The 288,358-nt window shown below is 39.8% G+C and overlaps 7 protein-coding genes across 24 annotated transcripts; 4 read left to right on the forward strand and 3 right to left on the reverse strand.

Moving 5' to 3' along the window:
- The first annotated feature begins 51,058 nt into the window (after nucleotides 1-51,058).
- LOC147618940 (putative disease resistance protein RPP1) lies at nucleotides 51,059-212,016 on the forward strand. Of its 10 annotated transcripts, XM_086774106.1 has the most exons (8): nucleotides 51,059-51,604; nucleotides 51,755-51,877; nucleotides 51,990-52,315; nucleotides 52,422-52,579; nucleotides 52,831-54,011; nucleotides 54,095-54,343; nucleotides 71,237-72,619; nucleotides 72,714-72,979. In XM_086774106.1, exons 1-7 carry the CDS (start codon nucleotides 51,437-51,439, stop codon nucleotides 72,611-72,613), a joined length of 3,582 nt encoding a protein of 1,193 aa, XP_086630232.1. In that variant the 5' UTR covers nucleotides 51,059-51,436; the 3' UTR covers nucleotides 72,614-72,619; nucleotides 72,714-72,979. The 10 variants fall into 10 exon arrangements, with proteins under 10 accessions (XP_086630232.1, XP_086630231.1, XP_086630234.1 ...); XM_086774105.1 differs by having other exon boundaries at nucleotides 71,237-72,804; XM_086774108.1 differs by lacking the exons at nucleotides 71,237-72,619; nucleotides 72,714-72,979 and adding an exon at nucleotides 211,459-212,016 and having other exon boundaries at nucleotides 51,064-51,604.
- On the reverse strand, nucleotides 100,592-104,622 carry LOC147618941 (small ribosomal subunit protein uS17y-like). 4 transcript variants are annotated; one of them, XM_086774101.1, is made up of 5 exons: nucleotides 104,342-104,474; nucleotides 103,980-104,080; nucleotides 102,969-103,113; nucleotides 102,641-102,730; nucleotides 100,592-102,489 (listed from the first exon to the last, which is right to left on the reverse strand). In XM_086774101.1, the coding sequence occupies exons 1-5, from the start codon at nucleotides 104,461-104,463 to the stop codon at nucleotides 102,399-102,401; spliced, it is 549 nt and encodes a 182-aa protein (XP_086630227.1). In that variant the 5' UTR covers nucleotides 104,464-104,474; the 3' UTR covers nucleotides 100,592-102,398. The 4 variants fall into 4 exon arrangements, with proteins under 4 accessions (XP_086630227.1, XP_086630228.1, XP_086630229.1 ...); XM_086774102.1 differs by having other exon boundaries at nucleotides 104,395-104,432; XM_086774103.1 differs by lacking the exon at nucleotides 102,641-102,730 and having other exon boundaries at nucleotides 100,592-100,939; nucleotides 104,342-104,499.
- Nucleotides 127,402-131,474, reverse strand: LOC147618942 (uncharacterized). The gene is made up of 2 exons (XM_086774344.1): nucleotides 130,626-131,474; nucleotides 127,402-130,583 (listed from the first exon to the last, which is right to left on the reverse strand). Exons 1-2 carry the CDS (start codon nucleotides 131,472-131,474, stop codon nucleotides 129,888-129,890), a joined length of 1,545 nt encoding a protein of 514 aa, XP_086630470.1. The 3' UTR covers nucleotides 127,402-129,887.
- LOC147618943 (ubiquitin-like-specific protease 1D) lies at nucleotides 162,327-163,529 on the forward strand. 2 transcript variants are annotated; one of them, XM_086774121.1, is made up of 5 exons: nucleotides 162,327-162,550; nucleotides 162,646-162,783; nucleotides 162,878-162,950; nucleotides 163,025-163,126; nucleotides 163,203-163,529. In XM_086774121.1, exons 1-5 carry the CDS (start codon nucleotides 162,384-162,386, stop codon nucleotides 163,308-163,310), a joined length of 588 nt encoding a protein of 195 aa, XP_086630247.1. In that variant the 5' UTR covers nucleotides 162,327-162,383; the 3' UTR covers nucleotides 163,311-163,529. The 2 variants fall into 2 exon arrangements, with proteins under 2 accessions (XP_086630247.1, XP_086630246.1); XM_086774120.1 differs by having other exon boundaries at nucleotides 162,328-162,550; nucleotides 162,857-162,950.
- LOC147618944 (uncharacterized) lies at nucleotides 164,802-168,920 on the reverse strand. The gene is made up of 7 exons (XM_086774345.1): nucleotides 168,693-168,920; nucleotides 168,460-168,597; nucleotides 168,293-168,386; nucleotides 168,087-168,218; nucleotides 166,461-166,826; nucleotides 165,988-166,378; nucleotides 164,802-165,889 (listed from the first exon to the last, which is right to left on the reverse strand). The coding sequence occupies exons 1-7, from the start codon at nucleotides 168,857-168,859 to the stop codon at nucleotides 164,802-164,804; spliced, it is 2,376 nt and encodes a 791-aa protein (XP_086630471.1). The 5' UTR covers nucleotides 168,860-168,920.
- On the forward strand, nucleotides 169,587-205,992 carry LOC147618945 (disease resistance protein RML1A-like). Of its 5 annotated transcripts, XR_015262001.1 has the most exons (9): nucleotides 169,591-170,002; nucleotides 170,163-170,285; nucleotides 170,398-170,723; nucleotides 170,830-170,987; nucleotides 171,238-172,310; nucleotides 172,394-172,642; nucleotides 174,536-174,720; nucleotides 174,845-175,853; nucleotides 175,987-176,509. XR_015262001.1 is itself a non-coding variant. In XM_086774117.1 (8 exons), exons 1-7 carry the CDS (start codon nucleotides 169,868-169,870, stop codon nucleotides 205,044-205,046), a joined length of 3,201 nt encoding a protein of 1,066 aa, XP_086630243.1. In that variant the 5' UTR covers nucleotides 169,587-169,867; the 3' UTR covers nucleotides 205,047-205,052; nucleotides 205,147-205,992. The 5 variants fall into 5 exon arrangements, 3 of the variants coding, with proteins under 3 accessions (XP_086630243.1, XP_086630242.1, XP_086630244.1); XM_086774117.1 differs by lacking the exons at nucleotides 174,536-174,720; nucleotides 174,845-175,853; nucleotides 175,987-176,509 and adding exons at nucleotides 203,892-205,052; nucleotides 205,147-205,992 and having other exon boundaries at nucleotides 169,587-170,002; nucleotides 171,238-172,291; nucleotides 172,393-172,642; XM_086774116.1 differs by lacking the exons at nucleotides 174,536-174,720; nucleotides 174,845-175,853; nucleotides 175,987-176,509 and adding exons at nucleotides 203,892-205,052; nucleotides 205,147-205,992 and having other exon boundaries at nucleotides 169,588-170,002.
- A 141-nt stretch (nucleotides 212,017-212,157) lies between the features above and the next one.
- On the forward strand, nucleotides 212,158-218,585 carry LOC147618946 (uncharacterized). Its single transcript, XM_086774119.1, has 2 exons — nucleotides 212,158-218,079; nucleotides 218,179-218,585. The coding sequence occupies exon 1, from the start codon at nucleotides 216,995-216,997 to the stop codon at nucleotides 217,916-217,918; it is 924 nt and encodes a 307-aa protein (XP_086630245.1). The 5' UTR covers nucleotides 212,158-216,994; the 3' UTR covers nucleotides 217,919-218,079; nucleotides 218,179-218,585.
- The last annotated feature ends 69,773 nt before the right edge of the window (nucleotides 218,586-288,358 follow it).

Raw genomic sequence — 288,358 nt, forward strand, 5'->3', positions numbered from 1 at the left:
CTCAATTATGGCCTCTGCTGGTATAGATATATGACCACCCTTTTCACACTATGATTAATAATGTACATGGGCATGATCAATTGGTCTTGGCCCCATTATTACATATGAGACCACACCACTTTGTTACAATCACTTTAGCCTTAATTTTTTTAAGTTGGACATTACCTTACACACATGTAGTGTCTTCTCCCTCTGTCTCTAGAATAAGATTTTCTCTCATGAGAATTAGCCCATTCAATTTCTTTTTGGCTTATTTAAAATTTTTGAGGATCATTTTATAAAATTCCTTCTAGTTTCAAGGCTCAATTCATCACCTTGGTTTAAGAAAATTTCTACCCTTATTTAGGCTTAATTACATCGAGTTAGTGCACACTTGTGTAGAAATGTGCACATAGATGAACATGTCATCTTCTTTCTCAAGATATTAATCTCAATAAACTTACATCAAATTTTCACATAACTCCCACTATTAATTATTTTAGATTAATTCTATTTCTATATGACCATTAATCACTAATCTTTGATCTTCTCTCTCTAGTTTTGTTAGGTTAGCTATCCTATCTAAATAAATGAGATGATGTACTAATTTATTATCTAATTCAAGGTTTAGATTAATCATCTAGCTAGGGGCACTCCAAGGTTAATGATATTTAGATTAAAGAGTCAAGGGGATTCATTGTTTACATAATATGCATAGCCTGCACTTAGTGATGGTATACTAGTTATAAAGTCCATGCTTATGCATTCCATTTTATCTATGGAATGTTAAGGGGATGCAACTTCCTAGTAGGAATCTTCACTCTTTCAACTTTAATCTTTTGACATGTAAGACATTACTGTATATGATTTAATATATTGGTTTTTAATCGAGGCCAAAAGTAGTTCCTGTTGATTTCCATGAATGTATTTACATATCCATTGTGTACATCAATAAGAATATTGTGATCTTCAACTAGGATCCTTCTTTTAAAATCACTCCTTTGAAGGACACACACACAATTGTTCAAATATAAACAATCATCTTAAACCCTATATCCTTGAGCTTTTTGAGGGGTCTTGCTTTCCTAATTTAACAAAACTATAGTTGGGGTGAAGAAATCATTTATCATGATCTCTTCTTTCATTTCAAGAAGCAAAGGGTTGGAGATCATAATTATTGAACTAACAAAGGAACCTTTTGACTAAGAGCATCGCAACTACATTCTTCTTCCCATACCTGCATTTTATCTCAAATTAAAACTCTTACAAAGTATCCATCTTCTTTGATGCATGTTGAGATCCTTTTGGGTAAATATCCATTTTATACTTTTATGGTTTATCACCAAAGTGAATATGTGTCCAAGCAAGTAGTCATGCCCATGTAATTTCAATGCATTAGTCAAGACTGGAAACCATAGGTCAGCGGTCTTGAATAAGAATTCCCCCAATTGGAAATCCACTTGCATCAGTAAAAGCAATTTCAACATTGGGCTAGTTACGAAGGCAACTTTGGCTTGTCAAAGACACTTTGATACATTGGAGTTCATTTAAAAGCCATATTCTTCTTGAGAAATGCTGTTAAGGGGAGGTAATGTTGGCATATCTTTGAATAAATATGCGGTACCAACCTATCAAACCTAGAAATCCTGAAACTTCTTTCATAGACTTAGGCTTTAGACAATCAATGTGATAGCTTTTACTTTGGCTAGATCAGTTGAGATTCCATCCTTTGAAACAATGAATCCCATATATTCAATGCAATCAGTAAAAAGAAGGTGCATTTACTATGTTTGGCAACAAACAATCTATGCTTTCTTAGGATCTCTAAAACTTTACAAACATGTTTTTCATGTTCAGGAGCATTCATCAAATAAACCAGAATGTCATCAAAGAACATAAGAACAAAGTGATCTAAATACTCCCTGAAGATTTCTTTCTTCTATTAATTAGGGGAATAAGTAAGACCAAAGGACATTACCATGAATTCGTAATGTCCATAACTTGTATTGAAGGTGGTTTTTGGAATATCTTGTTCCTTAATTCTAATCTAATAATACTCAGATTTCAAATGAATTCGTAATGTCCATAACTTGTATTGAAGGTGGTTTTTGGAATATCTTGTTCCTTAATTCTAATCTAAAAATACTCAGATTTCAAATGAATATTTGTGAATATCTATAAAGACGATCCAAAAGATTGTCTATGCATGGGATTGTATATTTATTTTTTATTGTGAAACTGATTCAACTATAAGATTTTGTCATTTTTCTTTTGAAAAGCACACGAGCGCCCCAAGGAAATACAGTGGGCTAGAGAAACTTCTGTTCAAGAGCTTTCTCAATTGTTCCTTAAGCTCAATGGCTTTGGGAATAGACATCTTATATGCTCTCTTTGTAGTAGGTTGTGCTTCTGGTATCAACTCAATTTCATGGTCCACATCACGAATTAGAGACATATTTGTGATATCCTCTTGAAATATATTACTATATTCACTCAACCACTCAGGCTCTTCAGAATTTGACTCCTTGCCAATTGGAATAAGCTTGATAATGTAAATTGAATGATTCTTTCTCAGGCCTTTAAGCATTGTAGATTTCTTTACAAGTTATAAGGTAGGAGCTCCTATCACTCCAATCCCATGTACCTTTTTCTGGTGGATATCCAAAAAGACAATGGTCCCTTTGTGGCATTGAATATAGGCTTGATTTTGGGTGAGCCAATCTATTCCTAGAATACCATCATATAATCCAAGTGGCAAAACTTTGAATCTACATTCAATTTCATTGTAATAAAGAGAAAATTGAATGTTGTTTGTCTCATGGTGGTGGGTGAGAAGCATCTTTCCACTAGCTAATTCAACTTGCATTGGTTTACTGCTCTAGTCTAGATTTAACTTTCAGATTCAGAAGTCGGCTTGACTGATGATCAGTGCACTACTCTAAGCCGCTCTTTGAAACTCCGCCACACCACCATGTGTAGCTTGTGTTCCTTGATCATCAACCTCTTATCTGCTGCTTCATCGTCGCGCTGACAAAAATCCAGTGCTTTGTTTGGACTTCATCTATCCTTGCTTTTGTCGTGGCCGGCTTAGTACCATTGCGCCTCCTTTAGCACAGTCCGGCTAGCCACTGCACGCATGTAAGAGAGATCACCATCACCATGCCTTGCAAAAGCGGTATTGAACCACCTTCGTCATCCACAGAAGCCACCCTGGGTATCGAGGTCGCGTGGTCACCAAGTGTTGGGGCCACAGCCCCTACAGGGAACTTGAATTTGCATACAATAGTAATAAGCGTTTGGCGACAGGCCTTAGTCCTTTTACGCTTATGTATGGTTTTTGACCTTGGTTCACCGGATTGCAATAGGATTGGGTAAGATCCAAGACTAGCAGGAAAGAGATGCAGGAGGTGCTTAACCGTGCTAGCAACAGTGTAACGATGGCTCAATATCGAGCTTAGACTTATGCTGAATGGAAAAGATCTTCCAAGGTCTTCGATGAAGATACTTCAGTGTATTTGGATACCTAAGTATTCCAGTACTGTGTGTATGAGGGAACATTACAAGCTATCTTCCAGGTTTTACATTCTGTTTAGGATCGAAATGAAGATTAATGATGTTAGGTACTGCCTAGAACTTCGTCTAGAATAGTAGTTCATCTTGTCTTTCATGTCAATAGATTGAAAGCATGATTAGGTGATTCTGACACCGTTGTTGATTAGTTCAAGAAGAGCAAACGGAGTATATTCTTCGAGAACCCGAAGTGGTTATGGATCAACTTACTAAGCATTCAAGGTGTTCTTCTTATGATAAGTACTTGACTAAGTGGAGGGAGGGGAAGCTCTAAGAGGGAGGCTGCATGGAAGTCTGTGAGGAATCTCAAGTCCCAATTCCTCGATTTCATTGCTGAGGACACCAATGGCCCTTAAGGGGGAAACTACATTACATTAAAAGTCAATATTAGATAAAGTGGGAAAAATCCCATTCCCATGAAAAAAGTGGGGGTATGGTAAACTCATCCAAAAGTTTGTCAAAACATATTCATGTGACATATCATTGGAAAGAGCTTGAAAAGTAGAATCTAGATCTACTTTGTCCGACAAATTTGGAGTTTGCATGTTCAAGTTATGGCCAAAATAAATTTTTTAAATACATTCCCATTTTGAGGGATTTTTCCCATTTTATCTAATATTGACTTTTAAGGATAGGTGCACACTAGCGCGGGGTTAGGCAGGAGGTGGCCGAACATGGGGTGCCTACGAGGAAGCACCGTGTGGGGTTTTTAACCCACAACCTCCTGTCCTAGACAAACATCTCTACAACTTGAGCTATCACCTCATTGGCACTTGGGGTGTAAGCTTTTACACATCAATCAATCAAGCTTTATTGAGTTGTGCAAATACTCCTTCTTCTCTCTTCTCTCTCTCTCTCTCTCTCTCTCTCTCTCTCATAGGCCATTATGGCCTCTTAGAGACGGTAATATATCATTTCATTTCTCTCTCTCTCTCTCTCTCTCTCTCTCTCTCTCTCTTTGGCCTCTACATTGATGAGATCTCGAGCTTCATTGATGGATTAGTGTCAAAACCCCAAAGGATCTCCTTGTAAAATGCTCTTGGTTTGAGACTCGAAACCTGCAAATAAACAAATAAACAAGAAGGGGGTGCAGGCCTGACTCACCTCCCAACCATGACAACCGTGGTGGCCAAGCCCACAGTCTTGGCTGTCCCCACCGAGCCACGAGGAGCTGAGCTAACTAGGTTGACGTACCAACCAATCTCCACCTCGCGACGTCCCATACCGCCACGAAGCTACCCTCGCGGGCCTCGAGATTACTGTCGGCCTTGGCTGTGTAAAGCAGGTGCACGTCTGCACTAGATCCACGCTCCAGACCATAGAGCTCTCACAAATCTCGCAAGACTCTGTGTCTAATGACTAACCTTGGCCTCCCTTTTATAGGCTCTTGGCCGGTCATCAGGCGTCCACACTTGGATGCCTGCCCATCCATACTTGGGTGCCCGCTTGTTAGTCTATCCCTAACTCAGCTTACCGATCAGCCTACTGCCTAGCTCCAAGCTTCCCCAAACCTCGAAGCTAGCCTTGCGCGTGTATAGCACACGGTAGATACACACTGTGCACATGACATACTCCCCTTCCTCTAAGAGCTCACTCCTGAGCTCACTAAAAAGCCAGGGTAATCTCTCTGAAGTGTAGTCAATGTCTCCCATGTAGCGTCCTCCTCAACACGATCCTTCCACTTCATCTTGTATTCCGTTGATAAGCATATTAAGCAATCTTCTTTCACGAAATCCAAGAATCTTTTCAGGTTCGTGTGGAACAAATGTCATGTCCTCGACATCTATGATTTCTTGAGGAGTAACTAACTGGTCTGTTCCACCCAGTACTTCCTTAAGTCTACTGACATAAAATACGGGATGAACTTTCACATGAGAAGACAAATCCAATTCATATGCAACTGAACCAATCCTTCGTGTAATACGAAATGGTCCACAATATCTAGGGAGTAATTTTGAAGCTTGACCTGTCCGTAAAGTCTCAGAATCTTTCGAAACTCACAAATACACCATTGTTCCTTCTTTAGAGAACTCTCTGGGTAAACGATGTCTATTAGAATAAAATCTGTCTTGGTCTTGAGCACTTCTAATAGATTCCTTCACAACTTGTAACATTTCTTGCATATCTTGTAAAAAATTACGTGCTGCATCATGCTGAAGTCCTGAGAATCCTATTGTAATAGGTGATCTAGGTTGAAAACCATACATAAGTACTGTTATATGCAAATTCTAACATAGGAAGATAATCCTCCCATGAACTCTGTCTTTTGGATACATAGAAGCATATCCTCCAAAATTTGATTCACTCTTTCTGTCTGGCCACCATCAGATTGAGGATGATCTTTCTATCTGGCCACCATCAAATTGAGGATGATCCTTCTGTCTGGCCACCATGAGATTGAGGATGATCTGAGGAACACAAATTCAAAGTTGTTTCCAACTTCTCAAAAACAAGTTTCCAAAAATCACTCGTAAACTTAGAGTCCCTATCACTGACTATGTCCTGTGGTAACCCGTACAGTCTAAACAATTGCTTGATAAACTTCCGTGCTAATTGCGTAGCTGTAATAGTCTTTTGGGTCAATAAAAATCTAGCCATTTTTGTCAAGCGATCTACCACAACCCAAATAGAATCGTGGCCTTGATTGTTCTTGGCAATCCGGTAATAAAATCCATGGAAATACTTTCCCATTTATTAGCTGGGATTTGCAAAGGATGCAACAACCCAGCCTGTCTAAAGCATTCAGCTTTATTTGCTTGACAAATTTGACACTTGAGAACATAATCTTGTTCTCGAAAAATATGCACGAGCTGGTAAATGGCGGAAATTTCCAACAGTGGCCTAAACGGCATCCTTTCATCTTTGGCCAATAAAAAGTGTGTTTCACTAATGACAGCGTCATGTGTACCCCAAGGTGTCCAGCAGAAGGGGTATCGTGACACTCCTTAAGAATCTTGGACCTAATGTCCGAGATCTGTGGTACATAAATTTTGTCATTATTACGAAATAGTAAACCATTCCAAATCATCCACTGGACTCCTGCAGCCTGAATGGTAGGCTATTTAGTCATTGAGTCTTGGTCAATCAATGAGCTTCCGTCCTGGATCTTTTGCCAAAATGGACCAAAATAACTATCAGTCCTGCAAAGCCCTCTTAATGACTGAAATAAGTGAGTAGAAATCTCGGTGAACGACAAAGTATTCACCTCTTTAATTTGACTAAGCGCAAGTTCTCCATTTAAAAGAGCTTTCAATGCTATGAAGAGATTGGGATCTCCACACAAGCATGTAGTCATTGTGGTATTTGTTTTAGAAGCTATAAACTCCAACAATTTAGGGATTTTCAAGGGAGTACTCGCCACCTCTCTACCATATGAGGGTGCTGGTGATATTGAAATTTCCAACTCTTGAATAGGTTTACGGTTCTCATACTCAAATACTCCATTAATATCATTCATGTAGACTGGTTCATCAAGTGTTCCAAAGTTCACTCGTTCTGTTTTCTCTATTTTTTCCCCTTTTATGGATTTATTTCTTCTATGGCCCCTCTTCTTTTTGGATCCCACCTACTAAAGTATCTTGGTTTTCTACTTTATTTTCCACAATAGGTGTGTTTTGAGCCATGACTCTTGTTATTAAATTCAAAGATGGGTTAGGATTTCTCAAATTTGATCTCTTTGAGTTCAAACACCCACTCCAATCATGTTGAGAGGTGTGATGGTAGAACCATTCTGCTGATTTGCAACCACCACTTTCATTGGCCAATCTTTGATCCAATGATCTATGCCATAACGATTACAGGTTGCAAGTGGCATGCTAGAACATGCAATTTGGGTGATTTGTTGGTTTCTAATGGGACACTCAGAGACTCGGTGTGATCCCTGACAATGATAGCATTGAAGAGACATTCTCTTGATAGTAGAGTTGTTGATGTCTCGACCTCTTCCTACTGTGGCATGCTAGAACATGCAATTTGGGTGATTTATTGGTATCTAATGGGACACTCAGAGACTCGGTGTGATCCCTGACAATGATAGCATTGAAGAGACATTCTCTTGACAGCAGAGTTGTTGATATCTCGTCCTCTTCCTACTATGGCTAGCTGGTATACTGGCTTGACTTTGCCTCTTGCATCAACTACGTAGTAGTCCGGATAAAGATCTATGGAGTCCTCAGCAACATGTGAGACACTATCCAATTCAACCTCGTATTCTGGACACTCAAAAGGTTCCTTGAAGCTTATTTGTTTCAATGGTGTTATCCTCATCGGGGGTGGAGGTTAAGGTCCCAAAATTGGTGGAGGTAACGACACATTTTGTGCATTGTAAATCCCCCTTGAAATAGGTTGTTGTGCCATTTTCTCAACATTGGGTTGAGGTGTTATAGTAGGCATTATGCCTTGTGGTTGAGGTGTTATAGTAGGCATTTTCTCAACATTGGGTTGAGGTGTTATAGTAGGCATTATGCCTTGTGTGGTTGTGATGGAGCTGGTAAAGCCAACTGTTGAGGTCTAGAAGCATTAGCAAGGGTTTGAAAATGCGTGCGGCATTGTGAAGCCTCATAACCATAACATCCACAAAAAGTATAATTTCCCTCATAGCGTGCCCTTAGGACTAGACACTCACTGGTCGAATGCCCTTGTCGGGAGGTTGAGAACCATTGAAGCTCTCTCCTTGGATACATATATAAATTTTCTAGAGCTTTATTAGCTTTCATCCCCTCTTGGAGTACTTTCATGAAATCTGTGAAATTCATCTCTACTAAAGTGTTACCCTTAGCAATGGGTTTAATTGTAGAAGTGCTATGTCCCGTAACTCTGGAAGCAACAGATTTAGAATCTGATACTTTGGCTCTCTTGACCATCAAATTATCTTCTAGTTGGATGGCATTTTTGTGACTTCATCCCACGTAGTAATGATCCCTCTAATGACTAAGCCATTATAGATTATTTTATGTTTAAGCCCATGAATAAATCTATGAAGCAATTGATTATTTGAATAGCATTCATGCATAAGGTAATAAGAGTTTAGATGCTTATGATGGCTAATGAAATCTCTTGGCTTTGTGTAGCTCTGATTCTACACCCCATAAGACTCTTTCACATACAAATTGCTTCAAGAACAATCTCCTAAGAGCAGTGAAGTTCAAGAATTCCTTGACCTTGAGAGTTCTATACCAATCCCTAGCATTATTGTCTAATGTTAAACCAAAGGCATTGGTCTTGGAAACCTCATTTTGTTCTCCTAACGCCTCACACACTTGATCAAATACCTCTAAATGTCTCCTAGGATCACCATCTCTAATGAATTTATGAGTTAGCTTGGCTATCTGGGCAGCCTTTCCATGGCTATGTCGACCACCATCTCTCACAATAAACGCTATTATCTCCACTACCTCTCTTCCTAGGGCCTATGCAAAAGCAACTGGGTCTGTGGTGGGTAGAGCTGATGTTGGCATGATAGGAGCAATGATAGGAGTAGGTGGAGGTGCAACATGTGGCACTACATGAGGATACATTGGTCTACCCCCTGGTGTGGGGGTGGATGTGCTACATAAGGTATGTGTCCTACTAGCACCCCAATAGGTGCTTTAGTCATGTGGGCATTAAGTGCAGTTGGTATCACAGTAGGAGTTGGTAGCACACTCACTCTAAGGAAGGGATGTTTCATGGGTGCACTAGAATGATATGTGACCCCTCTTAGAATGGCAATACTAGATATGCCAGGCACAGGAGGTCCATGTGTAAAGTGGTGGTGGTTGGTACTGACGAGGTAACTATGGGCATGTGGCTCAAAGGTAATAATGCATCAGTCATAGGTGACATATTTGGTGGTATGGTGCTTACCATTGGATGAGGCAGTGTATTACCACTGTCTTGGGTAGGGACAACTCTAGGATCTAAGAAGGTGAAGCTCATGCTAGTATGCTCTTGAGTCCCTCCATGTCCTTGTGGGTTGCAAGAAGATGTGGGTTGGTACATGGTATAGCCGGGGTATACTTCAAAAATAGGATCCACTGGGCTCACACAGAAGGTGTTATAATTTTGCTCATTTTGGCATTCTTGCTTTGGATGTCTCGACTTGCACCATAGGTTTTTGGATTTTTTCATGTTTAATGATCTTATGTATGCAAATGCCTTGCAATCACTCCTCCTTTGTTGTGGCCCCGTATAATGCCTTGGCTTGTACCGAAATCCACAAGAGTCTTTGTTGATGCATCATACTCCCAATCATGTGTGAGAAGACGTTGACCCAAGATTTGCAAGACTATCTCTTTCCTTGAGGTAGCGCTTTTGCTCATGCATCTGGCATATGAGTCATAGGAGAGTGTACATTGCGTAGTCTTGGAATGTTTTGGCAAAGCACTTGCTATTAGACGTAACCCCTTGATCATAATCTTCATGATGGCAACCACCTGGATCAAATGGAAACTCACCATCAATCTTCATGATGGCAACCACCTGGATCAAATGGAAACTCACCATCAATCTCACGATCACAATCATGGTCATCCACCTCGGGATCATGGCAAATGGCACCCTACCTTCCTCTTTCTCTTAAGCACCTCATCTTCAACCTCCGTTAGTATCATGCTCAAAGAGTACTTCTTCCCGTTATACACACCTTGTAGTGCTCTTTTCCCCATTTCTCTCCACATTTGAAGCACAATCACTTTTCCTTGAGCTCATTGATGCGATCTTCTTTAATGATGTTGCTCTTGGTTGTACCACTTGAAGGCTTCCCACCATCACCAATAGCACTCTTGGAAGAGGCATTACCAAATCTGAAATTTGTCCTTCCGTCTCTTCCATACACCATTGGCAATCTTGGGATAGTAGATCCCAGTTTCGGTCCAAATGAAGCCTTCGTATGTGGATGAGATGGATGCAAAACATGTGGCTACACTTTTGCTTTGCCATATGTGAGCATATTTCTCCTTGTAAATTTCTGCTAATGTCATGGCTTCCTTGAGAGAAAGCGGTCTTTGCGCATTCACATCTGCTCCAATGCTTGGATTCAAACCTTGAGCATCTTGTAGTTTTCACTAACTCCCTCCACATGTAATGCAAGTTTGAGGAAGCGTTGTGAATACTCTCAAACACTCAGCCCTTTTTTCTCAAGATCATTCCAAGCACTCACTACCTTGTTCTTGAGTAGCTCCGATGTGAATGGTTCTCGCATTTCTTCTTTGAAAGCTGTCCATGTTGTGATCTCATATCCATGAGAAGATATATGGCGCCACCAAGTATGCGCATAACCCTCCAAATGAAGAGTAACAAAGTAAACCTTTGCCCTTTTGGTCCTCAGGTTGAGATGGAAGTACATGTCCACTTGACCCATTCCTCCAATTCTTCATGGGGTCGCTTTCACCCTTGAACTTGGTAAGCACGATCTTATCTTTCATGCCCTTGAACTCATCATTGCCTTCATGAGTTTCTTCTCACGGTGCATCCAAGAAGATGGTCTTCGTTCACCCCACAATCCATTAGTGCGAGGAAAGTCATCCACCTTGCTCTTGCCCTTATCATGTCTCACGAAACTTGTAGGACCAAATTTTGGTGATGACCTGTTGAACTCTCTTCCATTCCAAGATGGTGGGTGAGCATTATCTTTGTTGCCATCCCTTGTACCTCCTCCAATGAAAATGCCCCGAGAGTGCTTTAAGATGGTGTAATTGGCTTGGAGATGTCCTTAAACCCTCGTGACTGAATTAGGGTTTTTGCTACTGCCCAAAAACAGGGAATTCTCACGAAATTTTGACAACATTTCCCCGCTTTTAGGACCAATTTTCAAATTGCCAATTGTTGCAACAACCATCATAAACATCAACCAATTTGAAGCACTTTATGCCCATAACCATTCCTTTTGCATTACAACCAAACCCGGCATAATCCCATTGCATGTATTCATGCCTTTTTGCATGTGTCCATCTCATGTGCCCAAAACATGTAACCATACATCTTGATCGTTAGGGCCCAATTGCCCACATGCATTTGCAGACCACACAATGTAGTAAGTCGGTGACGTGCATCGAGGCTTGCCAATCTCTCGGCCAAGCCCTTCCCACCCCCTAGCAAGATCGGTACTCAAGCCAAGGGTTGGGGCCAAGACTTCACCACACCAATGTACCTAATCCTCCATTGTACCGCTTTACCCGGCAATCACGGCATGGCGGATTCAAGCCATTCTCCCCCTGGGCCTCTCCTCCAATGCCCGAGGTACCCTCACCACATTTCTAGATTCTATGAATTGGAAGTGGGTACAATGTGAAGTGAGGTGTGCTTGCTTGAATCAAATGATTAGGTTGGAGTTCTTACAAGTATGTGGCATGACTCATGCCTTACATTTCATACAATTTACAATAAGATCTAGCATGAACTCATTCTTGTCCTTTGCTTCCACAAATCCAAAACATCAACACCATTACAAGTCGATTGATCTTAATATAGCATCAATCCCATTGGCAATGCAACTCCAAGCATTAGTGAGAATATCAATGGCTCTAAGTGAATGACTCAATGGCATGAAGCATGGCCAAGAGCATACTATACCAAAACATTCTCAAATGGTATTCAATGGCATGAAGCATGGTCCAAAGTATACTTGAGCATTGATCACAACCCCATAGCATCCCTAAATGACATAAGAGGTGCTTCATGCATCCCCATATTGCAATAGATGTGCTTCATGGCTTCTTACCACACTATGGCCAATCCCATAGCAATCAATGGATGACATATTGCAAGTGTCCAATCCATTAGCACTCAATGGATGGGCTATTGCATTCCCATAATTCTTAATGCCATGGAATAAGCCCCAATTTGCAATGAGATGAAGAGAGATGGCACCAATTGGAAAGATCACTTACCAATGGAATCAATCGGTGCATAAATGGTGATGATTGAAGCTTCTTCAATTTGCAGCTTCAATGGGAGCTTGAGAGTTGATGAAGAAGAGTCCTCCCATGAATTTGATGGAAATCTTGCTTCCTTGATGTAGCCTTCTCCATAATGTTAAAATGTGCAATCGGATCATCAAGATATATAGATTTGTAGGTTCTTCAACGTAATGATGCTCCATACTCTTCACTCACTTCATGTGAAACCCTAATTGAAGAAGAAGATAAGAAATCCCCAAAATGGATGCCATACTCTAAGATGATGATTAAGGGGGCCCAAGGACTTGTTAATTAAGAGCTTTAAGCTCTTGGCTCATAGCAAATTGAGCCGTATTGCTGTTGGTGCTGCCGAGGGCAGCCTTATGGGCCAAAGTGTGATGTGGGAAACCATCCGAAGGGACATGGTGCCTTGAGGGTGTGCTAGACCGCCCCACATATTATGCCTCTATATGGGGAGGAGGTGCAAGGAGAGGCAAAGCACGGACCCATGGTAGGCACCTTAGGAACGCACTCATGCACCCGGGTAGGCACGTTAGGCCCTCCCGGGTGCGAGGGAGGTTCCGCAGGAAACCATGTCCCTTCGGATGGTTTCCCATGTCACACAAAGAAGCGAAGAACACACATAAATTCAAATGGTGGTAGGGTGAGTGAATGGTCAAGAAACCCTATGGTTCTAGGGTTTGAGTAAGGGGAAGAAGGAAAGCAAAAAATTTTCAAAAATCGCTCAAAATGTGCCCCATTATGGTATGCATTGGTAGATCTTGGAGAGCAGTAAAATCCCCACATTAATGGCATTAAACGGTGAAGGAATGAGGGAGTAGAGCCATGGGAATCTTGGCATAGAAGCACAATTTGCTAATAATCATTAATAGAGTAATTAGCAACTGGATTAATTCAAACTTCCCCCAAATTTTGGTCCCATGGCCCAATTTTTGACCAAAATTGACCAAAATGGAGCCTCTAGCACCCAAATCTCCCCTAATCCCTCAAGATAAACAGATTTAGAGCATGATTAGAAATAATTAACCAAGGAAAGACCAAGAAAATCAAGAAATGAAAGAAAATAAAGGAAATAGTCACATGAAAATCAAGCAAATGGTATAAAATCAATGGATCAAATCCAATGCTCTGATACCAATGCAAGAGAGGAGGGAGATTAGGGAGGATTAATGATGGATTAGAAATGGATTAGACTCATGACATGGAGTCCACACATGGGTGTAGCTCACCAAGCACACTCATACATGAGGGAGTGTCACCTTGCACATGTGCTTAGCACCAAAGTTCCATTAAGATCATAAAGTGTAAATGATACATCCAAGGGCCCTTTTATTGTGTTGGCCACCTTATTACAATGTATGTTGACCCATGGGCCATTATTGGGCTTATTTACACTTAAGCCACCTCATTAATACATGTAGCCATGTTACAATCTTCTGGTCATGTGACACGCTCTTCTTAATTAGTGCTCTTCAACATATGGTAGTGCTATCATGTGATAACAATTTGGAGTGCTATCTAATAATCAGTCTTGTGATCAAATAGGATTTATAAGGACAAAATACTCTCCATCTTTTGGTCATGTAACAAAATCTTATTGAAATTAAATAGCTATTGAGGCTATGAGGGTCTGTAATGAAACCTATTCTAAGTGCTCTAAAACTAGGAGTTCATTGTTTTGACAACCAGACCAAAACTAGGAGAGCTAATGTTAATATCCATATATGTTTAGGTCACATGACCAAATCTTGTAGAGCACATAGATATGTTCATGTGACCAAAACTTTGTGTTGTACATAATAGCATCATCTACTAATTTGGTCACAGCCATTTGAAAGTCCTCTCATAAATTTTGGGCTTATTATAAGTGCTATCAAACATTTGGTCATTTGACAAAAACTAGAACTCATGTATATGTCCAAATTTGTTTAGGTCACATGACCAAATCTTCTTCTCAGTGCTTGCGAATAGGAGAGCTCATGACCAAATCTTCTTTTCAGTGCTTGCGAATAGGAGAGCTCATGTATATTTCCAAATTTGTTTAGGTCACATGACCAAATATTCTTCTCGGTGCTCTCTACTAGGAGAGCTCATGTATATGTCCAAATTTGTTTAGGTCACATGACCAAATCTTCTTTTTCTCAGTGTACTCTAATAGGAGAGCTTATGTATATGTCCATATATGTTTAGGTCGCATGACCAAATCTTGTAGAGCACATAGATATGGTCATGTGACCAAAACTTTCTGTTCTACATAATAGCATCATCTACTAATTTGGTCACAGCCATTTGAAAGTCCTCTCATAAATTTTTGGCATATTATAAGTGCTCTCAAACATTTGGTCATTTGACCAAATCTAGGAGAGCTCATGTATATGTCCAAATTTGTTTAGGTCACATGACCAAATCTTCTTCTCGGTGCTCTCTATTAGGAGAGCTCTCTCAGAGATTTTCACATCATTAGGAAGTGAATGGGGTCTTCTTGGGCCCTTTAATTTGCCCAAGCCTAATCAAGGTGATTAAGGAATAGCCAAATGGGGGGTTGCCATGTGGATTGAAATGTTGGGTTTTTAAGAGAGGTGTAAGAGTGGTCAAAGGGTGCACTTTTTTCCCCAAAAAGGGGGGGGGGACAATTTTACAATTTTCGGACCTCCATAACTTCTACATACAAGCTCCGATTTGAGCGGAGATTATAGATCCGTGATCTACGCATCAAGAGCTTTCCATAGATATGTTACATGATATGGTTTTATCCGCTAGATTTTAAATTCCATTTTTCCCCCAAAATTCAAATTCGAATAAAGTAGCCGTTTTGAAGCTTCTAATTAGAAAACGTTTCTTCTTAAGAGAAAAGGTTTGACTCCCTTAAACTGCCAAATAAAAGGGCCCTTCCATTGAGGTCCTAATGGGCTCCTCACTCTTTGGAGCCTCACATCTTCTCTTGTCTTCGGTCTTCTTGTCGTGGCAGCTTCTCTTCACGCGTCCATGTCTTCCTCTTCTTTCAGTCTTCTTGTTGTGGTAGCTTCTCTTCACACGTCCATGTCTTCCTTCAATGCTTCCTTTAGCTTTTCTTCTTAGTGTGGTTCTTCCTCTTGGAAAGAGATGTTCTTCTTCTTTCATGGCTGGGGCCATGAGCTTGTCCGTCAATTCTTTCTCCATGTGAGCAACATGTTTAAATGTTTTGTTTACAGTTCTTTTGGGCTTCTGATGTTTATCTTGTGTCATTATGCAATGCAAACCCAAATCTATGTGGGAGGTCTTACCTCTTGCCTTATTCTGGACAAGGGCAGTGTCTGATCCCATTTTTACACTAATGTAATGTGCCCAATACATAATGCATATAGTATTCATTCTTATGCACATTCCCAAATGCAACTCTGGCTATAAATAATCTTGAATTTGAGTGTGATTTTTAGTCATTAACCAGGGGTTAAATGCAAAATGATGATTGCCACAAATTTATCAGCATAATTTTACCAGAAATTACATTTGTACGGAATGGTTGGAGTATCAAACCATCTTCAAATTGCAATCTGAAGTTATAGGGATCTGTATCAGATACCTAATGGTTAATTTGAGTCCTCAATTGCACCAAAATATAGTGATTAGTATTGATTAATCATTGATTAGTAAATTAATCCTTTGTTTTGTGTGCAAAAAAACAGAGTATGCGGGGAGCCCAGATCTGAGGCCTTAGAGTTCAAATGAGCTCAAATGCTTTCAAGGCCATCAATAGCAATTAGTCTAGTAGAGGATTAAGCCAAGAAACATAAGATTTGACCAAGCATTGAATGCTTAAACTCTGTTTTACCAAAGTCACCTGCAGATTTGATGAAGAGCTTGGATCTCACTGTAGACTTGATCAAATCAAATTCTAACTTCACGAGCTTGTAGAGCATGCTTGGAAACCCCTGGGGCTAAGAGGAATTGGACCCACTATAACTGGAGAAGACAAGATCTCATTTTTCCTCAGAAAAAATGGTGCCTGTAAATTTGCAAAAAACGGGAGCTGTGGTCGGCGGTTTGCTGTGCTGATTCACTTGGTTGGAGCGCCACTGAGTTAGCTATGTTGGGCTAGAAGCATTTGAGCTAATGTTGAGCCTACAAGGAGAGGGAGCTCCTCCACTGGCTGGGGGTGCAGAGGTTAGAGAGGTGAAAATATTAATTTTTTACTAATCCTAATTAGCCAGGTGATTAGCAAGATAATGGGCTCACAAATTGATGGATTCTATGCTAGGCTTTGATACCATGTTAAAATTATAGCAATGTGATGAGCTATGGTGGATCAAATGCTAGAATCAACATCATTAACAAAGAGATTAGATGATAATTAACACGGATTTTAGTGAGTAATTAACTGATAGCTTAATGTAGGCATGGATAATCAAAAACCAGCAAGTTCTCATTAGGCCAATGCCTCAATTTATAGAGTTTATATCCAAGCATCTAATCCCACTGATTTCTCCTTGATTCACTCCACCTCTTTTGCTTGATTCTCTCCACCTCTCCCAAAATATCTCCACACCTCCTAAATCTCCACACCTCCTAAATCTCCTCATGCTACCCTTTATTCTCTCCTAGTAGATTCTTCTCACCTTTTCACATGTTCTCTCACATTTACAGATTCTCTTTTACAGCCTCTAGCAGCCAAGGGCTTGTTCCCTTACACACCCTATTCACTTGTATATTTAAACAACGTAGATATGTTCATGTGACCAAAACTTTGTGTTCTACATAATAGCATCATCTACTAATTTGGTCGCAGCCAATTTGAAAGTCCTCTCATAAATTTTAGGCTTATTATAAGTGCTCTCAAACATTTGGTCATTTGACCAAAACTAGGAGAGCTCATGTATATGTCCAAATTTGTTTAGGTGACATGACCAAATCTTCTTTTAATTGCTCTCTAATAGGAGAGCTCATCTATATATCCAAATTGTTTTAGGCCACATGACCAAATATTCTTCTCAATGCTCTGTATTAGGAGAGCTCATGTATATGTCCAAATTTACTTAGGTCACATGACCAAATCTTCTTCTCAGTGCTCTCTAATAGGAGAGCTCATGTATATGTCCAAATTGGTTTAGATAACATGACCAAATCTTCTTCTCAGTGCTCTCTAATAGGAGAGCTCATGTATATGTCCAAATTGGTTTAGGTCACATGACCAAATCTTCTTCTCAGTGCTCTCTATTAGGAGAGCTCATGTATATGTCCAAATTTGTTTAGGATACATGACCAGATCTTCTTCTTAGTGCTCTCTATTAGGAGAGCTCATGTATATGTCCAAATTTGTTTAGTACACATGACCAGATCTTCTTCTCAGTGCACTCTAATAGGAGAGCTCATGTCTATGTCCATATATGTTTTGGTCACATCACCAAATCTTGTATAGCACATAGAAATGATCATGTGACCAAAACTTGGTGTTCCAAGTAATAGCATCTTGTACTCATTTGGTCAGAGCCATTTCAAAGTTCTCTCCCAAATTTTGGTCTTATTATAAGTGCTCTCAAACATTAGGTCATTTGACCAAAACTAGGAGAGCTCATGTATATGTCCAAATTTGTTTAGATCAAATGACCGAATCTTCTTCTCAGTGCTCTCTAATAGGAGTGCTCGTGTATATGTCGAAATTTGTTTAGGTCACATGACCAAATATTCTTCTCAGTGCTCTATAATAGTATAGCTCATGTATATGTCCATATATGTTTTGGTCACATGACCAAATATTGTAGAGCACATAGATATGGTCTTGTGACCAAACTTGGTGTTCCACGTAATACCCTCATAGTCATGGTCATGTGACCAAAACATGGTGTTTCACATAATAGCCTCATCTATTAATTTGGTCTTATTTTAAGTGCTCTCAAACATTTGACCATTTGATCAAAACTAGGAGAGCTCTTTTATATGTCCAAATATGTTTAGGTCACATGACCAAATCTTGTAGAGCACATAGATATGGTCATGTGACCAAAACTTGGTGTTCCACATAATAGTCGCATGTATATGTCCAAATAGGATTTCAAGACTCCAAGGGTTAGGAATTCCTAGTAATCCCATAGCTCTCCTGAGTCTTGAGACTTCTAGGGCCAGTAATGAAACCAATTCTATGTGCTCTAAAACATTTGGTCAGGTGACTGAATCTTACAAGTGTGCTAATGAGAATAATTGTCCAAGGTTTGTATATATGAATATATGAATATATTGTCCAAGGTTTATATTTGTATATATGAATATATGAATATATTGTCCAAGGTTTATATTTATATTTATATATATGAATATATTTTGAATTGTCCAAGGTTAGGTTAGATGACCAAATATTTGGGCATAGCATAGTCATATGGACAAATAGTTTGGTCATATATATGTACATATAAATATAAATATGAATATATATATATATGCATTCATATTTATAATTAAAAATTAAATATAATTAAATATATTTATTTATTTATTTATTTATATAAAATTATAAATATATTCATAATTATATATATTCATAATTAAAAAATATAAAAATATATTTTTTAATTATGAATATATATAATTATGAATATATTTATAATTTTATATAAATATATATATATATATATAATTATATTTAAATTTTTAATTATAAATATGAATGCATATATATATATATATATATATATAGTTTGAATTGTCCAAGGTTTGGTAATGTGACCAAATCTTGGGACATAAACACTAAACACAACTTCAAATATTAAATTTTCTCACTAAATATAGTTCACATCAATTTTCATATTTCTTGCCCAACTTTAAATTTCAAGTTCCTACTCAAATTCAAATTTTGAAAATTGGCTCCCTTGAGTTGCTTGTTTCATGCAATTTGTAACCATAATCAAGTTTCGAAGGCAGTGTAAAGCAACAAAATTCATTAAGTAAGTACTTTCTTATTTGATTAATGATATTATTTAGTGTAATTAATAATTAGTGTGTGTGAGATAGATAAAGAAAGATGTGTGTGTGGGTGTGAGAGAGAAAGAAAGGAGTGATTGAGAAAGATTAGATGATTAAATCAATTAATTAATTGAGAGCTTATGTTTGGGAGAGAGAGAGATATTAATTTTTACTCTTGAGATTAATTAAAAATTAATTAAACAGAGAAATAGAGAAAGAAAAGTGCCTAACCGTGCCCAAATCCAACTTTCTTTGCCTCTTTGAGAGAGAGAGATTAATTAGATCTTGATTTGCTTCCTCAAATCGCCTCCCAGTAGTCTTCAAATCGACTCCACAAACCTCAACTCGCTCCTTCCAGTCTCATGGTCCTTGAACGTGCATGCTCCTATCCCAGGCTGCTTCTTGCTGGTTGTGTGCTCGCATTTTGTGCGCCGCTGCGTTTTGTCATTTGTGGGTAGGGCTAAAAGCACGTGCTCCTATCCCAGGCTGCTTCTTGCCGGTTGCGGTGCGCTTCTTGCTCGGTTGTGTGCTCGCATTTCGTGCGCCGCTACGTTTTGTCGTTTGTGGGTAGGGCTAAAAGCCAAAGCTTTAGCTTTCTTTAGTAATACTAAGCCTTGGTATTACTAAAGCTTATAGCTTGTTAGTATTAATAAAGCTACAAACACAGACTTTGTCATTTCAATTAAGAGGAATAAAAAGGTTTGATTTTCTAGAGGGTGTTCACACATTGATAAGGATATGGTTATAGAACCATGTAGTCATGCTTTAAAAAAACACTTTTTGGGTGCTAAAATAATGGGTTTGTAAACTTGATGTTGAAATAATGGGATTATGCCATGCGGTTGTATTACTAAAGCTCAAGCTTTTAAGATTTTGGGCCCTTTCCATTACAACCTCCTACATCCCCCCCTACCACATTAGTCCACATACAATTCCACCATGATCTCGACCATATCTATAAAGCTCATCTTAGTCATTCCACATACACTAACGAGCGATGCGGCTTATAATTTTGAGGATCTATGGAGGCTCAAAGCTTATTATTAATTCCATGAATAAGAGATCATAAAATCACACTAATTAATTATTTAATTAAGCACAATAATGAACACAAGATGGACTCTCCAATTCAAATTTGTATTCAACGCGTTCAAAATTTAAATGATTTAAGTATTGTTATCATCCATCTTACACACACACACACACACATATATATATCGGTCTCGTCAAGAGAGAGAGAGAGAGAGAGAGAGAGAGAGAGAGAGAGAGAGAAAGAGATATATATATATATATATATATATCCCACACACATATATATTATATATTTGTCTCATCCAAATTGTTATATAAATATATAGATATTGGTCACTTGACCAAATCTTTGGATCTCCTACATTTGGGATCATTCTTCTCCAATGTTTTGGTCGCATGATCAAATCTATAAGTCCCATAAGATGTTAGTGGAAACCTCATGAAGATTTCTTGAGTATTCTTATGTTATCAGGTAGCTATCTGATGTGTACATGTGGTAAATTCCATTAGATTGACAAGAATTGGTCGCATGACCAAATCTTCTATCAATTAGCTACATATATTAATATGTGTGTATGTAAGTATATACGTATGTATGTGTTTATGTATATGTGTCTCTATCACACACACACACATGTGTGTATACCTACAAACACCCACATAATATAAATATATATACACAGGTCTACATAGTCTTAATGGCTTGGCTCCAAAGATTTGGCCATTTTCTAAATATTTTCATCCCTCATATATTTGAGCTCAAATTTCTTGTAGATTTGGTCACGTGACCAAGTTTATAAGTCTTGTATAATTGAGAGGCTATCTCAAAAATATTTGTTCAAAGTATCCAACATTTTGTCTTGTGACAAAATCTTATAAAGGCTACATTGCAGCTAGCTGCAAGGCTCAATATAGCTGCAAGGCTCAATAATGAGACTGATGCCATATCCTCTCTATGATTTGGTCATGTGACCAAATCTTACTAGTATTTCCAAACTTTGGTTAAATTACACTGCTTTAAAGAGGAGGTTAATATGGGATGATATAGAGTGTATGTGTTTACTTAGAGAGTAAAAAATACTCATGCAAACATCTTATGAAGTCACCATTTCACTGTGGTCTTGGATATTTGGTTTTGTGACCAAAACTGATCGTTATTTACAAGCATTAGTGGAATGAGACTAACGCCATATCCTCTCTATGATTTGGTCATGTGACCAAATCTTACTAGTATTTCCAAACTTTGGTTAGATTACACTGCTCTAAAGAGGAGGTTAATATGGAATGATATAGAGTGTGTTTGTTTACTTAGAGAGTAAAAAATACTCGTGCAAACATCTTATGAAGTCACCATTTCACTGTGGTCTTGGATATTTGGTTTTGTGACCAAAACTTATCGTTATTTACAAGCATTAGTGGAATGAGATTGATGCCATATCCTCTCTATGATTTGGTCCCAAATCTTACTAGTATTTCCGAATTTTGGTTAGATTACACTACTTTAAAGAGGAGGTTAATATGGGATGACATAGAGTGTATGTGTTTACTTAGAGAGTAGTATTTCCGAATTTTGGTTAGATTACACTACTTTAAAGAGGAGGTTAATATGGGATGACATAGAGTGTATGTGTTTACTTAGAGAGTAAAAAATACTCGTGCAAACATCTTATGAAGTCACCATTTCAATGTGGTCTTGGATATTTGGTTTTGTGACCAATGTGGTCTTGGATATTTGGTTTTGTGACCAAAACTTATCGTTATTTACAAGCATTAGTGGAATGAGACTGATGCCATATCCTCTCTATGATTTGGTCATGTGACCAAATCTTACTAGTATTTCCAAACTTTGGTTAGAGGAGATCTTCACTAAAAGTGTGCCTATGACAAAGTGACGAGTACAAGTATAGGTCATGAGACTAAAAGTAAAGTTGCTTGGAAGGAGGAGTGATGTGTCCGTCCCTCAAAATTTCAGCATCTCCAAGTTTTTGGCATGTGATCAAACCTTCTTCTCTCTAAATATTGGTTTTTTATGACATAACGTTAGCCACTTATCATATGTTTGTACCATCGTTTAAATGAGAAAAGGGACTCCAATCCACAAGTATGTTAACATATATTTGCATGTTTGTTGATAGGAGACATGGCCCTTCAATTCTATCGTGGGGGTCGAGTGGGTAAAGATGATCATCAATGGTGACATGGTGGCTACTAGAAGGGTACATGCAGTTGATGTAAACGACGTATGTCATGGTAAGGTATTGGGGGATGGAAATATGTCGGTCTCTATAGAAAATTGCATCAATTGTGGCATCAGACTACCATTTCCTACATTGGATCCATGCACTGTAGGTGAGGCAATTGGCAGTATTGTCCAAGTGGCATAAGAATTGCTTGGAAAGCTTAGGGCCAGCACCAGATTCCCAAGATGAACTTCAAGAAAGCGTGGATGAAAATAACTACATGAAATTAGTGCCATGAGATGAAATTTCATCCCGTGATAGTTGGCAAGAGAACATGGTACTGCTATGGTCCGAGGACAAAGCATTATGTCTTGGCACAAAGGAGTTGTTTTATTGGTCTATCCATATGAGGCAGTCAACTTTGAAATTCTTGGAGAGGATGATGTGAGAGTGGTAGTTGACCAAGCTAGACATGATAATTCAGCAGTGCTCTGATGAGTAGATATTGTTAATCTCGTGAGGTGGCCTATAAAACAACTAACTTTCAAAGATGGATCACCACTTGTACATGCTGTTATGCAAGATGAGCAAGGAATGGACAGCCAATTTGCATGCAATGGTGATAAGTTCCTAGCTAAAAAGAGAAGTTATTGTATGCTGAAGAGGTAAGCCAAGGAGTACACAACTACAGGAGCTCCTGAAAGAACAATGCTAGAGGCAGTGGCACAAGTGTTACCATTGCCTGTTGTGGAAACAAATGTTGCCAATTAGCAAACTGTGATGTATTGTTGGCCTTGCAAAGAGATTATTGGGGGCATAGCTTGCAAGTTCACACAGACTATGTGTATGACTCCATGGACATGGCATGCCATTGTGGATGCAGTGGGAACAAGGCAACACAGGTTCACATTTAATGGTGTTGTCGAGATATGTAGCAGGGCTGGATATGAGATGCATGAAATTCCAACTACATTATATTATTGATACAGGGGTCAATTTGAGAATGGCATGCATAGATCTATGCATGGAAACAAAGAAATTATCAGAAAAGCATGGGATCATACTGAGTCAGCAAGGCAATAATACGAGATTTTGTGCAAAACAATGCTGAGCAGATGGGCCACAAGAGCAAGACATTAACAGATGGCTCAAGGGAGACACAACTTGTGATACCTGATGTTTATAAGCAAGTGTACATTTTGAATGATGTAAATATGACATTGAAGCAACTAAATCAAAAAGAGATGTCCACGTCCACATTTGGTAGGATTTGGAATGTCTCCAATAATGGCATTAAGCATATAGTTATTTGGAAGGTTGATAGTGTATGTTAGGTTCATTGTTTTTTTAAAATTTAGAAAAATAGAGTAGCTCAAGTAAAATTGTGTTCCATTAGCATCGGTGTTTATAAACACCACCTATATGCATTCGATCAACCTTGCCCTTCAGTATTGCAAAGAATTTTATTTAAATTGGAATTGCAAAGAATTATCACTATTTTACATGTTCTAAAAGACAAGCTCCTTATAATATATGATAACCAAATTTAATGAAATTATCAAAATAAATAAAATTACCATAATTAATTTCATGTCCACAATTTTGTGATTTCCAAAATATATGGATTTTCCCAAATTCCCTAATATGGTGTTCTATACTAAATGCTTAGAGGAGAGTGTCTTTAATATGCCATCCATCACGTATCTATAAACTTCAATTCACCTATCCTTTTGGTGGACCTCTTACCTACTCTAGTACACATTTTCTAAAATAAGCTAATTTCATATATTTGAATACATAACATACTTCTCTCTTCCATAGGGCATGACACGAGTTTTTCCCTCTCTTTTCTTTCTACTTTTTTTTTCTCTCCCTGCCATCTCTTGCTTTCTCTTTGGATCATTTTTATTCCTATGGTGACTCCAAGAGTTGATCCACACTTAAAGAAAAGACACAATATCAACTTAGTACTTGACAAATAATATTGCACATGGAGAACTATTCATCTCACAAAGCTCTACACGATGAGGCTGAAGTTCAAAAGCTATGTGCATAAGGAAAGAAGCATGTAGATTTGTGGATTCAAGGAGGTTTATACCCGCTTGACCCATCATTTAACACCTTGCATGATCTTGTTTGATTCATTGGGGATGGTAAAAAAGGCTTATTTGGATATTGCTCAAGATTGAATAATCAAGCTACTATTTTCAAGAAAACTATGCTTAGTGTGTGTAAGCAATCTATATAAAGGACTAGAAGATATCATGATCTCACAAATGCAACATGTAAATGAGTTGGAAAGCCTACTTCAGTCATCTAAGGAAGAGGTAACAAAGCTTAAAAAAACTAAACAAACATTAGAGGAACATGAACTCCAAAAAACCCAACTAAAAAGCACTCCTTTTAGGTTAAGAGTGAGATCTAGATAGTTTAAAAGTGTTACATGCCTAGCCGCACATGGGGTTGCTAAGAAGAAACGAAAGAGGCTTTCTCCAATCTACATGAATAGTGTGGGAGGTTTCTGCTTGGATAACTCTGTTGAAATACCATTGCGAGAAACAATATGGCCCAAAATTTTCCCTTGTCTCACCATGAATTTGCACTTGTTAGGTTTCAAGCATATACGATAAACTTGATACTTTTGAAACATAAGTCTGAGGTATTCTATATGATCATCATGCTCTTGTGAGTGAACACATAAATCATCCATGAAGATCTCAAGAAATAGCCTAAGGTACTCCTTGAATACATGACTCATTAACCGCCGCCGCTGAAAGGTTGCAGGTGCATTTGTTAGACCAAATGGCATAACACGATAAGCAAAGATGCCATCTTCAGTTGCAAAGGCTGTCTTGTGTTGATCCTTCGGATCAATTGACACTTGATTGTAACCAGAGAATCCATCCAAGAAACTATATGCCTTTTTCCCTGCAACACATTCCAAAACATGATCCGTGATTAGAAGTGGGTAATGATCACGTACAGTAGCTGCATTTACCTTCTTGAGGTTTACACATACTCGAAGTTTTTCATTTTTCTTGGGCACCACTACAATAGGGGAGACCCATTCAGTGTGTTCAATCTCATAGATAAATTTTGCCTCTAAGAGCTTGTCTATTTCTTCTTTTATCTCTCGTGCAAAATTCTCATTGTAAGTATAAGGACGTTGCTTGGAAGGCTTTGCATCCTCTCGCAATGGAATTGTATGCTGACATATGCTTGGATCAACTCCTTTGAGGTCTTTATAACTCCAAGCAAAATCGCGATACTCCTTTATTGTTTGAATTAATAACTTCTCCTCATCTAAGGACAAGTTTGTGGCAATCCACACATAGCGAGGCTCTTTTCCTGGCTCAGCGATATCAATTTTTTTTGCATCTTCTGGACCATCATATGAAACCCCTGGCATGCTTGGCTTTTGTCGCATGGGCTGTTGAAGAATAATCTTCCGATCTTGAAGAGTGTACTGTGTGAAGTTGGGGGGAACATTGAGACCTTGTTCTTGTCCACTTGAGTCATCACTAATTGAAGACCATGCGGTTTTGAGCTCTCTTTTGCAATCTTGCATCAGAGTTTTTTGTTCAACCGTTATCTTTACACTTCCGACACTCTCTTTTGAATCGGTTTGAGACTTGAATTTTTGTTTTGGTCTCTTTGTTTTTTTGCGATTTTTGCTAATAGTTTTTAGCTTTTCTCCTGGTTGGAATCCATCTGATCGTTTTACTTGGTCTTTGATACTATCTTGTGCTTGGACATAGTATAGATATCCATTCTTTCCTGAGAAGTGAGGTGGTGGTGGAGAGTGTTCATTCTTAAACTCCTCGTTTTCTTTTTGTATTCTCTCACGTCGTTCCCTCTCATCTTGTTTACGGATTCTCTTATGGCTCTTACAGCATTTACGTTTGGGTCGGCTTCGAGGGATCTCTATTTGAACCTCCCTTCCTCTCAAGAGTAGGCGTGCCTTTCCTAACTCTTCCTTGGGGATTATCACATCATCATCAAAATCAAAGTCCCATACATCTTCCTTATCAGCATCATTAGCAGATTCGAGTGTTAAATCCTCCACTGAGACTTCCTCTACATGCAGTGCTGTTGTGGATGCATCCCCATAGTACAAATCATCTAGAAGGTCACATGGTTGTACCATTCATATAGGAATAATGTCATATCCATCTGAGTCACAAAATTGAATTGGCTTAGGTAAAGCACATGTCGATAATGTTGCAAGGACATGACTCCATTCTAGGGGATCAATTAAGTGCTCAAGGAAGGGTTATGGAATGTATGCCTCATCTGATCCACTTCGATTACCCTTAAGTCTCTCAGTGTTGAAATCCTTACATGAGGCTCCACACATCCACAGATCTTCTCGCCCATCTGATAATGTAACTCTTGAGCCCTCAGATGAAGCAGAATCAAACTCATCTATTGGAGACCGCGTTACATCATGATATGAGTGATTCTTTAGGTTGACCCTTGTGATGACAGAATCATGTCGGAGGTACAAATAATTGTATCCCCAATCTTGAATCATTTGAAATTGTCGCATGAATGGTCTACCCAATATCACTTCATAGTTTGGATGCTTTCCAAAATCCACTACTACTGCAAATGTGTGCTCATATTCAATCCCACATGTGGTGACCAATATGTTCTCTAGCAGCCCAATGGGATGTTCTAAGCTTCCATCTGCTAGCTGAAAGTGCATCCTTGTACTCCTAATAGCTGGTTTGCCCCACTTTTCTCAAATGGACCTTCTCACAATGCCCACTCTTGCACCACTATCAAGTATTACAGTTGAAGCTATTTTTCACACTTCTAATGGGAGGGTAGCATTTCCCTGATCGTCCTCACAAAATTTTCCTACTTTGTTGATAGGAACTGGCATAACATGCTTTGTCTCAGGGTGTATAGTACATTGATGGTGACCCTTTTGTAGCAATACCTGCTCTGACAAACATGTGGCAATATCATTCCACAACTCTGGTCGAAGCTTTATCAAATCAAGCAATCAAATCAAGCAAAGGTAAGGTACAAGCCACTGGTGCTGACAAAATAGCTTGCACGATACCCATATCCATCTCCTTTGTCAACCTTCTATGCATGGAGGGTATCCTCAAGGTTTGAGAACAGTTCTCATATTCTCCCAAATAAGATGGTAAGGTTTTCATTGTATGCTTACTTCTAGGAGAAACAATTGTTTGAACTTCCTGCTGGATGCTTGGGCATCTAAAGTTGTTTTCTGTGTCCCCGGTAAAATCCACTTCACAGAATGGAGGTGAAATAATAGAGGACATATTCTCATTAACTTTCTCATGAACTGCTGCCCACATCTCATTTGCCATGTCCTCGCTAGCATCAATAACTTCATCATTGCATGGGAAGGCAAGACTAGGTGGTGGCAGAATGCCTTCTTTCAATGGGGTGTCAATTGGTGCAGACTTCTCGCTATGAGCTTGTGAGATCAGATCACTTTTCATTTCCCAACTTGATGATACTTCTAGTATGGTTTCTAATGTTGGCTTAAGAGAGGTGGGGCCCCGAGGGATAGGTGGAGGTGGGCCCTCAAGTATTGATTGAGCTTCCCTAATGAGTTGCTGATGTACAGCTAGATTGATCTTCTCCTCATCACGAGGGTTTGGGTATTCTTGAAGCTTCTTGGGTAGCTCAGATAAAGCTGCAATGTGACTTCTATGAGCATCAATGATGGCATCTAGAGTCTCGTTCACCTTATCCACAAAAACAGAACCCCCTGAACTATCCTAGGTTGTACTAGCCTCATCTTGTTTAACACTAGGCCCAGGTTGAGGTTGATGCTCCTCATGTACTTCTTGGGATGTAAAAGCTTGATCCTTCATGTTTTGTTTAGAGACTTCTTGAGAACTAGTGGATGCACTCTTAGTTTGCTTGTTGCGGTTCGTTTTCCTCCTAGTGGTCCTTTTTCTATTGGAATGTAGGGTCTTGTCCACTAGATTTGCCTTTGCATCCCTAGTTCGAGGTGTCTCATCGGTCTGCATTTCGGCATTTCGTGTCTATGATCTAGTCATGACTCTAAGTGGCACGACATCCTCATTCTTTGATGAAGGTGGTGATGGAACTGTCCCTACAAAGTTGAGTGAGACCTTTGGTTGAGAGGTGCCTTCCTCATGTGGTTTGAGCAAACAATCCTTTGGAAAGTGTTCTACACAACACCCTAGACAATATCTTTCAATTGGTGGAAACTGTGGTATTGTTGTATTGGATCGAGCTGCTTGCCTTTGGCGATGTGGACAATCACGAGCCCAATGGAGTTCTCTGCACTCATAACAGGGGCCCATTAGTTTGGCTTCTACTTTCCTTTGCTGCCATTGACCTGAGGGACATGGAGTCCTAGGTTGGTAGCCGCCTAGAAACATCAAAGAATTTTGTTCCCCCAGTTGAGCCAGTGCTTGGCTTGGATATGCGAGACTTTCAAAGAGATTTTCCTTGGATGAATATGATGCATATTCCTCCTCCACATAGCTTGGGTTTACTAAGTCTCTACACATATTTGAATTTTCGTAGTCAACAAACCTTACAAGAGCAGTCCCAGGAGCAGGAGGTTGAGATCCAAGTATAGGTCGTGCTTGCTCTTGTGCCATCGGTGGCTTACGTTCAAAATTAGTATACTATTGATGCATTTGTGGAGCCACTGCACCCCTTTGCTGCTCACACTCTTGTCTCATTCTTGCAATGCGAGTACATTCCTGTGTGGTGTGGGTATAATTTCAAGCACAGGCCTGGCACCACTTCTTTGTGGGTTGGTTCGTGACTAGAGGAGAAAAGGTATTACATTCTTCGGTTTTATGGTTATCGCCACATGCTCCACAAAGATGAGGACCTGTAGGTAGTACACCCTCATTCGCTGCTGTTGTTGTGGCTGCATGGGTGGGCGATAGGTTTGTCCCAATCTCCTTAGCACTAGGTTAGCTATCTGGTCTGGATTTACTAGTGCGCTAGACCGTGAACTTTGGTCATCACCCCACTGATCTCTAGGTTGCACTTCAGGGCCAGTACCATCTTGGAATTTGAAGTTATCTGTGAAATCCATAGCATCATGGCAACACTCATTGAAATTTGTATGCTTCTTTTCATAGAGATGTGTGTGCAATGTTGAATTTTTGAGTCCTTTTAAGAAGAGAGAAATTAATCGACTCTGGGTGGGCTTCTCATCTTTTGGGCAGCGATTAATGTACTGCTTCATCCTATTTACACAGTCTCTAACACTCTCAGTCTCGCCTTGCCTGAAAGAGTAGATGTTTGCTACTGTGTCATGCTGAATTCCCATCAAGGAAAAAGCAGCAATGAATCTCTCTTCCAAAACTCGTAAAGAAGATTTGTCTGAAGTCTCTAATGCCTGAAACCAAGCAAGGGCCTTTCCCTCACAAGAGTGAGCCCAAATCCTTCAATTTGCGTATGCTTGTCAGTCAGCTCGAACTGCTTGCCTAAATGCTACTACATGGTCATATGGATCTCCCGACCCTTCGTACTTCTTTACCAATTTCTGAAGAGTTGATGGCCTTACTCGTCTTGAATACTCATCATCGGTCCTACGGTCTCACTACCGTGGTTCCTCTCTTTGGTACTTAAGGTGGTCCATATGCATCCCGAATTGGTGTGGGTCCCCTATTACCTGCCTCACCAACCCTCTCAAAAGATCTTGTTACCCGCATTTCAGGAGGTGCATTTATGGGAGGCCGAGTTGGCTCCCCTACCCTCCGATTGTCATAGTGAGAGAAACGTTGTTGTGGTGTGATCTGTGGTCGCACTTTTGGTGTAGGATAATATCTTGGTGCTAGAGTTGGGCTACTTGCAGTGGTCCACTTTGATGTTGATGGTCCCTCTCTAGTGAACTCTCGTAGGGGAGGAGCAACAGTTTCTCCAAGAAAGGCTAACTCTCCTGGTTTAGCTGTATTAGTTGAGAGCACTTCCATGAATAATGGTTGTCCTCTCCACGTGAGCTCACGAATCTCCTTCCAATCTAAGGTTTGGTATTCGGCCCATTTATCAATGATTCGGTTCTTGTATCTTGCGAGCTTCTCGACTACCACCAGTACAAGTGCTAGAGGAAGATCTAGCTCTCGCAATCTAGTTGTGGCATAATATCCTTCTAAAGAGTCCTTATAGACCTCGTGAAGTGGGTCATCCTGAAAGATCTTTGTCACTGGAATTTGTCGTACAAACTCCCATTGGTTCTCAGCCCCCTGATCCATTTTGCTCTTGCCTTTCTTGTCCCTTTCCAAATTTAGATCTACACAAAGTAAATCATCTATGGATGGCTTTGAGGACTGGGCATTGGATGGTCCAGGCATGTCTGGCTCAATGAGCCAATCATCTCTAGACTCCCTTGCTCTGGAAGGCTTTGATAAATCTAGGAACTCACTCTTAGAGAGATCTCCTAATTTGTCTATATTCTCTGGATGATAGGTGACTTCGTAGCGAATACCATCTCCACCCATGTACATGTTACCCTGGTCATTGACTAGAGGTGCTCTATCAAGCTCTGAGAAAAAGTCTGCAATCTTAACGAGATACCGTTGTTGTGGATCCCTAAAGATCTCAGCTCCTTGAGCATTCGTGTAGACATATTGAAGTCTCACATTGAGTGGGTAACCCCATGATGTCGGCTTCAAATGGATTAAAAGATCTTGTGGGTGTCCTATTTGGGGCTAAGGGATGACTATTTGACGGCCCTAGATTGTCCATAGACAATGAGCTAGTTGTCCTGGAAAGGGTATCAGATTGGGATTCGGTAGAGGTTTCAGCAATATCTGCCAAATTTCCTACCGATTGGGTCCCACTTTCCTACGTAGGCACTCTAGAAGGTGCCCTAGACCCTATGGCAGTGTCTATATGACGTCCCGACTGCAAGTGCATGAGGTCAAATTTTAAGGTTGTTTTTTTTTTTTAATTTTTTTTTCAAAAAATCTAAAAATTTTCAAGTTGGCTCAAACTTTGCCAGAAACCATTTTGAACCCCCTCGAACACATTAGGCCAAAAAATAGCGTATTTTTCAGGATCAAAAATCGCCTAAAATTTACCAGTTTCCCATACTGAACTCACTATGGAAAAATGGTTCCGGGATCGAAATTTCAACGATGGGTGTTTTCTAACTCCTCTCGAAAAGTTAGATAACCTCCCAATTTTTTGCGGCAGAAAATGAAAAATTTTTCGCACCCCCGTATCCGGTGCGGCGGTGGCAGTCTTTATGGTGCGGTGTGTGGGTCTCTCTGCGCGGTGCGCTGTTCACACACAACCGCCTTCTTTTATTATTATTTTTTTTCTTTTTTGAAGTGCATGTGCAGTGAACTAAATGCGTGTGGAGCTGTGAGATTTACAGCAAATTCAAAATGTTCAATCTTCATGTGTGTACAGATTTCAGTTTCTCTAGAGGTGCAGGTCTAACAGAGAACTAAAATGCACAAAATTAAAGATGCAGAAAACTAAACTAAGCTAAGAACAGAAAATAAAACGAACACGCAAAAAATTGAAACCGTAAAAATTATCCTCAAACAGAATGACAAAAATGCAAAAACAGGCCTCTCTCTTTCGCACACAAATTGAAATTGGCAGGTTTAGCGCCTACCTCCAATCCTTCCCGTGTGTTGAATCCTTGTCCTGACCTCAAGTGAGAAGCATAGCTAGCCAATCGCACTCCAATTACAAGACAAATAAAGAGAATTCAACAGCAAATTAGTCTTAAGTAAGTACCAAAATTAGTCCCAAATCGTGCTCTCCTATCCAACAGTTTTGCAACCGATTGGAGCTTAACAAGGAGTGGTAGTGTGTGTATGGTGCTCAACTAATATAGGCACTCGTTCCCCGGCAGCGGCGCCATTGTAGAGCCGTTCTCTTTACCGTGCAATATAGTGCTCATAGAGTACTACCGATCAGCAAATGTGTTAAGAAACACAATGTCAATCCGAGGACTCGACCCGATTAGTGCATGAAGGCTTATCCCATGAGGGAGAGCTCACATACACGAACCACCACTTGACGATTCAACCATTCAACACCTCAATCAATCTCTCAATCCCTTAAATCCACTACACTAATCAAGAGAACAAGCAATGCATGGCAATCTCTTAATCCCTTTCAAACATTGATTAAATCTTAGCTTTCCCTAATGCCAGCAAACCCATGAGAATGCATCTACTAACCCACAAGCTTAAGCAAGCATAGAATGTAACATTCACAAACCCACAAGCTCATAGAGAGAGTCTATCCATGAATAACTCATTGCCAATGAAGTGGGCAAGAGCTTGCATCAATGGAGAATACACACACACACTACAAGCATGCAGCATACAAGAGAAAGAAAGAAGCATTCAACTAATCATAGATTAATCTACTTCAATGATGCTTAAACAGATTAAGAGAAAGAAGTGGAGCTATACTCATTGGAGCTTGATGCTCATTAGAGTACAATAGAGAGAGAGTTAGAGAGTTGCCATAGCTTGAGAGCTCAAGAGCTTCACTCAATAGCTTATGAGAATGGCCAAAAAACATCCCCTTTCTTTAGCTAACATCTCTTTTATAGAGATGTCACTAACCCTAACCCTAGGCCTCTTTCACACATGGGCGGACAACCCCATAAGTGAGCCTTGCTTAATACACTTAGAACTCTCATTTAGAACCCACATTGGCCTAAAACGATTTACATTGCACTTCGGCACAAAAATATGGAAACATTATGTGTGTCTTTATGTTCCCATGGCTACAACCCCGCTCTCTCGCATTAATTGCTTCCGGCCTCCTTCCATAATCCGTGTTCTCGTGAGTGTTCCCGTGGAACACCCATGCCTCTATTGCATGGCAAGAATAAACAGTCCGGATTGGTACAAGCCTACAATGGATTGTACAAAGTCTCCATCTAGAGACAAGATAAAGCAAGTAACTGGTGATAAAGACCAGACCAAGGCTAAAGGGAAATCAAAGACTAGAAGCAAGGGAAAGTCAACAAAATAGCCAAATTTAAGGGTAAACCATGTATTATGCTTGAGGATCCCATACTTCCTATAAAGCTAGAGAGAGTTCACATTTGTAGTTTACATGCAAAAATTAGAATATTGGATAAGCTATTAAAGCTTCATCTTGAGTATGCTCATTCCATTTTGCCATCAGAGTTATCAGATGCATGTTTAGAGCAATGTGAGATTTTACTCTCTAACATGGGATTTCACGGTGGACATGTGCAACTTAAAAAGGATGACAAGAAATCAGGTACCACTGGTGATGTTTTGGTAGATGTGTTAATGGGAGGAGGAGCCAAAGCTAGGAGGTTCTTGTCAAACTATGAAAACAAACAAGTTACAATAGTATGGGAATGTTGGAATTCTCTATGTAAGCACACAACTAACCAAGCTAGTGATCCAAGGATGATAAAACTTTGTATGAGAGTTTGGATAGAGCTTGATAATTTTATAAAACTCTTACATAAGCAAATGACTGAATGTGAGTAAGCAAGTCAGTTTGAAACAACAATCAAGACGCTTGTGGAAACAATTGTAGCTACTAGGAGAATAAGGACATAACCTTCTACCTAGTAAGAGTTTTTGCTTCATGTAATTCATACATTGACTAATTAATATAATATAAAATTATTATTAATATATTTTTTATAGGTGAAGCATATTTTGTTTGCACATGGCCCATACTTTATGAGGAGCCTCTTTCTACATGGAATACTCAAGGCATTTTTGTACAACTCAACATGGTGGCAGAAAAACAAAAACAAATGCATGATGAGAGTTTTTCAACACATTATACCAAAGGCAAATGCAACAATACAATGAAATTTTTAAAAATTAGGTTAGTTTTTATACAACACAGAAATAGTCACTATTAATAACATCAATATATTATAAACACTCATCATGCTAAATAAAGTGTCTTTATGTAGGATGGTGATTGAGAAGGAGAAAAAGTCAAAGTAATGCAAATTGTAATAAAAATTATTCTCAATACAAGTGGAAAAAGACTTTTAAAAAAGTCTTCTTTTTTGCTTCAACTATTTGTCTTCCTTATTAAAGAGACTCCCCTCCTTTTTGGGGCTTTCTTTGGGAAACTGTTTACCCTCGTCTTCGGATAACTGCTTAGCTTCGCCTTCTTTGGGTAGTTTGCCTCTATAACCATGCCAGTCTCTAATAGTAATCCAAAATGGCTGTCACACAGCCTGTCATCCCACTGGCCGTATATCACTCATAATCTCACCAACCATGCCAGTGTGGTGTAGATGCGGAAGCTATCACCCAGGCGGGTCATCAATGTGCGCCGTAGCACTAGTTGAGCTCGATATCTCAACAAAAGCTATGGCTGAACATTCTACCATAAACTTGTGCACCTCTCACTATTATCGAGAGTCGCAACAAGAAGCAAGCTTCAATATTCACAAAATCTAAGGAAACCCCCTTCACTTTAGCATCCACTATTCAAGGAACTCTGGATTCTTTTACCTCCACAAGAAAAATACCTGCATGTCAAAAGGACGACTAGATATGACGAGCTACAAAAACATGGCAACCCAAAGCTACCTTGAAATGGGTTCCTAGAATTTCTCCATCTGTACCACCTCAACCAACAAAACAAAGAGGGCCTCAAAAAAAAAATCGGCGCACAACGTCCAAATTACAAGCTACCCCAAAATGTATACCCAAATGCTTATTGAAAGCTCAAGGCCACTATGAGAGTAACCATTATATTTGGATACCAAAACATAAATGTATACCGCTAGTCTCACCATTTCGCTTACAAATTCTCAAATCTCCTCATCAGTGATGGATAAAGGCTTTAATAGCTTAAATACCAATAAAGGGAAAAATATTGTAAAAGAACCTTCACCACAAATTCCCAAATAAGTTTGGATCCCAAAGAGAAACCTTATCACACGAGACATGGTGATTGATGGTGAAGCTTCTACACCACAAAATGTTACAAAACCATTGTTGGGTATCCAAACCCCAACCCCATTTGACCCACTTTGCAAGTACAAATCTCCTTGTCATGTCAACTCCATTGCTCATCTATAAGGGAGAACCCATAAGCTCCATCCGATCTTATGAGAGCCCTTTACCGCCATTAAAGATGGAAATTAACATTCCATAACAAGTAACAAAGGGTGCTCCTAGTAGCCAACAAACACTGATGGAGCACAATTGGAAGGGATGGTTACAAAAAACCTACAATACCTTCCGCAAGGTCAAGGTATGATAGAAATCAGAAAGGGGGGACTTATGCTAATATCATTACTTTCACCCTCCACGTTTTCTCCCCGATAATTTTTATGGCCATATCAAGAGGGAGCCTGTTGAAAAAAGCCAACCCATGATGACAATATAGCTTGCACTACATGTACAACAATATAGCACCTATATGCATACTAAAAATTTGACTAATCATAATTTTTTAAAAAAAAGATGATGATGAGAAAGAGCACATGTCAAAATAAGAGAATGAAGTACGACTCTGCTATGACTACAAGCCGTGAGCATGTACTTTATGTGGATTGATATGAGTGACCCTATCCTGGACCCGGATTGTCTGCAATGGTACTATCAAGGGATGCTAACTATTCCTCCTTTTTCCAAACCCACTCATGCTAATTTTATGCACCATTAGGGGAGCGATGTTGTGGTGCCACCTTTGTGGACCTATTGTACCTACAGTTTCATCCCCTTGCACCATGTTTTACCTATGATAAGCATCACATGTATGCAGCATCCTACTTATGCTGGCACTGTAGAGGTACTATGGGATAGGACTGGAAATGCATAGAAACAACTTGTAGAGCAGGGGAGGAGGGCAAGAACTTGTGCGCACTTACATCCTCATTCTATGAAATAATGTTATTGATTCCTTGTCCTTTCTAGAGCATGGTGGGTGATTTTCTAGACAACTTAGCTCCTTGTGGCTCACTTACCTATAGTATCCATGCCATATCACAGTGAGGATGTACTTAGACCGTTTCCTCGTATACCAGAGGAGACATATATATTTGTTATGGCTCACCCTAACCCCCCTTGAAACACATCCAACAAAAGATTACCTGGTGAACTGCAACTTTCGTGAGGATCTTTCCAATGGCCAAGCTCGTAACCCTTGAGGTCTCCAAGACATACAACTCCTTAAGAAGCAATTCCACCATACCTCCCACGAGCGTTGTCACACCGCCATGTTGCACTACATGAACTCATCCCTCCTCTCACCTCACATTACTCACACACACTCACTAGCATGCATTAGAGAGAGAGATTAACAAGAGGATTGGCAAGAGCAAGAATCTATTACACAATGGGAGAGTATATTGTATTATGAGAAAAATTCACTTATATACATAGCCATAAGTGTTCACACTCACTTAAACTATGCCGGGCCAGGCACTTTAGGCTCATAAGAGGCCTAATACTATTACATATCAACTACTTTCATATTCATAATAATTACCTTAACTCCTTTTGATATAAGATAATGGTAGTAGCTCTTATTAACCCTAGAAATGGGTTAACATTCTTCCCTTCTTGATGGCAATCGCGTCCTTGTGCTGATCATGTTGAAAACCTTTATGTGGGGAGAATTGACATGCTTGTAGATGGCTTTGATGTTGATTGTTCAATGGTCTTTTGTTCCTCCGGAAGGAATAATAAGGGCTAGTTAGTAAATGAAAAGGTTAGTGGTTTATTGGAAATTCATAACGGGTTTGGGGGGTGGGTGTTTTGCAAATGATTGCATTTTTATATTTTTGTGAGCATGGTTTTTTTTTTGCTCACTTTGTTTTTGGCAGTCTCATAAGCTAGGTTACATGTGATTTGTGTTAGTGGGGAAGCTAAGAGATGTTAATGATGGGGGAAAAGAGAAGTAAGGATTCGGAGGAACGTAGACAAAATCATCAGAATGAGATTGTGTTTCTCAGTTCCTCATTTGATTCATTGAAGTGACATTCATCATTTGAAGAAATGGGTCTTCGATGATGTCCCTATGTGTGGTAGGATTCTTGTTAAATGTTGTTGAGTAGGGCATGTTCTTGCATGCTTCTTCTCATGTGCTTTTTATATTTTTATGTATATTTCAGTGCTCTTATGAAGCAGATATACATGAAGTACAAGAATTGAGTCATATAGACTCTTATTGAAGTGCTTTGTGTTGAAGTAGCCACTTGTTTGGTAAGGATTGAAAGAATTACGTTGACTTGCAAGGCTAATATATATATCTTCACTAAGGATTGGAGATCATGCGTTGTGAAGAATTGTGTTTGGGGAGAGGTTTGCAATTTGAAGGAAAGTTCGAGGCGATGGGTTGTAGCATTGACCAGGCTTTTGCCCACCATGCTCCCCCATCCAAAGATGTACCTGAAAGTTATCTTGATGAGGCTTTGGTGCAAATGTCCTCAAGTGTATGAGTATGGATATGCACTCATGGAGCAGCTGCTATATTAACTTAGCCAAAATAATAGTAAGCTATAAGCTTAACAAAATTGTATTGGCTATTGACGATCATTAGGAGTTACTTCTGATATTTTACCTTTTTAGGTAGGCCATATGTGTGACACCCTAGTGTTTCTCTCTCTCTCTCTCTCTCTCTCTCTCTCTCTCTCTCTTTAGAGCCTCTCTTGCATGATATCATTGCTTAGGTAAATACAACTATAATATCTAGATATTATACTTGTATCATTGCTTAGGTAAATACAACTATAATATCTAGATATTATACTTGTATCATTGCTTAGGTCAATACAAGTATAATATCTAGATATTTAGGTGGACCACTCTAAGAGTGGGGTGACACACACACATACATATGTTGCTTTTTTAGAGGTTATTCACACACACACATCCTTTTCTACTTGGATAAGACCTGTTCTCCAACACTCACCTTCAAGTATGTTGTCCTAGTACACACTTTATCTATGTGAACGCGGCTGTAAGTGGAGTAGTTAAAGTGGATTAAGTCCCAGTCAGAGGTGTGGGCTCAATCCGTACGCTCTATGGTGTTGCACATCAATTTAACAGGATTTGGGTGTGCGAGTAGTGTATATAAACCCATGATTCTCGCCAATTTTTTTTAGATAGAAAAAAGACATAGTTTCATTAGAATAAAACACTAAGGCCTCCGTTAGTTGTCCAACTACAAGAAAAATTTAACATAAGCCCAAAAAACCCTCCAAAAAAAGCCATATAAGTTCTTTGAATTTTATTCTCATAAGACCAAAACATAGCCTTCTTGTAAGAGAAAAAACTCATCTCAAAAGAAATAGCCATTTTTCCCCTTCAACTTTTACATGCTTAAAAAGAAATACCTTCACAAAAGGGGAAAAAAATCCTTAAGAAAAAGTGACCATCAATTTTCACATAAGCAAAAAAACAAAAATTAGGGAAAAAGGAAATCATCATGCCAAACCCAACATGTGTGTGTGTGTGAGTGTGTGTGTGTGTGTGTTAAGATTACCATGCCTTCCTAAGACAATGAAATAATATAATAATATTTCATTATGTTATGAAATACAACAATATTATTAAATGAAACCTATAGTAGCTTACAAGTACGAAAATATATGACAAAGCTATTAAACTTACGTTTTGAGAGAGGAAATGATACATTGTAACTATTTGAAAGAGACTATACATGTGTGTTGCAATAGAAAACTTGAAGTAAAGATTCCACTAGTATTACGAAAGATGTAATCTTGAAGGGGATAAGCTATTACCTCCACCATCTAAACATGAAAGTAGGTATTAGTACACTATTTCATAGAAGTACACTATTTACCCATCCCCATTTATTATCAATGTAACAAGACAAAAACTTTCACCAAGTAAGAAAAGCACTAAGTCAAAGCTATGCAAGTAAAAAACATGTCAATTTTAAAACTGGCATATCATTCCACTGACGCAAGGAGTAAATATGCTCACTAATCTCATAAGCCAATGGATTTTAGAAGTGCATTAAGAGGGGCACATGTAGTGTAAGTACAAGTGCCAAGGAGGTTAGAGTGGAGAGCAGCTCAGCAAGTTTAACATTAGAATTGTATGGATACAAGCCATATGAGAGAGAGCAGGTAGAATAAAGAACTTCAAGGCTTAGTGACCATTACTATAGAGGCACATTTAAGGTTATCTCACATTTAAGGTTGTCTAGGGTGAGTAGGTTGTCTAGGGTGAGTAGGTGCAAACACTAGAGTGAATTGTCATCAAGAATTGAGCACACGACTAAGTGAATTGTCATCCAGAAATTAGTAGGAAGAAAAGGGGCCAAACCTTTAACGATCCTTATAAAAAAATTATTAAAAATATAAAAATAATGGATAAGGTAGTGAATCATAGACCTTTAACTCCAACTTCACTCCAAATTGAGAGAGAGAGAGAGATCTTAGGATTTTGATACCAATTTGAAAGAGAGAGAGATAGAGAGAGAGGAACCTTGTAAGCCTGCTCATGGAGATTTGTTTGCGTCTATGTGTGTGTGTTGTGTACCCTCCTTTACTCCACACTAAGGTCATGTACACTAGGTGAGACAATTGGCCATCACCTAGTGTGATGACATAATATCCACCTAGTATGTTAAAGGAAAGATGAGGGAAATGACAATAAAAAGGAATGAAAATAAATGATTAGCAATGAGTGACCAATTGAGTTGATAGTTTTTAATAGATGAGAAAAGTGATTTTTCATAAACCCAAGAGGAAATCAAAATCATACAAAGGAATAACTTAATCTTAGGTATAAAAAGACATACAGTAAGATATTTGGATACAAGGTTCCTAGAAATTAAGGACTTATAATGATAAGAATCTATAGAGGCACACAAAATCTTCAATATTAAATATTAAAAATATTAATGTTTTCAATAAGAATCTCCTTGTCAAGAGAATAGCTCAATTTCATGTTGCGTACAATAGCCTCAAAAACCAAGAAGAAAGGTTGTGAGACTTCTACCCCTCTATCTATGGTAGCGGAATCACACTAAGGATAAGGAGACTCACTAGAGGCCTCATATCACCATGTCCTAATGCTTGGCTATTTTGTTAGCTCCTTGCAATCTGACTATAACAATCCTTATGCAGGAAAGGTTGAATGACACCTCCCTTCATGATTCTCACAAATAAGTCACATTGAGCGGCTCCTTTGTGCTCAATAAGATGTCGTGACTCCTCAATTATGGAGGTAATTCTTCTATCCTTATTCAAGATTTACCTTTACTTGTCTCAAGTTTTTTTCTCATTCTAAGAACCATATTTTTTTTTAAATTTTGGAGATAAACCATCACAAGCTTTATAAGACACCATAGCTCTCCAATCAAACCGAACAAGTCGAATTCCTCTAGCCATAACATATTTTGGTGAGGTCTTTTCATGATTATTTCCTTCTTGGGAGGATCATTTCCAAGCCTCTATTCTCGTCAGCTTTGCTTGAAGTCCTTCACGTACAAAGGTGGTCATTCTAAGGTACTTTTTGTATAGAAACAAGAGTCATTCTAAGGCCATGATTATCCTATTTCTTATATTCATTCCTTAAGCTTATGTACAAAAATCTCTAGGATTACTCTTAAGGACTTCTCTTCCTTAAAAGTTCATTGAATTTATTTCATCTTGATTTTTTTTTTCAAGTTCATTTCCCTTGATATTATCTTCATAGTTCTTAAGGATTAGGCCTTTACAGATCAATCCCTACTTTTTGGTTCTTGATTTCAATTCTGGTCCTTGTTCATTCTTTTAAAAATATTATTTGGCTACTTCTAGAGTTTAGTTTTGAGATATAATACCACTCTGATTAAGGTACTCTAATATCTTGATTTAGGGATTAATTGGATGTTTCTCTCTCTAAAAACATGCTTTCCTTTGGACTGATCTAAGCATATTTGATATAACTTGCTTCTCCAAAGTAAATTTAAAATTTAGGGTTTTTAACATAATCTTATCCTTAAGACTACTTGCTTAGAAGATCACTTCCCTTTCCCTCTCTAGAATCTCCTCTTCTATCTCTAGATTTCCGTCTAGAGCCTTTCTCTATCAAGAATTCTTTGTACCAATTTGAAAAAAGAATTCTAGATCTCAATCCCAAAAATTTCCAATTGAACTAAAGTATTTATCTTAAATGAATCCTCATAGGGTCAATTGTACACATCTATGTGCACAATTGATGTGCATAATTATGTGCACATTTTGGTACACATCTCATTTTAACCCTAAGTAATATTAAAAATCAAGGCAATTTAACTTGTGCTATCCTAGGTCCAGCCTATTAAATTTAGATGCACAAACATCAAAATATAGTGTTTTATCCCTTAGTGTAAATTTTATCCTAAGGTTATATTATTAAATTAACTTTACGTTAATCTAGTTTTATTAATCTATGATTAGGATACTAATAGGAATCTACCCATCATTCTTTTCATCGAACAATTTTATGTGTATCCTAAATATAATTACATTTACCAATCTATCCACAATAGATCATGCATATTCCTATTGGTTTATCGCTCGTAGGCTAAGGTGAATATCTATGACCAATTAATTCTTTGTTTTTGAGGGCATGTGCAAAGAAATTTCTTATTCAAAAATTTATCTTATTCATCATTCTAAATCAATTTCATAATAAGTGAAGGCCAATGACCAGCCAAATGAAGGAAAAAATTTGAGGAACAAAGGTAGTTAGGGTTACAATAAATATGGTCACAGTCTCACAAGCCAATCAATTTAAAATGTGCATTAAGATGGACATATGTAGTGTAAGTACGGATTGTTTAAAATCAGACCTCGGGTTAGTTGCTTGCATAGAGGCAATGGTGGGTTATACTAAAACATGCCTAATGGCATTGGAGTAAAGAAAGAGAGAGAGAGAGAAGAGAGAAAGACATTGCATAAATAAAGAGATAGTTTTGCACGACTCAAATGATGTGACTTGTGTTGTATATCTTCACTCAAGGATAATGCTTTTGTAGGCTTGAGAGCCTCTCTTGCATGACATCATTGATTAGGTCAATAAAGGTATTAAATCTAGATATTTAGGTGCACCACTCTAAGAGTGGGGTGACACGCACACATATATGACAATGCTTTTGTAGGCTTTAGAGCCTCTCTTGCATGATATCATTGCTTAGGTCAATAAAAGTATAATATCTAGATATTATACTTGTATCATTGCTTAGGTTAATACAAGTATAATATCTACATATTTAGGTGGACCACTCTAAGAGTGGGGTGACACACACACATATAAATGTTGATTTTTTAGAGGCCATTCACACACACTTATCCTTTTCTACTTGGATAAGGCTTGTTCTCCAACACTCACCCTCAAGTGCATTGTCTTAATACACACTTCATCTATGAGAACGGGGTTGTAAGTGGAGTCGTTAAAGTGGAGGAAGTCCCAGCCAGAGGTGTGGGTTCGATCCGTACTCTCTACGGTGTTGCACGTCCATATAACCGGAGTTGGGTGTGTGAGTAGTGTATATAAACCCATGATTCTTGCCAAATTTTTTTAAATAAAAAAAAGACATAGTTCATTAAAAGAAAACACCAAGGCCTCCGTTAGTTATCCAACTACAAGAAAAAATTAACATTAGCCCAAAAAGCCCTCCAAAAAAAGCCACATAAGTTTTTTGAATTTGTTTTCTCATAAGACCAAAACATAGCCTTCTTGTAAGAGAAAAAAATCATCTAAAAAGAAATAGCCATTTTTCCTCTTCAACTTTTACATGCTTAAAAAGAAATACCTTAACAAAAGGGGAAAAAAGCGTTAAGAAAAAGGGACCATCAATTTTCACATAAGAAAAAAAAATAAAAATTAAGGAAAAAGGAAAAAGGAAATCATCATGCCAAAACCAACATGTGTGTGTGTGTGTGTGTGTGTGTGTGTGTGTGTGTATCTTTGTTAAGTTTACCATGCCTTCATAAGACAATGAAATAATACAATAATATTTCATTGTCTTATGAAATACAACAATATTATCAAATGAAACCTATAGTAGCTTACAAGTACAAAAATATATGACAAAGCTATTAACTTACATTCTGAGAGAGGAAATGATACATTCTATACATGTGTGTTGCCATAGAAAACTTGAAGTAAAGATTCCACTTACGAAAGATGTAATCCTGAAGGGGATAAATTGTTACCTGCCACCATCTAAACATGAAAGTAGGTATTAGTACACTATTTCATAGAAGTGGGAAGGCATGTGTCATTACCCATCCCCATTTATTATTATCAATGTCACAAGACAAACACTTTCACCAAGTAAGAAAAGCACTAAGTCAAGGTATCCAAGTTAAAAACATGACAGTTTTGCAATTGGCATATCATTCCACTGCCGCAAGGAGTAAATATGCTCACTAATCTCACAAGCCAATGGATTTTAGAAGTGCATTAAGAGGGGCACATGTAGTGTAAGTACGAGTGCCAAGAAGGTTAGAGTGGAGAGCAGCTCAGCAAGTTTGGCATTAGAATTGTATGGATACAAGCCATATGAGAGAGAGCAGGTAGAATAAAGAACTTCAAGGCTTATTGACCATTACTATAGAGGCACATTTAAGGTTATCTCACATTTAAGGTTGTCTAGGGTGAGTAGGTGCAAACACTAGAGTGAATTGTCATCAAGAATTGAGCACACGACTAAGTGAATTGTCATCAAGAAATTAGTAGGAAGAAAAGGGGCCAAACCTTTAACGATCGTTATAAAAAATTATCAAAAATATAAAAATAATGGATAAGGTAGTGAATCATAGACCTTTAACTTCACTCCAACTTTAGAGAGAGAGAGAGAGAGAGAGTGAATCATAGACCTTTAACTCCAACTTCACTCCAAATTGAGAGAGAGAGAGAGAGAGAGAGAGAGAGAGAGAGAGAGAGAGAGAGAGAGAGAGAGATCTTAGAATTTTGATCTCAATTTGAAAGAGAGAGAGATAGAGAGAGAGGAAGCTTGTAAAGGAATGTTAAAAACTTGCTCAAGGAGATTTGTTTGTGTCTATGTGTGTGTCTATGTACCCTCCTTTACTCCACACTAAGGTCATGTACACTAGGTGAGACAATTGGTCATCACCTAGTGTGATGACCTAATATCCACCTAGTATGGTTAAAGGAAAGATGAGGGAAATGACAATAAAAAGGAATGAAAATAAATGATTAGCAATGGTGACTAATTGAATTGATAGTTTTTAATAGATGAGAAAAGTGTTTTTTCATAAACCCGAGGAAATCAAAATCATACAAAGGAATAACTTAATCTTAGGTCTAAAAAGACATAGAGTAAGATATTTGGATACAAGGTTCCTAGGGATTAAGGACTTATAATGATAAGAATCTATAAACGCACACAAAATCTTCAATATTGAATATTAAAAATATTAATGTTTTTAATAAGAACCACCTTGTCAAGAGAATAACTCAATTTCATGTTGCGTACAATAGCGTAAAAAACCAAGAAGAAAGGTTGTGAAACTCCTACCCCTCTATCTATGGTAGTGAAATCACACTAAGGATAGGGAGACTCACTCGAGGCCTCATATCACCATGTCCTAATGCTTGGCTATTCTGTTAGCTCCTTGCAATCTGACTAGAACAATCCTTACACAAGAAAGGTTGAATGATGCCTCCCTTCAAGATTCTCACAAATAAGTCACATTGAGCGGCTCGTTCGCGCTTAATAAGATGTCATGACTCCTTGATTATTAATGCAGATAAACCATCACAAGCTTTATAAGACACCATAGCTCTTGAGTCGAACCGAACAAGTCAAATTCCTCTAGCCATAACATATCATGGTGAGGTCTTCTCATGATTCTTTGTTTCTTGGGATGATTTCCAAGCCTCTATTCTAGTCAACTTTGCTTAAAGTCCTTCATTTACAAAGATGGTCATTCTAAGGTACTTTTTGAATAGAAACAAGAGTTATTCTAAGGCCATTATTATCCTATTTGTTATAGTCATTCCTTAAGCTTATGTCAAAAATCTCTAGGATTACTCTTAAGGACTTCTCTTCCTATAAAGTCTCTTGAATTTATTTCATCTTGTTTTCTCCCTTGATATTATCTTCATAGCTCTCTTAAGGATTAGGCCTTTACATATCAATCCCTACTTTTTGGTTCTTGATTTTAATTTTGGTCCTTATTCAGTCTTTAAAAAAATATTATTTGGCTACTTCTAGACTTTACTTTTGAGATATAATCCTACTCTTGATTAAGGTACTCTAATCTCTTTATTTAGGGATTAATTGTATGTTTTTCTCTCTAAAAACATGCTTTCCTTTGGAATGATCTAATCATATATAATATAACTTGATTCTCCAAAGTAAAATTAAATTTTAGGGTTTTAAAAATAATCTTATCCTTAAGACTACTTACTTAGAAGATCACTTCTCTTTTCCTCTTTAGAATCTCCTCTTCTTTCTCTAGATTTCTCCGTCTAGAGCCTTTCTCTATCGTGAATTCTTTGTACTAATTTGAAAACAGAAATCTAGATCTCAATCCTAATCATTCCACTGACGCAAGGAGTAAATATGCTCACTAATCTCACAACCCAATTGATTTTCGAAGTGCATTAAAAGGGGCACATGTAGTGTAAGTATGAGTGCCAAGGAGCTTGGAGCGGCTCAACAAGTTTGGCATTAGAATTGTATGGATACAAGCCATAGGAGAGAGAGTAGGTAGAATAAAGAACTTCATTAAGAATTGAGCACATGACTGAGTGAATTATCATAAAAGAAAATTGATTCCTTTTCATAGGAAGAAAAGGGGAAAAACCTTTAACGATCCTTCTAAAAAAATTATTAAAAATATAAAACTAATGGATAAGGTAGTGAGTCATAGACCTTTAACTCCAACTTCACTCCAAATAGAGAGAGAGAGAGAGAGAGAGAGAGAGAGAGAGAGAGAGAGAGATCTTAGAATTTTGATACTAATTTGAAAGAGAGAGATCTTAGAATTTTGATACCAATTTGAAAGAGAGAGATCTTAGAATTTTGATACCAATTTGAAAGAGAGAGAGATAGAGAGAGAGGAACCTTGTAAAGGATTGTTTACTCAAGGAGACTTATTTGTGTCTATGGGTGTGTGTGTGTGTGCCCTCCTTTACTCCACACTAAGGTCATGTACATTCCTAGTGTGATGACGTAATATCCACCTAGTATGGTTAAAGGAAACATGAGGGAAATGACAATAAAAAGGAACGAAAAGAAATGACTAACAATGAGTGACTAATTAAATTGATAGTTTTTAATAGATGAGAAAAGTGATTTTTCATAAACCCAAGAAGTAATCAAAATCATACAAAGGAATAACTTGATACAAGTATAATATCTAGATATTTAGGTGGCTTGTACTAAAACATGGCTATGGCATTGGAGTAAAGAAAGAGAGAGAGAAGAGAGAAAGACATTACACAAATAAAGAGATAGTTTTGCACGACTCAAATGATGTGACTTGTGTTGTATTTCTTCACTCAAGTATAATGCTTTTGTAGGCTTTAGAGCCTCTCTTGCATGACATCATTGATTAGGTCAATAAAGGTATAATAGGTGCACCACTCTAAGAGTGGGGTGACACGCACACATATATGACAATGCTTTTGTAGGCTTTAGAGCCTCTCTTGCATGATATGATTGCTTAGGTCAATACAAGTATAATATCTAGATATTTAGGTGGACCACTGTATGAGTGGGGTGACACACACATACATATGTTGCTTTTTTATAGGCTATTCACACACAGTTATCCTTTTCTACTTGGATAAGGCCTATTCTCCAACACACACCCTCAAGCGGTTGTCCTAGTACACACTTTATCTATGCGAATGAGGCTGTAAATGGAGTGGTTAAAGCAGAGGTGTGGGTTCGATCCGTACTCTCTATGGTGTTGCACGTCCATGTAACCGAAGTTGCGGGTGTGTGAGTAGTGTATGTAAACCCATGATTCTTGACAAATTTTTTTAAATAAAAAAAAGACATAGTTTCATTAGAAGTTGTGCATGATTCTATCCTAGAAGTAGAGTACAATGGTATCAAGCCACATTATGTGTAGTAGACCTTTAAAAGGTCCACGAGTCTCCATACTCAACAAAGTTTGCATCTTCTAAGTGATGGAGTCCCATGCATTTTTTTAAGAAGGATGGGAGTAATAGAGACAGAATAAGATCTAGAGAAAAAAAATTCCCATTTTAAACTAGATGGGAAAAATCTAATTGGTTATAGTCTTCTTCCTGTTGCAAGTATGTGCTAGTATTGCCTAAAAAATATACCAATACTTCCACTAATCTATTACAGGGGTAACACCCTCCCTCCACGTGGCAACTTTTTTAGGCCTGTTTTCATTTCTAGGTATTCTAGGCTCTGGACAGTGTCAGTTACGTGGCATCTTCTAGGCTCTGACAGTGTCAAGTAAGTGATAGTTTTATTTCAAATTTCAAACTCTAACCACATGCCAGCTCATTTCTGAGAGAGAGAGAGAGAGAGAGAGAGAGAGAGAGAGAGAGAGAGAGAGAGAGAGAGAGAGAGAGAGCGCCATATTGTTGTAGCCACCGTAATTCTCTTGAAATGGCAATTGCTTTGCAAGTTGGGCCACCAACCCCACACCACCCGTGGAAAGAAGAGGTGCATGGCGATCTTTTGGGTTGGCAGAAGACAATGGCTTCTTCCCCAGTTTCTACAAAGGTAATTGATTCTCTAGCTAGCTTGCAACTCCCAGATTGTAGTAACGTTGAAGTAATTGTCTGCAGGCAGTAGCAGCTCCTGTGGAGAAGTTGTTTAAAATAGTGATCATTAAGGAGGTGAAGGATAACTAGTTCGTGACACCGTTGCAGTCGAGCGTGAGAGACAAGCTCGCATATGTGGACAAGTATGAGGAGGTAATTTCTCTCTCTCTATCTCTTCGTCTCTCCCCCTTGCAAATTGCGAAAAAAAGAGGGGGAGATAGGGTTGGCGTTAGAGTGTATAGAGAGAGGGGGCTTGGTTTTGGAGTGTAGAGAGAGAGAGAGAGAGAGAGAGAGAGAGAGAGGTTGGGCTGCAGTTGCCTATCCCAGGTGATGGCGAGGAGGCTGGATGCTGTGCGAAAGCGAATGGGGTGGGGTGGTGGAGAGAGTGAGTGCTGCAAGCTGGTGTGTAGAGAGAGAGAGGTTTTGGAGTGTAGAGAGAGAGTGGTGTTGTAGTGTGTGCATAGAGAGAGAGAGAGAGAGAGAGAGAGAGAGAGAGAGAGAGAGAGAGAGAGAGAGAGAGAGAGAGAGGTTGGGTTGCAGTTGCCTCCCAGGCGATGGCGAGGAGGCTGGATGCTGTGCGAAAGCGAATGGGGTGGGGTGGTTGAGAGAGAGTGCTGCAAGCTGGCGTGTAGAGAGAGAGGTTTTGGAGTGTAGAGAGAGAGTGGTGTTGTAGTGTGTGCGTAGAGAGAGAGAGAGAGAGAGAGAGAGAGAGAGAGAGAGAGAGGTTGGGCTGCAGTTGCCTCCCAGGCGATGGCGAGGAGGCTGGATGCTGTGCGAAAGCGAATGGGGTGGGGTGGTGGAGAGAATGAGTGCTGCAAGCTGGCGTGTAGAGAGAGAGAGGTTTTGGAGTGTAGAGAGAGAGAGTGGTGTTGTAGAGAGAGAGAGGTTTTGGAGTGTAGAGAGAGTGGTGTTGTAGAGAGAGAGAGAGAGAGAGAGAGAGAGAGAGAGAGAGAGGTTAAGCTGTAGTTGCCTCCCAGGCGATGACGAGGAGGTTGGATGCTGTGCGAAAGCGAATGGGGTGGGGTGGTGGAGAGAATGAGTGCTGGAAGTTGGCGTGTAGAGAGAGAGAGAGGGGTGGCTATTGCAGTGTTCATAAGGAGAGAGAGAGAGAGGGGTGGGTGTAGCAACGAGAGAGAGAGAGAGAGAGAGGCAAGTGTTGGGAAGTGCAGAGACACAGAGAAAGAGAGAGTGAGGTGTGATGGGCCGCAGCTGCAATGTGCAGAGAGAAAGACGCGGGTGTTGGGAAGTGCAGAGAAAGAGAGAGAGAGAGAGAGAGAGAGAGAGAGAGAGAGAGAGAGAGAGAGAGAGAGAGAGAGAGAGAGAGAGAGAGGGCTGCAACTGCAGTGTGTAGAGAGAGAGGCGGGTGTTGGGAAGTGGACAGGAGAGGTCTTTGAGGTGTGATGGGCCGCAACTGCAATGTGCAGAGAGAAATACGCGGGTGTTGGGAAGTGCAAAGATAGATAGATAGATAGATAGATAGATAGAGAGAGAGAGAGAGAGAGAGAGAGAGAGAGAGAGAGAGAGGGGGGGCCGCAACTGCAGTGTGTAGAGAGAGAGGCAGGTGTTGGGAAGTGGATAGAGAGAGAGACCTCTCCTGTCCGGTTGGACGAGTTGAAGGTTGGGGGAGTGTACCTGTAGATGAAAGGACGGGCTGGAAACCGATCTCTTCTTCTTCTGCAATTGTGAGTAGGCGGGCAAAAATGGGTAACTGTAGGGGTGCAAGACATCCAATGAAATGCAAGGAGATGGATGGTGCTCAATTTGTGCATGTCACTTGAGTGCACACGAGGAAGGTGAGGTGAAGTGACCGGGCGGGAAAAAAAACACGGAATTTCACTGTCATAAAAAGAGCAGCGTTAGATGAAATAAAAATTACATAAAAAACCTTAATTTTTGTCTACTTGGCTACTTCTCGTCGAAGATTGGCTACGCCACTTCTTAGTATATATAAAAGAAGACACATATCTCTCCACATGCATATGTATGCCAAGTTTGGTGCTCTATTCAAAGCACACGAAGTTTTCGAGGAGCTCTCTTCGTGGATATACATATGCAAAATGTGGTGCCTTGATATACAAGCATGCCCATTACCAATATGGGCTTCAAATTATTAAAGGCTCACTCTATGGTTACCATTCCACTCCCGTGCGGACGGGTTGGGAGACTAGGCATGTGGGCGGTAGAGGAGCAAGTGACAAAGAAAAACAAATTCCTGATGCAATTGTCTAGCAAGGGTTCTTGGCCAATGCCTTGGTGAACATACATGCATATCAAATGAATGATGCTTGCAATAGCAGCACAAGTGTTCGATGGGCTACAAATTAAGGCCTGCCTTCATGGTATACATTCCTCCCGGTCCGGAGGACGGGTGGGAGACTAGTATAAATAGTTGAAGGATTTCAAAGAAGTTCATTAATTTAGTGTGACATTCAAATTAAGTTTGATAAATCTTTTATCTAGGGCCTTCCTCACTTGGCAAGAAAAGCAAAAAGAAGAAGAGTAATGACCTTGAAAACAAAAAAAACAATAAAGAAGTTAATATTATTTTCACATTTTTCCATGAAAAAGCGTGTCAAAACAAAAAAGAGGGAAAATATTTAAGAAAAAGTTATTTATTAAGGCTTGATAATATAGCAAGTTTTTTTTTTCGTTTTTGTATTATAGTGTAAATTTTGACGGGCATTTTAAAAATTGGCAAGTATTTTACTGCGGCGTGACGCCCCTCAAATATTATCACTGGTGTATGGAAAACATCGCATTTTGCCAGCAGCGTTACAAGCGTTGAATGATGAGACCCTCCCTTCATGATTGCTCCACGGACAAAGCACCGTGAATGATGAGACCCTCCCTTCATGATGCTTCACGGACTCCACGCCTTCAAGCACTTCCCCCACGGACCCCACGTACGAATGATGAGACCCTTGCCCCTTCTTCTTCCTCCTCTTCTCCTTCTTCGTCTACAAGTGTATTAAAGTAGTTCGTAGCCTCCTCTGGGCTCTGTCTGTGACGACCTCTCTACCTAGCTTTCTCCTCGCTCGTCACTGTGTTGATCCCTGTTCGCTTGCTTGCTTGATTTCTGAGTAGAAAAGCTTTGTTTGCTCGCTAGCTTGCTCTCCACGCTCGCAGTACAAGTCGCAATCTAGAAGAAATGAAGAGATGTATCGTCAATTGGCTGTGTTGCCGCCCCAATCAGCCCGCCGCTTCACCTTCTGAATCAACTGCTGCCACCGAGTATCCAATCAAGTTGCCTGTCTTCGAGAAGAAGGAAACGACTCTAGAGGTCCTTCACGGATTGTTGGCTGACATCAAAGAGCAGGTCCGACAGCACTCGTTGCTTCCTATATATATAGATTGAATAGCAAATTTGAATAAGTTGTGGGTTTGTTAATTCGGAGCTTATTGATTTTATAGGAGGATTATGTTTTTCCTGACCGTTCAATCGAGCTTCTTTTTGATTACACTTCAGCTTGGCCGTCTGGAGCTGGCGGATCACCCCTCAAACGTTCATCGTTTAGCGTCACACTGGGACTCTTATAAAGGGCAGACCACGTCTTTCATGGAGACTCTCCCCAGAGCTTTTACTAGTGAGGTAAGTAGTGACCATATTATCGTTTGATGGCATGCCATGACCATGAGCATCTTCTCCTTTTTATTGATGGCTGCATGGTGTCGTCGTAACCCCCCTTTAATGTATCACGTAGGTTGCTGAGACGGGTAAAACCGTACTTTTGCCTCTATTGGAGGAAGCCCTCGGAGGACTTGGTGGAGTGCATTGGGTGGCTGTTGGGTTCTCTTTGATCGCTTGGTCACTTGAAAGGATCGATGCCACTGCGCAGAACTGGAAGGACTGTTTACAACTTCTACGTAAAATAGTTCATCGACTGGAATACACGAAAGAGATATGGCAGGCCAGTATCAAGGATGATGACATCAAGGTTCTCCAAGATAGCGTACAAACAGCATTCCAGTGTGCTATCATATGTAGCTCCATGGTGCAGGGCGATGGTCCCAAGCATCTTATCTTAAGGTAAGATGCATGTAATCAAAGGGGCTAGGCGATAATCAGTATTTCTGAAAGTAAGCAAAGACTCCTTCGCAATGCAGACTTAATAACAAGAGTTGTGAGGTTGTAGGTTCTTTAAGGCTTCAATGATCCAAGACGCAATAGCTGGTTTGGAGAAGGATTTGGATGGAGCATCTGAAGAAATCAGAAGACACATGGATAAAATTAGGTTTCGTGAGGGTCCAAGGCTACATCGTCAATATACCTTCACTCCCGTTGATGGAATAGGTACCGTGTGTATCTTGTCTCTGTACTAGATCTCAGAATATATATTCGTGGGTCATAACTATTTTTGGTTGCTGGATCGTCTAAACCACATCTATTCTCTCTTACTCAATATATAAAAAGTGGTATTATAATGGTACCAGTCCCCAGTCAACATAAGAACACACTGCTGCCTACTGCCTTCCTTGAGAGGGAATTTTTGACTACATTGCTTTGAACGATGTTAATTTGCCTGGGATGTGGACTTTTTGCAGTTGGAGGAGAGGAAGTAATGCAAATTGCCATGGCACATTTGAATAGGGATTGCAGCCAATTAGTGGTGGTTTTCCTACAGGGGATGGGAGGGATTGGAAAATCTACATTGGGGGAGGCTATCTTTTCGGAGTTCCAAAAAAAGATTAGTCCAGAAAATAAAAGTCGGTTACATCGGTGTTGTCACGTGGAGTTGCCATTGGGAATTAAGGATAAGGGTCTGCAGAAAATTCAAAAGCAGATCTTGGACAAAATATGCAGGCACAGCACACCCGAAATTTCCTGTCTAAAGGATGGCGTATCACAGTTGAAAGAGGAGCTGAAAAAAATTAGTGAGCCTGTATTCTTGTACTTGGATAATGTGTTAGATATAATGAAGGAATTATGGCTGCCTGAAGCAGAATTTTTCCCGGAGGGAAGCAGGATTCTTGTAACTACAAGAAACGAGCATATTTGTAAAGATCTCGCAGGGAGGCTCAAAATCAGTGACTACCAGTCCATCATTACAGTGAAGAAGTTGAATGAGGAGCAAGCGAGAGAGCTGCTGTGGAGGCAAGTGCAGCAAGCTGGCATGCAGCATGCGGAGTGTTCACCAAATGCTGAGATGGAGGCGCTGGAGAGGGACGTGCTGAGGTTGTGCGATGGGTTACCGTTGGCGTTGACAGTGGTGGGCCGTTACATTGGGCAAAGCAACGAGGGTCCGAGGGACGTGAAGGTTTGGGAGAGAGTTGCCCAGGACATGAGAGCAGCGGTACCTTTGGATGGAGGAGACGAGGATCCGTTGTATTCACGTTTGCGGTTCAGCATAGACCATCTGGACCCAGAGATCAGAAAGAAATTCTTGGACATCGTCGTTGCCTTCACGACGGTGGGCAGGGGCGTGACATGGTCAAGTGCTGAGCGTCAGGTGAGCCCAAGCCACTTGGACTGTCTTCGCCAGCGTGCACTTGTGGAAAAGAGAAGTGACGAATGGGTGGCCGTGCATGACGAATATCTGGCCATGCGTGATGTGGACATGCGTGACGAATATCTGGCCATGCATGACGAATATCTGGCCATGCATGACGAATATCGGGTGCAAGTGCATGACGTGCTCAAAACAATGGGGTTGCGGATGGTGGCAGACGACAAGGAGGAGATCCGTGTTAGACGCGAGGCTGACTTGGAGGACACTACTAACTCGGTGAGGGGGGCAGATTATAAATGGGAGTATGTTTTGACATATGTATAATTGAAGATTGAAGCTTGAAGAGTGGTGGTGTGCAGGGTGCGCTGGAGAAGGTCGTGGGGTTGATGAACGTGACAGTGGAAGCTCAGACGCTTCAGCGAATGCCGCGCTTGCGCGTTTTACAAGATGTCAAAATAAAAGGGGATTGCCAACAAGCAGCCAAGCTCAGGCACCTTTCGGTGGTGCGTTGGATGAGAAGTGACACAGCCAGGCCCTTTGATTTGAGTGCATGCAGAGCCCTTAAGGAGCTCTCATGGTACAATGTTGCAAATGTGCAAGACTTGAAGGTACTGCCAGAACCTTCTCCTTGCATCTCTTAATACTTTTTTCTGTCATTTTTTTTCTTTTCTCCTAAAAAGGATAATCTGAATGAGATAGATCCTATTCGAGCTGGTGTACATTACGGCGAGCACACAGATGCTTATTCATACATGAGCTAGACCACTTCCCATCATATCATATCATGAAAGCTTTAGGAAGAGAGGGCCTTTCAACTAGGTCTGATTTTCAAAGACTCTAAAGACTTCGCGAGAGTTAAAAATTTAGGACCTTTTCTTGTCGTAAACACGTGTGATAACATTATCAACAAAAGTCAGAATACAAACTATCCACATTCTGATCTTATCCTCACATCAACACCCTGCCTAATTCTAGGGTGGGCATTTTACATCCAAAGTCCACAAGGGTCAAAATACAATTAGAGTGAATTAAGGTCTTTTTCCATGGACTAGTTGACTGGGCCTTGTGAACTTTTGATGCAACTTGGCCAAGGATTCCAATAGTTGGGTCCTTTCTTCTATAACTTGGCCACTTAAATCGGCATGACATAAGCATTGAATCGTGGGTTAGGTCCCACTTGGCTAGCTTGGATGTAAGAGCTGTGCTGCCTGCATGAATCCTAAATGTAAACTCTATATGACAGGGTCATGTTAGTGCAAAACTCAACTTTAAATATGAGCAAATAATGCATGAAAGAGATCATATACAATTATAAGGTATTGCACATGTTTGGGTCCCAACCAACCCTGGAAAGGCTTTCATTGGAAGTGGTCTTTACATACGTTGGTAGTTGGAAAAGTCTTACACTGCGACACAATCAAGCACTACTTTCACGTGAAGATGATGGATGTTGTTGAAAATGTAGGTCCAGGTCGATGAGTTAGGACGATGGGAACTTCAGATATCTTGTAAATGGCCTGTAGATTTGTTGTTTAGACTTGTCTTTACTGCCTTCTCCATGGACAAGGCAAGGAAGTGATAGAACAGTGTGGAGAGAAATCAAATAATATCATACAACTTGTATTCAATGCATACAGGGCAGGGGACTGAGCATGAAGGGCAGGCGATTTACTTGGCATTGAAACAAGGCTGAAAAATGCAAGTTGAATTGCGTTTATAACAGGTTTATCTTAGGATGGAGCCTGAGGAGGGTCTTCGGTTTTGAGTATTTGGTTTAGGAGGTGAAGATGGGTGAGACTTCTTTGAATGGAATGGGCTGTCAAAGGATGTCATGGGGTTGGGCCTTTGGTTTGCATTGGTCTCAATGTGACCGTGCGAAAGAAAAATCAAGCAGGTCAAAGTTCCTTGTACTCTCACTCTCAGCGTAGCCTTAGCTTTGATACGAGTGTCACGACACGGAAGTTCACAAACACTGGTCTTTTTGTTATTTGAGGAAGTGAGGGTTTGAGCTGGAAAAGTTATTTCGCTACTGCACAACGAAGTAAGTACTACCTACATAGTTGATTGAAGATCTTGTGGGAGGTTGAAAGAAACTTTAGATCTATTGTAAACAGAGTGAAAGAGCGTGTATAGTCGGGCTATTCAGACCTAGATCTTCGTTCCTCTCTTTTGACGACTGAGTGGATGTTATAAACTGCTATAAAGTACGTGCATAAGGTAAGAACTGCTAGAACATTATACAACTTGCATCTTTGATGCATATAGGGCAGGTGATTGAGTATGGAGGGCATGCTGAAAACAGGGTGGAAGATGCATGCAAGCTGGTTTGTGTTCATTTGCAAATTGGTTGAAATGACATGGGCTTGATGTAAGGCAATTATGGTTGTATGGTTTTCCTTGGCCTCAATGTGACCAAGCAAGAAAGGATCAAGCAAGTGAAAGCTCCTTGTACTTGTACTCACCACAACCTTAGCTATAATACCGATGTTACTACTGAGAAGCTCATGAACACTAGTATTCTTGTGCTCCGACCTACCTCATGTAGAGCTTGATGCTTTGATAGCAGTGTCGGGAAGCGCACGAAAATTGGTCTTGTTGGGCTCTGATAAGAGAGGCTTGGGCCAAGATTTGGTCCCAACCAATCAAGGGTTCCCACCGAAAAGTGTATCTGCTTATATTGTCGAAAAAGTCGGTCACATTGCTTTATAATCAAGTACTTACTTATATTCTTGCATGAAGACTTTATCTGTTGAAACTTCAAGTTTGGGCTGATGGGTAACTGGAGACTTGTTGTTGAGACGGCTTGTGGAGTGGTTGTTCAGACCTGTCTTTGTTACTGAGTTGACTCAAACCTTCCTGTCTCTTTTGATGATTGAGTCAATGTTGTAAGTGCTCCGAATTGCGTGCATAGGGTAAGAAATTACTAGAACAGGCTAGACAGCAATCAGATATTAGCATACAACTTGTGTATTTTATGTATCTAGGACAGGCGACTGAGCATGGAGAGCAAATGGTCTACTTGATGTTGAAAATAGGCTGGAATATTCAAGCTGATTTGTGTTATGAAAAATTTGTGTTTGTCGCCTTTCTGTCAAGTCGACACACGCGGGACTGAAAATGACAAGGTTGAGATTGTAATGACTTGACTAGCAAGAAAGCAATAACAAGCAAGGCTTTTGATGACTCTAGGGTTGAGAGTAGATGGATGAAGCTTTGCAATGGGTTGGCAGTGAATGGGCTTTCTTGATGTGTCCTAGAAACAAACTAGTGACTCCATAAGAGTGACTCTGAGACTAAGTCATAGTCACAAGAAATGTCGTTTGCTGTGGTTTGGATCGCCAAAACGGCGTTCTTCTTTCACGTGGAACGGCGGAATGGTTGGGAATTGCTAATGACGTAGCATGGCCATGGTGGGAAGAGGTGGATTGTGATGAGACATGGAAGAGGAGCTGTCAGGAAATTTAAGTGCAAGTATTGCAAGAAAGCAAAGATAGGAGATGGCAATCATGTGCGAGCTCATTTAATGCATGAACTTGGCAATGATGTGGCTTTTTGCCAATTAGTTTTAATAGAGAAGGAGAAGGAGTTGTAAGAAAGCTTGATGCTCTAGTGTTGAGCTCCACCTGCAAGGAGTATTGGTCCTACTTTGGGTAATTATCTTGTACCTTTTGTTGATAAATGGCACTACCATCACCAGGTGGCCAAAGAACTATTTTTGGTTCATTGGATCCTTGGAAGTGTGAATCTGTGGATGCTGCATGGCCAGGTTGTACTTTCATGATCACATTGCATTCAATGTTGCTCGATTTAGACCCACAGATTGAGAATCACTTTTCTGAAAAAGGAGAAAAGAGACTTGATGTTACATGCATTGAACTTGATCATGGTTACGCACTACAAGTTCTTTTTTATACCTCTATGCGACGAGATTCTTTAGCATCCAATTCAAAGAGTATAAGAGTAAAGTAGATGATACTGTATTGGGTCCAAATACCTACCAAAGAGACCAACGCAAGGATGAGGAAGACCGTATGTTGACTGAATATCCATCAATCCAAGACATTGCAGAAGATTTTTCGGTCATTAATGCTAGTCCAGATAATTAAAGGTCTATACATATGTTGGCTAAATGTTGAAGAAGATCGTCTTTGATAGCTTGGAGTTGATAGGATGATTTGTTGATGCTTGAACTATGAATTGCTTTGTTGAAAACTGAATAGTTGAGTGAATTATGCAACTGCTAATATATGCCTACAAGCTACTGGTTAGTCTAGTCATAAGCTGTCGACTTATTTATTATGGACAAAATATTGTTTTTGACAATGTGAAATGTTATGCTTGCTATATTATTAGCATTAGATTTGCGTTTGCTGTCCCAGGCCTCTGCCATATTGGTCGACTGGTTGTCCATTGTAGCTTGTTTTCGTTGACTATAGGTGGGTGCATAACCAGGTAGCTGACTAGTTGTCTAGGATTCTCTAATGTCTAAATGAAGCCTTCTTGGGCTGTGATGTTTATGGATTGGTCCATAGATGATTCTACTACCTTCTACATGCTTGCTAATGCCTGACCTAATCTTGGCAGATTCTGGGCTTCCAAGTAGTACGTCAATGATTGGGGATACTCTTGAAAGAACTCTTCATCCAACCGTACTACTTCATGAGTTACCCGATCTTAAACTTCATGTAAAATTGTCTATATTCTTCAATTCGGAACCATGCTTCCATTTGTGGAGGAGAATTTTCTCTACCTACATGACTTCGTCTTCAACGATTATAAGTTAATACTCTTTTGCTATATCCTGCCATGGACCTATATATGGCTTCAACTAAGAAATATAAAAGACATTATGCATAGTCCAACTTTACAGAGACATCACTTAACTTTTGAATGATGGGAAATGGGTCGAAGCTTGGGATAATGCTTGTCCACTTGCTTTAGCTGTTTTTTCAAGATGCAGAGATAAAACCAATCCTCTTTCTTAACGTTGACATCTTGTTTCGACTTGTTGGCTTGTTGGGCATTTGCTTCCTAAGCTTTGGCAAGGCGTTTTTTTTGTCTCAATGATTTTTGAGAATGTCTCGGTAATCTTCTTGGCCTCTAGAGAGGGTGATGCCTTTCTTGTTAAAAGAGGTGAATAGATGACCAAATGTTGTTTCGTACGGTGTCTGACCAATACTTGAGTATCATTTAGGATTGCCTTTACCAATGGAAGGTAGAGTTTCCATTTCGACTATTGGTCATGGCAGTATGACTTGAGATTGTCAAAGACCAATTGTTGTATATTTCTGTTCGGCCATTTGTTTGTGGATGAAATGTACTGGATAGCTGCAACTTGGTCTCAAAATTGTCAAACAATCCTCTCCAAAAATGGGACGTGAACTTAGTATCTCTGTCTAATGTGATCGTCCGTGACAAATCACCAATGGGATATGAAAATCGATTGAACAAGCGAGGACATAGCCAAAATCAAACGAACAATCGGGCTATGTCTTCGGTTGTGGCTATTTGCTTGCATGGAATGAGTATGCAAAAGTTATTGAATTTGTCTAAGTTCAGGAGAATGGATCCTTGCAGAACTGCAAGAGTGGAAGGATTGTGATTCGAAGGTACACTCGGTGCTTGTGCGAACCATTATGAAGGTGGTCTTACCGGTTGTGCAAATCCTTGTCAATGCTAGAGGATCTCTATGCTCGAGATTCCTCGTTGAGAGTAGTTACTCTACAAGGGCAACTCTATAGTATGGATTTTTTGTCTCTAGTTTGATGCATTTGTTTTTAATGAAGGCTAAGGTTATACATGATCACTTTACCGGTAATGGATGTTACCTTGTTCTCTGCTCAGTTGGCTGCACTTATCCTTCAAAAATTATTTACGATAAGGTTTCTAGGGCTTTGCGATGCGAGATCACAGAAAGCAAGTTGGATTTTGATGAACTCGGCTCTTTTCTCTTGGAAGAAAAGTTTGTCCACGTCCACAAGGTAAGGAAAGGTATCTCTTAATAGTTAGGATCAGGCAATTACTACAATGCAGAAGAAAGGTCAGAGTCGTTGCTACTCGTGTGGGAAGAAAGCACATTTGTCTAAGGATTGCTTGTTAAAGAAGGACATGGACAAGGGTAGGTCTTCATCCTAGAAAAAGACAAAGATAGGACACAGAATAGTGATTTAGATGCTTCTAATGACTCATCTATGAATTCTAGGGTGATTTCTGGCCCAAGAGGACCAGGATGGTGTTCTTCTCTAGTTATATAGATGATTTTCTCCATGTCCTTTAGCCAAAGGAGACTTGTGGGGCGAGATATGGGTTGTTAGCAGCTATATTTTTTGGTGCATGGGAATTGTGAGTCGGAGTTTTAAGCATGAAAAATTTGGTAGGAAAAGGGTAACTTTGGGAGCTATGAACTAGTTGTGTACCAAGTTCGTTGCTTGGTGTAGCAGAGATTATAGACACGATGTGTTTTGACTTCATTGTTCAAGGTTTTGGGTTGTAATGTGTTCATAGTCATTGTTGGGGGATTATGGGTGTGGTTTGTCTGTCAGCTCATCATTCTTCATACTTGGAGCTCACGACACATTTGTGTGGGAATTCAAACGCAAGTAGATTTTTGTGCTGTTCAGGGTGGCATTTTATTTCAAGGAGTCGGGTTAGTAGGTGCTCGTTGAGGTGTATCCAATACTGCACAATAGTAGAGTGTGCATGGTTTCATCTTTATCACCTTGTGTTCTTGAGACTTATGCACATTATGATCTGCAAGAATTTTGTGCATCTCTTTGTGTGGGAAGTGGTCCTTATACTGGCTACAATGTATTTTAACTCATGTTTACTAGTTGTGGGTTGATTTATTACTCTTGGCGAGATTCATGATGCTAGTCGGCCATCTACATGGCCTCCTTTATAAAGGCCTCTTCTCAACACTTGTTTATCATTTATTTCCGTAAGCACATTGTAATACCCAGTTTGTTGGCTGTCACTATTATAAACCTCTTGCTAATCAATCCGATCTTGTCTATAATCTGTCTTTCTTCTCTCTCTCTCTCTCTCTCTCTCTCTCTCTCTCTCTCTCTCTCTCCCTTTGTCTATGCTTTTATGTGTGCATACTCCAACACTTCTCCCTCTCATTAGCTTCTTCTCCATCAATCTTTTGCGAGAGAAAGCCATCTGATGAAGGTTATCTTCTTCTTGCCTCCATCTAAGCAAAGGAAGCTCTATCATTACCACCTTAGTAAAGGAAGCATTTTAGCGTGACAATAGAGGGAGGATGCAATGGAGTAGTTAGCACACCCACACGAGAAGTTATATTACATCTCCATAACAAAGTTCCAAACAACATATGTTTTGGCAACGTCTTAGGCAAGCTCTTTATTTGGATATATTTGGTGTTGCTGATGAGGACTAGCTTAGGGCGTAGCTTATTTTTTCATCCATCCTCCAAGCTATTCGGATCACCCAATATTACCCGGTGTTGATTAAGAGAGTAGATGTTTTAGATTTATTAAAAAAAAAGAAAAAAATCCTTCTATTAGTTACCAAAAAAAAAGACAGCCTTAATGGCTAAGTACAAACTCGCCTACACGGATGGACTTCTCGTTTGGTTGGTGGTTCGAAGAGAAGAAGGTTACCTCATAGAATGGGAGGAGTGAAATGTCAGAATACGCAGCGGAGATGATGACTAGATCTGCGAACACAAGAGCAGAAACGCATGCAGAAAAAGTACATCACAAGAGAGAGAGATGTAGGTGTGTAACTCTGCTTTGTATACACAAGAAGATCTCGGTATGATACACAAATGGTATGGGGACTGGGGGCCTATTTATATGCTTCACATGAGCAGTCGGCTTGCTGTAAGTAGCTGATTGGTCCTGAAAACTCCACGACTAGCAACACATCCAGTCGGCTAGATCATTAGCAGTCGGCCATCTCTGGCATGGGGTCGTGGACCAGTTCAGCAGTCGGCTAGCAAATGGCCACAAAAAAATGAAAAAAATGCGGGGAGTGATGAAAAATGAGAAAACACCTCATAAGGGCGGGCACACCCACAACAAAGGCCGTAGTGTATAAATCTAGACAGAAGATGACTTCTAACACCTCCTCTCAGCCCCTGGCTGTGAAACCAACCACAGGTACTGGGGTGCTACCTGAGCAAATCCTGAGATAGCAACTTCGTGAAGAGGTCCAACGTATTGTCCTCCGTCAAACGGAACTCTAGCAAGATGTCATCAGCAACTATCTGTTCAAAGTGCCTCTGGATGACTATGGGTTTCTCCGGTGGAAGCCGAAACCTGCTATGCAACCTCTGCATTTTCACCACCTCACAAACAGCATCACAACAGCCCGGTACAAACACAAGAACTACCAACATTAGCATTGGAACATACAACACTTGGGAGGAATGCTTTCCCCCTATGCTATCGGGAGTTATCTCCATCTTGTCCTCACTGTGAACTGGGATAGTGGATGTATCTCCAGTAAGAATGTGACCAGAAAGCGTGCAGAGATCGTGTAAACCGGAACGGGAAGGAGTCATGTGTCTGAAAGCACCACTATCTAGAATCCACTCCCGAGTATCCGTTTGCGGAGAGTCCTCCAATCTCCTCCCTGCTTGAAGAAAATGAAACATCGGTGTCCACCACCTCCAGGTGCACAAAAGCCGGAGTCTTCATGATTGCTGTTGAGGAATCTTCATCCTTCTCGGTCTTTCGCTTGGGACTCTGGCTCGAGTAGTGGCCTTTCTCGCCACAATTATTACAGGTCATCTCTGCCTTTAGTTTCTCGCGATCAGTAAAACGGACTTCTTCTCAGAAGACTTCTCCGACATGTCCTCTAACGATAACAACAACGTTATGGCCATGTCCTCTAACGATATCTCCTTCCCAGCCTGAAGAACTTCTTGCTGAAGATCTTGCAGCTTGTTAATATGCTCCCGCATCGTCGACAACTTTGGAGGGCTCATAACCCGCATTTGTACTTCCAAGGAAATTCTTTTCATGGGCGATATCATGTTGTAGAGAGAAGCCAAATGCTGCCATATACCTTTGGCCAGTGTAATATGCTTTACATGATTGATTACCTGTGGTGTGCAGTTAAGAAAGATAAACGAACGGACCCTGGCGTTGACACGATCGCACATGTGTGTTTGGGCCTCTCGATCCTTTCGGATCAACGGTAACTCCCCTTCCTCTGCTTTCAACTGTGGAACCCCAACAACGACAAAATTAGCGAGGTCGTAAGATCCCAGTACAGATTCCATCATAACCTTCCATATGCCGTAGTTGCTCCCGTCCAACTGACGGTCCACCGGGAACGTGGGGAGTGTCGGGATCTTCACATGCCTCTCGGCCATCTCACATAGATCTGCCATTGCGGGGATGTACGCTAAAAAGGGTGGGTGCGTGGGAAAAAAGAAGAACTATCACCTGCAAGTGGCTGTCCAGCAGATCAGCCCGCCGTCCTCTTGCTTCTTTTCTGATTGGTGGACAGTCCCGTACTGTCCACCAATCGGCCACACAACAGTCCCCCTCTTGCTCACACAAATCCCAAGAATTATCTAGAGCCTAGGGCTTTGATACCATGTCAGAATACGCAACGGAGATGATGACTAGATCTGGGAACACGAGCAAAAACGCATGTAGAAAAAATACAGTACAAGAGAAAGAGTGATGTAGGCGTGTAACTTTGCTATGTATACACAAGAAGATCTCGGTATGATACACAAATGGTAAGGGGGCTGTGGCCTATTTATATGTCCCCACATGAGCAGTCGGTCTGCTCTGCAGGCAGCCGACTGGCTTTGAAAACTCCACGACTAGCAACACATCTAGTAAGCCAGATCATCAGCACTCGGCCACCTCTAGCACGGGGTCGTGGACTAGTTCAGCAGTCGGCCAGCGAATGGGCTGCCTCCCAAGCCACAGAAAAATGGGAAAAATAGGGAAAAAATGCGGGGAGTGAGGAAAAATAATAAAACACCTCATAAGGGCGGGCACACCTACAACAAAGGCTTTGGTGTATAAATCTAGATAGGAGATGACTTGTAACAAGAAAAACAACCACAATGGTGGTATGTAGTGCCAAGTGGGCTCACCAACCAATATTAGTAAGAAAGGAACCATGACACCTAATTCTCAGAAAGGCCTACCGACGCTTCCGCATGTGATCTAAGCCACCTTGAAGCTTTCCGGGAGTGAAAAGAAAAGTTAGGTCGGGAGGTAGTCGGAGGATATGTATGATATCGAGCCAAATGCTCTGGATGGATTGTGTTGGCAAGGGGAGTTTGCTATATTCAGTGGCTTTGTTGCGTCGAGCTCTCCAGATGTGCCATGTAGCAATATTGCTACAAATCTCCCACCTATGGCAAGAATGTGGAGTTCAGTGACTAGTAGATATTGGTGGGATTGATACTTGGATTGGTATTGCACAAATACAAGGTGCATTCCTTGAAATCCCCCAAGGGGCCTCTGCTCTCCAGACTGCCATGAGGTTTCACAGAGAAGGTGAGTAAGGCGGAGTACTCATCCGCGCCATGAAGTAAGTGAATATCCTTTGCTTTTAAGGGGGTCAATAAGAAGCTAGCCAATAATTTTCCTATCGGAGCTTGAGAAACCCAGACTCTCTAGGCTGCGTCCAAACTCTACCATAGGCTCTTTCCTATCACTAACATAGTGAAGACCAATTTAGAAATTTTGGCACTTCTTCAAGTGCCAAGGGTCCTGCCTCCTAAGAGCCAAAATCAACTGCTCCCAAGCCAAGTAGTCCTCTACCTTTGAGCATGTCTTCTGCTGACTTTAGCATGTTAAAATCCTCGTGCATACCCAAAAATCCACTTGCGGAAGGGTCTGACGAATTATACTCTAGAAGGAGGCTCTGTGGTGTTCGGTGCGTATATGTTCGAAAAGCCCACACTATTCTCTTCACCCATTGAGCTCGTCCAATGATAATGTTGCTTGTGTCAACTCTGGACAAAAGTTGCTTACCAGCAAAAATGCATACTCCACCCTGTGTCCCAGAGGGCCAAAAAATGTGACTAGAGGACTAGAAGATATGACTCTTACTTGCAGAATGCTCACAATGTAAGAAGAAGGAAAATGAGAAGCAACCAAAGGTAAATGTGCATGCCGTCCTAACATACAAGGGAATACAAAATATGGCAATAAAGAGAATGGTATAGCATGGGGACAGTTCAAAGATCAGTGCTAGTGCGCTCTCTTTATGTTTGATGATTGTGCCACAGATAATTTCATTTTTGTGGAAATGGCAGCTGCTTTGGGTAATTAGATAGGGGAGCTAACCCCGATCATTGGGAAGTTGCGCATACATACTTAGGGTTACCTTGATCATGAGAACTTTTTGGTTGCACCACTCAATGATGTAGAGCTTTCGTTGGGCATCTATGAGGAGTTGTTGGTTGTGATTCATGCCTTGACTATTTGGAAACATTACCTTCTTGGGGTTGATTTTATGGTCAAGATAGATCATCAAAGCTAAGGTACTTCTTGATGCAAACAAAGCTTTTGGAGATGCACATGAGGATGGCTAACTTCTTGTCTATGTTTCATTTCCACATTATATATACTCCAGGAAAGAAGAATTCAAAAAGCCATACGTGGATGCAATGTTAGCTGCCTCACATGGAGACTTGTCTGTCCATGCATGAATTGTGTCTACCATAAACGCCATTTTTGGCATATGGACTGATTTAGTAGCTGGAGATGTATATGCTTCTTATGTGATCAAATAGAGGTATCTCATGAAGGATAACTGCTTATGTGTTGTGTCAAACATGAGGCTAAAGGTCATTGATGAGTGCCATGCTCCTCTGTATGTAGGAGATGGAGGTGTAATGCCTACTACACACATGATTAAGCGTTACTTCTTTTGGCCAAGAATGCGCAAAGATATAGAGGCATATGTACGTGCATGTATCACTTATGAGAAAGTCAAGTTTGACAGGCAAAATGCTCTTGGTTTGCTTTAGCCTTTGCCTATTCTCTCATTGCCATGGGAAAGTATTGCAATGGATTTGCCTCTTTCTCAGCAAGGCAATGATGCTATTTGGACCATTGTTGACAGGTCTTGCCAGCAAGCTCACTTCTTGCCAAGATATTTTAGGCACAAGTTTTCAAACACCATGGTATGCCTAAGTCCATTGTGGGAGACAGAGATCCCAGAACTACAAGTCTCTTTTGGAGAGCTCTGTTTGACAATATGAGCACTGAGCTTGTCACATGAACGCTCGTGTCATGGCTAATTATTTGCATGAACATTCTTAATCCTTGATTAGTACAACAGTTAATTCAGCATCTAGGTCGTCATCAACATCTTTAACATAAAGGCATCAGCATTAGCATGAACATCATCAAGCACATCATCATCATCATCAATAGCATAAGGAGGGGTTTGTATGATAGCTAGCCAGGCTACCATACAGTAGTCGGTAGCCTCCTGGGGGGTCCAAGAAGCAGGCGACTTCAGTTAGTTGAAGACCACCTTCAGTTTGGACAACATCCAGCTAAGCGTAGCGTTTAATGAAGATTTTAGTGAATTTTTGTCCAAAGCAACTAGCCGATATCATCTCTATTGGCCAACATGTGCCTCAGCATAATATATAAGCATCAATCATTGTCAAGTCACTCGATCAAGTTCATTCAGCACTCATTCATCATTAGCTCCGTAGAAGATATGTAGAAGGATGAGGGGTCAATCCCTATTTTGCTGACCATAGCCCTGACACATGTACAAGCATTCATGGTATCTTTTTGTACCATATGAATAAAAGAAAATCTTGACACCAATCTCTCTTCTTCTCTCTCCTTATCTTAATTATCTCAATAATTAGCATCATTGTTCTTAATTAAGCTTAAGACTGTGGATCGGTAGAGAAAGGCTGCTATGCATGCAACAAAGCTGGTCATCTTGTTAGCTTTTCACTCTCAAATGGATGGGCAAAGGTTGAAAACTTAGTTATGTTGGATCTCCTCAAAGGCTATGTTGTAGATCAGAAAACAGCTTGGGAAAAGTGTTTCTCGTCCTACATGGCAGTGCCCCTTAAGTATAGGGTGGGCATTGTCTAGGCCATTAAGTGGCCTCACATGGATGAGAAAGGGAGTGAGGGTACCGCCTAGGCTAGCTGGACAAGAGTTAAGGAGCAATCGGGGTCCGAGCATTGACCAACGTGTCCGGTATTTAAATTGAGTGCGAACTTCTAAGGTTATATAACTCTACAAATCTAAATAAGGCTAGAAATGATACTTACCACTTGTTCACATGCCACAAATTAGTTAGAAGACAGGGCGCATGGTTCACGAGTGCGCATCCCTTGCCTGTAAACTGGACACGCCAAAGCTGGTAGTCACAAGAAAACAAGTCACACGAAATCATTTTGGAGTAACCAGAGATGGACATATCTCCTTTTCTTGGAACAAGTAAATAGCACGTATTCCTGAGCATGAAATTGGCTCAAAGGGAAGCCTAAATTCGGATCCTTGACTGTGTGTTCCATGTCCTTGCCACACTACAAGTGACAGGAGGTGTGGGTAGGTGAGAAAACGATCTTTCTATTAGTTAACAAAAAACCTGTCTCGAAGGGCTAAATACAACCACGAAGGGCTAGATACAAACTCGCCTTCCATGTAGAGAGCGGGAATCAAAGAATCAAAAGGTGGAGAAAGATGCACTTCTCCTCCGGTTGGTCTGTCTATGAGGAGAAGGCTATCTCATACAAGGGGAGGAGGAGGGAATAACCACACGTGGTTTGTAATGCCACGTGGGGATCACCACCTGTATCTGTGAGAAAAGGGCTAGGCTGCCAGAGTCTCAAGAAAGCTTCTTGCCGCTTTTGCATGCGGTCAGAGCTAGTTTGCAACTTCCCCCACTGATCGTGAAGGGTAGTGATGTCTTGATGGATTATACTCCAAAAGGCACGTATCGTAGCCTCCATGCGGATCCACTCAGTTTGAGCCCTAGAGTATGCATACTCTATAGTCTAACTCCATCTTTCACAATTCCGATATCTGTAGGAGGGGAAAAGTGGTACTGCACACTGAAACCTGAAAAACTTAAAAAGCAGCACCTTCAGGTTGGAGGACACCTCTCCCTTGCCTGATCCCTAAGGCTCAAGCCACCCAACTCCAGAGAGAGAGAGAGAGAGAGAGAGAGAGAGAGAGCTTTAGGACATCATACTCTCGCTATAAACAATTTTCGTATGAATCAGCAAAAAGCTGATTGTGTACAAGAGCTTAGAACCACTCATAGTGAGAAGTACAGAACGGTGATTAGTCAATGACACATTAGCATGCCGGAAGTGTCATATCATTACGTACCACATCAGCATGATGACAATATGACATCATCATGTGTCACGTTACAGTTGACATCAACACATGATCAGTATATGAACCACCACTTGGGTGCTCTGTAAATGGTCTTGTAAACTTTTCTCTATGTGGTTTTTGTTGCATATCAATGCTCCACCCTCAATTGTAAGGATTCTAGCTAGCTCTTGTTGTAAGCTTCCCATTATAAGAAAAGGCCAGGTATGTGCAGTTTGGATATCCCAGCCTAGTCCTGACACTAATGGTGGCCGTTGTGGGCTTGATGGTAAGATCTAACATACATTGCTAGATAGTGTATAGAGGTAGGTGGTGACCATTAGTTGTGAAATGGACTGCACTAGGGTTATATGGTACCATACTTCAGGTTGCAAGGCCCAAATAAGGCAAAGGTGAGCTCGATGGCCATGGGAGATGGGGGAAACTTTTACACATCCCGAGCTAAGTCTACACCATATATGGTGGCACTGATTATGTGTGCAGACCAATGCGATAGCCATGGTTGTGTCTCGGAGCCTATATATATGGGCACTTTAGGCACCATCTCTATATATAGTCCACAAGCATTTAGCCCTTGTCTCTCCCATCATATTGTCTTCTCTACAACATCTATAGATTACCATTGAAGCTCTCCTCCATGTGCACACAATTGTTAAGTTTTCCCACCATCTGTTGTAAGTATCAAGATGCACTTCTTACATGGTATCGAAGTATCAGTTTTTGATCACCACTTCTCTGTTATTTTCCCACTGTCTAGTCCTTGATCTCCACTTTTTGGTTATTTTTCTTCTTACTAGAATAGGAGAAATGACATCAATAAAATGTGATGCTAGGAAGTCAGACAACACCAACTCTCCTCTTTGGAAGTTCAGACTCATGGTAATTTTGTCGTCTCTTAAGCCATGGGACACAACAATGGGGCTTGATGTGGAGCCTAAGTCAATAATGAGGCCTAACGAAACTACATCACCCATCTCTAATGTTTGGTTGGACACAGATACACTCTTGCTCCATTTTTACGATTGTGATGTGTTACATGCCAACGAAAGCTGGTTGTGATTAATGCGAAGCAGACACAAAGTAATACTAATCAAATTTGAAAATACACAGTAGACGAGATGTGGAAGTCCTAATCTATTGTATATTCCCAAACGTGAATATTGTACAACGATGATGCCAAATCTACATTATTAAGATATAATCTATATGCATTGCAACTTGCAAACCAGCGACAATGCATACGAAACGTTATTGCCTTGTTGTTCCCCACACACTGTGTGCTCTAAGGTGCAAAAGATATGTCTTTTGTGGTGATCTAGATGCCTTGGTTGTTGCTTCTAGCCTACTATGATTTGCAGTCCCTGTCTTGAATTCCCATGAATGAGCCTTGACCTTCCTTTATATAGGGATCTAATGGCAGGTTATATGCAAGCCGCTACCAGTTTTTAGGTCGCAAAATATCAGCCAAAATGTCATTTAACAAGTTCATATTGTGCCCAACAACTGCCCTATGCATTGGGACACACCTTGCGCGATTGCCCAATTTGGTGGGCAATGCTACTAAATTGAATCACACTCACCCTTGAATACTTAAGAGGTAGCTACAAGGAACAAGAATGTGTATGTGCAACTTTGCTTGGATATGCACATAACATGCCCTCTTGCTATACATGTAGCACTTCGGGACATGGTGTACCCTTGCTCCATGCTCCTTTGCTTGTCTTTTGGTCTTGTTCAATGGTCACTGCTGCATTGAGTAATTTGTGATTGTACGCTTGTCTCAGTCAAAGATAAAATCTAGCATCTAGCTACACTTTATGACACCCTCATTCTATTTAAAGTGATTACTAATTGCTTCCAAGGTAAGCTATGAACTAAGCATGTTTAAAGCTTAGATTAGAGTTGTTTAATGATGATCATCCTCTTCTAATAAAAAACCCATGAATTTTTCTCTAAGGAAGGGGGCTTTTAATAGGCCAAGTAATCCTTATGCAAGCCCAAGTAGCCTTGTGCCAAGTGGCTCCATTCCATAGTTAATTTGTGGGCTCAACTAGGTAATGGCAGGCTGGATCTTGATGTTGAGTTTGGATGATTCACAACTAGTTAAAATGGTGTCTACATTAGTTAATTGTGTGCTATGGTATGCTAGACTAAGGCTTATCAATTTGCATGGGCCTGCATATACTAAAGATAACTCTTAGAGATTGTACGGTGGCATCTCATTGTTTAAAAACAACTTACTACTTGGTTTTTCAGCTTTCCACTTAACAAATCCATCTTTGGTTTTTCATAAAACCATGGTTTTGGAACCTTAGTCCATTTAACCTTAGGAGATTTTATCAATTAATGTGCACACTCCTTGCCTAAGGTGAGTCTTTAATCATTTTATTAGGCGTAATCATTATATTTTATGTCAGATATTTACACTAGGGTATGTTGAACTCATTTTTGGGATCTTTTTAAAAATTCCCTTATCTTCATTTATTACTCATTGCTATCATGGTTGCACACACGTGTGCACATTGGCAAACAATGCTCTTATTTAAATTTTTTTGAGATTAAGAATCTTGGTACTCTTAGTATCACTAAGTTTTATACACTATATTTATTTTAAAAATATTATACCTCAATTACCGATAATTTTTATCATTTATTCCTATTCTCTCTACAACATGTCACAAAATGTATTTATGCCAAAACATAATTTACGTTTTTGGATATTCTCTCTTTAAGTTGCTTCCCCTCTTTATTACCAATACTTGTCTGCATATTACCATGCAAATACTAGACTTTCAATGTTACCAAATGTTATGTGGTAAATGTGATGGCATGTTAGTTTAGGAATGCCATCCTTGTATGTGATGCCATATTATTTCAAGAATGCCGTCAAAGTATTCCCAATAGAGACTATTAAAGGTAAAATAGTCGTTGTGATTGCATGCTTTCATTAGTTGTTTTCATGGATGCTTGTTTGTAGTAGTCGTGTGAAAATTCATATCACATCTCACTTTGGTGTGAAAGGCTTGGTAAAACCCTTTCATAAAGAGGATAAGAAAATACCATTTTGAGATGAGAGTTTCTACATTTTCATTCTTTTTTACATTTTCAACATAAAGATGTGCTGTCAACAGTTAATAGAAGGAGATTTCTCACGATCCTCTCTTTATTTTGTAGGTCTTGGAATGTGATTCGGACTCTCAACAACTTGAATGGTTGGCAATATGTGGTTGGGAAACACTTATAGACGTGGATGCCATTATTTGTCTGCGCTCTCTCAAGGGGCTTCAGATTCGCAATTGGGGGAGCCTCCAGTCGCTACCGGAAGGAGTAGCAAGCCTGACGGGCTTGACGAGCCTCGGCTTGTCTGGGTGCGGGAGCCTCCAGTCGCTACCGGAAGGAGTAGCAAGCCTGACGGGCTTGACGAGCCTCCGCTTGTCTGGGTGCAGGAGCCTCCAGTCGCTACCGGAAGGAGTAGCAAGCCTGACGGGCTTGACGAGCCTCCGCTTGTCTGGGTGCAGGAGCCTCCAGTCGCTACCGGAAGGAGTAGCAAGCCTGACGGGCTTGACGAGCCTCGGCTTGTTTGGGTGCGAAAGCCTCCAGTCGCTACCGGAAGGAGTAGCAAGCCTGACGGGCTTGACGAGCCTCGACTTGTTTGGGTGCAGGAGCCTCCAGTCGCTACCGGAAGGAGTAGCAAGCCTGACGGGCTTGACGAGCCTCGGCTTGTTTGGGTGCGAAAGCCTCCAGTCGCTACCGGAAGGAGTAGCAAGCCTGACGGGCTTGACGAGCCTCGGCTTGTCTGGGAGCTTCCAGTCGCTACCGGAAGGAGTAGCAAGCCTGACGGGCTTGACGAGCCTCCGCTTGCTTGTGTGCAGGAGCCTCCAGTCGCTACCGGAAGGAGTAGCAAGCCTGACGGGCTTGACGAGCCTCGGCTTGCTTGCGTGCAGGAGCCTCCAGTCGCTACCGGAAGGAGTAGCAAGCCTGACGGGCTTGACGAGCCTCGACTTGTCTTGGTGTGGGAGCCTCCGGTCACTGCCTAGAAATATAGCAAGCCTCACTGGGCTGGTGGAGCTCGGCCTGGTGGGTTGTTGCGGCATACAAGCACTGCCGCATGGCATGTTTGGACAGCTACCATGCCTGCAGGAGCTAGGTTTGGATAGCTGTTACCTTCCTCGAAGAACTCTGGTACGCCCACGTCTCACAGCTGCGTCTTCGAGCAGCAGCCCAATATTCCTTGGAGCAGCAGCACACAAAATTGGGCAACGCCCACTCTATTTTACACACCTCTTCTCCTTGCCAGATCAAATCTCCAACAAGCTGACGACCCTCACTTTGCAATTTTGTTCCGTCGAAGTGGAGGCTTTGCCGAGCCAACTCTGTCAACTGACTGGGCTGAGGGATCTGAGGCTATTGTTTCGGGGCTGTTCTCGCCTTCCAGAAGATATCGTTCACTGCACCAGCCTGACGACACTGTGGCTAATTGGCGGTCGTGTCCAAAATTTACCTTCACGATTGTCTCGATTGGAGGGTTTGGAAGACATCAGGATTTATTGAATTGAGGTATTCACACGTGCGGTTGCGACAATAAATAAATAATGAAGTGTGTCGCTTTTGTTTGCAAAGAAACTGATGTACCACACATTTTCTGATGCAGCTGCTCATGGTGCAGCAAACAGCGCTTTTACATGACATCTTATATGCAGATCCTAGTAAAGCAAAGTTATAAAGCAAAGTTTTGTGATCAAGTACTTCTTCAAACCGGCTTCTCTGCTAGATCTGTTCTAAGACCATACACTATTTAAATTTTGCAAAGATTATTAAGCATCTTTTACGTTCTTGGCTTAATTTTGCAAAGATTATTCAGCATCCTACGTTTTTGGCTTTTCTTCTTAATATATTGCAAAGATTATATTAAGCATCCTACATTGTTCAATGCTCCTTGGATTTGAGAATGGAAATTGATTGGCCGTTACCATCCTAGGGTAACCATGTACACCCATCCCCATACCACCACGAGAAATCAAATATAGCTCCTTCCCCATGTTTAAGACGTTTTGCTCCAATTTTTCACTCTAGTTTTATGCCTTGCCTTCAATGTGAAAGTGAAAAACATGTTAGTATTGAGTTGCTCACAATTGTCTAGTACATCCATGTAAACATTATAGCCATAGTTCTTTGATTTTTGTCTTTCAAATATGAGCGAATTCATCAAAGCAATTAGAGTTGTAGAGGAGCAAATTGGGAATGATGGGCATGGAAGTATATAACATGTATATCTATTTTGGTGCTTTTTCTAATTTGAACAAGGGCCTTGTGGTCGTCCCACATAGCCACTACAAAACTATTCAGCATCACCTTTATTCCCATTAGATATTTGTGTACCTAAAAAGACGTGCAAATCAACTCACTTGGGGATGTAGGATCTGATGTCAATCAACTTTGAAATACTATACAAACCATCTCTCAAATCTTAAAGCAAGAAGCTTTTGAATCATTTGAATGGGCTAAAGAGGAAAAGAGCTTGTATTCTTCTTGTTCATTTTGTTGTATTGAGCTACCCATGATAAATGCATTAATTCAAAAACTTTTATATTGAGTGTAAACTTTTATATTCTTACCTGCTTCGTGTGCAGGATAGTAGAGGAACGAAAATTAAATTATGAATTAACGTAAATGCTTGAATAAAAGAAGGTTAGCTAGAACACATGGTAGAAACTAAATTAGAAGTCATGATAGTCATCAATATAGAATTGTAGTGTAATGTAATCATTGTCTTGTACTCTCTTTTACTTAACCATGGCCATCCCATTGTTTTAGCCACCATAGTTGAATCCTAACCCCAATCCTAAAATGTGAACAAATAATAAGTTTCTTTAATTTACTAAAATCCAATTTGTATTACAAAAGGATGAGAAAATATAGTTTATGAATAATGGATAGTTGTACCTTGGGAAATTGGGTTTGTAGATGACCTTTTATAATAATGGACAAAAATACTGACTCCTTGCTCCTTCAAAACTCTACGAATTTCTCTATAGATCCCAAGACTTGTGCAAACTTTAATAATCCACCTCTTGCAGCTCAAATGATTGCTTTGAACCTTGATAATCTAACCTAGATTCACTTTGGCACTTATTAATTATAAACTAAGAAAAAGGGTACTCTCCTAGCTTAATGAAAAGATTGTGAATTTCTCATGGAAAGGGAAAGAGGGGGGGGACTCTTTATATATTTGAAAGTGATGAATGTATGCCTCTCATGCACTATTAGTCTTGTCAACTCAGAAGTCCATCATATCTTTATGCAACTTTACTTGAATCTTCATGCATCTATCCATTTTCTCATGCTCTCAAGTACTTTACATGCATCCACCCATACATATAGTTAACTAACACGTCTATGCACACGTTTAGAGTTATCTATTAGTTCACTATGCTTAACTCCACATTAATTATTATTTTTCCTTCCAAAAGTTAGCCCTAAGCAATTCATACTCACCTTTCAAACTTATACTACTATAATCTTTCATCCATTCACCCTTGAATTTAATTAAATTACACTCTATTCACATCCTTTGCTAAGGGTAATGCGTAAATGTTTTATTTTATATTTTTACAAATAATTCTTATTATTTAATTGTACTCTATTCACATCCTTTACCAAGGGTAATGCACAAATATGTTATTTTATCTTTCAATGGATAATTATTATTATTTATTTTTAAAAATAATTATTTTTATTTATTTTAAAAATGATTTTTATGATTTTCTTTATTTAATTTAATCCCAATGTGCAGGGAGTGTAGGTCCACATCGGGAAACCAAAACTTAAATTTAACACATGGCATCTCGACTATTAGTATTAAATTATGTTTTCTAACCTCAATAAATATTTTTTATTTAAAAGTGCCCATATCAAAATATCATCTTCTCTCACTAGAAATATACATCCAAAATAAATTCCTCAACTATATTAGGATAAGGGGAAGAGGGATCTTACACTCTCCCCCACTTGAAGATCCGAAATTTCCTCATCTTGCAAATTGGGGATAATATCACCTCAACTCTTCCTCTTTCTCCCAATTAGCATCCTCAACTGAGAAAAACTTTCATATGATTAAATATTCTTTTAAGATATTGTTCCTAAGGGGCTTTTCTTTGCTGCCCAAAACTGTTATAGTTCCAATTTCATGACCTTGACCAGGAAAGGTGACGTGCTCGTCATCCAATATATGACTTAGATGTGCAACATACTTCTTCAATAATCTGAAGTGAAAGACATTGTGAATCTTTAAGTATGGAGGGAGAAAAATTTTGTAAGCTTGATCTTTAAGTCTCTTCTTATAATCAGGCATGGTCCATAATATTTGGGTGATAGCTTCTTGTACTTTCCACCTTCGATCGTATATGAAGAAAGACCATATCACCTTCATCAAACTCTCTGATAGTTCACTTTAGATCAGCATAATGCTCTTGAATAGCTTTGATATCCTTCTTTATAGTCTTCATTTGATGATCCATTTTGTCTAATATTTGCTTCATCATTTTCACTCTGATTAATGTGTTGGACCAATTCAATGGCATTATATAATTTCTCTGTAAAGTGCCTTAAATGTACTCATCTCTATGCTACGATAAGCAAATTCTACCAGATGTACATAATTCTTCATCTTCTAGGTTCTCATCCACAAAACGCTCAAAGTATATCTTTGATCACTTGGATATGTCTGGTCATTAGTTTTCATATGGTAGATAGTTCTAAGATCTAGAGAAGTACCCATAACTTTAAATAATGCAGTCCGAAAGTGGGATGTGAACTTAGCATCTCGATCACATTGACTATTCTTTTAGGTGCAATCCATGAAGTCTGAATATTTCCTTCAAGAAGGCTTCAGTAACATCAAGAGTATTATATGGCTTTTTCAATGGAATCAGATGAACAACCTTAGTCAAGCGATCTACCCACGATTATATCTTGCATTAATTAAAGGAAATCCAGTAATGAAATCCATACTTATACACTCCTACTTCATCTACGGGTTATGTGAAGGGTTCAAGTCTCCTGGCATTTTTTATCCTTTTGGCAGACAAACAGTTTCAGTGGGTAAAGGATTTGAAATCACGTTTACCACGAGTAAGGAGGCCTTCTTGCTAAGTGCTTTAGATCATCTCTTTTCTTCCCGATGTATAATCCTCAAGCATGTGCATCCATCTTCTTTGCTTCATGTTAAGATCATTCTGAGTGAAAATACATTTTAAGCTCTTATGATCTATAACTAAGGTGATTTTTTATCTGAGAAGATTGCTCTTCTTAGTGAAAAGTTAATGCTTTTTGAGGACTTCCAAGACTTTATCACATGCTTCTCATGATTCATAACATTCTTGGAGTAAACCAGAATATCATCAAAGCAGACTAAAACAAAATCATCCAGATGCTCTGTAAATATTTCTTACATCAATAAATTAAAGATATCAAGGGTATTAATTAATTTGAATGGCATTATTGTGAACTCAGAATGTCCCTATTGGTGTTAAAAGCCATCTTAGGAATATCCTGCTTCTTAATTCTGATCTCATAATATCCTGATTTTAAGTCAATATTTATGAATATCAGGGCTCCATACAAATGGTCTAACAACTCATCTATCCTATATTTTTTCTTAATGATAAGTCAATATTCAACCCTCAATAATCAATGCATTATCTGAGAGTTCCATCCGTCTTTGTCTGGAAAAGAATTGGCACATCCTAAGGGGATACATTGGGTCAAACAAAGCGTTGATCCCAAAGTTTCCTCAACTATTCCTTGGGTCCAATTGCTTTTGGAATGGCCATCTTATAAGCTCTTTTTGTAGTTGGATGAGCTCTAGTAGGTATCAACCATATCTCATGATCAACTTCACAAGTCAAAGACATTTTAGATAAATCTTTAGGAAATATGCTAGCATACTCACTCAACCATTCTGGTTTCTTTGTATTTGACTCTACCTAGAGGATTGAGCTTGACAATCTAGATTGCTTGTGTCTTCCTAAGTTCCTTCAATAACTTGGATGCCTTTATAAGTTCTAGGGTAGGGGCTCCAATTACTCCAATCCCATTAGGGCCAAAAACGGCTAGAAAAGGGCTGTTTGTTAATCCAAGGATTAAGAAATTGTCCAATTGTGAATTGACACGTATACAAAAGTATGGCATTCTTGTCTCCTCCAAATGTCTTCCTAACGGTTCTATTTTAGTGGCGAACGGCTAAAACGGCTAAATTTAGACGTTTCCGATGGCTAACATTAAAGTTTGGGTCCAAAATAGTGACATCTTGTTCCATTTTTTATTTTAAAAAATTCAAGCATTAAAGATACGAAATCCTCTTTCCAGGCCTTGAAAACAACGCTATTAATGACAAAACATCGGACGTCTACTTTCCGCCTTCCTTTCATTTTGGCATATGGTTTATTCTTTCTTCTTTGCACTTTCAAAAGATTCCCTATTCAAAAGACTACTATTCAAAAGATTTACTATTTTGCTCTTATCTGTGATCTTCTATGGCGTCCTCACGTCGTCCTTCTCATAATATTACTTCTTGTGATTTTCATAACACGAGAGAAGATGGTGTTTGGAAACCCATGTCTTTTCGTGTGAATGATTGGGTAACAATGCTTCCCTCTTGCAAAGGTGCCCACAGGGTGAAAAGAACCAAGCGAAATGAAGTGAAATCCCATTGGAAAGGTCGTGTTCTTGCATTCAAAGTGACCGACAATGGCTGGCTTGCAAAAGTTCAACATGTCTACATGGCCAAAGACATGGTGTTGAACTTGGATGAACATCCAATTCTCCATTCTTACTGTAATTCAACAAACCTTTATCTATTTGACACAACACAATATTTCTCTTTCTGATATATTTATTGTTTGTTTCATTTCAGTTATCTTTCCGTCAACAGCTGTGGAGTGGCAGCCTGTTGAGAGCTTAAGTGGCACATTCAAGGCAATTCACAAGGGGATTGCAGATGTCATGTACGCAGACAAACCACCTTCATTTTACAAATCAGTGGATTTATTTGTGTATTTTGCAGAATACAGGGTTCCATCAAGAGAAGGTGTTCATGGAGAATTGTATGACATACCTATTCCCACAATAATGTCACTAGAATGGGATGTTCCTGATCCAAATACCATAACAAGCTTCAAATCCAAAATCAAAGATGATATTCTGAAAGCAATGTCTCCTGGAAGGATTTCAAGAAGGATTAAACTTCAATGGTTCTTGCCTATACATGTCTTTGTGGCATGTTTCAAAACAATGGAATTGGAGAGGACAAGAACGATGTGGCTTAATAGAAGACTATCTCTGACTGATCTGGACACTGTACTTGGAGAAGGATGGAGTACCAAGGAAACTTTTCATATGGGGGACAATATCAGTTGTAGAGTAAGCCCAAATTCTTTGTCCATCTCATACCAACTGTGTCGCCAATCCTTAGTTTTGGGCTATGACTATAGGAGATGGAAAAGCAAGCTTGGTAGTTGGGTCCCTTTGGACTCTGAAGAGAATTGTCCAGAGTTTGAATTTAACATCATAGTCCACCCATTCATAGATCCTAGGAAACTCATAGTAACATCAAACTGGCGACTACAACATGTAAGAGAGTCGCTTGAGTTTCTGGATGAAATATCACCTGAATATAGATTCAAAGTAGATGATATTGTTATCCGTATAAGGATGGAGAGTGTAACCTCATGCATCACATGTCTCCCCCCAAAAAAAGTTGTATTTGAGCCACTTGCAAGGGCAAGTTTTGTATAGTTGAAAATGATAATGTAATCAATATATTCTGCTAGATTTCGTCTCGTCTTATTCACAAAATTGGTTAACAAATTGTTCGCGACACAAAGAAAGGTTTAACAGATTGATATCAAATTATTGATACAGAATTTTACAGAAAATTAACCCAAAAATGTGTGTTCATATGGACAAAATGAACAAAACAAAATCCAATATGTGGAATCACTCTGCAAAATCAACTTTCCTTTTGGCATGAGATGACCCTGCATCTTTAGAGAATCTTTCTCTCTTCTGTTTGCTTCGATCAAATTTTGCTGATTGAGGTTCAAGTTCTGGAGTTTTCAGCACTTGAGGTGTTGGAGAGGAAGACTTTAGAGTGGATTCCCCTAATGGTGGTAAGTTGGGCTCCTCTTTGAGACCTTCACGTGTTGGCGAGGGAGATTTGGCAGTGGGGTCTGGTTTTGGAGAAGATTCTTTGGAGGTTGGCCTTGGAGACTTGGCAGTCTTCTTGGGGAACTTGAACAAGAAATTAAATGGAGAGCCAACATTTGCCCTCTTACTACCTTTGTTGGACAAACGACGCTTCTGAATTTTAAATTTCACTGGTGAGTGAAAAGGAAGACCTTTAGCAGCACTCCTCTCTTTGACAGGGGTCTTCTCTTTGATAGGTGTCTTCTCTTTAGCTGGAGAAGAGCTCTTCTCTTTGGAAGGAGGACTAGGGATCTTCTCTTTGATAGGTGTCTTCCTTTGAGCTGGTGAAGAGGTCATCTCTTTGGCAGGAGGGCTGGGGGTCTTCTCTTTAGCAAGTGGGCTAGGGCTCTTCTCTTTAACAGGAGGGGTAGGGATCTTCTCTGTAGCCTGAGGGATCTTTAATTTGGAATGGCTCCTCTCTTTAGAATGGCTCTTTTTCCCCTTGGAAGACTTGCTCTTGGAAGGGCTCTTCTTTCTCTTCTTCTTCTCTTTGGCAAAGGTCTTCTCCTTCTTGAATGAGTCATCCTTGTCTTTGCTATCCTTCTTCTCCCTTTTCCTTTTCTTTGAAGTTGTATCCTTGGATCCAGGTGGAAAGGGAGAATCAGGATCATATGGATTGATGGATCTGCTCAGAACCATGGACACTGACTTCTCCCTTACCCAACTTACCCAAGAATCTGTATACTCATGCAACTAAGACAAAAGAAAATAAGAAAGTAAGAAAACAGGTCACTCAATGTATTCACTAAATCAATCAATGGTTTTTATACATGAACTTACAGGAAGTGTTAACATTCTGAATCTTGACTCAAGAAATCTCCAAGCATTAGCAAGAACCATCCATCCACAAGATGTTGAGTCTTTCTGCAAGGGAACTTCCTGATTGAAGTACTTAAAATCTTCAAGTTTGTAGTCTACATAGGTAGAAGCTAGATAACTCAGGATAAGTTTGGCAGCACTGCAAACATCAAATTTTGAGGGTCAACCAAATAACTGAAATCATGCAAGAAATTTGAGGGTCAACACATGGCAAAATTGATTCTTACATTTTACTTCTCCCATGGATGGATGCCAAAGAGTTCATAAAGATCACATCTCTATCCAATAGATTGATAATAATAAGACTCCAATGGCCTCTGTGATAATATGAGTTCTGAAATTAGTAATGGATACTGTCATGTCTATAATAGGCAAAAGGTTATTGAGAATGAGTCTTACACTTCCACATAAGGGTACACAATGTAATTGCAGGTAAGCATATCAAAGTTTTTGAGAAAACTTGCAAGATCCCCTTGCCTATTGAAAAGGCACTGTGTTACAAGGGGATCAAGAATTGTCACTTGCACAGCCATTGATTCATGAAGATCCCTCATAAGACATCTGGATACACAAACAAAACATGTCAACAAAATATGGTTCCTGGGAAATTCATCAAGAAAACAAAAGCAAATCTCTACAAACCTCAGGCAGATGAAGAGGACTGTGTCAGATATCTCAATATTAGGATTCACCAGCATGCTTGTGTCCTCAGGGGCAATGTCACAATACACCTCATCCTCTCCAGGCATGGACACATCTACTATCATCTGACCTGTCACATTCTTATAAAGCTCTGAATTGGATGAATGGAGAATCTCAGCTTGCTGAGAAAGAAGTGCATCCTCTGAAATTTTCTCTTGCTCTCTCTCTTTTTCAACTTCTTCTTTGATATCCTGAGCTTTTCTTGTATCATAAGGATGAGAAATATCTTCAATAACAACAGACTGCTTGGGCTGCCTTGCTGGAGGGATATTAAGAATTTCAAAAGCTCTCATATCTTGACTTGGAATAGGCTCCAAAGCTTTGTCAAACTTATATCTAAGTCTGGACACCAGCACAAAATCTTTGCTCATAAGAGTGATCCTATGAGCAAATGCAGCAGCAATGTAGCCATCATTCATAAAGTCAATTAAAAAATCTTCTGCAGCCTCTTGAAGACACATGAGGGCCTGGGTTTCCCATCGAACTTTCTGAAGATATGTGTTTCTCATTTTACCAACCAACCTTTCTGATATGTCCCTGACAACCCGTGTAAATGGCAGTCGAGGGATGAGGAGACTTGTAGATTTCTGTGCTGCTCTTATCTCTCTTAAGGACTTCACCTGATAATTCAATCTCTTTCTTGCTGTTGCCCTCGCACGAGGCTTTGGAAGGGGCTTTTCCTGTTCGGAAGGACCTGGCTTGTCTTCAGGTTTTTCAGTCTCAACTGGTGGGTAAACTTTCCTTGCAGTCTGCTTCGTCCTTGCCATTGAAGCTAGAAAAGGAGACCAGATCAAGAAATTTGTACTATAGGACAAAATTATAAACAAGCCTGAACGAAGCGATGTAGGGATTCCAAAGATTATGGAAGGTGCTTATCGCTTGATTCGGGCACGAAGTAAAAATATCCCGAACGAAGCGAATATGATAATCCGGGAGGTTTGGAAGCGTGTATTCGCTTGATGCGGGATGGAGAAAAAAGTGAAGACCCGAACTAAGCGATGCTAAGAATCCGGGAGGTCCGGATGTGCGTATTCGCTTGATGCGGGATGTAGAAAAAACCAAAGACCCGAACGAAGCGTAGAGGGAAATCCAGGTGAATCGGATGTTCGTTATCGCTTGATTCGGGTAGGGAATAATGAACACTTGATAACGAAAAAGTGGGGTTGAGAAACAAAAGGAAGCCTGGTTTTGCTTGATACAGTGACGGTGAAAAAAATGAATATTTTTAACAATATTAACTTTTTATACCTCGGATATGTCGTACAGAGTACCGTTGAGTACACGTGGTATGTTATCATTATCGCCACGTGGCATAAACGGTCACTATTTAATGTCTTAAGTTCACGCGTTTTTAAAATTTTTCCCCAGTTTTGGACCACTCGTTTGCCTCAGATCAAGTTGTTCACCTTTTTCTCTTCCACACCCTTTTTTGCAAAAATCAAAATTTATTTGGAGAACTTGGAATTGGTAAATCCCGCACCAAGCGATAGAGTCATTCCAATTTTTTTGGACCTTTCCTATTCGCTTGGTTCCGGCACATCAGAATTTTTCAGGCTTTTTTGTCAAACATCTCAATGAGTAAAGGCGTTGCGGGTCGACATGAGCTTGTTGAAGAAAGCCCAAGTGAGAAGCTCTTGAATGCTATTTTGCAAGATGGTCATGATATGAAGGTATACTTTGATGCAGTGGAGATTTTCAATCCAAGGTTTTCTCTTTCAGATGTTTTATTGAAGCTCAAGGACATTCTTGACGATGAGTACAACCAATTTGAAATGTCAATTCAAGCTCATTGTTTTCGTGTCGGAGACCATGATTTTTGTCACCTTACAGATTTTACACAGCTATCTGTGGAGAAAGCCAAAGTAACAAAGAGGTTCAGTAGATTTTCAAAAAGAACTTCTTTCACATGCCCTTCATCCATTTCTTGTCCTATCCATAAAAAACATTGCAACCTTGTCCCCAAGGATGTCTCCTTTCTTTTCTTCCTTTTTTTGAAAGCAGAAATACAGGATAAAGTGCAAGAGCCAGAAATTGATGCAGAGAATGAGGAAGAAAACTTAATTGTCACCACAGTTTCAAAGTTAGAGAAATGTGAAATTTTAGAAGAGGAAGAAATTGATGTTCAAGCTGAGGAGAGAGAAAGTGCAAATCTTGATGTTGCAGAATTTAGGGCTTCCACTATAACTGAAGAGCCTTCAGAGGTAGCAAGTATATCTGAATCCTCTGTTACTCTTCCAAACCTTCCTTTCTTTTATATCAATGAGAAAGATTTTATTCCTCTTTCCTATCTTCAATGTCTCTTCAATATCAGAGAAGACTACTGTATTGCAGCAATTTCAGAAGCTTGTGAAGTGGCCAAGGACTTTATTGATACAGAAGTAGAGCCAAAGGAAGAGTTTTTGGCACTTGATTTGCAAACATCTGACAACTCATTTATCCCTGCTACTGATGCACTTGCCTTGTGCCTTAAAAAAATGGAAGAGGGGAAACCTTCCTTGAGTGATGAGGATTTTGAGGACAGGCTAATTGAGTTAGGTATTGAGACTTTTGGCAGAGATTTCAAGCTTCAGGCAGATTCTGATAAAGTGCAAAGGGTTGGCTCTTGCAACTTGATGAAAGAGAAAGTAGTAATTGAGGATGAGTTGCAGAAGGTACCTTCCATTTAATCCTTTGTTAAATGTTATTGTGATTGTAATTTTTTTTAATTGAGGTTTTTGTCTTGCAGATTGAATTACTTGATAAGGATGATTTTCTGGGAAGAGCTAGAGGCACCAGAGTGAAATCTACAGAAACAAGGTCAAGAAGGCCTTCATCTGCTCTCATGCACTACTTGCCTACATTGGATAAGGCTGTGTTCTGTGCATTCCACATGAACTTCTCTGAAGATGCTGAGTTGCCAATATTTGCCTTCAAGGTGTTGTCAAGGTTTATGGGATATAATTCCCTTCAAATAAATGCTAACAAGGTTTTGCTTCTAGAGAGAGCTGCTGCTCTTAGAATCTTTGGATATGCTGCAGGTTTCAATGCCTCAAGAGCAGGATACTTTCTTTGCTACTCAAGCTATGCAGCTGCAGCTGAGGTGTCAGATATCAATCTCCTTGGAGGTTATAGAAGGAGAAAATTTTTGAGATACAGAGGTGACATGCCAAGAAGTCCCAAGAGAATCAAATACTAATGTACACAATATTTTGCAAGGACCAATTTTATTTCAGCAATACTTTTTGTTAGAGGTACAAATGTGTTAGTAATCATTAGTCTCTTTCTTGAGGTGTTGGTGTAGTTTCAGATTGCTGGGTCTTTGATCTCATCCTTTGTAATTGCCTCCTGTAGAACCAATTGAATAATTCGTTTAGTGCATTGCTTCTTCTTTGTCCACCTCCTCCTCTTCGGGTACATCTAAAAAAGGAAGTTCTCGCTTGATAATGAGACTTTTCCAATCCTTGTGTATTCCATGTTGCAAGTGGTCCTTCTGTAGCAAAATATGGTCCATGCAAGTAAAGAATATGCTACAAAGAAAATTTTTGTTAGTACATTTAAGAAATTTCAAGTAATAAGTCTGGACACACCAATATATAACTGTTTTGATAAGTCTGAATACTCACCAAGTAATAAGTTATGTCTTTTTCTCCCCAGGCATCTGTGATAGCTTTGATCAAAAGCTTTATTGCGTTTTTGAAATCATCTGCATAAGTATTCGAACCAACTTGTCGTCTAAGGACTTTGAAAAAATTGTCGAGTTTTTTCCAAACTTCCATACGTTTGTTGGCTACATCTGGTCTACTTTTGACATTTGTGGTGATGTTACACAGCTGTTTCCAACAGTTCCACATTGCGTTGACTTGTTTGGTGTCATGGTTGCTCAAAAATCTTCTCGCTTTTGCTCCTCCCATTGAAACATCTTGCAGAACATCACCTGTACCTCCAGAAAGAACAGGATCTTTTTTAAGATGCACTTCCCCACCATGAAAACCCATTTGAGAGAGCAAGGCTTCGCACTTTTCTATGCACTCATCTGCAAGTTTAGTCGGCTTAATAGAATATGCATAGTCCAGATGAAGTCTGAGCAATTTGTCCAAGATTCTTATCTCTGCATGCAGTGTACATATATGCACATTTTTCAAATGTATTGGTAGAATTGGATCCCATATTTTAATAGAGGTTGGATAATCGACAATATTCACATTATTTCTGGATGGTGGTTTTCCAATCTCATTTTCTGCAAGCCATTCTTTTGTCCCTGTGCTTGCCATGCAATAAAGACATGGATATTTGGTATTTGCTCCTCCACATACACCAAACATACACTTCAACGCCTTGAGGTCAGCACTCAAATGCCATTCCACAATGAAATCACCTATGTCATCAACATGAAGGTGTTCACCTGTATTCTGGCTCTGAATAACTGAAGGAATGTCTGTTTTTGAGAAGAGCCACTTTAATGTTTCATGACTCTCTACTGGTACCTGAGCTGATCCAATCCACCATAGCTCCATTTCTGATTGAGTTTTGTGGCATGGAGAATCAAGCTTACCCTGACTATAGTCCAATGCTTTATTCATTAGGGATATAGATATTCTTTCCATTTTTTGACACTTTTGGATTTGAGCTTCATCCAATTTTAAAACAAATACAAGTTTTCCTTCACAATCTATTTCTCTTATGTTGTAATATCTCACCATAAAAGATTGGACTTTTCTAATGTTCATCCAAATATTATTATAAACGTTGTATTCAAAAGATGATTTTTTTTTTGTCTCTCATATGGCATTGTTCCCTCAATATGGAAATACTCTCCGAAATGTTTAGAAATTTCCTCATTTAACATAGTTCTATATTTTCCAACATTGTGAGGTCTAGGCAACCCAAAAGCTTTGATTTTGTAATACTTAAGGACCCTGAACCAGGTTTTAGAGATGGCTCTGTATCCCTTTCTACTCACTCCCACTGTGTCACAAACTTCTTGCATTTGAGAAGGCTGGACTAATAAGTCCATATCTTTTAATAGATGTTGAAAGACCAGTTTTTTTTGAGTTTGATTTTCAGGAAGTTCTAAAAGTTTCAAGATATCCGACCTATTCATAAGCTCATTCAAAAATCCCACCCTTTCCTGAGCATTAGACATATCAAATCCTAGAAGGTTAGTAACATGATCTCTTACAAGTTTTAACCTTTTTTTTCTTTGTCCAGATCTCTCTGTTAAGTTAACTACATCTCGCATTCGTTTTACTCGTGCTCTTAATCCTATTGGAGTTTCTTTTAAGGATTTCAATTTATCATTTTCTTGTTTCAAAGACACTATTTCGTTTTCAAGTTCTAAAATTTTTGTTGCATTCAAAGATGAAGTATTTTGAAGATATGTAGTATATTCTGCATAATTAATATGTGATTGAGCTAGTCTTGAACTATAACCAAGTAAGCCATCCTCCCCATCACCAACAAATCTAATCAAATCATGTGGTGTGTGAAAAGAAGGATACCTTCCTGTTTTGGGATCTGGTGGATATAGACTTCCATCTGTCCATAGGTCAATATGCTTCTTTCCTTCGTTGCGAAGATGTTGAGCTTCATTTGCACATGATAGGGATCTTTGGTAGACACTCCGTGTAGTTGCATACTCTTGGTTGAGCTTGATGTTCAAATGAAACTTTCGATTAGATGTATCACCCATTACTAACCGAGCAAAAAGTATAAGCTGAGCTATTAGATCATGAGAGACAGAAGAATGAGAATGAGATGAAGCTTGTGAAATTTTTAGAGAAGCAGAGGAGTGAAATTTTTTTGGAGAATGGATAAGAGCACGTTTGGAGAGAATGGTCATTTTGCCACGTAGTCACTAAAAGAGGACAAATTTCGAGACGAGCCATTAAAGAGTAGCATGAAAACGATCTATTTTTTAAGATTTTAAAATATGCACTTAGATACATATTCAGTCAGATAGATACGCTTTAAATACCCAAAACGGCTAAATTTGGAGCCGTTTTGACCGTCAACATTCTACTAATTAGCAAGTTAGCGAAATTCCTTACACAGCCCATTTTGAGACGTTTTTGGCCCTAATGCCTTACACCTTGTTTCCATGAAGATACATGAAGGAAATAGTTTCTTTGTGTGACAATCTAGATTGCTTGCGTCTTCCTACGCTCCTTCAATAACCTGGATGCCTTTATAAGTTGTAGGATAGGGTCTCCAATTACTCCAATCCATTGCACCTTGTCGCATAAAGATACATGAAGAAAATAGTTCCTTTGTGACAATGAATATTAGCTATTTCTACATGAGCCAGTCATACCAAGAATCCCATTATATATGCCTAAGGACAAGACTCTAAACTTAAGTTTGGTCAGATTTCCATTCAAGGAGAACTGAATTATATCCGCCTCATGGCACATAAGAACCTTTCCACTTGTATTGGTTTACCCTACGTCTGGGCGATTACTAATTTATGCAAGCATCTGGGTGAAATAAACGAATGAGTTCTTCTGGAACGAGCCAAAAGCTTAAAATCTTTACCTTTGAAATTGATCGAGGGACATGATTATTGAAAACTACTAGTTTTGTCACCTTGGTGTGCTATATAGCAGCATGAATTATGCCTCTTTCTTCTCTCTTCACATGAGTTATGGTAATAGCATTAGAATCTATTAACTGGCTAGAGCTTACCTCATCTACTCCAGTTTTGAGGTTGGGGTCCTTAACTTCTCTTGATTGAAGAAATGTGTCAGCAAAACATGCTTGGCCGGGGGAGGCTTGGTGTGGTGGATGTTAGAGAAGCCGGGTTTGATTTCGAGGAGGAAGAGGATGGGGAGGTCGGTCTCTTTCTTGTCGTCCTACACACAAGCTTGAGCTTGGGCTTGCTTCACCACAACACTTACCTCAAGAATATGGCATTAGCAAATAGTTGTGCATGTGCTCAAAAATAGCTTTAGTATAGAGCATGCATAAGGTCTCTCTTTCCTATACTCTTTCAATCCCTCCGCTCTTTCTCACATGTTTTCCTCTTATCTACTCAATGTATCTCTCTCACACACAAATCAAAGCACTAAGAATGTGCTTACCATGTTGACATCCAAAAAGATGACCTCAGTTTATGGCTAAACAAGGTTATATAGCCCCAAGATAAAATGTAAAACACCATCATTGTAACATGCTAGAGAAGAAAGGCAATATTGCATGAACATGAGCAATCATTATTTTTGAAAGTTAAGAGAATATCACACTCTTATGATACACACTTTTTTTTAGTGGAATTATGATACACACACACACCCTCTTCATTTCTATTCATAAAATAAGGTAAGCATGGAAACCACAAGTGAGTACATTTAATGGTTTAACATCTTAAAAGGAAATAGATCTTGTACTCTCTTTGTTGCACAAACCCTTGCTTGCTGTCACAAGAATGTGTACACACTTTCGCGCTTCCATACCCATACACCCATACACATGTATGTACATAAAATAAGGTAAGCATGGAAACCATAAGTGATTGCACTTAACATGGTTAAAACCTTGAAAGGAAACAGATCGGTCAATCTCTTTTCACACACACACCCCCTTCCTTTTACACTCTTCTGTTGCCATAGGAACTTATCAATGCCTTTCTCTTACTCTCTTAATGACGGTGACAAGAATCTGCTTGCTTATAAAGGGTTAAACCCCACTCTCATGCACTCAAGGGGTGAATCAAGCGCTCTTACTTTTGCATAGCTACTCTTGCTATTTTTCTTTGAGAGTTGACTAGTCATTTAACAATAAGAAAAGAATGCATACGTATTCAAACCCTAAAGGTGCTGCCTAAAGAGAATGTATGACCCTAATTTTTATGTGGAACATCTTGTTAAACTCTTACCCTCTCGCAACCTCTCTGTCATGGACTGACATCTCATTAAACTCTTACCCTCTCTCAACCTCTCTCTCACATACTAACATGGTACTTTAAAAATTACATGCTATGGTCTTGAGGTAGGACATGGCAAGCTACAATAAGCACAACATGGTACTTTAAAAATTACATGCTATGGTCTTGAGGTAGGACATGGCAAGCTACAACAAGAACAACATGCATTCTAGATCTATTAGATGGGATATATACTTTAAAAATTACATGATATGGTCTTGAGGTAGGGCATGGCAAGCTGCAACAAGAAACATGTATTCTAAATCTATTAGATGGGATATATACATCCAGTCAATAGGATCTCAAAGCAAGCAACATACATTCAGATCAAGACTAGCAAACCCTAGCTTTGGTAATAGGTATTTGAAGAGAAAATTGTAGCATGGTTTAGAAGTGTAAGGTGTTTGTGGGCATCACTACTCACCACATACTACTCACCACATGAAGCTATGGGTAACTAGCGCGAGAACTAGACAAAGACGTCTAGTCTTGGTGCCCAAGCAGTACTGTGAGCACTTGCCCATGCAGAGATGGAAAACAAGGAATCATTGGGGCATTGCTCTTGCAGAGTAGGGAACATCTTTACATGATCTACAAGATCCTTAGGGAGTATCATTGATGTGACTACAAGGACTTCTTGTGTGGTTTTCGCTATCTCTGTGATGGTTACACTATCCAACACATATGCCAAGCTCACAAACAACTGGAGATCTGCTAGCATGTCATTTCCTTATTGACCAGTGTGTATGAAATTTAGGGTTTTACAAGATTAGGGTGGATGTGAATGATTAAGCATCATGATTAGAATTTAAGTTAATGTTAATGATAATGATTACTCACTAGAGTTGAGAGAGAGAGATTGCTAAAAGACACAAAAGAGAATATGCAAAAAGTACTTGTGCATACTTTCAATCAGAAAACTTGCCTTTATATAGGCACCAAACTAGCACATCACACAACTTGGATACTTATTTGACATTTTCCAACACTCCCCCTCAAATAATGATTCCTAATATAATGGGTGATTTGGATTACAAAGCATACTTTTTGCTTTGGTTTCACCAACTTCACCATATAAGGATTACTTTACATGTTTGACAAACAAGGAGTAAACATGATAACATAAATACATAAGGAGAAGTAAGGACTAAGGCTGGCCAAGACCACACAAGACTTAAAAGGTTCATACATCTTTGATAAAGTTAGCCTCTTCTTTGAAGGCTTGATTTGAAACTTCTTCATAGTTTTCACACTGTGCTGATGACATCTTCTTCTTGAACAAACGATCTTCTTCTTTAAATTTGAAAGAACCATTATTGGAGTAGACAGTTTGAACTTCAACTTTCTTCTTTGAACTACTTGAGACTTTTTTTTGTTGAAGACTTTAAGTTGTCCACTAATTTAGACTTAGTGACATCTTCATGGTTTTACATTATCGGCTCAATTTCCACTCGCTCATCTCGCATCAACACACCTTCACCATATAGGTGCATGTTGGTGCTAAGATACTATGAGAAACCTAGTCCTTCGACATGGCAATTGTAGTACACCTTGAACCTAGCCTTAGGCTTTTTGCTTTTGAGATTAAGAAGCCATAATCATGTACCAAACCTTCAACCATAGTGGTTACATGCTAACAGATAACGAAAACATTGATGCTCCACCTAAGCTAAAAACTATAAGTATTTGGAGCTTGAAACTAGGGGACCAAACCAAGGGGCTTCTATAAAAGAAAGCAATAGAGTGATGGAGAAATCCCCAAGGTCAATATTGCACCCTCAATTGCTAAAATTTATGCACTTGATTACTTAATCATTGCTTAATGGAACTATACAAAAAATGAAAGTTTGATTGGTTCTCACTATATCCACTTGATGAAAAGCCTTGCAATTTGTTCTATGGGAAGCTCAAACCATTGCTAAATAACACCTCAAGGGGTTTTAAGATTTTGTAAAAAAATGTCCAAAATCTGCATTTCTTTGTTTTGCTCCTCCCAGCTACCTATACAGAGCATCAATTGACTTGAAATTTCATGAGGAGGTAGCTTTTATCAATAAACCATACCTAAAAGGAATTTGTCCAATTGCTTGAGAAATTCATCAATTTTTGATGTGCAAAGGTGCTTGTTTGCTCTACGTGTTGCATTTAAGATGGGCCCTTTTATGTGTAGTTTAGCAATCGAAGGACCTTTCTTTTGAACCAAAAAGTTTATGATTTGGTCCATTGTGTAGAGGGAGAACCAAGCAAATCATTCTTGGTAGGGGTATTTTGGCAGAGGAGAAAGAGGAAAATTGGGATTAGTGAGACCATGGTTCTAATACTATGTAGGAAAATTACGGCTTCATAGGATTAGGATGGATGGTAATGATTAAGCATCATGATTAGGGTTTAGGATAATGCTAATGACAATGATTACTCACAAGAGTTGAGAGAGAGAAATCTAGACATGAGAGATTATGAGAAAAGTACTTGTGCATAACTTCAACTTGCCTTTATATAGGCACCAAAAGGTTACAACCAAAATCTCCCATGTGGGATAAACATCTTGATCTAAAATGGTGACCCTTAGAACATCCCACAATTTGATACCTATTTGACATGTTCCAACAACCAGCCAGAGAGGAGGGGATTGGCAGAGTAGGAGAGTCACTAGAGAGGAAGGAGCGGTTTTAGAGAGAAGGGGGCTACAATGCAAGAAGAGACATTATCAAGAGCTCGCATGGGTGGAGCTGGCATCAGGAGCTAGCATGCACGAGTGTTAAAGGGGGGGCACACAGGGGAGGGGAGGGGTTGGCTATGAGGCTTGGGGGGTTTGGGCTACACAAGCGTGAAGCTAGGGGGTGGAGGAATGTTGGCGTCGCAGGGGAATTGCCAGAGCTGGCATGGATGGAGTTGGCATTAGGAGCTAGCATGCACGGGTATCAAAGGGAGGGGAGGGGTTGGGCTATGAGACATGGGGGGTTTGGGCTACGTAGGCATGAGACTAGGGGGTGGGGGGAATGTTAACATCATAAGGGGAGGTTAGGGTTAGGAGTATTTTTTCTTTTGGAATAATACTCATGTTAAAAAAAGGGTTGTGGAGTGGGCGCAAAGAGGAGGGCCATAGAGGGATTAGGGTTTTTTATAAAATAAAAAATTGGTGCTTATTTATTGTATTAAATAAAAAAGAGAAAAAAGAAAGAAAAAAGAAAATAAAAGATAAAAAGAAAAGGAGGACTTCTTCTCTCCTTTGTTTTTTCTTAGTTTGATATTAAAATAAAAAAGAGAAAACTAATAGGGGGTTGTTTTTTAATAGAGAAAAATAAGAAACACAAGGGGAGTTTTTTAATAATTAAATAATAATACAGAAAAAGAGAAATATGTGGGATTTTTTAAAGAGAAAAACTAAAATAAAATAAAACAAAGGAATAAAAAAATATGGAAGTTTTTGTTAAAAAATAGAAAAAATACAATAAATAAAAATAAGAAGAAAAAGACAAAGGCTTTTTTCTTCTTTTCCTTTTTCCTTTTTTCTTTTTTATTTTAAAGGGAGGAAAAGATGGGTGTAAATTAAGAGAAGGGAGGAAAAAATGAAAGAAGGGGAAGGGGAAAGGGGGGGATTTTTTTGAGAGGGAGTGGGGGCATTGTACGCGCAAGCGTGTGGATAGGTGTGGGTGAGCCGGGTGCAATTGTGCATGTGCGCATATGTGAAAACGTGTGGATGCACATGCATACGTACGATTACATGTGCAAGTGTGCAAGGACGTGTGCCTATTTATGGATGAAAGTGTGAATATGCATGCAAATGGGGTGCATGGGAATGTGAAATTGTGTAAAAGGGAGTGCACGTGTGTGTGTGTGTGTGTGTGTGTGTGTGTGTGTGTGCAAATGGGAGTGCACACGTGTGTGTGCAAATGGGAGGGCACACGTGTGAAAGTGACTGTATGTGTATGCAATGGTGAATAACTGGCAAGGTTGGCTTGCTGTTTGCACTCTATTCGTGCTGGAGATGTGCCTTTCTTCTCCACTATGCTTCCTATCTGTGCTCTATTCGTGTTGGAGATGCGCCTTTCTTCTCCCCGTGCTTCTTTGATGCTTTTGTGCTACTTGCTCTGCTAATGCGCTTCTCGATCCTGCCATGTGCTAGTGCTTCTACTTTGACGTGCATACCTTGCTTTTGCTAAGCCTTTATCTTCTCACAGGCTAGGTGTGTGCGTTGTTGCGCTTCTTTGCAGAGACCCTCACCTTGTTATTGTAGAGACATGAAAGGTTGCCTATGGTATGGACAGAACTAATCGGTTGTTGCTATCGCATTGTGATGGATCTATAATATTTTCTTTTTTCCTCTCCCTCACAGGTCTATGCTTGGGTGTAGTCTGACTATAAAGTCTTCTACACGCTGCTCTTTTTTCTCCTAGTGCTTGTTGTTCTTGCTATGTGTGTTTTCTCTCTACTTATCGGATTGTAGCCCTATAATGTGTAGTTGAGGAGTTCCTCTATGATTGACTAGTTGTACAACCAATCAAACAAGGAATAAAAATACCTAATCCTACCTCTAAACAATTGCTAACGAAATGCTAGTGCAAGAAAACTAATTCTCTAAATCTCTTAACCATGTACTAAGAGACCAATGATGCCAAACAATAACTAAATGAATGAGAATGATGTGGAGATGCAATGGATAGGTAGACCTAGGCTCTGATACCATGTTGAAAATCATGGATCAAGCTCTCCTAATGAGAAAATAATTACCTAATGATAAACTAATCCTACACTAATCACAACACTAATTTAACGTGGATAAAAATGAAGAAAACTCATAATGAGAGTGTGCTAATTAAGATGCACTAAAGTATAATTAAACAACAAGATGAATTAGCTTAGATACATAAAGAGACTTGAGATAAGTGCAAATGATATGATTTCATTGCTTGAAATGGTCCCCTTTTATATGAGGAGGTACACCCTTGGGCTTGTACATCTTCATTCTATGCTTTACACTTTCTTCGCTACTCAACTCACTCCCTACCTCTTTCTTGTGCTCTTTGGCACCACATTTCTCAAAACAATAAACCAAACACTGAAACTTCTATGGTTTCACGTTTGAGGATTTGATCATGGTATGGTTAGATTTTCCTATGGGAAATAAGGTTAAGCATAAACGCACATTGATTAGCCCTAGAGAAAGCCATAACCTTGTGAAAATAGACACTTGGGTATCATTGGGCCACCCTGCAATCATCCCTAAAGAAAATTCTTTGGCGTCGATAGGTGCCAATGGAGAAAACATGGCAGTTCTAGGTTCCTTCAGGTATGCTACTCAAACAATTGGTCAAATTGTGGAATTTGAATTCCATGCAACCCCAGATTCCCTTGAATATGATGTCATCCTTGGTGGAACTTGGGTACGTGACTTATGGTATTCAATTAATGAATCCATGTGAATAGTCACCTTGCATACTTCGGCATGCATTGTGAAAGCGCTCTTACAGGAGGAAGAGACCTTGGAATTCTCAACATATATTACTTAGAATATCCCAAGAGTTATACTAGCGATAGGGTCATCATGATGGTCGACGACGCAAAGCAATCACCCACAATCCAAGCACAACTTTATCCACAACAACGAGAACACAATCTCATGACCCTCGAGTTATGGTTGGACTTGAACTTTATAATAAAATCACCACAATCCAAGCATAACTTTATCCACAACGAGAACACAATCTAATGACCCTTGAGTTATAGGATTTGTTCGGTCAACCAACACTCAAGGCTCATTTTGAAAGATTTCCATTCACAAAAGACATGAACATGCCATGTTTGGGGTACTTTGAACAAACAATGTATATAGAATCTACTCCTGCATGCGTTGTGCTAGAGATAGGGTCATCATGATGGTCGACGACGCAAAGCAAACAATACCATACTGCATGGAAGAGGATCCAACCCTAAGGGATTTCTATGATTCTGAACACAAAAAGCTACAAACCTCTTTCTTGAAAACCCCTCTAAATGGAAACATAACTTCTACATCAACAACCAACTCCGATTTACCATCTACTCCTCCGACTCCATCTTCACAACAAGAGAAAGAGCTTCTATTTCTAATGTCAAAACCTCTCCATCGAGACAGCCACTCTTAACAAAGTTCCTAAAGCATTCCACTCTTACTTTGATAAGAAACTCAAGGGAAAAGCCCTAGAGCCAATGCCTCTTCATCAACCAACCTCGCCAAAAGAGTGGGCCGCATGCTCAATACCCTCATCATCAAAAGCCACTCCACAAGAGACTCAAGCCTCATCGTAAGAATGGCCACGAGTCTCAAACCGGAAACCTCAGTTTCCACCAATGTGGAGGGCCCCAAATCTTCACTCACATGAATTTGAATTCCATAGAGCTCTTTAGTGTTAAACATAGAGCTAAAATCATTAATTTATGTTTGATTTGTGTGTTTTATGTTTGATTTGTATGCATTAAAAGGTTAGCAAGTATTAGGGGTAGCTTAATCATTTGAAAAATTTCACAAAAAACTTTTAAAAACTCTTGAAATTGACGAATCTTCCTTAATTGATTGGCTTTTATCATTAAGGGGGTGATTAATCCAGTTCAAAAGGTTAAAAAAACTAGAAAATGTATTTTTCGGGGTCAAAATTGATCATGTAGGGTGTCAAAATTAATGTTTTTGGGTGTTTTAGGAGCATCTAGATGCATCAAAACATCTAATTGCATCAATTTCTTCACCAATTAGAGAATCTTTGCTCTCTTTGGTCGAGTCTTTGGCCTACTTTACATAAAGAAAAAAGTTAAAATTAAGAGCTTAATTAATATTTAATTATTAATTAATTTACACTCTAAATTAAGCACAAAACTTAGCAATCCAAGGATCTATCTAATGATGTGCTTAATGGTGTGGATTAATTGATGATTGAGTTAATTAGGACTCTTGATTAATTCTAAAGAGAGAAAGATTAGTGGAAGGATTAATCTTTGATTATTTTTAAGGACTGACTTTTTTTCCATAACTCATTAAGGTTAATAAGCATTGAATGAAAAGATGTCCCTTAGTTGGTAAATGGCCACTTTTGGGGGTCATTTATGAAGGGTGTAAGGGGGTGTCATAAAAGTGTTGACTTTTTTAAATTCCCACTTACCTTCTTGGAAAAATGCTCATATCTCACCAATTTAAAATTCAAAAAATATTCCCTCCACACAAGAAAACTTGAATTTTCCTTTAGACTCCAAAAAAGGAGAAAAAATCTGTGAAATATCCCATTTCACAACGTGAAAAGGTCATCCCATTTCACGGTGTGAAAAGGTTCGGCTGCTCTGGAAAAACAAATCGTTAAATATCCCATTTCACGACGTGAAAAGGTCCGTTTATTTTGTGACGTGAAAAAGGTTTGTCTATTTCAAAAAGAAAAAAATAAAAAAATTTGTGGAATATATCCCATTTCACGATGTGAAAAGTTATGTTTATTTCACGACGTGAAAAGCTTTCATGGAGCAAAAAAAAAGGCCTTGTTTGGAGGTCAATATCTCCTAAACTGTGAGTCCGAGGAATATGTTCTAGTGCTCATTGAGAAGCCCTACCTTAATCGAGCTCTTCGAAATTGGTCTTGAGCATCCGAGGGCGAAATTCGTCGTTTTGGCCTCCAACCAACAACCTCAAAATTTGAGCTGAAAATTTGAGCCAAACAACGGACTTAAAAGCACTAAAAATCATCCGAAAAAGATCGCGTACCATATTCAGGCTACTTTTTGAATATCTAAACAATAAAATCACGAAAAAGTTGACAAAGTTGTAGTACTCCAAAAACAATACAACTCACATAGCTATTTTTTAAATTCCTTTTGGTAAACATTAAAAAATGGGTTACGAAAATGAAAAAATCTTTTTGAAAAAAAATCATCTTGAGATAGTGATGGAAAATAGGTTTTGAGACCTCCTCTTCCATCTGGGGTACTATTGGCATGCACTTTTTTCAGAAAAGTTTATCCTAAGAGGGCATTCAGATGCGCTTTTGAGACATCTTCCATCTAAGACGCTAGTGACATGCACTTTTTTCGAAAAGCAAATAAGAGCAAACGGACCCTCGTTTAACTAGAGAAGGGTGCACTAGGCCTCCTAAGGGTGTAACGGGCTGTAAGAAAACCTAAAAAGAAAAAAAACAAGTGTACTTGCTCATTAAGGAGCAATTGGCAATGTCAAGATATCGCAACAATAGAGGGATTACGTGGGCCCACATCCAAACTTAACCCAATGGCTAAAATCTTTGAGAGCCGTTGAGATCTATGCCCCACATGCATCTCCCAATACCTTTTTCCATGTCGACGACAAGCGTGTCATTGGGTTTCACATCCCCTGTTACATCAATCCCTCCGGGATTTGGTCCCTTGCCTAGCACTACCACAAGTCCTAAGTCTTTTAGAAGAGCTAGGTACCAAGCCTTTGCAACCCCTAGATGCCCAAACCTTAGGCATATTGACTAATCTAGGAAGGGGGGTTTCCCAAGGACTAAATGAGGTCATAATCACAAGAGTACCCACACACAGCCTTAGTGACTCATTCAAGAATGTGGTCATAGAGATTTCCAAAATTATGGGTAAGTATGATGGAACGATCGAATCCTGTTCAATGTATACAAATGTTTAAACAGAGATGTGAAGCCTTTGGAAATCCAAACTGTCCCACTAAGGTACATGTGTTGAGTTTTTGCTTAGTGGGAAAAGCTAGTTGATGGTTCATTACATTGATGCCTGCAAGATTAAGGTGAATTTCAAGACCTTGAAAATAGCCTTTATCCACGACTTTTCAAGACAAGGTTATCGGTGGAGTGCAACAAGAGAACTCTATTCCATTGGGCGAAAACAATTTGAAACCATTAGAGATTTTATCCTTCGAATAAAAATCTTAGACTCACGATGTGAGCTATGGGAAAAACTAAACGATGCTCAGATGTTTCATGATGGGCATAAAGAATAGCATCTTACATAAGTTGATCATTGTATCCAATCCAAAAACATTTGATCATTGTTGTAAAGAAGCAATACCTTTAGATGACAACATGATGGAGGATGTACACGATATGAGATCCTCATCTAAACCAAGTGAAACACACGCTAAAGAAAAATTGATCTCGGAATTTTCATTCCCTAAATTCTACACAGCTTTCTTAAAAGCTTTGAACCAAAATCTCCAAGAGAGAATGAGCTCCCTCAAACATCCTTTATGTCTCTCAAAGTGGTGGACCTAATGCCTTGTGTTCATTGCCACCACTACCATCCCAATTCCCAATGTGCATACCCTAAGCTTGTCTTTCAATTTTGCAAACATTGCAAAGCTTTGGGTCACGACACATCTCAATGTCCTAATTCACCTACAGTTACATTATCCTTACCTCAAATAGAAACAGTCCCAAGGGTAGAAATTGCTTAGGAAGTAGTTAAGCGAACACGTGTGTTTCTATTATCGTGGAATGCACAAAGTGGTAGACTTCACAGATTGGAATACTTCCATGCCCATAGTCACTGACACTTTGCAACCCATATGTGAAAGATGTGGCATCAATCACATATTCCAAGATTGCCCAAGGCGAGTTGCTTTAATGCAACCTCTCGCGCAGAGTACAGCTCTTAACATCTTGAGTGTACAAAATGGGCAATAGTTCACAGTACCCTTCATTGTGCTTACATGCTTGAAATCCAACGCATGAGAAACAGTAAAAAAGAATGCAAAAGAAAACACTTCGAAATGAGTAGAAGAGCATTTTTTTTTAAATAGAAACCAAAAGAGGATGCAAAACCTTCTAAACCTAAGAAAAACAAGGGCTAACAAACTATTAAAACCAAGGTTGAAATAAAGAACAAGGGAAAGGAGCCTGTGGCGGTTCTAACTCCAAAAAGGCCAAAAGCTACACATGATGCAAATGCATCTACCTCAAAGGCTACCCCTGAAAGCACAAAACCCACACGTGCGACACATGGTACAAAAGCCCAAAAGAAAGTTCGTTCTCATCGCACGGGCAAACATAATGAAAACCTGCCAATCTAAAGAAAGTTAGAAGATGAAACAAGTTCTAGTACATCACTTAGTGAGGATAAAACAAGTTCTGACTCATCACTCAGTGCACCTCACAATCTAATCAAGAAACTAGAACCCGCCCGGCCAGCCCAAATTGAAAATCATGATCACATGACATACGACAAATACAAAAAGCAAGCTTAGGAGAGCATGCTTAGCATTGTTGAGTGTCAAACATCACCGGTTGTGATTGAACCTCATAATGTCAAACAAGAGAGAGAGAGAGAGAGAGAGAGAGAGAGTGCTCTAGTACATGTGCCTCTTTCATGCATACATGTGTGTGTGAGAGAGAGAAGTTGATTGCCTTGCATTCATGGTGCGAGCGACTTCGCGCGATGATAGCATGGAGGTGGAGTTCAGAGGAGTAGAGCTTCCAAAGGGAGCTTGGGAGCCTCAAGGGACGTGAGCTCGAAGCATTGATAAGTATCCAACGATTGTTATGTCTATTGCTTCTCCTATTTGCGGTTGTGTGGAGTTCCCTCTTGGGAGGTGCGGTAGCCCATAACACACTCACATTTGTACACTTTTTTTTTGTATGAACTCGACTCACCATGTACGTTCCATTTATGAAATAAGCCTACCTGTGGGACATGGAATTCTAAGAATTGGACCTATAATAGAGTTGGAGTGCACTTATTGGAGACAAGAAAATCCCCAAAGGACAAGAGTAGGTATGTCCTTACGAGTCTAAAAGATTGTAATAATTGTTGTTTAGCACAATGTTAGGTCTCTAGGCTCACGTGTCCAAACTCATGGCTCGTGTCTCACATATCTAGACTCATGTATCAAGCTTCACATCTTTTTGCATGGGACTTTGGTATCTCCAACGCGAGAACTGGTTTGGCCTAGTTTTTGGTATTTTAAAGATTTTTTGGACTTAAATAGAGGTGATTATAATGGTCATAATCCTAGTTAATGATTGTTATAAAAGCAATTAAGTATTTTTTGATTATTTTTTATGGATTTGCATGCTTCTATGCTACCAATTCAAACAATGCATGAAAAAATATATAATGCATAAACACAATTAACTATACCACTCTAATCCAACCGACTAAAGCTTGATTCAAACAATGCATAAAAGTTATGAAATTCATGAACACAATTAACTAAACCACTCTAATCCACCCTAATGGAGCTTAAAGCTCATGTTTTCAGACTGAATTCCACTCCTAATAATTATAATTGCTAAGCTATTCTTAGCTCAAAACAATTAATTCTAAGCCTCTTCTTCGGCTCCAATTTCATGCAAATCACCATTAAAATCAAGGTTTTCCCCTTCCAATAGATGAAATTAGAATGTCCTAATGCAAATAAAACTTCAAATCAAAATTAAACGCCATGTATACCCACTTAGTGATCATCACCACAAGTGAGCAATTCTATCCTCTGATTCAAAAATTGTACAAATAGACAAGCAATTATGTAAGGCTCTAGGTTGGAAAATCACTCACATAATTGCATGTCGATTATGGTAAGGCCTAGATCCACAATAAGTATAAACTTATAAAAACAAAACAAGGTTGATTTTATAGCTGCTTATAATACAGTGTCCTCATAGAGGTGCATATTAATTTCAGGAAAACTGATGGATAATGACTTCAGTTGCTGTATCATGACTTCAATTGCAGTGTAGTTCCAATCAATGCTCGAAATTTTATTTAGTTTCTTTACTTTTTGAATTTAAGGCAATGCTTATGCTTAACTACGATTTAGACATGGAAATCACTAAAAATCATAGAAATGCTTGGATTATAACTAAAATATACAAATTTCATCGCTTGAAATTAAAAGAAACATCGAATTCCAACCAAGATTTCTGAATTTCAGCCATGAAAATTACACTACAAACTGGGCTAAGTGGGATTTATAACTAAAATGTACAAGTTTCATCCCATCGGAACATAAAATTCCAACCGGAATTTCTAAATTTCACCTCTGAAAATTACACAACTGGGCTATGTGAGCAGAGCAAATAACACATGAATGTCATTGGATTCTTCCTGGCTGTTGAAGTACTAAATTATTATTTTTTAAAGCAGGCCCTTGCCCAAAATTCACTGAGTCAAAAAAGCAAGTATGAAAATGTAGCTGTCTCTTTAACCACTCGATGTGTATCTTGGTTTAGTCTCATTTCTTTTCAGCTTGGGATCTACGAGAAGCGGAGAGCGTCGGAGACAAAAAATTACAATAACCATCTTTCCAAAAATGAGAGAAAAAACAAGCACTCGTTACTACTACACTTACAATAATGACATACGCACTAGAAAAAAAAAGAGGGGAGGACTCACAGTTCTGCCTCGATCCGCAGCACAAGATTTGTCCATACAGTAAAGAACTAAATTTGATATTGAACAAAAAACTAGGAACACTAATTTTGCGGCTGATTATAGCAAGTTATGTGAATAGGTATATTGAATATGAAAGAATTTGAGAACATCTGTTTGATTATGTCGTGTAGCATATGTTGATGCATGTGGCATTATTCTTACGATTCCTTTCAAGCTGAAAGGTCACCAATACAAACTCCAAGTACATCACACCTACAGCTCTAGCTTAGACCTCTTATGCAAGCACAATGTGGAGGACATGCATATTCTGAGGTGTGCAAGGAAAATGGAACTGGGTAAACAAAACATTAGAACGAGGGTTACTGGAACAATTATCCTCAATACACACTACAAAGGGGAGGACTCACAGTTACGACTTACATGAGACTCGGGAGAGTCAAATGACAATCTCAAGGGCATAGCACACAGACAGAAAAGGGCCTGCACAGAACCACAGGCAATTCATCTACTTCCAACTCATATTTCACAGCCCATTCATGGGTCAAGTCAGACACAACACAATCGAGTCCATTCTATCAACCTACAACAAATTCAAGATAGCAAACCCCCCTTGTATGTACAGATGGGTTCCCATACTCAGCAAGTAACTTTGGAAACTCCTTCCAAAATGAGCATATATACATACGAAGACGCATCAACCTTAAGTCAAGATTTTCACAAGTAAACCACAGTAACTGAATCAGGTATGTCAACCTAAATCAGAAACACTTAATATGTAAACCTTATTGGGCACATCTTGACATATCAATCACCATACCTAAATATTAAGAGTCTAGCATACACTAGCAAATAACAAGAACACGTGTCAAACTTCAAACTTGACAAGCCTATCATGTAAATTAAGAAAAGTGGGTATTGAAGCGGAGCAAAATGCACAACCATCAAAGGGCTAAAGCTGGAGGTCTTCTAAAAGTTGACACCATCCTGAGACAAGCACGTATGAAAGGAATGAGACTACATCATCTTGACATAAGGTCACATAACACATCCAGTAAAACTACAACAGTTGAGCATTAACAGCACAAGTAGAGTAAAGAAGCATCTGAAGTACTAAAACATATCCTCTAACTGATGAAACATCCACAAGAAAAACATAGATATTGAATATTTATGTGGCAAATGGTTATATTTCAAGACAGATGTTCTCCTACAAAAACATGATAACTTGCACCTTCGGCCTCATGATAGCACTCAATCCAGACTACAGCCGACCTTGAACCCTACAGGGACACCCAAAAGAAAGAAATTACAGCAGCCGGTTTACATTGCTGTAAAGGCTTTCTTACCACCCTCAGCTGCTCCCATCGGAATGACTTTTAGTACATTAAATCTCGCAGTCTTGGACAGAGGCCTACATAAACCAGTAAGGTTTGTAAGCTAAACGCAAACCTTAAGTGAAGATTTTCACCTATAAACACAATTGATTCTCACAAAATTCGACTACAAGCACCTCAAGTCACCTCATATAGGTCTATGTTGCTACAGGATCAAGACAGCCTTACCTGCACTGACCAATGATGACCTTGTCTCCTTCCTTTACACGAAAGCAAGGTGAGACATGTGCGGAGAGATTGGAATGCCTCTTCTCATATCTGAATGGTCAAGACATAAAAAATTGTTCAATACTTCATACATACACACACAGATAAATGTATACATGTCATGGTAAGAAATCCAATAGTTCGAGCAAATCAAGACGCACACATGGAAAACAGCTCCAAATAAGCAAAAGGTGTACGTGAGAGGTGACAGATATCCTCAATAAAGCCCAGTCAGGTGATAACAAAGTAACAAGACTATTGCAGACAAGGAAAAAGCGCTGCCTTATACCTCTGATATTTCTTCACAAAGTGCAGATAGTCTCTTCGGACAGTGACAGTCCTCGTCATCTTGGTGCAGTTTACTGTTCCAGTTAGGATGCGTCCTCTGATGGAAACATTACCAGTAAAGGGGCATTTCTTGTCAATGTAAGTACCTGCCATATAATGCCATACCTGTTGTGAGAACATTTGGGACAAACAGCCTTACTTCAAGACATTACATATAATTGGACTTATTCATAAAGAACACCATGGAGCATCTGAGTCGGATGGAGCCGATGTTTGCCACACCACAAGACAGTCCTAGGGCCTCACTGTATAGGCATAATATCATGAAAATATGATGTCATAGCCAATACCCACCATACTTCAAGACAGCTCAACAAGCTGCCTGCCTACAGGAATGCCTAAGGAGGCTTTGGCTATAAACTCCATCAGACCCAAAATAGCCCCACTACAGAGCTACTATTTCCTAAATATCGTAGGGTTCTTACCAAGTTTAACACATAACTACAAACTACCACATCTGAAAGGTCTTTTCAGGAGCCTTGAGGCCTGTTTAAGTGCTAATCGCACCTCAATAACTTGAAAATAAATGTAAAGCATACCCTAGGAGCCTTAGGATCCTGTACAAAGGAAGATACTTGGGAAAACCTGAATAAAAACCCTACCCTAGATGGCAACTTTCGTAATCTGTCCAAGTTGGTGACACTTGCACTTACCTAAGAAAACCTAGCTTCAATGGATCCTTCTAAGGATTTTAAACCCTAGTATCAGAGACCCATGTTATCCAGATTGTTGACACTCGCATTTACCAGAAACCCTAGCTTCAATTGGTTATCTCATGTGCTTATCACATCTTGGTACTCACACAACCTGCAAATCCCACCTTGAATGGCCTCCGTAACCCAAAACACAGACAAAGTTTCGGGTCGCATTGGACAGCAGTGCCGTGCCCTCAATTAATTATACCTAAAACAAACAAATCACATTATAATGACATTAAATGGCATAGCACTACCTTCAATGGCTTCTCTGGGAGTCTTAAAGCCTAATCTGATATTCTTATAAAAACGATTGCCACGCTTCCCAGGAGCTCTGCCCTTCCCTGAGCTCTTCCCGCTGCAAAATAAAAAAATCGGTAAAACAATCCAGACAATGAAGGGAAAAATGACGGATAATCTCTTCGAAACCTGTGCAGCTACGGTAGCGACGGAAAAAGAAAAACAGGAAGCAGACCATAAAAGAGGAAGCGTAACATTAATTTGTCCTCGAAATCATAACATTCAGCCCATAGATGGAATGATTTTGTCCTCGAAATCATAACATTCAGCCCATAGATGGAATGTAACACCCCACAATTGTAGAGACCATATGCAATACCAAAATCGGCCTCCATGATTATGTTGAAGAGCTGTCCTATGAAAGGAAATGACCTTGAAAGCATCAAAAACTGCATGTTTGCTCTTCATACATGCTACCATAAATTCCCCATGAAATAACATAACTCCCAAAAGCAAAATGCATAAGAGCACATAGCATACTTCCAAGGGACCTCAAAAACTATCATAACAGAAAATTACAGCAAGCATGTTACTTCCTTTGGCATCCATTTTCATGCATGAAATGCTTCCAAAAGCCCATCAAACCCTTCTAACATGGAAGTGGGTTGCCAAGAAGCTTCCTCAAGAGGCAATCCTCTCCATTTGACCAAGTATTCGTCAATGGATCGATTGTGAAGCACCCTTTCTCTCTTGCCCCACTATTCTCTCCGATATACATATTCAATCATGCCCTCTTCATCCATAGGCGGTAGCTTTTCAAACACTTGCATCTCCGGTCCCACTTAAGCCTTGAGTTGTGACACATGAAAAACATCATGTATACGTGTGGTTGTTGGCGGAAGTAGTAGTTGGTATGCGACTTCCCCAACTCTCCTTATGACCTTGTAGGGACCATAGTAGTGATGAGCTAGCTTGGTGTTCGTACTACCCCCTTGAGAGAACCATATCTTGACTTTGGAATCCTCAAGAACACATAATCTCCCATCTTGAATTTCAAAGGTCTTCTTTGGGCATCTTCATAGTGCTTCATCCTTTCTTGTTCTCTCTTGATATTCTCCTTGCATAGTTGAAGCAATGCTTGCATCTTTTTGGCCTCTTTCCTTGCATTAGGATTGATCCCTTCTTGCTTGACAACCACCATTAGCATGCTAACTTTGTACCCATACAACGCTTCATAAGGTGACAAACCAATGCTTGCATGATGAGTGTTATTGTATGCAAACTCCGCAAGAGGTAACCAATCATCCCATGCACTTTGTGTATCATGGCAATAATGCCTCAAGTATGTCTTCATCCACTTATTCACTCTCTCCGTTTGGCCATCTGTTTCCGAGTGATAAGCGGTGCTAGGAGTCAACTTGGTACCCAAAATCTCAAAAAGTGTTCTCCAAAATGAACTCATGAACTTGGCATCTCGATCACTCACAATTTGTTGAGGCATACCATGCAACTTAAAAACAAACTCCACAAATTGCTTTGCCACCATTGATGCCGTGTACTTGACCTTTGTAGGGATGAAATGTGCTACCTTGGTCAACCTATCCACCACCACATACAAGCTGTCCCATCCCTTCTTTGTGTGAGGAAGACCCGTGACAAAATCAATTGAGATGTGCATCCACTTCCCCTCGGGAATAGGCAATGGCTGTAGTAAACCACCCGGTTTGTAGGAAGACCCGTGACAAAATCCATTGAGATGTGCATCCACTTCCCCTCGAGAATAGGCAATGGCTGTAGCAAACCACCCGGTTTGTGTGTGGGATCCTTGTTTTGTTAACAAGGCATGCACTTCAATACATAATCTTGTATGTCCTTCCACATCCCTTTCCAATAAAAACTCTTCTGTATCTTATCAAAGGTCTTGAAAAGGCCCAAATGACTAGCCATAGGAGAGGAATGCATCTCTTCCATCACCTTATGTTTGTACCTTGAACTAGGCAATAGATAGACCCTCTCCTTGTAGTAGTAAATGAGACCATTTTGAATCTTGAAGTTGGGCAAATCTTCATGAGTACCATGCTGTAATTTCTATAAATGAGGCTTGTTCACCGCCTTTGCATTCGGTTCAAGCTCTATTGCATTCGGTTCAAGCTCTATTGCATGATCCACAACCCTCTTTGGTGGTAGACTCTTGGGCATTTGAAACACATCTTTGTACTCTTCCAAAATCTTGTTCATGTCTTCATGCATTACCCTCTTCTCACCGTCCTTGGCATCATCATGACAAAGTTGTAATGCATATAAGCAACTAGTCCTCATCATGAGCTCCCTCTTGAGCTTAGTGTAGTTGATCAATTGTAGCTTGGGCTTGTATGAACCCCACAATGTGATGCACTCTTCTCCATGTATAAAGCTCATGAAACCTTACTGCAAATTCATATTGAACGTACCAAGTGTGGATAGCCAATCACATCCAAAATGATGATATCAATCGGCCCCATGTCCAACACCATTAGGTCCACAAGGTATAGCTTTCCACATCATAACAAACCATTGTACATTCCTCTTTTGCCCCATTGGCCACTTGCACATTATGCATTGTATCCAAAACCATAGGATGCAACTTGAGATTGCACAATGACTTCCAATTGACAAAACTATGAGTGCTGCCACACTATTCATGTGCCACCCTACCATTGACTTTGGCTTTGATACTCAAAGTGCTTTTGCTCATGCATCTGGCATATGAGTCATATGCATCTGGCATATGAGTCATAGGAGAGTGTACATAGCGTAGTCTTGGACTGTTTTGGTAAAGCACTTGCTATTAGACGTAACCCCAGCATCATAATCTTCATGATGGCAACCACCTGGATCAAATGGAAACTCACCATCAATCTTCATGATGGCAACCACCTGGATCAAACGGAAACTCACCATCAATCTCATGATCACAATCATGGTCGTCCACCTCGGAATCATGGAAAATGGCACTACTACCTTCCTCTTTCTCTTCAAGCACCTCATCTTCAACCTCCGTTAGTATCATGCTCAAAGAGTACTTCTTCCCGTTATACGCACCTTGTAGTGCTCTTTTCCCCATTTCTCTCCACATTTGAAGCACAACCACTTTGCCTTGAGCTCATCATTGATGCGATCTTCTTTAATGATGTTGCTCTTGGTTGTACCACTTGAAGGCTTCCCACCATCACCAATAGCACTCTTGGAAGAGGCATTACCAAATCTGAAATTTGTCCTTCCGTCTCTTCCATACACCATTGGCAATCTTGGGATAGTAGATCCCAGTTCCGGTCCAAATGAAGCCTTCGTATGTGGATGAGATGGATGCAAAACATGTGGCTACACTTTTGCTTTGCCATATGTGAGCATATTTCTCCTCGTAAATTTTTGCTAATGTCATGGCTTCCTTGAGAGAAAGCGGTCTTTGCGCATTCACATCTGCTCCAATGCTTGGATTCAAACCCTTGATGTACTTGAGCATCTTGTAGTTTTCACTAACTCCCTCCACATGTAATGCAAGTTTGTAATGCAAGTTTGAGGAAGCGATGTGAATACTCTCAAACACTCAGCCCTTTTTTCTCAAGATCATTCCAAGCACTCACTACCTTGTTCTTGAGTAGCTCCGATGTGAATGGTTCCCGCATTTCTTCTTTGAAAGCTGTCCATGTTGTGATCTCATATCCATGAGAAGATATATGGCGCCACCAAGTATGCGCATAACCCTCCAAATGAAGAGTAGCAAAGTAAACCTTTGCCCTTTCGGTCCTCGGGTTGAGATGGAAGTACATGTCCACTTGACCCATTCCTCAAATTCTTCATGGAGTCGCTTTCACCCTTGAACTTGGTAAGCACGATCTTATCTTTCATGCCCTTGAACTCATCATTGCCTTCATGAGTTTCTTCTCATGGTGCATCGCAGATGGTCTTTGTTCACCCCACAATCCATTAGTGCGAGGAAAGTCATCCACCTTGCTCTTGCCCTTATCATGTCCCACAAAACTTGTAGGACCAAATTTCGGTGATGACCTGTTGAACTCTCTTCCATTCCAAGATGGTGGGTGAGCATTATCTTTGTTGCCATCCCTTGTACCTCCTCCAATGAAAATGCCCCGATTTTGCCTTGGCGGACCTTGAAGTGCCCACACCTCCATGAAGTTGTGAGAACTCTTCTTCATATGCATTATGTGCCCTCTAGCTGGATTGAGCTCATCCTCCTTAATCTTGGTAAGGAGTGTGTCCACCAACATGGCTTGGTGCATCTGAGCATCCCTTTGTTGCTTGCGAAAATCATCCATCATTGTGGTCATCATTGCTTGCATCATTGCCATCATGGCTTGCATTTCATTGCTAATGGGTTTTCGCACATTGCCCTCGGCATGCACTCTCTCATGGGTGCCCATGTTTAAGCCTTGCTCATTGACCTCATCCAAGTTGTCCACATGAACATGATTGTTACCACCTTCATCCTCTGCCACACTATGCAAATCATGCTCCTCACAAGAGCCTCTTGTATTGCCTCTTGGAAACCTTCCATATGCTTCTTGCCTTTTCCATGCGGCATGGCTTCCATTCACCAATTTGGCTCGTAGCACACTCAAACGGTGTCCAAATTGGGTGGTCTATAGCTCTATAGAAAGCTAATGAACCCTAGAATCCAATTCTACAAGCATAATGGCCGTGCAACATGCGCAAGTACTCTTTGTTTTAGGGTTTACAGAGGTACTGCTGAAAATGAGTTTTTGCTTGTAGAATGGACGAAACTCCTCCGATTTGGACATCTTTAGTGCGATAGGCAGGTCTTGACAAGAGTTATGTGATGGTATTAGAAGTTTGACCAAAGTCAACCTCTGAGTATTCTCTATTTTGACTTTTTGGAAAAAGACAACTATGCTCGATTGACCATCCAAATGGTGTCAGAATCAAGAGGTTGTTGGCTTGATAGGAAGGCCTAAGGGAGTACTATGAATATATGCAAAAGGATTTTGAAGTTTTTTTAGGGTTTATGACTGAATTAGGGTTTCCTATTTTCTACAAAACCCTAATTTAGGAACCCTAGGGATGTCAGATTCTAGATTTCTAGGGCTCTATACGAAGCTCTTGGGAGTGCTTTAAGATGGTGTAATTGGCTTGGAGATGTCCTAAAACCCTCGTGACTGAATTAGGGTTTTTGCTACTGCCCAAAAACAGGGAATTCTCACGAAATTTCAGCAACATTTCCCCGCTTTTAGGACCGATTTTCAAATTGCCAATTGTTGCAACAACCATCATAAACATCAACCAATTTGAATCACTTTATGTCCATAACCATTCCTTTTGCATTACAACCAAACCCGGCATAATCCCATTGCATATATTCATGCCTTTTTGCATGTGTCCATCTCATGTGCCCAAAACATGTAACCATACATCTTGATCGTTAGGGCCCCATTGCCCACATGCATTTGAAGACCACACAATGTAGTAAGTCGGTGACGCGCATCGAGGCTTGCCAATCTCTCAGCCAAGCCCTTCCCACCACCTAGCGAGATCGGTACTCAAGCCAAGGGTTGGGGCCAAGTCTTCACCACCAATGTACCTAATCCTCCACTGTACCGCTTTACCCCGACAATCACAGCACGGCGAATTCAAGCCATTCTCCTGGGCCTCTCCTCCAATGCTCGAGGTACCCTCACCACATTTCTAGATTCTATGAATTGGAAGTGGGTACAATGTGAAGTGAGGTGTGCTTGCTTGAATCAAATGATTAGGTTGGAGTTCTTACAAGTATGTGGCATGACTCATGCCTTACATTTGATATGATTTACAATAAGATCTAGCATGAACTCATGCTTATCCCTTGCTTCCACAAATCCAAAACATCAACACCATTACAAGTCGATTGATCTTAATATAGCATCAATCCCATTGACAATGCAACTCCAAGCACTAGTGAGAATATCAATGGCTCTAAGTGAATGACTCAATGGCATGAAGCATGGCCAAGAGCATACTAGAGCATTGATGATCAAACCAATAACATTCTCAAATGGTATTCAATGGCATGAAGCATGGTTCAAAGTATACTTGAGCATTGATCACAAGCCCATAGCATCCCCAAATGACATAAGAGGTGCTTCATGCATCCCCATATTGCAATAGATGTGCTTCATGGCTTCTTACCACACTATGGCCAATCCCATAGCAATCAATGGATGACATATTGCAAGTGTCCAATCCATTAGCACTCAATGGATGGGCTATTGCATTCCCATAATTCTTAATGCCATGGAATAAGCCCCAATTTGCAATGAGATAAAGAGAGATGGCGCCAATTGGAAAGATCACTTACCAATGGAATCAATCGGTGCATAAATGGTGATGATTAAAGCTTCTTTCTTCAATTTGCAGCTTCAATGGGAGCTTGAGAGTTGATGAAGAAGAGTCCTCCCATGAATTTGATGGAAATCTTGCTTCCTTGATGTAGCCTTCTCCATAATGTTAAAATGTGTAATAGGATCATCAAGAGATGTAGATTTGTAGGTTCTTCAATGTAATGATGCTCCATACTCTTCACTCACTTCATGTGAAACCCTAATTGAAGAAGAAGATAAGAAATCCCCAAAATGGATGCCATACTCTAAGATGATGATTAACGGGGCCCAAGGACTTGTTAATTAAGAGCTTTAAGCTCTTGGCTCATAGCAAATTGAGCCGTAAGGCTATTCGTGCAGTTGGTGCTGCCGAGGGCAGCCTTATGGGCCAAAGTGTGATGTGGGAAACCATCCGAAGGGACATGGTGCCTTGAGGGTGTGCTAGACCACCCCGCATATTATGCCTCTATATGGGGAGGAGGTGCAAGGAGAGGCAAAGCATGGACCCATGGTAGGCACCTTAGGAACGCACTCATGCATCGGGTAGGCACGTTAGGCCCTCCCGGGTGCGGGGGAGGTTCCGCGGGAAACCATGTCCCTTCGGATGGTTTCCCATGTCACACAAAGAAGTGAAGAGAACACACAAAGGCTTCAAATGGTGGTAGGGTGAGTGAATGGTCAAGAAACCCTATGGTTCTAGGGTTTGAGTAAGGGGAAGAAGAAAGAAAGCAGAAAATTTTCAAAAATCGCTCAAAAGTGCCCCATTATGGTATGCATTGGATAGATCTTGGATAGCACTAAAACCCCCACATTAATGGCATTAAACGGTGAAGGAATGAGGGAGTAGAGCCATGGGAATCTTGGCATAGAAGCACAATTTTCTAATAATCATTAATAGAGTAATTAGCAAGTGGATTAATTCAAACTTCCCCCAAATTTTGGTCCCTTGCCCCAAATTTTGGTCCCATGGCCCTATTTTTGACCAAAATTGACCAAAATGGAGCCTCTAGCACTCAAATCCCCCTAATCCCTCAAGATAAACAAATTTAGAGCATTATTAGAAATAATTAACCAAGGAAAGACCAAGAAAATCAAGAAATGAAAGAAAATAAAGGAAATAGTCACATGAAAATCAAGCAAATGGTATAAAATCAATGGATCAAATCTAATGCTCTGATACCAATGCAAGAGAGGAGGGAGATTAGGGAGGATTAATGATGGATTAGAAATGGATTAGACTCATGACATGGAGTCCACACATGGGTGTAGCTCACCAAGCACACTCATACATGAGGGAGTGTCACCTTGCACATGTGCTTAGCACCAAAGTTCCATTAAGATCATAAAGTGTAAATGATACATCCAAGGGTCCTTTTATAGTGTTGGCCACCTTATTACAATGTATGTTGACCCATGGGCCATTATTGGGCTTATTTACACTTAAGCCACCTCATTAATACATGTAGCCATGTTACAATCTTCTGGTCATGTGACACACTCTTCTTCAACATATGGTAGTGCTATCATGTGATAACAATTTGGAGTGCTATCTAATAATTAGTCTTGTGATCAAATAGGATTTATAAGGACAAAATACTCTCCATCTTTTGGTCATGTAACAAAATCTTATTAAAATTAAATAGCTATTGAGGCTATGAGGGTCTGTAAATGAAACCTATTCTAAGTGCTCTAAAACTAGGAGTTCATTGTTTTGACAACCAGACCAAAACTAGAAGAGCTAATGTTAATATCCATATATGTTTAGGTCACATGACCAAATCTTGTAGAGCACATAGATATGTTCATGTGACCAAAACTTTGTGTTCTACATAATAGCATCATCTACTAATTTGGTCACAGCCATTTGAAAGTCCTCTCATAAATTTTGGGCTTATTATAAGTGCTATCAAACATTTGGTCATTTGAAACTAGGAGAACTCATGTATATGTCCAAATTTGTTTAGGTCACATGACCAAATCTTCTTCTCAGTGCTTGCGAATAGGAGAGCTCATGCCCAAATCTTCTTCTGAGTGCTTGCGAATAGGAGAGCTCATGTATATTTCCAAATTTGTTTAGGTCACATGACCAAATATTCTTCTCGGTGCTCTCTATTAGGAGAGCTCATGTATATGTCCAAATTTGTTTAGGTCACATGACCAAATCTTCTTTTTCTCAGTGTACTCTACTAGGAGAGCTTATGTATATGTCCATATATGTTTAGGTCGCATGACCAAATCTTGTAGAGCACATAGATATGGTCATGTGACCAAAACTTTCTGTTCTACATAATAGCATCATCTACTAATTTGGTCATAGCCATTTGAAAGTCGTCTCATAAATTTTTGGCATATTATAAGTGCTCTCAAACATTTGGTCATTTGACCAAATCTAGGAGAGCTCATGTATATGTCCAAATTTGTTTAGGTCACATGACCAAATCTTCTTCTCAGTGCTTGCTAATAGGAGAGCTCATGTATATGTCCAAATTTGTTTAGGTCACATGACCAAATCTTCTTCACAGTGCTCTCTATTAGGAGAGCTCTCTCAGAGATTTTCACATGGCTCCTCACTCTTTGGAGCCTCACATCTTCTCTTGTCTTTAGTCTTCTTGTCGTGGCAGCTTCTCTTCACGCGTCCATGTCTTCCTCTTCTTTCAGTCTTCTTGTTGTGGTAGCTTCTCTTCGTCCATGTCTTCCTTCAATGCTTCCTTTGGCTTTTCTTCTTAGTGTGGATCTTCCTCTTGGAAAGAGATGTTCTTCTTCTTTCATGGCTGGGGCCATGAGCTTGTCCGTCAGTTCTTGCTCCATGTGAGCAACATGTTTAAATGTTTTGTTGACAGTTCTTTTGGGATTTTTATGTTTATCTTGTGTCATTATGCAATGCAAACCCAAATCTATGTGGGAGGTCTTACCTCTTGCCTTATTCTGGACAAGGGCAGTGTCTGATCCCATTTTTACACTGATGTAATGTGCCCAATACATAATGCATATAGCATTCATTCTTATGCACATTCCCAAATGCAACTCTGGCTATAAATAATCTTGAATTTGAGTGTGATTTTTAGGCATTAAGCAAGGGTTAAATGCAAAATGATGATTACCACACATTTATCAGCATAATTTTTTCAGAAATTACATTTGTACGGAATGGTTGGAGTATCAAACCATCTTCCAATTGCAATCTGAAGTTATAGGGATTTGTATCAGATACCTAATGGTTAATTTGAACCCTCGATTGCACCAAAATACAGTGATTAGTATTGATTAATCATTGATTAGCAAATTAATCCTCTATTTTGTGTGTAAAAAACAGAGTATGCGGGGAGCCCAGATCTGAGGCCTTAGAGTTCAAATGAGCTCAAATGCTTTCAAGCCCATCAATAGCAATTAGTCTAGTAGAGGATTAAGCCAAGAAACACAAGATTTGACCAAACATTGAATGCTTAATCTCTGTTTTACCAAAGTCACCTGCAGATTTGATGAAGAGCTTGGATCTCACTGTAGACTTGATCAAATCAAATTCTAACTTCACCAGCTTGTAGAGCATGCTTGGAAACCCTTGGGGCTAAGAGGAATTAGACCCACTACAACTGGAGAAGACAAGATCTCATTTTTCCTCAAAAAAAATGGTGCCTGCAAATCTGCAAAAAACGGGAGCTGTGGTCGGCGGTTTGCTGTGCTAATTCACTTACTTGGAGCATCACTGAGTTAGCTATGTTGGGCTAGAAGCATTTGAGCTAATGTTGAGCCTACAAGGAGAGGGAGCTCCTCCACTGGCTAGGGGTGCAGAGGTTAGTTGAAAAAGAGGTGAAAATATTAATTTTTTATTAATCCTAATTAGCCAGGTGATTAGCAAGATAATGGGCTCACAAATTGATGGATTCTAGGCTAGGCTTTGATACCATGTTAAAATTATAGCAATGCGATGAGCTATGGTGGATCAAATGCTAGAATCAACATCATTAACAAAGAGATTAGACAATAGCTTAATGTAGGCATGGATAATCAAAAACCAGCAAGTTCTCATTAGGCCAATGCCTCAATTTATAGAGTTTACATCCAAGCATCTAATCCCACTTGATTCACTCCACCTCTTTTGCTTGATTCTCTCCACCTCTCCCAGAATATCTCCACACCTCCTAAATCTCCTCATGCAACCCTTTATTCTCTCCCAGTAGATTCTTCTCACCTTTTCACAGGTTCTCTCACATTTACAAATTCTCTTTTACAACCTCTAGCAGCCAAGGGCTTGTTCCCGCACACACCCTATTCACTTGTATATTTCAACAACATAGATATGTTCATGTGACCAAAACTTTGTGTTCTACATAATAGCATCATCTTACTAATTTGGTCGCAGCCAATTTGAAAGTCCTCTCATAAATTTTAGGCTTATTATAAGTGCTCTCAAACATTTGGTCATTTGACCAAAACTAGGAGAGCTCATGTATATGTCCAAATTTGTTTAGGTCACATGACCAAATCTTCTTTTAATTGCTCTCTAATAGGAGAGCTCATCTATATATCCAAATTTGTTTAGGTCACATGACCAAATATTCTTCTCGGTGCTCTCTATTAGGAGAGCTCATGTATATGTCCAAATTTGTTTAGGTCAGATGACCAAATCTTCTTCTCAGTGCTCTCTAATAGGAGAGCTCATGTATATGTCCAAATTGGTTTAGATAACATGACCAAATCTTCTTCTCAGTGCTCTCTAATAGGAGAGCTCATGTATATGTCCAAATTGGTTTAGGTCACATGACCAGATCTTCTTCTCAGTGCTCTCTATTAGGAGAGCTCATGTATATGTCCAAATTTGTTTAGGACACATGACCAAATCTTCTTCTCAGTGCTCTCTATTAGGAGAGCTCATGTATATGTCCAAATTTGTTTAGGACACATGACCAGATCTTCTTCTCAGTGCACTCTAATAGGAGAGCTCATGTCTATGTCCATATATGTTTTGGTCACATGACCAAATCTTGTAGAGCACATAGAAATGATCATGTGACCAAAACTTGGTGTTCCAAGTAATAGCATTTTGTACTCATGGTCAGAGCCATTTCAAAGTTCTCTCCTAAATTTTGTTCTTATTATAAGTGCTCTCAAACATTTGGTCATTTGACCAAAACTAGGAGAGCTCATGTATATGTCCAAATTTGTTTAGATCAAATGACCGAATCTTCTTCTCAGTGCTCTCTAATAGGAGTGCTCATGTATATGTCAAAATTTGTTTAGGTCACATGACCAAATATTCTTCTCAGTGATCTATAATAGTATAGCTCATGTATATTTCCATATATGTTTTTGTCACATGACCAAATATTGTAGAGCACATAGATATGGTCTTGTGACCAAACTTGGTGTTCCACGTAATACCCTTATAGTTATGGTCATGTGACCAAAACATGGTGTTTCACATAATAGCCTCATCTATTAATTTGGTCTTATTTTAAGTGCTCTCAAACATTTGGTCATTTGATCAAAACTAGGAGAGCTCTTTTATATGTCCAAATATGTTTAGGTCACATGACCAAATCTTGTAGAGCACATAGATATGGTCATGTGACCAAAACTTGGTGTTCCACATAATAGTCGCATGTATATGTCCAAATAGGATTTCAAGACTCCAAGGGTTAGGAATTCCTAGTAATCCCATAGCTCTCCTGAGTCTTGAGACTTCTAGGGCCAGTAATGAAACCAATTCTATGTGCTCTAAAACATTTGGTCAGGTGACTGAATCTTATTACAAGTGTGCTAATGAGAATAATTGTCCAAGGTTTGTATATATGAATATATGAATATATTGTCCAAGGTTTATATTTGTATATATGAATATATGAATATATTGTCCAAGGTTTATATTTATATTTATATATATGAATATATTTTGAATTGTCCAAGGTTAGGTTAGATGACCAAATATTTGGGCATAGCATAGTCATATGGACAAATAGTTTGGTCATATATATGTACATATAAATATAAATATGAATATATATATATGCATTTATATTTATAATTAAAAATTAAATATAATTATATATATATTTATTTATTTATTTATATAAAATTATAAATATATTTATAATTATATATATTCATAATTAAAAAATATATATTAAAAATATATATATTTTTTAATTATGAATATATTTATAATTTTATATAAATATATATATAATTAATTATATTTAAATTTTTAATTATAAATATGAATGCATATATATATATATATATATATATATATATATATATATATATATATATATATATATATATATATATATATAGTTTGAATTGTCCAAGGTTTGGTAATGTGACCAAATCTTGGGACATAAACACTAAACACAATTTCAAATATTAAATTTTCTCACTAAATATAGCTCACATCAATTTTCATATTTATTGCCCAAATTTAAATTTCAAGTTCCTACTCAAATTCAAATTTTGAAAATTGACTCCCTTGAGTTGCTTGTTTCATGCAATTTGTAACCATAATCAAGTTTCGAAAAAGGTAGTGTAAAGCAACAAAATTCATTCATTAACTACTTTCTTATTTGATTAATGATATTATTTAGTGTAATTAATAATTAGTGTGTGTGAGATAGATAAAGAAAGATGTGTGTGTGGGTGTGGGTGTGTGTGAGAGAGAGAAAGAAAGGAGTGATTGAGAAAGATTAGATGATTAAATCAATTAATTAATTGAGAGCTTATGTTTGGGAGAGAGAGAGATATTAATTTTTGCTCTTGAGATTAATTAAAAATTAATTAAACAGAGAAATAGAGAAAGAAAAGTGGCTAACCTTGCCCAAATCCAACTTTCTTTGCCTCTTTGAGAGAGAGAGATTAATTAGATCTTGATTTGCTTCCTCAAATCGCCTCCCAGTAGTCTTCAAATCGACTCCACAAACCTCAACTCGCTCCTTCCAGTCTCGTGGTCCTTGAACGTACGTGCTCCTATCCCAGGCTGCTTCTTGCTGGTTGTGTGCTCACATTTCGTGTGCCGCCGCATTTTGTCGTTTGTGGGTAGGGCTAAAAGCCCGTGCTCCTATCCCAGGCTGCTTCTTGCTGGTTGCGGTGCACTTCTTGCTCGGTTGTGTGCTCGCATTTCGTGCGCCGCTGCGTTTTGTTGTTTTTGTGGGTAGTGTTAAAAGCCAAAGCTTTAGCTTTCTTTAGTAATACTAAGCTTTGGTATTACTAAAGCTTATAGCGTATTAGTATTAATAAAGCTACAAACACAGATTTTGTCATTTCAATTAAGAGGAATAAAAAGGTTTGATTTTCTAGAGGGTGTTCACACACATTGATAAGGATATGGTTATAGAACCATGTAGTCATGCTTTAAAAAAACACTTTTTGGGTGCTAAAATAATGGGTTTGTAAACTTGATGTTGAAATAATGGGATTATGCCATGCGGTTGTATTACTAAAGCTCAAGCTTTTAAGATTTTGGGCCCTTTCCATTACAACCTCCTACATCCCCCCCCTACCACATTAGTCCACATACAATTCCACCATGATCTCGACCGTATCTATGAAGCTCATCTTAGTCATTCCATGTACACTAACAAGCTGAGTGTGCCATTGAAAATGCGGCTTATAATTTTGAGGATCTATGGAGGCTCAAAGCTTATTATTAATTCCATGATTAAAAGATCATAAAATCACACTAATTAATTATTTAATTAAGCACAATAATGAACACAAGATGGACTCTCCAATTCAAATTTATATTCGACGCGTTCAAAATTTAAATGATTTAAGTATTGTTATCATCCATCTTACGCGCGCGCGCACACACACACACACATATCGGTCTCGTCGAGAGAGAGAGAGAGAGAGAGAGAGAGAGAGAGAGAGAGAGAGAGAGAGAGAGAGAGAGAGAGAGAGAGAGAGAGAGAGAGAGAGAGAGATCCCACACACATATATATTATATATTTGTCTCATCCAAATTGTTATATAAATATATAGATATTGGTCACTTGACCAAATCTTTGGATCTCCTACAATTGGGATCATTCTTCTCCAATGTTTTGGTCGCATGATTAAATCTATAAGTCCCATAAGATGTTAGTGGCAACCTCATGAAGATTTCTTGAGTATTCTTATGTTATCATAGGTAGCTATCTGATGTGTACATGTGGTAAATTCCATTACATTGACAAGAATTGGTCGCATGACCAAATCTTCTATCAATTAGCTACATATATTATGTGTGTATGTAAGTATATATGTATGTATGTGTTTATGTATATGTGTCTCTATCACACACACACACATGTGTGTATACCTACAAACACCCACATAATATAAATATATATACACAGGTCTACATAGTCTTAATGGCTTGGCTCCAAAGATTTGGCCATTTTCTAAATATTTTCATCCCTCATATATTTGAGCTCAAATTTCTTGTAGATTTGGTCACGGGACCAAGTCTATAAGTCCTGTATAATTGAGAGGCTATCTCCAAAATATTTCTTCAAAGTATCCAACATTTTGTCTTGTGACAAAATCTTATGAAGGCTACATTGCAGCTTGCAGCTAGCTGCAAGGCTCAATAATGAGACTGATGCCATATCCTCTCTATGATTTGGTCATGTGACCAAATCTTACTAGTATTTCCAAACTTTGGTTAGATTACACTACTTTAAAGAGGAGGTTAATATGGGATGATATAGAGTGTATGTGTTTACTTAGAGAGTAAAAAATACTCGTGTAAACATCTTATGAAGTCACCATTTCACTGTGGTCTTGGATATTTGGTTTTGTGACCAAAACTTATCGTTATTTACAAGCATTAGTGGAATGAGACTGATGCCATATCCTCTCTATGATTTGGTCATGTGACCAAATCTTACTAGTATTTCCAAACTTTGGTTAGATTACACTGCTCTAAAGAGGAGGTTTAGAGTGTGTGTGTTTACTTAGAGAGTAAAAAATACTCGTGCAAACATCTTATGAAGTCACCATTTCACTGTGGTCTTGGATATTTGGTTTTGTGACCAAAACTTATCGTTATTTACAAGCATTAGTGGAATGAGATTGATGCCATATCCTCTCTATGATTTGGTCACTTGACCAAATCTTACTAGTATTTCTGAATTTTGGTTAGATTACACTACTTCAAAGAGGAGGTTGATATGGGATGACATAGAGTGTATGTGTTTACTTAGAGAGTAAAAAATACTCGTGCAAACATCTTATGAAGTCACCATTTCAATGTGGTCTTGGATATTTGGTTTTGTGACCAAAACTTATCGTTATTTACAAGCATTAGTGGAATGAGACTGATGCCATATCCTCTCTATGATTTGGTCATGTGACCAAATCTTACTAGTATTTCCAAACTTTGGTTAGAGGAGATCTTCACTAAAAGTGTGCCTATGACAAAGTGACGAGTACAAGTATAGGTCATGAGACTAAAAGTAAAGTTGCTTGGAAGGAGGAGTGATGTGTCCGTCCCTCAAAATTTCAGGATCTCCAAGTTTTTGGCATGTGATCAAACCTTCTCTCTAAATATTGGTTTTTTATGACATACATTAGCCACTAATCATATGTTTGAACCATCATTTAATGAGAAAAGGGACTCCAATCCACAAGTATGCATGTTTATTGATAGGAGACATGGCCCTTCAATTCTATCGTGGGGGTCGCGTGGGTAAAGATGATCATCAATGGTGACATGGTGGCTACTAGAAGGGTACATGCAGTTGATGTAAACGACGTATGTCATGGTGAGGTATTGGGGGATGGAAATATGTCGGTCTCTATAGAAAATTGCATCAATTGTGGCATCAGACTACCATTTCCTACATTAGATCCATGCACTGGAGGTGAGGCATGGAGGTGAGGCAATTGGCAGTATTGTCCAAGTGGCATAAGAATTGCTTGGAAAGCCTAGGGGCAGCACCAGATTCCCAAGATGAACTTCAAGAAAGCGTGGATGAAAATAACTACATGAAATTAGTGCCATGAGATGAAATTTCATCCTGTGATAGTTGGCAGAGAAAATGGTACTGCTATGGTCCGAGGACAAAGCATTATGTCTTGGCACAAAGGAGTTGTTTTATTGGTCTATCCATATGAGGCAGTCAACTTTGAAATTATTGGAGAGGATGATGTGGGAGTGGTAGTTGACCAAGCTAGACATGATAATTTAGCAGTGCTCTGATAAGTAGATATTGTTAATCTCGTGAGGTGGCCTATAAAACAACTAACTTTCGAAGATGGATCACCACTTGTACATGCTGTTATGCAAGATGAGCAAGGAATGGACAGCCGATTTGCATGCAATAGTGATAAGTTCCTAGCTAAAAAGAGAAGGTATTGTATGGTGAAGAGGCAAGCCAAGGAGTACACAACTACAGGAGCTCCTAAAAGAACAATGCTAGAGGCAGTGGCACAAGTGTTACCATTGCCTGTTGTGGAAACAAATGTTGCCAATTAGCAAACTGTGATGTATTGTTGGCCTTGCAAAGAGATTATTGGGGGCATAGCTTCAGGTTCACATAGACTATGTGTATGACTCCATGGACATGGCATGCCATTGTGGATGCAGTGGGAGCAAGGCAACACAGGTTCACATTTAATGGTGTCGAGATATGTAGCAGGGCTGGATATGAGATGCATGAAATTCTAACTACATTATATTATTGATACAAGGGTTGATTTGAGAATGGCATGTGTAGATCTATGCATGGAAACAAAGGAATTATCAGAAAAGCATGGGATCATACTGAGCCAGTAAGGCAATAATACGAGATTTTGTGCAAAACAATGCTGAGCAGATGGGCCACAAGAGCAAGACATTAACAGATGGCTCAAGGGAGACACAACTTGTGATACCTGATGTTTATAAGCAAGTGTACATTTTGAATGAAGTAAATATGACATTGAAGCAACTAAATCAAAAAGAGATGTCCACGTCCACATTTGGTAGGATTTGGAATGTCTCCAATAATGGCATTAAGCATATAGTTATTTTGAAGGTTGATAGTGTATGTTAGGTTCATTGTTTTTTTAAAATTCAAAAAAATAGAGTAGCTCAAGTAAAATTGTGTTCCATTAGCATCGATGTTTATAAACACCACCTATATGCATTCGATCAACCTTGCCCTTCAGTATTGCAAAGAATTTTATTTAAATTGGAATTGCAAAGAATTATCACTATTTTACATGTTCTAAAAGACAAGCTCCTTATAATATATGATAACCAAATTTAATGAAATTATCAAAATAAATGAAATTACCATAATTAATTTCATGTCCACAATTTTGTGATTTCCAAAATATATGGATTTTTCCAAATTCCCTAATATGGTGTTCTATACTTATGCACCTCTTTTACCTATATTTAGAGGAGAGTGTCTTTAATATGCCATCCATCACGTATCTATAAACTTCAATTCACCTATCCTTTTGGTGGACCTCTTACCTACTCTAGTACACATTTTCTAAAATAAGCTAATTTTATATATTAGAATACATAACATACTTCTCTCTTCCATAGGGCATGACACGAGTTTTTCCCTCTCTTTTCTTTCTACTTTTTTTTCTCTCCCTACCATCTCTTGCTTTCTCTTTGGATCATTTTTATTCCTATGGCAACTCCAAGAGTTGATCCACACTTAAAGAAAAGACACAATATCAACTTAGTACTTGACAAAGAATATTGCACATGGAGAACTATTCATCTCACAAAGCTCTACATGATGAGGCTGAAGTTCAAAGGCTATTTGCATAAGGAAAGAAGCAAGTAGATTTGTGGATTCAAGGAGGTTTATACCCGCTTGACCCATTAGTTGGTAAGCCTCCATCATTTAACACCTTGCATGATCTTGTTTGATTCATTGGGGATGGTAAAAAAGGCTTATTTGGATATTGCTCAAGATTGAATAATCAAGCTACTATTTTCAAGAAAACTATGCTTAGCATGTATAAGCAATCTGTTAAAGGACTAGAAGATATCATGATCTCACAAATGCAACATGTAAATGAGTTGGAAAGCCTACTTCAGTCATCTCATGGAAGAGGTAACAAAGCTTAAAAAAACTAAACAAACATTAGAGGAACATGAACTCCAAAAAACCCAACTAAAAAGCACTCCTTTTAGGTTAAGAGTGAGATCTAGATAGTTTAAAAGTGTTACATGCCTAGCCGCACATGGGGGTGCTAAGAAGAAACGTATGAGGCTTGCTCCAATCTACATGAATAGTGTGGGAGGTTTCTGCTTGGATAACCCACTATATAAAATTTCTATGATAAAATCTTCTATAAAAAACAATGACATGATTAAAATGATCAAGCTCTCGCAGTGTGCAGGAAAGGAAGGCATTCAAGAAAGTTTGCAATGACTTTCGTGACTTGGTCAAGCCTGATGAGGTGGTGGAGGCATGGGACAAGGTTTCAATAAGCAGAAAGGAATACAAAGCCATATCAAAGCTACTCATCCAAGGTATGAGGCCTTATCATCTTCGTGTGTTCGGCTTACCCCAACCACATACCGTAGCAATGGCATGACACTAAAAAATTTTGGCTATTCTAGGGTTCATAGGTGAATACAAACACATTGATGGTTTAATGAACTCCAAAAAAAAAAATCAATTAGCTACGACATGTATAATAACATATTTACAGATGTTAGAAGGGTCCAATCAGCCATGGTGAAGTTCTATCAGTGCACAATAGAGGATTGTGAGGGTACTCTTATTTTTGTTATCAAGCTTGATGAGGCACAAATTTTCAAACATCAAAAAATGGAAAGAATCAGTATAGGGCTGACAAACAAAGATTTAAATTATTCCCAAGGTAAGGAAGACTAGCCATTACATAGCACACAGTCAGAGATGGAACTATGGTACATAGGGGTGGCTGTAGTGCTAGATGAGAGTCATGATACTCTCAAATGGTTGTTTTGGCACACAAAAATTCCAAGCATCATTGATGCTCATAATAAAGGAGAGATGATTGTGGTGGATGGGGTAGGAAACTTTATAGTTGAGCGGTACATGAGTGCTGACTTGAAAGCATTGAAGTGCATATATGGGGAGTGTGGTGGTCCTAGATGTGCAAACCCATGCCTCTATTGCATGGCAAGAATAAACAGTCCGGATTGGTACAACCCTACAATGGATTGTACAAAGTCGCCATCTAGAGACAAGATAAAGCAAGTAACTGGTGATAAAGACCAGACCAAGGCTAAAGGGAAATCAAAGACTAGGAGCAAGGGAAAGTCAACAAAATAGCCAAATTTAAGGGTGAACCATGTATTGTGCTTGAGGATCCCATACTTCCTATAAAGCTAGAGAGAGTTCACATTTGTAGTTTACATGCAAAAATTAGAATATTGGATAAGCTATTAAAGCTTCATCTTGACTATGCTCATTCCATTTTGCCATCAGAGTTATCAGATGCATGTTTAGCGCAATGTGAGATTTTACTCTCTAACATGGGATTTCATGGTGGACATGTGCAACTTAAAAAGGATGACAAGAAATCACCACTGGTGATGTTTTGGCAGATGTGTTAATGGGAGGAGCCAAAGCTAGGAGGTTCTTGTCAAACTATGAAAACAAACAAGTTACAACAGTATGGGAATGTTGGAATTCTCTATGTGAGCACACAACTAACCAAGCTAGTGATCCAAGGATGATAAAACTTTGTATGAGGGTTTGGATAGAGCTTGATAACTTTATAAAACTCTTACATAAGCAAACGACTGAAGGTGATTAAGCAAGTCAGTTTGAAACAACAATCAAGACGCTTGTGGAAACAATTGTAGCTGCTGGGAGAATAAGAACATAACCTCCTACCTAGTAAGAGTTTTTGCTTCATGTAATTCATACATTGACTAATTAATATAATATAAAATTATTATTAATATATTTTTTATAGGTGAAGCATATTTTGTTTGCACATGGTCCATACTTTGTGAGGAGCCTCTTGCTACATGGAATACTCAAGGCATTTTTGTACAACTCGACATATTGGTAGAAAAACAAAAACAAATGCATGATGAGAGATTTTCAACACATTATACCAAAGGCAAATGCAACAATACAATGAAATTTTTAAAAATTAGGTTAGTTTATACAACACAGAAATAGTCATTGTTATTAACATCAATATATTATAAACACTCATCATGCTAAATAAAGTGTCTTTATGTAGGATGGTGATTGAGAAGGAGAAAAAGTCAAAGTAATGCAAATTGTAATAAAAATTATTCTCAATACAAGTGGAAAAAGACTTTTAAAAAAGTCTTCTTTTTCGCTTCAACTATTTGTCTTCCTTATTAAAGAGACTCCCCTCCTTTTTGGGGCTTTCTTTGGGAAACTGTTTACCCTCGTCTTCGGATAACTGCTTAGCTTCGCCTTCTTTGGGTAGTTTGCCTCTATAACCATGCCAGTCTCTAGTAATCCAAAATGGCTGTCACACAGCCTGTCATCCCACTGGTCGTATATCACTCATAGTCTCACCAACCATGCCAGTGTGGTGTAGATGCGGAAGCTATCACCCAGGCGGGTCATCAATGTGTGCCATAGCACTAGTTGAGCTCGATATCTCAACAAAAGCTACGGGGATGAACATTCTACCATAAACTTGTACCACCTCTCACTATTATCGAGAGTCGCCAACAAGAAGCAAGCTTCAATATTCACAAAATCTACGGAAACCCCCTTCACTTTAGCATCCACTATTCAAGGAACTCTGGATTCTTTTACCTCACAAGAAAAATACTTGCATGTCAAAAGGACGACTAGATATGACGAGCTACAAAAACATGGCAACCCAAAGCTACCTTGAAATGGGTTCCTAGAATTTCTCCATCTGTACCACCTCAACCAACAAAACAAAGAGGGCCTCAAAAAAATAATCGGTGCACAACGTCCAAATTACAAGCTACCCCAAAATGTATACCCAAATGCTTATTGAAAGCTCAAGGCTACTATGAGAGTAACCATTATATTTGGATACCAAAATATAAATGTATACCACTAATCTTACCATTTCGCTTACAAATCAGTGATGGATAAAGGCTTTAATATCTTAAATACCAATAAAGGGAAAAATATTGTAAAAGAACCTTTACCACAAATTCCCAAATAAGTTTGGATCCCAAAGAGAAACCTTATCACATGAGACATGGTGATTGATGGTGAAGCTTCTACACCACAAAATGTTACAAAACCATTGTTGGGTATCCAAACCCCAACCCCATTTGACCCACTTTGCAAGTACAAATTTCCTTGTCATGTCAACTCCATTGCTCATCTATAAGGGAGAACCCATAAGCTCCATCCGATCTTATGAGAGCCCTTTATCGCCATTAAAGATGGAAATTGACATTCCATAACAAGTAACAAAGGGCACTCCTAGTAGCCAACAAACACTGATGGAGCACAATTGGAAGGGATGGTTACAAAAAACCTACAATACCTTCCGCAAGGTCAAGGTATGATAGAAATCAGGAAGGGGGGACTTATGCTAATATCATTACTTTCACCCTTCACGTTTTCTCCCCGATAATTTTTATGGCCATATCAAGAGGGAGCCTATTGAAAAAAGCCAACCCATGATGACAATATAGCTTGCACTACATGTACAACAATATAGCACCTATGTGCATACTAAAAATTTGACTAATCATAATTTTAAAAAAAATGATGATGAGAAAGAGCACATGTCGAAATAAGAGAATGAAGTACGACTCTGCTATGACTACAAGCCGTGAGCATGTACTTTATGTGGATTGATATGAGTGACCCTATCCTGGACCCGGATTGTCTGCAATGGTACCATCAAGGGATACTAACTATTCCTCCTTTTTCCAAACCCACTCATGCTAATTTTATGCACCATTAGGGGAGCGATGTTGTGGTGCCACCTTTGTGGACCTATTGTACCTACAGTTTCATCTCCTTGCACCATGTTTTACCTATGATAAGCATCACATGTATGTAGCATCCTACTTATGCTGGCACTGTAGAACCTGTTTTAGGTACTATGGGATAGGACTGCTGCAATCCATGGTAGGAGAGACACCACAATGACATGAAGACATAAGTGTAGTTTACCTAGTGGGAGGACCTTATCAAGTAAGAAATGCATAGAAACAACTTGTAGAGCAGGGGAGGAGGGCAAGAACTTGTGCGCACTTACATCCTCATTCTATGAAATAATGTTATTGATTCCTTGGCCTTTCTAGAGCATGGTGGGTGATTTTCTAGACAACTTAGCTCCTCATGGCTCACTTACCTATAGTATCCATGCCATATCACAGTGAGGATGTACTTAGACCGTTTCCTCGTATACCAGAGGAGACATATATATTTGTTATGGCTCACCCTAACCCCCCTTGAAACATATCCAACAAAAGATTACCTGGTGAACTGCAACTTTCATGAGGATCTTTCTAATGGCCAAGTTCGTAACCCTTGAGGTCTCCAAGACATACAACTCCTTAAGAAGCAATTTTACCGTGCCTCCCACGAGCGTTGTCACACCGCCATGTTGCACTACATGAACTCATCCCTCCTCTCACCTCACATTACTCACACACACTCACTAGCATGCATTAGAGAGGGAGATTAACAAGAGGATTGGCAAGAGCAAGAATCCATTGCACAATGGGAGAGTATATTGTATTATGAGAGAAATTCACTTATATACATGGCCATAAGTGTTCACACTCACTTAAACTATGCCGGGCCAAGCACTTTAGGCTCATAAGAGGCCTAATACTATTACATATCAACTACTTTTATATTCATAATAATTACCTTAACTCCTTTTGATATAAGATAATGGTAGTAGCTCTTATTAACCCTAGAAATGGGTTAACATTCTTCCCTTCTTGATGGCAATTGCGTCCTTGTGATCACGTTGAAAACCTTTATGTGGGGAGAATTGACATGCTTGTAGATGGCTTTGATGTTGATTGTTCAATGGTCTTTTGTTCCTCCGGAAGGAATAATGTGCGCTTTTGCCGCACAGGTCGTAGCTGGGGACTTACCGAACACCGTATGTGAGCCACGAATGGCTGCAAGCATACAACCAGGAAGGCAAGCTCAAAACAGAATGCAAAAGGTGTGTCACTCACCGCTTAACTGCTGCCTTGAAGGATTCCCGCGTCGCAGCCGTGAAGGAGGAGCCGCCGTCGCCGCTCTACCGCCTCTCCGCCGCCTCGCCGTGCCGCTACACAGTGCGCTCGATCGCTCTCTCACTCTCTCTCTCTCTCTCACACACACGCAGGAGAAGGAAAACAAGGAGATAAGGCAAGAGCACTCTTCTATTCACAACACATGAGAATGAGGATTTTAGGGTTACATTTGACTCTTATAGGTGACTTGGCCGTTCACACTTGGGCGCCCATACATGGCCGGCCGATCCTAACCCTTATCCTACTGATATCCAAGGTGCGCCTCTCATCGGCGATCACCCAATCCCTTCATCCTTAACATATGGTGCCGACAAGCCCGGCCCATGACTCAGAATATTTAAATTAATGATGTAAAATATAGTACGTCGCCATGTCCGCCATGGGTTAACATGCCCCCCTTCCTGATGTAGATTCCGTCCTCGGAAGCTATGGTATGGTAAGCTCGAGAGGGTGTTGTGGTAGATCGTCTGCAAAACAGGGAAAAGAGTGAAAGTATGCTTGAATTCAAAAGATATAAAGTGTATAAATTCAAGCATGTTAGACCACAATGGATATTGCTTATGAGAACTTAGTTTAAGGGTCACATGAATGAGTAAGTGTAGCAAATTAATAGGAGTTTAAAATTATTGAAAGGAATTCAAGAGTTAGCAAGGTGTCAAAGGTTAATCAAGGTTTATATAACTGGCCTAAGTGAAGGAAAATAACCAAGCTTAATAAATAAACAGATGACCACACTGTGTCTACTCTAAGAACAAGTTAATACCACGCGTCTAGGGACACAAGAAACATCAGAGTTACAGGAGCCTTTTGCCTTTATTTTTTTTTTTTTAAATGCACGTGACAATTTGTACACAATGGCGACCTTCCTAAGGCAAAACTAACATCGATCCTGGTACCATGTTTAACACAAGGCATTATCCAGGAATCTATTAGCTCACTTTAGGCAAGGCTACCCCCTACCAACCAAGGCATCGGTTTGGAGTAGAATACTCCTCGCCTACCAAGTGTCAATAAGGCGATAGGCCAACATTGAAGCACATCATAGACTTGTATTGCCATTTATTGTAGGCTTGTTTTTTTTTTTTAAATTTTATTTCTTTTGATCTTCGCTCCTGAACTAAAATGTGTTCTTACATCCTTTCGACAAGGGGTAAAAGCTATGTCCTAGAGGTCAACACACACACAGCCAGGTGTTCAAACATTAAGATGGTTTGACCCTAGACCTAAGACAATCGTATTCCAAGGTTAACTAAAGACGTCATGCTGCCTAGGAATATTTCCAATAAAGTTAAGCTCATTAATGATTTACACTAGCATGCAAGTAACTTCAAAAACTAAGTAGTACATTGACAATTTCCATGTGGTCATACATTATAGTTTATGCAATTGATTGAACAGTAAAAACGAAAGAGAGTGGGTATGGAAGAATTACACCTGTAATTGGAGATCTCCTTGATTTGACGAGACAGCTTGCAATTTGATGTAGATATATTTTGATGAACGTTGCGGCAGTCTCTAGACTTGTAAGCGAACCCACCTCAAAGTTTTTAACCTGTACAATCAACTAACAAGCACTATACCTCGAGAGGCACATCAGTGTGAAAATTTCAAGACTTGTTTAAGGAAACTGAACTAGAAAAAACTTGGAAACGCTAACCTACCTACCAGTCACCACACTACTACTGAGGATATGGTAAGAGGATGTTGTAGAGTCCTGGCTCTAGCCCTAAGGCTAAGCCTCTATCCGCATCATCCAAACAAATAAAGTCAACCTCAGTAGTGCCATGAGTTTCATCCGTCCATTCATCATTGTCAGATATTTCCTTTTCATTTTCCCATCCACATAGACTCATCAAGAATATAACCATGCGAGGATAGTCATCTTGTGGGAAAGGAAAGCATTGGGCTATCGGGGATATGTCCTCTACGGAGTAGGGGTCAGTCATGGTCAATAGGCGAATTAGCCATTCTAATTCCTCAACATTTTCCTCTCTGGCTAGTACATCTATATGATCCCATTCAGTTTCAAATACAGGATAGCACATGTGGAATATCTGAGAAAGGTACAGATGATACCTCTCACCAAAGGTAGGAGTGGATGAAGTGTATGATGATCGGGCATCTGCCATATCTGCAAACACAGATATAGCATCAGTAGGTTTATGTGACAGGACAATCTAGTTCTTGATTGTATACAGATATTTCTCTTGTTTTTGTGCTCTTGCTCTTTTTACTATTTTTTGTTTTTCTTTTCTATGTTTTTCTGTGTATGAAGCTATATATATACATCCCCTTGAATTTGGCAATTACATGGTCAGGGGAGAAGGCTAAGGAAGAAGCATTAGAATGTCGAGCGTGAGTACATGCTCCCCCTTTCCTTGGGTGGATCATATTATTTGCAATGACGTTGCAGCCTCTTGGAACCAATTTGTCCAGCGGGTCATAGGTTGGGATGTGAGCAGATAGCTTTTTATGACCCTTGTGGCCACATCCAATTGTAGAGATGGTAGTGTACGCTCCCATTGACGAATGGAGGAAATGGTTTCCGACGATACTATTACAAGGGGAGACGTAGACTCATCGGTTTTTTGTGGGGTGTTGGCAAGAGTAGGTGTAGAGCATGTAGAAACTTCTATATGAGTGTGTGCCTGGCATGAGGAGCTAGAAGCTTCATGTGGCTCCCCCCTTCCTGAGCTAGATGGTAATGATCGATATCGTTTGGGAATCCAAACTAACTCTGGAAGAAGTGGTGCGGAGCACTCTGTTACCTTTCCCTTACCACGATCTTGAATTATCGTTGGGGTGGCAACAATTGTTTTGCAAGGTTTCACAGGTGATGTAGAGGGATTTAGCTTATGTTTAGGGACCCAAATCTGGTCATTTCCCTCGTAGTACCCTTGGGCTACTAGTAATTTTTTAGGGATCCATCGTGATGTCACATTGCCCTTTCTCGGAGCTTCTTTCCTTTTACGAGGCTTCTTGGTAGCTGAATGAGATTGAGCAGGGGAAGTAGCTATTAACGAAGCTTTTGGGACCCATTTGTATGTGTTTTTTGGCAGAGTAAGCGGAGCTTTAGAGACCACCTTGCCTGTTTCCACTCTTGGCGTTGAAGCTTTAGAGACCACCTTGCCTGTTTCCACTCTTGGCGTTGAAGCTTTAGAGGGATGGCAAACAACCGAAGATGGTTTTGCCACTGGACTTTGTGATTTTTCATTATCTAATATTTGAGTGGATGACTTAGGTGCGGGATTTTGAGCGGTCAGTGTTGGTTCTTGCGTTGTGACTTGTCTGGTCGCCCAATCGATATTGCACTTGGTGGCCATCATCCATTTGCGCCCTAAGATTACAGTCCCTTCCATGGTGCCAGCTGGCATAACCAAAAAGCTTTGAATTATGGTTCCCTTGTCATAGGCAACCGGAGTGTGCAGAATTCCTGAGACAGGGGTTTTCTTCTTGTTGATTCCTTGAACTTGGATAGAACTCTTGGATAGAGGTGGTTTTCCCAGTTGACACCACACGCCATATGATAGCAAATTGTGTTGAGCTCCTGTATCCAATAATGCATTGTACAACACCTCCCCGTAAGGACTCTGTAACTCAATCGGGTATCTTAGAGGTGGGTCAGATCCCAGTGCATCCTCTTCTGCTTCCTCGAAAAATACTTGCGTAATTCCCAAGTTGGCTTCTCGTTGTCTCCTAGCACGCTGTTGACGTTCTTTGGCTTCGACTCTCGCTTGTATCTTTTTAAGCTCAGCTTGTTCTTTAGCTGCCTTCTTTTGATGGATTGCATGTAACTCCTCCTGGCTCAGGGGGTCATAGTATCGTTTGAATTTACTCCCATTAAGGAATCCAATGGTTTCAACTCCGTCGAGAGTCTCCACTCTGATGGTACCTTGCGGGGTAATTTCACATACTCTATATGGTCCCTTACCAGCATATTTGAGCTTCTTCTTTTCGTTTCGCACTCCATACATCAGGACTTTATCCCCAACCTTGATGTCCTTGTCCTTTAGATGGCGATCAAACCATTTTTTCCTTCTATCCTTCTCCACAAGGGCATTGTATACAGCCAATTGTCTTTCTTCGTTTAGCCGCTCAAGGATATATAGACGCTCTACTAAGGGATTACCATCCCAACCCTCTTGAGTAGCAACACGAAGACTAGGAATGACAAATTCCCACGGCATGAGTGCTTCTCACGTTGTAAGACCTCTAATGACTAGGCCATTGTAAATGTCCTCGTGGCGCAATCCTCGGATGAATCTATCGAGGAGTTGGTTGTTATTAAAGCGTTCATCGGGAGTGCAGCGAGAATTTAGATGCTTCAATCGACTTATAAAGTCTCTCACTGACTCCCCTTCCTCGCGTTCAGCTTTTTGGAGTTGAGATGCTACTCCCCAAAGCACACCCTCACGTATGTATTCCTTTAAGAACAGTCTCTTGAGAGTGGGGTAGTGAGTGCGCTCTTCAACCCTTAAGGTTCGATACCAATCTCCGGCCTTCCCACTCAAGGTTAAGCCTAAGGCTTTGCACTTATGCAGCTCATTGTGTTCTTCCAAGGAATCACACACGTGTTCAAAGACTTCAATGTGCTTCCTAACATCCTCGTTACCACTGAAGTTTTGAGTGAGCTTAGCCACTTGTACTGCCTTGCTTCTAGGTTCTCTCTCAGGCATACTCCGCATGTTTTCCGCAATAGATCGTCCGATCGTCTGAGCAAACGCTGCGAGATCACCTAGGTGAGCAGGCATAGTTGGGGGAAGCACTTCTGGGATAGCCTGGCTGATAGGAGTTGGCGTTGGTCTAAGTAGGTTGGCAAATGACGTAGGATATGATATGTGGCTAGGTCCAGCTCCTCTTGGATAATGGTTATGATAAAGCGGTCGTGGAGCATACGCCATTGGCATACTAGGAGGCGTAGGAGCTACCTGAGCATGAGTAGCGATAGGTACATAGGGTCGATAGGCACTGGCACGCACTGTTGTAGGTACTGTTCCACTAGGTAGCGGTGTCGTACTAACTACAGCGGTAATAACAGGTGCACTTTCAGCTATGCTCATCATTGGGGTAGGCATTGCGGATTCCCTAATGGAAAGTTGAGCCAAGGTTGGAAAGCTAAAGTTGCTACTCGTGGGCTCAACCTGCATTGAGACTCCAGGCGAAACAACATATGAAGGGTCTATGGGACTCACCGAGGGAGTCTCCAATTGTGATAGGGTTGGTTGTTTGGCCTTGCCCGTATCCAAAAACCTCATAGGGCCAGTGGAAACTAGGTCCACTCCCCTATTTTGCCTCTCAATCTGGATAATTCTATGAATCACCTCACATATCATGTGTTGTTGCTCCTCTAGATTAGTGGCGCTAGATGTAGATCGTAGGACTTCTAACCAACCTACATGGTATGTGTAACCTGTGTATAGGTCGGTTAGAGTCTCTGTGTGTAGATCATATTCCCAATTTTCATTGAGAAATATCCCATCTAGACTTGGTGTGCCAAATGGTTCTCTTGAAGTGGACGCAATGTCACTTCTTATGGGTTGGCTTCTAGGGACCTCTACTTTAGGAAGAGCATCGGAAGTTGGTAGCTCAGTAGGGCCCTCATTAAACGAAGTAGGTAGAATATCCACATGGACACTCTTTGGGAGGGTAGGGTCCACATAAGATGTGAATGGCGAATCTACTACCCCTCCTTCCTCATTTACTTCGCTTGTCGCATGTTCAGAGCGTGTAGCTCTACTAAAGGTCTCTATTAGACGACTAAACATGCTAGATCCGGGTTGTGGGGCCCACACTGGCATGTTTTGGCTTGTCTCCTCAGGGTTCTTGGTAGGGTGCCCTTCCATGGCTTCTGAGTCAGAGGATGAGTCACTATCCACTATTCGTGGATCTTGGGTTGCACTCCCTTGGGTTCCAGCCGAAGGCCAAGATGCCAACGTGGAGGGATGGTGTGAGCCTGCGTAGACTGATACACTTTCTAGTGGTTCCGGCTCTAGTACCCGACCAGAACGTAGATGCATGTGACGTGGGTACCCTACGTGCGTTGGTAACTACCCTTGAAACTCACACAAGTGGTTTCTTAGGTGTTTCGCACCCCGTTTTTACTTGTTTTTGTGTTGTTTTTAACCCGTTTTTGACCCCCTTACTTACGGTCGAACTTGGACTAGGGCGTATGATAGCTCGAAACGAGCGTATCGTTCAAAGGATCCTAGTGTGCTTTACAGCACCGTGTTCGCCTATCTAGAGCTCCTGTAGTCCTCAAAACAGTCCGTTTCCCTTGGGGGGAAGGGGCAAAAGCCTATTTGCTTGTGGAGGAAAGGGTGAGGGCTTTATCCCACATACTCACTTTACTCCTTGGGGAGTGGGCTACATATAGGGCACAACTTCCCATAAGCTCTCACTTGAGAGAAAGCTATGGAGGCTCACTCTCCTATATATATATATCAAAAGACCGAGGCCGGGGCCGGGGCCGGGGCCGGGGCCGTGGCCGTGGGCGTGGGCGTGGTCGTGGGTCAATTGGGGTTCTTTCTTTTCAACTTTTTTTTTTCAATTGAAAAATCTTTCCTCTTCACATGTTTGGTTTCTTCTTTGGAAATAAAATTTAATTTTTGATTTTTAAAATTTTTTTTTTGAAAATTTTTGTTTTCTGTTTTTTTTTTGAGATAAGTTTTCTAGGGTTCCTTTGCGGTTCAGCCTTTAGCCTGCGCCGCGGCGCAGTTCGCACACAGCACAGATCTCTGGGGATTCAGAAATCCCTATCACACACAGAAACCAGATAACAGAACGCACGCCCACACGCAGAGCGGAAAAATAACAGAAGTGCAGAAGACAAATTGCAGAAACAGATTGCAAAACACAGAAACACCTCAACAACAAACACACAGTCGCTTTCCTACAGTGTAGATTAAACTTCACGCAGCAGCTTAAGCTGCAAACTGGAGCTTGGTGCAGGGCAACTCCCCGGCAGCGGCGCCAAAAATGTGCGCTTTTGCCGCACAGGTCGTAGCTGGGGACTTACCGAACACCGTATGCGAGCCACGAATGGCTGCAAGCATACAACCAGGAAGGCAAGCTCAAAACAGAATGCAAAAGGTGTGTCACTCACCGCTTAACTGCTGCCTTGAAGGATTCCCGCGTCGCAGCCGTGAAGGAGGAGCCGCCGTCGCCGCTCTACCGCCTCTCCGCCGCCTCGCCGTGCCGCTACACAGTGCGCTCGATCGCTCTCTCACTCTCTCTCTCTCTCTCACACACACGCAGGAGAAGGAAAACAAGGAGATAAGGCAAGAGCACTCTTCTATTCACAACACATGAGAATGAGGATTTTAGGGTTACATTTGACTCTTATAGGTGACTTGGCCGTTCACACTTGGGCGCCCATACATGGCCGGTCGATCCTAACCCTTATCCTACTGATATCCAAGGTGCGCCTCTCATCGGCGATCACCCAATCCCTTCATCCTTAACATATGGTGCCGACAAGCCCGGCCCATGACTCAGAATATTTAAATTAATGATGTAAAATATAGTACGTCGCCATGTCCGCCATGGGTTAACAAATAAGAAGGGCTTGTTAGTAAATGAAAAGGTTAGTGGTTTATTGGGAATTTATAACGGGTTTGGGGGGTGGGTGTTTTGCGAATGATTGCATTTTTATGTTTTTGTGAGCATGGTTTTTTTTTGCTCACTTTGTTTTTGGCAGTCATAAGCTAGGTTACATGTGATTTGTGTTAGTGGGAAAGCTAAGAGATGTTAATGATGGGGGAGAAGAGAAGTAAGGATTCGGAGGAACGTAGACAAAATCATCAGAATGAGATTGTGTTTCTCAGTTCCTCATTTGATTCATTGAAGTGACATTCATCATTTGAAGAAATTGGTCTTCGATGATGTCCCTATGTGTGGCAGGATTCTTGTTAAATGTTGTTGAGTAGGGCATGTTCTTGCATGCTTCTTCCCATGTGCTTTTTATATTTTTATGTATATTTAAGTGCTCTTCTAAAGCAGATATACATGAAGTACAAGAATTGAGTCATATAGACTCTTATTGAAGTGCTTTGTGTTGAAGTAGCCACTTGTTTGGTAAGGATTGAAAGAATTACGTTGACTTGCAAGGCTAATATATATATCTTCACTAAGGATTGGAGATCATGCGCTGTGAAGAATTGTGTTTGGGGAGAGGTTTGCAATTTGAAGGAAAGTTCGAGGTGATGGGTTGTAGCATTGACCAGGCTTTTGCCCACCATGCTCCCCCATCCACCAAAGATGTACCTGGAAGTTGTCTTGATGAGGCTTTGGCTATAAGCTTAACAAAATTGTATTGTCTATTGACATGATCATTAGGAGTTACTTCTGATATTTTACCTTTTTTAGGTAGGCCATATGTGTGACACCCTAGTGTTTCTCTCTCTCTCTCTCTCTCTCTCTCTCTCTCTCTCTCGATCTCTATCTATCTCTCTCTCTCTCTCTCTCTCTCTCTCTCTCTCTCTCTCTTTTTGCTACCACCTTCTTGTGATCAACGGTTCTTGTGTCTATTCCCTATTTTAGAGAATAGGTGCTTATGTCTGCCATGCGTAGCTTCTACAGTTATGCTTCAGATCTAGAGGGGTGAAAAGAGCATTGTGAGTTTGTCTTTGATGCGCCCATAAGTCTCTATTTGTAGACGTGGGAATGGAATCTTGAATTTTTGGCGCAAGTGTTGTCGAGGTGGTAGATACAACTTCTGGTTGGTTTCCACTAGGTTTGAATGGACATGCAAGCTCTTGTGTATTTGTTGAGTGGCTTGTTTGGTGTTGCTTGAGTTTCCATTCTTGTCGAACTTTAGATGAAACTGTTGGGGTTGAAGTCACTAGTGAGACTTTCTTCACTTTGTTCGATTTTGGTAGCCATATGAAGGTATTACCATCATAATACCTTTGTTGTTGAAGCACGTTCACAGGCACCCATCTTTGATGAACATTATAAATTGGTGGCTGATGCCTTTAGTGCTGATGTTTCTTTCTTTGTATAGGCTTAGGGGACTTTTTGATGCTATTGGGAATCCAAGCTTTGGTATTACCCTTGTCCTTGCAATAATCTTTTTGGTACCCACACTGGTTGACTTATTGGAGTTGTTTGAGGAACTCGCAAAGGCTTATGTAGACGGTGTTGTGGAGAACTTTTATTTTTCCTTGGCCTCTAAGTGCTATGTTGAGGAAGAGGCTTTGACTGTGAAGGCACCCAGATTTGATTGGCACCTTTGTAGTAGCCTTGTGCTACAAGTAGCTACTTCTCCACCCACATTTTGATACTATTAAAATACCTTGATTTGTTTTTCTTGGTGCTTTTTCTTCTTGGTGGAATTGGAAGGTTTTGGGCCCTCCTTCACATTAGTTGAGGCTATAGGTTTGAGACTCATGGTGTTGTTGTTGATGAAGCTTTTGTGGAGTGACATTCGATGATGAGGCTTTTGAGCATATTGCCATATCCTTTGGTGAGGTTTGTCGATAAAGAGACATTGGCTCCGGGGCTTTTCCTTTGAGTTCCTTATTATTAGAGATAGATGGTTGCGTGTGGGGAACTTTTTCAGGAATAGCTGCTAACTGCAAGGTTTCGACATTGGACTTCGTTGGTGAGGATGGAGTTGGAGTAGATGCTTTATCAGAGTCAGTTGTTGAGGAAGATAGTAGGTCATTGCATAAAGGGGCTTCCGTGGAAGAAGCTTGTAACTTTTTGTGTTCAGCATCATAGACCTCTTCCTCGCAGTATGGTATTATTAACTTTGTATCGTTGACCATCATGATGATGGAAAGATGCAGGGAAGAAGAGATCTTAAGCTCTTGCGAGACGAGCACACACACACACTCACACAAACCCTAGAAGAGAACACATAAGGTGAGAGGCTGAAAATTCTTCTTCTTCTTCACACAAAAAAACAGGTCTACAAAGAGGATAAATTGACTAACACATATAATAGAGTATATACAAGCGGTCCATAACATGAACACGCTAACAATGATATAAATGTCGAACGGTCATGCAGACGCCTCGTGAGTGTCAGCTCATGTTGAGCTAAACATCTTAACACTCCCCCTCAACTCTAGCTCATGAACTCCAAGCATATCTCGAAATCTGCGGAGCTTCTCAGCTCCAAGAGCCTTTGTTGTGAAGATGTTAGCAACCTGATCCTATGTGCTGATGTAGGCCAAGTCGATGTCACCTTCCAAGACTCTCTCCCTAATAAAGTGGTAATGTATCTCAATGTGTTTCATCTGCGCATGGAAAACTGGGTTCCTAAACCAACTGTATACTTCTAAGATTGTCACAATATATGACAACCTTTCTCTCCACATGCAATCCCAAATCAACACGTAGCTTGCATAACCAAACTACCTCACATGCTGCCACCACAGCTTCTTTGTACTCTACCTTTGTACTTGACAAGGCAACTGTGGGCTGCTTCTTACTGCTCCATGTCACAAAAGCACTCCCCAATGAAAACATAAATCCACTAGTAGATCTCATGTCTAAGATGCTACCTTCCCAATTTGCATTTGTGTACCCATATAGCTCTAATGGTACACCTGCTACATAAAACAATGCATAATCAATAGGGGCCCTCAAATACCGAAGTGTGTGTCACACACTATCAAGATGTGGTTTATATGTATAACCTACATAAAGTGGCTCTCTAAGACAACACTGTAACTCAAATTTGGCCTGCTAATCGTGACATAGATCAAACTCCCCACAATCTTCCTGTACATAGTGGGGTCCTCCAACACATAACCTGCATTCGCAGTAAGCTTTCTATTTTGATCTAATGGCACTAATATTGACTTCCAGTCAGCCATCCCATACTTGGAAAACATTTCCAATACATATTGTCTCTGTGTGTGGCAGCCAAATACCATATCAGATGTGCGAATCACCTCAATTCCTAAAAAGTATCATAGATCTCCCAAATCCTTCATCTCTCAAACTTCCTTTTGAGATGACTTTTCACATTCTCAATCTCATCCAAGTTGTTACCCCCAACAATAAGATCATCTACATAGATGGTGATGATCATAATATCTTTATCACTCTTGCTCACATATAAAGAGTGATTTGCATCTGCCATATGAAAACCAATAGTGACAAGATACTCAGCAATCTTGTCATGCCATGCTCGTGGAGCTTGCTTGAGCCATACATAGCCTTATGAAGCTTACATACGTACTTCGGGTGACCTGTATCCTCAAAACCAGGTGGCTGATCCATATACACTTCTTCTTGCAAGTCACCATGCAATAATGCATTTTTTACATCCATCTGATGTAAAAACCAGCCTTTAGTTTTGCAGTCACTGGAATCATAGCTCTCATAGTTTCCATCTTTGCAACTAGGTAAAATGTATCCTCATAATCAATGCCATGTGTCTGCACATATCCTTTGGCTACCAATCTGGCCTTGTACCTGCTTATGCTACCATCACTGTTATGTTTCACCTTATACACCCACTTACAACCAATAGCTTTCTTGCCAATGGCACCAAATCCCAAGTCTCATTTCCATACAATGCATCCATCTCCTCATCCATAGCTTTCTCCCAACACACATTTCCAATAGTCTCATCAAAACATGTGGGTTCTACAACTTGAACAACTTTTGCCATATAAGCATAGTGATGTGCCACATAACCATCATAAGTCAACCTCTACACAGGGTTTTTAACTCTTCCAAATCTTCGTAACTTTTCATTCATGGCTTTCATAGCCTTCTTCACACCAGGTGTTCTCATTGCTGGAATCCCAAGCTCCTCATCAAGGCTTATCTCTGAGAGCCACTAGACTCTCCATCAACAAGAGAATGCCCCCTCCAAAAATATCAAGCATACCAAGGGGCTCAACCACTTTCCCTTTGCCTTTATGTGATGTACCAACTACATTTTAAGGACTAGTATTATAAAGGAGCAGCCAAGCACATTTCCACTTACATCAACCCCAACAACATCTTTTTCAGTAGCATACGAGCTACTCATCTCATCAAATACAACATCCTTGTGCTACTTACCCTCAATTCACGTGTAGCAAGATTATAGCATCTATATCCCTTTTGCTTAAGAGAATGCCCAATAAACACACATTTTTCTACCTTTGGATCTAGCTTAGTACACAACTCATCTGGCACATTGTAAGGTTCCCCCCTTCCAAAATAGGGAAAACACTTAAGATAGTCCACTAAGTCTTAACTTGGAGAAAATTTCCTACTTATCGACACCTTGACCATGTAGAGATTCAAGGATACGATTCATAGGTAAGACCTAGTCCTATCCCGTAGGGGGAGCGTGATCTTCTAAAAATCAAATCATCCATAGGGTAATTGATCATAATTTGGGCAACTACTAGTCTTAATTCCTAGCGACAATGCTTTTTTTCTCATCCATGCAAGGCACAGCCAACCACCGCTGGCCTAGTCTTCTAGAATAGAATTGCCCGATAACCTATTTATCTAGCCTAGGGCTTTCACTTAATCTATTGGAAAGCTACTTGACTAATCGGGTCCACTCGTCCGTAGGATGGTGCCATCGGGGCATTCCATCCTCCCACTTTCCACCCTACTTACGCGTTAATTTTGTTTTCTAATTAATCCTACCACACTGTTTGACATAAATAAACATGTTCCTTAATTAAGGCCCTTTTCACAAGGTTTGTTAAAACAGCCTTTTACCATAGTACAATAATGCCAAAGACAAGATTTATAAAAAAAAGTTTATACATGAATCAATCTCATATACAAGCCAAACCGGCTCTCTTATTCTTTTCCTTTATACTGTCGATGATCTAGAATTCGGCCTTCCAGCCCCTACATGCTGAGCAAAACCCTACGGGACCATACACATCACCCGCTGGCGAGGACTTAAGTTGGCCTGTCGCCCTCTCAAGCTCCGTCGCTCGATCCTCCCGCCCCTCAGAGGGATGTCTACGCACTAGGGTGGGCTTATTCACCACACTAGCCTGGGCCCTGAGGACTAGACACAGCATCATAATCTCTCCCTCAATCGGCAAACCTTATTCTCCCAATGGTATGAGGGATACCTTGGGCTAATCCCCCGGGCTTTGCTAACGATGTCGCCTGGCTACACAAGTACGAAACGGAGCTAGCATCGAAGCCAAGAAAAACTTGCACTCTTTCTCTTAAAGATAACAATTTCAATACAATTCATTGAATATAACATCACTTCAAATCGTAGCTTCATACAATTTTTTTTAAAAGAAAAAGATACACATTTTCTTTCTTCATTTATTAACATTAATATTAAAGAAAAAACTCTTCTTTAAAAGATAACCAAGCTAACCTGGTCACCATTTCCTTGAGGAGCTTGTAACGGGTGGGTTGGAGCCGCATTAGGAGCATCTTCTCCAATCTCACTGTTGCACGTACTCCTCCCTGACGTAATATTTTGGCATTTCCAGGATGGGGCCATCTTGGACATCGCCTTGTAGTGCTCACTATCGTGGTCGTAATGATTCAGTCAGATCTTGATTCCAAGATTGTTTGCTCACCGTATGAGCAAAAGACCACAACGCACAAACCCTCTCTAAGGTAAAAACCTCTTGCTAAAGTCCACGCAAATGGGGGGGGAGGAATTGTGAGATGTCCTTACGAAAAAGGTAAAAATGTTTTGTTGAAGGGGAGAGAGGTGGTGCTGAAAGTCTCTCCACACGGGGGGACTGGGGGGGGTGAGAGGGGGAGAAGAGCTAAGGACACTGTCTCCTAACAAGGGTGGACTAGAGGAAAGTTGGCTGATCTGACAAGTGGCAGATGAGGGGTGTTGAGAGGGGCGACAGCACTGCAGCAAGTACACTGTGCAGGGATAGAAGGGCGGTACATATGGCGACACGGCCTTATGCAAAGTATAGGCTACGCAGAAATGTGTGCTACCCATAGAGCACCCCAGGGGTTTATATAGATGTGGGGTATGGGTGTGGGCGCTATGCAAAGTATGGTCGAAAGGATGGTGTGCCGGCAAAGGATGTGGATCAATGGCCTGCATGGCCCTGGGGGAAAGGTATGGTGGCGGTTAACAGGAAAAGGAGTGGTATGCATGTACCTTATCTAGTCAGAGACAGCATGGGTGTCCATGTAGCGGTGCGTGTGGACCACACAGTGGGTGTCCGACCTTTGGTTCTTGTGCGGCCATTGTACGGGCACCCTGGTGAGTGTGTACAGTCTCTTTTTGGGGCGTGGTCTCCAAATTTGGGGCTCCAGCCTCGATTTGCATGTCGGACCGCCCGAGGAGGCGATTTTTTTTTATTTTTTTGGTTTGAGATGTTCCCCTGGTCGTTGGGGTGCAGACCGTTCGTCAATCGGACGCCCAGTCATGCATTTATTAAGGTTTAAAGGTCCTCGTTTTTTAACTAAAAATAACCAAAATTGCGTATAAGCTTGATTCAGTGTCCGTTTTGGATGCTGTAAAATCCTATATCATGGTAAAATACTACATAGATTCTAAATTTGGGCTTGGAATTTGAAGATTCTAAGTAGAAATGACTCATTTAATAAAATCATTGATTTTTAAACCATAAAAACTCATAAATTCATCTATTACATGGACATTTCTTTATTAGTGAAGATGGGTATGTTACACACATGCACATATGCAATATATCCAAAAACTTTCAAGTGAGCGCGAGTAAACATCTCCTCTGGCATTTATGGCTATAGTAGGAGTCAAGTTCATTATATAAACTATTGTAGACACAGCCTCAGCCCAATAGCTATGTGGCATATTCTTCTTTGTCAATGCTCATGCTATCTCTGTAATGTGCCTATTTTTTGACTCAGCAACTCCATTTTTCTACGGAGTGTATCTACATGTAAAGTGTGTCTGAATGCCATTTTTTCGTAAGAATTTAAAAAACTCATTAGAGAAGTATTCTCCCCCTCATCTGACCTTAGGCACTTCACATGTTTTCCTATCTATTTTTCAGCCCCATGAAAAATGAGTGCACTTCACTCTTCTCCATCATGAAATACACCCACACTTTCCTTGTGTGGTCATCTCAATAAATGTTACATAGTACCTGCAGCCCCCCCATAGACATAGTCTTTGCAGGACCCCATACATCTGAATTCACAACATCTAGTACATTCTTGCTCACATTTTTGTCATGTGGAAATACATGTTTGTTTGCTTTCCAAATTAACATGCTTCACATACTTTTTGCATACCTTCAACCTTAAACTTAGGTAGCCTTATCATAATTTCTTTAGTTTGCATAGACTTCATTCTTTGCACATTTACATGCCCAATTCTCTTATGCCAAATGTTTGTATCTACAACAACTCCTAAACCATTTACAAACGTTACAGCACTCACTTCAGGCATATTTACATTTAATGTAAACATTCCACCCACTCTGTTGCCTTTTGCAACCAACTTGCACTTCTCTTTAAAGTCTTCTACATAATAGCCATCAAGGTTAAATCGGACTTGCAAACCCTGCTCAATCATTTGGCCAACTGAAACTAGATTCTTTGTAATGTTCGGAACATGACGTACATTTGCAAGATACTTCACCTTACCATCCTGCATAGACAATGGCACATCTTTAACATGGGAATCAGATTTTGTGCAATAAACAGTGGGCCACCAAGATGTATTTGTTTCTTGTCCTTTGAGAAGCTGGTTTGAATGGGCCGACGAAGTCCAAACCCCATTTCTAGAATGGCTCAAGTAGCAGGATTGTATTATGAGGCATCATGTCTGCATTGTTCGGTTTCCCCAGCCTCTGACACATGTTGCACTCCCTTGCAAACTTGTGTGCATCTTTTATGGCCACCATAGTCTTGCTTGGAACACTTTCCTACCGTCGTTGACCAAAAAAATTCCCACCACTTACATCTTGATGTGCTTCTCCTAACACAGCCAGTTGCTCTTGTTCAAGGACACATCTCCCTCAAAATTTGGTCGATGCCCATCTTGTAGAGCTGCCCAACCACTATCATGAATGACTTGCTTTGGAGAGTCAGCTTCTTCCTTTGATCTCTCGACATATACTCCAAAAAAAAGGACAAGTAAGACAGGAATTATAGCATTTTGTTGTACCAACTAGGTCTTTCTCCTTCTGTGAGGAAACGCTATGCATCTGGGAAATTTTCTTTCACCCCTTCTAGTTCTTCTCCTCCTGCAGCAGCAAAAGAATCCATCTGGCCAACTTTCTCACCACGTCTAGTTTATTTATTAAGTATAGGAGAGATTTGTGATCTACATGAAGCTCAAACATCTTACCCAGCTTACCTAGCAAGTAGTGCTTGAATTTCTTGATGGAGTAGATCATCCCTGGTGAGTCCTTCTCTGTGTGGAGCAGTTCTTTTTCGATCTGGATAGCCTCTTGCTTGCATAGTGTGTACCATCCCTCTTGTGCTTCCTACATTAGAGCACTGCCAATGCCTACACATCAGCAGAGGCATCGACAAACACATGAAACACCAGGTCATAGTTGGGCCGCTGGAGGATGGGAGTTGCTGAGAGTATCTTCTTGAGATTTCGGAATGCCTATTAATAGGATTCGACCAGACATATTATGCATCCTTCATCATGAGGTTGTATAAGGGCACTGCCACATTAGCTAGGAACCTCATGCATCTACTGTGCCACTTGATTGGCCCCATGAATCTTGCAAGCTCTTTGGCATTCTTAGGGGGATCCAGTTTCACGATGACTGTGACCTTGGCCGGGATCCACCGCAAGTCCTTCTCTAGACACTATATGTCCCAAGAGAGATCCATTGGCTTACAAACGAAGGCACACTTGGCTGGTCTGACCCTCCTGCACTTTTCTAGGCACATTGTGAGATGTGTAATGTGTTCTTCTTTCTTCCCAAACACACTAAAGTCATCCACAAACACCCTCATGAAGCTGGTTAGATATTCATAAAATATTTCTTGAACCATCCTCTAGAATGTAGTAGGAGCATTTTTCAGCCCGAATGTCATCACATTGGATGCAAATGCCCCCATTATGACACAAAAGCAATCTTTTCTTTATCTTACTAAGCCATTTGCACTTGATTTTACCCACTAAATCCATCCAGAAAAGAATATGTTTCATGTCCCACTACTACTGCATCCAGCAACAAGGAATCAACAATGAAAGGCAATGGTAATGGGTTGGATATAGTGGGAGAAGTCGATACACACCCTAAGATTCCCATTATTTTTTGGGAGAATGGCTATCGATGATAGCTATTCCGCCCGATCCATAGGATAGATGAGCCCTACCTTTAATAATTTGTCAATCTCTTCTGTCACTTGTTTGACATAGTTTGGGTTCATCTTGCATCTGCTCTGCCTGATTGGGGTTGCATCTTCTTTCAAGTTGATTTTATGCTGGTAGAAACTGGGATCAATCCCCTTCGTATCAAAATAGTTCCAAGAAAACACATCCTTGTAGGAATTAAGCAACAAGAGTCTCCCTCTGAATTCCTAATTCAATTTTGCACTAATCCTGATTGTCCCTAGGTTCACCTCCTCAAGATCTTCTTCTTGAACTCTGATATTCCTTTTCCTGAGAGCTCGACTTCCTCTTATTTTAGAGCCACCATGACATTTTCTTGTTCTGCCTATAGCCCCTTCACATTATCCTGAGTGTCTTCTTCCTCTTTACAAGTGATTTCCTTATTGGCTATCACTTCAGAGGATGAGCTACCAAGACCTCTGTATCATACCTCTGCATAATCCTCTCTATATCTACTTCAAATAGGAATAAAATATTTGGATTCTCCTTCAAGATCTTCTCTTCTTTGTCATCTTCTACCCCTTTTAGATAGTTCAGGACTTCTGCAGGCATTGGTCGGCTTCCCGACCTTAGCTTGTCTTTTCCTGCCACTAAGGTGCAGACTTTCTTTTTGCCTCTTCTGATCGTGATCTTGTTTGTCTCCCAGTTATGCTTTATTCTTCCACTCCTAAGCCAAGGCCTTCCCAACAGCATGGGAAACGTACCTGCTACTATCACCGTCATCTTGAGGACTATGAATATTGGAGTGAATATGCATTTTGCCACTTCCATTTGCTCTCCTTTGACTATTCCGACTAGTCAGACCCTTCTCTAGTTAGCCATGCGGATCTGGAATGGGGCTGGCTATAATTCAGTGATACCCAGTTTTTTGGCCAGCAGGCTATCTAATATAATGTTCACTCTCGATCCTCTATCCAGAATAACCCTTTCCACTTCTAGAACGCACGTGTCACAGTCCTTAACAGTTTCCACATTTTTGCATTTTACCGTCAGGTTTTCCAATTCCTACAGAGCCATGGAAAAATTCCATCTTTTGATACCAGAAAGCCTCAACATGGTCGGCAGAGAGTGCATTTACTCTTTTTTGCAAAGAGTTGGTGCTTCCTTAGAATCTCAAGAACTTTTCTGACATGAGCTTCATGGGGTCAGCTGCATTCTTTGAGTAAATCAGAATATCATCAAAGAAAACAAGAACAAAATCATCCAAGTATTCTCTGAGAATGTCCTGCATTAAGCGAATGTAGCTGGGGCATTTGTCAATCCAAACGGCATGACATTTAGTTCATAATACCCATACCGAGTATTGATGGCTGTCTTCGGGATATCTTGCTCATTAATCCTGATCTGATAATACCCTAATTTGCGATGTATCTTTGTGAAAATATGGGCTCCACTTAGCCTATCCAAAAGCTCATCAATTCTGGGGATAGGATACTTATTCTTAACTGTCAGCTGATTGAGACCTCTGTAGTCCACACAGAGTCTTAGCGTTCCATCTTTCTTTTTCTGAAAGAGAACTGGCGCACCCCAAGTGAAACACTAGGTCTTACAAACCCTTGTTCTAACAGCTGTCTAAGCTGTTCCTTGAGTTCGATGGCTTCAAGAACTGGCATTTTGTACGTGCGCAAGGCTACTGGCTGAGAATTGGAGGCATCTCTGTTAGCCCTGTCGGGAATAAATCATCATAATCACTTAACCATTCAGGTTCTTTAGCTTTTAAATTTGAGTCTACCGGATTCATTTTGACAAGATAATGTGCTGCTTCTTTCTAAGTCCTTTTAGTAACTTAGAAGCCTTTACTAACTGCAGACTTGGGGATCCTGAAATTCCGGTTCCTTGAACCTTGTTTCCGTGAAGGTCACGGACGAAAATGGTTCCATTATGATAGTGAATGTCAGCTTGATTTTTGTGGAGCCAATCCATTCCAAGGATCCTATCAAAAACTCCCAAAGGTATCTCTGAACTGACAGTCAGTTAAATTCCCATCTAGATTGGACTGAATACGATCTGTCTCAAGGTGTGTGAAAAGAATCTTCCCACTTGCCAATTCAACTTGCATAGGTTTCCTTGATTTGTGATCTAAGACTAGCTTACACACGCATCCAGGGGAAATGAAAGAATGAGTACTGCCTGAATTAATCAAAAGCTTAAAAGGCTTACCCTGATACTCAGCTGGAGTATGAATGACGGAGAATTGGCGATTTGGCCCTTGGTTTTCAATTGGAGCATAAATCTATCCTCTTTCCTCTTCCACTACTTCTACAATTATGACTGCTCTGGTTGCTGCAGTCTGAGGTGGAACTCTTTCTCTTTGGTTGCCCAGTTCTAGGAAGGAGTTCTGAGGCTACTCTGATAGAGGCAGACGAGTGAGCTGGAGTTCTCCTGGGATTCCCCTGATTTGGGCGAGATCCTAATTTAACATTATATACCAGCTACTCATCTCATTAAATATAACATCCCTGCTTACCCTCAATTCACATGTAGTAGGATTATAGCATCTATATCCCTTTTGCTCAAGGGAATACCCAATAAACACATATTTTTCTTCCTTTGGATCTAGCTTAGTACGCAACTCATCTGGCACATGCACATATGTAATACATCCATAAGTGAGACAAATCTGATTTCTTGCTAGTAAACATCTCCTATAGCATTACATCATGTATGGCTGCAATAGGAGTCCTATTCTTGATCTAAACTGATGTAGACACAACCTCAGCCCAATAGCTATGTGGCATATTTTTCTCTACCATCAATGCTTGTGCTACCTCTGCAATGTTCCTGTTTTTCTGCTCAGCAACTCCATTTTGCTACGGAGTGTATCTACATGTAAATTGTCTATGGATACCATTCTTTTGCAAAAGAATTCAGAGAACTCATTGGAGAAGTATTCTTCCCCTCCATCTGACCTTAAGCACTTCACATGCTTTCATGTCTGTTTTTTAGCCATCACTCTGAAATTCTGAAAATGAGTGAACACTTCACTCTTCTCCTTCATGAATTACACCCACTTTCCTCTTGTGGTCATCAATGAATCTTACGTAGTACCTACAGCCACCTATAGACATAGTCTTCATAGGACCCCATACATCTGAATGCACAACATCTAGTACATTCCTACTCACATTTTTATCATGTGGAAATACATACTTTGTTTTCTTTCCAAATTGACATGCTTCACGTACTTTCTGCATACCTTCAACCTTAAACTTAGGTAGCCCTGTTATAATTTCTTTAGTCTGGATAGACTTCATTCTTTGCACATTTACATGCCCAATTCTCCTATGCCAAATGTATGTACCTGCAACAACTCCTTAACCATTTGCAAACATTGTAGCACTCACTTTAGGCGTATGTACATTCAATGTAAACATTCTTCCCACTTTGTTGCCTTTGTAACCAACCTACACTTATCTTTAAAGTCTTCTACATAAGAGCCATCAGGGTTAAATCGGGCTTGCAAACCTTGCTCAATCATCTGGTCACCATCAACCAGACTCTTTGTAATGTTTCAAACATAAAGTACATCTGCAAGGTACTTTATCTTACCATCTTGCGTATAGACAATGGCCATGTACACTAGGTGAGACAATTGGTCATCACCTAGTGTAATGACCTAATATCCAACTAGTATGGTTAAAGGGAACATGAGGGAAATGACAATAAAAAGGAATGAAAATAAATGATTAGCAATGAGTGACCAATTGAATTGATAGTTTTTAATAGATGAGAAAAGTGATTTTTCATAAACCCAAGAGGAAATCAAAATCATACAAAGGAATAACTTAATCTTAGGTCTAAAGAGACATAGAGTAAGATATTTGGATACAAGGTTCCTAGAAAATAAGGACTTATAATGATAAGAATCTATAGAGGCACACAAAATCTTCAATAGTGAATATTAAAAATATTAATGTTTTCAATAAGAATCGCCTTCTCAAGAGAATAACTCAATTTCATGTTGTGTGCAATAGCCTCAAAAACCAAGAAGAAAGGTTGTGAGACTCCTACCATTCTATTAGTGGTTGCGAAATCACACTAAGGATAGGGAGACTCACTCGAGGCCTCATATCACCATGTCCTAATGCTTGGCTATTCTGTTAGCTCCTTGCAATCTGACTAGAACAATCCTTATGCCAGGAAAGGTTGAATGATACCTCCCTTCATCATTCTCACAAATAAGTCACATTGAGCGGCTCCTTCGTGCTCAATAAGATGTCCTAACTCCTCGATTATGGAGGTAATTCTTCTATCCTTATTCAAGATTTACCTTTACTCGTCTCAAGTTTTTTCCCCGTTCTAAGAACCATAATTATTTTTTTGATTTTGGAGATAAACCATCACAAGCTTTATAAGACACCATAGCTCTTGAGTCGAACCGAACAAGTCGAATTCCTCTAGCCATAACATATCCTCGTGAGGTCTTCTCATGAATCTTTCCTTCTTGGGATCATTTCCAAGCCTCTATTCTAGTCAATGTTGCTTAAAGTCCGTCATGTACAAAGATGGTCATTCTAAGGTACTTTTTGTATCGAAACAAAAGTCATTCTAAGGCCATTATTATCTTATTTGTTATATTCATTCCTTAAGCTTATGTCAAAAATCTATAGGATTACTCTTAAGGAATTCTCTTCCTTAAAAGTCCCTTGAATTTATTTCATCTTGAATTTTTTTTTCCAAGTTCATTTCCCTTGATATTATCTTCATAGTTCAGGCCTTTACAAATCAATCCCTACTTTTTGGTTCTTGATTTTAATTCTGGTCCTTATTCATTCTTTAAAAAAAAATATTTGGCTTCTTCTAGACTTTAATTTTAAGATATAATCCTACTCTTGATTAAGGTACTCTAATCTCTTAATTTAAAGACTAATTAGATATTTCTCCCTCTAAAAACATGCTTTCCTTTGGAATGATCTAATCATATTTGATATAACTTGATTCTCTAGAGTAAATTTAAAATTTCGGGTTTTTAACATAATCTTATCCTTAAGACTACTTGCTTAGAAGATCATTTCTCTTTTTCTCTCTAGAATCTCCTCTTCTATCTCTAGATTTCTCCATCTAGAGCCTTTCTCTATCGAGAATTCTTTGTACAAATTTGAAAAACGAATTATAGATCTCAATCCTAACAATTTCTAATTGAACTAAGGTATTTATCTTAAATCACTCCTCATAGGGTCAATTGTACACATCTATGTGCACAATTTAATGTGCATACTTGATGTGCACATTTCGATACTACACATCTCATTTTAACACTAAGTAATATTATTAAAAGTCAAGGCAATTTAACTTGTGCTTTCCTAGGTCCCCAGCCTCTTAAATTTAGATACACAAATATCAAGATAAAGTGTTTTATCCCTTAGTGTAAATTTCATCCTAAGGTTATATTATTAAATTTACTTAAGGTTAATATAGTTTCATTAATCTATGATTAGGATACTAATAGGAATCTACCCATAATTCTTTTCATTAAATAATTTTATATGTATCCTAAGTATAATTACATTTACCAATCTATCCACAATAGATAAGGAATATTCCTATTGGTTTATCTTAGGTTAGGTGAATATCTATGACCAAATAATTCTTTGTTTTTGAGGGCATGTGCAAATTTATCTAATTCATCAATCTAAATCAATTTCATAATAAGTGAAGGCCAAATGAAGGAAAAAAAATTAGGAACAAAGGTAGTTAGAGTTACAATAAATATGGTCATAGTCTCACAAGCCAAATAATTTAAAATGTGCATTAAGAGGGACATATGTAGTCTAAGTACGGATTGTTCAAAATCAAACATAGGGTTAGTTGCTTGCACATAGGCAATGGTGGCTTGTACTAAAACATGCCTATGGCATTGGAGTAAAGAAAGAGAGAGAGAAGAGAGAAGAGAGAAGAGAGAAAGACATTGCACAAATAAAGACAGAGTAAAGAAAGAGAGAGAAGAAAGAAGAAAGAAAGACAGAGTAAAGAAAGAGAGAGAAGAAAGAAGAGAGAAAGACATTGCACAAATAAAGAGATAGTTTTGCACTACTCAAATGATGTGACTTGTGTTGTATTTCTTCACTCAAGTATAATGCTTTTGTAGGCTTTAGAGCCTCTCTTGCATGACATCATTGATTAGGTCAGTAAAGGTATAATATCTAGATATTTAGATGCACCACTCTAAGAGTGGGGTGACACGCACACATATATGACAATGCTTTTGTCGGCTTTAGAGCCTCTCTTGCATGATATCATTGCTTAGGTAAATACAACTATAATATCTAGATATTATACCTATATCGTTGCTTAGGTCAATACAAGTATAATATCTAGATATTTAGGTGGACCACTCTAAGAGTGGGGTGACACACACACATACATGTTGCTTTTTTAGAGGTTATTCACACACACTTATCCTTTTCTACTTGGATAAGACCTGTTCTCCAACACTCACCTTCAAGTACGTTGTCCTAGTACACACTTTATCTATGTGAACGCGGCTGTAAGTGGAGTAGTTAAAGTGGATAAAGTCCCAGCCAGAGGTGTGGGCTCAATCCGTACGCTCTATGGTGTTGCACATCAATTTTACAGGAGTTGGGTGTGTGAGTAGTGTATATAAACCCATGATTCTTGCCAATTTTTTTAAATAGAAAAAAGACAGTTTCATTAGAATAAAACACTAAGGCCTCTGTTAGTTGTCCAACTACAAGAAAAATTTAACATAAGCCCAAAAAACCCTCCAAAAAAAGTCATATAAGTTCTTTGAATTTTATTCTCATAAGACCAAAACATAGCCTTCTTGTAAGAGAAAAAACTCATCTCAAAAGAAATAGCCATTTTTCCCCTTCAACTTTTACATGCTTAAAAAGAAATACCTTCACAAAAGGGGAAAAAAAGCCTTAAGAAAAAGCGACCATCAATTTTCACATAAGCAAAAAAACAAAAATTAGGGAAAAAGGAAATCATCATGCCAAACCCAACATGTGTGTGTGTGTTAAGATTACCATGCCTTCCTAAGACAATGAAATAATATAATAATATTTCATTATCTTATGAAATACAACAATATTATCAAATGAAACCTATAGTAGCCTACAAGTATGAAAATATATGACAAAGCTATTAAACTTACGTTCTGAGAGAGGAAATGATACATTGTAACTATTTGAAAGAGACTATACATGTGTGTTGCCATAGAAAACTTGAAGTAAAGATTTCACTAATATTACGAAAGATGTAATCTTGAAGGGGATAAGCTATTACCTCCACCATCTAAACATGAAAGTAGGTATTAGTACACTATTTCATAGAAGTGGGAAGGTAGGTGTCATTACCCATCCCCATTTATTATCAATGTAACAAGACAAACTTTCACCAAGTAAGAAAAGCACTAAGTCAAGCTATGCAAGTAAAAAACATGTCAATTTTAAAATTGGTATATCATTCCACTGCCTCGCAGGGAGTAAATATGCTCACTAATCTCACAAGCCAATGGATTTTAGAAGTGCATTAAGAGGGGCACATGTAGTGTAAGTACGAGTGCCAAGGAGGTTAGAGTGGAGAGCGGCTCAGCAAGTTTGGCATTAGAATTGTATGGATACAAGCCATATGAGAGAGAGCAGGTAGAATAAAGAACTTCAAGGCTTATTGACCATTGCTATAGAGGCACATTTAAGGTTATCTCACATTTAAGGTTGTCTAGGGTGAGTAGGTGCAAACACTAGAGTGAATTGTCATCAAGAATTGAGCACACGACTAAGTGAATTGTCATCAAGAAATTAGTAGGAAGAAAAGGGGCCAAACCTTTAACGATCCTTATAAAAAATATATTAAAAATATAAAAATAATGGATAAGGTAGTGAATCATAGACCTTTAACTCCAACTTCACTCCAATTTGAGAGAGAGAGAGAGAGAGAGAGATCTTAGAATTTTGATACCAATTTGAAAGAGAGAGAGATAGAGAGAGAGGAACCTTGTAGAGGAATGTTTAAAAGCTTGCTCATGGAGATTTGTTTGTGTCTATGTGTGTTGTGTACCCTCCTTTACTCCACACTAAGGTCATGTACACTAAGTGAGACAATTGGCCATCACCTAGTGTGATGACATAATATCCACCTAGTATGGTTAAAGAAAAGATGAGGGAAATGACAATAAAAAGGAATGAAAATAAATGATTAGCAATGAGTGACCAATTGAATTGATAGTTTTTAATAGATGAGAAAAGTGATTTTTCATAAACCCAAGAGGAAATCAAAATCATACAAAGGAATAACTTAATCTTAGGTATAAAAAGACATAGAGTAAGATATTTGGATACAAGGTTCCTAGAAATTAAGGACTTATAATGATAAGAATCTATAGAGGCACATAAAATCTTCAATATTAAATATTAAAAATATTAATGTTTTCAATAAGAATCTCCTTGTCAAGAGAATAGCTCAATTTCATGTTGCGTACAATAGCCTCAAAAACCAAGAAGAAAGGTTGTGAGACTTCTACCCCTCTATCTATGGTAGCAGAATCACACTAAGGATAAGGAGACTCACTAGAGGCCTCATATCACCATGTCCTAATGCTTGGCTATTTTGTTAGCTCCTTGCAATCTGACTATAACAATCCTTACGCAGGAAAGGTTGAATGATACCTCCCTTCATGATTCTCACAAATAAGTCACATTGAGCGGCTCCTTCATGCTCAATAAGATGTGACTCCTCAATTATGGAGGTAATTCTTCTATCCTTATTCAAGATTTACCTTTACTTGTCTCAAGTTTTTTTCTCGTTCTAAGAACCATATATATTTTTTATTTTGGAGATAAACCATCACAAGCTTTATAAGACACCATAGCTCTCCAATCAAACCGAACAAGTCGAATTCCTCTAGCCATAACATATCCTGGTGAGGTCTTCTCATGATTCTTTCCTTGCCTCTATTCTCGTCAACTTTGCTTGAAGTCCACGTACAAAGGTGGTCATTCTAAGGTACTTTTTGTATAGAAACAAGAGTCATTCTAAGGCCATTATTATCCTATTTGTTATATTCATTCCTTAAGCTTATGTACAAAAATCTCTAGGATTACTCTTAAGGACTTCTCTTCCTTAAAAGTTTGTTGAATTTATTTCATCTTGATTTTTTTTTTCAAGTTCATTTCCCTTGATATTATCTTCATAGTTCTTAAGGATTAGGCCTTTACAGATCAATCCCTACTTTTTGGTTCTTGATTTCAATTCTGGTCCTTGTTCATTCTTTTAAAAAATATTATTTGGCTACTTCTAGAGTTTACTTTTGAGATATAATACTACTCTGATTAAGGTACTCTAATATCTTGATTTAGGGATTAATTGGATGTTTCTCTCTCTAAAAACATGCTTTCCTTTGGAATGATCTAATCATATTTGATATAACTTGCTTCTCCAAAGTAAATTTAAAATTTAGGGTTTTTAACATAATCTTATGCTTAAGACTACTTGCTTAGAAGATCACTTCCCTTTCCCTCTCTAGAATCTCCTCTTCTATCTCTAGATTTTCGTCTAGAGCCTTTCTCTATCAAGAATTCTTTGTACCAATTTGAAAAAAGAATTCTAGATCTCAATCCCAAAAAATTTCCAATTGAACTAAAGTATTTATCTTAAATCAATCCTCATAGGGTCAATTGTACACATCTATGTGCACAATTTGATGTGCATAATTATGTGCACATTTTGGTACACATCTCATTTTGACCCTAAATAATATTAAAAATCAAGGCAATTTAACTTGTAGGTCCAGCCTATTAAATTTAGATACACAAACATCAAAATATAGTGTTTTATCCCTTAGTGTAAATTTTATCCTAAGGTTATATTATTAAATTAACTTTAGGTTAATCTAGTTTCATTAATCTATGATTAGGATACTAATAGGAATCTATCCATAATTCTTTTCATCGAACAATTTTATGTGTATCCTAAGTATAATTACATTTACCAATCTATCCACAATAGATCATGCATATTCCTATTGGTTTATCGCTCGTAGGCTAAGGTGAATATCTATGACCAATTAATTCTTTGTTTTTGAGGGCATGTGCAAAGAAATATCTTATTCAAAAATTTATCTAATTCATCATTCTAAACATTCCACTGCCGCAAGGAGTAAATATGCTCACTAATCTCACAAGCCAATGGATTTTAGAAGTGCATTAAGAGGGGCACATGTAGTGTAAGTACGAGTGCCAAGGAGGTTAGAGTGGAGAGTGGCTCAGCAAGTTTGGAATTAGAATTGTATGGATACAAGCCATATGAGAGAGAGCAGGTAGAATAAAGAACTTCAAGGCTTATTGACCATTACCATAGAGGCACATTTAAGGTTATCTCACATTTAAGGTTGTCTAGGGTGAGTAGGTGCAAACACAAGAGTGAATTGTCATCAAGAATTGAGCACACGACTAAGTGAATTGTCATCAAGAAATTAGTAGGAAGAAAAGGGGCCAAACCTTTAATGATCCTTATAAAAAAATTATTAAAAATATAAAAATAATGGATAAGGTAGTGAATCATAGACCTTTAACTCCAACTTCACTCCAACTTTAGAGAGAGAGTGAGAGAGAGAGAGAGAGAGAGAGAGAGAGTGAATCATAGACCTTTAACTCCAACTTCACTCCAAATTGAGAGAGAGAGAGAGAGAGAGAGAGAGAGAGAGAGAGAGAGAGAGAGAGAGATCTTAGAATTTTGATCTCAATTTGAAAGAGAGAGAGATAGAGAGGGAGGAACCTTGTAAAGGAATGTTAATATCCACCTAGTATGGTTAAAGGAAAGATTAGGGAAATGACAATAAAAAGGAATGAAAATAAATGATTAGCAATGGTGACTAATTGAATTGATAGTTTTTAATAGATGAGAAAAGTGTTTTTTCATAAACCCGAGGAAATCAAAATCATACAAAGGAATAACTTAATCTTAGGTCTAAAAAGACATAGAGTAAGATATTTGGATACAAGGTTCCTAGGGATTAAGGACTTATAATGATAAGAATCTATAAACGCACACAAAATCTTCAATATTGAATATTAAAAATATTAATGTTTTTAATAAGAACCGCCATGTCAAGAGAATAACTCAATTTCATGTTGCGTACAATAGCGTAAAAAACCAAGAAGAAAGGTTGTGAGACTCCTACCCCTCTATCTATGGTAGTGAAATCACACTAAGGATAGGGAGACTCACTCGAGGCCTCATATCACCATGTCCTAATGCTTGGCTATTCTGTTAGCTCCTTGCAATCTAACTAGAACAATCCTTACGCAAGAAAGGTTGAATGATGCCTCCCTTCAGGATTCTCACAAATAAGTCACATTGAGCGGCTCGTTCGCGCTTAATAAGATGTCATGACTCCTTGATTATGGAGATAAACCATCACAAGCTTTATAAGACACCATAGCTCTTGAGTCGAACCGAACAAGTCAAATTCCTCTAGCCATAACATATCATGGTGAGGTCTTCTCATGATTCTTTGTTTCTTGGGATGATTTCCAAGCCTCTATTCTAGTCAACTTTGCTTAAAGTCCTTCATGTACAAAGATGGTCATTCTAAGGTACTTTTTGAATAGAAACAAGAGTTATTCTAAGGCCATTATTATCCTATTTGTTATAGTCATTCCTTAAGCTTATGTCAAAAATCTCTAGGATTACTCTTAAGGACTTCTCTTCCTATAAAGTCTCTTGAATTTATTTCATCTTGTTTTTTTTCCAAGTTCATTTCCCTTGATATTATCTTCATAGCTCTTAAGGATTAGGCCTTTACATATCAATCCCTACTTTTTGGTTCTTGATTTTAATTTTGGTCCTTATTCAATATTTTAAAAAATATTATTTGGCTACTTCTAGACTTTACTTATGAGATATAATCCTACTCTTGATTAAGGTACTCTAATCTCTTTATTTAGGGATTAATTGTATGTTTCTCTCTCTAAAAACATGCTTTCCTTTGGAATGATCTAATCATATATAATATAACTTGATTCTCTAGAGTAAAATTAAATTTTAGGGTTTTGAACATAATCTTATCCTTAAGACTACTTACTTAGAAGATCACTTCTCTTTTCCTCTTTAGAATCTCCTCTTCTATCTCTAGATTTCTCCGTCTAGAGCCTTTCTGTATCGAGAACCCTTTGTACTAATTTGAAAAAAGAAATCTAGATCTCAATCCTAATAATTTTGAGAAGTTAAATAATGATCATCATGGCAAGTAAGGGAAGCACTAAGTCAAGCTATGCAAGTTCAAAACATAACAATTTTGCAATTGGTATATCATTCCACTGACGCAAGGAGTAAATATGCTCACTAATCTCACAACCCAATTGATTTTAGAAGTGCATTAAAAGGGGCACATGTAGTGTAAGTATGAGTGCCAAGGAGGTTGGAGCGGCTCGACAAGTTTGGCATTAGAATTGTATGGATACAAGCCATAGGAGAGAGAGTAGGTAGAATAAAGAACTTCATTAAGAATTGAGCACATGACTGAGTGAATTATCATAAAAAAAATTGATTCCTTTTCGTAGGAACAAAAGGGGCCAAACCTTTAACGATCCTTCTTAAAAAATTATTAAAAATATAAAACTAATGGATAAGGTAGTGAGTCATAGACCTTTAACTCCAACTTCACTCCAAATAGAGAGAGAGAGAGAGAGAGAGAGAGAGAGAGAGAGAGAGAGAGATCTTAGAATTTTGATACTAATTTGAAAGAGAGAGATCTTAGAATTTTGATACCAATTTGAAAGAGAGAGATCTTAGAATTTTGATACCAATTTGAAAGAGAGAGAGATAGAGAGAGAGGAACCTTGTAAAGGATTGTTTAAAAACTTGCTCAAGGAGACTTATTTGTGTCTATGGGTGTGTGTGTGTGTGTGCCCTCCTTTACTCCACACTAAGGTCATGTACATTAGGTGAGACAATTGGTCATCACCTAGTGTGATGACGTAATATCCACCTAGTATGGTTAAAGGAAACATGAGGGAAATGACAATAAAAAGGAACGAAAAGAAATGATTAGCAATGAGTGACTAATTAAATTGATAGTTTTTAATAGATGAGAAAAGTGAGTTTTCATAAACCCAAGAAGTAATCAAAATCATACAAAGGAATAACTTGATACAAGTATAATATCTAGATATTTAGGTGGCTTGTACTAAAACATGGCTATGGCATTGGAGTAAAGAAAGAGAGAGAGAAGAGAGAAAGACATTACACAAATAAAGAGATAGTTTTGCACGACTCAAATGATGTGACTTGTGTTGTATTTCTTCACTCAAGTATAATGCTTTTGTAGGCTTTAGAGCCTCTCTTGCATTACATCATTGATTAGGTCAATAAAGGTATAATATCTAGATATTTAGGTGCACCACTCTAAGAGTGGGGTGACACGCACACATATATGACAATGCTTTTGTAGGCTTTAGAGCCTCTCTTGCATGATATCATTGCTTAGGTCAATACAAGTATAATATCTAGATATTTAGGTGGACCACTCTATGAGTGGGGTGACACACACATACATATGTTGCTTTTTTATAGGCTATTCAGACACAGTTATCCTTTTCTACTTGGATAAGGCCTATTCTCCAACACTCACCCTCAAGCGGTTGTCCTAGTACACACTTTATCTATGCGAATGCGGCTGTAAATGGACTGGTTAAAGCAAAGGTGTGGGTTCGATCCGTACTCTCTATGGTGTTGCACATCCATGTAACCGGAGTTGTGGGTGTGTGAGTAGTGTATGTAAACCCATGATTCTTGAATTTTTTTTTTAAATAAAAAAAGACATAGTTTCATTAGAAGTTGTGCATGATTCTATCCTAGAAGTAGAGTACAATGGTATCAAGCCACATTATGTGTAGTAGACCTTTAAAAGGTCCACGAGTCTCCATACTCAACAAAGTTTGCATCTTCTAAGTGATGGAGTCCCATGCATTTTTTTTAGAAGGATGGGAGTAATAGAGACAAAATAAGATCTAGAGAAAAAAAAATCCCATTTTAAACTAGATGGGAAAAATCTAATTGGTTATACTCTTCTTCCTGTTTTGCAAGTATGTGCTAGTATTGCCTAAAAATACCAATACTTCTACTAATCTATTACAGGGATAACACCCTCCCTCCACGTGGCAACTTTTTTAGGCCTGTTTTCATTTCTAGGTATTCTAGGCTCTGGACAGTGTCAGTTAAGTGGCATCTTCTAGGCTCTGACAGTGTCAAGTAAGTGGCAGCTTTATTTCAAATTTCAAACTCTAACCACATGCCAGCTCATTTCTGACAGAGAGAGCCGTTTAGAGAGAGCCGTTTAGAGAGAGAGAGAGAGAGAGAGAGAGAGAGAGAGAGAGAGAGAGAGAGAGAGAGAGAGAGAGAGAGAGAGAGAGAGAGAGAGAGAGAGCCATATTGTTGTAGCCAACGTAATTCTCTTGAAATGGCAATTGCTTTGTAAGTTGGGCCACCAACCCCACACCACCCGTGGAAAGAAGAGGTGCATGGCGATCTTTTGGCAGAAACAATGGCTTCTTCCCCAGTTTCTATAAAGGTAATTGATTCTCTAGCTAGCTTGCAACCCCCAGATTGTAGTAACGTTGAAGTAATTGTCTGCAGAGCAGCAGCAGAGCAGCTCTCCTGTGTGGAGAAGTTGTTTAAAATAGTGATCATTAAGGAGGTGAAGGATAACCAGTTCGTGACACCGTTGCAATCGAGTGTGAGAGACAAGCTCGCATACGTGGACAAGTACAAGGAGGTAATTTCTCTCTCTCTATCTCTCCGTCTCTCCCCCTTGCAAATTGCGAAAAAAAGAGGGGGAGATAGGGTTGGCGTTAGAGTGTATAGAGAGAGGGGGGTTGGTTTTGGAGTGTAGAGAGAGAGAGAGAGAGAGAGAGAGAGAGAGAGAGAGAGAGAGAGAGAGAGAGAGAGAGAGAGAGGTGTTGGGGCCTGCAGTTGCCTCTCCCAGGCGATGGTGGCGAGGAGGCTGGATGCTGTGCGAAAGCGAATGGGGTGGGGTGGTGGAGAGAGTGAGTGCTGCAAGCTGGTGTGTAGAGAGAGAGAGAGAGGTTTTGGAGTGTAGAGAGAGAGAGAGTGGTGTTATAGTAGAGAGAGAGAGAGGGGTGGGTGTAGCAACGAGAGAGAGAGAGAGAGAGAGAGAGAGAGAGAGAGAGAGAGAGAGAGAGAGAGAGAGAGAGAGAGAGAGAGAGAGAGGCAAGTGTTGGGAAGTGCAGAGACACAGAGAGAGAGAGAGAGTGAGGTGTGATGGGCCACAGCTGCAATGTGCAGAGAGAAAGAGGCGGGTGTATGGGAAGTGCACAGAGAGAGAGAGAGAGAGAGAGAGAGAGAGAGAGAGAGAGAGAGAGAGAGAGAGAGAGAGAGAGAGAGAGAGAGAGAGGGCTGTAACTACAGTGTGTAGAGAGAGAGGCGGGTGTTGGGAAGTGGACAGGAGAGGTCTCTGAGGTGTGATGGGCCGCAACTACAATGTGCAGAGAGAAATAGGCGGGTGTTGGGAAGTGCAAAGATAGAGAGAGAGAGAGAGAGAGAGAGAGAGAGAGAGAGAGAGAGAGAGAGAGAGAGGAGAGAGAGAGAGAGAGAGAGAGAGAGAGAGAGAGGGCCGCAACTACAGTGTGTAGAGAGAGAGGCGGGTGTTGGGAAGTGGATAGAGAGAGAGAGAGACTTCTCTTGTCCAGAGGATGGGTTGGACGAGTTGAAGGTTGGGGGAGTGTACGTGTAGATGAAAGGACGGGCTGGAAACTGATCTCTTCTTCTTCTGCAATTGTGAGTAGGCGGTCAAAAATGGGTAACTGTAGGGGTGCAAGACATCCAATGAAATGCAAGGAGATGGATGGTGCTCAATTTGTGCATGTCACTTGAGTGCACACGAGGAAGGTGAGGTGAAGTGACCGGGCGAGAAAAAAAACACGGAATTTCACTGTCATAAAAAGGGCACGTCAGGTGAAAGAAAAATTACATAAAAAACCTTAATTTTTGTCTACTTGGCTACTTCTCGTCGAAGATTGGCTACGCCACTTCTTAGTATATATAAAAGAAGACACATATCTCTCCACATGCATATGTATGCCAAGTTTGGTGCTCTATTCAAAGCACACGAAGTTTTCGAGGAGCTCTCTTAGTGGATATACATATGCAAAATGTGGTGCCTTGATATACAAACATGCCCATTACCAATATGGGCTTCAAATTATTAAAGGCTCACTCTATGGTTACCATTCCACTCCCGTGCGGACGGGTTGGGAGACTAGGCATGTGGGCGGTAGAGGAGCAAGTGACAAAGAAGAACAAATTCCTGATGCAATTGTCTAGCAAGGGTTCTTGGCCAATGCCTTGGTGAACATACATGCATATCAAATGAATGATGCTTGCAATAGCAGCACAAGTGTTCGATGGGCTACAAATTAAGGCCTGCCTTCATGGTATACATTCCTCCCTGTCGGGAGGACGGGTGGGAGACTAGTATAAATAGTTGAAGGATTTCAAAGAAGTTCATTAATTTAGTGTGACATTCAAATTAAGTTTGATAAATCTTTTATCTAGGGCCTTCCTCACTTGGCAAGAAAAGCAAAAAGAAGAAGAGTAATGACCTTGAAAACAAAAAAAAACAATAAAGAAGTTAATATTATTTTCACATTTTTCCATGAAAAAGCGTGTCAAAACAAAAAAAGAGGGAAAAGATTTAAGAAAAAGTTGATAATATAGCAAGTTTTTTTTTTCGTTTTTGTATTATAGTGTAAATTTTGACGGGCATTTTAAAAATTGGCAAGTATTTTATGACGTATGCGCAGCGTTACAAGCGTTGAATGATGAGACCCTCCCTTCATGATTGCTCTACGGATGCCACGCCTACAAGCACCGTGAATGATGAGACCCTCCCTTCATGCTGCTTCACGTACGAATGATGAGACCCTTGCCCCCTCAGCTTTATCTTACACGGGGTCTAAGGCATGGGATCAAGGGCGCCCACCAAAAGACAACCCCGTCGCTTGATTTCGTCCGTTGATCCTGGAAAAATTAATCTCGGGATAAAAATTAATCTCGGGATCCCGAGATTAATTTTTAAGTTTTGAATATCGGGTTGAAAAGGCGGCGAAAGGGTACACACAATCATTAAAGGCTGAGCATTCAGAAAAGATTTCATTCTCTTAAAGAATATTTGGTGGAATTTAATGCCAAGACCTATGGAGTAAATGCCACGAACTACCAAACTAATCTCGGGATCCCATAATCTCGGGATCCCGAGATTAATTTTTACAGGAAAAAGTTTCCTATTGCGCTTTTCTTTTTTTCTCCTTCATTCTTCTTCATGTTTGTTGTAGGGTTCTTACAAGAAGCTAAGAGGCCCATTATGGTGGTATATCTACATACTCATAAGGTACTTCACTAAATAGCATTCGTTGTTCTGTTTACATAAATGCAACAATGGATTATGTATTTGAAGAGGAGAGTAGTGATGACAACACTTCAAATGAATCTAGTGAGGATTTTAGTGATGAAGAGCTTGGGTTAAATGACACCCTAAACGAACATGAGAGTGTGTCAAATGATGAGGGTCCTTACACAGACCTTATGATTTTTTCTAAATAATCATCAATTTTTGTGTATAATAGTGCATTGTATCTTATATAGATGGATGGAAAATACATTGTCGGTCAATGTGCTAGAGCAAACGTGGTTTGTGGATAGCCTATGGCGAGCGTTCCTTGGCCGAAAACAAAAAAACGAGAATACAATGGCTAATTTTTTGGGTACGCCCGATCTTGGGCGTAAAGTCTTCACATTCTTTCCTGTCATTGATAGGTAAAGTAATATATTTTGTGCTCAAAGTATATATCATTTAGGCACAAAGTATCTAGGTGGAAAGCTTTGTTTTTCTAACGCTATGAAAAATTTAGGGCACATTGGACTTTGCTTGTTCTCTACAATCCTCATTGTATGCGATTGCCTAGCCTACCAAGGAGGCGTTCTTGTATTTTAAGTTTTGACTCCCTTGGTATGCGCTCGTCACAAAAGTATCACGACCATCTATACAGGTATGTTATGATATTTCAAGCATTTATAAGTTGTACCTATTACACAGATCTCTAAAAAGTGGCATTTTTTTAGGACACTTGTCCATTTTGGTAGTTTCTGTAGTGATCCAATCGTTAAAATGGAGCTTTTGAATCCAACAGAAGAAATAGGATGCGAGTCTTATGAGGTAGATATCTCTTAGAAGCAATTATCTATAATAACTAGCTATAATTAGGAACTCATATGGTTGTTTGGATGCAGATTCCACAACAGCCAAATGCGTATGACTGCGGATTTTATGTGATGGCAGTCATGTGGTTTCTAATCAAAGGAGGATTGGATGATTGTCGACCCAAAACTTGGGTGGGTTTAAATAATCATTTATATTATGAAGGGTGTTAGCTTGTGAGTAATTAAAGACTAACATTCTTTTTTTCAGCTTTCAAAAGGATGGTTTAAGCATGAAGATGTGGACAGACTAAAGAAGAACCTTTTTGAGTGGATCCAGAGTGCTGTAGAGAGAGTGCCGATGTCGAATTCTCCCTAAGGATGGACATATTTTACACTTTTATTACGGCTTTATAGTTTATGGTTATGGTCTTTTTAGTGGTTTTCCATGGTTTTGTTGGATTATTATCATAGTATTGTTATGTCAATGACGATTCGGGATACGGTTGATGGTCTCAAGTATGGTTATGGTTATGTGATCATATATGGTAATGGTTATGGTTAATGATCTCAAATATAGTTATGGTCTTGTTGGTTATGTTGTAAGTCTCAAATATGGTTATGTTCATGATCTCAAATATGGTTATGTTGTTGGTCTTAAGTATGGTTATGGTTATGTGATCAAATATGGTTATGGTTATGGTTAATGGTCTCAAATATGGCTATGGTTATGGTCTTGTTGGTTATGTTGTAAGTCTCAAATATGGTTATGGTCTTGTTGGTTATAGTTTTGGTCATGAGATCTTGTTGGTTATGGTCTCAAATATGGTTATGTTGTTGGTCTCAAGTATGGTTATTGTTATGATCAAATATGGTTATGGTTATGGTTAATGGTCTCAAATATGGTTATGGTTATGGATACTTTGCTTGCATAGGTCTTGTTTAATTATGATTATGGTCTCAAATATGGTTATGGTCTCAAATATGGTTATGTTGTTGGTCTCAAGTATGGTTATGGTTATGATCAAATATGGTTATGGTTATGGATACTTTGCTTGCATAGGTCTTGTTTAATTATGATTATGGGCTCTCTACAACTATGATTACGATCCCCCTATGACTATGGTTTTGTTTACTTATGATTATGGTCTCTTTAGGACTATGATTATGGTCTAGTGAGGATTATGGTCTTTCTGGTTAGGGTAATAAGTGTGCACATGGTTTTGGTTATGGTCTATAAGTATTAAACTTGGTTCTAGTTTTGATGACTGTTCTCTGTGAAAACTAATCTCGGGATCCCGAGTTTAGTTTTTCCAGAGCCTTAATGTTGTGCTCTGGAAAAATTAATCTCGGGATCCCGAGATTAATTTTTCCAGAGAATAGCCTTGAACAACATTTAGGCTCTGGAAAAATTAATCTCGGGATCCCGAGATTAATTTTTCCAGAGCCTAAATGTTGTTCAAGGCTATTCTCTGGAAAAATTAATCTCGGGATCCCGAGATTAATTTTGCCAGAGTCTTAATGTTGTTTAAGGCTATTCTCTGGAAAAATTAATCTCGGGATCCCGAGATTAATTTTTCCAGAACCACTATAATGCTCATGGCTATTCTCTGGAACAATTAATCTCGGGATCCCGAGATTAAGTTTTCCAGAGAACAGTCATCAAAACCAGGTCTTGTTTAATACTTATAGACCCTAAACCAAAACCAGTTGTAGAGAGGTCATAATCATAATTAAACAAGACCTATGCAAGCAAAGTACCCTAACCAACGATGAATTAAACTTGTAACCTTTGTAATAGAATTGAAATTAGTAGAGAGACAAAAGATGCACATATAACTTTAAAATTGAGATCAAGTCAAATATATGTTTAGATGAAATCCAAAATTTGAGGTACATGTCCAGTGTACATGAGTATGATTCTAAATTGAGATGCCCTGATTTGTTGCAATTGTGCAACATTAGAACTTAATATGAATATTCTCTCTTCATCTTTGGAAGACCCATACTGACATGAAGAAATGATACCCATAAAACTATCATTATCATTACATACTTGAATAGATTTTCCAAGAAGACACTTCTCTGCTCCTTCACTAACATGTCTCCTAGACAAAGGTAGTAATGCATGGCAGGTATGGCATGAGAAGATAGCTATAGGATCCACCAATAGTGTTTTGGTGCAGCAATGTGGACACCATATGCGAGGAAATCTATCAAAACGAACTCGACTTCTACCACGTTGATGCCTTTTTCGAAGAACACCACTTTGGCATGTTGGCTTTTTTGGTTGACTTGAAGAGGCTACAACATCCATAGTAATCACATCATCATCTTCATTGCGTGGTTTTCCGTGGCCAAGACGCGTTTGAGTCACATGCGCTTGAATAAGTCGGACATTTCCTCGAGCTGGCATGTTGATTTTCCCTGGTGTCATCACGGATAAGAGTAGATCCTCAGTAGCCCTCAATTGTGCTAGAGCAGCTTTCATCTCCCTTGGATCTTTTGTAGGCGCTACTTGCTCAATTGTGGAGAGGATTTCTTTAAGCTTTCCAATATGCTTGGACAATTCCTCTATTGTCACATGGTCATGTGTATCATGACACGTTGCAGTATTGACATCATCAACCACTTCAAAAGGGTTTTCATCTCCATTATCCACTGTAGGAAGCAATTGCTGTAATTCTGGAAAATGTTGTAATACTATCAAGCGAATACCATAAATGTGCTTGCATTGGGAGCTCCAATCAGGACAATCACAGTAGTTGCTTTGCAAATTCACATGGTACCATAAGCTCGGAGTAGAGACACTTTGAATCTTGAACAATAATGACATAGAGTTAACTACCTCCACACATGATGGATTGTCCTTGAATCTCTGTAATAATTGCTCTCCGGCATGCAATCTTGAGGTATGTCTTTTTGAGGAGCCACGGGTTGAAAATCGACCTGAGTCAGCTGCATAATAAATAAGAAATGGCTTAATGTATGTAAATCATAACATTCAACTCCATGCTTTTGACTAAATAGATGGGACTTCGATATCAACGACTCACCTATTTCTTGCTTTTGCCTAAAGAACCTTGTTAATGTTCCACCCATGCGGTTGCCAGTCTTTGAATCACCGATGAGCGCATGTAGTAGCTCGACAATTGATCGATTAATACGAGCTTCTAGAAGAGTGTATTTGATATATTGCCATAATCTTTCAATCAAATTTGTTGTATCAACATTGCCATAGTTGAACATTCGTCCAAATTTTGGCCACCGTGTTTTCCACATGCAATTAGGTCCGCACCAACCATTTGTGACATATCGAAGCACATTAGGATGAGATGAATACCTTCGCAGGAGATCTTGGTAGCGTCCCTCAAAATCTTCTATGGTAGCACATTGCATTAAATTAGACATCAAAGAATAAATTTCATTTCGCTTCTCTTTTGGGACCTGGATATCAAAATGGGTTAGGATAAGTAAGTATTACTTCAACAAACTCCAAAGAAGAGCGACGAAAGTTGTGCTTGCATACTTGTGGAAGTAGATTCTCCACCCATGCCTTCTTTGCATGAAACCAACAAAGTAGCACATGACATGCAATTTGTCTTGGAATCCCATTATCATCGAGAATCCAAGAGTGAGGATCTTCATTTACAGCTTGGGTTATAGCCTCAAGTTCTTGTTGGCATTTATCAATAACCAAAGCACTAGGCCTTACACTACCCATCCTTTGCATAATTATTTTTAGTGTCATCTCTAGAGCAATGACCTCATGATGAGACCCTGGATCACATGAACACATCATAAACCATATTGGCATGCCAACACCAAGTTGATTTGGTATTACTGCAGCAAATAAAGGCGCTTTTGCTTTCCACTTCTTCTTGGCTTGCCTCCTCTATGACAAATGTAGTCTACCATGGTCTTAGAAGAACCATATGTCTTTGTTGATCTCACCATTATTAATCTAGCATTGTACTCAATCATTATACTCTTTAACTGCTCCTGTACCTTAAATTTAGTAGTGCTTATTACTTTTGAAAGATCCTGAGATTGTGGAACGGTATTACATTTAGGGCGTTTACATCCGCATGCATTGATAAACTCTTTAATGTAGGATTGGGGAATTCCATGCTTTTGAATACCAATGTACCATGTTGACTTGATTTTGTCTATTGTATCACTGAGACTGCGGTGAGCACTATCACTTTCACTTTGATGTGCTCCAACAACAATACTCTCCCAATCCTCAATACATGAGATCCTCAGATTAGGCGTGTCTTTTAGACAAAGACAATGACTATTGTCTTCCTTAGTTCTAAGGACCAACGCATCTTTCAATCTTCGCCACTTTTTCAAATCAAGCAATGGACTACAAACCTTGAGATCTTCTAATGATAGGGAAACATCATGCTGTAATGCTCTTATCATTAATTCATACGTACTTCTATTAAAATATAAATAAGTTTGAGATACATGTGCAAGTGGATCGACCCAATTTTTTTGATAAGAGTCATGCCCATGGTGGGTGTCATTATGAGGACCCTCATCATTTGACACACTCTCATGTTCGTTTAGGGTGTCATTTAACCCAAGCTCTTCATCACTAAAATCCTCACTAGATTCATTTGAAGTGTTGTCATCACTACTCTCCTCTTCAAATACATAATCCATTGTTGCATTTATGTAAACAGAACAACGAATGCTATTTAGTGAAGTACCTTATGAGTATGTAGATATACCACCATAATGGGCCTCTTAGCTTCTTGTAAGAACCCTACAACAAACATGAAGAAGAATGAAGGAGAAAAAAAGAAAAGCGCAATAGGAAACTTTTTCCTGTAAAAATTAATCTCGGGATCCCGAGATTATGGGATCCCGAGATTAGTTTGGTAGTTCGTGGCATTTACTCCATAGGTCTTGGCATTAAATTCCACCAAATATTCTTTAAGAGAATGAAATCTTTTCTGAATGCTCAGCCTTTAATGATTGTGTGTACCCTTTCGCCGCCTTTTCAACCCGATATTCAAAACTTAAAAATTAATCTCGGGATCCCGAGATTAATTTTTATCCCGAGATTAATTTTTCCAGGATCAACGGACGAAATCAAGCGACGGGGTTGTCTTTTGGTGGGCGCCCTTGATCCCATGCCTTAGACCCCGTGTAAGATAAAGCTGAGGCTGGGCGACGAAGCGCCAGCCGAGGGCGAGCAGGTAGAGGAAGCTCTTGTTGCGGCAGCTGTGCACCAGCACATAGGCCCGCAGTCATACGCATTTGGCTGTTGTGGAATCTGCATCCAAACAACCATATGAGTTCCTAATTATAGCTAGTTATTATAGATAATTGCTTCTAAGAGATATCTACCTCATAAGACTCGCATCCTATTTCTTCTGTTGGATTCAAAAGCTCCATTTTAACGATTGGATCACTACAGAAACTACCAAAATGGACAAGTGTCCTAAAAAAATGCCACTTTTTAGAGATCTGTGTAATAGGTACAACTTATAAATGCTTGAAATATCATAACATACCTGTATAGATGGTCGTGATACTTTTGTGACGAGCGCATACCAAGGGAGTCAAAACTTAAAATACAAGAACGCCTCCTTGGTAGGCTAGGCAATCGCATACAATGAGGATTGTAGAGAACAAGCAAAGTCCAATGTGCCCTAAATTTTTCATAGCGTTAGAAAAACAAAGCTTTCCACCTAGATACTTTGTGCCTAAATGATATATACTTTGAGCACAAAATATATTACTTTACCTATCAATGACAGGAAAGAATGTGAAGACTTTACGCCCAAGATCGGGCGTACCCAAAAAATTAGCCATTGTATTCTCGTTTTTTTGTTTTCGGCCAAGGAACGCTCGCCATAGGCTATCCACAAACCACGTTTGCTCTAGCACATTGACCGACAATGTATTTTCCATCCATCTATATAAGATACAATGCACTATTATACACAAAAATTGATGATTATTTAGAAAAAATCATAAGGTCTGTGTAAGGACCCTCATCATTTGACACACTCTCATGTTCGTTTAGGGTGTCATTTAACCCAAGCTCTTCATCACTAAAATCCTCACTAGATTCATTTGAAGTGTTGTCATCACTACTCTCCTCTTCAAATACATAATCCATTGTTGCATTTATGTAAACAGAACAACGAATGCTATTTAGTGAAGTACCTTATGAGTATGTAGATATACCACCATAATGGGCCTCTTAGCTTCTTGTAAGAACCCTACAACAAACATGAAGAAGAATGAAGGAGAAAAAAAGAAAAGCGCAATAGGAAACTTTTTCCTGTAAAAATTAATCTCGGGATCCCGAGATTATGGGATCCCGAGATTAGTTTGGTAGTTCGTGGCATTTACTCCATAGGTCTTGGCATTAAATTCCACCAAATATTCTTTAAGAGAATGAAATCTTTTCTGAATGCTCAGCCTTTAATGATTGTGTGTACCCTTTCGCCGCCTTTTCAACCCGATATTCAAAACTTAAAAATTAATCTCGGGATCCCGAGATTAATTTTTATCCCGAGATTAATTTTTCCAGGATCAACGGACGAAATCAAGCGACGGGGTTGTCTTTTGGTGGGCGCCCTTGATCCCATGCCTTAGACCCCGTGTAAGATAAAGCTGAGGCCCTTGCCCCTTCTTCTTCCTCCTCGTCTCCTTCTTCTTCTACAAGTTTATTAAAGTAGTTCGTAGCCTCCTCTTCTTCTTGCTTCTCTTCTCCTTCTTCTTCTACAAGTTCATTAAAGTAGTTCGTAGCCTCCTCTGGGCTCTTTCTGTGACGACCTCTACCTAGCTTTCTCCTCGCTCGTCACTGTGTTGATCCCTGTTCGCTTGCTTGCTTGATTTCTGAATAGAAAAGCTTTGTTTGCTCGCTAGCTTGCTCTCCACGCTCGCAGTACAAGTTGCAATCTAGAAGAAATGAAGAGATGCATCGTCAATTGGCTGTGTTGCCGCCCCAAAGAGCCCGCCACTGCCAAGTTGCCTGTCATCTTCGAGGAGAAGGAAACGACTCTAGAGGACCTTCACAGATTGTTGGCTGACATCAAAGAGCAGGTCCAACAGCACTCCTTGCTTCCTATATATATAGATTGAGTAGCAAATTTGAATAAGTTGTGGGTTTGTTAATTCGGGGATAGCTGGAGCTTATTGATTTTATAGGAGGATAATGTTTTTCCTGACCGTTCAATCGAGCTTCTTTTTGAATACACTTCAGCTTGGCCGTCTGGAGCTGGCGGATCACCCCTCAAATATTCATCGTTTAGCGTCACACTGGGACTCTTATAAAGGGCAGACCACGTCTTTCATGGAGACTCTTCCCAAAGCTTTTACTAGTGAGGTAAGTAGTGACCATATTATCGTTTGATGGCATGCCATGATCATGAGCATCTTCTCCTTTTGATTGATGGCTGCATGGTGTCGTCGTAACCCCCCTTTAATGTGTCACGTAGGTTGCTGAGACGGGTAAAACCTTACTTTTGCCTCTATTGAAGGAAGCCCTCGGAGGACTTGGTGGAGTGCATTGGGTGGCTGTTGGGTTCTCTTTGATCGCTTGGTCACTTGAAAGGATCGATGCCACTGCGCAGAACTGGAAGGACTGTTTACGACTTCTACGTAGAATAGTTTCTCTACTGGAAAACACGAAAGAGATATGGCAGGCCAGTATCAAGGATGATGACATCAAGGTTCTCCAAGATAGCGTACAAACAGCATTCCAGTGTGCTATCATATGTAGCTCCATGGTGCAGGGCGATGGTCCCAAGCATCTTTTGTTAAGGTAAGATGCATGTAATTAAAGGGGCTAGGCGATAATCAGTATTTCTGAAAGTAAGCAAAGACTCCTTCGCAATGCAGACTTAATAACAAGAGTTGTGAGGTTGTAGGTTCTTTAAGGCTTCAATGATCCAAGACGCAATAGCTGGTTTGGAGGAGGATTTGGATGGAGCATTCGAAGAAATCAGAAGACACATGGATAAAATTAGGTTTCGTGAGGGTCCAAGGCTACATCGTCAATATACCTTCACTCCCGTTGATGGAATAGGTACCGTGTGTATCTTGTCTCTGTACTAGATCTCTCAAAATATATGTTCGTGGGTCATAACTATTTTTGGTTGCTGGATCGTCTAAACCACATCTATTCTTTCTTACTCAATATATAAAAAGTGGTATTATAATGGTACCAGTCCCCAGTCAACATAAGAACACACTGCCTACTGCCTTCCTTGAGAGGGAATTTTTGACTACATTGCTTTGAACGATGTTAATTTGCCTTGGATGTGGACTTTTTGCAGTCGGAGGAGAGGAAGTAATGAAAAATGCCATGGCACATTTGAATAGGGATTGCAGCCAATTAGTGGTGGTTTTCCTACAGGGGATGGGAGGGATTGGAAAATCTACATTGGGGGAGGCTATCTTTTCGGAGTTCCAAAAAAAGATTAGTCCAGAAAATAAAAGTCGGTTATATCGGTGTTGTCACGTGGAGTTGCCATTGGGAATCAAGGATGATGGTCTGCAGAAAATTCAAAAGCAGATCCTGGACAAAATATGCAGGCACAGCACACCCGAAATTTCCTGTCTAAAGGATGGCGTATCACAGTTGAAAGAGGAGCTGAAAAAAATTAGTGAGCCTGTATTCTTGTACTTGGATAATGTGTTAGATATAATGAAGGAATTATGGCTCCCTGAAGCAGAATTTTTTCCGGAGGGAAGCAGGATTCTTGTAACTACAAGATACGAGCATATTTGTAAAGATCTCGCAGGGAGGCTCAAAATCAGTGGCTACCAGCCCATCATTACTGTGAAGAAGTTGCATGAGGAGCAAGCGAGAGAGCTGCTGTGGAGGCAAGTGCAGCAAGCTGGCATGCAGCATGCGGAGTGTTCACCAAATGCTGAGATGGAGGCGCTGGAGAGGGACGTGCTGAAGTTGTGCGATGGGTTACCGTTGGCGTTGACAGTGGTGGGCCGTTACATTGGGCAAAGCAATGAGCGTCCGAGGGACGTGAAGGTTTGGGAGAGAGTTGCCCAGGGCATGAGAGCAGCGGTACCTTTGGATGGAGGAGCCGAGGATCCGTTGTATTCACGTTTGCGGTTCAGCATAGACCATCTGGACCTAGAGATCAGAAAGAAATTCTTGGACATCGTCGTTGCCATCACGACGGTGGACGTGACATGGTCAAGTGCTGAGCGTCAGGTGAGCCCAAGCCACTTGGACTGTCTTCGCCAGCGTGCACTTGTGGAGAAGAGAAGTGACGACGAAGTGGCAGTGCATGACGTGCTCAAAACAATGGGGTTGCGGATGGTGGCAGACGACAAGGAGGAGATCCGTGTTAGAGGCGAGGCTGACTTGGAGGAGACTACTAACTTGGTGAGGGGGGCAGATTATGAATGGGAGTATGTTTTGACATATGTATAATTGAAGATTGAAGTTTGAAGAGTGGTGGTGTGCAGGGTGCGCTGGAGAAGGTCGTGGGGTTGATGAACGTGACAGTGGAAGTTCAGACGCTTCAGCGAATGCCGCGCTTGCGCGTTTTACAAAATGTCGAAATAAAAGGGGATTGCCAACAAGCAGCCAAGCTCAGGTACCTTACGGTGGTGCGTGAGATGTCAAGTGACACAGCCAGGCCCTTTGATTTGAGTGCATGCAGAGCCCTTAAGGAGCTCTCATGGAACGATGTTGAAAATGTGCAAGACTTGAAGGTACTTCCAGAACCTTCTACTTGCATCTCTTATTATTTTTCTTTTCTCCTAAAAAGGATAATCTGAATGAGATAGATCCTATTCGAGCTGGTGTACATTACGGCGAGCACACAGATGCTTATTCATCCATGAGCTAGACCACTTCCCATCATATCATATGATGAAGGCTTTAGGAAGAGAGGGCCTTTCAACTAGGTCTGATTTTCAAAGACTCTAAAGGCTTCGAGAGTTAAAAATTTAGGACCTTTTCTTGTCGTAAACACATGTGATAACATTATCAGCAAAAGTCAGAATACAAACTATCCACATTCTGATCTTATCCTCACATCAACACCCTGCCTAATTCTAGGCTGGGAATTTTACATCCAAAGTCCACAAGGGTCAAAATACCATTAGAGTGAATTAAGGTCTTTTTCCATGGCCCAGTTGACTGGGCCTTCTGAACTTTTGATGCAACTTGGCCAAGGATACCAATAGTTAGGTCCTTTCTTCTATAACTTGGCCACCTAAATCGGCATGACATAAGCATTGAATCGTGGGTTAGGTCCCACTTGGCTAGCTTGGATGTAAGAGATGTGCTGCCTGCATGAATCCTACATGTAAAAACTTTATATGACAGGGTCATGTTAGTGCAAAACTCAACTTTAAATATGAGCAAATAATGCATGAAAGAGATATACAATTACAAGGTATTGCACAAGTTTGGGTCCCAACCAACCCTCTCACTGGAAGTGGTCTTTACATATGTTGGTTGCTGGAAAAGTCTTACACTGCGTTACAATCAAGTACTACTTTCAAACGTACGTGAAGATGATGTAAGTTGCTGAAACTGTAGGTCTTTACATATGTTGGTTGCTGGAAAAGTCTTACACTACGTCACAATCAAGTACTACTTTCAAACGTACGTGAAGATATTGTAAGTTGCTGAAACTGTAGGTCCAGGTCGATGAGTTAAGACGATGGGTAACTTCAGATATATTGTAAATAGTCTGTAGATGCGTTGTTTAGACCTGTCTTTACTGCCTTCTCCATGGAGAAGGCAAGGAAGTGATAGAACAGTCTGGAGAGAAATCTAATAATTTCATTCAACTTGTATTTAATGCATATAGGGCAGCGGACTGAGCATGGAGGACAGGCGATTGACTTGGTATTGAAACAAGAACGAAAAATGCAAGTTGAACTGCGTTTATAACAGGTTGATCTCAGGATGGAGCCTGAGGAGGGTTGTATTTGAGAATTTGGTTTAGGAGGTGAAGATGGCTGAGACTTCTTTGAATGGAATGGGCTATCAAAGGATGTCATGGGGTTGGGCCTTTGGTTTGCATTGGCCTCAATGTGACCGTGCAAGAGAAAAATCAAGCAGGTCAAAGCCCCTTGTACTCTCACTCTCAGCGTAGCCTTGGCTTTGATACCAATGTCACGACACGGAAGTTCACAAACACTAGTCTTTGTTATACGAGGAAGTGAGGGTTTTCGTGCTGGAAAAGTTTGTTTTGCTACTGCATAACAAAGTAAGTACTACGTATAGAGTTGATTGAAGATCTTGTGGGGGGTGGAAATAATAGGTCCAGGCCAATGGGAAGTAAACAGAGTGAAACAGCCTGTAGACGGGCTGTTCAGACCTGTGTCTTTATTGTTGAAGTGATTAAGATCTTAAGATCTTGTGGGGGGTTGAAATAATAGGTCCAGGCCAATGGAAAACTTTAGATCTATTGTAAACAGAGTGAAACAGCCTGTAGTCGGGCTGTTCAAACCTGTCTTTATTATTGAAGTGATTAAGATCTTCGTTCCTCTCTTTTGACGACTGAGTGGATGTTATAAACTGCTATAAAGTACGTGCATAAGGTAAGAACTACTAGAACATCATACAACTTGCGTCTTTGATGCATACAGGGCAGGTGACTGAGTATGGAGGGCAGGCTACTGACTCCATGCTGAAAACAGGGTGGAAGATGCATGCAAGCTGGTTTGTGTTCATTTGCAAACTTGTCGAAATGACATGGGCTAGATGGAAGGCAATTTAGGCTCTATGGTGTTCCTTGGCCTTAATGTGACCATGCACGAAAGGATTAAGCAAGGTAAAGTCCCTTGCTCTTACCACAACCTTAGCTATAATACCGATGTTACTATTGAGAAGCTCATGAACACTAGTATTCTTGTGCTCCGACCTACCTCATGTAGAGCTTGATGCTTTGATAGCAGTGTCGGGAAGTGCACGAAAACTGGTCTTGTTGAGCTCTGATAAGAGACAGGTTTAGGCCAAGATTTGGTCCCAACCAACCAAGGGTTCCCACCGAAAAGTGTATCTGCTTATATTGTCGGAAAAGTCGGTCACACTGCTGTACAATCAAGTACCTACTTATATTCTTGCATGAAGACTTCATCTGCTGAAACTTCAAGTCTGGACTGATGGGTAACTGGAGACCTGTTGTTAACAGATTGAGACGGCCTGTGGATTGGCTATTCAGACCTGTCTTTATTACTGAGCTGATTTAGACCTTCCTGTCTCTTTTGATGACCGAGTCAATGTTTTAAGTGCTCCGAATTGCGTGCATAGGGCAAGGTATTACTGGAACAGGGTAGACAGCAATCAGATATTAGCATACAACTTGCGCATTTTATGCATATGGGGCAGGCGACTGAGCTTGGAGGGCAAGCGATCCACTTGATGCTGGAAACAGGCTGGAATATGCAAGCTGATTTGCATTATGGAAAATTTGTGTTTGTCGCCTTTGTGTCAAGCCGACGTACAGGGGTTGAAAATGGGAAGGTTGACATGGTAATGATTTGACAAGCAAGAAAGCGATAACAAGCCAGGCTTTTGATGACTCGAGGGTTGAGAGTAGATGGAAGAAGCTTTGCTATGGGTTGGCAGGGAATGGTCTTCCTTGTTGTGTCCTAGAAATAAACCAGTGACTCCATAAGAGTGACTCTGAGTCATAGTCACAAGAAGCACCGTTTGCTGTGGTTTGGAACGCCAAAACGGCGTTTTCCTTTCACGTGGAACGGCGGAATGGTTGGGAATAGCTGATGACGTAGCATACAACTGGAATGGGTTGTCGTTTTGGGAACGGTGTTTCTGATTCAGAAATGGCCGTTCCATGTGACGGCCTGGCATGCAATTATGTCGGCCTGCGAGTAAAGGTTCGGAAGGTACCTAAAGTATACCTAAGGTTCCAAGGGTACCTAATGCCAAAATATCTTCAAACAGGTACTTGTCCCCTTGATAAGGATTGAATAATTTGAATGAAATAAAAAGGTTTTTAGTCTACTTCTCTATATGCTTCGGCTCCTCCTTGAGATTGAACAGAGACTCAAGCTCCTTTATACTTAAAACTTTACAGGTTGTGCACAGCAGTGATCGTGTGTTCCTCCTCATTATCACTTTCATCTTTGTCTTCAATCATCAATCATTCAATGGCACCTAGAGCTTCAAGCAGCAAGTAGTCCAAGAAGCAATGTACTTGGCCATGGTGGGAAGAGGTGGATTGTGATGTGATATATGCAAGTGGAGTTGCCAAGAAATGGAAGTGCAAGTATTGCAAGTAAGCAAAGACAAGAGGTGCCAATCATGTGCGAGCTCATTTAATGCATGAATCTGGCAATGATGTGGCTTTTTGCCAATTAGTCCTAACAGAGAAGGAGGAGGAGTTACAGGAAAAGCTCGATGCGCAAGTGTTTTGAGTTTCACCTACAAGGCTTGTGGTTGTAAATTTCTTTTTTTTTTTTTTTTTTTGATTCGAGGACTTATGCAGCACAGGTCGGGAGTATTGGCTCTACTTTGGGTAATTATCTTGTATCTTTTGTTGTTTCCATGGCACTACCATCTCGAGGTGGCTAAAGAATTATTCTTGGTTCATTGGATCCTTGGAAGCGAGAATTTGTGGATGTTGCATGGTCAGGATTTACTTTCATGATCACATTTCATTCAATGTGGCAAGATCACTATATTTCCAAGAGATGGTTCGTGCAATTGCTCGATTTAGACCCACATATACTCCTCCATCATTGGAGATTGTGGGTCACTTTTCAAAAAAAGGATAAAGAGACCATTGATGTTACATGTACTGAGGTCGATCATGGTAACGCATAGCAAGGCCATTTTTATACCTTTATGCGGTGAGATTCTTTAGCAATCAATTCAAAGAGTATAGAGAGAAGAGTATAAGAGTGAAGTAGATGACAGTGTATTGGGTCCAAATACCTACTAAAGAGTCCAACACAAGGATGAGGAAGATCGTATGTCGACTGAACGGACTGGTCCATAGACATTCCTACTACTTTCTACATGCTTGCTAATGCCTGACCTAATCTTGGCAGATTCAGGGCTACCAAGTAGTATGTCAATAATTGGGGATACTCTTGAAAAAACTCTTCATAATGCCTGACCTAATCTTGGTAGATTCAGGGCTTCCAAGTAGTATGCCAATAATTGGGGATATTCTTGAAAGAACTCTTCATCCTCGAACTACTTCATGAGTTTCTCGGTCTTTAAACTTTATGTAAAACTGTCTATATTCTTCAATTGGAACCAGGTATATGCTTCCTAAGCTTTAGCAAGGCGCTTCTTAATTGTCTCAATGATTTTCGAGAATGTCTCGGTTATCTTATTGGCCCCCAGAGATGGTGATTCGTGTCTTGTTAAAAGAGGTGAGAATAGATGACCAAATGTTGTTTCGTATGGTGTTTGACCAATACTTGATGAGTATCATTTAGGATTGCGTGTACCAATGGAAGGTATAGTTTCCATTTCGATTATTGGTCATGGCAATATGACTTGAGAACATCGAAGGCCAATTGATTGTATATTTCTGTTTGGCTATCTGTTTGTGGATGAAATGTACTGGACAGTTGCAACTTAGTCTCAAAATTGTCAAACAATGCTCTCCAATAATGGGATGTGAACTTAGGATCTTTGTCTAATGTGATCCTCCGTGACAAATCACCAATGGGGTACCAAAATTGAATGAACAAGTGAGGACACAGCCAAAATCAAACGAACAATCGAGCTATGTCCTCGGTTGTGGCTATCTGCTTGCATGGAATGAGCATGCAAAACTTATTGAATTTGTCCACAATTGTCAAACACTGTGTGTTTCTAGGTGTAGCTGAGGTGGAAAGAGGACCTACGAAGTGCATATTGATGTCGTGAAAAGGTATCTCTGGAATAAGTAAAGGGTGAAGTAACCTTGTCTATTTCGTATCAGGAACTTTCACCTTTTGATATGTTTGATTAGACATGTCGGTAGACATCGCGTCGTATCTTAGGCTAATAGAATGATCTCTCTAGCTTCTCTTAGGTATTGTTTATACTCCAATAAGAGAATCATGGGCATTATGGAGAAGGACTGGATGCTTTTCTTTTAGTACATAGGTAGTTCTTGAAAAACAACCAATCATCTTGTATAATATAATGTCCTGGCCCTCAATTGAGGTCTAATCGATATTGAGTTCGGAACTCTTTTGAATTTAGATAGTGCCTTCATGTTGTCCAAGTCTTTGGCTTGAATTTCTAGCATAGTGGACTTTTGCAATGTTTGGTGCCTTTTTGACTAAGAGCATGGACAACGGGGTTGTTCTTTCTGGGGACATACTTTATCATTTCCCCCAATTGTTGGAACAATTGGCTCCATTTAACATGCCTGTCAGTCCGTTGGACATTGGACATAGTTTGCAACCATTTAAGTGTCTGGTGATCTGTCTTATCTATGGAGTTTCTCTCTTAAAGGAAGTGCTTGCAATGTTTAAGCGCGGTCATCATCCCCGAAAGCTCGTTGCCATATACCGAATAATTCTTTTGGACGTTATTCATCTTGCGGCTATAGTAATCCATTGACCTAATAGCTCCAATGGTAAGGTTATTTGCATTGGTAATCACCTCGAAAGGATCATCCCATGATGGCAACTTCAAGATTGGTGACCTGAAGGCAACTTTCTTCATTGCTTGGAATGCCTCTAAAGTCTTATCCATATATACTCGATTATGGCCATGGGAAATCTATTCTTAATTGTTAGCTTGTTGAGCGTCCTATAATCCACACATAAGCGTGTGGTCTTATCCTTTTTTGGACAAACAGAATGGGAGTGGCAAATGGGAAGGAGGAAGGCCAGATAAATCTAGACCAGAGTAGTTGGGTAAACTGTTGCTCTAGCTCGCTCTATTGTCTTAAAAAGGCAGGGGAACTTGCTAGGAGGCTTTGAACCAGAAACCAACTCTATGCGATGGTCCTCCAGGCTAGTGGGTGAGAGGTCGTCTTGTAGACATAAGAGCATCGAAATATAATGGAAGAAACCATATACGATACAAAAACGCTGCACTGAGCAGAAACGGTCACACATAAGCTTTTACAAGATACTGAGGTGAGGGTGTATGCATTAGTCTAGAGCCAAGATACAAACATAGCACTCAAAAGCCATCCGAAGATTGTCTCAAAACAGTCCCATAACTAGCTCATAATCAGCCCATAAACTGTCTGACCATTATACAGCCTGGTACAGAGCCCAAAACAGCCCCGAGTATCATGCCAAATCAACCTCAAAACTGAGCCATAAATCAGCCCGAGAGGAGTTCTCAAATCAGCCCCAAAAATAGTCCATAGACAGTCTATAAGCCAATCCTAGAAGAGCTCACAAAATTGTCCCAGATTCCTCCAAAAATAGTTCCAGAAAGGAGTCAATCAGCCTTGTCAGGATCTGGGAGAAAGCGACCAGCCATGTGGCTGTCCTGGATTATCAGCTTTATGCTTATCTTGGCTTATACTTCAAGTTTCATCAATTCTCTCTCCTCTCTTGCGTTGGCCGACTACGGTTCTCTCTCTTTTTTTTTATTTTTTGAGTTGGGGTCAAAAGCGAGCACGCTCATTCTAAGACCCGAACAGAGAAATGCTATGCTATCTTGCGCTAGCTAATCAGTAGATTCGGGGCTGTTTCTGTAAGCTGACTTGCTCTATGGCTCCGTGCTGGCCGATTTACTCCATACCCTCTATTGGGCTGTTGACTTCTTCCAAATCTCCCACAGAGCTGGTCAACTTCCTCCTGGATAGCCACATGGCTGGTTGCTTTCTCACAGAGCTTGACAAGGCTGATGGACTCCTTTCTAAGACTGTTTTTGGAGGAATTTGGGACAGTTTTGTGAGCTCTTCGGGGGCTGGTTAATGGACTGTTTATGGATTCTTTTTGAGGCTGATTTGAGAGCTCCTTTGGGGTTGATTTATGGGTCTGTTTTGGGACGGATTTGGCATGAAATTTGGGACTGTTTTGGGCTATGTACCGGGCTGATTATGAGTTGGTTATGGGATTGTTTTGAGACAGTCTTCGGATGGCTTTTGAGTGCTATGTTTGTATGGGCCTAGACTAAGACCTGTGCAAGAGATATGTGCTGATGTTTTGTGGAAATCTGGTGCTGTATGTGTCCGCACCTTGGTATCTTGTAAAAGCTTCTGTGTGAATAAAGTCCTTAGGGGGGCCGGTGATTCCGGCCCAATGTGGTGTTTCTGAATTGTATATGGTGTCTTCCACTGTGTTTCCATGCTCTATGTCTGGTATTTGAACTGTTGGTCAATTATTGTCGTTTAGGGCATCCCCACCGTTGTGACATGTAGCATGATGTTGCTATATTGAGATAAAAGACCAGCCATCAGCTGCTCGACTTTGGGTGCTGTATGGATTGCATTAGATTGAGAACGGAAGGTCAATTGAACACAGTAATCTTATCAATCATGAAAATTGAAAATACACGTAAGCATGCCTGATAAAACAAGATGACAAATCCGCATAGTACACCACACTAGGCGCCATAAGATAGGTTGACTCCCTCCCTACTCCCCCTTTATGGTTAGATTTCCAAAAAGGAGTTTGCTTCCAAATACAACTTCACGGGTGCCCAGGGATTCTCCACTGGCTAGCACCTGTTTTGCTGAAAATCCTCAACATAAAAGGCAGTTCCGGCATCAAGCACATGCAGGAAAACTATGGACGGTCCATAGCACTCCCGCATCAGCTTGGAACAACCTTGTGTCTTCACCCTCCTTCTGTCTGGCTCACAGGGCAAGTCGACCAGCTATGGAAGGCTGTTTACAGCAATCGACTAGCCCTCAGCAACCACAGGAGGATGTGACCAGCAACACACAAACCTGCAAGCTCCCGGTCGGATGTCCATATGGTAACGACGAGCTTGTTCTCTTTTTTTTATCCCTTGTCCAGCATCTGTCAAGGCAAAACCAACCGACAAGCCCTCATGCACCATTGAAAAGCATGCATCCTCCTCAGATCTGTAGTTTTTCTCAATAATAGAGGCTCCCCGTTGAAATAGCTCACTTGTGTGCTTTTTAGGTCCAGAAGGTGACGCCTGCTTGAAGTTAGCCCAAATATTGTCTAGTGTTTGTTCCTTGGCCAATCTTGCCCAGTGTGAATACCTTATAAGTGGTTTGGCCACTTATAAGTGTGTTTGAACTTGCATCCATAATTATTAGTATGTGAAAACATAAAGCTGTAAATTGGGTTTTTGGGGATACTTATCACTTGCAAAACACATGTAGACCACTTGTTAGTCTCAAACAGGTTTGTACACACGTCCATAGGGTGCCCAACCTTGGCCCATGGACAAACACAGGTAGAAAATTTAGGCATTGTCTAGTCCTCCTCTTGTTCATCAACTTCTGGTGGATCTTCCAAAACTGGTTCCATAGAAGATGTTTCCACATAATGCCTCAGTAAACTGACATGAAACGCATTATGTATTTTTCAATTATCGGGCGGTACCAATCTATAAGCCTCTTCATTTATCTTTTGCAAGATCTGGAACGCCCCATAATACTTGTTTGAAAGCTTAGGAAACTTGCCTTCCTTTCCTGGTCGCTTTTAAAAACGTGCTTTCTCAAACTTAAGTAATACCCAATCACCTTCCTTTGAAAATAACCTCTCGTTTGTGTTCGTCGGTTGCCTTTTTCTACTCTGCACGAGATCTATCTGTGGTTGTCAGAACTTGTGCAAACGCAATATCCAAATGTTGGACATACTCATCTGCTGCAAAGATTTCATCTTTTGTTTGTAAGATAGGTGGAAGCACCACCTTGCCATAGACTATCTCAAACAGAGGTTTATTTGTTGAAGAATGCACTGTGTTATTGTATTCAAACTCAATCAATGGCAAATACTTTTCCCAATCAAACTTTTGCTCAGATACATAACAACATGTCATGGCAATATGATTTGAAACATCAAAAACCAGCTAATTGTAGATTTATGTCTGACCGTCTCGAAATGACAATTGAATACTCATATAGCCCAAATGATGTTTGAAAAGCGGTTTTGTGCACAACTTGAGGTACTACTCGAATCTGACGAATAACCAGTCTTCAGACCCTTGCGACTGAAACAAGCAGCTCTCTCAAATTTATTAAGAATATCATCGATTCGAGGAATCGAAAACTTGTTCCTGGTAGTAATCTTGTTAAGGGCCCTGTAATCAACGCACGTTTTGTATGTTCCATCCTTTTTCTGCACAAGTAAAACTGGAGAACAATAAGGTGAAGAACTTGGCCCCTTCTCAAGCAAATCATTCACTTGTCATGATTTTCTCCTGTTGGGCATCACTCATCCTATAAGGAGATCGGTTAGGAGGAGAGCTACCAAGGATTATGTCAATACATCCTCTGGTCTCTCTAGGGGTAACGTCTAGGTAGGGAGTCAACAAAACAATCAGTATACTCATTGAAGAAATCAATCTTATCTTGATCTACGATATTTACAACATCATGCTCAACATTATCACGTACAACATTATCACGTACAAAGACTAAGTAAGACAAGCTGATTTTTTTATTGCTTTGGAAATAGAAATATGGCTTATAATGGTGGGTATGGTACCAAGTAAGAACAAGCTGATTTTTTAATTGCCTTGGGAATAGAAATATGGCTTACAACGGGTATGGTTCTCCCAGTAGTATCCGCATCAATACAAACTTTCCTATCCCTATGAGTAAACATCACGTTCTTTTCTTTGTGCATTATCTTGGGATCCAAATGATAGTGCCAAGGCATCCCAAGTATCACATCACGTCCCGTAAGTGGTGCTATGAGGAAGTCTTCATGATCCTCCAAATATCCTTGTATCTGTATGCGAAGCTTCCCTATGATGGGAGTGAACTTAACTTCCTTGCCCTCAAAGGTAGCATCTGCATGAAAGTCCATGCCCAATTCCTTGGGCTTTAGTCCAAGAGTAGCAGTCATCTGTATGGATATAAAGTTGTCTATTGAGGGCATTATCAAAAAGGAATAAAGTTGTTTGGTCTTTTAACTTGCCTCAAGCTTTGCATATTACATGTGGAAGCTCTGAGAGTCTTCTTTCAGCCCTAAACACCATCTAGAACTTGTTGAAGCAAAAACACAAATAAAAGGGGGAAAGAGAGAGAGAGAGAGAGTTGGAAATTTAGTATTTCATATGGTACAAAAAGGTACATAGCTCCTTGCATCCATGGGCTGCCTTGAAAAGGTAGTAAAATACCTAACAAACTCCCAATACTATAACCCAGCCAACAAGGGGCTGAATGGTTACAACAATGAGCACCTAAGCCTTGCATAGGTTGGAGATTATCTCATGGACTGGCCAACTGCTGGTCGGCCAGCTCTTGGATAAATAAATTACATTAATGATGCAGCTGACAGGAATATTCCTTGTGTCCTTCCACAAGATACTCCACCGTAAATGCTCCAAAATCTGGTTCTGCTATGATCTTTTCTTGTTTATCTTGTTGCCTTCTAAGGGTTAGCCTCTGAGATAAGCATGTACATGTGTCACATGTTCACACGACATTGCATAAGATTCCGCTCTTTGGTTCATGTGCAGTATTACCCTGAACATCGGGTATAACATTCACAATTGGCTTTGCGTCGTGTACATCATTCTTTTTGAGATTCTGGGGGCATTGAGATTTCATGTGATCCTTGCTCCCACATGTGAAACACTTCCCCTTTCTCATGCAATCAAAAATATGCTGTCTGGACATTTTAGGATCATCCTTTTTACCCCTTGGATTCTTTTCTGAGCCCCCTTTTGCATCCTTGGACTCGTTAGGTGTAAACTTTGGTGGCTATCCACCCTTTTTCTGCTCATTTTAAGCTCTGATATTTCCATTGTATGAGCTGAGTTCTTGTCTTTTTGAAGCTACCTTACCATGCAACTCCTCAAAAATAGTGGTTGAGTATCTGAGCTCCTGTAAGGTGTTGTGGGGATACTCTGCAAGGCTCTTCTGAGTGATTCTTTGCAGAATTGACTCAAACTTTCTTTTCTTCTCGTCCTCACTAATCGTCATGAAAGGTGTGTCCTTGAGAAGAATTCGCCAAAACTTTGAGACATAAGAGGAAACGGATTCGCCTTCATCCTTTGTTAGCCAATTCCATTCCTTACGTACGTACATACTTTTCGAAGTTAGGAGGAAGGAACTGATTATAGAATTGCTCTTTGAAAGTCCATGTACAAGCAGCCATCCTGTCCAAAAGCTTTGCCATCCACCAATCACGTGCAGTCTCTTTAAGATGCATATCCACGTCTTAGCATAGATTTCTCGATAAATTCCTCAGTGCAAAAGGCTAGTTCAAATTGCCTTATGAATGCAAGTGCCTTGGTAGTATGATGAGCATCCGGACCTCTAATACATCATCCTTCTCGTCATGTCTACGATGGCGATGGTGCCTAGGTCTAGGGCTGATTTCTCGTGGAGCATCCTCCACTCTGGATAAAACTTTGGGAGTAGGTACATACCTAGAGGGTGGAGATACCACTGACAATGCATGAAGATCTTCTGAATCTCTTAAATGGGCTGAAAATCCCTCATCATCCCCTCGAGCTGCATATCGGTGTACATCATCTCCTCGGGCTGCATGCCTTTTCATATCTGTTGCATGGGCTGCAAGACCCCTCAAAACACTTGCTCGGGTTGCATGCCCACTTACATCACTTGTTCAGGCTGCATGTCCTCTGACATCACTGGTGTGGGCTGCATGCTTTCTCACGTCGTCATCCGAATTCCCTTCACGGGATAGCCTTCGAGGCTGCCGTGTGAAGCCCCACTTGCCCTCATCATTGGAAACAACATCACCGCGGCTTTTTAAATAAGTAACAGCCAACTCTCGAGGTTTGTCAATTCCCATCTGTCGAACAATTGCATCAAAAGTGACCACATCTGCCTTGGCATCAGTGTTTGATTCAATGACCCTCTGTACATCAAGGTCTCTTCGCAAAGCATGGAGCTCTTAAAGCTCAATCATCAATGCATCCATATCCTGCTGATCTTCAGCCCTAGCAGACAATAGTGGATCGTTATTTGCCAAAGCCCCAACATGATCCCTGTCTCTATCCTCTTCCCACATGCGGCGATTACGGGTGATAGAGTCCTCCATAGAATGATTTGACTAGCTGGCCATAATGTATGTTCTAGATTTTTAGAAAGAAAAGAATTTCTAAGCCTCGGAATCGTTTGCTATCAGCTCCCCAACTATGATATTGAATAGACTACAAGGGTGCAACAGTCCCCCTACACACATAGGAGGGCCACGAAGGTAGACCAAAAGTAACCTCTTTCGAGGTGCGACAATAAGACGAGGGCTACCTCAGAATCCCAGCCTACAGATAACGACTCCTTACAGCCATATCCAACATCATATTAGGCACAACTGTGTAGAAAGCCAAGCTCTGATACCGATGTAAACGGAAGGGAAACTGAACACGGAATTCTTATCAATCATGAAAATTGAAAATACACATAAGCATGCCTGATAAAACAAGATGACGTATCTGCATAGTACACCACACTAGGGGCCATAAGATAGGTTGACTCCCCCCCTACTCCCCCTTTATGGTTAGATTTCCAAAAAGGAGTTTGCTTCCAAATACATACAACTTCACGGGTGCCCAGGGATTCTCCACTCGCTAGCACCTATCTCTTCAGTACAATATGAAAGCAAAGCAAATACATATGCAGAGTTTTGCTGAAAATCCTCAGCATAAAAGACACTTCCGGCATCAAGCACATGATGCAGGACAACTATGGACGGCCCATAGCACTCCCGCATCAGCCCGGAACAACCTTGTGTCTTCACCCTCCTCTTGTCTGGCTCACAGGGCAAGTCGACCAGCTATGGAAGACTGTTTATTGCAGTCGACTAGCCCTCAGCAACCACAGAAGGATGTGACCAGCAACACACAAACCTACAAGCTCCCGGATGTCCATATGGTAGCGACCAGCTTGTTCTCTTTGTTTTTATCCCTTGTCTTGCATCTGTCCAGGCTGTAAAACCAGTCGTTCAGCAGTAGAAGTGCAACACGCGGAAGCTCTGGGTGTCTTCTTTCAGCCCTAAACACCACTGGAAACCATCTAATGTAAAGCGCAAACATGAAGAGAGAGTAGAGAGAGATGTGTCCTGGAAATTCAGTATATTACTATAGTAGAAAAAGGTACTCTTCTTCTGCCCTAGGCTGTCTTCATATGATAAACACCAAAATCTTGGTCCCTACTTGGACCCCTAAAGACCGAATCCCTAGAGGATTGAATCACCCTACACAATGAGCTCCTACGCCTTTTATAGACCTTTGGACACTTGGACTGCAGCAATCGGTCAGCCGACAAACCCTTTTTCTCCATAAATCCTGGTCGGCCACTAGAAATGTTGGAGCGCTGAAGCTGATATAGCCGACTCCCACTGTGATGCAGCCGACAGAGCCTGTGTGCAGCCGAGAGAGCCTTCCTTCTCTTCCATGCCTTGCTCCAAGTCCAACACTGGCCCATCTGCACTTCGTGCTCCAAATCCCTAGCTCTAATGGACTTTTTCTGGTTACCTCTACTGGAGCGTCCTCAAAACTCAAGGCATTGGATCCAAGTTCAAGAGGATGAATTCCTTGCAGAATTGAAAGAGTGGGAGGATCGTGATTTGAAGGAACACTCGGTGCTTGTGCGGACCATTACAAAGGAGGTCTTACCGGTTGTGCAAACTCTTGCCAATGCTAGAGGATCTCTATGCTCGAGATTCCTCGATGAGAGCAGTTACTCTGCAAGGGCAACTCTACAGTTTGGTATTTTTTGTTGGTAGTTTGATGCATTCGTTTTTAATGAAGGCCAAGGTTATACATGACCAGTTTACTGGCAATGGGTGCTGCCTTGTCCTCTGCTCAGTTGATTGCACTTATCCTCGCAAAAACAATTTACGATGTGGTTTCTAGGGCTTTGCGGTGCCAGGCCATAGAAAGCAAGTTGGATTTTGATGACCTCAGCTCTTTTCTCTTGGAAGAAGAGTCTGTCCTCGTTTCACAAGGTAAGGAAAGATATCTCTTAATAGTCAGGAACAGGCACTTGCTACAATGCAGAAGAAAGGTCAGAGTCGTTGCTACTCGTGTGGGAAGAAAGGACATTTGTCTAAAGATTGCTTGCCAAAGAAGGACAAGGGCAAGGGCAAGGGCATGTCTTCATCCCAGAAAAAAGGCAAAGACAGGACACGGAATAGTGATTCAGATGCTTCTAGTGACTCATCTAGGAATTCTAGGGTGCTTCCGGCCCAAGAGGACCAGGATGGTGTTCTCTAGTTATATAGATAGTTTCCCCCCATGTGCTTCTAGCCAAAGGAGACTTGCTTCTAGCCAAAGGAGACTTGTGGGCGGGATATTGGGTTGTTAGCTTTTTTTGGTGCATGGGAATCGTGAGTCAGAGTTTCAAGCATGAAGAATATGGTAGGACAAGGGCAACTTTGGGAGCTATGAACTAGCTGTGTTCCAAGTTCATTGCTTGGTGTAGCAGAGATTATAGACACGATGTGTTCTGAGTTCATTGTTCAAGGTTTTGGGTTGTGATGTGTTCATAGTTCATTGTTGGGGGATTATGGGTGTGGTTTGTCTATGAGCTCATCATTCTTCATACTTGGAGCTCACTGCACATTTGTGTGGGAATTCAAATCCAAGTAGATTTTTGTGCTGTTCAGGGTGGCATTTTATTTCGAGGAGTCGGGTTAGTAGGTGCTCTGTTCGAGGTGTATCCAATACTGCACGATAGTAGAGTGTGCATGGTTCCATCTTCATCACCTTGTGTTCTTGAGACTTTTGCACATTATGAGTTGCAGAGTGGGTGTAAGAATTTTGTGTATCTCTTTGTGTGGGAAGTGGTCCTTATATTGGCTTCAATGTATTTTATCTCACGTTTACTAGTCGTGGGTTGATTTAATGCTCTTGGTGGCGAGCTTCATGATGCTAGTCGGCCATCTACATGGCCTCCTTAATAAAGGCCTCTTCTCAGCACTTGTTTATCATTTATTTCGTTAAGCACATTGTAATGCCCAGTTTGTTGGCTGTCACCATTATAAGCCTCTTGCTAATCAATCAAGTGATCTTGTCCATAATCTCTGTCTCTCTTCTCTCTCTCTGTCTCTCTTTGCCTCTTCCTTTGTATACTTCTCTGTGTGCATACTCCAACACTTCTCCCTCTCATTAGCTTCTTCTCGATCAACCTTTTGTGAGAGAAAGCCATCCGATGAAGGCTATCTTCTTCTTGCCTCCATCTAGGCAAAGGAAGCTCTATCATCACCCCCTTAGCAAAGGAAGCAGTTTAGCATGACAATAGAGTGAGGACGCAATGGAGTAGTTAGCACACCCACACGAGAAGTTATATTACTGCTCCACAACAAAGTACCAAACGACATATGATTTGGCAACGTCTTAGGCAAGCTCTTTATTTGGATATATTTGGTGTCGCTGATGAGGACTAGCCTAGGGCATAGCTTCATTTTTTTGTCCATCCTCCAAGCTATTCAGATCACCCAATATTACTTGGTGTTGATTAAACAACCACAATGGTGGTATGTAGTGCCAAGTGGGCTCACCACCAATATTAGTAAGAAAGGGACCATGCTCGGGAAGGCCTCCCGACGCTTCCGCATGCTATGTAAGTCACCTTGAAGCTTTCCGACTAACCACGGAGTATATGAATGATATCGAGCCAGATGCTCTGGATGGACTTTGTTGGCAAGGGGAGTTTGCTTTATTCAATGGCTTTGTTGCATTGAGCTCTCGAGATGTGCCACGTAGCAATATTGCTGCAAATCTCCCATCTATGGCAAGAACGTGGACTCCAGTGACTAGTAGATACTGGTGGGATTGGGACTGCACAAATACAAGGTGAAGGGCTACTCCCCTGTCCTCCTCCCATGTCATGATGGTTGCGGCCTCGATGGCCCAAGCAATTGTTCCCCACGTAATAGTGCGGGTCGGTGCCTGGTTTATAGGGAAATGGAGAGGATCCCATGCCAAAACTGCTGAGCCTTTGGTCAATCCTAAAGATACTGACTTTGGGACTCTTGGGGATGGCCATATCTTGAACATAATGCTAAGTGGCCAACCAAGTCAAGGCCGACTCTGTCCCGACTCTAGATCCCTGTAAGGCCTTGACTTGGGCCTCTAGGGGATGTAGTATCTAGTCAATACTATGCATAATGGAGTTGATAGTTATATAGTCTTGTGGGTTGACTACCATGAGTATATAACATGCACGTTCTTAAAAGGTGCATGCTTGGATTCATCTAGGTATATGTAAGCCAATCTCCAAGTGACCTAGTGGAACCCGTGCTCAAATCTTCCACGATATGTGTGGGTGAGCCCCAAGCATGTGACCACTGGGGAGGCGGACGAGAGGATTCTAGATCAGATGCTGTTGGAGACACTCCTTGGAGGGTACTAAAGTTGATAGCTCTAGGACCAACCTGAGATGATCCCAAGCATGGCAAATTTGTCCTTAAATGTTGGGCTAAAGCCACGAGCCTGCATCTCTCTGAAAATCCATCTTGTGCTTTGAGGCCAAGGGCCTCCAAGAATTAGAGTGCGGGTGGAGATCCTAGCCAAGGCGGCTCACCACCCGAAAGAAGGTCTCGAACAATCAGTTTGCCCAAAAGGACTTGGCTCAGAATGGCGGGATAGATGATGCCCAGGTTCCCTTTGTGTCACGGCTAAAAGATCATTGTCTAGGCCTCTTGTCGTCATTGCCAGCCCATAGAAAGTTGTAGATCAACTGCTAAACTTGACCTATACAAGCTTGGGAGAAGGCCCAGTAGTAGGAGGTGATGTATTGCATGGTGGCAAGAAGAACTTGGTTCGTCACCACAACCCCGCTAGCTAAAAGAAGCTTAGTTGAACTCCGATACAACAATTTCTTTCAAATGCTCATAACTTAGAAGAAGAGGGGTTAGCTGTTGCTCAAGGGAGATTTCGATACCCACATGGCATCCAACATAACGAACCTAGAGTGCCCCTCGAGATCTATTGAGAAGCCTCAACTGGATGCCAAGTCAGGGCGGACGATGAGCCGACCCAAAATCCATATAGACTTGTGCAAGTTGATCTAGGGTCTAGAGGCATGACATAAAATCTCTATCGCCTTAGCGAATTCTAAGAGGTTACCCTCATTCGTAAATAGATATGCTATTGTGGCATCGACGAACTCCAAATCAAGCAGCTCCTCTAGCACATAGATGGAAAGATGCAATCCTTGGATCCCGGTCTCCTAGGCAGAGAGAAAACTACTCATGGTCTCAACAACAAATAGGAAGAGATAAGGTGCTAGTGGGCAGCCTCGTTGGACCGAGCAACAAAGAGGAAGAGATAAGGTCCTAGTGGGCAGCCTTGTCGGGCATGGTGAGAAAGGAAAAATCTATCGCTAGTGGCTCCCTGAATAAGAACATGGTTGTGTGAAGTTGAGTTGGACCTGCTTCTCCGGAAATCCCATCCTGCCCATCATCCCCCTCCACAAAGCCCCAATCTACTCTGTCATAGGCGTTTCTTGAGATGCAAAAGGAGAACAATAAAATGCTGCTAACGTATCTTGGCCGAAGCGGTCACCTCCTAGAAAGCACAAATGATGTCTAGAATCTTCGATCTTGAACGAAACCCGTCTCTGTACAATGTCTAAAGTTAGGGAGGAAGGCCTGCAATCGTTTTTCTGGCTGATGGCCTTGGCTAAAATTTTGTAGGCAGTCCCTAAGAGGGTGATGAGGATGTCCATTGCTAAATCTCCAATCTATCACACCACCTTCCTTGGGAATGAAATGGATCAATCTTGTTGACAACCTCTCCGGCGCGGCTGTCCCGTAATCATTATCTCATTGCCGCTTTCCAAGGTAAAAAATAAGACAGCAGTGAAATAGTAGAAGTGTAGATGGGTTGGTGAATGTTTTTATATGTGAATCTATAAACTTTAGAAACTTGGGTGAATCGTTGAAATTTTCTATCTTATCTGGTAGTATGTAGTGTACTTTGGCAAATTTTTCTCAAGAATCCACTAGAAACTAGAAAAATTTGGGCAATTTTTCCTAAAAATGTTTTAGGTGAAATAGCCCGACAATATCAAAGACCCCTTAAAAATAGCCTTTGGGCTAAAAATAGTTCCTAATTTTTTCCTCCTCGAGCATTTTTTCCTAGTTAGTCATAGCCCTCGCTAGCTCCTTTGTTTTAAGGGGGTCAATAAGAAGCTAGACGCTAATTTTCCTATCGGATCTTGAGAAACCCAGACTCCCTAGGTTGCGTCCAAACTCTAGTAGATGCCAAGGGTCCTGCCTCCTAAGAGCCAAAATCAACTGCTCCCAAGCCAAGCAGTCCTCTACCAAAAACTATAGCCATGCCTCCTTTGAGCATGTCTTCTGTTGACTCTAGCATGTTAAAATCCTCATCCATACCCAAAAATCCACTTGCGGAATGGAGGCTCTGTCTGTGGTGTTCAGTGCCTATATGTTCGAAAAGCCCACACTATCCTCTTCAATCTTGATAGTCACCCATTGAGCTCGTCCAATGATAATGTTGCTTGCGTCAACTACTGTCGACAAAAGTTGCTTACTGGCAGAAATGCATACTCCACCCTGTGTCCTAGAGGGCCAAAAGAATGTGACTAGAGGACTAGAAGATACGACTCTTGCTTGCAGAATGCCCACAACGTAAGAAGGAAAATGAGAGGCAATCAAAGGTAAATTTGCATGCCGTCCTGACATACAAGGGAATACAAAGCATGGCAATAAAGAGAATGCTATAGCATGGGGACAGTTCAAAGATCAGCGCTCTCTCTTTATGTTTGATGATTGTGCCACAGCTAATTTAATTTTTGTGGAAATGTCAGTCGCTTTGGGTAATTAGATAGGGGAGGTAATCCCGATCATTGGGAAGTTATGCATACATACTTAGGGTTACCTTGATCATGAGAACTTTTTGGTTGCACCACTCGATGTAGAGCTTTCGTTGGGCATCTATGAGGAGTTGTTGGCTGTGATTCATGCCTTGACTTTTTGGAAACACTACCTTCTTGGGGAGCCTTGACTATTTGGAAACACTACCTTCTTGGGGCTGATTTTATGGTCAAGACAGATCATCAAAGCTAAGGTACTTCTTGACGCAAACAAAGCTTTTGGAGAAGCACGAGGATGGCTAACTTCTTGTCTATGTTTCATTTTCAGATTATGTATACTCCAGGAAAGAAGAATCCAAAAAGCCATACATGGATGCAATGTTAGTTGCCTCACATGGAGACTTGTCTGCCATGCATGAATTGTGTCTACCATATAGATACCAATTTTTGGCATATATGGACTGATTTAGTAGCTGGAGATGTACTCATGAAGGATAACTGCTTATGTGTTGTGTCAAACACGAGGCAAAAGGTCATTGATGAGTGCCCTGCTCCTCTGTATGCAGGAGATGGAGGTATAATGCCTACACTACACACATGATTGAGCGTTACTTCTTTTGGCCAAGAATGCGCAAAGATATAGAGGCATATGTACGTGCAAGAAAGTCAAGTTTGACAGGCAAAATGCCCCTGTTTGCTGCACAATCATTTATGCAACCTTTTGTACCATATGAATAAAAGAAAATCTTAACACCAATCTCTCTCTTCTTCTCTCTCCTTTATCTTAATTATCTCAATAATTAGCATCATTGTTCTTAATCAAGCTTAAGATTGTGGATGCAACAAAGCTTGTCTTCTGCGCATGCAACAAAGCTGGTCTTCTCGTTAGCTTTTCACTCCCAAATGGATGGGCAAAGGCTAAAAACTTAGTTATGTTGGATCTCCTCGAATGCTATGTTTTAGAGCAGAAAACGGCTTGGGAAAAGTGTTTCTCCTGCTACATGGCAGTGCCTCTTAAGTATAGGGTGGGCACTGTCCAGTCCATTAAATGGCCTCACATGGATGAGAAAGGGAGTGAGGGTGCCGACTAGGCTAGCTGGACAAGAGTTAAGGAGCAATTGGGGTCCGAGCATTGACCAACGGGCGGCCCGGTATTTAAATTGAGTGTGAACTTTAAGGTTATAAAACTTTACAAATCAAAATAAGGTTAGAAATGATGCTTACCACTTGTTCACATGTCACAAATTAGTTAGAAGACACGGCGCATAGTTCACGAGTGGGCATCCCTTGCCCGTAAACTGAACACGTCATAGCAGGTAGTCACAAGAAAACAAGTCACACAAAATCAATTTTGGAGTAAGCAGAGATGGATATATCTCCTTCTTGGAACAAGTAAATAGCACGTATAACTAAACATGAAACTGGTTCAGAGGGAAGTCTAAACTCGGATCCTTGACAGTGTGTTCCATGTCCTTGCCACACTACAAGTGATAGGAGGCGTGGGCTCTCATAGGTGACATGAGTCCTAGCCTCATTATAGGCGACACGAAGCTCCATGTCCTCCCATACCTTGGCATAATAAAATAGGAGAAGACCGCAGTGAGATGGTGACATTCCTCCCTAGCTTCTAAACAGTTGGCCTGAATGAAAACCCTCAAGATACACTTGAAGAAGTTGTGGGTAATCTTTGAAGTAGTCTTCATCAACCCATTTTGCGTCTTTAGCAAATAGTTCTTGAACCTTTTTTTTCTTGGGAAAACGATCCTTCTATTAGTTAACAAAAAAGAATAACCACACATGTGGTCTGTAATGCCATGTGGGGATCACCACCTCTATCTGTGAGAGAAAAGGGCTAGGCCGCTAGAGCCTCAAGAAAGCTTCTTGCCGCTTCTGCATGCGGTCCGAGCCAGTCTGCAACTTTCCCCACTGACCGTGAAGGGCATTGATGTCTTGATGGATTATACTCCAAAAGGCACGTATCCTGGCCTTCATGCGGATCCACTCAGTTTGAGCCCTAGAGTATGCATACTCTAAACTCTAGACTCCATCTTTCTCAATTCCGGTATCTGTAGGAGGGGAGAAGTGGTACTACACACTGAAACATGAAGAAACATAAAAAGCAGCACCTTCAGGTCGGAGGACACCATCTCCCTTGCCTGATCCCTAAGGTTCAAGCCACCCAACTCCAGAGAGAGAGAAGAGAGAGAAGAGAGAGAAGAGAGAGAGAGCTATATTAACGTCTACTAGAGGCCGAACTCGACCTATGAGACAAATCAATGTACAACTGTCAATGTCTTTTGGATGTCCAGAAAAAAAAAGAACAAAATGAACATGAAACAAACTATGAAAGTACTGAGCGAGTGGGGGGGTGTGTGATGGATGGAGTGCTACTGCTAGAGGCTCAGTATGCAACCTATATGCGCAGGGTATACAAGAATGCAATGCAGATTTGTCTAGCTTTAATCAGTACCATAATGGGCGTGTAATATGTGATACATAGGCGATGGCGAGTGGGGGGGTGTGTGATGGATGGAGTGCTACTGCTAGAGGCTCAGTATGCAACCTATATGCGCAGGGTATACAAGAATGCAATGCAGATTTGTCTAGCTTTAATCAGTACCATAATGGGCGTGTAATATGTGATACATAGGCGATGGCGAGGCAAAAATACCTCGGAGCATGATCTCCGGGTGTGAGTGTAAGTGAGGTAGCCGCTCCTGGATATGGTGCTGATGTCGAGTCCGTATCTCTGTGATCTCCCTTTGATGTACTCTGGGAGTCTGGTAGCTTGGTGCTCTCGGTCTTCGTCTGGCTCAGAGGTCCGCAGCACGCTGAAGTGTAACCCCCTCCCGTGTCAGGGTAGGCACTGGGATAGATCTCTAGAAGAAATCAGTGAGCTGGAGCTGTCGCCCACCTCTCCTTGTGGTATGAGTCCGTAGCAGTGTCTGTGGCGCTGTGTCTCTAGCAAGAATTGGCCAAATCTGCGCTGGTTTGCGGACTCCATGATCTAGCGGAGTGAGGGATGTCCACTGAAGATGGTGGTGTATCTCTCTCTAACGACACTATATGCTCTGCATCTGCATACATAATGTTCCTCACTCTCAGCCTCCTCCTGGCATAGTCTGCATATCTTCTCTGCTCTGGGGATCCGTGGTGCCCTACTTGCCTCAATCTCAAGTTGGTGTGATGACACTCTGAGCTGGCCAATCACCACTCGGGCATTGTGAGGCATGTACACATCCATGTATCCAGGTCTCTGTATGAATCCATCCGCTGAGATACGCATAAACTGATCTTCGTACGCGGCCATTTATCCTACCGAAGGACTCTATTCCTCTCATTGTGAGAGAGGCTAGATGTGTGGTGCATGTATATCATACTGGAAAGGTGGCAGGTGATCTATGTCAAGACCATGCAGAGTGAGCCACTGTATCATCATGTGAATACCATGATCTCTTATCTCCACTTTCTATGAGCTGCCTGGACGCCTCAAAAGCTCTATGTGAGAGTCGATCTGATGGCATATCTCTGATCCTTTGTATGAAGCAGATCGTCTGGAAGAGGGCCTCTACTAGCATAGGAGGTGCAGCAAACTCCGTCTGGAGGACAATGTCATGTGGGACGGAGGGTTTGTTGCGGATCATCTGTGAGCATGAGAATCTAGGGCAAGGTGCTAGGGTAAGAAATTCGTACCTCAGAAGGAAAACGCAGCTTCGTATCAGGATTCAGACCAGAGCCCATACTGCTACAGCATACATCAAAGTAGGGGTGACTAGTTTGTCGAATAACCACCCCTTCGTGTGGGGCTCCTGTAAGTGTGCATGGCGACAATGTCTCTCTAGCATGGCCAGAGCTGCATACCCTCGTGTGAGTCTATCCCTGGCGGAGTCGTAAATGTAATCCCTAGGTACACATATGAGTCTACCACCTCTATTTGTTCTCTTGCTAGTGTGAAGATGGCTTGTCGTCGAAGCGGCCCTGAGGTGTGGAAAATCATGGCCTTTGTTTTCCCAAGGTTCACTGTAAGCTCCCTCTGTGTGTAGAAGTCATCGAGTGCATGGAGATGGTGCTGTAGTCCCATCCACGACTCAGAGACCAGAATAGTATCATTTGCATATAGCATAATGTGGACTGTGGCACCTGAGATGTCTACCCCGTCCCCACCACCGTGACTAATGAAGCCAGCCAACTCATTGATGTATAGCCCAAATAGTGTAGGAGAGAGTGGGCATCCTTGCTTCACACCTATGGTGCTAGCAATAACATCAGATAGCCCCCCGGGGCATTGTATGCGCCTGAAGACCTGCTCATATAAAGCATAGATGCCTCAAACCATCTCTGATGGGATCCCTAATGACTGTAGGCGTTGGAAGAGTCTCTCTCGTGGCACCGCGTTAAATGCTTTGCGGAAATCCACAAAGTAGCAGTATAATCTCTTCTCTCGTGCCCTAGCCTGGTCAATTAGACATCTCAGAGTGAATGTATGGCTAATAGTGGAGAAAGCTCGTCGGAATCCAGCCTGCCCTGGTGCTCGTAGTCTCTCCTTCTTTGCATGCATATGAGCTCAACTCTGCCTCGAGTAGTGCGCCATAAAGTTTGGCCAATGTACGACCAATCATGATAGTCCTATAGTTGTTGGGGTCTAGCATGTCTTTCGCTTTGTGGAGAGGCACGATGGTGTGCATAGTCCACTTAGCTAGGTCCTCCACTAGTGCCCTATTAAAGAGGTGAGCAACAAAGGGTCCTAGTGTGTAAGCTGCATAAATAAGATGCTCACTCTGTATACCTGTGTGGTCAGCTGATCTCCCATGCTGTAACCGGTGGATAGCTCTGTCTACCATCGAGGCGGTAAAGAAAGTAGAGGTGGTAGGGCGGGATTCCTGTGGCTGTGGTATGGGCGACTGCTGAGGGATATGGTAGAGGCTCTTTGCATATGTGTGCCATGTGTGTGAATCCTCAATCGAGGTACGAGGGCGAGGCTCTCTCATCCTGCGCCATGCAGTGGCTGCATCTCTGCTCATGAGTAGGTGGTATATATCCCAGTATTGTGCCTCCTCATATGCACGCCTCTTACGGCGTGTGAGGATCCTCATCTGTCGGCTTGCCTATCTTTGTGTAATGGTCCCCAGTGCTCTCTGGGCATGGAGGTGTCTATATAGCTCTCTGCATTCATCATCATACCATCGATTCTGGGGCATGCTCCCAGATCTATCTGTGTGCGCAATGTGTGTATGATGGGGGAAGCTGCGGGTGGCGGCCGTATGTAGTAGAGATGACAGCTGGGTGGTGAGTGTGTCTAGAGGTGATAGGGGATCCATCTGGAATAGCCTGTCATATACATGATGCTCATATATATGGTGAGTGTGTCTAGAGGTGATAGGGGATCCATCTGGAATAGCCTGTCATATACATGATGCTCATATATGTCTGCCAAGTCATGGGTGAAGTAAAAAGTTGTATGCGATGCCTGTGTGGGCTGTGTTGGTGCTAGTGTGGAGCTCGCCAGTGACAATAAGAGGTACGTGTGATCCGTACCAATAGGACAAGGGGGGATGGTGAAAGATGTCATTGCCTGTGTGGTCTCCGTGGACCCCATGATGTAGTCCACTGTGCTACCCCTCCCCCCCCCCCCCCCCCCCCGATCGTGGAAAGCATGCCAGTGCTCTTGAATCCTGCCACTGTCTCATCCCGTTGTAAATAATGAGATGGTGTCGCGCTCCCAGCTCAAGTAAGTGATGACCATATCTGGTGTTATCCGGCCCCATGTCCTCTGACACCTTGCAAGCTCCCGCGTCCTCCACCTCGGGTGTGTGCATCACCTCGAGGTGCTCGAAATCATAAATGTCGCACTGTCGGCTCTTTGTCCGTGCATTGAAGTCCCCCATAAAGAGGACTTCCCCTAGGTTGGAGTAGGGTGTGATCTCATCTGAAAGGGCTGCATATGGTGACTCTCCCAATGGCCCTGTGTCCTCCTCCTCACCTCTACTCTCATCCTCTCCTGTCATGGCATATCTCGATCCTCTAGGAGAGAAGTAGCATAGAGCAATGTATAACACCCTGTCTGCTGAGAGCTGCAGTCTAATCCACATGTATCTAGCCTCCTGGTCACGTGCTACCACCTATAGGTCTGTAGCTCTCGCTTGAAGAGTACCGCTATACCTTCAGATCCTCTCGATGTGCTCGCCGTGTGGTCCCCTTGTATGTAAACTCCCACTGATAGTCCTCTACTTTGGGTAGCCCCCTCTCTGGGCTTTGGTGCATCTCTGTAAGTAGTATGATGTCCCGTCCCTCCATGACCTTCTCCATCCTCCCAGGTGCTCCATTGCAGTTCCAAACTGCTATGTGTATCTATGAATCTGGATCCTCCATAGCGGATGTCCCATAAGCCGCCTGGCGCTAATCGACGGGCTTGCCATCGATGATGACAGGGCCATCGCGATAGAATGCTGCTCTCTTGTCCTCTTTCCGGGCTTGTAGGACTCTCGGCATGCATGTTTTCCTGTGGTCTATTTTATCCTTGTAAGGTCATCATCCAAATAGATGGGATCTCCTTGTAATCCTCGTAGAATCACCCTCTTCCTCATGAAGGTGACCCTCTATGTCTCTCTTGCAAACTGTAGGATGAGGGCTCGCTTGCGTGTTGAGTCTTTCCCGGCTCTCCATGCTTTGGTGAAGGGGAGAGGGTCCTCTTTCCAGTAGCCGAGCTTCATGCATAGAAGCTGTCCATCTTTCTCGGGAATGGAGTCGGGTGTGTGGGCTATACCTGTGACTCGAATGTTAAGGCGGCGGCCATGCCTCATCTTCTCCTCCTTGATGGTGGTGTGAATGATTTGGTGTTCTTCCCTTTGAGTCTCCTCCCTCACTTCTTTACGGATGTTCTTCTTCACCACCTCAACCCATCCTGACTACTTGGCTTCGAGTTTTCTCTTCATGTCCTTTGTGATCTCCTTGGAGATCTCTTCGTTGATGGCCATGAGAGTGCTGTCATTGATCTCCCCTTCTTCCTTCTCGGTGTTCTTGACGGCTACCAGTTCTACTTTCAATGCACTCACCTCCTCCTTGAGTGCCGTGTTCTCTTGTTCAAGGTCCGTGACCCATGCTTCGAGGGCCATGATGTGCCAGTGTAGTTTGTTCTCCACCTCATTGAGGTTGGAATCGGATGTCTTCTTGTTCTCCTTGATTAGTGCCGTCATTGTCGTCTCGTGGGCCTCGAGCTTCTATTATTGACTCGGAGCCATTCCTCGAGAATACTTTGTAGCGCTTCCCACAGGCAGGGAGGAGAGAGAGAGAGAGAGAGAGAGAGAGAGAGAGAGAGAGAGAGAGAGTTATGTTGCTGCCTTGGGGGCCTGAGGAAGGCTGGGTGGGAAGAGACAGGCGGAGGGACTAGCGGACAGGGAGACGGGCGGGACCATTAGTTGTGAAATGGACTGCACTAGGGTTATATGGTACCATACTTCAGGTTGCAAGGCCCAAATAAGGCAAAGGTGAGCTCGATGGCCATGGGAGATGGGGGAAACTTTTACACATCCCCAGCTAAGTCTATACCATATATGGTGGTGTGCAAACCAATGCGATTTAGTCATGGTTGTGTCTCAGAGCCTCTATATATATGGGCACTTTAGGCACCATCTCTATATATAGTCCACAAGCATTTAGCCCTTGTCTTTCCCATCATATAGTCTTCTCTACAACATCTATAGACTACCATTGAAGCTCTCCATGTGCACACAATTGTTTAGTTTTCCCACCATCTGTTGTAAGTATCAAGATGCACTTCTTACATGGTATCAAAGTATCAGTTTTTGATCACCACTTCTCTGTTATTTTCCCACTGTCTAGTCCTTGAACTCCACTTTTTGGTTATTTTTCTTCTTACTAGAGTAGGAGAAATGACATCAATAAAATGTGATGCTGGTAGGAAGTTAGACAACACCAACTCTCCTCTTTGGAAGTTCAAATGACATCAATAAAATGTGATGCTGGTAGGAAGTTAGACAACACCAACTCATGGTAATTTTGTCGTCTCTTAAGCCATGGGACACGTCACACAACAATGGGGCTTGATGTGGAGCCTAAGTCAATAATGAGGCCTAACGAAACTACACCACCACCAAACCCATCACTAATGTTTTGGTTGGACACAGATACACTCTTGCTCCATTTTTACGAGTGTGATGTGTTACATGCCAACGAAAGTTGGTTGTGATTAATGCGAAGCAGACACAAAGTAATGCTAATCAAATTTGAAAATAAACAGTAAACGAGATGTGGAAGTCCTAATCTATTGTATATTCCCTAACATGAATATTGTACAACGATGATGCCAAATCTACATTATTAAGATATGATCTAGTATGCATTGCAACTTGCAAACCAGCTACAATGCATACGAAACGTTATTGCCTTGTTGTTCCCCACTATGTGTGCTCTAAGGTGCAAAAGATATGTCTTTGTGGTGATCTAGATGCCTTGATTGTTGCTTCTAGCCTACTACGATTTGCAGTCCCTGTCTTTGAATTCCCATGAATGAGCCTTGACCTTCCTTTATATAGGGATCTAACGGCAGGTTATATGCAAGCCGCTCAAAATGTCATTTAACATGTTCATATTGTGCCCAACAATTGCCCTATGCATTGGGACACACCTTGTGCGATTTCAGGCCCCAATTTGGTGGGCAACGCTACTAAATTGAATGCTTTAGAGGTGGCTACAAGGAACAAGTATGTGTGTGTGCAACTTTGCTTGGATATGCACATAACATGCCCTCGTGCTATACATGGAGCACTTGGGGACATGGTGTACCCTTGCTCCATGCTCCTTTGCTTGTCTTTTGGTCTCGTTCAATGGTAGGCACTACTCCAAACTCTGTGGCTTAACTACACTTCTACACTTCTGGGTGCCTAATGTGCTATCAAAATTATCCGAATGAAACCACATTCTCTCTCTAATATTTCATAAAACTGGTTGCAAGGAAAAAGCATGGCGAAGTGCAACTCTACTTGGGCATGCACATGACATGTCTTCATGCTCCTTTGCTTGTCTTTTGGTCTCGTTCAATGGTAGGCACTACTCCAAACTCTGTGGCGTAACTACACTTCTACACTTCTGGGTGCCTAATGTGCTATCAAAATTATCCGAATGAAACCACATTCTCTCTCTAATATTTCATAAAAGTGGTTGCAAGGAAAAAGCATGGCGAAATGCAACTCTACTTGGGCATGCACATGACATGTCTTCACGCTTTTTTTTGTACAAAAATTGAATTCTTTATATGGATTATTAAGGAATGTTTTCAATTTTTTATATAGAAAATGAATTCTATGTATATAGATTATTAATGAATTTCTTCAAATTTTTAGACAGTATTTGTTTTTAAATGGAAAATCTTGTGTCTTACATAGTGGCTCATTTTGCAGATCCATTGCTCTATAGATTCTAGGACTTCGTGTCAATGGCTCATATTCCCTAGGGTATAACAAAGAAAATAAAATTTCCTAGTTAGAAGGAAGAAAATAACTCTGATTTGTCTAGGAAAAATCCTAAGATTTTGTAGTTTCATATCAAATTTCTATAGATTATTGTCAAGAGTTCCTTGAGCATTGGACTGTTGCTAATTTTACAATATTAGTAGCAACAACCTAAAGATGATACCTACATTTTTGTGAGATCGCTATATCCTATTAATAGAGAAACCATGGTGAAAGTCTAGGGTAGAGTGAACTCACTCAAGGCTTCCATCCATCAATATCGTATTACTTGGCAATCTAAGAGCTTTCCCAATATAGCTCTCAAGAATAGACATTATTGTAGAAATTGAGTACGTAGACCTTATGGTAGGAATTAAGTACGGTATCGGCGGCTCTCTTGGGCTCAACACAATGTGTTGTTCCTTGATTATGAAGGGAATAGCTCTACCTTAATTTCCCTAAAGATTCTATAATCTAAAGTTAATTCTCAAGTTTTTTCTTGAGTTTCTAAGTTTTTAATCAAGTTTGTTCTCTAGGTTTAGAAAGCACCTGTAATTCGGGTCCACCCAACTACCGACTTTCTAGAATTTAAATCCTTTATCAATGTTGACCAGCTCCATAGACTCAGTCTAACTCCATCCAATCCCATGGGTTAGCATGCCATTGGCTTATGGAGGCGATGTGAAATGACACACACGTAATTAGAATTTCCTTTTTTATTATGTATACACACGTAAGCGAAAAAATAGAGCTCACAAACACACTCCACGGTTATACATTGTTTACACAATATGCAACCCTATCAATTAATTATGGATTAAGCTTTCATTTCAAGATAAATTTTTGAAGTCTACTCTAAGGTGAATTTCACTAGCATAAATAATAAGGTTCTACACGAGTAATTTCTCATTAGAATATACATCCTAAGGATCACATATAGGAAAGCCACTTTTATTTCATTCTTGATAATTTCTCTTTTGGTAGAGAACTAAATATTCAAGGAAAAATTATTATTATTTTTGATAGGAAAATTTAATGAATTCTTTGATGGTTGGGAGCTCTAGAAGTAGGCAAGTTTTTCTCTAGGGATTGATTTGGCCTTCTTTGACTCTTCTCTACTCCCTTTTGTCACCGGATCAAGCTTGGGTTGATGATGGATAGTGGGGCTTGCTGTGGACCCATTGGTCACTGTTGCATTGAGTAAATTGTGATTGTATGCTTGTCTCAGTCAATGATAAAATCTAGCATCTAGCTGCACTTTATGACACCCTAATTCTATTTAAAGTGATTACTAATTGCTTCCAAGGTAAGCTATGAACTAAGCATATTTAAAGCTTAGATTAGAGTTGTTTAATGATGATTATCCTCTTCTAATAAAAAAACCCACGAATTTTTCTCTAGGGAGGGGGCTTTTAATAGGCCAACTAATCCTTATGCAAGCCCAACTAGCCTTGTGCCAAGTTGCTCCATTCCATAGTTAATTTGTGGGCTCAACTAGGTAATGGTAGGCTGGATCCTGATGTTGAGTTTGGATGATTCACAACTAGTTAAAATGGTGTCTACATTAGTTAATTGTGTGCTATGGTATGCTAGACTAAGGCTTATCAATTTGCATGGGCCTGCATATACTAAAGTTAACTTGGAAATTGTACGACGACATCTCACTTTTAAAAAACAACTTACCACTTACCAGTCTTGATTTTTACCCATGGTTTTTAACTTTCCACCTAACAAATCCATCTTTGGTTTTTCATGAAACCATGGTTTTGGAACCTTAGTCCATTTAACCTTAGGAGATTTTATCAATTAATGTGCACACTCCTTGTCTAAGGTGAGTCTTTAATTATTTTCTTAGGGGTAACCATAATATTTTATGTCAGATATTTACACTAGGGTATTTGGCATATGTTGAACTCATTTTTGGGATCTTTTTAAAAATTCCCTTATCTTCATTTATTACTCATTGCTATCATGGTTGCACACACGTGTGCACATTGGCAAACAAGGCTCTTATTTAATTTTTTCTGAGATTAAGAATCTTGGCACTCTCAGTATCACTAATTTTTATACACAAAATTTATTTTAAAAATATTATACCTCAATTATTGATAATTTTTATCACTTATTCCTATTCTCTTTCTACGTCGTCATAAAATGTATTAATGCCAAAACATAATTTACGTTTTTGGATATTCTCTCTATTAAGTTGCTTCCCCTCTTTATTACCAATACTTGTCTATAAATTACCATGCAAAACCAATGTTACCAAATGTTATGTGGTAAATGTGATGGCATGTTAGTTTAGGAATGCCATCCAAGTATTTGATGCCTTATTATTTCAAGAATGCCATCCAAGTATCCCCAATAAAGACTATTAAAGGTATAAAATAGTTGTTGTGATTGCACGCTTTCATTAGTTGTTTTCATGGATGCTTGTTTGTAGTAGCCGCGTGATAATTCATATCACATCTCACTTTGGTGTGAAAGGCTTGGTAAAACCCTTTCATAAAGAGGATAAGAAAATACCATTTCGAGATGAGAGTTTGTACATTTTCATTCTTTTATACATTTTCAACATAAAGATATGCTGTCAACAGTTCGTAAAAGGTAATTTCTCATGATTCTGTCTTTATTTTGTAGGTCTTGGAATGTGATCCGGTCTCTCAACAACTTCAATGGTTGGCAATATCTCATTGGGAAAGACTTATAGACGTAGATGCCATTATTTGTTTGCGCTCTCTCAAGGAGCTTCAGTTTTTGTATTGTGGGAGCCTCCAGTCGCTACCGGAAGGAGTAGCAAGCTTGACGGGCTTGACGAGCCTCGGCTTGCCTGGGTGTCGGAGCCTCCAGTCGCTACCGGAAGGAGTAGCAAGCCTGACGGGCTTGACGAGCCTCGGCTTGCATGGGTGCGGGAGCCTCCAGTCGCTACCGGAAGGAGTAGCAAGCCTGACGGGCTTGACGAGCCTCGGCTTGTCTGGGTGTCGGAGCCTCGAGTCGCTACCGGAAGGAGTAGCAAGCCTGACGGGCTTGACGAGCCTCGGCTTGTCTGGGTGTCGGAGCCTCCAGTCGCTACCGGAAGGAGTAGCAAGCCTGACGGGCTTGACGAGCCTCGGCTTGTCTGGGTGCGGGAGCCTCCAGTCGCTACCGGAAGGAGTAGCAAGCCTGACGGGCTTGACGAGCCTCGGCTTGCCTGGGTGTCGGAGCCTCCAGTCGCTACCGGAAGGAGTAGCAAGCCTGACGGGCTCGACGAGCCTCGGCTTGTCTTGGTGTGGGAGCCTCCGGTCACTGCCTAGAAATATAGCAAGCCTCACTGGGCTGGTGGAGCTCCATCTGATGGGTTGTTGCGGCATACAAGCACTGCCGGATGGCATGTTTGGACAGCTACCATGCCTGCAGAAGCTAGGTTTGGATAGCTGTTACCTTCCTCGAAGAACTCTGGTACGCCCACGTCTCACACCCGCGTCTTCGAGCAGCAGCCCAATATTCCTTGGAGCAGCAGCACACAAAATTGGGCAACGCCCACTCTATTTTACACACCTCTTCTCCTTGCCAGATCAAATCTCCAACAAGCTGACGTCCCTCCATTTGCAATTTTGTTCCGTCGAAGTGGAGGCTTTGCCGAGCCAACTCTGTCAACTGACTGGGCTGAGGGATCTGAGGCTATTGTTTCGGGGCTGTTCTCGCCTTCCAGAAGATATCGTTCACTGCACCAGCCTGACATGGTTGCAATGTGGCGGTCGTGTCCAAACTTTACCTTCACGATTGGAGGGTTTGAAAGACACCAGGATTTATTGAATTGAGGTATTCACACGTGCGGTTGCGACAATAAATAAATAATGTAGTGTGTCGCTTTTGTTTGCAAAGAGACTGATGTACCACACATTTTCGGATGCAGCTGCTCATGGTCTCTGCACATTTTCAGTCTGGCAGCAAACGGGAGAATCCCCTATAGTGATGAGGAGACCAAACAGCGCTTTCACATGACATCTTATATGCAGATCCTTAGTAATGTCTTCCCAAATGGTATAAAGCAAAGTTTTGTGATCAAGTACTTCTTCAAACACCATGGTATGCCTAAGTCCATTGTGGGAGATAGAGATCCCAGGACTACAAGTCTCTTTTGGAGAGCTCTGTTTGACAATATGAGCACTAAGCTTGTCACATGCACGCTCGTGTCATGGCTAATTATTTGCATGAACATTCTTAATCCTTGATTAGTACAACAGTTAATTCAGCATCTAGGTCGTCATCAACATCTTTAACATAAAGGCATCAGCATTAGCATGAACATCATCAACCGCATCATCATCATCATCATCATCATCATCAACAGCATAAGGAGGGGTTTGTATGATAGCTAGCCAGGCTACCATATAGCAGTCGGTAGCCTTCTGGGGAGTCCAGGAAGCAGGCGACTTCAGTTAGTTGAAGACCACCTTCAGTTTGGACAGCATCCAGCTAAACGTAGCATTTAATGAAGATTTTAGTGAATTTTTGTCCAAAGCAACTAGCCGATAGCATCTCTATTGGCCAACATGTGTCTCAGCATAATATATAAGCATCAATCATTGTCAAGTTACTCGATCAAGTTCATTCAGCACTCATTCATCATTAGCTCAGCAGAAGATATGTAGAAGGATGAGGGGTGAACCCCTATTTTGCTGACCATAGCCCTGACACATGTACAAGCATTCATGCAACCTTTTTGTACCATATGAATAAAAGAAAATCTTGACACCAATCTCTCTTCTTCTCTCTCCTTTATCTTAATTATCTCATTAATTAGCATCATTGTTCTTAATCAAGCTTAAGACTGTGGATCGGTAGAGAAAGGCTTCTGTGCATGCAACAAAGCTGGTCATCTTGTTAGCTTTTCACTCCCAAATGGATGGGCAAAGGCCGAAAACTTAGTTATTTTGGATCTCCTCAAATGCTATGTTGTAGATTAGAAAACAGCTTGGGAAAAGTGTTTCTCGTGCTACATGGCAGTGCCCCTTAAGTATAGGGTAAGTGGCCTCACATGGATGTGAAAGGGAGTGAGGGTGCTGACTAGGCTAGCTGGACAAGAGTTAAGGAGCAACTGGGGTCCGAGCATTGACCAACGGGCGGTCTGGTATTTAAATTGAGTGTGAACTTCTAAGGTTATAAAACTTTACAAATCTAAATAAGGCTAGAAATGATGCTTACCACTTGTTCACATGCCACAAATTAGTCAGAAGACAGGGCGCATGGTTCACGAGTGGGCATCCCTTGCCCGCAACCTGGCCACGCCATAGCATGTAGTCACAAGAAAACAAGTCACACGAAATCAATTTTGGAGTAAGCAGAGATGGATATATCTCCTCTTCTTGGAACAAGTTAATAGCACGTATTCCTGAGCATAAAACTGGCTCAGAGGGAAGCCTAAACTCGGATCCTTGACAGTATGCTCCATGTCCTTGCCACACTACAAGTGACGGGAGGCGTGGGCTCTCATAGGTGACATGAGTCCTAGCCTCATTATAGGCGACACGAAGCTCCCTGTCCTCCCATACCTTGGCATAAAATAGGGGAAGACCGCAATTAGATGGTGACATTCCTCCCTAGCTTCTACAGTTGGCCTGAATGAAAAGCCTCAAGATACACTTGAAGAAGTTGTGGGTAATCTTTGAAGTAGTCTTCATCAACTCATTTTGCGTCTGTAAGCAAATAGCTCCAGAACTTTTTTTTCTCGGGAAAACGATCCTTCTATTAGTTAACAAAAAACTTGTCTCCAAGGGCTAAATACAAACACGAAGGGCTAGATACAAACCTGCCTCCCATGTACAGAGCGGGAATCAAAGAATCAAAAGGTGGAGAAAGATGCACTTCTCCTCCGGTTGGTCTGTCTATAAGGAGAAGGCTATCTCATACAAGGGGAGGAGGAGGGAATAACCACACATGTGGTCTGTAATGCCACGTGGGGATCACCACCTCTATCTGTGAGAAAAGGGCTAGGCCGCCAGAGCCTCAAGAAAGCTTCTTGTCGCTTTTGCATGCGGTCAGAGCTAGTTTGCAACTTCCCCCACTGATCCTGAAGGGTAGTGATGTCTTGATGGATTATACTCCAAAAGGCACGGATCCTAGCCTCCATGCGGATCCACTCAGTTTGAGCCCTAGAGTGTATGCATACTCTATACTCTAACTCCATCTTTCACAATTCCGATCTCTGTAGGAGGGGAAAAGTGGAACTGCACACTGAAACATGTTATTTTTCTTCTTACTAGAATAGGAGAAATGACATCAATAAAATGTGATGGTAGGTAGTTAGACAACACCAACTCACTTCTTTGGAAGTTCAAACTCATGGTAATTTTGTCGTCTCTTAAGCCATGGGACACAACAATGGGGCTTGATGTGGAGCCTAAGTCAATAATGAGGTCTAACGAAACTACATCACCACCAAACCCATCTCTAATGTTTTGGTTGGACACAGATACATTCTTGCTCCATTTTTATGATTGTGATGTGTTACATGCCAAAACGAAAGCTGGTTGTGATTAATGCGAAGTAGACACAAAGTAATACTAATCAAATTTGAAAATACACAGTAGACGAGATGTGGAAGTCCTAATCTATTGTATATTCCCAAACATGAATATTGTACAACGATGATGCCAAATCTACATTATTAAGATATGATCTAGTATGCATTGCAACTTGCAAACCAGCTACAATGCATACGAAACGTTATTGCCTTGTTGTTCCCCACACTGTGTGCTCTAAGGTGCAAAAGATATGTCTTTTGTGGTGATCTAGATGCCTTGGTTGTTGCTTCTAGCCTACTACGATTTGCAGTCCCTGTCTTTGAATTCCCATGAATGAGCCTTGATCTTCCTTTATATAGGGATCTAAAATGGCAGGTTATATGCAAGCCGCTACCAGTTTTTAGGTCGCCAAAATGTCATTTTACATGTTCATATTGTGCCCAACAACTGCCCTATGCATTGGGACACACCTTGTGCGATTTCAGGCCCCAATTTGGTGGGCAATGCTCTACTAAATTGAATCACACTCACCCTTGAATGCTTAAGAGGTAGCTACAAGGAACAAGTATGTGTATATGGATATGCACATAACATGCCCTCTTGCTATACATGGAGCACTTCGAGACATGGTGTACCCTTGCTCCATGCCCCTTTGCTTGTCTTTTGGTCTTGTTCAATGGTAGGCACTACTCCAAACTCTGTGGCTTAACTACACTTATGGGTGCCTAATGTGCTATCAAAATTATCCGAATGAAACCACATTCACCCTCTAATATTTCATAAAAGTGGTTGCAAGGAAAAAGCATGGCGAAGTGCAACTCTACTTGGGCATGCACATGACATGTCTTCACGCTTTTTTTTGTACAAAAATTGAATTCTTTGTATGGATTATTAAGGAGTGTTTTCAATTTTCTATATAGAAAATGAATTCTATGTATATAGATTATTAATGAATTTCTTCAAATTTCTAGACATTATTTGTTTTTAAATGGAAAATCTTGTGTCTTACATAGTGACTCATTTTGCAGATCCATTGCTGTATAGATTGTAGGACTTCATTGCAATGGCTTATATTCCCTAGGGTATAATATAGAAAATAAAGTTTCCTAGTTAGAAGGAAGAAAATAACTCTGATCTGTCTAGGAAAAATTCTAAGATTTTGTAGTTTCGTATTAAATTTCTATAGATTACTGTCAAGAGTTCCTTGAGCATTGGACTGTTGCTAATTTTGACAATATTAGTAGCAACCTAAAGATGACACCTATATTTTTGTGAGACCTCTATATTCCATTCATAGAGAAACCATGGTGAAAGTCTAGTCTAAGGGTAGAGTGAACTCACTCCATCCATCAATATCCTGTTACTTGGCAATCTAAGAGCTTTCCGAATATAGCTCTCAAGAATATACATTATTGTAGCAATTGAGTACGTAGACCTTATGGTAGGAATTAAGTACGGTATCGGCGGCTCTCTTGGACTCAACACAATGTGTTATTCCTCGATTATGAAGGGAATAGTTGTACGTTAATTTCCGTAAAGATTCTATAATCTAAAGTTAATTCTAAATTTTGTTCTTGAGTTTCTAAGTTTTTAATCAAGTTTGGTCTCTAGGTTTACCTCGTAATTCGGGTCCAGACTCCACCCAACTACCGACTTTCTAGAATTTAAATCCTTTATCAATGTTGACCAGTTCCATAGACTCGGTCTAACTCCATCCAATCCCATGGGTTAGCGTGCCATCGTTCATAGGGCCTATGGAGCCGATGTGAGATGACACACACGTAATTAGAATTCCCCTTTTTATTACATATACACACGTAAGCGAAAAAATAGAGCTTACAAACACAATCCACGGTTATACATTGTTTACATAATATGCAACCCTATCAATTAATTATGGATTAAGCTTTCATTTCAAGATAAATTTTGGAAGTCTACTCTAAGGTGAATTTCACTAGCATAATAATAACTTATAAGGTTCCACACCAATAATTTCTCATTAGAATATACATCCTAAGGAGCACATATAGGAAAGCCTCTTTTATTTCATTCTTGATAATTTCTCTTTTGTAGAGAACTAAATATTCAAAGAAAAATTATTATTGTTTATGATATGATGAATTCTTTGATGGTTGGGAGCTTCAGAAGTAGGCAAGTGTGTCTCTAGGGATTGATATGGCCTTCTTTGTCTCTTCTCCACTTCCTTTTGTTCATCGGATCAAAGCTTGGGTTGATGAAGGATAGTGGGGCTTGCTGTGGACCCATTGGTCACTGCTGCATTGAGTAAATTGTGATTGTACGCTTGTCTCAGTCAATGATAAAATCTAGCATCTAGCTGCACTTTATGACACCCTAATTCTATTTAACGTGATTACTAATTGCTTCCAAGGTAAGCTATGAACTAAGCATGTTTAAAGCTTAGATCAGAGTTGTTTAATGATGATCATCCTCTTCTAATTAAAAACCCACGAATTTTTCTCTAAGGAAGGGGGCTTTTAATAGGCCAACTAATCCTTATGCAAGCCCAACTAGCCTTGTGCCAAGTGGCTCCATTCCATAGTTAATTTGTGGGCTCAACTAGGTAATGGTAGGCTGGATCTTGATGTTGAGTTTGGATGATTCACAACTAGTTAAAATGGTGTCTACATTAGTTAATTGTGTGCTATGGTATGCTAGACTAAGGCTTATCAATTTGCATGGGCCTGCATATACTAAAGTTAACTCTTAGAGATTGTGCGGTGGCATCTCACTGTTTAAAAACAACTTACTACTTGGTTTTTCAACTTTCCACCTAACAAATCCATCTTTGGTTTTTCATATAACCATGGTTTTGGAACCTTAGTCCATTTAACCTTAGGAGATTTTATCAATTAATATGCACACTCCTTGCCTAAGGTGAGTCTTTAATCATTTTATTAGGCGTAATCATTATATTTTATGTCAGATATTTACACTAGGGTATGTTGAACTCATTTTTGGGATCTTTTTAAAAATTCCCTTATCTTCATTTATTACTCATTGCTATCATGGTTGCACACAGGTGTGCACATTGGCAAACAATGCTCTTATTTAAATTTTTTTGAGATTAAGAATCTTGGTACTCTTAGTATCACTAAGTTTTATACACTATTTATTTTAAAAATATTATACCTCAATTACCGATAATTTTTCTCATTTATTTCTATTCTCTCTACAACATGTCACAAAATGTATTAATGCCAAAACATAATTTTCGTTTTTGGATATTCTCTCTTTAAGTTGCTTCCCCTCTTTATTACCAATACTTGTCTATATATTACCATGCAAATACTAGACTATCAATGTTACCAAATGTTATGTGGTAAATGTGATGGCATGTTAGTTTAGGAATGCTATCCAAGTATGTGATGCCATATTATTTCAAGAATGCCATCCAAGTATCCCCAATAGAGACTATTAAAGGTAAAATAGTTGTTGTGATTGCATGCTTTCATTAGTTGTTTTCATGGATGCTTGTTTGTAGTAGCCGCGTGTGATAATTCATATCACATCTCACTTTGGTGTGAAAGGCTTGGTAAAACCCTTTCATAAAGAGGATAAGAAAATACCATTTTGAGATGAGAGTTTCTACATTTTCATTCTTTTTTACATTTTCAACATAAAGATGTGCTGTCAACAATTTGTAGAAGGAGATTTCTCACGATCCTCTCTTTATTTTGTAGGTCTTGGAATGTGATCCGGACTCTCAACAACTTGAATGGTTGGCAATATGTGGTTGGGAAACACTTATAGACGTGGATGCCATTATTTGTCTGCGCTCTCTCAAGGGGCTTCAGATTCGCAATTGTGGGAGCCTCCAGTCGCTACCGAAAGGAGTAGCAAGCCTGACGGGCTTGATGAGCCTCGACTTGTCTTTCTGTCGGAGCCTCCTGTCGCTACCGGAAGGAGTAGCAAGCCTGACGGGCTTGACGAGCCTCGGCTTGTCTAGGTGTGGGAGCCTCCAGTCGCTACCGGAAGGAGTAGCAAGCCTGACGGGCTTGACGAGCCTCGCCTTGTCTGGGAGCTTCCAGTCGCTACCGGAAGGAGTAGCAAGCCTGACGGGCTTGACGAGCCTCGGCTTGTCTGGGTGTGGGAGCCTCCAATCGCTACCGGAAGGAGTAGCAAGCCTGACGGGCTTGACGAGCCTCGGCTTGTCTGGGTGTGGGAGCCTCCAGTCGTTACCGGAAGGAGTAGCAAGCCTGACGGTGATGGCACGGAAGCGGTAAAGCTGTTTACGCCCTTATAGAGTACCACACTTCCACACACGCATGCAAACACACCAGAACACCAGACCAAAGAGCATGAACAAGACTCATATTTCAGAAAGGACCTTGACCTTTACAGAGGTGGATATCCCAAAATATCCCAGACACCAGCTTTATCAGCACCCGCTTGCAATCGGCCCTCTCCAGCTCCTGGTCGCTCCGAATCCCCTTGTTCCTTGCTTCTCTGCAGTTGACCTCTTCGTTCTTTGCTCTGCACCTCAGCTGAAGGTCTCTCTCTCTCCTGCCAGCACTCTGTCTCGCACAAGCCTGCAGCTGCTTCCACTGCAGCTATCACCAGCCCGTCTCAAACCACAAGATGTCAACTTGCAAGAGCACCTCACCCGTGCTTCCTTCTTAGGTCTCTCACCAGCAGTTGTGCACCTACAGCTGCGCTCCAGCCTTGTCCACAAGGCGGCCACCTCCTTTATATCTGGTCACGCTTCTGTTCTCCCATCAGCCCACGCATCGGCTTCTTCAGCCAGCCCACTATGACTGCTCCTCCATACCAGCCGCTGCTCCTAGGTGACTTTTCAGTCCGTCACCTTCACGCTCCAGAGCCTCTCAGCTCTCCACATGGCGAACTCCGTTCCTAGCCCACATTTTCTCTGTGGGTGTGGCTGCAGCTAGCCACTCAAACCACACACACACCTCTTTCACAAGGCGGTCACGCCCTCTGTGTTCGGTTCTCCAGCTGGCGCCCTCCGGCTCCACACTCTGCGCCTTCAGAGGCCGCACACGTCCCAGCGTTGCTCTTCTGCAGCGCCTGTGGCTGCACACGCCACCCAGACACACGGGGCTTCTCTTCCCGTCGGCTCCCAGCCGAATCCCCACAAAACAACACCCCTCCTCTGGCACTCACACCAGAACCGTCTTCTGTCGAGCACACACAGAGGTGGCCTTCAGCCCCTCTCACCTCGCTGGCTTCACTCTGTGGCCCCCTTCTGTCTCCGCGGTGTCTCCCTTTCTGAAGCCCCTACTCCACGTTCCCATTGCTGCGCTGGCCAGCTTCCAGAATGGCATGCGTTGGCAGCCCCTCATACCTCCACGCAGCTTACCTTATGAGTGGTTACATTTTCCATCATTTTATTTTATTAAAGCCACCAGTTTTTCCATTTCACACCAAATGCCCAAGGCAACATGGCCCCTCATTACTTTTTTTCTGCCCATACACTTCCATCAAAACCCATAGCCTGATTGCCGCATCCACGACGCCCACATTGAGTCAATGGGTGCCCCCATGACTTCACCACAACACGAACAACACTCATGTACACATGTACAGGTTGAGTCTGAGGTTCCCAAAAAACTACACACATATTTAGCAACCCCTTTTTCTCTGCTGAGACATTTATGTCCAGCAGCTGCACAATCAGAAACCACTTATCCCCCTGGATCAAACAAAAACCTCGGTACATCTACCTGCCAATCCTTCATGCATTTTTCTCCATCAAACAACCATTGATAGATCCTGTCATGACCTACTTTCAGCAACCCCCTTGGCTCTTCAAATATGGCATCATCACCATCTACTGTACTTCCTCCTCCAGACCAGCTCTCATAGCCTTGTGATGGAGACCACCACTTCTCACCTCTACTCCCCTCTGACATATCTGACTCCCACTCATAATCATATACCGAAATAACACACATCTTATCATCAACTCCCATCTCATGGTCGCAATCCAACTTGCAGCCTACATCATTGGCTTCCAACCCTTCCTCTGGGCAACCTGCCAGACTCGAACTATAACCAAAACACTCATCCATATGCTGATCATCAACATGCGGTGTGTTCACCATACACTCACTTCCCTTCAGCCCATCAACATCACACATAGCAACCTCGTGCACTGCAGACTCATTATTGTCGCTTTCTTGCAGTTTCTCCAGCTTCAAGACCATTGGCGATCCTGCAAGATTCTCCACATCTTGCACAGGCATCTCTACCAAGTCTAAGCTCCCCAAACTCCCAGGTAAAGCATCTTGGTCCCCCTGACCAACAACAATAGCCTCACAGGCATTCTCACCCCTCGCAACCAACTCATTCTCTTGGGCATGACAAGGAACACACACCTTATGATCAGCAACCACACATCCAAAATCCATCACATCATCATCCAAAGGAGCATCCAGCTCACCATCAGTCACACCATCACTCCCTTCATGCACAACTGGCATGCAAGTAGTCTTCTCCAAGGAAGCCAACTCCAACAGATCATCCAGTGCACTATCAAGTACACTGTCCAGCTCACCATCCACACTCTCACAAGCTGCAATATCCAACTCATCACCCAGATCATCCATAGATACTCCACCCATAGTATCTTCACTAGTAACACCTTGATCATCACACTCCACCTTGACTGGCTGAAGTACTGGCACCTGCAAGTCATTACTCTTTTCTGAATCAAAGAGATCATCCAAGCCATATCCATACTCAAACTGACCAGGCTCCACAGCACTAGCATCACTTTCACAATCCACAGTATCATCAATAACCTCATCCTTCTTCATTTCACCTTCTGAAAGCTCTTCAGGGCTGATTCCAGAAACCTCACCCTTCTCCATTCCCAACAGGCTAATCTGTCCCATACCCTGCTCTGCAAATGTAACCTCACGGGCTTCACAAACATTGGGCTGAATTTCATCCTTCATCTGCATACTAGGGCCACTCACCCTATCACTCATTCCCAAAGTCAATTGATATATTCCACCATTAGCTTTGGCTGGTCTCTCACATTGCGGACTAATATGATCCCACTCACCACAATTCCGGCATTGCACATCACTCGGATACCCTCTCCCTCTTCCAATATCTGCTAAATTTCTTTCAAAACAAGATGATGCATCAGTCTTCCTTCCCATAACACCTATGCCTCGTCCTCTTCCTGCGGACTCTATCCAATTCACACTTAAAGACTTCAAGAGCTCCACTGCATCATGAACCTCCCTCTTCAAAGAATCCTCCTGTTTAGGAACAACAGCAGCTCTTCTTCCAGGATGCATACTCTCAATCTCTGGCACCTTCACAAACCTCTTTGGCTCTTCCTGCATTCCCATCTGCCTCAGACGCTTCACCTTTCACTCCTTCTCACGAGCAACTCTGACAGCCTCCTCAAAGCTATCCAGGTTCTTCAGCTCCACTTTCAGACGGATTGTTGGCTCCAGACCAGCCACAAATCGTTCCCTTTTTATCATCTGCGGGAGTACTTCAGGAATCAGAGCCTCACACCATAGACTCCACAGTCTACCAAACTCTATCAGATACTGATCCACATCCTGACCATCCTTCTGCTGAATGTTACACAACTCTTTCCACACTTCATTCGGACTCTTCACATGGACAAACTGTGCCAAAAAGGCAGCTCTGACTACACGGTACTCAGGATCCTGTCGATGAACATTCCTGTGTGCAGTCACAAACATCTGCAGCCATACTTTTGCATCACCCTGCAAGCAATAAGCCAAAATCTGAGAAAGGATCTCCGGGGTTGCCTTGTCTATCATCAAAGCTGTAAACTCCATCCTCTCCAGAAACCTGGTTGCATTCTCCTGTGGCAATCCCCAATACTCCGGAAAATCCTGAGCCATTTCCAAATCTTTCTTCACACAGCCCCTGTCTTCTTTCACAAACCAGAGGAAATCTGCTCCTCTGTGGAGGCACCAAAAAGTGATGGCACGGAAGCGGTAAAGCTGTTTACGCCCTTATAGAGTACCACACTTCCACACACGCATGCAAACACACGAGAACACCAGACCAAAGAGCATGAACAAGACTCATATTTCAGAAAGGACCTTGACCTTTACAGAGGTGGATATCCCAAAATATCCCAGACACCAGCTTTATCAGCACCCGCTCGCAATCGGCCCTCTCCAGCTCCTGGTCGCTCCGAATCCCTTTGTTCCTTGCTTCTCTGCAGCCGACCTCTTCGTTCTTTGCTCTGCACCTCAGCTGAAGGTCTCTCTCTCCTGCCAACACTCTGTCTCGCACAAGCCTGCAGCTGCTTCCACTGCAGCTATCACCAGCCCGTCTCAAACCACAAGATGTCAACTTGCAAGAGCACCTCACCCGTGCTTCCTTCTTAGGTCTCTCACCAGCAGTTGTGCACCTACAGCTGCGCTCCAGCCTTGTCCACAAGGCGGCCACCTCCTTTATATCTGGTCACGCTTCTGTTCTCCCATCAGCCCACGCATCGGCTTCTTCAGCCAGCCCACTATGACTGCTCCTCCATACCAGCCGCTGCTCCTAGGTGACTTTTCAGTCCGTCACCTCCACGCTCCAGAGCCTCTCAGCTCTCCACATGGCGAACTCCCTTCCTAGCCCACGTTTTCTCTGTGGGTGTGGCTGCAGCTAGCCACTCAAACCACACACACACCTCTTTCACAAGGCGGTCACGCCCTCTGTGTTCGGTTCTCCCAGCTGGCGCCCTCCGGCTCCACACTCTGCGCCTTCAGAGGCCGCACACGTCCTAGCGTTGCTCTTCTGCAGCGCCTGTGGCTGCACACGCCACCCAGACACACGGGGCTTCTCTCCCCGTCGGCTCCCAGCCGAATCCCCACAAAACAACACCCCTCCTCTGGCACTCACACCAGAACCGTCTTCTGTCGAGCACACACAGAGGTGGCCTTCAGCCCCTCTCACCTCGCTGGCTTCACTCTGTGGCCCCCTTCTGTCTTCGCGGTGTCTCCCTTTCTGAAGCCCCTACTCCACGTTCCCATTGCTGCGCTGGCCAGCTTCCAGAATGGCATGCGTTGGCAGCCCCTCATACCTCCACGCAGCTTACCTTATGAGTGGTCACATTTTCCATCATTTTATTTTATTAAAGCCACCAGTTTTTCCATTTCACACCAAATGCCCAAGGCAACATGGCCCCTCATTACTTTTTTTCTGCCCATACACTTCCATCAAAACCCATAGCCTGATTGCCGCATCCACGACGCCCACATTGAGTCAATGGGTGCTCCCATGACTTCACCACAACACGAACAACACTCATGTACACATGTACAGGTTGAGTCTGAGGTTCCCAAAAAACTACACACAACGGGCTTGACGAGCCTCGGCTTGTCTTGGTGCAAGAGCCTCCAGTCGCTACCGGAAGGAGTAGCAAGCCTGACGGGCTTGACGAGCCTCGGCTTGTCTGGGTGTGGGAGCCTCCAGTCACTACCGGAAGGAGTAGCAAGCCTGACGGGCTTGACGAGCCTTGGCTTGTCTAGGTGTGGGAGCCTCCAGTCGCTACCGGAAGGAGTAGCAAGTCTGACGGGCTTGACGAGACTCGACTTGTCTGGGAGCTTCCAGTTCCTACCGGAAGGAGTAGCAAGCCTGACGGGCTTGACGAGCCTCGGCTTGTCTGGGTGTGGGAGCCTCCAGTCGCTACCGGAAGGAGTAGCAAGCCTGACGGGCTTGACGAGCCTCGGCTTGTTGGGGTGCCGGAGCCTCCAGTCGCTACCGGAAGGAGTAGCAAGCCTGACGGGCTTGACGAGCCTCGGCTTGTCTTTGTGTGGGAGCCTCCGGTCACTGCCTAGAAATATAGCAAGCCTCACTGGGCTGGTGGAGTTCCACCTGGTGCGTTGTTGCGGCATACAAGCACTGCCGGATGGCATGTTTGGACAGCTACCATGCCTGCAGGAGCTAAGTTTGGATAGCTGTTACCTTCCTCGAAGAACTCTGGTACGCCCACTCACACCCGCGTCTTCGAGCAGCAGCCCAATATTCCTTGGAGCAGCAGCACACAAAATTGGGCAACGCCCACTCTATTTTACACACCTCTTCTCCTTGCCAGATCAAATCTCCAACAAGCTGACGACCCTCACTTTGCAATTTTGTTCCGTCGAACTGGAGGCTTTGCCGAGCCAACTCTGCAAAGGCTTTTACTGACTGGGCTGAGGGATCTGTGGCTACGGTTTCGGGACTGTTCTCGCCTTCCAGAAGATATCGTTCACTGCACCAGCCTGACACGGTTGGAATGTGGCACCAGCCTCCAAACTTTACCTTCACGATTGGAGGGTTTGAAAGACATCAGGATTTATTGAATTGAGGTATTCACACACGTGCGGTTGCGACAATAAATAAATAATGAAGTAATGTGTGGCTTTTGTTTGCAAAGAAACTGATGTACCACACATTTTCTGATGCAGCTGCTCATGGTCGCTGCACATTTTCAGTCTGGCAGCAAACATGACATCTTATATGCAGATCCTTAGTAATGTCTTCCCAAATGGTATAAAGCAAAGTTTTGTGATCAAGTACTTCTTCAAACCGGCTTCTCTGCTAGATCTGTTCTAAGACCATACACTATTTAAATTTTGCAAATATTATTAAGCATCTTTTACGTTCTTGGCTTAATTTTGCAAAGATTATTCAGCATCCTACGTTTTTTTGGGCTTTTCTTCTTAATATATTGCAAAGATTATATTAAGCATCCTACATTGTTCAATGCTCCTTGGATTTGAGAATGGAAATTGATTGGCCGTTACCATCCTAGGGTAACCATGTACACCCATCCCCATACCACCACGAGAAATCAAATATAGCTCCTTCCCCATGTTTAAGATGTTTTGCTCCAATTTTTCACTCTAGTTTTATGCCTTGCCTTCAATGTGAGTGAAAAACATGTTAGTATTGAGTTGCTCACAATTGTCTAGTACATCCATGTAAACATTATGGCCATAGTTCTTCGATTTTTGTCTTTCAAATATGAGTGAATTCATCAAAGCAATTAGAATAGTAGAGGAGCAAATTGGGAATGATGGGCATGGAAGTATATAACATGTATATCTATTTTGGTGCTTTTCTAATTTGAACAAGGGCCTTGTGGTCGTCCCACATAGCCACTACAAAACTATTCAGCATCACCTTTATTCCCATTAGATATTTGTGTACCTAAAAAGATGTCAAATCAACTCACTTAGGGATGTAGGGTTTGATGTCAATCAACTTTGAAATACTATACAAACCATCTCTCAAATCTTAAAGCAAGAAGCTTTCAAATCATTTGAATGGGCTAAAGAGGAAAAGAGCTTGTATTCTTCTTGTTCATTTTGTTGTATTGAGCTACCCATGATAAATGCATTAATTCAAAAACTTTTATATTGAGTGTAAAGTAATGATTACAAGTGAAACCATGCAGATGTAGATGTGCCCTAGACTAGTGTCCCACTATGATGAATATGAGATCTAATATGCCAATCCTGGAAGAAAGCGCGCCACCAAAATTCCTAGCACTAGTATTGGAAAGAAATTTACTCAAAGGGCTACCTATACTACCTTTCTAGCTTACATCACTTGCCCCGATACTACCTTTTGAGATCCATATTACTCACTCGCACACAATTGATGACCTTGTAGGGCATTGTGATCGCCAAACAAAAAATTTGCAAAGGAAAAAACAAAAAAGTAGTAAAAAAAGAACACCCTTCATAGAAGAGCACTTAATAGGTCAACCACATGAATAATTGCCTATTGTTGACTATTCAGGTTATTGGAAGAAGAATAATAAAGGAGACCCATGTAGTTGAAAACATAATCCCGAAGAAGAGTACCAAAGACTCCTTACCTACTTCGGGTGCAGGATAGTAGAGGAACGAAAATTAAATTATGTATTAACGCAAATGCTTGAATAAAAGAAGGTTAGCTAGAATACATGGTAGAAATAAAATTAGAAGTCATGATAGTCATCAATATAGAACTCTAGTGTAATGCAATCATTGTCTTGTACTCTCTTTTACTTAACCATGGCCATCCCATTGTTTTAGCCACCATAGTTGAATCCTAACCCTAATCCTAAAATGTGAACAAATAATAAGTTTCTTTAATTTACTAAAATCTAATTTGTATTACAAAAGGATGAGAAAATATAGTTTATGAATAATGGATAGTTGTACCTTGGGAAATTGGGTTTGTAGATGACCTTTTATAATAATGGATAAAAATATTGACTCCTTGCTCCTTCAAAACTCTATGAATTTCTCTATAGATCCCAAGACTTGTGCAAACTTTAATAATCCACCTCTTGCAGCTCAAATGATTGCTTTGAACCTTGATAATCTAACCTAGATTCACTTTGGCACTTATTGCATTATAAACTAAGAAAAAGGGTACTCTCCTAGCTTAATGAAAAGTTTGTGGATTTCTCATGGAAAGGGAAAGAGGGGGGGGGGGACGGGGGACTCTTTTTATATTTGAAAGTGATGAATGTATGCCTCTCATGCACTATTAGTCTTGTCAACTTAGAAGTCCATCATATCTTTATGCAACTTTACTTGAATCTTCATGCATCTATCCATTTTCTCATGCTCTCAAGCACTTTACATGCATCCACCCATACATATAGTTAACTAACACGTCTATGCACACGTTTAGAGTTATCTATTAGTTCACTATGCTTAACTCCACATTAATTATTGTTTTTCCTTCCAAAAGTTAGCCCTAAGCAATTCACTCACCTTTCAAACTTATACTACTATAATCTTTCATCCATTCACCCTTGAATTTAATTAAATTACACTCTATTCACATCCTTTGCTAAGGGTAATGCGTAAATATTTCATTTTATATTTTTACAAATAATTCTTATTATTTAATTGTACTCTATTCACTTCCTTTACCAAGGGTAATGCACAAATATGTCATTTTATCTTTTAATGGATAATTATTATTTATTTATTTTTTAAAAATAATTATTTTATTTATTTTAAAAATGATTTTTATGCTTTTCTTTCTTTAATTTAATCCCAATGTGCAGGGAGTGTAGGTGCACATCGGGAAACCAAAACTTAAATTTAACACATGGCATCTCGACTATTAGTATTAAATTATGTTTTCTAACCTCAATAAATATTTTTTATTTAAAAGTGCTCATATCAAAATATCATCTTCTCTCACTAGAAATATACATCCAAAATAAATTCCTTAACTATATTAGGATAAGGGGAAGAGGGATCTTACACTCTCCCCCACTTGAAGATCCGAAATTTCCTCATCTTGCAAATTGGGGATAATATCTCCTCAACTCTTCCTCTTTCTCTCAATTAGCATCCTCAACTGAGAAAAACTTTCATATGATTAAATATTCTTTTAAGATATTGTTCCTAAGGGGTTTTTCTTTGCTGCCCAAAACTGTTATAGTTCCAATTTCATGACCTTGATCGGGAAAGGTGACGTGCTCGTCATCCAATATATGACTTAGATGTGCAACATACTTCTTCAATAATCTGAAGTGAAAGACATTGTGAATCTTTAAGTATGGAGGGAGAAAAATTTTGTAAGCTTGATCTTTAAGTCTCTTCTTGTAATCAGGCGTGGTCCATAATATTTGGGTGATAGCTTCTTGTACTTTCCACCTTCGATCAAAGACCATATCACCTTCATCAAACTCTCTGATAGTTCACTTTAGATCAGCATAATGCTCTTGAATAGCTTTGATATCCTTCTTTATAGTCTTCATTTGATGATCCATTTTGTCTAATATTTGCTTCATCATTTTCACTCTAATTTCTCTGTAAAGTGCCTTAAATGTACTCATCTCTATGCTTCGATAAGAAAATTCTACCAGATGTACATAATTCTTCATCTTCTAGGTTCTCATCCACAAAACGCTCAAAGTATATCTTTGATCACTTGGATATGTTTGGTCATTAGTTTTCATATGGTAGATAGTTCTAAGATCTAGAGAAGTACCCATAACTTTAAATAATGCAGTCCGAAAGTGGGATGTGAACTTAGCATCTCGATCACATTGACTATTCTTTTAGGTGCAATCCATGAAGTCTGAATATTTCCTTCAAGAAGGCTTCAGTAACATCAAGAGTATTATATGGCTTTTTCAATGAAATCAGATGAACAACCTTCGTCAAGTAATCTACCCACGATTATATCTTGCATTAATTAAAGGAAATCCAGTAATGAAATCCATACTTATACACTCCCACTTCATCTGCGGGTTATGTAAAGGGTTCAAGTTTCCTGGCATTTTTTATCCTTTTGGCAGACAAACATGTTGAAGTACATCCTTCTTCAGTGCAGACCAAAATAAACTCTTCTTTATAGCCATGAAAGGCTTCACATAGCCAAGGTATCTTGCTATAGGGCTATCAGGAAATTCATTTAGAATCCTAACATTTCTATCTGTAGCATAGGAACACACAATCGATATTGAATTACAAACATCCATTGTCTAACTAGAATCCTTGGACTTTCTTTACTTCTTAGGCCATCTTATTGTCCTGCTTAAGCAAGGCAAAAATAGGGGTGGATAATTTATTTGACCTAATCTTTTCCTTAGTTTCAGTGTGGGTAAAGGATTTGAAATCACGAGTAAGGAGGCCTTCTTGCTAAGCGCTTTAGATCATCTCTTTTCTTCCCGATGTATACTTGATTTCACAAGCATGTGCATCCATCTTCTTTGCCTCATGTTAAGATCATTCTGAGTGAAAATACATTTTAAGCTCTTATGATCTATAACTAAGGTGATTTTTTATCTGAGAAGATAAGTGTCACCAAGGCTTCAAGATGTGCACTATTGCAAGCAACTCTAGGTCATGAACATAATAATTCTTTTTACGAGGTCTTAAGTTTCAAGACTCATAAGCTATGGGGTGTCCTTCCTACATTAGGATTTTGCCAATAGTGAAATCAGCGGCATTGGTAATGACTTCGAAGGGCTTCCCAAATTCTGGCAAGTTCAGTATAGGATTCATTAGTAACACGACCTTTAGCTTATCAAACACACTTTGACACATTAAAGAACAATGAAAGGGAACATCCTTCTTAAGAAGTGCCATCAAGGTAGAAATAATCTTCGTATACTCGGGAATAAAGATTCGATACCACCCTATCAACCCTAAGAATTATGTGACTTCCTTTATTGTCTTTGGTTCTAGCCAATCCATTGACAGTTCGCACTTTTGTGGGATCCATTAATATTCTATCTCTTGGCCTATGAACCCTAGATATTTAATTCGATCAATAAAGAAACTAAACTTGCTCTTCTTGGTGAAAAGTTAATGCTTTTTGAGGACTTCCAAGACTTTATCACATGCTTCTCATGATTCATAACATTCTTGGAGTAAACCAGAATATCATCGAAGCAGACTAAAACAAAATCATCCAGATGCTCCGTAAATATTTCTTACATCAATAAATTAAAGATATCAAGGGTATTAATTAATTTGAATGGCATTATTGTGAACTCATAATGTCCCTATTGGTGTTAAAAGCCATCTTAGGAATATCTTGCTTCTTAATTCTGATCTCATAATATCCTGATTTTAAGTCAATATTTATGAATATCAGGGCTCCATACAAATGGTCTAACAACTCATCTATCCTATATTTTTTCTTAATGATAAGTCAATATTCAACCCTCAATAATCAATGCATTATCTGAGAGTTCCATCCGTCTTTGTCTGGAAAAGAATTGGCACATCCTAAGGGGATACATTGGGTCAAACAAAGCGTTAATCCCAAAGTTTCCTCAACTATTCCTTGGGTCCAATTGCTTTTGGAATGGCCATATTATAAGCTCTTTTTGTAGTTGGATGAGCTCCAGTAGGTATCAACCATATCTCATGATCAACTTCACAAGTCAAAGACATTTTAGATAAATCTTCAGGAAATATGCTAGCATACTCACTCAACCATTCTGGTTTCTTTGTATTTGACTCTACCTAGAGGATTGAGCTTGACAATCTAGATTGCTTGTGTCTTCCTAAGTTCCTTCAATAACTTGGATGCCTTTATAAGTTCTAGGGTAGGGGCTCCAATTACTCCAATCCCTTACACCTTGTTTCCATGAAGATACATGAAGGAAATAGTTTCTTTGTGACAATCTAGATTGCTTGCGTCTTCCTACACTCCTTCAATAACTTGGATGCCTTTATAAGTTGTAGGATAGGGTCTCCAATTACTCCAATCCATTGCACCTTGTCGCATAAAGATACATGAAGAAAATAGTTCCTTTGTGACAATGAATATTAGCTATTTCTACATGAGCCAGTCATACCAAGAATCCCATTATATATGCCTAAGGACAAGACTCTAAACTTAAGTTTGGTCAGATTCCCATTCAAGGAGAACTGAATTATATCCGCCTCATGGCACATAAGAACCTTTCCACTTGTATTGGTTTACCCTACATCTGGGGGCGATTACTAATTTATGCAAGCATCTGGGTGAAATAAACGAATGAGTTCTTCTTGAACGAGCCAAAAGCTTAAAATCTTTACCTTTGAAATCGATCGAGGGACATGATTATTGAAAACTACTAGTTTTGTGACCTTGGTGTGCTATATAGCAGCAGCATGAATTATGCCTCTTTCTTCTCTCTTCACGTGAGTTATGGTAATAGCATTAGAATCTATTAACTGGCTAGAGCTTACCTCATCTACTCCAGTTTTGAGGTGGGGGTCCCTAATTTCTCTTGATTGAAGAAATGTGTCAGCAAAACATGCTTGGCCGGGGGAGGATTGGTGTGGTGGATGTTAGAGAAGCCGGGTTTGATTTCGAGGAGGAAGAGGATGGAGAAGTCGGTCTCTTTCTTGTCCTGCACACAAGCTTGAGCTTGGGCTTGCTTCACCACAACACTTACCTCAAGAATATGGCATTAGCAAATAGTTGTGCATGTGCTCAAAATAGCCCCTCTTATCTACTCAATGTCTCTCTCTCTCAGACAAATCAAACCACTAAGAATGTGCTTACCATGTTGACATCCAAAAAGATGACCTCAGTTTGCGGCTAAACAAGGTTATATAGCCCCAAGATAAAATGTAAAACACCATCATTGTAACATGCTAGAGAAGAAAGGCAATATTGCATGAACATGAGCAATCATTATTTTTGAAGTTTAAAAGAATATCACACTCTTATGATACACACACACACACCCTCTTCATTTCTATTCATAAAAGAAGGTAAGCATGGAAACCACAAGTGAGTACATTTAATGGTTTAAAATCTGAAAAGGAAATAGATCTTGTACTCTCTTTGTTGCACAAACCCTTGCTTGTTGTCACAAGAATGTGTACACACTTTCGCGCTTCCATACCCATACACCCATACACATGTATGCACATGTATGTACATAAAATAAGGTAAGCATAGAAACCATAAGTGATTGCACTTAACATGGTTAAAACCTTGAAAGGAAACAGATCGGTCAATCTCTTTTCACACACACACACCCTTCCTTTTACACTCTTCTGTTGCTCATAGGAACTTATCAATGCCTTTCTCTTCCTCTCTTAATGACGATGACAAGAATCTGCTTGCTTATAAAGGGTTAAACCCCACTCTCATGCACTCAAGGGATGAATCAAGCGCTCTTACTTTTGCATAGCTACTCTTGCTATTTTTCTTCGAGAGTTGACTAGTCATTTAACAATAAGAAAAGAATGCATACGTATTCAAACCCTAAAGGTGCTGCCTAAAGAGAAAGAGAATGTGTGACCCTAATTTTTATGTGGAACATCTTGTTAAACTCTTACCCTCTCTCAACCTCTCTGTCATGGACTAACATCTCATTAAACTCTTACCCTCTCTCAACCTCTCTCTCACATACTAACATGGTACTTTAAAAATTACATGCTATGGTCTTGAGGTAGGACATGGCAAGCTACAGCAAGCACAACATGGTACTTTAAAAATTACATGCTATGGTCTTGAGGTAGGACATGGCAAGCTACAACAAGAACAACATGCATTCTAGATCTATTAGATGGGATATATACTTTAAAAATTACATGATATGGTCTTGAGGTAGGGCATGGCAAGCTGCAACAAGAAACATGTATTCTAAATCTATTAGATGGGATATATACATCCAGTCAATAGGATCTCAAAGCAAGCAACATACATTCAAATCAAGACTAGCAAACCCTAGCTTTGGTAATAGGTATTTGAAGAGAAAATTGTAGCGTGGTTTAGAAGTGTAAGGTGTTTGTGGGCATAACTACTCACCACATGAAGCTATGGGCAACTAGCGTGAGAACTAGACAAAGACGTCTAGTCTTGGTGCCCAAGCAGTACTGTGAGCACTTGCCCATGCAGAGATGGAAAACAAGGAATCATTGGGGCATTGCTCTTGCAGAGTAGGGAACATCTTTACATGATTTACAAGATCCTTAGGGAGTATCATTGATGATTACAAGGACTTCTTGTGTGGTTTCCACTATCTCTGTGATGGTTACACTATCCAACACGTATGCCAAGCTCACAAACAACCGGAGATCTGCTAGCATGTCATTTCCTTATTGACCAGTGTGTATGAAATTTAGGGTTTTACAAGATTAGGGTGGATGTGAATGATTAAGCATCATGATTAGCATTTAAGTTAATGCTAATGATAATGATTACTCACTAGAGTTGAGAGAGAGAGATTGCTAAAAGACACAAAAGAGAATATGCAAAAAATACTTGTGCATACTTTCAATTAGAAAACCTGCCTTTATATAGGCACCAAACTAGCACATCACACAACTTAGATACTTATTTGACATTTTCCAACACTCCCCCTCAAATAATGATTCCTAATATAATGGGTGATTTGGATTACAAAGCATACTTTTTGCTTTGGTTTCACCAACTTCACCATATAAGGAATACTTTACATGTTTGACAAACAAGGAGTAAACATGATAACATAAATACATAAGGAGAAGTAAGGACTAAGGCTGGCCAAGACCACACAAGACTTAAAAGGTTCATACATCTTTGATAAAGTTAGCCTCTTCTTTGAAGGCTTGATTTGAAACTTCTTCATAGTTTTCACACTGTGCTGATGACATCTTCTTCTTCTTTGAACTACTTGATACTTTTTTCTGTTGAAGACTTTAAGTTGTCCACTAATTTGGACTTAGTGACATCTTCATGGTTTTACATTATCGGCTCAATTTCCACTCGCTCATCTCGCATCAACACACCTTCATGATATAGGTGCATGTTGGTGCTAAGATACTATGAGAAACCTAGTCCTTCGACATGGCAATTGTAGTAGACCTTGAACCTAGCCTTAGGCTTTTTGCTTTTGAGATTAAGAAGCCATAATCATGTACCAAACCTTCAACCATAGTGGTTACATGCTAACAGATAACGAAAACATTGATGCTCCACCTAAGCTAAAAACTATAAGTATTTGGAGCTTGAAACTAGGGGACCAAACCAAGGGGCTTTTACAAAAGAAAGCAATAGAGTGATGGAGAAATCCCCAAGGTCAATATTGCACCCTCAATTGCTAAAATTTATGCACTTGATTACTTAATCATTGCTTAATGGAACTATACAAAAAATGAAAGTTTGATTGGTTCTCACTATATCCACTTGATGAAAAGCCTTGCAATTTGTTCTATGGGAAGCTCAAACCATTGCTAAATAACACCTCAAGGGGTTTTAAAGATTTTGTTAAAAAATGTCCAAAATCTGCATTTCTTTGTTTTGCTCCTCCCAGCTACCTATACAGAGCATCAATTGACTTGAAATTTCATGAGGAGGTAGCTTTTATCAATAAACCATACCTAAAAGGAATTTGTCCAATTGCTTGAGAAATTCATCAATTTTTGATGTGCAAAGGTGCTTGTTTGCTCTGCGTGTTGCATTTAAGATGGGCTCTTTTATGTGTAGTTTAGCAATTGAAGGACCTTTCTTTTGAACCAAAAAGTTTATGATTTGGTCCATTGTGTAGAGGGAGAACCAAGCAAATCATTCTTGGCAGGGGTATTTTGGCAAAGGAGAAAGAGGAAAATTGGGATTAGAGAGACCATGGTTCTAATACTATGTAGGAAAATTACGGCTTCATAGGATTAGGATGGATGGTAATGATTAAGCATCATGATTAGGGTTTACGATAATGCTAATGACAATGATTACTCACAAGAGTTGAGAGAGAGAGAAATCTAGACATGAGAGATTATGAGAAAAGTACTTGTGCATAACTTCAACTTGCCTTTATATAGGCACCAACAAAAGGTTACAACCAAAATCTCCCATGTGGGATAAACATCTTGATCTAAAATGGTGACCCTTAGAACATCCCACAATTTGATACCTATTTGACATGTTCCAACAACCAGCCAGAGAGGAGGGGATTGGCAGAGTAGGAGAGTCACTAGAGAGGAAGGAGCGGTTTTAGAGAGAAGGGGGCTACAATGCAAGAAGAGACATTATCAAGAGCTCGCATGGGTGGAGCTGGCATCAGGAGCTAGCATGCACGAGTGTTAAAGGGGGGGAACACAGGGGAGGGGAGGGGTTGGCTATGAGGCTTGGGGGGTTTGGGCTACACAAGCGTGAAACTAGGGGATGGAGGAATGTTGGCGTCGCAGGGGAATTGCCAGAGCTAGCATGGATGGAGTTGGCATTAGGAGCTAGCATGCACGGGTATCAAAGGGAGGCGAGGGGTTGGGCTATGAGACATGGGGGGTTTGGGCTACGTAGGCATGAGGCTAGGGGGTGGGGGGAATGTTGACATCATAGGGGGAGTGTTTTTTCTTTTGGAATAATACGCATGTTAAAAAAAGGGTTGTGGAGTGGGCGCAAAGGTGGGTGCAAAGGGGAGGGCCATAGGGGGATTAGGGTTTTTTTTAAAATAAAAAATTGGTGCTTATTTATTGTATTAAATAAAAAAGAGAAAAAAGAAAGAAAAAAGAAAATAAAAGATAAAAAGAAAAGGAGGGCTTCTTCTCTCCTTTGTTTTTTCTTAGTTTGATATTAAAATAAAAAAGAGAAAACTAATAGGGGGTTGTTTTTTAATAGAGAAAAATAAGAAACACAAGGGGAATTTTTTAATAAATAAATAATAATAAGGAAAAAGAGGAATATGTGGGATTTTTTAAAAGAGAAAAACTAAAATAAAATAAAACAAAGAAATAAAAAAAATGAAAGTTTTTGTTAAAAAAATAGAAAAAATACAATAAATAAAAATAAATAAAAATAAGAAGAAAAATACAAAGGCTTTTTTCTTCTTTTCCTTTTTCCTTTTTTCTTTTTTATTTTAAAGGGAGGAAAAGATGGGTGTAAATTAAGAGAAGGGAGGAAAAAATGAAAGAAGGGGAAGGGGGAAGGGGGAAGGGGGGGATTTTTTTGAGAGGGAGTGGGGGCATTGTACGCGTAAGCGTGTGGATAGGTGTGTGTGAGCAGGGTGCAATTGTGCATGTTCGCATATGTGAAAACGTGTGGATGCACATGCATACGTACGATTACATGTGCAAGTGTGCAAGGACGTGTGCCTATTTATGGATGAAAGTGTGAATATGCATGCAAATGGGGTGTGCATGGGAATGTGAAATTGTGTGAAAGGGAGTGCACGTGTGTGTGTGTGTGTGTGTGTGTGTGTGCAAATGGGAGTGCACACGTGTGAAAGTGACTGTATGTGTATGCAATGGTGAATAACTGGCAAGGTTGGCTTGCTGTTTGCACTCTATTCGTGCTGGACATGTGCCTTTCTTCTCCACTATGCTTCCTATTTGCGCTCTATTCGTGTTGGAGATGTGCCTTTCTTCTCCTTGTGCTTCTTTGATGCTCTTGTGCTACTTGCTCTGCTAATGTGCTTCTCGATCCTGCCATGTGCTAGTGCTTCTGCTTTGACGTGCATACCTTGCTTTTGCTAAGCCTTTATCTTCTCTCACAGGCTAGGTGCATGCGTTGTTGCGCTTCTTTGTTGCAGAGACCCTCACCTTGTTATTGTAGAGACATGAAATGCTGCCTATTGTATGGACAGAACTAATCTACAATATTTTCTTTTTTCCTCTCCCTCACAGGTCTATGCTTGGGTGTAGACTGACTATAAAGTCTTCTACACACTGCTCTTTTTTCTCCTAGTGCTTGTTGTTCTTGCTATGTGTGTTTTCTCTATACTTATCGGATTGTAGCTCTATAATGTGTAGTTGAGGAGTTCCTCTATGATTGACTAGTTGTACAACCAATCAAACAAGGAATAAAAATACCTAATCCTACCTCTAAACAATTGCTAAACGAAATGCTAGTGCAAGAAAACTAATTCTCTAAATCTCTTAACCATGTACTAAGACCAATGATGCCAAACAATAACTAAATGAATGAGAATGATGTGGAGATGCAATGGACAGGTAGACCTAGGCTCTGATACCATGTTGAAAATCATGGATCAAGCTCTCCTAATGAGAAAATAATTACCTCTAATGATAAACTAATCCTACACTAATCACAACACTAATTTAAGGTGGATAGAAATGAAGAAAACTCATAATGAGAGTGTGCTAATTAAAGATGCACTAAAGTACAATTAAACAACAAAATAAATTAGCTTAGATACATAAAGAGACTTGAGATAAGTGCAAATGATATGATTTCATTGCTTCAAATGGTCCCCTTTTATATGAGGAGGTACACCCTTGGGCTTGTACATCTTCATTCTATGCTTTACACTTTCTTCGCTACTCAACTCACTCCCTCCCTCTTTCTTGTGCTCTTTGGTACCACATTTCTCAATAAACCAAACACTGAAACTTCCATGGTTCCACGTTTGAGGATTTGATCATGGTACGGTTAGATTTTCCTATGGAAAATAAGGTTAAGCATAAACGCACATTGATTAGCCCTAGAGAAAGCCATAACCTTGTGAAAATAGACACTTGGGTATCATTGGGCCACCCTGCAATCATCCCTAAAGAAAATTCTTTAGCGATAGGTGCCAATGGAGAAAACATTGCAGTTCTAGGTTCCTTCAGGTATGCTACTCAAACAATCGATCAAATTGTGGAATTTGAATTCCATGCAATCCCAGATTCCCTTGAATATGATGTTATCCTTGGTGGAACTTGGGTACGTGACTTATGGTATTCAATTAATGAATCCATGCGAATAGTCACCTTGAATACTCCTGCATGCATTGTGAAATCGCTCTTACAAGAGGAAGAGACCTTGGAACTCTCAGCATATATTACTTAGAATATCCCAAGAGTTATGGTTGGACTTGAACTTTATAATAAAATCACCCACAATCCAAGCACAACTTTATCCACAACGAGAACACAATCTCATGACCCTTGAGTTATGGTTGGACTTGAACTTTATAATAAAATCACCACAATCCAAGCATAAATTTATCCACAACGAGAACATAATCTGATGACCCTTGAGTTATAGGATTTGTTCGGTCAACCAACACTCAAGGCTCATCTTGAAAGTTTTCCATTCACAAAAGACATGAACATGCCATGTTTGGGGTACTTTGAACAAACAATGTATATAGAATCTAACCCCCTTACAAGTTTTTTGTGGTTATGTGTTGGAAGAAGATGTGATCTTGGGGCGTAAATGGACTACTACTGTGAGATCCCTGTTCCCACCGTGCAACAGATTCGGGGTACTAGCAGTGGAAGTAGCACTTCATGCGCGGGGCAGGGACCCACACTCGGGGCCTCGTCCACGGATATCCGGACAAGAGACTAATCCGTCGGTTTTTCAAAAACCGAACCCGAAAAAACTTCCCTTACCCGGAAAGCATGGGCGATTCCACTAGGATAACTCTTTACTCTAACGTAGTCAAGATCATTACTGATCAAACCGATCCGACTGCACCTCTAACGGTACTTAGTCAGATCAAGGAAGAAACTTGCACTTGGATCATTGGGATCAACGCTTTTTTCCCCATCAAGAGGCACAGTCGTTGATTCCTATCCATAGAACAATTTTCTATCCGGGATTTACTTTATCTATCGTAATAATAGAATTTAAATCTCGATTTACGGATCCATCAGTCCAGCCTAGCCCCATCCGATCTCATGGGTTAGCCAACCGCCCAACCACTGTAGTGATGGGATCCAATTTGGAATTTGGTTAGGTTTTGTCCCGGGTACCAAGGAAAAGAGTTCCAAGGCCCCCTAGCCGGAAGTTCATGCAAACATAAAACTAGCCACACCACTTACACACCCAATATGAAAATTGCCTTTTTCTTAGCATCAGCTAAGAAAAAGGCATCAGCTAACTTTAAAACAATCCTTTAATGAAACCATAGTACCACTGATCACAATCTTCCAATTTATCCAGTTGATTTATAATTTTCCATCATTCCTTCATCAGAGTATCTATGGCATCATTGGCAACTAGAACGCTCACCACCTGTCCACACAGGGGCCTTTTCAATAGTTCCTAGCCCATAATACTCGGCAATATAATCACTTATAAAAATCAAGATGGACTCTCGTTGAAGATCAGCAAGATCAACCAACAGATCCATATAAAGAGCCATGGACTCATCCATTGAAGACCAGCAAGGTCAATTAACCAGATCCATGCCCGGTTTTCAATATCTTCCTCGACGCACGCATGGGTATCCTGGGCGACCCAGAGCCCGAGCACCGTATGGTCAGCACCCTCTAGGATCCTTCGCAGGTGACCTAGCGCTTCACTCATAGGCCGCTTCCTTGGTCCCTCATCCACCGTACCGAAAGCTCACCATTTTAATCGAACCGAGGCTGGTCAAGACCTCAACCGACCTTGTTACGCGAGACGTCCTCCATTGACTCTCTGTCAGCAGTTGCAACTTTATCAGTTAGGTCTCCACGACCTTAATCACAAGACGGTCAAAATGCTTTCCCAGCATTCTTGACATAAAACAGCCATTTACAAACAACATTTACAAACAGTTTACAAATACAATTTTTATATTAACTCTCATTTTTCCACATTATCTCTCATATAATCCACATTACTTATTCCACATTCCATTTATATATGTACTCATCCAATCACATCATTTTCCATCTCTTCACTTCAGATTCCTTCACATCACATATCATATATTCACATCCATATCCACATCCATACATCCACATCCACATCTACATCCACATCCACATCCACATTCACATCCATACATCCACATCTACATGCTTACCTCCATTTTCACATCCTCATTTATACATCCACATCCCATATCCACATTCATACATACACATCCATATCCACATCCATACATCCACATGCATACATCCACTATCACGTCCTCATTCATACATCCACATCCACATACATACATACATCCACATCTACATCCACATTCCCATTCACATCTATACATCCACATCTACATCCACATACATACATACATCTATATCCACATTCCCATTCACATCTATACATCCACATCTACATCCACATACATACATCCACATCTATATCCACATTCACATACATCCACCTCCACATTCCCATTCACATCTATACATCCACATCTACATCCACATACATACATACATCCACATCCACATTCCACATTCACATCTATATAGCCACATCTACATCCACATTCACATCTATGCATATACATCTTCATGCATACATCCATTTTCACATCCATACATCCACACTCATCTTCATGCATACATCCATTTTAACATTCATACATCCACACTCCCATCTCCACATCCACACATCCACATACATACATCTCTTATCGCATCCTATCCCTTCCCATATCTATTTATAGAATATAAGGAAATTCTTATATTTGATATAAAATTTCTTTACGCATCTAATTATGCATAAATTCCATTTAAGGATACTAACACTTTCGAAATAAAAATCAATCTTTTATGCATCTTCCTATGCATAAATTCATTTTAAATGAGAATGACACTTTGAATTAAAATTCAATCTTTTATGCATCTTCCTATGCATAAATTCATTTTAGATGAGAATGACACTTTTGAATTAAAATCAATCTTTTATGCATCTTCTTATGCATAAATTCAATTTAGATGAGAATGACACTTTTGAATTAAAATCAATCTTTTATGCATCTTCTTATGCATAAATTCAATTTAGTAGGAATTAGACTTTTAGAATAAGAGAATTTCTCTTATGCATCTAATTTATGCATAAAATCTATTTATGATGAAAATCACACTTTTAGTATAAAAATATCTTTTATGCATAACTCTATGCATGAAATCCAATTATGATAAAAGTAACATTTTTACAATATAATAATCATCTTTTATGCATACCTCTATGCAAGAATTTCAACTGTGATAAAAGTAACACTTTCACAATAAAATAATCATTAAAAAAACATTTTTATAATAAAATAATCATTTTTTTTCATATCCCTATGCATGAAATTCAATATGCTAAAAGTAACACTTTTGATATAAAAGTTTATCCATTATGCATACTTCTATGCATGAAAATAAAAATGATAAAAGTAACACTTTTGATATAAAAATTTATCCATTATGCATACTTCTATGCATGTAAATAAAAATGATAAAAGTAACACTTTTGATATAAAAATTTATTCATTATGCATACTTCTATGCATGTAAATAAAAATGATAAAAGTAACACTTTTGATATAAAAATTTATCCATTATGCATACTTCTATGTATGTAAATAAAAATGATAAAAGTAACACTTTTGATATAAAAACTTATTCTTTATGCATAATATAAAAATTTAATTTCTTCATGATTATAATGAAATTCTTTCAATTAATCTAGGATGATAATTCCTAGAATATGGTAGGAAGTCATCTTTTTATGCTTTGAATGAAATTATTTTATGCGTAATTTTTATAAAAATTTTACCATAGCTCCGCTGCTATGACTGATAAATCTCAAATTTTCTAAGGGATAAAGCTTATCATTAAGAAAATAATTAGAATGGTCTCTAATTGGATCATCAATCCATAATGGATTGAATCATCAATGTGCATAAACTAAAAGCATAGAAAAAAGCCATTAATTTGGCCTCAAGCATAGCTTAATCTTGGATTAAGAAAAAGCTTTATGAAAAGCTTCATTTGGATTGAGAATGGGTCATGAGTATGACCATTTCTTGAGTGAGAGAGAGAAATTACATAAAAAACCATTAGAATTAAGCATAAATAGAAATTTATGTATTTCTTAACTATCATTAATCAATTAACTTCAATAGCATTCATCAAATTATGTAACTCTTCACTAACATTCATCAATTAACTTCAATAGCATTCAAAAACCATTCCAATTAAGCTTCTCAAGCTTGAGAGGGGTTGAGAAGAGAGAAACATTGAGGAATTATAGAAAAGATCAAAATTCACCATTTACCTTACAATTTGCTTGATTCTTTGTTCACGGTAGAGGCCCCCAACCAATCAATTGGTTAAGTATGTTGATGGAGCCACTAATGGGGATTGAAGAAAGAGGGAAGCTCCAAAAACTAGTGAATTATTAAATGAATTCACAGTTCTTGGCTTAGGTGGAGTAGAGTAACGATGCATAAACACTATATATTTTTCAACAAGGGGAAGGCTTCTATTTATAGGAAAAATTGAGCTCCTAACCAAACAAACTGATTCTAGAATTTTCCAAATCAGTTTGGTCAATTTTTGACCATTTTTAGGTCAGTTAAGCTAACTTTTTGGAACTAGACTTAAATGAGGAGAGAGGAGAGATGAAATATCTCAATTTTTATGAGTTTAAAACTCATTCAAGCATGTGAAATATGCACCTGCACCTCCTTTAAAGAACTCCCCTTCCTTACATATGTGTCAAAATGGAATCATTATACCCAAATATCTTATATTTTTAATATTTCTCATAGTTTTTTACTAATAAACCTTGTACATTTTCAACTCTTCATCTTATGTGAAATATGCACCTCCTTTAAAGAACTCCCCTGCCTTACATATGTGTCAAAATGGAATCGTTATACCCATATATCTCATATTTTTAATATTGCTCATAGTTTTTTTACTAATAAACCTTGTACATTTTCAACTCTTCATCTTATGTGAAATATGCACCTCCTTTAAAGAACTCCCCTTCCTTACATATGTGTCAAAATGGAATCATTATATCCAAATTATCTCAAATTTTTAATATTGCTCATAGTTTTTTACTAATAATCCTTGTACATTTTCAACTCTTCATCTTATGTGAGCATTTACTCATTTTTGGGTATCTTCTTTTACAAATTGGATTTATCTCCTCCCTACACATGGATTGATGCTATTGGCCCATAGGAACCTTAATTGGACCATAATCCAAAAATTTCTGAAAATCTAGACCCTTAGACTAAGGTCCTTTATACCCATTTCCAATAAATTCTAATTGCATTGGAAAGTTCTTTTTGAATTTCTGTTTCAGGGAAACTTATTTTAATAAGATGAGATAAGGTCCTTTATACCCATTTCCAATAAATTCTAATTGCATTGGAAAGTTCTTTTTGAATTTCTGTTTCAGGGGAACTTATTTTAATAAGATGAGATAATTTTCTATCCAAAAATATTAAAAATCTGAATATTCTCTCTCTAGAATATTTTCTCTCTCTAGGTTAAAACAGTTAGAAACAAGGTCTTTATATTTCTGAAGAGGGATTGATTACAGGGGAAGATACTAGACATCAAAAGGGGGGGTTGGGGGAGGAATCTTACATTCTATCCCACTTAAAAAACGTGAGATGTCCTCATCTCGCAAACTGGGATAATTTCGCAAGATGCACGAATTATGAGACTTAGAGAAAAATTTAAATCAAGATTAACCACCAAGAAAAGTCTCAAAGAGAGCAAGATTCAAGATAAGAACAAGATTTAAACTTTATTCATTCTCGGAACTTATACAGTAAAGATAGAAGAACTCTTTACACTTCCATAAGCCCGTCCATCATATGATCACAAAAGCAGCACTCACAAGCTGCGCATGTATAAGGTAACTCATCTATGGGAATAATTATGTTGGTAATTGCTGCACCTATCTCAGTGGTATGAGGTGATCTAACAAAAGGACCTCTGAGTGGTAAGCCAAAAACAGGGTAAAGGCATATCTTCTCATGAGGAAGAAAACACGCCAGTAAAAAGACCCGCTCAAAAAACCCAAGATGTCTTGATCTCATGACGCAGTAGTATCGGGGACCCAAACCTAAGACTTCAATAACCATGGCCAAGCGGACATTGTTACGAAAGTGCTGCTGACCCCAGGGTGCTACCCTAGTTATGTCTTGATAGGTCCGCCATTTGGTCTGAGCTACAGAAGTTCCTAGGTGAGGAAAAAGTGAGCGCTCATACTGTTCTATAAAATCTTTCTTCTTCATAGACTCACTTGCGTCTTGAAGGTGAGAAATCATCATGGATAAAACTAATTCCTGTTGCCAAGCCATGAAGGAGATTAAGAAGAAGGGAGATCGATGGAAGTAAGATTACTGTGAGTGACAGATAAAAGTTACGACTTATATAAAGGAATGAGCTAGCGTAACTTAGAAGCCAACGGTATCTTGTCACTGAAGTTTTACTGTCTTTCCATGATTTGGGTTTGGCACATATTTCTATGAAATACATTAAGAACTTTGAGATGAGGAGGTAAAAGAAGCTTGTAGGCTAAGTCACCTACTTTCATTGAATTGAGATATAAGGCTCACAATATCTGGGGGATAAGTTCTTATACTCCCCAAGAGATAAAGAACTTCTTTTGGGCCGTACTCGAATGAAAACCAAAACCTTGGTATCCAAAACACCGATTTTCACTTCTGAACTCATTGTTCTGAATCCTTAAAACAGCGTGACTCCTGAGAAGTATTCTAGGGAAAGGGTCTTCATTTTTTTTAACAGAATCTTTCTTTTATTTTAGAGAGGGAATAATTATAAGATCAAAAAGGGAGATTCTTACTCATGTATACCTCGAAGGCTGGAGAGGAATCTTACATTCTACCCCACTTAAAAAAGTGCGAGATGTCCTCATCTCGCCAAGTAGAGGACAACTCTTTTTCTTAAGATCCAATTTATTCTAGGGTTCCTTATCTTCTGGTCAACCGAACAGAATACGGGGATAAATATCCCTTATATAGAACTCATCATTAAATAACAATTCATTTCAGATCATATCATTCATATCTTTAACACGATAATGGTCCATCAGATGAAAATTTTTTCTTTCTGAACATTCCTCCACGGGAATTTCAGTCAAGCAAGTTTTCAATTTGTCATCCCTTAACTTGATATACTGAGTCAAGTGTTAGCAGTAGCACTTTGGCAGCACAATCCACTAATCTCATAGTGATTTGCTGAAATCATTATCATCATTCCAGTTATGAATATCATCACAGGGACTCGTCCCATTCATCCTCGTTGAGGTTTCGCTCAGCTTATTACATTTCAACCAATTTTCAAGGATCATCATTTTTCAATAAGAATCCAAATCAATTCATCAACTCTCAAACAGAATTAAAAATCATATCAACCACATTCGAAATCATCCTCTGGATAGCATTAACGCTTATAATTTCAAGTCTTAGATTTACTCGTATATATTGTCAGTAAAGAGCTGCAGTTATACTCTCGGTATATACGGTAGTCACGGCCCTAGGAATTATAAGGTAAATACCATCATGTCTAGGCCTCAAGCAAGTCAGGGATTCTATATAATTGCGGTACTTCCACCTGAAGACCCAATTACTAAATTACGAATTTCAGTTTGAATATCAAATTGTATGAATTATATCACACAATTACAACCTTTTTGTGCTTCTTGATAAATTTTTGACATATCTGGTTTCTCAGTTGATCTTCATTAACCAAATTTGCTCTGATACCAACTGTGAGATCCCTGTTCCCACCGTGCAACAGATTCGGGGTACTAGCAGTGGAAGTAGCACTTCATGCGCGGGGCAGGGACCCACACTCGGGGCCTCGTCCACGGATATCCGGACAAGAGACTAATCCGTCCGTTTTTCAAAAACCGAACCCGGAAAAACTTCCCTTACCTGGAAAGCATGGGCGATTCCACCAGGATAACTCTTTACTCTAACATAGTCAAGATCATTACTGATCAAACCGATCCGACTGCACCTCTAACGGTACTTGGTCAGATCAAGGAAGAAACTTGCACTTGGATCATTGGGATCAACGCTTTTTTCCCCATCAAGAGGCACAGCCGTTGATTCCTATCCATAGAACAATTTACTATCCGGGATTTACTTTATCTATCGTAATAATAGAATTTAGATCTCGATTTACGGATCCATCAGTCCAGCCTAACCCCATCCGATCCCATGGGTTAGCCAACCGCCCAACCACTGTAGTGATGGGATCCAATTTGGAATTGGTTAGGTTTTGTCCCGGGTACCAAGGAAAAGAGTTCCAAGGCCCCCTAGCCGGAAGTTCATGCAAACATAAAACTAGCCACACCACTTACACACCCAATATGAAAATTGCCTTTTTCTTAGCATTAGCTAACTTTAAAACAATCCTTTAATAAAACCATAGTACCACTGATCACAATCTTCCAATTTATCCAGTTGATTCATAATTTTCCATCATTCCTTCATCAGAGTATCTATGGCATCATTGGCAACTAGAACGCTCACCACCTGTCCACACAGGGGCCTTTTCAATAGTTCCTAGCCCATAATACTCGGCAATATAATCACTTATAAAAATCAAGATGGACTCTCGTTGAAGATCAGCAAGATCAACCAACAGATCCATATAAAGAGCCATGGACTCATCCATTGAAGACCAGCAAGGTCAATTAACCAGATCCATGCCCGGTTTCACAAAACAACTCTTACTCCTTGTTCCAATATCTTCCTCGACGCACGCATGGGTATCCTGGGCGACCCAGAGCAGCCCGAGCACCGTATGGTCAGCACCCTCTAGGATCCGTCGTATGTGACCTAGCGCTTCACTCATAAGCCGCTTCCTTGGTCCCTCATCCACCGTATCGAAAGCTCACCATTTTAATCGAACCGAGGCTGGTCAAGGCCGACCTTGTTACGCGAGACGTCCTCCATTGACTCTCCGTCAGCAGTTGCAACTTTATCAGTTAGGTCTCCACGACCTTAATCACAAGACGGTCAAAATGCTTTCCCAGCATTCTTGACATAAAACAGCCATTTACAAACAGCATTTACAAACAGTTTACAAATACAATTTCTATATTAACTCTCATTTTTCCACATTATCTCTCATATAATCCACATTACTTATTCCACATTCCATTTATATATGTACTCATCCAATCACATCATTTTCCATCTCTTCACTTCAGATTCCTTCACATCACATATCATATATTCACATCCATATCCACATCCATATATCCACATCCACATCCACATCCACATTCACATCCATACATCCACATCTACATGCTTACCTCCATTTTCACATCCTCATTTATACATCCACATCCCATATCCACATTCATACATACACATCCATATCCACATCCATACATCCACATGCATACATCCACTATCACGTCCTCATTCATACATCCACATCCACATAAATACATACATCCACATCTACATCCACATTGACATACATCCACATCCACATTCCCATTCCCATCTATACATCCACATCCACATTCCCATTCACATCTATACATCCACATCTACATCCACATACATACATACATCTATATCCACATTCCCATTCACATCTATACATCCACATGTACATCCACATACATACATCCACATCTATATCCACATTCACATACATCCACCTCCACATTTCCATTCACATCTATACATCCACATCTACATCCACATACATACATACATCCACATCCACATTCCACATTCACATCTATACAGCCACATCTACATCCACATTCACATCTATGCATATACATCTTCATGCATACATCCATTTTCACATTCATACATCCACACTCATCTTCATGCATACATCCATTTTCACATTCATACATCCACACTCCCATCTCCACATCCACACATCCACATACATACATCTCTTATCGCATCCTATCCCTTCCCATATCTATTTATAGAATATAAGGGAATTCTTATATTTGATATAAAATTTCTTTACGCATCTAATTATGCATAAATTCCATTTAAGGATACTAACACTTTCGAAATAAAAATCAATCTTTTATGCATCTTCCTATGCATAAATTCATTTTAAATGAGAATGACACTTTGAATTAAAATTCAATCTTTTATGCATCTTCCTATGCATAAATTCATTTTAGATGAGAATGACACTTTTGAATTAAAATCAATCTTTTATGCATCTTCTTATGCATAAATTCAATTTAGATGAGAATGACACTTTTGAATTAAAATCAATCTTTTATGCATCTTCTTATGCATAAATTCAATTTAGTAGGAATTAGACTTTTAGAATAAAAGAATTTCTCTTATGCATCTAATTTATGCATAAAATCTATTTATGATGAAAATCACACTTTTAGTATAAAAATATCTTTTATGCATAACTCTATGCATGAAATCCAATTATGATAAAAGTAACATTTTTACAATATAATAATCATCTTTTATGCATACCTCTAGGCAAGAATTTCAAATGTGATAAAAGTAACACTTTCACAATAAAATAATCATTAAAAAAATATTTTTATAATAAAATAATCATTTTTTTTTCATATCCCTATGCATGAAATTCAATATGCTAAAAGTAACACTTTTGATATAAAAATTTATCCATTATGCATACTTCTATGCATGAAAATAAAAATGATAAAAGTAACACTTTTGATATAAAAATTTATCCATTATGCATACTTCTATGCATGTAAATAAAAATGATAAAAGTAACACTTTTGATACAAAAATTTATCCATTATGCATACTTCTATGCATGTAAATAAAAATGATAAAAGTAACACTTTTGATATAAAAACTTATTCTTTATGCATAATATATAAATTCAATTTCTCCATGATTATAATGAAATTCTTTCAATTAATCTAGGATTATAATTCCTAGAATATGGTAGGAAGTCCTCTTTTTATGCTTTGAATGAAATTATTTTATGCGTAATTTTTATAAAAATTTTGCCATAGCTCCGCTGCTATGACTAATAAATCTTAAATTTTCTAAGGGATAAAGCTTATCATTAAGAAAATAATTAGAATGGCCTCTAATTGGTTCATCAATCCTAATGGATTGAATCATCAATATGCATAAACTAAAAGCATAGAAAAAAGCCATTAATTTGGCCTCAAGCATAGCTTAATCTTGGATTAAGGAAAAGCTTTATGAAAAGCTTCATTTGGATTGAGAATGGATCATGAGTATGACCATTTCTTGAGTGAGAGAGAGAAATTACATAAAAAACCATTAGAATTAAGCATAAATAGAAATTTATATAATTCTTAACTATCATTGATCAATTAACTTCAATAGCATTCATCAAATTATGTAACTCTTCACTAACATTCATCAATTAACTTCAATAGCATTCAAAAACCATTCCAATTAAGCTTCTCAAGCTTGAGAGGGGTTGAGAAGAGAGAAACATTGAGGAATTATAGAAAAGATCAAAATTCACCATTTACCTTACAATTTGCTTGATTCTTTGTTCACGGTAGAGGCCCCCAACCAATCAATTGGTTAAGTATGTTGATGGAGCCACTAATGGGGATTGAAGAAAGAGGGAAGCTCCAAAAACTAGTGAATTATTAAATGAATTCACAGTTCTTGGCTTAGGTGGAGTAGAGTAACGATGCATAAACACTATATATTTTTCAACAAGGGGAAGGCTTCTATTTATAGGAAAAATTGAGCTCCTAACCAAACAAACTGATTCTAGAATTTTCCAAATTAGTTTGGTCAATTTTTGACCATTTTTAGGTCAGTTAAGCTAACTTTTTGGAACTAGACTTGAATGAGGAGAGAGGAGAGATGAAATATCTCAATTTTTATGAGTTTAAAACTCATTCAAGCATGTGAAATATGCACCTGCACCTCCTTTAAAGAACTCCCCTTCCTTACATATGTGTCAAAATGGAATCATTATACCCAAATATCTCATATTTTTAATATTTCTCATAGTTTTTTACTAATAAACCTTGTACATTTTCAACTCTTCATCTTATGTGAAATATGCACCTCCTTTAAAGAACTCCCCTGCCTTATATATGTGTCAAAATGGAATCGTTATACCCAAATATCTCATATTTTTAATATTGCTCATAGTTTTTTACTAATAAACCTTGTACATTTTCAACTCTTCATCTTATGTGAAATATGCACCTCCTTTAAAGAACTCCCCTTCCTTACATATGTGTCAAAATGGAATCATTATACCCAAAATATCTCATATTTTTAATATTGCTCATAGTTTTTTACTAATAAACCTTGTACATTTTCAACTCTTCATCTTATGTGAGCATTTACTCATTTTTGGGTATCTTCTTTTACAAATTGGATTTATCTCCTCCCTACACATGGATTGATGCTATTGGTCCATAGGAACCTTAATTGGACCATAATCCAAAAATTTCTGAAAATCTAGACTCTTAGACTAAGGTCATTTATACCCATTTTCAATAAATTCTAATTGCATTGGAAAGTTCTTTTTGAATTTCTGTTTCAGGGGAACTTATTTTAATAAGATGAGATAAGATCCTTTATACCCATTTCCAATAAATTCTAATTGCATTGGAAAGTTCTTTTTGAATTTCTGTTTTAGGGGAACTTATTTTAATAAGATGAGATAATTTTCTATCCAAAAATATTAAAAATCTGAATATTCTCTCTCTAGAATATTTTCTCTCTCTAGGTTAAAACAGTTAGAAACAAGGTCTTTATATTTCTGAAGAGGGATTGATTACAGGGGAAGATACTAGACATCAAAAGGGGGGGTTGGGGGAGGAATCTTACATTCTACCCCACTTAAAAAACGCGAGATGTCCTCATCTCGCAAACTGGGATAATTTTGCAAGATGCACGAATTATGAGACTTAGAGAAAAATTTAAATCAGGATTAACCACCAAGAAAAGTCTCAAAGAGAGCAAGATTCAAGATAAGAACAAGATTTAAACTTTATTCATTCTCGAAACTTATACAGTAAAGATAGAAGAACTCTTTACACTTCCATAAGCCCGTCCATCATATGATCACAAAAGCAGCACTCACAAGCTGCGCATGTATAAGGTAACTCATCTATGGGAATAATTATGTTGGTTATTGCTTCACCTATCTCAATGGTATGAGGTGATCTAACAAAAGGACCTCTGAGAGGTAAGCCAAAAACAGGATAAAGGCTCATGAGGAAGAAAACACGCCAGTAAAAAGACCCGCTCAGAAAACCCAAGATGTCTTGATCTCATGACGCAGTAGTATCGGGGACCCAAACCTAAGACTTCAATAACCATGGCCAAGCGGACATTGTTACGAAAGTGCTGCTGACCCCAGGGTGTTACCCTAGTTATGTCTTGATAGGTCCGCCATTTGGTCTGAGCTACAGAAGTTCCTAGGTGAGGAAAAAGTGAGCGCTCATACTGTTCTATAAAATCTTTCTTCTTCACAGACTCACTTGCGTCTTGAAGGTGAGAAATCATCATGGATAGAACTAATTCCTGTTGCCAAGCCATGAAGGAGATTAAGAAGAAGGGAGATCGATGGAAGTAAGATTACTGTGAGCGACAGATAAAAGTTACGACTTATATGAAGGAAGGAGCTAGCGTAACTTAGAAGCCAACGGTATCTTGTCACTGAAGTTTTACTGTCTTTCCATGATTTGGGTTTGGCACATATTTCTATGAAATACATTAAGAACTTTGAGATGAGGAGGTAAAAGAAGCTTGTAGGCTAAGTCACCTACTTTCATTGAATTCAGATATAAGGCTCACAATATCTGGGGGATAAGTTCTTATACTCCCCAAGAGATAAAGAACTTCTTTTGGGCCGTACTCGAATGAAAACCAAAACCTTGGTATCCAAAACACCGATTTTCACTTCTGAACTCATTGTTCTGAATCCTTAAAACAGCGTGACTCCTGAGAAGTATTCTAGGGAAAGGGTCTTCATTTTTTTTAACAGAATCTTTCTTTTATTTTAGAGAGGGAATAATTATAAGATCAAAAAGGGAGATTCTTACTCCTGTATACCTCGAAGGCTGGGGAGGAATCTTACATTCTACCCCACTTAAAAAAGTGCGAGATGTCCTCATCTCGCCAAGTAGAGGACAACTCTTTTTCTTAAGATCCAATTTATTCTAGGGCTCCTTATCTTCTGGTCAACCGAACAGAATACGGGGATAAATATCCCTTATATAGAACTCATCATTAAATAACAATTCATTTCAGATCATATCATTCATATCTTTAACACGATAATGGTCCATCAGATCGAAAATTTTTCTTTCTGAACATTCCTCCACGGGAATTTCAGTCAAGCAAGTTTTCAATTTGTCATCCCTTAACTTGATATACTGAGTCAAGTGTTAGCAGTAGCACTTTGGCAGCACAATCCACTAATCTCATAGTGATTTGCTGAAATCATTATCATCATGCCAGTTATGAATATCATCACAGGGACTCGTCCCATTCATCCTCATTGAGGTTTCGCTCAGCTTATTACATTTCAACCAATTTTCAGGGATCATCATTTTTCAATCAGAATCCAAATCAATTCATCAATTCTCAAACAGAATTAAAAATCATATCAACCACATTCGAAATCATCCTCTGGATAGCATTAACGCTTATAATTTCAAGTCTTAGATTTACTCGTATATATTGTCAGTAAAGAGCTGCAGTTATACTCTCGGTATATACGGTAGTCACGGCCCTAGGAATTATAAGGTAAATACCATCATGTCTAGGCCTCAAGCAAGTCAGGGATTCTATATAATTGCGGTACTTCCACCTGAAGACCCAATTACTAAATTATGAATTTCAGTTTGAATATCAAATTGTATGAATTATATCACACAATTACAACCTTTTTGTGCTTCTTGATAAATTTTTGACATATTTGGTTTCTCAGTTGATCTTCATTAACCAAATTTGCTCTGATACCAACTGTGAGATCCCTGTTCCCACCGTGCAACAGATTCGGGGTACTAGCAGTGGAAGTAGCACTTCATGCGCGGGGCAGGGACCCACACTCGGGGCCTCGTCCACGGATATCCGGACAAGAGACTAATCCGTCGGTTTTTCAAAAACCGAACCTGGAAAAACTTCCCTTACCCGGAAAGCATGGGCGATTCCACCAGGATAACTCTTTACTCTAACGTAGTCAAGATCATTACTGATCAAACCGATCCGACTGCACCTCTAACGGTACTTGGTCAGATCAAGGAAGAAACTTGCACTTGGATCATTGGGATCAACGCTTTTTTCCCCATCAAGAGGCACAGCCGTTGATTCCTATCCCATGGGTTAGCCAACCGCCCAACCATTGTAGTGATGGGATCCAATTTGGAATTTGGTTAGGTTTTGTCCCGGGTACCAAGGAAAAGAGTTCCAAGGCCCCCTAGCCGGAAGTTCATGCAAACATAAAACTAGCCACACCACTTACACACCCAATATGAAAATTGCCTTTTTCTTAGCATCAGCTAACTTTAAAACAATACTTTAATGAAACCATAGTACCACTGATCACAATCTTCCAATTTATCCAGTGGATTCATAATTTTTCATCATTCCTTCATCAGAGTATCTATGGCATCATTGGCAACTAGGACGCTCACCACCTGTCCACACAGGGGCCTTTTCAATAGTTCCTAGCCCATAATACTCGGCAATATAATCACTTATAAAAATCAAGATGGACTCTCGTTGAAGATCAGCGAGATAAACCAACAGATCCATATAAAGAGCCATGGACTCATCCATTGAAGACCAGCAAGGTCAATTAACCAGATCCATGCTCGGTTTCACAAAATAACTCTTACTCCTTGTTCCAATATCTTCCTCGACTCATGCATGGGTATCCTGGGCGACCCAGAGCCCGAGCACCGTATGGTCAGCACCCTCTAGGATCCTTCGTAGGTGACCTAGCGCTTCACTCATAGGCCGCTTCCTTGGTCTCTCATCCACCGTACCGAAAGCTCACCATTTTAATCGAACCGAGGCTGGTCAAGGCCGACCTTGTTATGCGAGACGTCCTCCATTGACTCTCCGTCAGCAGTTGCAACTTTATCAGTTAGATCTCCACGACCTTAATCACAAGACGGTCAAAATGCTTTCCCAGCATTCTTGACATAAAACAGCCATTTACAAACAGCATTTACAAACAGTTTACAAATACAATTTCTATATTAACTCTCATTTTTCCACATTATCCCTCATATAATCCACATTACTTATTCCACATTCCATTTATATATGTACTCATCCAATCACATCATTTTCCATCTCTTCACTTCTTCAGATTCCTTCACATCACATATCATATATTCACATCCATATCCACATCCATATATCCACATCCACATCCACATCCACATCCACATCCACATTCACATCCAAACATCCACATCTACATGCTTACCTCCATTTTCACATCCTCATTTATACATCCACATTCCATATCCACATTCATACATACACATCCATATCCACATCCATACATCCACATGCATACATCCACTATCACGTCCTCATTCATACATCCACATCCACATACATACATACATCCACATCTACATCCACATTCACATACATCCACATCCACATTCCCATTCCCATCTATACATCCACATCCACATTCCCATTCACATTTATACATCCACATCTACATCCACATACATACATACATCTATATCCACATTCCCATTCACATCTATACATCCACATGTACATCCACATACATACATCCACATCTATATCCACATTCACATACATCCACCTCCACATTCCCATTCACATCTATACATCCACATCTACATCCACATACATACATACATCCACATCCACATTCCACATTCACATCTATACAGCCACATCTACATCCACATTCACATCTATGCATATACATCTTCATGCATACATCCATTTTCACATTCATACATCCACACTCATCTTCATGCATACATCCATTTTCACATTCATACATCCACACTCCCATCTCCATATCCACACATCCACATACATACATCTCTTATTGCATCCTATCCCTTCCCATATCTATTTATAGAATATAAGGGAATTCTTATATTTGATATAAAATTTCTTTACGCATCTAATTATACATAAATTCCATTTAAGGATACTAACACTTTCGAAATAAAAATCAATCTTTTATGCATCTTCCTATGCATAAATTCATTTTAAATGAGAATGACACTTTGAATTAAAATTCAATCTTTTATGCATCTTCCTATGCATAAATTCATTTTAGATGAGAATGACACTTTTGAATTAAAATCAATCTTTTATGCATCTTCTTATGCATAAATTCAATTTAGATGAGAATGACACTTTTGAATTAAAATCAATCTTTTATGCATCTTCTTATGCATAAATTCAATTTAGTAGGAATTAGACTTTTAGAATAAGAGAATTTCTCTTATGCATCTAATTTATGCATAAAATCTATTTATGATGAAAATCACACTTTTAGTATAAAAATATCTTTTATGCATAACTCTATGCATGAAATCCAATTATGATAAAAGTAACATTTTCACAATATAATAATCATCTTTTATGCATACCTCTATGCAAGAATTTCAAATGTGATAAAAGTAACACTTTCACAATAAAATAATCATTAAAGAAACACATTTTTATAATAAAATAATCATTTTTTTTCATGACCCTATGCATGAAATTCAATATGGTAAAAGTAACACTTTTGATATAAAAGTTTATCCATTATGTATACTTCTATGCATGAAAATAAAAATGATAAAAGTAACACTTGATATAAAAATTTATCCATTATGCATACTTCTATGCATGTAAATAAAAATGATAAAGTAACACTTTTGATATAAAAATTTATCCATTATGCATACTTCTATGCATGTAAAAAAAAATGATAAAAGTAACACTTTTGATATAAAAATTTATCCATTATGCATACTTTATGTAAATAAAAATGATAAAAGTAACACTTTTGATATAAAAACTTATTCTTTATGCATAATATAAAAATTCAATTTCTCCATGATTATAATGAAATTCTTTCAATTAATCTAGGATGATAATTCCTAGAATATGGTAGGAAGTCCTCTTTTTATGCTTTGAATGAAATTATTTTATGCGTAATTTTTATAAAAATTTTGCCATAGCTCCATTGCTATGACTGATAAATCTCAAATTTTCTAAGGGATAAAGCTTATCATTAAGAAAATAATTAGAATGGTCTCTAATTGGTTCATCAATCCATAATGGATTGAATCATCAATATGCATAAACTAAAAGCATAGAAAAAAGCCATTAATTTGGCCTCAAGCATAGCTTAATCTTGGATTAAGGAAAAGCTTTATGAAAAGCTTCATTTGGATTGAGAATGGGTCATGAGTATGACCATTTCTTGAGTGAGAGAGAGAAATTACATAAAAAACCATTAGAATTAAGCATAAATAGAAATTTATGTAATTCTTAACTATCATTAATCAATTAACTTCAATAGCATTCATCAAATTATGTAACTCTTCACTAACATTCATCAATTAACTTCAATAGCATTCAAAAACCGTTCCAATTAAGCTTCTCAAGCTTGAGAGGGGTTGAGAAGAGAGAAACATTGAGGAATTATAGAAAAGATCAAAATTCACCATTTACCTTACAATTTGCTTGATTCTTTGTTCACGGTAGAGGCCCCCAACCAATCAATTGGTTAAGTATGTTGATGGAGCCACTAATGGGGATTGAAGAAAGAGGGAAGCTCCAAAAACTAGTGAATTATTAAATGAATTCACAGTTCTTGGCTTAGGTGGAGTAGAGTAACGATGCATAAACACTATATATTTTTCAACAAGGGGGAGGCTTCTATTTATAGGAAAAATTGAGCTCCTAACCAAACAAACTGATTCTAGAATTTTCCAAATCAGTTTGGTCAATTTTTGACCATATTTAGGTCAGTTAAGCTAACTTTTTGGAACTAAACTTGAATGAGGAGAGAGGAGAGATGAAATATCTCAATTTTTATGAGTTTAAAACTCATTCAAGCATGTGAAATATGCACCTGCACCTCCTTTAAAGAACTCCCCTTCCTTACATATGTGTCAAAATGGCATCATTATACCCAAATATCTCATATTTTTAATATTTCTCATAGTTTTTTACTAATAAACCTTGTACATTTTCAACTCTTCATCTTATGTGAAATATGCACCTCCTTTGAAGAACTCCCCTGCCTTACATATGTGTCAAAATGAAATCGTTATACCCAAATATCTCATATTTTTAATATTGCTCATAGTTTTTTACTAATAAACCTTGTACATTTTCAACTCTTCATCTTATGTGAAATATGCACCTCCTTTAAAGAACTCCCCTTCCTTACATATGTGTCAAAATGGAATCATTATACCCAAAATATCTCATATTTTTAATATTGCTCATAGTTTTTTACTAATAAACCTTGTACATTTTCAACTCTTCATCTTATGTGAGCATTTACTCATTTTTGGGTATCTTCTTTTACAAATTGGATTTATCTCCTCCCTACACATGGATTGATGCTATTGGCCCATAGGAACCTTAATTGGACCATAATCCAAAAATTTCTGAAAATCTAGACCCTTAGACTAAGGTCCTTTATACCCATTTCCAATAAATTCTAATTGCATTGGAAAGTTCTTTTTGAATTTCTGTTTCAGGGGAACTTATTTTAATAAGATGAGATAAGGTCCTTTATACCCATTTCCAATAAATTCTAATTGCATTGGAAAGTTCTTTTTGAATTTCTGTTTCAGGGGAACTTATTTTAATAAGATGAGATAATTTTCTATCCAAAAATATTAAAAATCTGAATATTCTCTCTCTAGAATATTTTCTCTCTCTAGGTTAAAACAGTTAGAAACAAGGTCTTTATATTTCTGAAGAGGGATTGATTACAGGGGAAGATACTAGACATCAAAAGGGGGGGTTGGGGGAGGAATCTTACATTCTACCCCACTTAAAAAACGCGAGATGTCCTCATCTCGCAAACTGGGATAATTTCGCAAGATGCACGAATTATGAGACTTAGAGAAAAATTTAAATCAGGATTAACCACCAAGAAAAGTCTCAAAGAGAGCAAGATTCAAGATAAGAACAAGATTTAAACTTTATTCATTCTCGGAACTTATACAGTAAAGATAGAAGAACTCTTTACACTTCCATAAGCCCGTCCATCATATGATCACAAAAGCAGCACTCACAAGCTGCGCATGTATAAGGTAACTCATCTATGGGAATAATTATGTTGGTTATTGCTGCACCTATCTCAGTGGTATGAGGTGATCTAACAAAAGGACCTCTGAGAGGTAAGCCAAAAACAAGATAAAGGCATATCTTCTCATGAGGAAGAAAACACGCCAGTAAAGACCCGCTCAGAAAACCCAAGATGTCTTGATCTCATGACGCAGTAGTATCGGGGACCCAAACCTAAGACTTCAATAACCATGGCCAAGCGGACATTGTTATGAAAGTGCTGCTGACCCCAGGGTGTTACCCTAGTTATGTCTTGATAGGTCCGCCATTTGGTCTGAGCTACAGAAGTTCCTAGGTGAGGAAAAAATGAGCGCTCATACTGTTCTATAAAATCTTTCTTCTTCACAGACTCACTTGCGTCTTGAAGGTGAGAAATGATCATGGATAAAACTAATTCCTGTTGCCAAGCCATGAAGGAGATTAAGAAGAAGGGAGATCAATGGAAGTAAGATTACTGTGAGCGATAGATAAAAGTTACGACTTATATAAAGGAAGGAGCTAGCGTAACTTAGAAGCCAACGGTATCTTGTCACTGAAGTTTTACTGTCTTTCCATGATTTGGGTTTGGCACATATTTCTATGAAATACATTAAGAACTTTGAGATGAGGAGGTAAAAGAAGCTTGTAGGCTAAGTCACCTACTTTCATTGAATTCAGATATAAGGCTCACAATATCTGGGGGATAAGTTCTTATACTCCCCAAGAGATAAAGAACTTCTTTTGGGCCGTACTCGAATGAAAACCAAAACCTTGGTATCCAAAACACCGATTTTCACTTCTGAACTCATTGTTCTGAATCCTTAAAACAACGTGACTCCTGAGAAGTATTCTAGGAAAAGGGTCTTCATTTTTTTTAACAGAATCTTTCTTTTATTTTAGAGAGGGAATAATTATAAGATCAAAAAGGGAGATTCTTACTCCTGTATACCTCGAAGGCTGGGGAGGAATCTTACATTCTACCCCACTTAAAAAAGTGCGAGATGTCCTCATCTCGCCAAGTAGAGGACAACTCTTTTTCTTAAGATCCAATTTATTCTAGGGTTCCTTATCTTCTGGTCAACCGAACAGAATACGGGGATAAATATCCCTTATATAGAACTCATCATTAAATAACAATTCATTTCAGATCATATCATTCATATCTTTAACACGATAATGGTCCATCAGATCGAAAATTTTTCTTTCTGAACATTCCTCCACGGGAATTTCAGTCAAGCAAGTTTTCAATTTGTCATCCCTTAACTTGATATATTGAGTCAAGTGTTAACAGTAGCACTTTCACAGCACAATCCACTAATCTCATAGTGATTTGTTGAAATCATTATCATCATGCCAGTTATGAATATCATCACAGGGACTCGTCCCATTCATCCTCATTGAGGTTTCTCTCAGCTTATTACATTTCAACCAATTTTCAGGGATCATCATTTTTCAATCAGAATCCAAATCAATTCATCAATTCTCAAACAGAATTAAAAATCATATCAACCACATTCGAAATCATCCTCTGGATAGCATTAACGCTTATAATTTCAAGTCTTAGGTTTACTCGTATATATTGTCAGTAAAGAGCTGCAGTTATACTCTCGGTATATACGGTAGTCACGGCCCTAGGAATTATAAGGTAAATACCATCATGTCTAGGCCTCAAGCAAGTCAGGGATTCTATATAATTGCGGTACTTCCACCTGAAGACCCAATTACTAAATTACGAATTTCAATTTGAATATCTAATTGTATGAATTATATCACACAATTACAACCTTTTTGTGCTTCTTGATAAATTTTTGACATATTTGGTTTCTCAGTTGATCTTCATTAACCAAATTTGCTCTGATACCAACTGTGAGATCCCTGTTCCCACCGTGCAACAGATTCGGGGTACTAGCAGTGGAAGTAGCACTTCATGCGCGGGGCAGGGACCCACACTCGGGGCCTCGTCCACGGATATCTGGACAAGAGACTAATCCGTCGGTTTTTCAAAAACCGAACCTGAATAAACTTCCCTTACCCGGAAAGCATGGGCGATTCCACCAGGATAACTCTTTACTCTAACGTAGTCAAGATCATTACTGATCAAACCGATCCGACTGCACCTCTAACGGTACTTGGTCAGATCAAGGAAGAAACTTGCACTTGGATCATTGGGATCAACGCTTTTTTCCCCATCAAGAGGCACAGCCGTTGATTCCTATCCATAGAACAATTTACTATCCGGGATTTACTTTATCTATCCTAATAATAGAATTTAAATCTCGATTTACGGATCCATCAGTCCAGCCTAACCCCATCCGATCCCATGGGTTAGCCAACCGCCCAACCACTGTAGTGATGGGATTCAATTTGGAATTTGGTTAGGTTTTGTCTCGGGTACCAAGGAAAAGAGTTCCAAGGCCCCCTAGCCAGAAGTTCATGCAAACATAAAACTAGCCACACCACTTACACACCCAATATGAAAATTGCCTTTTTCTTAGCATCAGCTAACTTTAAAACAATCCTTTAATGAAACCATAGTACCACTGATCACAATCTTCCAATTTATCCAGTTGATTCATAATTTTCCATCATTCCTTCATCAGAGTATCTATGGCATCATTGGCAACTAGAACGCTCACCACCTGTCCACACAGGGGCCTTTTCAATAGTTCCTAGCCCATAATACTCGGCAATATAATCACTTATAAAAATCAAGATGGACTCTCGTTGAAGATCAGCAAGATCAACCAACAGATCCATATAAAGAGCCATGGACTCATCCATTGAAGACCAGCAAGGTCAATTAACCAGATCCATGCCCGGTTTCACAAAACAACTCTTACTCCTTGTTCCAATATCTTCCTCGACGCATGCATGGGTATCCTGGGCGACCCAGAGCCCGAGCACCGTATGGTCAGCACCCTCTAGGATCCTTCGTAGGTGACCTAGCGCTTCACTCATAGGCCGCTTCCTTGGTCCCTCATCCACCGTACCGAAAGCTCACCATTTTAATCGAGCCGAGGCTGGTCAAGGCCGACCTTGTTACGCGAGACGTCCTCCATTGACTCTCCATCAGCAGTTGCAACTTTATCAGTTAGGTCTCCACGACCTTAATCACAAGACGGTCAAAATGCTTTCCCAGCATTCTTGACATAAAACAGCCATTTACAAACAGCATTTACAAACAGTTTACAAATACAATTTCTATATTAACTCTCATTTTTCCACATTATCCCTCATATAATCCACATTACTTATTCCACATTCCATTTATATATGTACTCATCCAATCACATCATTTTCGATCTCTTCACTTCAGATTCCTTCACATCACATATCATATATTCACATCCATATTCACATCCATACATCCACATCCACATCTACATCCACATCCACATCCACATTCACATCCATACATCCACATCTACATGCTTACCTCCATTTTCACATCCTCATTTATACATCCACATCCCATATCTACATTCATACATACACATCCATATCCACATCCATACATCCACATGCATACATCCACTATCACGTCCTCATTCATACATCCACATCCACATACATACATACATCCACATCTACATCCACATTCACATACATCCACATCCACATTCCCATTCACATCTATACATCCACATCCACATTCCCATTCACATCTATACATCCACATCTCCATCCACATACATACATACATCTATATCCACATTCCCATTCACATCTATACATCCACATCTACATCCACATACATACATCCACATACATACATCCACATCTATATCCACATTCACATACATCCACCTCCACATTCCCATTCACATCTATACATCCACATCTACATCCACATACATACATACATCCACTTCCACATTCCACATTCACATCTATACAGCCACATCTACATCCACATTCACATCTATGCATATACATCTTCATGCATACATCCATTTTCACATTCATACATCCACACTCATCTTCATGCATACATCCATTTTCACATTCATACATCCACACTCCCATCTCCACATCCACACATCCACATACATACATCTCTTATCGCATCCTATCCCTTCCCATATCTATTTATAGAATATAAGAAAATTCTTATATTTGATATAAAATTTCTTTACGCATCTAATTATGCATAAATTCCATTTAAGAATACTAACACTTTCGAAATAAAAATCAATCTTTTATGCATCTTCCTATGCATAAATTCATTTTAAATGAGAATGACACTTTGAATTAAAATTCAATCTTTTATGCATCTTCCTATACATAAATTCATTTTAGATGAGAATGACACTTTTGAATTAAAATTCAATCTTTTATGCATCTTCCTATGCATAAATTCAATTTAGATGAGAATGACACTTTTGAATTAAAATCAATCTTTTATGCATCTTCTTATGCATAAATTCAATTTAGATGAGAATGACACTTTTGAATTAAAATCAATCTTTTATGCATCTTCTTATGCATAAATTCAATTTAGTAGGAATTAGACTTTTAGAATAAAAGAATTTCTCTTATGCATCTAATTTATGCATAAAATCTATTTATGATGAAAATCACACTTTTAGTATAAAAATATCTTTTATGCATAACTCTATGCATGAAATCCAATTATGATAAAAGTAACATTTTTACAATATAATAATCATCTTTTATGCATACCTCTATGCAAGAATTTCAAATGTGATAAAAGTAACACTTTCACAATAAAATAATCATTAAAAAAATATTTTTACGATAAAATAATCATTTTTTTTCATATCCCTATGCATGAAATTCAATATGCTAAAAGTAACACTTTTGATATAAAAGTTTATCCATTATGCATACTTCTATGCATGAAAATAAAAATGATAAAAGTAACACTTTTGATATAAAAATTTATCCATTATGCATACTTCTATGCATGTAAATAAAAATGATAAAAGTAACACTTTTGAAATAAAAATTTATCCATTAGCATACTTCTATGCATGTAAATAAAAATGATAAAAGTAACACTTTTGATATAAAAATTTATCCATTATGCATACTTCTATGTATGTAAATAAAAATGATAAAAGTAACACTTTTGATATAAAAACTTATTCTTTATGCATAATATAAAAATTCAATTTCTCCATGATTATAATGAAATTCTTTCAATTAATCTAGGATGATAATTTCTAGAATATGGTAGGAAGTCCTCTTTTTATGCTTTGAATGAAATTATTTTATGCGTAATTTTTATAAAAATTTTACCATAGCTCCGCTCTGCTATGACTGATAAATCGCAAATTTTCTAAGGGATAAAGCTTATCATTAAGGAAATAATTAGAATGGTCTCTAATTAGTTCATCAATCCATAATGGATTGAATCATCAATATGCATAAACTAAAAGCATAGAAAAAAGCCATTAATTTGGCCTCAAGCATAGCTTAATCTTGGATTAAGGAAAAGCTTTATGAAAAGCTTCATTTGGATTGAGAATGGGTCATGAGTATGACCATTTCTTGAGTGAGAGAGAGAAATTACATAAAAAACCATTAGAATTAAGCATAAATAGAAATTTATGTAATTCTTAACTATCATTAATCAATTAACTTCAATAGCATTCATCAAATTATGTAACTCCTCACTAACATTCATCAATTAACTTCAATAGCATTCAAAAACCATTCCAATTAAGCTTCTCAAGCTTGAGAGGGGTTGAGAAGAGAGAAACATTGAGGAATTATAGTTATAGGGGAAGATACTAGACATCAAAAGGGGGGGTTGGGGGAGGAATCTTACATTCTACCCCACTTAAAAAACGCGAGATGTCCTCATCTCGCAAACTGGGATAATTTCGCAAGATGCACGAATTATGAGACTTAGAGAAAAATTTAAATCAGGATTAACCACCAAGAAAAGTCTCAAAGAGAGCAAGATTCAAGATAAGAACAAGATTTAAACTTTATTCATTCTCGGAACTTATACAGTAAAGATAGAAGAACTCTTTACACTTCCATAAGCCCGTCCCTCATATGATCACAAAAAATGGGTTACGAAAATGAAAAAATCTTTCTGAAAAAAAAATTCATCTTGAGATAGTGATGGAAAATAGGTTTTGAGACCTTCTCTTCCATCTGGGATACTATTGGTATGCACTTTGTTCAGAAAAGTTTATCCTAAGAGGGCATTCACATGCGCTTTTGAGACATCTTCCATCGAAGACGCTAGTGACATGCACTTTTTTTGAAAAGCAAATTAGAGCAAACGGACCCTCGTTTAACCAGAGAAGGGTGCACTAGGCCTCCTAAGGGTGTAACAGGCTGTAAGAAAACCTAAAAAGAAAAAAAAAACACGTGTACTTACTCATTAAGGCGCAATTGGCAACGTCAAGATATCGCAACAATAGAGGGATTACGTGGGCCCACACCCAAACTTAACCCAATGGCTAAAATCTTCGAGAGCCGTTGAGATCTATGCCCCACATGCATACTTTTTTTCCATGTCGACGACAAGCGTGTCATTGCGTTTCACATCCCCTGTTACATCAATCCCTTCGGGATTTAGTCCCTTGCCTAGCACTACCACAAGTCCTAAGTCTTTCAGAAGAGCTAGGTACCAAGCCTTTGCAATCCCTAGATGCCCAAACCTTAGGCATATTGACTAATCTAGGAAGGGGAGTTTCCCAAAGACTAAATGAGGTCATAATCACAAGAGTACCCACACAAGGCCTCAGTGACTCATTCAAGAATGTGGCCATAGAGATTTCCAAAATTATGGGTAAGTATGATGGAACGATCGAATCCTGTTCAATTTATGCAAATGTTTAAACAGAGATGTGAAACCTTTGGAAATCCAAACTGCCCCACTAAGGTACATGTGTTGAGTTTTTGCTTAGTGGGAAAGGCTAGTTGATGGTTCATTACATTGATGCCTGCGAGATTAAGGTGAATTTCAAGACCTTGAAAATAGCCTTTATCCACGACTTTTCAAGACAAGGTTATCGGTGGAGTGCAACAAGGGAACTCTATTCAATTGGGCGTGAAACCATTAGAGATTTTATCCTTCGAATAAAAATCTTAGACTCACGATGTGAGCTATGGGAGAAACTAAACGATGCTCAGATGTTTCATGATGGGCATAAAGAATAGCATCTTACATAAGTTGATCATTGTATCTAATCCAAAAACATTTGATCATTATTGTAAAGAAGCAATACCTTTAGATGACAACATGATGGAGGATGTACACGATATGAGATCCTCATCTAAACCAAGTGAAACACACGCTAAAGAAAAATTGATCTCAGAATTTTCATTCCCTGAATTCTACACAGCTTTCTTAAAAGCTTTGAACCAAAATCTCCAAGAGAGAATGAGCTCCCTCAAGACAAAACATCCTTTATGTCTCTCAAAGTGCTGGACCTAATGCCTTGTGTTCATTGCCACAACTACCATCCCAATTCCCAATGTGCATACCCTAAGCTTATCTTTCAATTTTGCAAACATTGCAAAGCTTTGGGTCACGACACATCTCAATGTCCTAATTCACCTACAGTTACATCAATACTACAACTATCCTTACCTCAAATAGAAACAGTCCTCCCAAGGGTAGAAATTGCTTAGGAAGCAGTTAAGCGAACACGTGTGTTTCTATTATCATGGAATGCACAAAGTGGTAGACTTCACAGATTGGAATACTTCCATGCCCACAGTCACTGACACTTTGCAACCCATATGTGAACAATGTGGCATCAATCACATATTCCAAGATTGCCCAAGGTGAGTTGCTTTAATGCAACCTCTCGCGCAGAGTACAGCTCTTAACATCTTTAGTGTACAAAATGAGCAATAGTCCACAGTACCCTTCATTGTGCTTACATGCTTGAAATCCAAGGCATGAGAAACAGTAAAAAAGAATGCAAAAGAAAACACTTCGAAATGGGTAGAAGAGCATTTTTTTTAAATAGAAACCAAAAGAGGATGCAAAATCCTCTAAACCTAAGAAAAACAAGAGCTAACAAACTATTAAAACCAAGGTTGAAATAAAGGACAAGGGAAAGGAGCCTGTGGCGGTTCTAACTCCAAAAAGGCCAAAAGCTACACATGATGCAAATGCATCTACCTCAAAGGCTACCCCTGAAACAAGAGAAAGAGAGAGAGAGAGAGTGTGCTCTAGTACATGTGCCTCTTTCATGCATACATGTGTGTGAGAGAGTGAGAGGTTGATTGCCTTGCATTCATGGTGCGATTGACTTCGCGCGATGATAGCATGGAGGTGGAGTTCAGAGGAGTAGAGCTTCCAAAGGGAGCTTGGGGGACCTCAAGGGATGTGAGCTCGAAGCATTGATAAGTACCCAACGATTGTTATGTCTATTGCTTCTCCTATTTGCGGTTGTGTGGAGTTCCCTCTTGGGAGGTGCGGTAGCCCATAAAACACTCACATTTGTACACTTTTTTTTTGTATAAACTCGACTCACCATGTACGTTCCATTTATGAAATAAGCCTACCTGTGGGACATGGAATTCTAAGAATTGGGCCTATAATAGAGTTGGAGTGCACTTATTGGATAATAGGTAATAATTATACTTTAATTCCCTAATAATTATGAAAGACTATTTTTCCTTAAAATTTATACCTGTTGGTACAGATTGTATGACAGGAAAATCCCCAAAGGACAAGAGTAGGTATGTCCTTACGAGTCTTTAAGACTGTAATAATTTTTGTTTGGCACAATGTTAGGTCTCTAGGCTCACGTGTCCAAACTCATGGCTCATGTCTCACATATCTACGCTCATGTATCAAGCTTCACATCTTTTTGCGTGGGACTTTGGTATCTCCAACGCGAGAGCTGGTTTGGCCTAGTTTTTGGTATTTTAAAGATTTTTTGGACTTAATGAGAGGTGATTATAATGGTCATAATCCTAGTTAATGATTGTTATAAAAGCAATTAAGTATTTTTTGATTATTTTTTATGGATTTGCATGCTTCTATGCTACCAATTCAAACAATGCATGAAAAAATATATAATGCATAAACACAATTAACTATACCACTTTAATCCAACCAAGCCTCGAAACTAGTCTTACATGCGTATAGCACACGGTAGATACACACTGTGCATAGCTGTCCCCATCGAGCCACGAGCTGAGCTAACTAGGTTGACGTACCGACCAATCTCCTCCTCACGACGTCTCATACCGCCACGTCTGCACTAGATCCAAGCTCCAAGACCACAGAGCACTCACAAACTCGCGAGACTCTCCATATACAATAACTAACCTTGGCCACCCTTTTATAGGCTCTTGGCCGGTCATCGAGCGTCCACACTTGGGCACCCGCCCGTCCATACTTGGGTGCCCGTCCGTTAGTATTTCCCTAACTCAGCTCGTCAATCAGCCTGCCTAGTTCCAAGCTTCCCCAAGCCTCAAAACTAGTCTTGCATGCGTATAGCACACGGTAGATACACACTGTGCACATGACATACTCCCCTTCCTCTAAGAGCTCACTCCTGAGCTCACAAAAAAGCCAGGATAATCTCTCTGAAGAGTAGTCAATGTCTCCCATGTAGCGTCCTCCTCAACACGATCCTTCCACTTGATCTTGTATTCCGTGATAAGCGTATTACGCAATATTCTTTCACGAAATCCAAGAATCTTTTCAAGTTCGTGCAGAACAAATGTCATATCCTCAACATCTATAATTTCTTGAGGAGTAACTAATTGATCTGTTCCACCCAGTACTTCCTTAAGTCTACTGACATGAAATACAGGATGAACTTTCACATGAGAAGACAAATCCAATTCATATGCAACTGAACTAATCCGTCGTGTAACACGAAATGGTCCACAGTATCTAGGAGATAATTTCGGAGATCTACTTGTCCGTAGAGTCTCGGAATCTTTCGGAACTCGCAAATACACCATCGTTCCTTCACAGAACTCTCTCGGTGAACGATGTCTATTAGAATAAAGCTTGTCTCGATCTTGAGCACTTCTAATAGATTCCTTTGCAACTTGTAACATTTCCTGCATGTCTTGCAAAAAATTACGTGCTGCATCATGCTGAAGTCCTGAGAATCCTACTGTAACAGGTGATCGAGGTTGAAAACCATACATAAGCATGAAAGGACTAAACCTTGTACTCGTATCCTTAGTACTGTTATATGCAAATTCTAACATAGGAAGATAATCCTCCCATGAACTCTGTCTTTTGGATACATATGCTCGAAGCATATCCTCCAAAATCTGATTCACTCTTTCTGTCTGGCCATCAGATTGAGGATGATCAGAGGAACTCAAAGTCAAAGTTGTTTTCAACTTCTCAAAAACAAGTTTTCAAAAATCACTCGTAAACTTAGAGTCCCTATCACTAACTATGTCCTGCGGTAACCCGTACAGTCTAAACAATTGCTCGATAAACAGTCGAGCTATTTGCGTAGCTGTAATAGTCTTCCGGGTTGGTAACAATTTAGCCATCTTTGTCAAGCGATCTACCACAACCCAAATAGAATCGTGGCCTTGATGTGTTCTTGACAATCCGATAATAAAATCCATGGAAATACTTTCCCATTTATTACCTGGGATTTGCAAAGGATGCAACAACCCAGCCTGTCTAAAGCGTTCAGCTTTATTTGCCTGATAAATTTGACACTTGAGAACATAATCTTCAGCATGCCCTTTCATCTTTGGCCAATAAAAAGTGTGTTTCACTAATGATAGTGTCCTGTGTACCCCAGGGTGTCCAGCAGAAGGGGCATCGTGATTTAAGTAAAAACAAGTTGGAGTGTTTTGTACTTTTTCCATCCATATTGTGGTAGTTAGTATGCCATGTCCAAGCCATGTTATCATTTACTCCATCAATGAACTCAATTCTTGAACTGCCTTCTATGTTTGAACTCTTTCTTTTTGACATTTTATTTCCATTAGGAAAATTCTAGACTCAAAAGAGGGCTGTTTCAACAATAATATAATAATAGAGACACAGATTGAGTGACATGTAATCTATGAACGAGATTCATCGGTGGTGGGACCTCTGTACAAACCCACCCAAAACGTGGAGAAACTCTTATCTTCATGAAATATTAAAAAAAACCATCACCTTGTCTTAAAATATTTAAAACCGTTTTTTTGTCAGAACCTAACACAATAAAAGAATGTTTTCCACATTCCTGTGTTGGACGTGGAGCACTAAAAAATTCTTTCCACCACCCCTAGAACTAATGAAGCTTGAATGCTTGGAATAGATAGATACACATTCTCCTGGTTATTCCCTCAACTTGGTTCCACTTTTGAATCTCGAAACATCTTTGGTGCCCAAAAGAACCCACCGTCCCTCATTTCTTCTTCCCTCCTTGATCCACAAAAGTGGTTAGCTCAGTCATCCACTTTCTGCTACTTCTTCTTTCTCATACGTATGTTAATCTATCATGGCACCCGAAAGTGGACTGAAACGAGCAAGGAGCAGTATCTCATGTGTTGTGTTGTATAACATAAAAGACGAGAACGAAGAATGGATTCCCCAAGTATACAGGAAATACTCTTGGGTCACTATGCAGCCAGGAAAACAAGGCCACTACTGAGTGAAGGGAAAGGCATCTGAAGACTTGGCCAAACATTGGAAAGGAAGGATCCTTGACTTTAAGATGGCACCAGGAGGGAAAACTATCAAAGAAGTGTTGATCCAGCATGTATTCATGCAAAAAGAGATCAACGTGGGACCATTGGAAGGACTTCCAAGACACAGACCACATTGTAAGTGCTTGTGTTTTGTATTTCAATGTTGCAAATAAGGTGATTGATATACATTTTTCTGCCTTGCACAGATTTTTACCCATCCAATCTTCAGGAGTGGGAGCCTGCACAATGCTTGACGGGATTCTTGAATGTCGTACATGGTGAGGTGGGGGAACTTCAATATGAAGGTCGTGCACCAAGTGATCTCGCAAGAAGCAGAACATATTTCTATGACTCATTTTATACCTTGCCCACTCAATCGAGTCGACATGGAAAGTTGGAACGTATTCCGTTGCCCGCACTTGATAGTCCTGAGTGGCCATTGCTTGACACAGAAGTGATAGAGTCATACAGGACCAAAATGTTTAATGATATTAAATGTGCTATGAAGCCTAGCATTGGTGCAAGAAATGTCCACTTAAGTTTGTTTGTTCCAATTGCATGCTTTGTTCATTTATTTTCTGATTGTAAACAATTGAGAAAAACTAGAACAACTTTTGTGTGTGCAAAGATATAGATGAAGCATGGCTTGATCATTTGTTTGACAAAGGTTGGAGAGTGAAATCATCAAAGGGAGATGATTTGATCGAATGTCGATTGAACACCTCCGACATTGCATTTCGGTGAGTGTTATGACATTATAATGTATTTTTGTGAAACAGTTACAACGCTTATTTGATTATACTCAAAAAATTATCCTAATGATATTTTGGAATCAGATACTATATTGCCAGGCAACATCTGTGCATGTCATTTACTTATAGAAGGTGGCGATGGATCAACAACAACAACTGGGAAAGCATGGACCAAGATACAAGAGATGGCAGCCACTCTTGCTTGATAGATATAGTTAGGATTCGACAGGGTCACCCATCTTTGACATTGGAAGTGGAAGAGAATTGGACTCTCGAATATGTTAGGAAGGAATTAGAAGTAGCTATTCAGAATCCTCCAGATCAATTTTGCTTCAAGCTCGATGGTCGAAAGCTAAGTAAAAGAAGAGAGCATCAGATCATTTGTAAAGATGTTGCAGCCCCACATGAATTGGAGGCACTAGAAGATATATGATGTGACCATGTATACGGTGACAATGTATTTTCCATATGCAATAAACTTATCTATTCAGAACATTGCTTTTGTAATGCTTTATTGTTTAAAACAATGTAATGAAGGCAAAAATTCCCCAATTGAATTTTTATGTACACAAAAAAGGCTTAAAGTAAGAAAACAAGCAGTGAAGGAACACAGTAGCAAATTTGATCCTCTGATTTTCAAATTAAAAGTGCATTTACAATTGATGTTCTCTCTCCAATAACACTAGATATGTGCAAAAAAATATAAATGTACATGTATAGCTGCATATTTACAAACGTACATTTGTTGGAAGAAGGAAAAAACTATTTATTACTGGAACCCATAGGTATCGGCTTCAGGATGGAGCCACGGCTCTTCTCCCAAGTATGGAGCCCATGTAAGAGGCTCAGGGGGGCCTATCCCCCCTCGTGGATTGGACGGGATGAAGTCCACTGGCCCGTCTGGAGGCATAACTTCAGTGACCTCGATCAATTTCGCAATCGTTTCCTCCCTAAACGTTTGGACGTCTAGGTCCACGTAGCGAGACATTGATGGAAACTGCCATCACAATTCATCAAGGCATAAATAAGATCAACATGACAATATACAAGAAGATAAACAAGAGTACGCATGCGTATGGGAGTTGAAAAATGCTTACATCCTCTGAAGGGAGCTGAAAAATGCTTCGTAGAAGCAACATTGCATTAAGTGCAACCCTCCACCCACAGCTGTAGCCATCTTCTTGTTTGGGGACACTAACCCTTCGGATGGTCGATCGATCCAGGGTGTCGATGTCCATGATGCTGAGGCTCTCGTAAGCTGCCATTAGTTTCCTGACACCACTGTAAACAAAGACCAATCATTATCCTGATCAATCCGGACTTCTAACTCAAACAATAATATGTATCTTAATGATTTTTACTTACAGCAAAACATTTCCATGGACACCAGATGTCGAATTTGCAAGGTAAATGACATTTTCTTGCACGTCGACTAGTAGAAGACTCCAATGGGAACTGCATCACATCCAAATAGATTTCTATTAGTTTCAATCCAAAGGAAGCACTATATAACTTGTGTACGGTGATTCCTATAAACATCATGCAAGAGAGATAGAGAGACAAACTCACTTTTCATGATATGCCAAAAAAAAAACTCGGGCATCATCCAGCTGGACCTCCCGAAACCAGTTCAGCACATCGAGGTACGGAACTGACTCTACTAGCAACAGTGTTGAGACCAGTGAATCAATCTGGAACACTCGTTGCTGTACATCCTCGGGCAATTGCGAAATAACAAAACTTCACAAGGAAACATATCAAGAGTGAGGCATAAACTTTAAGAGCCAAGAATGAAAAATTGTGGGAGGACAGAGAAAAGAGTATACCTTAAAACACATCTGAGCACTTTGTCGTTGACTTCAGTTTTAGGATCAAACAAAATGTTGATTTCTTCAGCATGAATCGGGAAATAACATCTATGCCCTCTAATATTAAAGGGTACATAGAACTCCGGCAGCAAAAATTGCAGCACCTCCCGATTCATGGCGTGGAGTGTGCGAACATTTTCCCTTTTTGTTTGCAATGCAAGCATTGTAGCTTGAAGTTCCCTTTGAGCGCTTGTCATTAAATTTGCCCGAGTCTGATGTTCATGATCTAGACCTCCCTCGGTCACCTCTTCAATTCTCACTTTTTGTACAGGACGGACATCCAAAATTTGTAACATTTGTTCATCAGTAAACGTAACTGGTCTAAGTAACTTATCATATCTGAAACGAAGGGCTACTAGGCTGAAAAAATCTTTGTTCATTACTGTCACCCTGTGTGCATGGGCAGTAAGAACGTAACTATCCAAAAAAAATTCGATCATCCAATCTTCTATGGCCTCCTGCAAGCAAAACAGGGCCGATGCCTTCCACCTAAACAAAATTCCATTCTGCTCACAAATTCTCCTGGCAAGCCTCTGGAAAGGCAATCTGGGAATAGCAGCTGTCGGGTGCTTCATAAACTTTGTGATTTCTCGCAGAGCTGATGAATGCTCTGCGAAACGCCTTAGTCTAGGCTGCGTTTTGGACAATCGGGAAGGACTGCTTGATTTCCACAGACAAACATAAGAAAGTTAGTATGGTTGAAGGGATTTCAAAGAGTATTGCAGGAGAACAAGGTATCGCTTGTGTGCACATAGATACAAAGGATTCAGCCAAGTCATATCTACTAGACACACTCTCTTATGAAGAGGCCAAGATGAAAAATGATGGTGATGCCAGAGGCTAGAATATATATGAAGAAGATGATGAGCCATTAACATAGCAAATCATTAATGCTTTTGGGAAAGTACAGGAAAATCTCTCAGGGGTAGCAGGGAAGAAGCCAAATAAGAAACAGACAAGAAGAGAACAAGATCAAGATAATGACAGGAAGAGAACAAGATCAAGATAATCCAACAATCTTGAATGCATTGGTGAAGCTAACGGGAGAGACATCAGTGGTGGGATTTGGTGAGATAGCTATCACTGTGGACTATACACAAATAAAAAGAAATTGACAAAGAAGAGCAATGAAGGGCGATCTAGTTTGGTGGCATATGAGCGCCTCTATCCATTTGGCTTATAGAAAACATTTTCCATACCAGTGAAGAACTGTGTTGCAGCTCTAGCAAAATATGTTTACAGAAGACTAAACATTGAACATGTAAAGAAGTTGGCACTTGACTTTGGTCTAAATTCTAGACCACCTGCGTGTGCTGATTTGATGCCATTTGATGAGAAGTCTATGGAACCATTGCAAAGTGGTGGACATGGAACAACTTCAAAGTTACAAGTACTGGATCCTCTCTGCACAACACTCAATATATGCTGCAAGGGTATTCAGAAAGGGTACCATTGATGAATCATTGAATCAACGTAAGAGCTACTATGTGGAAAGAGCTGCTAGGATACTGGTAGACTGCCCTCCATAGGAGAGTGTGGAGATATCGAGGATGGCCAATCTAGAGTCACAAAACATAATGAGACAATCTCCGTATCAAGATAATCTTAAGCAAGTTTGTGATCAATGGATTGCTTTTAATAGACCACCGAAGCCTCACCAAGGTCAAGTGAAGGGGAGTCAAGTACGATATGAGTGGGATGTAAGTATATCAAATTTCCTTGATGTAATCGGTATAGCTAGATATTAAAAATCTATTGGTGATCATATGTATGCTATAATGTTTTCATATATTAAAAAATAATTGGTTATTATTTGAACTCTTTAATCAAATATATGAAACTATAACAAAACTAGAAGATTTGGTCATGTGACCAAATATAAGGCTTTGCAAGATTTAGTTATATGATTGGTATGATGGTAGACATTTGGCTAACAATGATGGTAGACATTTGGCTAACAACGATAATATTTTTTTGTAACAGCAATTCATTCAACTTGCAAGAGTGGCCTTTGGTGACACTGTGGCTACAAAGGATGCACATATGATAATATGTGCTGATGATATGTTTCAAAAATGGATGAAAATCATGGATGGTTACTGTGTAGGCAGTCTACCACATTGTCTAGAAAATCAAGCACCACTCCCACAAAAGGTGTCCGTCAACCCACAAGTTAAATGTTCAAGTGCTTGCAAGGACTAGATGAGGATAGTTTTAGAATCATTCAAGATGAGATTTTAGAGTCAAAATTGTATTAGAAAAGAGAAAATATGACACAGATCAAATGGACCTGGCAAGCAGGGCCAGACAAATGAAAGAAGATAAGGTGTTGCAAGAAGAGCTTGTTAAGGTATTTGAAGAGCAATCTATTGACAAGATTCAAAAGACATGGAGAGAATGCCAAGAATACTACAACATCACGATAGATCTCTATCACAAGATTGCACGGTGTTGTGAAAATATGGTTGAAGAACAGAATTGCACGTCAAGATCAAAAGGAGGAATTGCCAAAGTCAGTTAAAGGCTATATCCAGTGGATAATAGGTCAAAAGGAAGGAACAAACATCAACAATGATAAATATCCATGGAGTGTGTAGTATCAAGTTGGGTGGGCCAAACATGGAGGAGATAGAATTCTTAAGTAATATTAACAAGGAACCAATGGCTATTGGTATGGTGGTAGTGGATGCAGCATATGGGCTAGGCAACAAGCTTGGAGAATGGACAGGTTTGAAAAAATGCTAATTGGATTGATGTGCAATGCTTGTGAACTAGTTCAATTCATCCTTATGGAATTTGTTAATCTGGATCAATTGTGGGCTCCAAGAAATGCATTGGAGAAGGTGGTAGGGAAATACCACATGGAAATTGGTAGCGTTGACTTCATACATGCCAATGATGAGAAATCACATGTGACAAGTTCAATGGATTCATTCATGGCACATGTAGTTTTGAGTAAAGAGAAGGAATTCACAGACTATAGATGCTATCAAAGAACCCAATCTAGGCCTCATATTTTGGATAATGCAGAGGTTGTGTTAAGTAGCAGTGATGATGAGGAGGAGGAGGATGATAGAGGTGATCAACCTACCAAAGAGACGTGTGCTATTGCAAAAGATGGAACATGCCATAAGTGAAAGCATTGTAGCATTTTGCAGAGAAGATGAATGCATAGTTGATGTATTCACAGAAGCAGAGCTACAAAAATGGCATTAGCCAATAAAAGAAAAATAGTGGCTTTGGTGTCTAATGTGATAAAACTGAGGGAGACAAAAGCAATGCTATCAACATATGCTGAGATCCACCCTAACATTAGTTTGTGGGTTGGGATCACAACGAAGGTGACAGTAAAACCACTCATTGAAGAAAATCTAATGCATGATAGGTCTAGAGCTGAGAATCTACCTACATTATCAATTGAGAGTAAAGAGAAAATGTCAAGCTTTGCAGATCATCTACTGGAGGGTGTTCAATCAAGTGTTTGAAACATCTAGTATTATTAGGTAGCTTTTTTTTTCATCGCGTCAGTTTATATTTGAGAGCAGTTAGAACTTTGGAAAGAAAGTCTTTTTGAATTTGAAGTAATATTAGTAGTTTGTATATGGGTGTATACTTGTGTTTTTAATACTTTGGAAATAATAATTTGTTTAATTGTTAAGTGTAATCTCTTAACTTTACACTGTGCATGAACTTCATTTCCTCTTACAGTAAGACTGTTAAGCAAACAAAACTATGCTCTCAAAAATATTATGAAATATTTGGATTTAAGATTAGGTCAACATGGGTCCTTTGCCTTGATGGCTCTGAGACCATATCTAAAAACCAAGAGCACGTTATTTTGGATAATAAAATAGATGTTGTGTAACATACTCACAAATTTGGTCATGAGACCAAAACTTGGAGAAAACATGATACAATAACTCTATAATCTATTTTAAGGGCAAGCTATGTAAACAATATTTGGAAAGTAGATTTTATGTTATGTGCACATACCCATGTTAAGTTTGTGAGTGGATTTCAGCTTCGTGCCTTGTGAATTTAATTCCATGGCCAACAATGTCTTTGGAACAATTATGTTAAAAGGTCTCTTTTTGTGTGAAACAGATGATGTCTTAGCAACACACATACGGGATAACCTAAAAGAGAAAGAACCAAATGAAACTACACCAAAGATGGCTATTATCTTGGATCTGAATGGGCTATTATTACAGAGTTGCTTCACCAAATCAAACAAATATACAAGCTTACGTTGTGGCAATCAATGGATTGTTCTTCATCCACAATGCATGGAATTTTTGGATGCATTGTTTATGAGGTTCCATGTTGGAATATGGTCAACTGCAATGCAAAGAAATGTTCTTACTATGGTGCAACCTTTGCAAAAACATGCAGGAAAAGAGTTGCCATTTTTTGTGGTGTGGGGCCAAGAAGAGTGCTATATATATGACCGTGAGAAGGTTTATAGGCCTGATAAGATGGGGGTTGAAGCAATGTTTAAACCTCTCCTAAAGGTTTGGAGCCAATGGGGTGGTCATTGCTTCATTGAGAGAACCGTGCTCATTGATGACACCCCTTATCTGAGGGTTGCCTAAGTCCAGCAGGAAATTGTATATTTCCTTCATCGTTTGATGTTGATAATGGGGATAACATTTTGACAAAAGATCTATTGCAGTATTTGCTACATTTTGATATTGCCAGACATGCGAGATGTCATAAACTTCAACAAGTATGGACAAGAACCGGTCCAGTATGGGCATGCACTATTTGAGCATTTTCGACGGGTGATACAAGAATGGGATGAGATGAACAAGCACTATAGTATAGATGGAGGACATGATGTTACTTCAAGCTCATCAAGCAAGCAGACTCCACTAGATCACTCTCAAGAACATGCAACATGTAATCAACTAACAACAACATGTAATCAACTAACAACAACAAGTACAATTCATGCTCCACCTATTTATCTAAGTAATACACAGTTAGTGATGTTACAAAGAATCCCTCCAACTAGTACATTAAAAGACATGGAAGCAATGCACTATGCTGCAAAACTAGGGTATAATAAAAAGTTTATCATGGCAGCTAAGAGTTTTATATTACAACTACAACAGTACTACCATCATCACACAAAGAGCAACTAGGTTTATTTTTTCCTTCCCACTGTGTATATTAAGGCTTTAAATTAATATGCTTGTAACATTAATTTAAACCGACTCCATTGAAGTTTTCCCTTTGTTATTTTTCATAGGTGTGAAGATTTTACAGAAACTAAAGCCAGTATGTGAATATAAAATCGAATGGGATGATCTGCGAGACCACCACATTGGCCTATCAAACTCGGAGAGATCTTCTGCATAAAAGATGTGGCCTACATAAAGATTTTACAAAAACTAAAGCCAGTATGTGAATATAAAATCGAATGGGATGATCTGCGAGACCACCACATTGGCCTATCAAACTCGGAGAGATCTTCTGCATAAAAGATGTGGCCTACATAGTGAGAACTTCATTAATTACCAGGAGCTGGCCTAGGATTGTTCATACACTCAAATGTGGAAGCTCGAAGGACATTATTGCACTATGGTGGCTCAAAATATTTTCATGCTGATTGGTTAGTGTAAGATTGGTTAGTGTAAGATGTGGAAGCTCGAAGGACATTATTGCACTATGGTGGCTCAAAATATTGTCATGCTGATTGGTTAGTGTAAGATTCCTCCCTCCAGCTTTTGAGGTGTATAGGTGTAAGAACCTCCCCTTCTGATCTTGTAATTATTCCCCTCTCTGAAATAGAAGAAAGATCATGTTTTACCCTGTTTTGGCTTGGAGAGAGAAAATGTCTAGAGAGAGGTAATCCAAAATTGAGATATTTTTGGATATAAAAATCCTCCTAGTGTCTAAAATGGTTTCCCCTGAAACAGAAATTCAAAAAGAACTTTCCAATGTGCAATTGGAATTAATTAAAAATATGTATAAAGGACCTTAGCCTAAGGGTCTAGATTTTCAGAAATTTTTGGATTATGGTCCAATGAAGGTTCCTATGGGATCAATCCAAGTATGGGGAGGAGATAAATCCAATGAATAAAAGAAAATACCCAAAAATGAGTAAATGCCCACATAAGATGAAGAAGTTGACTAAGCACAAGGTTTATTAGTTAAAAAGTATGAGATGTTACTAAAAAAATGAGATATTTTGGTATAATGATACATTTTTGACACCTTGGTAAGGAGGGGGGAGACTTCAAGGAGGTGCCTATTTCACACATGTGGTGGAGTTTTTAACTCAAAAAATTTGTGATATTTTTATCTCTCCTCTCTCCTCTCTCTTGGATCAAACCAAATCAAAAGGGAGCCAAACTAGGTCCAAATCTTGTCTAAATTTAGCCAAACTGAACAACCTGGAAAATTCTAGAACGTACCTGGACTTGGTTAGAGGCTCCCTCACATATAAATAGATCCTTAGTCTTTTGTAAAAAAATCTGTGAACTATACCATGCCAGTATTACATTAAAATAATGATATTTTTTATTATCCCTTAAAAATCCTCTACTTTTGGAGAGATTGGAGCCTCTCTCTCTCTTCAACCATCCTTGGAGATTTTCTTTCAACACACTAACCAATTGATTGGTTGGGGGCTTCTTCTAAGATAGAGAAGCAAGCAAAAACAAGAGCTAAAGTGTAATCTTATGGTTTTTCTTTCTCTACTATTCTCAATGTTTTCACTTCTCAACCCCTCTCAAGCTTGCGAAGTTTCTAAATTAAGTGTTTATAATGCAAATCAAGCTTTTCTTAAGAGTTGTAATGAATAATTAAGAAATTTAAAGTTTACATTTATGCTTAATTAGGATGCTTTTTATGTTTATCTCTCTCTCCCCCAAAGAATGGTCATTCTTATGACCGATTCTCTATTCAATTTATGCTTCTCATGGAGAAATTCTCAATTAACAAATCAAACTCTAGGCTTATGAAGCTAGAGGTTAAGAAAATGGTTTTTATACTTATATGCTAGTAAATTATGGTAATCTTATGAGTTAAATCCATAAATTAGATTTAAGGTTAAAAGATAGTTATATTATCATAATTACATTACTAAGTCTTATTCTTTTCAAAAATATTAAAAATTGTCAGTAATAGCAGAGCGGAGTTGTGGCAAAAATTTTAAGAAATTGATACATAATTCATTCTTATGCATAACGTAAAAAGAGGACTTCCTACCATATTCTAGGATTGAATATCCTAGGCTAAAAGAATGATTTTCATCACATTCAATGGAAAACTAATTTTTAAGGTTTATGTATAATTAAATAATTAATAAAAGAGAAAATTATGGTAATTTTATTTAAATGATTAAAGAGCAATTTCCATGACATTTGGAATTCAATCATTTAAATAGGAAGAGTGGAATTCTTAGTATATTGTAATTAATGAATATTTTATTTAAATTTAAAGAGAAATTTTAGATAAATATATTTTATGCATGAGAAATATTTAAATGATAAAAGAGGATTTTCCATGACATTTGGAATTCAATCATTTCAATAGTAAAAGTGAAATTCTTAGCATATTGGAATTAATGGATATTTTATTTTAGATAAATTTATTTTATGAGAAATATTTAAATGATAAAAGAGGAATTCCCATGACATTTGAAATTCAATCATTTAAATAGTAAAAGTAAAATTCTTGGCATATTGAATTAATGGATATTTTTATTAAAGAAAAGAGAAATTTTATATAAAAAATTTTGATGATAAAAGAGGAATTCCCATGACATTTAGAATTCAAGCAATTAAATGTAAAAAGAGGAATTCCCATGATATTTGAGATCCAAGAAATTAAATGGAAAAAAGAGAAATTTTTAGTATAATTCAATTTATGAATATTTATAAAAGGGAAAAATTGGGTAGAATTGATTTTTGTAAATCCCATGAATTCTTTTATTTAAAAGAGGAATATTGAATATAATTCATTTGAGAAATTGAGAAAGAATATGAAAATAGTCGTTGAGAAAAAGAACCTTTATCTAAGTGACTGGCCTTCCTACTCTCTAGTCCAACGCACTAAATACCCACTAAAACAGTGAATGCATCCTAAATAACAACCACACACAGCCTAAATCCTAGAAACACACACCGAAAAGACATCTTTTTGTATGAAATAATTTACAATGTTTTATTTACACACACCCACACAGACACATAAATGGAAAAGAACAAACTACTACGACCCAACAGATCTTCAAGACACAACTTCACCATTCTAAACTGAATAAAGAAATTTAATATCAAAATGGTTTTGTGTAAGCTGTTTCCAATAGTTTGAATGAAAAAGAACCGATATTTCCAACACTTCCACGTTTCAGTCAATCTACAACAGCATCACTGCATTCAACATTTGGCTAATCTTCACTTCACTCCACTCTTCACTCTCTCTTTCACACTTCAAAACTCTTTCTTTCTTTCTTCTCTCTCTCTACTTATTATTCTCGTGAACTCTCTTCTTCTTCTTCTTCCTTTCTCTTCCTTCTTTCTCTTCTTTCTTTTTCTTTCTTTTCCTCCTCCTGAAACACAAACACAAGAATAATGCACACAATCTAATACATTCTCTCACACTCTCATGCTTTTACTTTTAAGTATGCACCATGTCAAAGTGATCAAATCTCTTTCTCTCTCTTTCCTATTTTGCATGTACACACATAACGTAATCATATTACCCTCTCTCTTCTTTCCTTCTTCTTTTACCCGCACACAATGTCTCCTCTATGGTTCCCCACCTTCTCTCTCCTCATTTTAGCTTGAGAGCATGGAAACCTCCCACATTCACACACACATTCACACACACATTTCTTTCTCTCTCTCACTGTCTATCGTGATAACCTTTCAATGTTGAACGGCCCAAACGACTAGTCCGCCACCCATGTGGCTCCCAGGTGTGTGCGTACTCTTTTCACGAGCATTCCACCTAGCGGTGCGGCCAAGCTCTCCATAATGGTACCTTGCCTATGTGTGTGCCGTCACGCTCCAAGGCTCTGTCCATTGAGCCATGCGACCTCTCTAAGACAAGACACCATCACGTTAGTGACTCGTTTGAAACTTGGCAACCCGATACCTTTGCCTTCGTTGCAAGCCGGTCCCCTCTTCATGACCTCACGGCCAGGCTATGTCCATTAAGCCTTGGCAACCTTGTTCCATGCAAAGTGCACCGTCGACCTAGCTACATAGGTTAGCCACCATAGGTACCCCATTGGCCTTGCGAAACTCTCACACCATGAAGGTGTCTCTCCAATGAAACGCATGGCGGCTCCCTACCCCACCACCTCACCTGCAAGCACTCCATCATTGAAGTCCCTTGCAATGTTTCGCTTTGGTCGTGATAAGGGTATGCTATCGACCTGAGGCACTACTATGTGAATTGTTCATTTCTTCTTTAGCATTCGCTTTATAGCCTTTATTTGAGTTAGGCTTGTGCTTGGCAATCTTGTACTTCATTAATTTCAATATTCTTTCTATAGCCATGTGTTCGGCATTTGCCACAGCTTCAATGTCCTTTGATAGTGCAAAATTTAGACGCCTGAACACCTTGATGTTCAGAGTATTCCAGTTATAGATCTTTTGGGCCAAGCTGTTCGCTGCACTACTGTAGTGTATTTCAACCAGTTTGGGACAGTAGTTGGCCACTACCTCACGGAGCTCATCTCCATCCGTGCCCGGCCACGCTGATCTGTTGGGCTTGGTCTACGCCCCATGGCCTTAGTGCTCATGCACACTCGGCTGCAGACCAGCCCGGTCATTTTCAGGCGCGCAGGGCTTGACCTCGTTTGTGTACATGGCATGTAGGCGGCCCACCAAGGTGCATAAGCGGCCTCCCAGCCTCGTGCGCAGCCACCTCTCCATGGCTCTTGGCACGTGGCTCTCCATGTTCACTCGCTCATCACGACGCCAAGATCTCCTGAGCGCAGGCAGTCAGCCCCGTAATAAGCGCATGGTGCCAAGCTCACCATTGCTAGGCGCACCCGGTTCCAGTCTGCAGGCAGCCAACTCGACTACTTCAAGCACAAGGGCTTGGCCTCCCCTCTTCTCCAAGCGCTCACCTGGGTCCTACAGAGTCGGCCAACCCCATCCGTTGGGCTTGGCCTACGTTCTCTGAGGTGCATAGCCCATCGAGCCCTGGTCAATGCTCACACCCTCATGTGGTTCATGCCCTCAGATGCCATCCTCCCATTGAGCCGTTTTCCAAGGTGGCCCCTCTCGTTGGCCAGCCTTGTTAGCACTTCACTAAGGGCGCCATCGCCCCTGATGTGAGATCCCTGTTCCCACCGAGCAACAGATTCGGGATACTAGCAGCGGAAGTAGCACTTCTCGCACGGGACAGGGGTCCCACATTCGGGGCCTCACCCACGGATATCTGGATAAGAGACTAATCCGTCGGTTGTTCCAAAACCGAACCCAGAAAAACTTCCTTTACCAGAAAGCACGGGCGATTCCACCAGGATAAATTTTTACTCTAACGAAGTCAAGGTCATTTCTGATCGAGCTGATCCAATTACATCTATAAGATACTTGGTCAGATCAAGGAAGAAACTTGTACTTGGATCATTGGGATCAACGCTATTTTTCCCATTCAAGAGGCACAGCCGTTGATTCCTATCCATAGAACAGTTACTGTCCGAGATTTATTTTATCTATCGTAAAAAAAACAAAAGTTTGAGTCTCGATTTACGGATCCATCAGTCTAGCCTAACCCCATCTGATCCCATGGGTTAGCCAACCGCCCAACCACTGTAGTGATGGGATCCAATTAATAATTTGGTTAGGTTTTGTCCCGGGTACCAAGGAAAAGAGTTCCAAGGCCCCCTAGCCGGATGTTCATGCAAAAATAAAACTAGTCACACCACTCACACACCCAATATGAAATTGCCTTTTCACAGATTCAACTAGTTTAAAACAATCCTTTAATAAAACCATAGTATCACTGATCACCATCTTCCAATTTATCCAGTTGATTCTTAATTTTCCCATCATTCCTTCATCAGAGTATCTATGGCATCATTGGCAACTAGGACGCTCACCACCTGTCCACTTAGGGGCCGTTTCCTAGTTCGTAGCCCATAATACTCGGCAATATAATCACTTATCAAGATGGACTCTCGTTGAAGATCAGCAAGATCAGCCAACAGATCCATATAAAGAGCCATGGACTCATCCATTGAAGACCAGTAAGGTCAATCAACCAGATCCATGCCTGATTTCAGAAAACAACTCCTACTCTTGTTCCAATATCTTCCTCGACGCACGCGTGGGTATCCTAGGCGACCCAGAGCCCGAGCACCGTATGGTCAGCACCCTCTAGGATCCTTCACAGGTGACCCAGCGCTTCACTCATAGGCCGCTTCCTTGGCCCCTCATCCACCGTACCGGAAGCTCACCATTTTAATCACACCGAGGCTGGTCAAGACCTCGGCTGACCTTGCTACGCGAGACGTCCTTCATTGACTCTCCGTCAGCAGTTGCAACTTTATCATCACGGCCTTAATCACAAGACGGCCAAAATGCTTCCCCAGCATTCTTGACATAAAACAATCATTTACAAACAGCATTTACAAACAGTTTACAAATACAGTTTCTATATTAACTCTCATTTTTCCACATTATCCCTCATCAACCCACATTACTTATTCCACATTCCATTTATATGTGTACTCATCCCATCACATCATTTTCCATCTCATCACTTCAGATTCCTTCACATCACATATCATATATTCACATCCATACATATATCCACATCCACATCCACATTCACATCCATACATCCACATCCACATTCACATCCATACATCCACATCTACATGCATACATTCATATCTACATGCATACATCCACAACTCCATGCATACATCTACATCCACATTCACATTCACATCCATACATCTACATCTACATGCATACATCCACCTCCACATTCACATCCACATCTATACATCTACATCTATATGCATACATCCATAACTCCATTCACATCCACATCTATACATCTACATTCATACATCCACATCTCCATTCACATCCCCATCTATACATCTACATCCACATGTATACATCCACATCTCCATTCACATCCACATCTATACATCTACATGTATATATCCACATCTCCATTCACATCCACATCTATACATCTACATCTACATGCATACATCCACATCTCCAACATCCACATCTCCATTCACATCCCTATCTATACATCTACATCTACATGCATACATCCACATCTCCATTCACATCCACATCTATACATCTACATGCATACATCCACATCTCCATTCACATCCACATCTATACATCTACATCTACATGCATACATCCACATCTCCATTCACCTCCACATCTATACATCTACATGCATACATCCACACCTCCATTCACATCCCCATCTATACATCTACATGCATACATCCACATCTCCATTCACATCCATATCTATACATCTACATCTACATGCATACCTCCACACCTCCATGATTACAATAAAATTCTTTTAATTAATCTAGGATGATAATTCCTAGAATATGGTAGGAAGTCCTCTTTTTCATGCTTTGAATGAAATTATTTTATGTGTAAATTTTTATAAAATTTTGCCATAGCTTCGCTACTATAACTGATAAATCTCAATTATTTTAAAGATAAGGCTTATCTTTAAGAGAATGATTAGAATGATCCCTAATTGGATCATTAACCCTTAATGGATTAAATAAAAATAATCATAACTAAAAGCATAGATAAAAAAAACTATTAATTTATTCTCAAGCATAGATTAATCTTGGATTAAGAAAAAGCTTCATGAAATGCTTCATTTGGATTGAGAATGGGTCATGAGTATGACCATTTCTTAAGTGAGAGAGAGAGAAAAACCATTAGAATTAAACATAAATGGAAATTTATGTAATTCTTTACTATCATTAATTAATTAACTTCAATAGCATTTCAAAAACCATACCAATTAAGCTTCTCAAGCTTGAGAGGGGTTGAGAAGAGAGAATCATTGAGAAATTATAGAAAAGATCAAATTCACTATACTTATCTTATAATTTGCTTGATTCTTTGTTCACGGTAGAGGCCCCCAACTAATCAATTGGTTTAGTATGTTGATGGAGCCACCAATGGGGATTGAAGAAAGAGAGAAGTATCAAAAACTAGTGAATTATTAAAGAATTCACAGTTCTTGGCTTAGGTGGAGTAGAGTAACAATGCATAAGACACTATATTTTTTTCAACAAGGGAAGGCTTATATTTATAGGAAAAATTGAGCTCCTAACCAAACAAACTGATTCTAGAATTTTCGAAGTCAGTTTGGTTGAATTTGGACTAGATTTGGACCTAGTTTGGTTACTTTTTGATTCGATTTGGTTCCATTTTGATTTGGTTTGGTTCAAGAGAGATGAGAGATAAAAATATCACATTATTTTTGAGTTTAAAACTCATTCAAGCATGTGAAATATGCACCTCCTTTAAAGAACTCCCCTTCCTTACATATGTGTCAAAATTTTATTGCTCATAGTTTTTTACTAATAAACCTTGTACATTTTCAACTCTTCATCTTAGGTGAACATTTACTCATTTTTGGGTATCTTCTTTTACAAATTGGATTTATCTCCTCCCTACACATGGATTGATGCTATTGGCCCATAGGAACCTTAATTGGACCATAATCCAAAGATTTCTGAAAATCTAGACCCTTAGACTAAGGTTCTTTATACCTATTTCCAATTAATTCCAATTACACATTGAAAAATTCTTTTTGAATTTCTGTTTCAGGGGAACTTATTTTAATAGGATGAGATAATTTTCTATCCAAAAAAATATTAAAAATCTGAATATTCTCTCTCTAGGTTAAAACAGTTATAAACAAGGTCTTTATATTTCTGAAGAGGGATTGATTACAGGGGAAGATACTAGACATCAAAAAGGGGTTGGGGGAGGAATCTTACACCTGAGGTGACATGGTGGCCATCTCCTTCATGGTGACCTCCATGCCCGTGGGGTCCCATCTTGGCCTCTCTCTCTCCATCTCTGTTCTTACTCTCCACTGGTGATCATCAGCGACGACGACTGGTCATGGTGAGCATCAATGGGTGGCGTACTCTCTCTATCTCTCCTTTCTGGCAAATCAACGGGCGATGGTCTCCTCTCTCTCTCTCTTTATGTACAGGATTCAAACACACACATTAATCAACAAACAAAAAACGACTTACCTCCTCCTCCTCCTCCTCGTGTTCTCCACGCCAGCCAGAGAAAAGAAACATTTTCGCTCTCTCTCTCTTCTATTCTCTCAAGAGGGTACCAACGGGTGCTAAAACTACCCACCCCTCTAATTTTTTTTATTTGGAATTTTTCATTTCTACCCACATTAAGGTCTACAAATTTGTACCCACACCCACATTAAGGTCTACAAATTTGTACCCACCTAACTATACTAACCCTCATTCTCTTCCCCTCGATCTCTCTCTTCTCTCTACCCACTTACATACAACCTCCTCTTTATGTACAAAATAATATTAATCGTCACCATTCCCATGCAATTGCTTACACCAATGGACAACATCGACAATCATGATGCATGCAAATACCATGAAATTCCACACACATATGATTTCAAATACTATGGAAATGCACCTAAAATAACCACAATTGACCCTATTTAAACCCTAAAAAATTGCTAAAAATGGCTTCGATCCAGGGGTGAATTTCCCCCCACACTGAAATGTGAGCGTCCTCGCGAACACAGCAGCAACTTCACTTTACAGCTTCCCCCACACTTAACTTCTTCACCATCATTGCCTAGCATCACATCTCCACTTCATCACTCTGCAACAATCGCCAACCATACACTAGAATTATACCGTACCAAGCAAAAAAACAAAAACAAAAACAAACCTTCAACACCTTCACATCAGCGCACATAAATGAGTGAATGAAAATCCAAGTTGCAAACACCACTATAAGACTTATATAACACTAACCAATAGATAAACCAAAAGGTTTATTAAGCAAACATCAAATCCCAAAAAATAGTAAAAATTAGCAACTACCACAACATCCTCACTATGTCTATAATATTTCCACTTTAACAAATAGGAAACAACCCATCCATAACTACAAAACTCTAGGAAAACTACCTTCCACTCTTTTCCATATTTCATAAAGACAATAGTAGCACAACTAACCATGGAAGTCATTGCCTGATTGAAATTCCCTTATATCAGAACCATGCTTTTCTCGTTTCATTTTTTTTCTCTTTTTTTTTTTTGAACCAAATGCACACCACAATGGCAACCACCCCATATGAAACTAGGCTGCGATTCTCAGACCTTGCCACCCGGCTAGGTTGACTCCAAGAACCTACCAAGCTCACATGACGTTGGCTATCCCAAAACAGCCCAAGGCATCGGTTTAGAGTACTGACAACCCTGCCAGCATGACTCTCCTCACCTACCAAGAACCATTAAGGCGATAGACCACATATACCACATACATACATTTGAATTTTTATTTTTTTTCTTCCCTCTTTTTTCTCTTTTTTTTTCTTTGTTTTCATCATTTTTCAAAGGCAATGATTTGGAAACCCTCCCCAAGCTCATCATGAAAATCGAGACTATTATGGTCATTATAACCCAGGAATAAGGGAGAAAAGTTCCTTCCACTAGAGTTCTTAAGCACTTCCCTGTTACCTACCATTAAAGAGAAAAAAAATATAGTCAATGCGGCACATGCCTAGTTAAGATGAATGTGGTAATGACCAATTTCTACCACAGAGCTCAGTAAGAAACTCATAGAATTAGTATCCTTGACTAATAAACCCCAAATCTTTCCAAAAGAAAGAATCATATAAGTCAAGTACCAAGCAATTGCAACTGGATTAACACAACTCACAATCCCCATTATTACACACACCATGCAAGTGATACCAAAAAAAAAACCAAATATATTGGAGAAAATACACCTGTGGAACACTGCATATCCTCTGAGTAGCAAAAATTGCATGTCTAGAAACAATCTTCAATACTATGATATCATTGTTCCCAAGTTACTCCCCCATCTCCTTACACCTAGCAATGCAAAAATACAAAGAAAATACCATATCTGCACATACTAACCATTCAAACAATTAGATTACAACTTCTAAGAAACATAATGTACCTAAAATTGAAAACAAACAAACACAAGAAACCAATCCACATGCAAACCCAAACAAACAACAAAAACACATAACAAATCACACAAACAAAACAATTGTTTCTTTTTTAAAGTTTTTTTTTTAGATTTTTGTTATGTTTGTTAGGATTTTTTTATTTATTTTTGTTAATTCCATATTACACACTCTAACCATATTCCCTTTTTGGTGCTAAGATTCAAGCCGTTATTCTCCCTACACTCGGTTGTAGCTCCCATGAACTAAGTATCAAGCAGATCCTTCACCATAACATATACTTAATCAGTCCATCTATCATCTCTTCACACACACACTTCTCAAATTTCAATCTCACTTCTCTCTCTTTCATTTAACTGACCTCATTTACTCATCATTTAACTCCCAAAAACTCTCTATCACCAGCCCTCTTCACTAGAGCTTTCATTTCTCACCACTCTTATATCTACTTTACTATTTATATGATTGAGAAACATCATGCCGACACTTCAGCGCTCAAAAGTTCACATTCTTTATGTAAGATAGATAACATGCCTCACTGTCAAACACCACAAAGAGTATCCCCAACTAAGCACTTAGCATATATCTATGCCCTCTCTCATGGTCTCCAATAAACTCCACCACCCTATCTTTGTCTCTCTTTATTATTATTTATTTTACCATGTCCTTTTGACAGACATCTATATGTGGTTTAGACACAGCCTCACTAAAAAACTACAGTGTCCTAAATGTAGACCATGCCCTAACCACTACACACATGTTTTTTTTTAATTTAACAATCATATGACTAACACTTGTGACCTCTATAAGGTTTGGCTTTTAAACTCTTCCATACTATGACAAAAACACATATATACACTAAGCATGGCACATAAAAACCAATATAGCACATGAAATTTGCCAAAATATGGTTAAATTTGGGTTTCATTGGATGACATCATCATTTCAAAATTGAATGGAAAATTCTTTCATGCAAACAAGCATATTTAGAACTCTTTCTAGTTTCTTCTTCCCACAGAGCTTTGCAATATGACCTATGACACTATAAAATCGATACTTCGACTGCCTCAATTGATATATTTTGCTATCCTTATTTTCTATCCTCTCTCTTATAGACTCTATTAAAAATCTCCAATGGAAATTGCTACTCCTAGGCATGCTTTTGTCTTTCATATTAACCCCCTCATCTAGGTTTTGCACATGTGCAATGCCCTGCCCAATTGGAATCCCAGAGGAAAACATATTTGCCATAATTTTGGATATACAATTCTTATCCCCTTTATTTTTATTAACATGCAAATCTCCCTGAGTTATAAGTTCCTCAAGCTCATTAAAACCTATGGTCTCTTCTAAATTTATATCCTAGCACTCACTAGTCTCATGTATGGAAACACCTAACTCAAATTTAATTTGAGGATGCTCGCATGCAGTGTTTCGACGGTAATTTGAGGATGCTCACATGCAGTGTTTCCCAAAGCTTTTACTTCTTGATGGGTAATTACACTCGACGGTATAGGTATGGAACTGTACATTTCTTTGTCACTATTGCCCACATCAACCGATTTGTAAACTAATGGAGCCTCATAACACATTCCATTACATGCTTGCAAATGCTCCCTATCTAAACATGCTTCTAGCAAGGCCTGTCTTCTCTCAATGTCTATCAACGTAGCTATGTTATTGTCTACTACCCCTCTTTCCTCTCGCCACACTCATCTCCTAGTAAACATGGGCTCTCAATTGACACATTCACATCATCGGTATTATCCATGTTGTCCCACTTTGATTGATTCTCTCGATATTGGACCTCTAAGAACTGCAAACGCTCTTTGTTCTGTCGTGCTTCTAATATAGCTTGGCTGCGCTCTAATTCTAATCTATACATCTTTGCAAATAATGCGACAATAGATTCATCATAGATTTGCCTCTCCCGACGAAGTTATTCTTGCAAGACTTCTACTTCCACTCGCAACTTACTAGCAAATTGACAAGATACTGACTCGCTAGCCCCCCCTTCTGTGTCAATATAAGGGCAACCTAACATACTGTTGCAAGGGAGTGAGACTCTCTGTGTGCTCCCTCACTCTCAAAATAGAACAGACTCCTTTATTAGGTCCTAGGTCTTCTCTCTCACATATGCCCGTCAAACTCAAGGAAATAAACGAGGCTCTATTTCCATGGTCTCAAGTTTCCTCTCAGTCTCATAAACCCAGATAGCCAGTATGCAAAATATATGCACCCGTAGCAAAAGCTAACTGGCTCCCGGCAAATGCACCAAAAATGACTGGCCTTCCTTCTTTCTAGTCCAACGCACTAAATACCCACTAAAACAGTGAATGCGTCCTAAATAACAACCACACACAGCCTAAATCCTAGAAACACACACCGAAAAGACATCTTTTTGTATGAAATAATTTACAATGTTTTATTTACACACACCCACACAGACACACAAATGGAAAAGAACAAACTACTACGACCCAACAGATCTTCAAGACACAACTTCACCATTCTAAACTGAATAAAGAAATTTAATATCAAAATGGTTTTGTGTAAGCTGTTTCCAATAGTTTGAATGAAAAAGAACCGATATTTCCAACACTTCCACGTTTCAGTCAATCTACAACAGCATCACTGCATTCAACATTTGGCTAATCTTCACTTCACTCCACTCTTCACTCTCTCTTTCACACTTCAAAACTCTTTCTTTCTTTCTTCTCTCTCTCTACTTATTATTCTCGTGAACTCTCTTCTTCTTCTTCTTCCTTTCTCTTCCTTCTTTCTCTTCTTTCTTTTTCTTTCTTTTCCTCCTCCTGAAACACAAACACAAGAATAATGCACACAATCTAATACATTCTCTCACACTCTCATGCTTTTACTTTTAAGTATGCACCATGTCAAAGTGATCAAATCTCTTTCTCTCTCTTTCCTATTTTGCATGTACACACATAACGTAATCATATTACCCTCTCTCTTCTTTCCTTCTTCTTTTACCCACACACAATGTCTCCTCTATGGTTCCCCACCTTCTCTCTCCTCATTTTAGCTTGAGAGCATGGAAACCTCCCACATTCACACACACATTCACACACACATTTCTTTCTCTCTCTCACTGTCTATCGTGATAACCTTTCAATGTTGAACGGCCCAAACGACTAGTCCGCCACCCATGTGGCTCCTAGGTGTGTGCATACTCTTTTCACGAGCATTCCAGCTATAGCGGTGCGCCTATGTGTGTGCCGTCACGCTCCAAGGCTCTGTCCATTGAGCCATGCGACCTCTCTAAGCCAAGACACCATCACGTTAGTGACTCGTTTGAAACTTGGCACCCCGATACCTTTGCCTTCGTTGCAAGCCGGTCCCCTCTTCATGACCTCATGGCCAGGCTATGTCCATTAAGCCTTGGCAACCTTGTTCCATGCAAAGTGCACCGTCGACCTAGCTACATAGGTTAGCCACCATAGGTACCCCATTGACCTTGTGAAACTCTCACACCATGAAGGTGTCTCTCCAATGAAACGCATGGCGGCTCCCTACCCCACCACCTCACCTGCAAGCACTCCATCATTGAAGTCCCTTGCAATGTTTCGCTTTGGTCGTGATAAGGGTATGCTATCGACCTAAGGCACTGCTATGTGAATTGTTCATTTCTTCTTTAGCATTCGCTTTATAGCCTTTATTTGAGTTAGGCTTGTGCTTGGCAATCTTGTACTTCATTAATTTCAATATTCTTTCTATAGCCATGTGTTCGGCATTTGCCACAGCTTCAATGTCCTCCTTTGATAGTGCAAAATTTAGACGCCTGAACACCTTGATGTTCAGAGTATTCCAGTTATAGATCTTTTGGGCCAAGCTGTTCGCTGCACTGTAGTGTATTTCAACCAGTTTGGGACAGTAGTTGGCCACCACCTCACGGAGCTCATCTCCATCCGTGCCCGGCCACGCTGATCCGTTGGGCTTGGTCTACGCCCCATGGCCTTAGTGCTCAGGCGCACTCGGCTCTGCAGACCAGCCCGGTCATTTTCAGGCGCAGTGCTTGACCCCGTTTGTGTACATGGCACGTAGGCGGCCCACCAAGGTGCATAAGCGGCCTCCCAGCCTCATGCGCAGCCACCTCTCCATGGCTCTTGGCACGTGGCTCTCCATGTTCACTCGCTCATCACGACGCCAAGATCTCCTGAGCGCAGGCAGTCAGCCCCGTAAGCGCATGGTGCCAAGCTCACCATTGCTAGGCACACCCGGTTCCAGTCTGCAGAGGCGGCCAACTCGACTACTTCAAGCACAAGGGCTTGGCCTCCCCTCTTCTCCAAGCGCTCACCTGGGTCCTACAGAGTCGGCCAACCCCATCCGTTGGGCTTGGCCTATGTTCTCTGAGGTGCATAGCCCATCGAGCCCTGGTCAATGCTCACACCCTCGTGTGGTTCATGCCCTCAGACGCCATCCTCCCATTGAGCCGTTTTCCAAGGCGGCCCCTCTCGTTGGCCAGCCTTGTTAGCACTTCACTAAGGGCACCATCGCCCCTGAGGTGACATGGTGGCCATCTCCTTCATGGTGACCTCCACGCCCGTGGGGTCCCATCTTGGCCTCTCTCTCTCTCCATCTCTGTTCTTACTCTCCACTAGTGATCGTCAGTGACTGGTCATGGTGAGCATCAATGGGTGGCGTACTCTCTCTATCTCTCCTTTCTGGCAAATCAACGGGCGATGGTCTCCTCTCTCTCTCTCTCTCTCTTTATGTACAGGATTCAAACACACACATTAATCAACAAACAAAAAACGACTTACCTCCTCCTCCTCCTCCTCGTGTTCTCCACGCCAGCCAGAGAAAAGAAACGTTTTCTCTCTCTCTCTCTTCTATTCTCTCAAGAGGGTACCAACGGGTGCTAAAACTACTCACCCCTCCAATTTTTTTTATTTGGAATTTTTCATTTCTACCCACATTAAGGTCTACAAATTTGTACCCACCTAACTATACTAACCCTCGTTCTCTTCCCCTCGATCTCTCTCTTCTCTCTACCCACTTACATACAACCTCCTCTTTATGTACAACATAATATTAATCGTCACCATTCCCATGCAATTGCTTACACCAATGGACAACATCGACAATCATGATGCATGCAAATACCATGACATTCCACACACATATGCTTTCAAATACTATGGAAATGCACCTAAAATAACCACAATTGACCCTATTTAAACCCTAAAAAATTGCTAAAAATGGTTTCGATCCAGGGGTCATCACTAAGCCAAACAATTGGCAAAAATTTAGAAAAAGTCCCATTATTGGTATCAAAGTAGAAAAAGCTACTAAATGGGAATAAGATGTGAATGGGATGCGATAGGATGTGAATGGATGTGATAAGATGAAAATAGGATGTGATAGGATGTGAATAGGTGTGATAAGATGTAAATGGGATGTGATAGGATGTAAGTAGATGTGATAAGATGTAAATGGGATGCGATAGGATGTGAATGGATGTGATAAGATGTGGATGGGATGTGATAGGATGTGGTGTGATGAAAATGAATGTAGATGAGATGTGAAGTAAATGGATGTGGATGTGAAAGAATGTGAAGTAAATGGATGTGGATGTGTATGTGAAAGAATGTGATGTAAATGGATGTGAATGTGTATGTGAAAGAATGTGATGTAAATGGATGTCGATGTGTATGTGAAAGAATGTGGATGTGTATGTGAAAGAATGTGATGTAAATGTATGTGGACGTGTATGTGAAAGAATGTAATGTAAAGGGATGTGGATGTGAAAGTGATGTGGATGTGGATGAGATGTGATGTGCTGAAAAGAGATGTGGATGTGGATGAGATGTGATGTAAATGGATATGGATGTGAATGTGATGTAGATGTAAAGAGATGTGAATGTGATGTGGATGTGATGTGATGTAGAGAGATGTGGATGAAATGTGATGTGATGTGAATATATGTGGATGTGAAGTGATAGATGTGAATGTATGGATAGATGTGGATAGTCATGCATGTGAATGATTGGATGGATGTGGATAAATGAGATGGGATGTGTATGAATGAGATATGATGTGGATATGATGTAAAGTGGATGGAATGAATGAGATATGATGTGGATAAATGTGGATGTGATGTAATGTGGATAGAATGTATGTGATGGAATGGTCGGGATAAGTGTGAAAGGGTGAGATGTGATGTGATATGATGTAAATTCGGATAGATGTGAATGGATGATATGTGATGTGAATGGATGTGATGTGATGTGAATCGAGATAGATGTGAATGAATGAGATGTGATGTGAAATGGATGTGATGTGATATGATGTAAATTGGGATAGATGTGAATGGATGATATGTGATGTGAATGGTTGTGAATGGTTGTGATGTGATGTGATGTGAATCGGGATAGATGTGAATGAATGGATGAGATGTGATGGGATGTGAATTGGGATAGATATGAATGAATGAGATGTGAGGTGAAATGGATGTGATGTGAATCGGGACAGATATAAATGAATGAGATGAGATGTGATGGGATGTGATGTGATGTGATGTGGATCGGGGTAGATATGAATGGATGAGATGTGAATGAATGTGATGTGATGAGATGTGGATATGGGTAGATGCGAGTGGATGAGCTGTGATGAGTATAAATGTGGAAAGATGTGATGAGATGAAAAATGATGTGATTGGATAAGAATGGACGAAGGACGATGGGAATACATATGATTGGACTTGGATTAAGTAATGTGGAACAATGTAGAAAGACGAGAGTTCATTATAGAAACTGTATTTATGACCTATTTTTAAATGACT

The sequence above is a fragment of the Cibotium barometz genome, chromosome 34 (genome assembly GCF_041138505.1).
Source record: "Cibotium barometz isolate CiBa-2024 chromosome 34, ASM4113850v1, whole genome shotgun sequence".
In the NCBI taxonomy this organism is placed as follows: Eukaryota; Viridiplantae; Streptophyta; class Polypodiopsida; order Cyatheales; family Cibotiaceae; genus Cibotium; species Cibotium barometz.

Excerpts from the sequence above, each read along its gene's own strand:
- LOC147618940 (XM_086774106.1), top strand. The coding sequence starts at position 51,437 with ATGAAGAGATGTATCGTCAATTGGCTGTGTTGCCGCCCCAATCAGCCC. Across the intron at positions 52,580-52,830 it reads CACTCCCGTTGATGGAATAG|TTGGAGGAGAGGAAGTAATG; the intron begins GTACCGTGTGTA and ends GACTTTTTGCAG. Across the intron at positions 54,344-71,236 it reads CAAATGTGCAAGACTTGAAG|GTCTTGGAATGTGATTCGGA; the intron begins GTACTGCCAGAA and ends TTTATTTTGTAG.
- LOC147618944 (XM_086774345.1), bottom strand. The coding sequence starts at position 168,859 with ATGGAAAATACATTGTCGGTCAATGTGCTAGAGCAAACGTGGTTTGTG. Across the intron at positions 166,379-166,460 it reads TGGAGAATCTACTTCCACAA|GTCCCAAAAGAGAAGCGAAA; the intron begins GTATGCAAGCAC and ends TTTGATATCCAG. Across the intron at positions 165,890-165,987 it reads TAGGCAAAAGCAAGAAATAG|CTGACTCAGGTCGATTTTCA; the intron begins GTGAGTCGTTGA and ends TTTATTATGCAG.
- LOC147618945 (XM_086774116.1), top strand. The coding sequence starts at position 169,868 with ATGAAGAGATGCATCGTCAATTGGCTGTGTTGCCGCCCCAAAGAGCCC. Across the intron at positions 170,003-170,162 it reads TGGCTGACATCAAAGAGCAG|CTTGGCCGTCTGGAGCTGGC; the intron begins GTCCAACAGCAC and ends AATACACTTCAG. Across the intron at positions 172,311-172,393 it reads TGGAGGAGACTACTAACTTG|GGTGCGCTGGAGAAGGTCGT; the intron begins GTGAGGGGGGCA and ends GGTGGTGTGCAG.
- LOC147618942 (XM_086774344.1), bottom strand. The coding sequence starts at position 131,474 with ATGTATGGAGTGCGAAACGAAAAGAAGAAGCTCAAATATGCTGGTAAG. Across the intron at positions 130,584-130,625 it reads CAAGAGTGGAAACAGGCAAG|GTGGTCTCTAAAGCTCCGCT; the intron begins GTGGTCTCTAAA and ends GAAACAGGCAAG.
- LOC147618943 (XM_086774120.1), top strand. The coding sequence starts at position 162,384 with ATGGAAAATACATTGTCGGTCAATGTGCTAGAGCAAACGTGGTTTGTG. Across the intron at positions 162,551-162,645 it reads TTCTTTCCTGTCATTGATAG|GGCACATTGGACTTTGCTTG; the intron begins GTAAAGTAATAT and ends TGAAAAATTTAG. Across the intron at positions 162,784-162,856 it reads TATCACGACCATCTATACAG|GACACTTGTCCATTTTGGTA; the intron begins GTATGTTATGAT and ends GCATTTTTTTAG.
- LOC147618946 (XM_086774119.1), top strand. The coding sequence starts at position 216,995 with ATGGGTGCTCCCATGACTTCACCACAACACGAACAACACTCATGTACA.
- LOC147618941 (XM_086774101.1), bottom strand. The coding sequence starts at position 104,463 with ATGTTATTTCATGGGGAATTTATGGTAGCATGTATGAAGAGCAAACAT. Across the intron at positions 103,114-103,979 it reads TCCCAGAGAAGCCATTGAAG|GTACTTACATTGACAAGAAA; the intron begins GTAGTGCTATGC and ends ATTATATGGCAG. Across the intron at positions 102,731-102,968 it reads TTTGTGAAGAAATATCAGAG|ATATGAGAAGAGGCATTCCA; the intron begins GTATAAGGCAGC and ends TTGACCATTCAG.